General features: G+C 35.7%; 3 protein-coding genes across 20 annotated transcripts; 2 read left to right on the top strand and 1 right to left on the bottom strand.

The window, feature by feature from the left end:
* The first annotated feature begins 58,312 nt into the window (after nt 1-58,312).
* LOC123566323 (protein unc-13 homolog A-like) lies at nt 58,313-249,198 on the top strand. 18 transcript variants are annotated; one of them, XM_053549992.1, is made up of 43 exons: nt 58,313-58,464; nt 65,743-65,772; nt 73,523-73,591; nt 107,073-107,172; nt 113,179-113,296; nt 116,722-116,845; nt 117,794-117,873; nt 122,594-122,639; nt 126,903-127,698; nt 130,845-130,919; nt 137,002-137,164; nt 149,010-149,030; nt 152,290-152,375; nt 160,076-160,169; nt 175,248-175,274; nt 178,771-178,848; nt 179,255-179,474; nt 186,280-186,306; nt 190,618-190,738; nt 191,387-191,493; nt 192,174-192,315; nt 194,565-194,606; nt 204,368-204,495; nt 206,985-207,100; nt 207,839-207,901; nt 211,765-211,862; nt 213,737-213,890; nt 215,228-215,296; nt 216,347-216,436; nt 217,155-217,506; nt 217,959-218,085; nt 218,718-218,814; nt 220,210-220,353; nt 221,102-221,179; nt 221,853-221,930; nt 222,494-222,744; nt 223,835-223,889; nt 226,538-226,609; nt 228,191-228,205; nt 231,278-231,379; nt 234,833-235,154; nt 237,868-238,027; nt 238,399-249,198. In XM_053549992.1, exons 1-43 carry the CDS (start codon nt 58,443-58,445, stop codon nt 238,694-238,696), a joined length of 5,457 nt encoding a protein of 1,818 aa, XP_053405967.1. In that variant the 5' UTR covers nt 58,313-58,442; the 3' UTR covers nt 238,697-249,198. The 18 variants fall into 18 exon arrangements, 15 of the variants coding, with proteins under 15 accessions (XP_053405967.1, XP_053405964.1, XP_053405966.1 ...); XM_053549989.1 differs by having other exon boundaries at nt 207,839-207,916; XM_053549991.1 differs by lacking the exon at nt 204,368-204,495 and adding an exon at nt 201,582-201,709.
* Nucleotides 249,199-251,868: 2,670 nt separating this feature from the next.
* LOC123566324 (uncharacterized) lies at nt 251,869-271,555 on the bottom strand. The gene is made up of 9 exons (XM_045360299.2): nt 270,997-271,555; nt 265,029-265,147; nt 262,750-262,934; nt 259,442-259,495; nt 258,889-259,039; nt 258,408-258,587; nt 254,330-254,815; nt 253,450-253,538; nt 251,869-253,208 (listed from the first exon to the last, which is right to left on the bottom strand). Exons 1-9 carry the CDS (start codon nt 271,011-271,013, stop codon nt 253,182-253,184), a joined length of 1,308 nt encoding a protein of 435 aa, XP_045216234.2. The 5' UTR covers nt 271,014-271,555; the 3' UTR covers nt 251,869-253,181.
* A 2,303-nt stretch (nt 271,556-273,858) lies between these two features.
* On the top strand, nt 273,859-279,882 carry LOC123565733 (uncharacterized). The gene is made up of 3 exons (XM_045359529.2): nt 273,859-274,004; nt 277,545-277,722; nt 279,697-279,882. The coding sequence occupies exons 1-3, from the start codon at nt 273,951-273,953 to the stop codon at nt 279,822-279,824; spliced, it is 360 nt and encodes a 119-aa protein (XP_045215464.2). The 5' UTR covers nt 273,859-273,950; the 3' UTR covers nt 279,825-279,882.
* The last annotated feature ends 8,476 nt before the right edge of the window (nt 279,883-288,358 follow it).

Here is a 288,358-nt window from a genome sequence, read left to right as displayed (position 1 = left end):
ATGTGATAGAAATAACTCTTTAATATCTACAAACTTATCTCATTGGAATAAATTTATTAATGCTAGCGTTAGAGTTAATCCTTGGATTAATTAGACATTATTTTGAAGTATTTGCCCGATATACATTTAGAATTGGAACGTTTACAAATATTTGTCAAATGGATAACATATTTGCCGTGCTTTCACGATGCTTATGGTAGTACTGTCTGTAAAAATTGAACCCCAGTAGAAACTTCTGTTGTTCAGGAAAGGTAATAGCGCTTCAGACGAATTGTGACAAGTCAGGGTTATATTCAGCTGTAATTCGGTGCTGGGGGACGTTACATATCTTAAGCGCTTCATTACATCTTATGAACAGACGATTTTGATATTGTTTAGCTCTGTTACGTTCTATCGCTCCAAGGGTTCCTCGTGTACATTATATAGACCATCACAACAACAATGTTTCAGTGCAATATCCGTACTTACACTCAGTGATGTTTTATTTTTCAGTCCTATCGGATTAAGAATATGTTCAGTGAATTACTATAAAAGAGTTACTCTGTAACACGTGTCTATTGGCTTAGCTAAATAGTAAAAGGGCATATCTAGTTCACAAACAGGCGTATGTTTCCCGAATACATTATGTCTTAAATCTTTCGTCCTCCATCTCCGATTCATGTGGGGAAGTTGGCTGCAATTACTTGCGGAAAACATATTTTTACTTTCTTTACCCGAGTTCATGATTATGCCTTGCAATACCATACTTTATCCAGATTGGCTGTCCTGGCAATCGTTCTTAGAATCAAATCCCTTCCTCCCGTAAAACTATTATGGTTCTCAGCAGTATGGTCATTTCAATGAAAGGATATTGCTAGAAATAAAACTACATAAAGACAATGGCATTAAGATTTAAAGCGACTAACCCACACATTGTGATTTGTAATTTTTAAAATAATTTATCACCGAAAGGCAAAATGCCGCCACTGTTTCATATGTTGACATCAAACATAATGATTGACCAGTTTATAGTTTCCAGAATTACTGGAACATTTGATTTTTTTGCAGTTTTTCTCATAAACTTTTATAAACCGTTACACCGCTTTATTTTGTAAACATTGATAAATATAGAACGAGACGCGACAGTATTTTAGACGCTATCATCACGTGGGCAGCAAACCAAAAGCTCGCATGTAGTTTGATGGTTCAATTTATATACTCGTCTACTGATTAGGGAAGTCAGCAAAATTTACTTTGCCTTATTTAGGTAAGACCCACTATCGTACTGAATAACACTACCTAAATAACGGACCGTTCCATTATTAAAAGTACACAAACATCGCTCACCTCAAAACCGAACTATATAGGTAGCGCACAGTATTAGGGCGTTTTTAAGTTTACGATTTAGTCAGTGATTCTTCGTTGGCCGAGCTGTTACGGTATTCGTATTATACCTTTTCGTCGGGAGTTCGATCCACAATATTTCTGTTTGCATTACATACTTTGTGTAAGTTTGTTTTTCTTTGGTTTCTAATTTATTGTTTTGTTTCTTATTTTCGTATAAACTTGGTAGTATCTATAAATCAATCAATCCTAAAATTATGGCCGTGAAATGCTTTTATTAATTTTAAGTGTAAGATTGTTATAAAAGATAATAGTTTAGGGTAGATTTCTTGGAAGCACAGAGCACCACAAGCAGCCCCAGAGCCACGAATTTGCAAAGTAGGTCCACAAGAAAAAGAAGCTGTAACGGAAAAAAATTATAGACGGGTTGCTTCAAACATCCAACAAGTATATTTTGATTTTATGCAAAATACAGAAAAAGAGGGGCTAGGGGTAGGGGTAGAAAGCGAGGGGGGCTTTGAATGGGAAATTGGAACAAGGATGAATATTCAAAAAGAATGCTACGTTTCTTAAAACTTATAAAACTAACTCATACAGGTTTAAAAATATCACAGGAAAGCTTAAAAAACATTAGATCATATTAAAGGTGTAGTGTATTTAGAAATAATTACCTGTCAATCGTGACAAATAATTTTAGTGAACATGTTAGAACTAGATTTACATATAACTCGTTTTGTCTTCATTGAATTGTACTGAAGAAAAAAATCAAAAACAAACTTTAACGGGTCTGGGAATCGAACTCACGACGAAAAAAGTATAATACGAATACCGTAACCGCTCTAACGAGAAATCACTGACTGCATCGTAAACGTACTAAGTGTTCTGACTTCATTTTATGTTATTGTTTTGTTTGTTTTTATTTCAAAACGTCACAATATTGTGCGGTACCTTTACCTATGCGCTCTGTTGATAATCACGTGATGTTTGCTGACGGGAATTCCGTTTTTTAAACCTGGAAACCCTTATCAGGCATTGTAGACGATTGTTTTTATTTTAAATGTATTAGGAAAACAAAGATTTTCAACAGAATTTGATGAAAAATACATTGTTAGAACATCAATTATGCAGCATAAAAGTGAATATAGCAAAAGTTGATTTTTAAAAATCTGACACCACGATGTGTGGGTTAGTCGCTTTGAAGCAGATTTATACGGAGTGTTGGTTTCTAAAAGAAAACAACACAAACTACCATATAAAGCATAAATACTTGATTTCTGAAAGCAAGGGAATGAACTCGCATCTGTTAGCGGTTAAATCATGAAATGTCACTTACTATTCAGACAATTAGCTCTCTTAATTGTTCTGTGTGTTCGTTACACAAATGCATGTATTATAATAAAGTGAACTACACGATTACCCACAGCAGGAAAGTGTGCACTGAGCTGATTATATTCGTCAACAAAGACTTTTTGTGAGTCTCAGTATAGTTCAAGGGTTCAAGGATTACAATAAAAACAGTTTACATATAAGCAGAATAGAAGAGATATTTGCTCGATTTGGTATACCAGAATTAGTAGTTTCTGACAATATGCTATGATTTTGAACAATTTACCCAATTTCCAAATGAATGGGATTTGATTTCGCAAAACCTTAAAGGTCCATTACTAAGGGAAAGTGAGTTGGCAATTTTTTTCATAGCCAGTGCATAGACTTCTGCAAGACACTAAATAATGATGATTGGCAGGTCAAAATTTACAGAAGGTCTTTGGAACTCAAAGAAATGTATGTGTATTATGTTGAAATTTCAATGAATCGACAGATTGACCCCCCAGATCTTTTTAACTTTCTTCATACTTCATAGAAAAATAATTGTACATATACTGCGATTTATTTCGAATTTCTACATACCAACTTTCATTTTCCAATAAAATGAAATAGTTTCTGTGCTTTTTAAAAGAAATTAAAATGTTCACTTTCCTTAGTATTGGACCTTTAAGCCATTCATAGTTCATATTGAGTTTTCAGATTCTGAAGTTAAATCACGCACATTTGTTTTAAAAAGTACCTGAGTACCGGATAATTCCTCTGAACATTGGTTTCTTCCCTTCAGAACTCTTGATTTGCTGTCAACACAAATTTAAAACCTTGCAATATTGCCCATAATATTTCTCAAAATGTTCACTCATTCAGAAATTTACATTAAAGAAACTGGCAGTTAAATTCTATCACGACAAAAATGTCACATTAAGAGGAGAGAGACACAGCAGAAGTTCAACAAACTAATAAAAACACCGCTGTTTTCATTAGAAAAAAGATCATGATACGTCTTTTACTATTACAACAAAAGATGGGGTTTATTAACAAATGCAAAGGGAGTCTTGTTCAAAACGTCTCACTGTATATAAAGCTATTAGTGAATCTTGAAAGTAGTAATATACTCTATATGAAATAGTAAGCATCATCTTACACGAAACACAGCGTCATATTTCGCCTTGTGTTCACACAGTTTCATTGGCCGCTGACGTAATGGGTACACATATACGGAAAACAATCACCTATACAAGGACATTGTGTTCTTCGCCTAGACTTTCCAAAACTGAACTTTACGACGGATGGAGCTACATGAATTGTCTAAATTTAACTTTCAGATATAGCGTCTTGTAAATACTAAGTATTAGAAAGGATCAAGAGAATCTAATCACTTTAAATGACCGAGCGACTCGCTGTCATAATTGCTGATCAAAAGTTGAGATACAAAAGAAGTCTACATCTCTATTTATCAAGGTATATTATAAAGGTTCTTTCAGAATGGACGAGCAAGACCTTTCAGTATAGAAGGAAACCAAGAATGGTATACACTTCATTGGAAGAATACACACTGCATTTTATATAGCACTTTATATCTATTGATGTAATTTACACTCATTACATATTTATAGATGTAGGAGAAATCTCTTTGAAAATAAGTCTAAAACAATTAGATAATGAGCTATACATTAGGTGGATTAAATCAAAGATGGCTTTCAGCACAATGACATGTCAATATATTTATTTTTGAACCATAACGCTTCCTCAATAATCATGATAATGCACAAGGTTTATACACATGAAGAAACATTTGTAATGACATGTAAGTCCTATTGTTCATTTACGTTTTGTGTGAACTATTACTTTAAACATGTCTTGTTGTCCACTGTTTAATCACTACAGTTTGCATCCTTAGCGGCGATGAAAGTAGAATTAAAGAATAAAGAAATACTTTTCTTAAATATCCCCCACCCTTACAACAGAATGAGAGAAAATCCATTGCAAGAGAGATACGTAATTTATTCATCAACGACCTTCTTTATTCAGATTGGATAAATAACCAAACACAGACCGACAAAGAATGTTTGTAATAATGTTTCCTATAATTATTCTCAGGTTTATATGAAAATTGTAACTAAACTTAAACAAATATATATTAAAAAGACATGTAGAAATTGTACGTGTTAAAATACATTCTACAAAAAATAAACTGATTTTTTGAAAATCACACAAAGGCAAACATATTCAGATTTTCCCATCATCTGAATTTCTTTAACAATTGCAAGAAAACGTTTTCAATCTAAAGTATTTATCATTTTCGGGTATTTCTTACTTTCCATACACAAACATTGGTCCGAACTATTCATATAGACCAGAGGAAAATAGACGTAGTATAGTATATCGAAGTTATTCTCCTGTTGGATTAATTAAAAGTGACAGTTTATGCTAAAATCATGCTGAAATGATTGGTACATAAATCTAATAACTGGCGACAATGTTTTTTTATCAGAGTATTTTTATTGATGCTGCAGTGACTTTCGTTGGCAGTAACAGTAAATAAAGCACAAAGCTAAGTTATTCTGAGCGTACTTGGCAGTATTTATCTATAAAATGATCCTGCAGTTTGCACTTCAGACTTCGTTTGAAAAACAGATCACCCCCTTAAAGCATAAAGGTACCATGTGCTGATAAATAAAGAAGGCTATGGTACCTTTTTCCATTAAGGGGGCGAAATATACATTGATAATTACAGTTCTATGCTTAAGGTTTTTAATAAAATCTAACTTTTGAGAGTGTGTTTGTTGGACCTGGTTATAACAGCCTTGCCAAAAATGGCCTTTTTAAGTTGGTGAAAGACTTGAAAAGGTTACTTAGTAACATTTACATCCGTGACATAAGGGGATTTAAATACAATATGACACTACTGTTGTAAAAGATGGATCAGTAAGCCAGTAAGTAAGGTTAAAAATGTAAATGCTTGCAAATGCTATTATTTTATGTATTCATGCATCGGGCAGTAAGTATATTTTCCCCTGTATGATGTAAAGTCATGCTGACATTTTTGTTTCTATTTTATCTGTATGACAGTGTTGTCCAGGACTATTGTTATTATTATATTTATTGTTGTTGTTGTTGTTGTTGTTGCTGTTGTTGTTGTTGTTCTTATTATTATTATTCTTGCAGTTCGATGAAAATACGTAGGAAGCTTAGCACCAATCCAAAAGTCCAACAAGTGACAGATTTTATCTTAATATGTTGTAAAGATAAGTAAAAAGGTTTTGCAGGTTTAACATTTCTTCACAGTTTGGAAGTCAGCGGTTGTTAGTATGCTTTGGTATGAATGAAAGTAATCCCTGAAATTAAGTTAATCTGTTACATTAATTTTGTATCTGTAGAGACTGTCAAATCCGTGTCATAGAAAGCAAATAAGCATACTAAATTCTATATGTTGCATAGCACTTTATTTATCAGTGCAACTCACACATAAGAGATGGAAAATTTCTTTTACTGTTAAACAAAAAGCTATGCAAAATGTATGCATATTTGATTGAGTTGATGCATCACACGACTTGTATTCAAGCTGACTCCCATCAAAGTGACAAGGCATGCATGTGAAGCTTGTTCAAATAATGTAGCTACCCTGTTTGAACAACAAATATACATTAATGATTTGCTGGCAATATCCGCTGTGAATTGTGCTTAAATGCTTAATTAAGCTTTACTGGAAACTGCGCATTTGTCTGTTGGTTATCTGTAATATGAAAAACAGCAGTCCTGTCTGTTGCGTTTTAACACTGTCAGTCATCATCAATATAAAAGAATTGAAAACTGATAAAATCTTAAAGACTGATTAATGCAGCTATTTATGCTCTCCTTTATGTTGCACACAATATATCACCAAACTGAGAAAAAAACACTGTTTGTTGCATTGGCACTTTTCCGATTTCTACAGCACAAATACACCAACAGTTTACACTTTGTAATAAATACTCAAATTAAGTTGAACTGACAGTCTGTCACTACTCAAAGTCACAAATAAATAGTAATAATGTTGTTTGCCATATACAATGTATTATAAACTTTGAAGATGTATTTTCAAACAGATTTAAATGAATTTTAATTGAAGGTATGTTATAACATAATCCGCACACGTTAGATTTTCTGATTACCTTTAGTGAAGTAAGGAAAAGCCCACAGATTTTTCTTACTGTTGAAAATAAATTATTATTTGTAATACAAATACAGGAGATATTTCTTAATTCTACGAGAGGAGAATATCAAATTTTAAAACTTTCGAATCCTATGGAGCCTTTTTTCCCTTGCTATCACCGAAATATTCAGCTTTATTTTTTAAAATAACGAAAGAAATCTAAAACGCTGGAACGCTGAACAAGAAGGTGGCAGGATGCGTCAATAATTTTGGCGCTGTTTGTCTTCTTCGGGAATCATATTTGTTTTATCCAACAAAATTCCTTTCTCCATTTACAATTTAAAAATTGTACTGTCATTCTGATACCATGTTTTGAATTTCCAACAAATGACAAAAACTATTCACTTGTTTCGAAATATATATTTAACATGACTAAGTTATTATTTAAGCTTATGTTATTCTCTACCTCTGCCCATCAGAATGAAACCATTCTTATACCTTTAGATCGAATTTTGGTACCCTCATTACCAACAATAAAAACATAGATATTTTGAGTTCACAAAATAATTTCAGTAAAACTATTGATATGGAATTTATCGTTTCGTTATACACTGCAAAATTACTTAGATACTTAAAACAATGCATATGTGGAAAGGAGAGATCAACATCAGTTTGACGGATCGTGAAAATTAATGTCAAATTTGACTTTGAATTTGCCTTTGACCTGGTTAAAAGTGTGCTGTTAATTTTACATTCCAGATCGATTGCCTTATATTGTAGCTTACAATTTACAAATCAAAACCAGAAGAGAACTAACTGTTAACGTCCTTTCGTTTATTTCTATCTAAGTCACGTTAGAATTCTTATTGTTTTAACAATCTGACACACAAGTTAGGGCCTTTCACAACATTACAGTAAGACTTGATATATCCATTATTTTCACATACATAGGATTTTTTCAAATATATTAACAACAGAATTTCAGTATTTATCGTATATTGCAGAAATGCTAACAATCTCAGCCGTCAGGTGACCTTAAATCACTTATAGCTTTTTTATATTTTGCACAGAACAAATGGAGTTAATTAGTACTTCACAAATTTACTGCCTACCAGAAAATGTCGGAATATCTCATCAGCGTAATATAACTTTAATTCAACTGAAAAGCGTCTGTCTGTAATGTTTAGACAATTAGTAGGCACCTTTGACTGATGTTAATGTTCGTGCCTTAAAACAAATGTCATCTTACTGTTTGTATTAGACGTTATCATTACGTCCTTCCCTTTATTATGTTTTAACAACCCCTGCTGTGTTTGTATTAAGACAAATGAGCTGTTTAACTGTTTGTTTCTGCAGAATGGACAAGTGGAAACTAGTTATTGTCCTCACATAAGAGTATATTCAAATTTTAGTATTGTGTGAAGTGGACATGTTTACATTCTAATGTTGCGTGTACGGGAACAGACAGGCTTTCGAGCACGTTTACATTTTGTAGTCTCTGTAAAAGCATATAAAGATGAATAATATTAAACTTGATATTGATATCAATGTATTTCTCAAAATTCATGTCATGGTGACATCGGCATTATTGAAAATGTCACTTAAAAGGCAATCCTTTTTCATTAACTCCAGTTTAGCTGACAAATGGCTTTATCCCATTAAATTAATCTAAAAGAAGTTATGGTAGTTAAAACATTTGCTTTGAGTCTCTGATTTTGCTTCACGAACCTCTGTGAATCAAAATATCAATACAATATAGCTTTCTGGCATGTATTCACCTGCTAGTTTTTCAAACGGTTGGTTTTATCTTTTAATGCAATGATAGAATTGATATAACAGAGGACTCTTCAAACAAAGTCAGAAATCAAAATCGATAGTTTTAAAAACATCCCGTATAGTGTTAATATCTCTGAAATGTTTGAAATTGAATTAAGTAATGGATATGCTTTATTCTTGTTGAATTTGAGTCTCTAACAAATATTACCTAGGTAATTCGGGAAGTAGAACAAGTCATCTTTGAACTAAACCAGCCATATAAACATATAGCAGAGTTCAGATGGATTAAAAATTTACAAACACCTTATCTGTTTTGATAAAATAGCAATATTTACCAGGAAGATAAAATCTCTAAAACCCTGATATTGATATGTTTCTACTTAATTTAGTAGACACGAATCCATGTCTCATGGAATTAGATGCATTGGTAATATTATATTTAATTCAAAAGTTAATATCTCTGTTGCAGACTTCATTATCATTCTTTTTAATTACAGATAATATCTTCTGGTCACACCAGATTGTTAAAGAATGATAACGAATTGGCTACGTGTCTGATACCCAGCATTTAAAGGAAATGGCTGGCTACTTAAAAGGGAATAACACTATAATAAACGCACTCTTTACTTCACCTTATTTTCATATGTGTGAAAGAAAAATCTTTTCTAAATGGAAGATTACATATCATTAAACAAAGTTAGATTATTAAAGATACGCGTACTGAAACTGATTATAATATTTATTATATTAATACAACCATATGAAGTTTGTTCAAATATTTTTTTACGTGTTGGAACAGAATTTGATATATGATTTGAAGACAGTAATGTAACTATTCTTGAATATGTTAATCAAGCGTTGCATAAGATATAATTTTAGAATAATGTCCTGTTGTGTGTACATAATATCAATCTTGGCCTTGCCGAATGTTGCCATATAGTCACAATTACGTCCAGCCCTTGAGGGAATTTGATACAATATGATGCTAATTGTAAAGCAACAAATAGTCAATAGGTAAGGACAGTACTGTAGAGATTTTATGTCTTGTTGTACGAGACGGTGAACTGGATCTTACCCGGTTTTTATTTTTTTTTATTATTTTTTTTATTATTATTATTTTGTTAATATTTTATCAGTTTAAATACAATTCGATGCAGTGTTTCTAAACTAACTAGAAGAATCAATGCAAGGCAAACATGTTTTGTTCTCACTTCTGTCATTCAATTTATCAAAATAAGATAATTAAAAATATGGAATAAACTGAACACTATCTAGAAGTAGCCGCTTGTCGGATATTTCCCTTGTGTTAAGTGTTAAGTACTCAGTCCTTTTGTATTTTCTTAAGATTAATTTTGATAGGTTTTGATAATAAAATAATTCAAAATAACATGAAATGAATTAAGAAGCAATGTAAAGACTCCAACTGATATTCGGAGAATTGTGCAAAATTAAGCACACGAATTTATACAATTATCCTATGATCGAAAACAGGTAAATTTATGACTATCAAAAGTTGCAGAAAAATGTGAATTTTAGAAACTTTTGCTCTGTATGAAAATGTCATTAATAGTGCGATTTTCCCATAGAAGCCTATGGCTAAAGTCGAACAAAAAGTATTCGGTCTTTTTTTCTATTGCCTGAATTTCCTTCAAATACATCGATGCTTTAAAAAAGAAAATAAATATTTGAAACATGAAAAACTGGCTTAATAAAGGATAGACACTTGTGTTCAATAGTTTCAGATTCGAAACACAAGCAGTTAAGCTGTAATCAGTATAGGCATTCGAATGCGTGACATTGAAAGTAAACAAGCGTGCTAGTAAATACATGTTATTAGTGCAATTCGCACAAATTAAATATTCATAGAAAAGGTTATGTTAACTATAAACAATAAACCGTGCACATTTAGATTGTCAGTGATGCGTAAAACGAATAATATTGGAAACACATTTCTATAAATTATTTGCAGGCAGGTTCAGCTATATGATAATGAATCTATTCTGAAATGTTGAAATAAGCTTTGGTTGAAACTGTGTTGTTTTCTGTGTTTTGTTTGCGATATGAATAAATGCCTGCCGTCTATTGTGTCTTAACCCTTAGCCTGCTGGCGGCAGATGATTTTGCCTTTGCGACCAGAGCAGACCAAGATCAGCCTGCACATCCGTGCAGTCTGATCATGGTCTGCACTGTTCGCTATTCAGTCAGTACATTTTCAGTGAAAACCCCTTTGAATAATAAGTAGTACTGTCCAAATTGAAAGATGGACCAGTCCATTATAGAAATATAGCAGGGTAAGGGCTAAGAGATCCAGTAAGAAAAGACACCTTCCAAGAAAAGGGAACTAAATCACTTTGCAACGAATCTCTTATAAAAATACACCAGCTAACGTTGATCTTGCACAACTTTTCAAACAGAATCATTAATAATCCTACTCAGAGCTACATAAAAGGTTTGACATGATGTTTGCATTTGTATTTAAACACTCCTTCATAGTTTCACAGAAATAAAACATTTTACATGATACGTTATTCTATTTAAAATCACGCAAGAAGTTAGAACAATTTATTTGATTTGGTACTTTTCCTTTCCTTGAACCATCGGAAGGAAACGTTTTTATGCCCCCGGCATTTTCTGATGCGGGAGGCATATAGCGATTGTCCTGTCCGTTCGTCCGTCCGTACGAAGTTAACCAAATGGGACCGTTTCGTCTAGCATCAATACCCCTTACTAGAATGACTTGATACTAATGCAGATGTAACATGTGACCATTCCTCATCTTCAGACATCACGTGACCTCAGTTTAATCTTGACCTTGACCTCGTTTTGGACTTAGGTTGCTTTGTATGAGCCATCTCTTGGTTAACCAAATGGGACCGTTTCCTCTAGCATCAATACCCCTTACAAGAATAACTTGATACTAATGCAGATGTAACCTGTGACCATTCTTCATCTTCAAACATCACCTGACCTCAGTTTGACCTTGACCTTGACCTCGTTTTGGACTTAGGTTGCTTTGTAAGGGCCATCTCTTGGTTAACCAAATGGGACAGTTTCGTCTAGCATCAATACCCCTTATTAGAATGACTTGATACTAATGCAGATGTAACCTGTGACCATTCCTCATCTTCAAACATCACCTGACCTCAGTTTGACCTTGACCTTGACCTCGTTTTGGACTTAGGTTGCCTTATATCAACAAGGATGCCACTAGGGGCATCAAGCGTTTATTGAACACAGCTTCTTGTTTTGCTTTTTTTTTTTTTGGTATAATGATAAATAGATATAAATACAATGTATGTTTCATAGAGCAAATCTTTCACCGAGTTAGTTTCAGATGAAATGTTTTCAGGATTTGCCAGCCATGAATGACATGTTCGATCGGATGTTCACACTCGAAATATATTTTGATCTTACATTTGAAAGAGAATATTTTCTTTTCATGTCGTTTTGTGATTTTAACCGAATTGTACCTATTGCACACGCGAAACGTCACACGAAATGTACGATACCGCGCACAACAACTTGGCGTTAAAATGTTTTAGTTGGAAAATACAAACTGTTTTGCTGCAAAAAGTGTCAGTTCATTCTTGGGAAACATTCAATATTCAATAAAGTCAACAGTGGATAATTCAAATGTACATTTCTGTTTCTGCCTGCGGAAATACAAATCAGTGAATTCTAACCTTCCTTGCAATCATAACTAGAGAACCAGTGGAATAGTTCAGAACTGACTATACTGTACTATGAAATATACCTGTTATAGATGTCCAACCCTTACATACCGCTCCCGTCCCAACAGACAAACAATAATGTGAGAGATGAGGCTAAATTAAAGCTTGCTCGTCAGTCCGGATGTCCGTCCGCCCAAATATTGCAAGAAGTATTTGACCATCATATGACTGATTTTCAGCATGTCAAGTTGTTGTTGTGCAACTGAGGTTTTATTTAGGATTTTACTCTGTAAGATAAGAACTATGGTTCTTGTTTACTTTAACTGTTGCATTTATAACGACTGAAAGGTTTCTGTCGCAAGTACCTCAAAATGTGGTTGACCTATAGTCATGTAAGATATTAGGAATAGGAATGCATTAAGCATTGGAAGATGTGCATCTTGAGTTTTATTTTTGAACTTACAAAAAGCTTTAATACCTAAATATTTGTGTGGAGAACTTTATCTATTGTCATGTAAATACAAGTATAGTGTCCAATGGACACACATCTAGTATTGTTTATTTATTATTTCAATGAATAACATTATTTTCAATGTTCAAGCTATTATGATATATTTATCATTTCTGACGTAATTAGTCTTAAAATAAATTCGCCCAACCTTTTAACATTGTTTTTATAGTTCAGAATTTATATATTTGTGTTGAATTTACTGAACTAGCTTAATACAACATAATTATGCACACCTGAAACTCTCATAACAACCTCGCCTGATATTGCTTCAACAAATTCAGCAAATTTGATATCTTCTTTAACAGTTATGAAAGAAAAAGTTTCTCCCATATGGATATTATACATGGACAAACATATTCCTTCTCACATAGTCTCAAATGGTAAGCTAGTGAATTACATATTTCGCAGATATCAGTCTTTCGCATTTAAACGGCTTATACCATCTTCAACTGGCATGCGAAGGTTAAAATATATCATTAAACAGTCGACTTTATCCACAGATAATGTCCCCGAGTCGAATCTAAAAGAGATCTACTGTTAATAAATTCTGTTGTTGTTGTTGTTGTTGTTTTTGCTCGAGTGTTTATAATCAATAAGCTTTTAGTAGTCTTAGTTTGATATATGAAACTGTTTACAGCTGATCTAAAGAATGTTGTTTTAAATATACTACTATTCCAAAATCTAAACGGTATAATGTAAGATATATTACACTATTAGTTCAATTCACACGCACTGAATTAAAGACGTAACAGAAATCTATTTATAATGGAATGTTTCATTAACTCAAAAACAATTACCCGTGCAGATTTAGATTATCAGCTATACATCAAAATGGTGGTATCCGAGTTCTCAAGGTCTCGGATCATAGACATTTTGCTATATTTATAAAAGGAGGTGTTTACGTTACCTTTCGTTGCGGAATATTGCACTGGCACGGAGTTACTTTGATGCTCGACATCTGGCCCTCACTGGTGCTTCTCTTGAAGCCTTGTCATCTACAAACGCTTTGAATACATAGAGGATTCACCTGGTACAGATATTCTTTTCTCTCCAGAAACTTTGGAATGTGACGGGGATAGTGAATGAAGTATAGGGCATCATTAAACGGTTTAAACTCTCAAATGGTGTTTTTCCATTGACCTTCCCAAGACAGTGACCAAATGTTTCGTTATTTGTTTTCTTTTTCCTATGTTTTACTTTGATATTTGGTTTGCCCAGGTATCTGTGCGTATATTTTCCTGAAATACACATCCACGTATCATCCGCTATATGTTTTGGGGGCTGCGTTGTTTGAACCTGGCGCTACGATCTTCTTTGTTTGTTTCTTCAGCAAAATATATTTGCTACCATGTTTTAAACCAAACATATAGTGATAAAGAACGTTTAGTAAATAAGGGCTCAATCTTTATATTTAGTGTTGCAATTGAAATCTTGCTATTATCATGCTGTCTATGCCATTTAAATTTATAATGGAAAAGCATGGAAATAGAATAAAAGAATAAGAAAGTTTATTTATATTGTCCTTTATTTGTAAAATATATCATATTCAAACCAGAAAATAACAAACCTTTGTGCAGCATTGATACATTGTATTACATAAAACTGTCAACAGGATTCTTGACATTATTTATTCGATTGCACATAAATAATCACCAAAATAAAATAATGCTCCCATAAGATATCCTTGACACAGGAAGTGCAACAGCATTTGACTATATGATATGAAAGGACAAAACTGTTAATCCATTTTAAAAAGATTACGTTTAATAAAATTCTATCGTTATAAAAAAATGCAAAATTAAGTGTAGAAAGGTGAAATAAGTCAATAGTTATGACCAGACAGAACTGAGATATGCATTTTGCAAACAGAGACCGACTACAATAAGATAGCGTTAGTAAATAGAGCTACAAACTAAATTGTATTTTTTTATGTTAATTATATTTTTCACATTTTTGTTGATATAGCAAAATACAGCACTTTTCATAGAACCATAACTCCTAAATCAGGTATGTAATATGTCCATTCTGGCAATATGCACAAGTTTATCTTATAATGATAGTTATAAACTTGGACCAGAGCCATTTAAAACTGTAAAAGGAGTTTTCCAGGTAAGTCTTATGACATTACTGGGCATCAAACAGTGTCCTGTAAAATTTCATAGAGCCATAACTCCTACACCAAGCTTGATATACCCCCTTCCTCCACAGATCCCTTGACAACTGCTGGAGTAGATATCCGGACAAAACGTATATCACTATTGATACTACTGCTTCGTTTTTACATTTACATCTCTATCTTTATGAAAATATTATTCATACCAACATTTATGACAAGATTGGTGGCTGTTAATTTCCCCCATTTGGATAGGGATGCACACCAGGCAACATCTTATGAGTTATATATTTCTCAATTAATTAATTTGGTTTGCCAGAGTATAAGCCATGTTGAGGATTTAATAGAACGTAATCTATATTTTACAAGTCAACGTCTACAACAAGGCTACCATTACTATAAGTACGTATTACTAAATATTTTGCTATTTACTATCGTAATTAAGATTTGGTTAAACATTCAATAGTAATTTAAAGACACTTCTACGAGAAAGTATATCAAAACCCGATTTTATGGGGATATAAGGTTTACAACTTTCGTGAGATTCTGAGTCATGGCAATTAATCTAGTTGTATTTGTTGCAATTGTTAAACTACTAAAAGAGGTTATGACCCAACTGTTTTGAGATACACTGCGTATTTGATGTCCAACCGTTTTACAGTTGGACGCTGTGCTTCCCTTGTTGACTGTGTCTGACGGAACAGGCGGAGTACTCTATGAATCCCAACGGGACCCATGAGCTGTTTTGATAAAATCTGTCAGAAGATTCCTTGAAATGGATAGAATGCAACGAGGAAAAATAATAGCAGACTTAGTTTATGAGAGATAATGGAAAGTGCAACATCTTTCACGGCTTAAGCGGAATTCTATTACATGGATAATGAATGTGTTTCATGATCCAAAAGGACACCAGAAATATAAGAACACTCAATCAAAGTCCTGTTTAAGCTCCCCAGTGGTGGTATCGTTACTGAGCGTTCCAAGGTGGTGTCCGACTGTGTTCCTTTATTCAGTCATTTTGTTCTCATGTGTTTGTTTTGTCTTTGTATGTGCGTGTGTGTTTCTATGTGTGCTAGTGTTGTGCACGTCCGCATACTGTAGGTTACACTGTGTGTTGCGCTTTGAGGAGGTTGTGTTTTTGAGCATGGCTTTACCTGTTGAATATGCATCATTGTTTCTTTTTCACAACATAAACCTGTAAACGGCATTAACTCTTAAACTGGTCATGGAACACCCATGTCCTGCTGGTAAGCGCAAGTTCACTTCATAGTATGCAAGTCTGGGCAAAATCAATTGAAACCTTTGGGAGGCGTTATCGGGGAAAAATAGATATCCCAACAAATTGTTTCGAGGTGTATTAAATCAGTCCTCTAAAATTACGTCATCGGTATTGTGTCCTGTGATTTAACTCTAATGTACGCAAGTAATACAAGAAACATAATTAAAACGATCTGATAAAACTTTACGGACTGAAAATACATTTTTCACATTACGTTCATTTATATATCAATCCAGTAAGGACCAAAACTCTTCAAACATCTTGCAAGATTATCCAAAATATTTTATATTTTCCATATTCAAGAAATTTGACATTTGAATTGAAAACCAGTAGTAACTTCTGTTATTCAGGAAAACTATGATCGCTTCAGACGGATAATAGTAGGTGAGGCTTATAGTCAGCTGTAGGTGCTGAGGGACTTTACACTACCTCATCATGAACTGATGACTCTGATATTATTTAGCTCTGTTATGTTCTATAGCTCCAAGGGATCTTCTTGCATATCATATTGACCATCACAGCAACAATTTATAAGTGCTATATTCATACTTAGACTCCGTGGTGTTTTATTTTTAGTCTAATGGGACCATGAAGTCTGTTCAATGCATTACTATACTAGTGTTCCACTTTAACTCATGTCCGCCTGCTAAGCTAAATAGGAAGAGCGCAGATCTAGTTCACAACGAGGCGTATATTCTCCATGACGATTGATAAACGATATTATGTTTTAAATCATTCTTCTTCCACCTTTCATGTGGGAAAGTTGGCTGTTTTTGTGTGGAAAACTTCTTTTTACTTTCTTTTTGAGTTCACGATTATGTCTTGCAATGCCATACTTGTTCCAGGTTAGCTGTCTAGGCAGTCGTTCTGAGATTTAGATCCCTTCCTCCCGTAAAACTAACATGGTTCACGGCAATAAGGTCATTCCAATGAATGGAAATTGTTAGACATAAAATCTACATACTGACAGCGATGTCAAATGCAAGGAACTTCATGATTTGGAGTATCAATAGTCTCTTGAAACAAAACAACAAAAACTACAATGCGAAGCCGAAATACTTGATTTCTAAACTCACATTTGTAAGCGGTTAAATCATGCAATATCCCTTCTCAGACAATTTATTTTAGCGTGTATTCGTAACACAAATATTATAATGAATTGAAATATCTGAATACCCCTAGTAAGTAGTGACTGATTTGTCTATATTCATATACAAAGACTTTTTGAGAGTCGCAGAATATTTTCCCCGCAGTATAAGTAGGTTCAGTGATTGCCATAAAAGCAGTTTACATATAAGCAGAATGGAAGAGGTACTTGCTTGATTTGGTATACCAGAATTCGTAGTTTGTGACAATATGATATGATTTTGCACAACTTACCCATTTCCAAATAAAAGGGATTTGTTTTCACAAAACCATGAGCAACTCCTAGCTCAAGTAATAGGTTTTTAGATTCTGAAATTAAGATACGAAAATTTATTATAAAAAGTACACGAGTACCCAACACCCCCCTTTCCACCCCCACTCCCCCCCCCACACACATCCCACAAACCCTGAGAATTCTTGATTTGCTGTCAACATAAATTTTAAACTTTGCAATATTTCTCATAATGTTCAATCATTGGAAAATTTACATTGAACAAACTGACAATTTAATTCTGTCACGACAAAAATGTTACATTTAGAGGAGAGAGACACACTAAGAGTTCAACAAACCAATAAGGACACGCTGTTGTCATTAGAAACAAAATCATGACATCATTTTACTGTTCAAACAAAGGATGGAGTTAATTAGTAACGACGCAAGATGAGCCTTGATAAAGAATATCTCACTGTTAACATCTAACTAAACGTATATAGTAAGAAGAATACGCGGTTAGTCATTCCACACAAAAAAACATCTTGGACATTGAATCATCTACTTACATGTAACAGAACACTCAATCGATTCTGACCATTTACATTTCTACATTACCTCCTGCAGATTATTAGTGGTATTTTGCAGTAAATTGTTGCAAAAATATTTTAACAGATTCTTCTTGTAGGAATTTTGTATAAGGAGTTTGAGTTATAAGAAAAGAATTAAGAGATGTCTATGTTATTTTAATTACTATGTTTATTCAATACCCAGATTCTCCACCATGTATTGTGTATTGGACTTCCGGCAAAATTTTAATTAGATTTTGGATCTCCAACTATAATATAATGGTTTTCCAATAGGAGTTACGTATTTTAAAATCGTTCGAATTTACCAAAGGAGAATTTATATTGGTTTTTTTATAATTAGTTGTCATGTATGTGAACTATGAGATGTCTCATACTGGAAACTTAATAGAACATAAGAAAAAACTATGTTGTTTTCAATACATAAACACTAACATAAAAGCTAATTAAAGTTGTGTTGGCAGTCCAGAGCACAATAGTATGTCAATTTGTTCGACATTATAAGATTAAAAACGAAAGCGATTGTCTGTTCTGCAGATTGATTTTTCTCTTATTTTTTTCTGATAAGAAAATATATATATATAAAGGACATTTTGCTGCGTACCATGTTAAAATATATTAACTTAAATGAGATCGAGTAGGATTTTGGATATTTTACAGACGTTAATAGTTTTCATATTGTGATATACATCAGGAGGCATCTATCCCTCTAAGACTTGCTTATAATGACCAGACGTTATTCTTTGATTTATATTTATTTTATTTATTTTGTTGGGTTTCACGTCGCACCGACACAATTATAGGTCATATGGTTTGATGGTGGAGGAAGACCACAGATGCCCCTCCGTGCATTATTTCATTATGAGCGGGCACCTGGGTAGAACTACCGACCTTCCGTAAGTCATTTTTTTTGTTGGATTTATCGTCGCACCGACACATGATAGGTCATATGGCGACTTTCCAGCTTTAATGGTGGAGGAAGACCCCAAGTGCCGCTCCGTGCATTATTTCATCACGAGCGTGTACCTGGGTAGAACCACCGACCTTCCGTAAGCCAGCTGGATGGCTTCCTCACATGGAGAATTCAACGCCCCGAGTGAGGCTCGAACCCACATCGATGAGGGGTAAGTGATTTGAAGTCAGCGACCTTAACCACTCGGCCACGGAGGTCCCTTTTCTGTAAGTCAGTTGGATGGCTTTCTCAGATGAAGAATTCAACGCCTCGAGTGAGGCTCGAACCTACATCGATGAGGGGCAAGTGATTTGAAGTCGGCGACCTTAACCACCCCTAAATCTAATGTTGAATACTTTGAGGATTATAAACACGCCAACTAACAGCGGTTTTAGAAATAGCAAACGTCGCCTCTAAACAAACATGTTCCATAGGAATTTCCTTCCAGTAAAATGTAAGTTGTTTCTGTTCGTATCTTGTTCTTGTATGTAAAAGGATGATTTATTGAAATGTATCTCATTTTATGTTGTCTCATGACAAGGACATATTCCAACAAAGACGGAAACAGGATAGTATTTCGTACCGTGCAGATTTAATTAAGGAACAGTTTTGATTTCCTGGTAATGTTTCATACAGACATTGTTTGTCTAACAATTCTTGCAGTATTATATAATTTGTTTTATTTTTTGTTATGGGAGACATTGAAATTCTGAATTCCTCCACTTTGGCGGCGATGCCCCTCGAACTACATCATACATAGTCTATATATCACATGAGCCGTGCCATGAGAAAACCAACATGGTGGGTTTGCGACCAGCATGGATCCAGACCAGCCTGCGCATCCGCGCAGTCTGGTCAGGATACATGCTGTTTGCTAACAGTTTCTCCAATTCCAATAGGCTTTAAAAGCGAACAGCATGGATCCTGACCAGACTGCGCGGATGCGCAGGCTGGTCTGGATCCATGCTGGTCGCAAACCCACTATGTTGGTTTTCTCATGGCACGGCTCACATATATTACTTATTCGTTTTGCAAGTACCTTACCACACTTCTTAAACTTGGTCTTACACACGACGTATATTATGGGGATGTAGTTTATGTAAAATGGTAAATTAAACATAACGCTAATGTTAAACATAAATTCTAAGATCTTTTTTTTTAAAATACCAAACGAGTAAACAATATTTAAATGAAAAAGCACAATGTATATTAGGTGACTGACTCCTCTATAAGTAATCGCTACCTTTTTTCTATTTGATGGCGCGATTACTAATAAAATGTAAGACTGCGTGATGTTTTTGTCCTAACTCATACGAATACGGACGAAAGGTATAGATTTTTGTCTTACAACTAAAATTAGGCCTTTGATGCTCTGACTTCAGACAAGTTAATGAGTACATTTGTGTAATGATATGTCGCAGTGACGTACTTCATACAATCTGGTATTTTGTCACAAACGTTAGATTTTATCTCAAAGAGAAATTATTTTATTTAAACTGTCTTGTCTTATAAGTTTTAAATAGGACAAGTGTGAGGTTAACATGCCCAAAATGCATTCAAACTCCCCAAAGTTCATTATTTGACGTAATCAAGGCGTTGTCCTTATTTTCAAATTGCTTTTTATCTCTTTGGTTTAATATGTTATGTATATTGTTTTGCATATTCGTGGCGTTTCTTCCCTTCACCACAATCCCGTTTTATGCCTGTCCACCCACACCCACATTTTATGACTGTCTCCTTTTAACTTCTTACCTTTGCCCCTCCTCTTCCTCTTTGTACCCCATCACCATTTTTAATCTATTTTATATAACTGAAATATATTGTTGATAGGTATTTGAAGCAACCAGCCTACTATATTTTTTCACTACAGTTTGTATTTGGTCTTGGCTCATTGCATTGTGAGGCTCTGGCTCTGACTCAGTGCTTCCAAGCAGTATGCTATTACTTTTTTATTCTAACTGTTTGTATGCAAGGCTATATATTAACCTATGTTTTTAAACGGTCAGACAAGGTTTTCATATCAGAAGTAAGATCATGGAAAATACTAATTCGCAGCACACTCTAACAAAAATGCACATATGAGCATGTTCAAGATAACAGTTATACATATATGAATAATCTGTTCCACCTATTGCGTTTACTTCGTTTCTGAATTATCAGTATCGGTAAAATCGTCCAAAAAAACCATATTTATATACCATACATCAATATCTCTAGACCGTTTTTCATTTTTTCAATAAAGTGTATTTTAAAGATATAATCTTGGATTTTTCTTTTTTCTCCATAGACCGTAATGCTATATGACGTTACGCCGACTTTCCAATATGGCGGCGCCCGTAGCGCAATAAACTAGGGGTCAATCCAAAATTTAAACGCCCGAGTTAATATTTGAAAAAACTGTTTTTGTTATCATAATATGTTAATTCTTGGGGAAATTCAGGTCAGGCCACCTCAACATGAAAATAAATAAATAAATAAGAAAATAGAAAGAAACAAATACAAAAGAACAAGGACATTCTAAAAAGAAAAACAAATGTGCGTGCGAACGTCTCGATATTTTAGTAACACATGGACATTTTCCTTATATCATGTTTTCTGTCGTTGAAAGAAAATTATATATAACTTGACTTCAGTGGATGTGACCTAAATAGATATTACCTCTCGGAAGTATCTTTATGGATTTAATTAATAAAAGTGAAAACTAAACTTCGGAGTCCGTCAGGATATTCCCTTTCAACACGTAGCATTACTGAATTTGAACGGACAGGGCAAGGAAAAAAAACTATTTTAAACATAAAAGGGTTAGATGTCTACAACTCGAAATATTTGTGTTAAAATAAATTCATACATACAAAAACCATCGTGACCGTTTAGAATTACAAATATTGGGTTTTCCTAAATAATCTTGTTAATATTTCTGTATTTTTAAGTTATATTTAGGACCCAGATCTAACAAAGAAATATCAGTTTATGTAAATGTTCCACTGAAACACCAAATTTTAAACTCTGACCAGTGAGTATTCGGAAAACATACAGAAAAATAATAACTTAAAAAGAATTTTTCTTTAAGACTCCATAATTATGTTGCATGTAAAATCCTTTAGTCACCACTGTGGATAAAAAAAATGTAGAACGGACCATAGCCTCTTTTTCAAAGGTAACAATTTAACGTTTTGTATTGTTATTATTACAATAACATTAAATAGCAACATTGGTTAATCATATCCATTTCGATCCGTATCTTGCACATGTTTGTCCTCAAAAACGGAGAGTATATGAGCTTGTAAGACTACGAGATGTACAGGGATATATTAAACATTGTTCAGCTGGCAATTAATTTTTTTTTGATTCAACTTGACGTCCTTTTTGAAGTTTAACGTATAATCAAAATATTAATATTTCCAAAAGAAAATTTTCATAAACATATAGTCACCGTCGTACAGAAACGAAATTCATTCACGCTAAGAATCGCACATATTCATTTGGTAAACTTACAGAATAATTCAAGATTACGTTCTATAATAAAATCAGAATCGTTTCTGTTGATAAAAAACCATGACGGCAACATGAAACTTTATGCTAATGAACCGGTGGAGCGCAATAAAAACACGTGCAGTTTTCCCGCCAAAATTAGGAACGGATAACATAAAACACATAACAAGTACATATACATAGAGATATTAATTCCCGCGGAACTGCACGGCAAAAAGCCTGTATGATTCTTTGACATACATTTTGCATGAGCAAAACTGTCCTTTTTAATCATCTTCAGCCCGATTTAGGCCCCCGACGTGCATGCTTTTATTTCGGTTTAGGTTTCGGCGTATATATGAAAACCTTCGTCAGCTATAAAGCATTCTATTTTTTTCAAATTCAGGTTTGGTATGCATAGTTATGTTAAATCTCTCTCTCTCTCAAAGTTCATTACATTAGATCAGTATGTTTCTATAATCGTTGGACTATTTGCGTTGCATCAACCTCTTGTTTTAATTAAAAGTGCGGGGAACGACGGGAAGTGGTGGAGGGGAGGGGACAAACAAAATACATGCTGTACACCATATTTGTGGGTGTCCTTCAGGTCCCGCTGCTGCTACGCCTATGTTACACTTTCTGCTTATCATTTTGAACATTCTATTATATTTTCTTCGATCGCGCGCCTCGTCACATGCCAATTATGATACACGTGTGAGCACAGGCCGAAAAAAAAGGATTATTAATCGGTCTCCGTGGACTTTATCAACAAGACTTTGTGCCAGAGACAATAATTAATGCTGTGCTCATTTAATCCAGCAGAAAACTGAAGTGACGTAACACTTGCGACGACAGAAATGTACGATATATAAAAATAATGAACAGGAACAAAAAGAAAATATCAAACCTTTGTTAAAAACCCTGACTGGCAGTTTCAAGAATAATGTAAGACTAAAGTAAAACTTTAACGGAAAAAAGTTTCAGCTCACATTACCGTTAATTATTCATGAATGATCTGAAAATAGTATTTGAATGTTTAGATCTGTTTCTGGACATGGTAGCTCTGGTGGACAATAAAAGTTGATAAAATGATAGTTCGGGGATATATTTCATAATTGAAATCGGCGGTTATAAATAACAATATTCTACTTCTATATTTAATTGTGTATTGTGTATTGTTTGTAAGTAGAGCTAATTCAACCATGGAATCTTAAAAGGTTAGATTCTATTGAGATGTTATTTTTGTCACAGATGATAGTTCGAAATGTCTACCAGACGATCGGATATAAAATGGTAGGGTGGTTATATATAGTCAGGTGAAAATGTTCTCAGGTGGTCTGTAGCAAAACTCATGCTTAGGAATGCCAAAATGTGCTTTATGTGTAGGTGGTATCTATTCGCAGGGAATAATAAGTCGGAAACATAAACTTGAACATGAACATGAACTTGATTTCTTTGGTCTGAACACCTGTGTCCTGTTTTCACTGTAGCTGTCGATCAAATCATCTTGGCAATTTCTACATTTACAGAGTATGAGGTCTGACTCAAGTGGTGAATAAATCTTAAAGAAATTAAGAAAATAATTTATAATTTCAATTCTTTTGTTTAAAACATTGCATGCAATAACACAGTTAAATAATAAAAGCCCATATATCGAAGTCGAGATATCATTTGAGGGGTTTGACTGAGACTTATATCTGCTGTTAAAACCCAGAGATTTTTACCACGACCATGATGTATATAATATGTATGATATTTTACTCTTTTTCTACCCTGTAACTATTACAAGTACTGCTGGAAGCTGTGGCCAATACGTATATTCTAACATAATAATGTATACAGATATTAAAGTCGCAAATGTCATTTAATCACAATCATGTGGTCCTAATTCTTAAGGTTTGTCAGTTATTTGAGTTCACAGTTGTTACATAAGAAATAATCTCGTGTCCTTTCAGCACAAGCTGGTAATTCCCCGTAAGACGAGGACTGACTTGAGTCTGTCTCTTTCATAATGCCCGCCTTTCAAAGTTATTCCGTGATGCATTTCTTAAACAAACAGCTCATTACGATTTGACAAGAATAATACCAATCAATATATCATATTTTATCACAGCATCATAACATATGCAATTGCAATACAGATATATATATACTACCTTTGATAGCAGCATGAACCAAAGAAGAGGAATTGGGTTGAGCATGCCTTAACTAAATTTCTAACACGATAGAAATGACCCATTCCTTTGTTCTAGCATATAAAGTCAATACAGTAAAAATGTAAACATAAAACTAACACAACGATAATAACATTGGTTTCCTGTATATCCAGGTGTACATGTATTTGCATAAGTATACCTTAACAATGGAAACGAAAATGTAGTTTGTAACTTATAAATTTTGAGAGGTTGACACTAAGGAAGCGGGAAACAATCGCATCCAATCTTTCAGTAGACAGCAACAGAAAAGTCTTTTGTTGGAGAAAACATTTCTATACTTGACTCCTCAATTTGAAGTAAATATGTTTAAATTTATAAGTAAACCTTGAACCTTGAATTATTCTTTAGCCCGCCTGCTTAGTTCAATAGGGAGAGCGCAGATCTACGGATCTCGGGATCGTGAGTTCGATCCTTAGGCGAGGCGTATGTACTTTATGACGATGTTATGTGTTTGAAATCATTTGTCCTTTACTCCTGATTCATGTAGAGAAGTTAGCAGCTACTGACAGAGAAAGGTTTACTGATGCAGAATCCAGGAACACTGGTTAGGTTAACTGTCTTCTGTAACATAACTGAAATACTGTTGAAAAACAGCGTTAAACCCAAAACGAACAAACAAATGAATTATACATCAACACTTGTAGAATTCCATATAAGATATGAATTTCAGACTTTTTTCCGTTTTTTCCACACTTCGTTAGTATATTGAGTAAACTTCACAATATTGTCGACCTTTATCAAGTGATTGGGCCTGGATGGTTGATAGCAAAACGAAGCAAAATGCATAAATTTATTACAAAAATGACATCACCGATTTGCAAATATGATTCTGGCCGAGGCAAATATAATATGATTTGAACATGTGTTTTTCATGAACTGCCTCTTCTGCTGTTGTTTGGAATAAAGACTTTAAATTATATTTACATAGCACTGTTATCAAATATATGATAGTTGTAAAATTGTAATTTTGCGGTTTATTATTTACACAGTGTTGACGCGCAATACCCTAGCAGTTCATTCGCCAGTGAATCGCCGATGCACGTAAATTTGTAGCAGTGTACTCTATATGAAATATTATACACATTCATTAATCAAGATAATTTACACGAAATACAACATCATAAAAATAAGTCTTGTTTGGCTTCCCAGTGATAAAATTGAATACACACACATGTCATTGGCCGCTGATGTAATTGGCACTTACATGCGGAGAGCAATCTCCTTTTCAAGGACAATTTTTCGGCGACGCCGTCTAAATTCGTTTTCGTTACCTATGCCACGTGACTTCAGTTTGCAAATCAAACTACTTGATAACGCATTATAGATAATTTATCGAAATGGAAGATTTATGCAACACTCTTCCTGATTGGACGAGAGTGTCAATTTCTTTCACTCTGTTGATTGTGCTACGCTGAGTGAAATGTAGACAAAGCGTTTATCCTAAACGACGCTGTTCACAGTTTTAAAGCTAACTTTGGTTCAGTATATTTAGCAAGAATATTGATATATCTTAAAATGATAAGTAAGTTTAATAAATATGATAAAAACCTGTTCAAATACCAACATATATCAAATTAAAGAAAGAGCTGAATACGGTCTGCGTATCACATGAATAAGGGTGTGATAAGAGTCTTTTATGTAGAGAAGTGCTTTTTAAAAGGTTTTCCTTGTTACAATTGTCGCCTGTATATGAAAAGGTTTCTTGCTTTTGTGACTTATTCAGATTGCATATTAAAATGAGTACTTGTTTGCTTTGATATATTTGTTACAAATTATTTAACTGATTTATTATATATGAATATTTTTCTTTAGTATGGTATGCAAATATTGAACTCAGTTGAAATCTGTTTCATTATATATATGCTATATAATGACTGAATCTCATTACACTGAAATGAAGGTACATTTATGTGATATGACTACGGTCAAACTTTGTTTATGAAACAGAAATATTGAAATAATTACAATTGTATGTTTTGCTTGACCTTCATTTTTTTATAGGTGTGACGTCATTGTCCAAAGATTCATGAATAGCGAATATGCATTTGTTAAAGCGGGATCAGTTGGCCTATTTTAATAAATAAAAATAATAAATAAAAAAATCCTTTAATTGTTTTTTTTTCTCATGTATTCTAATCAAACTTGATTTGTAGCATCTTTATTAGGCCCGCAACCAACTTTGTTCAGCTGGGACATTTGACCCCTTTTAGGGGCTGCTAGAGCTAAAACTAGAAATGCCTTTATACAGCGTCTCATGAACAGCTTGGTGGATCTTTGTCATACTTGGTCTGGAGCATCATTATAAGGGCCTCTTCTATATTTTATATAGGAACTTGGGCCCTATTAGGGACCACTATAGCTAAAAGTAGATATGCCTTTCTTCGCACTAACCACTAAAATGTAATGGATTTTTATCAAACTCGATGTGTAAAAAAAACGTAAGGTCTCCTGCTATTTTGTTACAAATGGGGATAGGGACCAATTTAGCTAAAAATATAAACACGTTTAATGACCTCTTCTCATGAACCGCTTCATGAATCTTCATCAAACTACTGCTGTAATTATTTGTCTAAGGATAAACGAAACAAAATTGCAACCCTACGAAACCTTTGCGAAACATTAAAAGAGAACCATTTAAATTGTTAAAGTGTGGTGTTTAGTTTTGCAATTTGAAAAATGTTAAATGAAAGATGAATGTTAGATGAAAAATTCATAAACTTCTTTCCTTATTACAATTCGCCGACCATCATTTTTAAAGATATTTCTTGTTTTGTGTGTTCTTCGCCTAGACTTCTCAAAGCAGAATCTGAAGGCGGCTGGGGCTGTATGAGTTGTCTTGGTTAAATTAAAAAATATAGAAGGAAAACAAGCATGGTATGCACTGTAATGGAAGAATACACACTGCATGTTATATAGCATTTTATATCTAATGATGCAATTTACACGCATAACATATTTATATATGCAGGAGATATCGCTTCGAAAATGTAAAGTTTCAATTAAGTCTAAAACAATTAGATAATGAGCTATACAAAAGATGGCTTTCAGCAAAATGACATGTCAATATATTTATTTATTAACATAACGCTTCCTCAAAAATCATGATAATATACTAGGGTAATGTACATCAATAAACGTTTGTAATTATATGTAAGCCAGTTTGTTCAACAAAGTTTTGCGCAAAATATCACTTTGAAAAATGTCTTATTGCCCATGGGTTAATCACTAAAGGAGTTACACAGTTTTTACCCTAAGAGGAAATGAAAGTAGAATTAAAGAATAAATGTTTCCCCCCTATACAACAGAATGAGAGAAAATCCATTGCAAGAGAGATATGTCCTAAATCTTACAAAATCTATTCATCAACGACCTTCATGAGATTGAATAACTAAGCAGATCAAAACATGAAACAATATATAAAAGCGTAAGAAATTAAAAAATTAAAAACCTTTAGAAATATAACGTGTTGAAAATGCATTCTTCAAATCATAATCGAAAAAAGCGTAAGAAATTAAAGAATTAATTGACCTGTCAAAGACACAGGTTAGAGCAGAATAGAAAAGAAGATATCTTACATTTTTGAACAGACAGAATTAAACAGTTAAAAACCTTTAGAAATATTACGCGTTGAAAATGCATTCTTCAAATCATAACATTTTCAGACTTTCCCATCGCCTGAATTTCTTTAACAATTACAAGGAAACGCTTCTTATCTGAAATATTTTATGATTGCTGAGTATTTCTTACTTTTTATACTACAAACATTGGTCCAAACTGTTCAAACAGACCAGAGGAAAATAAACGCAGTACATTGTATCGGAGTTAATCTCCTGCTTGATTAATTGAAAGTGATAGTTTATGCTAAATTCATGTGGAAATGATCGGTAATAATAACTGGTGTTAATATTTGAATTCTTTACTAGTATTATAGGAGCACTCTTACTGACGCAAGAGTTCTTGTTATTGGCAGTAACAGTAAACTAAAATGAAAGTCAAATTGATTCAAAGAGTTCTAGGCAGTATTTATCTATAAAACGCTCGTGCAGTCTGCAGTTGTGTTATAATATATTGTACAAATGTATATATAGTACAATATTGTTTATAATACATCATTGACAGATATCAGATTATTATATTGTACTGCGGTAGAGAAAAGTAGTTGCATTTCTGTAGGGGACTTGGCATGGCAATATTTCATTCAGTTCCAAAAATTACTTGTTCATTTGCAAGACATTCGTGAAAACATTTCATGTTTATTTATAAAATGCTCGTGCAGTCTGCACTTTATGACGTTTTGCTGCTTTAATCCATATTAAAGTTTCAGTTTAAATAACAAATATACATTAATAATTACAAGTTGTTATACGCTGAAAGGTTTTCATAAAGGTTTTCAAGAAATCTAGCTTTGGAGATTGTGGTTGTTGGACCTGGTTATTACAGCCTTGCCGAAAATGGCATAACAAATATATATTAATAATTACAAGCTGTTATATGCTTAATGGTTTTCATAAAATCCATTTGGAGAATGTAGTTGTAAGTCTTCATTATTACAGCCTTGTCGAAAGTGGCATCTTAAAGTTAGTGAAAGACTTGAAAAGGGTTACTAAGTACCATTTACATCCGTATCATTAGGAGATTTAAATACAATATATGCACTACTGATTGTAATAGATAGACCAGTCAGCAGACAGTAAGTAAGGCGAAATTGTAACATTGCATGATTGCAAATGCTATTACTGTCTTATTGCATCATGCAGTGAGCATATTTTTCCTTATATGATGATAAATCATGTTGTCTTTCTTGTCTTTATTTTTTCTGTCTGACAGTGCTATCCAGGACAATTATTATTATTATTATTATCATTATTATAATTATTAGGATATTTGTTTATTTCAGGGTAAGATTGAAATATCTTTCAGGAGGGAATACCAGATGCAATATTTTCTCGAGTGGCAATGTAAGATATGGCGTTCATGAGTGAAAGATATTTTGATTTAAAAAAAAATCTTTTTATTTCATGATTTGACTAAACATTTACCCATAAAATAGTATTTTATGCCTCCCTTCGAAGAAGTGTGTGTGTGGGGGGGGGGGGGGGGGGGGGGGGTATTGTTTTGTAGATGACGGTCGGTCGGTCTGTATATAGACTAATCCGTTTCCGGATGATAACTCAAGAACACTTGGGCCTAGGATCATGAAAGTTGAAAGAGTGGTCGGTCATAATCAGCAGATGACCCCTGTTGATTTTTAGATTAGTAGGTCAAAGGCCAATGACACAGTGAAACGGTTTCCGGATGAAAACTCAAGAACGAGTGGGCCTAGGATCATGAAAATTGATAGGGAGATTGGAAACGGCTAGCAAATGATCTCTATTAATTTTGAAATCATTGGGTCAAAGGTCAAGGTCACAGTGACCAGAAACTGTTAAATGGTTTCCGGATGATAACTAAAGAACATTTTGGCCTAGGATCATGAAAGTTGATAGGGAAGTTGGACATGACCAGCAGAGGACCCCTATTGATTCTGAGGTCCTTAAGTCAAAGGCCAAGGTCACAGTGATCAGGAACAGTTAAACGGTTTCCGGATGATAACTCAAGAATGCCTGTGCCTAAGATCATGAAACTTGATAGGGAGGTTGATCAGCAAATGATCCCTATTGATTTTGATGTCAATAAGTTAAAGGTCAATGTCACATTGACCCGAAACAGTTAAACGGTTTCCGGATGATAACTCTAGAACGCTTGGGCCTTGGATCATGAAAGTTGATAGGAAGTTTGGTCATGACCAGCAGATAACCTCAATTGATTTTAAGGTTAATAAGTCAAAGGTCAAGGTCACGTTGACCTGGAAAAGTTAACCCGTTTCAGGATGATAACTCAAGAACGCTTGGGCCTAGGATCACGAAACTTAATAGGGAGGCTGATCATAACCAGAAGGTCACCCCTATTGATTTTGAGGTCAATGGGGCAAAGGTCAATGTCACATTGATCTAGAACAGTAGAACTTTTGTGTACAGTGACCAAATAATTTCTGTTCCTTGTGCAATTACTGAATGCATCAAGTGGGGGGGGGGGCAATTTGTGTTCTACGAGCTCTTGTTTACCAGTAAAAAATGTATTTGATATTTTTAACTGTGAAAATACCAGAAATAGATCACTCAAATATTTCGATAATTCACTGAAAAACATGTAATGATATCATTTATGTTGTTCTTTGCAGTTTTGTAATCTGGTGAAAATAAGTAAGAGGCTTAGCGCCTGTCCAAGTGTCGGATTTTATCTTAATATCGACGCGCCAGAAATGGTCGTAAGTGAATAACAGTACTTTTGAGAACACAGATAAAAGCTATATATTCTGTTTTGCAGATTTCACATGAAATGTGCAATCTTAAAAGGTCGTATGTGACAGATACATGTACATAATTTGGAAGTCAGCTGTTGTTAGTATGCTTCAGTATGAAAAAAAATCCATGAAATTAAGTTATCCTGTTGCCTGTATAGACCATAGAAGGCAAATAAGCATTTTAAATTCTATATGTTACATAGCACTTGGTTCATCAGTGGAACTCGCACATAACAGGTGGAAGATTTCTTTTACTGTTAACAAAAGGCTATGCATATTTTGATCGAGTTGATGCATCACACGACCTGTATCCAAGCTGACTCCCATCAAAGTGACAAGCCATGCATGTGAAGCTTGTTCAAATAATGTAGCTACCCTGTTTGAACAACAAATATACATTAATGATTTTCATGCAATGTTCAAATATGTAACTCCGCTTAAATGTTTAATTAAGCTTTACTGGAAACTGTCCTATTGTTTGCTGGTTATCTGTTATATGAATGACAGCATGGCCGACTGTGGCGTTTTAACACTTGTCAATCAACATCAATATAAAATACTTCAAACCTGATAAAATCTTAAACACTGATTAATGCTCCTTTATGTTGCACACAATATACCATCAGACTGGGGAAAAAACTTGTTTGAGGCGTGTGCACTTTTCAGAATTGAATTCTGCAAAACAAATGCACCAACATATCTCATGTTACAGTTTACACTGTGAAAGATGCTCAAATTAAGTTGACAAGACACAGTCTTTCACTACTCTACTCAAAGTCACAAAAACAATAATAATGTTATTAGCATTATACAATGTATTATAAAACTTACTCAAATGTATTTTCTAACAGATTTAAATTACACTATGTGGTTTATTTAAATTGAAGGTATGTTAGAATTACCCGTTAGGTTTTCTAATTACCGTGAGGTGAGTAAGTAAGGAAACGCCCACAGATTTTTCACTACTGTTGGAAACAATTATTATCTGTAATCAAAATACATCAGACATTTCCAAACTTTCATTTGTTTCTTATTTCTACGAAAGGAGAATATCAAATTTTAAAACTCATGCTACCACCAAAGTACTCGCATTTATTTTTTTAAATAATCAAATGAAAATGATTTTGAAAAAAGTTGGAACGCCGTACGAGGCTATGACAGGATACGTCAATATTTCTGGCGCTATCTGCGTTCTTCGGGAATCATACTTGTTTTATTCAACAAAAATCCTTTCTCTATTTACAGTTTAACAATGGTACTGTCATTGTGATACCACGTTTTGAACACTTGCTTCCAAAAATAGAAAGTTATGACTCAACTTAAGTTTTTCTCTACCAATCAACAAGGACATTAGGTCGAATTTTTGTACCTTTATTACCAACAATAGAATACAACAAAAGATATTTTAAGCTCAAAGAACAATTTCAGCAAAACGATAGAATTTTAGGAATGTAGTTTTTTGACATGACATTATATTCACCTGCTTTTTTTTTCCAAACAATTAGTTCGATCTGTTAATGCAATGACAGAATTGATATGGCAAGGACCTCTTGGAACAAAGTCAGAAATCAAAATCGATAGTTTTTTAAAAAAACAAAACAACATTTCGTATAGTGTAAATATATCTAAAATGTTTGAAATTGAATTAAGTAACGGATATGGTTCATTCTTATTGACATTGAGCGAGTTACAAATGTTGCAATATTACCTAATTGGCTTTACGTTTTGTCATAGGATAATACAGGGCAATGTAGTTACTTAGTAGAAATTATAAATTGTCAGATCATGAATAATGTAAAGAATACAATATAACATGATACTGAAAATGAACAAAGAAGTATCTGACATCAGCGCTATCTAAAGTATTTGCTGTGTTACGGATTTATATTAATAAGAATCATTGAATCAGAACAGTTTTAATTTGTTTCTGCTCATGACAATGATTCAGCCTTGGTAATACATATCAATATAATTGCACCTTTACTAATCCTACCCATTTTGACACAAGCAAAGCTGTACTGTAGTATCTACACTATAAGATACGAAACTGATATGAGCAGCACCATGAGAAAACCAACATTGTGCGTTTGCCGTTCGCTTTCAAAGCCTATTGCAATTAGAGAAACTGTTAGCGAACAGCATGGATCCTGACCAGACTGTGCGGATGCGCAGGCTGGTCTGGATCCATGCTGGTCGCAAATGCACTATGTTGGTTTTCTCATGGCACGGCTCAATTATTTGGTTTCATTTTCGGCTTCTTAAAAGTTAACATTTTACCATATATATATGCAGACAAAAACATCTGAAGCAGTTTTCCAATAGTAAATCAAACACATATGAATACATCCTAACTGCCGTTGTTGTGAAAAAAATATAGTATTGTGTCTAAACCCGTTTACATTGCAATTGCAAGGGAAGTAAAAAAATACATATATCTGCTTGTTAGTACTTGCCTATGGCAAGAGTTGTTATTCTTTTCGAACACAGCTATAGAATAAATAACTGATTAAAACAAAAATTTCAAAAATTTCACACTGTAAAATTAGTTTTAGCTATTTGAAGGGCTTAGAAATTGATTTCTATACTTTATTTAGTATTTTATATCACCGCGCAGTCTGGTCAGAATCCATGCTGTTCACTTCCAAAGATTATTGCAATTAGAAAAACCGTTAACGAATAGCATGGATCCAGACCAGACTGCGCGGATGCGTAGGCTGGTCTGGATCCATGCTGGTCGCAAACGCACTATGTTGGTTTTCTCATGGCGCGGCTCATATATCATGGTTAGTAAACATATTACATGGCCCGTATTCATCAAAGTTTAATAATCTAAAATTTAATTTAGTCAAGTGGGTTGGCAATTTCTGATATTTGCTTTTTGATCAAACCCTGCGACCATTAAATCGTTTAGTATTCAAAACCTTCTTACAAAATTGAATTCGGGCCTAGTGTCTAGCCTTCTATACTTGTAATTCAGCACGCCGACCATGAATTTAATTCCACTTTCAGTTTTGAAATAAAAGCCAGACATATTGCAGGGTTCAGATGGATTAAAAATTTACAAAAACCTTATCCGCTGTCTTGAAATGGCAATATATATCAAGAAGATAACATCTCTAAGACCCTGATATTGATATCTTATCTGTTTTAGTTATAAGAAAACGCCAATGTATGTCTTGGAATTAGACGCAATGGTAATATTACGTTCAAAACTAAAGTTAATATGTTCTTGCAGACTGCAGACTGCAGTTCCATTTTTTTTCTATTCTAGTAGACTACATATGATGCTTTCTTGTCTCACCTCTATCTGCTCAGTCCTTCAAGAGATAAACTAATCGAGGAGGCGAATACATGTGTTATTAGAACAGATAATTTCATTCCGTAGCATTATCTCATTTCAAATTCCAAACAGCACATTCTCCCTCCACATACTGACACAGCATCTGACCATAACAGGTATTTTTTATAGTTTCGTGTTGATTTTTTTTTCTACATAACCAAATATATATAGTGATAGGCTATTCCTAAATATTGTTTGAAAACACTCTGAAGTTCCAGTTATTATCTATAAACATAAAGCCTATTAGAAATGTCATATTCAGTTACAATTAAATCTTTAAAATCTTTCAGATCCGAATGTACAGCCAAATAACCCTAATAACTGTGAATGCAAAACCTGAAAATCTAGTTTGCTGTTCATATGAGACTCATGCTATCGTTGGCAGTTTTAACATAAAGACAAAAGAATTCGTAATGTATTTTTAAAGAATACAAAATACAGAAATTCCTCGTGCTTGTTATGGTCACAAATACAGAAATTCCTCGTGCTTGTTATGGTCACAAATACAGAAATTCCTCGTGCTTGTTATGGTCACAAATACAGAAATTCCTCGTGCTTGTTGTGGTCACAAATACGGAAATCCTCGTGTTGACTGCGGAATCTGTCGAGTGTGCTGTCGCGAGAATGCTGGTTCTAATGCATTAACATTAACCTTTACCCTGCTAAATTCCTAAAATGGACTGGTCCATCTTCCAATTTTGATAGTACCATTTATTATTTGAAGGGGTGTTCACTGAAAATTTACAGACTGAATAGCGAACAGTGCAAACCATGATCAGCCTGAACGGATGTGCAGGCTGATCTTGGTCTGCACTGGTCGCAAAGGCAGAATTACTTGCCGCCAACAGGCTAAAGGTTAACCCAAGTTTTATAACGTGAACACAACATGCCACGGCTTGAGGAAAGTGTCCTTGAACGCACCATTGGCAATGTGCAGACGGGTATGGGACAATAGTAACTGTTACTCTTTTTTACTTTTGACTATTTAATGAATTGAATGACAACTTATCCGTATCCGTATTTTGTTAAATTTTCGACGTTCAAAAATACATATTGAACTAATTTTATGCTTTCGCTGCTTTTCGGTGATATAAAACTACCGACAAGTTCTATTACTCTATTAATGAACAAAAAAATAGCTAGATGGTACACTCTGACCTTCCTTTTGCATGCAATAGTGTATGAAAATTAGCATAATCACACAAGGATTTTCAGACTTTCTCAGACTTTCTTCAACACTGGAAAGAAACTATTTCCAATCTAATTTTTTCAATGTTCGGGTAATTTGATCTTTCATACTTCGAAAGAAACTTGGAGAGTTGATTTATGATGATAAAGATCAATATGTATTCATTTGAAGAAGTTTCCAAAAAATTTATATGTCTTATAACACGTCAGATTTATCAGTCTTATATTGATTAAAATGACAATTTATGTCCATGCCATTAAATTAATCGGCGTCCGCATAAGCATTGGTGCCAATAAAGATGCCTCTTAAATATTTTATAGGAAAGATTTTATTAATGCTAGTGCTAATGTCCTTGGATTAGCTGTGTGGTTGGTGAGTTGTTTTGTTTGTATGTAAGCGTATTTATAGTCGCCATTGGTAACTCTTATGGGCGATGTTAATTAAGTAATGTTATTAGGAGGATAGTGCAAGATACAGACGCTCTATTTCCAGAAGCTTTCCTGGTTCTTTAGCGTACCAGGTGTACAGCACCCATACACGGGACTCTTATCACAATGTCAGTAATTTTTAGTTTGAGGAACAGGGACTCGAACTCATGACCCCTGGTTTCGTAGTCAGACAGTGTTACCACTGGACCACTGAGTCCACTCTTTGGTGAGTTGCAATTATTCATACCTTGTTTTATTATGTCAATTTTTGTAATTGCGCATGCGTATCATATTATCGTGCTTTGGTATTGTACCGGAGTCTTTCCTTGCATTTCGACGTTATCTTGCAAGAACAAAAATAAAATTTATAAATCATTTCTAATGCCTCCACATTTGGGAAGTAGGATATTTCTGACTTTTTTAAGATACCTTTCATAATAATGACGATTCTATGGCAAAAATAATAGATGCCGCCACTGTGTTTATGATAGAATGGCAAAGATAAAACTGAACATTTGTCACTTATCCCGATATCTAACAAATCAAGGCATTCGCTTGTTATGGAAAAATCTAAATCAAACAGTAGATGCAAAGCGCTTCCGTGAAGGTACACCTACAATTAATGGGCAATGTCATCCTTAAGTGCTTAAGCATTGCTTTTGGATTTAAGAGATGCCGACAATATATTGACATCAGAATGGCCAAGGTAAATTTTGACTATTTGCCATTTTTAACAAACAACTCTCTGCAGAGAATTCTATAAGTACAGTGTTACTATATCGAGGTTATAGTAATTCCTAGCAATGTCATCCGTCAACCTTTTGCATCGTTGAGAGAAATGGTCTGTGACTCAAGCCACTCTCTGTGTCTGTACTTGGTAACACGGAAGATTACTGGATTCCGAGTAAAGGTGCCATAGTGGCTGTACTTGGTAACACGAGGGGTGACTCGATTCCGAGCAAAGTACTTGTTTGATGTCGTTAAATGTCTCGGCCTCCGTACTGTTTGTAAGGGTTGAAGTGAAGGTTCTGCGGTGAGGCTTTCCTGGGCACCGAAAATGATTTATTTTATTTCATTATGGTTGATTTAATTTTTTCCACATATCCAGGGCTCAGAGCGAAACTAGTCTATCTGCTTCTATTTCTATATACACTTAGACTAGTTTCGCTCTGAGCGTTCGAATTATTTTCTTTTTATCATGTTAAAGTTTGCAAACTTCAATATTATTTGTGCAGAAGATATTGAACTGGAATTAAAGTCCAATATATCATATAAAATTCATCAAACTGAAGTTGTTAACAGCTGTCTTAACAGCGGGTGGGTTTTCCTACACGTATGACAAGAAAAGAAAACTGTACCATGTTTTCTAAAGCTTCTGACTTATTGTACAAAAATAAAAGTTCCAGGTAGATTTTCTATAAAACATTCCGTAATCAAGAAATATCAATTGTAGCGAGATTGTTCTTGATATAATGAGATCTTTTCACCAACCCAAGTTTCTATGGCACAAATAACACTGTCTTGTAAGCTGTACGGCCGTAAATGTTTAGACACTTCCAAGATGGCGGACGCTGAAAGTCAACACAGGTAGGTGTTCCAGTTTTTCATTGATAACATGTTTTCTTCAACACTTTTAACGGCCACATTTATAGCAAATGATATCGAAATAACATGTTCCTCCTCGGCATTATCTAAAAGTTTGTTGATTTCATTGTTTCTCGAATTATATTGATGCAAAATGTGCCAATTTGATGAAATTAAAATCGAATCGAGGAACGCACATTATTTTCGGTCGTATCTTATTCAATAATCATATCTGTTTGAATATTTCTGTGGTATTTTGAAGCTTTTTACCGGTTCTTTACGATGGTAATGCTTGATTTTACGAAACATACCTGGAAATATCAAAATTTTTACGATTTTTAAATTGTCAATACAGCGGCGTAGACTATACCAAAGAGCTATAAAAATAAATAGATTGGCAACTTGACAGGCATATAGAGCAAATCTCGCCAACCTCCCGTGACAAAAAAACGAGATCTCGTTTACCGAAAGTGGTGCTTTCTCCACGCGCCATTTTGTATGCGAAAGCAATTATTCATCGGTAAAATAATTATCACCGTATGACCACGCTTCTTTCGATGGCAAAAAAACGTGTACTTCGTGTCTTAAGACCATTTCACATTAAACTAATTTTGTTTTAGAAGCTAACATGTATTTTAAATGTAGTTTTAAAGGTACAAATTGTAACTCCATGCTCGCCGATGTTTGTTTTTAGTAAGATAACGCCGAATCACGCTCTGACACGAGCTCACGCGAGATTACAGCCAGTTGCCATTCTGTGTATTTTATACTTCTTTGACTATACCAACATATTCACGCTGAGCGGTGTAGACACGGTTTTTTGTGAACGGTTTATACATAGAATTAAGCGAAAAAACTGAACGGTGTAGATACAAGTTTTGAATGGTGTACATACTGATATCAATACATTGTTTTCTATTCAGGCTTATGCCATTCACGTGTAATTACTGTTGCTTCGAGGGCAAATTTGATATGGTTGTTGAACACTGCACAGAACTCCACTCCAATCAAATTCGTCTAAAGAAAACATGCCTGCCTGCACAACACAGCAGATTATAGATGACTGGGATGAGCCTTTAAGAGACGTATCAACCATTCGTTTAAGGTATATTTATTGATTTTGAATGCGTCTGTTCCTCTTTTTTTCACCTATTAGGAAATTTCAAGTTATTGACTGTGTAATTTAATTTGTAAGTATGTACACCATAGCAATAATCATTAATATTTTCTTCATAACTAAAAGTGTTACCATTATATCAGTAGGTATTGCTACTTCGTTTGTTTACAATCATCTTGAACCATACACCGCTCTGGATACGGTAACGATTACTCCATGTAAAAATCATTGAAAAATATAGGTTCTGTTTTTGTTTTGTGTATCTTATAAACAAATGCAATCCTTTCATTACTAAAAATTTCATTTATTAGGGACCATTCGTTTGATCTAGAGGAGAGAAGGCGAGGAAAAAGAACCAGAAAATCTGGAAAAGTGTCTAAGCCAAATCAGCCAGCACGAAATCCGTTCCCATTTCGGGAGTACCACAAGGCGTCAGAGGCAAAGATACTTCCCCATGTGCGTCGTGGGTTAAACCTGGAATCTTTTAACGACTCATAGAAACTAGACTCTTTGAAGGACTCATAGAAACACTACTCTTTTAATACCTCGTAGAAACTGGACTCTTTTTAACAACTCATAATATCAAAATGGTTACACAGTGGTATATGAACTTGATAAGTTTATGTGCTACCATTTTCAACAGTTGCTTAAATACTTCATATTAACACTGTTGGCTTAGAACTGATTATTAATAATTGGAAAGTAAAAATGATATAACGTATAATTATGTAGTTTATCTTTTTATTAAATGTCTTATTGAGACTTCAATATTGCAAATCATAAATATTATAAAACAACAAAACAAGTATATAATCAAATAACATAAAAACATAGAACATGTATAATGATTAATCTAATAAAGGTAAATCTCTAAAGTTAAAAAATAACTTCTTTATTTTGGAATATTTCCAAATGATTTACATATGATTGTAATGCATATCACAATAAGCTTTGAATCACAATTATGTTTATCACGTTTGAAAGAAGAGTGACCACCACTGTTATCCTCTTTTATGGAGCATGTCTTCATATGCCTCTTCACGGACTGTAAATGTGTAAAGCTTTTATGGCATTTGTCACATGTTAACATATCTGATCCGTGTTTTCTCATGTGACCTTCATACTGGTGTTTTTCTACAAATTTCTGATGACATTCTGCACATTCGTATTTGTGCGAACGTTCATGCCGGATAATGTGCTTTCTAAGCCAACTCCTGGTCTTGAACTCTCTCCTACAATCAGCATATAGCTTTGTCTGTGTTTCCTCATGAAATGATTCTTCAAGTGCATTGATTGTTAACCTAAAACAGGAAATCAAATAAAATTTAATGATAGGCCAAAGAAAAGGAACAAGGTGCAATGCCGTTTGCAAAATCTACCTAATTCGTTTCGGGGAAATTTTAAAAATATCTCGGACATTTAAAAAAACCCAACTTTCATTGAAATGACAGCTCTAAATAGTTGAGGAACACCACCTGTTCCCCTCTGTGCATTATTTCAGAATTTCAGAAACGAATGGGCACCTAGGTAAAAGTACCGATCTTCCATAACCCATCTTAGCTTCCATACATGAAAGAATGGTACCATCTTTGGATTCGAACAACAACGGCGAGTGGCAAAAGGTGGTAATCTGTTTTGATCTTCCGTGGAATTCTCTTAAACTTTGACAACTGATCTTATGCATTCATTGATAACCGTTTTGCACCTTATATGTGAATGTTTCGACTTTAATTATTTCTAAAATCAGGTATTTCCTAGCCTAGTTGTACAACCAAGATAAGAAGTTGTTAACAAAAGTATTTTTATTACAAAATCGTTATCTGAAATAAATGTAAAAACAACCGTATCATATTTGTTAAAAAAATGAAGTTGCAATTTTTAAACTGAAAATTAATAGGAATCCACATCTGTTTAATATTTATTATCTCCCCTTTTCTACCTCAAGACGCAAACAGGATAATAAAAATAAAATTTATGTATTATCAAAGTTCGAGCATATTTTAGACTCGCCTTTTGAATCATTTTATTACCTATTCAAATATAACTAAAATATCAAATATTTATTTTTCTTGTCAGGGTATTAAATTACGGTAACATCGCAAGTGAGGGTTAATATCCGTAGCGCGTCTTTTATTAGCGCCAAATAATGATCTCCCTTTCAAATACTGCGTCTGAAGACGGCCAGAACGGCAAAAATACCTAACCTACGTATAACGTGTGTCCCCGACAACACTTTAAACTAAGGTGAAACTGTTAACAATATAAACATTATATCTACGAATAATAATAAAAAAACTGAATTTAAAATTTGATGGTAAAAAACAAATTGCTAAACAATTCACAAAAAAGTGAAAAACTAATGGCAGTGGCTAGGATTACGGATCCGAACAAATATAATGTATGATGTCCCTCAAATGCTGCCGTAATCCTATCCTTTTCTGATAGAGTTGTCTAAGTATACCGTCGGAACTTCCTTTATCCTATACTCGGAGGCTACGATTACAGAACCGTAGTTAATTTACATATATTTTAAGTGGCATTTTTAGCATAGACGAAATTAAATTGTTTCTACACCGTTCAGTTTTTTCGCTTAATTCTATGTATAAACCGTTCACAAAAAACCGTGTCTACACCGCTCAGCGTGAATATGTTGGTATAGTCTACGCCGCTGTATTGACAATTAAAAAATCGTAAAAATTTTGATATTTCCAGGTATGTTTCGTAAAATCAAGCATTACCATCGTAAAGAACCGGTAAAAAGCTTCAAAATACCACAGAAATATTCAAACAGATATGATTATTGAATAAGATACGACCGAAAATAATGTGCGTTCCTCGATTCGATTTTAATTTCATCAAATTGGCACATTTTGCGTCAGTATAATTCGAGAAACAATGAAATCAACAAATTTTTAGATAAATCCGAGGAGGAACATATTATTCCGCTATCATTTGCTTTAAGTGTGGCCGTTAAAAGTGTTGAAGAAAACATGTTATCAATGAAAAACTGGAACACCTACCTGTGTTGACTTTCAGCGTCCGCCATCTTGGAAGTGTCTAAACATTTACGGCCGTACAGCTTACAAGACAGTGAATAAAGTAGCGAAGCTATTTAAAAATGATTACATACATGTACAAGTATTTTGCATATTAGTCTACGACTCGACAGACAAAAAGGTTAGTCAGCTATTTGGGGCTGAAACTGGTGGTCTTGCTGGAGAAAAGCGGGGTGATTTGTAAAGGAGATCGCTAGATATACTGGAAATGATTCTGTTCTGGAAATAGTTGTCGTAAAGATGAGGTGGTCTTAATTAAGAGGTGTTTTTAATTTGGGGTTGTCTTAATGCGGAATCATGCTGTACTTTAAAGCATTACTTTAAGATAATTTGACTTAAATCGGTGTATTGAAATATTTTGGTGTCACGGTTGTATCATGAGTGTGTAACAGTTTTGATGTAGGTATCAGTTTTTGTGTTACGGTTAGAATACGAGCTTTTGCTTTCAATATGTCTCGGTTCTAGATCACCTTGTAGAAAATAGTTGAAAAGGGGAAGCTCGTATTCTCAATATTCAAATGCCATTTCATCACATGAATATCTGGTGAGCAACTGTTGAACATGTAAATAACCCATTTGTTTCAAAAATAATATCACAGAAGTAGCGGCACGAATAATGTAACGGCGACACGAATAACGTAATGGTCCTCATAAAACTCTACAAAATGTAATCCCACATTCTCCGTTTTTACTCGAAACTGCCTGCAAAATACAATTTCACGCGATTTCTTCATCATTTTAACAAATTTTTAGAACGATAGCTGCAAGCCAACTTAAAAAAAACGACATCGTGGGAGTGTGTATGGTACATGTAACCTTACAATGTACGATTTCGTTTTGATTCGAGACTTTTGACCAAGACTTAAGACAGATTCGCATAGTTTGTATGTAAAAAAAATAAATGAGCCGCGCCATGAGAAAACCAACATAGTGGCTTTGCGACCAGCATGGATCCAGACCAGCCTGCGCATCCGCGCAGTCTGGTCAGGATCCATGCTGTTCGCTTACAGTTTCTCTAATTGCAATAGACTTTGAAAGCGAACAGCATGGATCCTGACCAGCCTGCGCGGATGCCACTTTGTTGGTTTCCCCATGGCACGGCTCAAAATAAAATAACTTTCTGTGCTAAACGTGGATATTTTTACAAACTAAACAACAACAAAATTATTGAGAAAACAAACATTTGATATGTAGATGTAAAGTTTGTGGGCTGTTGAATCAAATCAAACCATTATTGAGTATGTATTTATTGGTTCTTTGGTTTAATCAAGCACTTTATTTTTGTTGTGTTGTAAACAAATAAAGAAGCTACTTATTCATTAGCAAGACATTTGAGCTGCGCCATGGGAAAACCAACATAGTGCGTTTGCGACCAGCATAGATCCAGACCAGCCTGCGCATCCGCGCAGCCTGGCCAGGATCCATGCTGTTCGCTTTCAAAGCCTATTGCAATTAGAGAAACCGTTAGCGAACAGCATGGATCCTGACCAGACTGCGCGGATGCGCAGGCTGGACTGGATCCATGCTGGTCGCAAAGCCACTATGTTGGTTTTCTCATTAGCAAGACATTTATGAATAGTGTTCATACACGTTGCGCCCAGGCAGACAATAAGGTAGAACCACCGACCTTCCACAAGCCAGGTGGATGGCTTCCTGAGCATGACGAAAGTAAAAGTGATATTATTCAGAAAAGACATGGTAAACGAACAGTTCGAATTAAAAGTTTTGGCATTACTTAATCTTCAAGCTACATTTTATAGTTAACATTTCAAGTATTAAACCATGTAAAAGAACAAATTTAAGCATGTAAAAGAACAAATGAGAAACAAAACATCGAATAAGATTTACCTTATATGCGTATGAAATCCATGAATTTTATGAATTCGTATGAAATCCATGAATTTTATGAATGCATATGAAACCCATGAATTTTATTAATGCATATGAAACCCATGAATTTTATGAAAGCATATTAAAGTCATAAATTTTATAAATGCATTTGAAATCCATGAAATTTATGAATGTTTATGAAATGCATAGAGAAAAATTGTTTATTGTATGCCTGAATAGTCTTAATCTTTTTTCATCAGAACTTTGATTGTGGCTTTTCTTGTTCAATATATATCGACCAAAACAGATAAACTTTTGTCAGTAATGAAAAAAATACTGCAAATACAATTTTGAAATTTAGTCTACGCTTAGAACAATATGCTGTTGATAACTGCTAACAATTTCAACAAAATCAACTTATGTTGTCATATACCGGTAAAGTCGCTCAATTTACGACTTCAACCCATTTTTGAAAAGTCACAAAAATACACTAAAATAGCTAGATTTTACAAACTAGCGAAAAACAGACTAATGGCGTTGTCATGCCATATCGTAAAAGAGCATTTAGGATGTGTGTGAAATTCAAAACATCAAATTCTACACTTCCTTATTTCTATAAATTATTGTAAATATTCATTTTCTAAAAACGCATTTTTCATGTGTATTTTTGTGACTTTATAAAAGCGGGCTTTGTTAGCAAAACGAATAAGATTATATTTTTGTGTAATTTAATAATATTAAAATGTTGATAACATGAAATAGATCGGTCGTTTAAGAAATGTACTTTCAGATATTGTATTTGCAAAATAGCAAATGGCTTTTTTTTTGTTGGATTTAACGTCGCACCGACACAATTATAGGTCATATGGCGACTTTCCAGCTTTTGATGGTGGAGGAAGACCCCAGGCGCCCCTCCGTGCACTATTTCATCTAGAGCGGGCACCTGGGCAGAACCACCGACCTTCCGCAAACCAGCTGGACGGCTTCCTCACATGAAGAATTCAAAGCCCCGAGTGAGGCTCGGACCCACATCGATGAGGGGCAAGTGATTTGAAGTCAGCGACCTTAACCACTCGGCCACGGAGCAAATGGCAGCTTAGCTCTTTGGTTTTATATATGAGTCGGCCATGAGAAAACCAACATAATGTGTTTGCTACCTGCATGGATCCAGACCAGCCTGCGCATCCGCGCAGTCTGGTCAGGATCCATGCTGTTCGCTAACAGTTTCTCTATTTCCAAAGGCTTTGAAAGCGAACGGCACGGATCCTGACCAGACTGCGAAGTTGCGCAGGCTGGTCTGGATCCATGCTGGTCGCAAACGCACTGTGTTGGTTTTCTCATGGCGCGGCTCATATTATTATTACTGTATGGGTCATTGTCGTTGTCTACAGAATCGTCCGTAAATGCGGCATCTAAAACTTCTCGTTCAAAACCTGGTACGCGGTCGACCTTCAGCAAAGACACGGAAAACAGAATCGTTTTCTCAACTGAGGCAATAATACAAAATTCATTTCAAGACAGAAATGTATTTTTTAAAGAAAACGACTTTTTGTGTGTGTGTTATACGCCGATATAACGCCTGATGTGTCTAATTAGGGTCATTTATCCTTCAAAAATGTCTTTGAAAAAAATGTATAAAAAATGTTATTTTGAATTATTTATGAATTTGCATATCTTTGTATATAAACACGTTGTAGTTAAATAATATCAGAATTTTGTCTTAAAAGAACGCTGTACCACAAATGTTTGTAAGGTTTAGATCAAGTTGGTGACCATCTATTTATTCCTTATAAACAATATAATACAAGAACTGTCACTAATGGTGACAAATGCCCCCGCAGCACCTTGACCTTTGACCTGGTGACCCCAAAGTCAGTAGGGGTGGTGTACTCAATAAGTACTATCAGCATGTGAAGTTTGAAGGTCCTGGGTGCAGTGGTTCGCACGTAAAATGCCCTCATGCTAAAAGTTAACGTTGGCCCCTGTGACCTTGACTTTTGATCTGATGATCCCAAAGTCAGTAAGGTTGGTGTACTCATAAAATACTATCAGCATGTAAAGTTTGAAGGTCCTGGGTGAAGTGGTTCGCGAGTAAAGTGCCTTCATGCAAAAAGTTAACGTTGGCCCCTGTGACCTTGACCTTTGACCTGGTGACCCCAAAATCAGTACGGGTGGTGTACTCAATAAGTACTATCAGTATATGAAGTTTGAAGGTCCTGGGTGCAGTGGTTCGCAAGTAAAGTGCCTTCATGAAAAAAAGTTAACGTTGGCCCCTGTGACCTTGATCTTTGATCTGGTGACCCCCAAAGTCAGTAGGGTAGTGTACTTAATAAGTACTATCAGCATGTGAAGTTTGAAGGTCCTGGGTGAAGTGGTTCGCGTGTAAAGTGCCTTCATGCAAAAAGTTAACGTTGGCCCCTGACATTGACCTTTGACCTGGTGACCCCAAAGTCAGTAGGGATGGTATACTCAATAAGTACTATCAGCATGTGAAGTTTGAAGGTCCTGGGTGCAGTGGTTCGCGAGTAAAGTGCCTTCATGCAAAAAGTTAACGTTGGCCCCTGTGACCTTGACCTTTGACCTGGTGACCCCAAAGTCAGTACGGGTGGTGTACTCAATAAGTACTATCAGCTTGTGAAGTTTGAAGGTCCTGGGTGCAGTGGTTCGCGAGTAAAGTGCCTTCATGCAAAAAGTTAACGTTGTGACGAACTAACTAACGAACGGACGGACAGTTGAAAACTAATATGCCTTCCTTCGGGGGCATAATAAACTGCCAAACTGACAGACCAATCTTCAGCAGTCCCAACTGTTACAAAATCAAACTGGTACTTCACATGGAACTCAGCCATTTCTCGTGTAAAACAGCGCAGCCCCCGTTTACGCGTGCAGTCCCCGTGTGTGTGAAGCAGTCAAGGGGCTATTATAGATTTAAGGAAATTACAAGAAATAAAACTGGATACTAACCCGCTATGAACACTTCAGATTTGAATCCAAAACAAATACTCGATTTCTGGAATTAAGGTAAGAGCTCGCAATTGTAAACAGTTTGGATGTGAAAGGTCAAAACTATTTATATCAGGGCAAGGGATGTATTACTTTGCCTGGCAATTCACGGGAAGTCCGGCTATTGGTTCCTAATTGCTCCACGAGAGAAAACGGTCTGACAGATTTTTGTATTTAAAAATAAGCACAGCGCAATGATTCATAAACTGGGTAGGTTTTTTTATTCTAAAAACTATCTCTACTCAATATTTACTTTTCTACCTTAGACAAGCGTTCCTCCTTATTACTCATATTTATTTTTTTTAATGGCGTTCATTTGTTAGTAAATGTAAATAGTGTAAATATAATTATCAGCATATAGGCTATCTTCCAATACTGTCGGGACGTAGACACTTGACTGTGTTCATATATATAGTAGAAGTGTACCTTTGACTAAGTGGCAAATCTAGTTTGAATTGCCACATGTCGTTTAATGCTTAAAATACAAACGTCAAGTACCGGGTATTGATTTATTCATATTTTCCAACAAAGTTGTTTATGGTTTTGATAACTGCAAAAGTTTGAAAAATAAATACCTAGAGTCAAACGCAAATGGACCTTGCTGCGCGTCTGAACTTAGAGAATTTCCATGAGATTTTTCTTACAAAACCACGAGGTGAAAATATAAAAGCATGTTTTGAAAAACATGGTTAGAGTTCCGGGTAATCATTTTGAACTCTTGATGCGAAGGCAATCGAGAACTATATTACAAGCCTGTCAAAGTCAATTTAAAACCTCGCAGTATTTTCCAAAAAGTCAATCAACGAGAAATTTACGCCAAACCAACTGACAGCTAAATTCCATCATAACAAAAATGCCAATTATTTGAAACATTTAGAGGAGATGAACTCAATTACGCTTTAATAAACAAAAATCCGTTGTTAGCAAAAGTCACGATGGTTTTTACGTGAGAGAGACGCAATAGACGATTTCTAATTTAGATAAATGGGTGCATTCCAGAAACACCAAAATGTCGAATTTTGAATTTTTAAGGATTTTAGCACAGAAAGCTGCTAAAACAGTTCCTGACCAGAGCCCCATTGATATACAGAAGCAAAACCAACAATCCCTGAAAATACTAACAGTGATCGGCTAGATACGTGCAAACTTTTCAGTGTAAAAATTAGTCTATTATAGTACTAAGCGCATAAAGATACAGCGATGACATGCTTTCTAAATTAAAATATTGCCGTATTATCTGGTTCTTTTGGGGTTATCGGTCTATTTATTGTATATATAACAGTAATCCCCGCCAAGTGAATTCTTTAAACACGCTGCACAGCTCAGTCCCAGCGGACTTTATAAATTGCTTATCATGGCATCTTCGGCCTTAGACAAGCTTACTGTCGATGAGTGGCTGCTTTTTAATTTTCTGACATTTGCAGCCACCGCAGTTACAGTTTGATCGTCATAATTTAAAATTAAATCGAACTAATTCGACGCATACAGTTTGTTGTTTTACAAACTGTATGCGTCGAATTAGTTCGACTACTTCGGTCTGTTTCGTCAAACACAAGCAATGTTCAGCTGTAAACGGACTAAACACCTTGAACATGACGTAAACTTAAAAAATTGCCATGACCTTATAAAATTTGTAAATAACATCCCGTTAAAGTTAGATTTTCATATACTTTATCACAGAATTGTCTTATTTATGTTATACCTTATTTACGATAGTAAAAGTCAAAAAGTCGTTAAAATATATGTTTACAATTTATGAAGATTATAACATTCTGAATGAATTTATTTGGTAATACTGATTACATTCGTTGAAGCTTTCGCAGGATTTATGCTCTTGCAATTGTAATCAACTGAGAAATGTATATCCAATGTTGCATCATCTAAATGGAGGAAAATTTACAATATTAGAATTAAAATAAGTCTTAATTTCATTAATACGTATGATATAATCGGACTGTATCCATTTAAAATTGTCAGTGTACTTAACTGGAGCTCCCTGATATTCGATACTGGAGCAAATTAAAATGATAATGCCTGACTGCATGTCTTGAGATAGGTTCAGTATTCCATTAAAAACAATACAAAGCGCATTTGCTGACAGACTAAGTAAGCTCCCGTGGGAATATAAATTACCGGTCGAAAAAAAAAAAAACAAACGCATTTCCAAGCTGGACATACCTACTGTATAATAAAAAGAAAAAAAAATACAAACTCCGTAACAAAAAAATGTCCACTTGGTAATATGTTTAACAATACTGTTATATATAAAAGTCAAAAAAGCTTTTCGGAAATGTGATGAACGAGTGGCATTTCTCTATCTGGCGAATGCTTTAATTTAAACAGTCGGTTTGTTATTCATACGATTATGTGGTAAAGTGGAATATAGTGAAGACCTTGTAATTGTTACAATTTAAAATTGTTTTAAATTTATCTGCGTTCGGCTGTCGTAAAACAAACACTTCTAATTTTGTTTTTTATTTGTTTAACTGGCGACAACGAGCAAACACATCAATAAATTTTGTGGGATTTCAAATATTTCCGACAAGGAGTGTGCACGGTTATATGAGCCACACCGTGAGAAAACCAGCATAGTGCATTTGCGACCATCATAGATCCAGACTAGCCTGCGCATCCGCGCAATTAGAGAAACCGTTAGTGAAAGCATGGATCCTGCGTGGATGCGCAGGCTTGTCTGGATCTATGCTGGTCGCAAATGCACTATGTTGGTTTTCTCATGGTGTGGCTCATATATAATATCTAAAGTAATCCGTTTATCCTTTTCATATTGACTGTTTTCCATTCATTTTCCAATAATTATATATTTTGTTTTTCAATATTTATTTCTATAACCGAAAATGAGGTTGTTTCGAATCATTTTGTAATATGCAAGAGAATATCATCACATAGGAATATATCATTGTTATGTCTAATGAACATATTGCAGGTTCCACCTCTAGAAGTGTATAACAATGAATAGTAATTATATATTTGGTTTCTTAGAGAGAAAACTCGTTAGATTTGGCCTCGATGAAAATAGCTTTCTCACTGAAATCAAAATTGAGCCGCGCCATGAGAAAACCAACATAGTGGGTTTGCGACCAGCATGGATCCAGACCAGCCTGCGCATCCGCGCAGTCTGGTCAGGATCCATGCTGTTCGCTAACGGCTTCTCTAATTACAATAGGCTTTGAAAGCGAACAGCATGCTGCGCTGGTCTGGATCCATGCTGGTCGCAAACCAGCTATGTTGGATTTCCCATGGCACGGCTCATTAATATTTGCCATATGTAATTATACCGCCTTACCAGTTCTGCTGTACGATAAATCCATCGTTGCAACACCCCCGCTTTTTTGTAGGAGAAATCAATTTTTCAATTATTTCCCGAAATTTATTGTCTGATCTTAAGATGCCATCTTGTCGTGCTGTGCAGGGAGGAACACCAACTCAATATTATGGAAGCTAAGTCATAAATACTACTGAAACGCAATAAAACGCCTATAAAAGGAATATATCTGGTCAACATATCACGAACAGCTAATGCTGTAACAAGAAACTTTTATTTATTTGGCAAGGGCATTATATCAACGTGGTCACAATTTAAGACTACCAAGTTTCTAAACATGGTATTTCATTTACGAAGGCAAATTATCTACTATATAACAGTGCTATTAAAATATATTAAATATTGATGCCTGGTGAGCTCATATTATAACTTTGGTATCATTTGAATGAGAAGGGAAATATAAATCACATAATAAAAATATGTTATAGATTTTTTTTACTTACAGTCTTCAATGATGCTTCGACAGAAATTCAGTTATTACAGTGTAACATTTATCATTTCGCAGTCAAAAAAACATGACTGTAGTGACTCTTGCTTATTATTTATGGTCATCTTATTTAGTCCCCTACTGGTTGAAAACCAGTTTCGGGGACTACAGAAATGCGCTTTTCCGTCATTCCGTCTGTCCGTCTGTCCGTCCGTGCCACTAAACTGAGATAACGGGCCATTTTAGTAGTCCAGAGGTGACTAGGGGGCCGTTTATAAGCAAGGGGCCCTTTGTTTTTTGCTGTAAATGAGTCACAGGGCCTCAGGGGAGGTAAAAATTGTGTTTTCAAGAAATGGCCCATTACACAATGTGTCCGAAACTGGGGGGGGGGGGGGGGGGGGGAAGGACCCTTAAGGGGCCATTTTGGTTGATCAGCAGATTATTGGGGGCCATTGGTGACCCTTGTTGGCCCCTTAAAAATGGCTCTTTGGCTGTTGGCCCACTAACGGAAAAGTAGTGGACCGTCCGTCCGTCCGCAATTTCGTGTCCGGTCCATAACTCTGCCATCCATGAAGAGATTTTAATATTACTTGGCATAAATGTTCCCCATGATGAGATGACGTGTCAGGCGCAAATTCCGGACCCCTAGCTCAAAGGTCAAGGCCACAATTTGAGGTCAAAAGTCAACAGGGCTTTTTCCTGTCCGGTCCATAACTCTGCCATCCATAAAGAGATTTTAATATTACTTGGCACAAATATTTCCCATGATGAGACGACGTGTCATGTGCAAAACCCGGACCCCTAGATTGAAGGTCAAGGTCACAATTGGAGGTCAAAGGTCAACAAGACTTTTTTCCTGTCCGGTCCATAATTCTCCCATCCATGAAGGGATTTTAATATTACTTGGCACAAATGTACCGCATAATAAGACGATATGTCATGCACAACTTTCAGACCCCTAGCTCAAAGGTCAAGGTCAGACTTAGTAGTCAAATGTTAACTTAGCATGAACAGGGTCTGTTTCGTGTCCGGTCCATAACTCTGACATTCATTAAGGGATTTTAATATCACTTGGCACAAGTGTTCCCCATGATAAGATGATATGTCACGCGCAAATCCCGGACTCCTAAATTAAAGGTCAAGGTCACAATTTGGGGTCAAAGGCCAACAATTTTTTTCCCTGTCCCGTCCATAACTCTGCCATCCATGAAGGGATTTTAATATTACTTGGCACAAATGCTCCCCATGATGAGACAACATGTCATGCGCAAAGCCCAGACCCTTACCTCAAAGGTCAAGGTCACAATTGGAGGTCAAAGGTCAATAAGGTTTTTTTCCTGTCCGATCCAGAACTTTGTCATCCATCAAGGGATTACAATATTACTTGGCATAAATGTTCCCCATGATGAGACGACCTGTCATGCGCAAAACCCAGTACCCTAACTTAAAGGTCAAGGTCACACTTTGAGATCAAAGGTCAAGAGGATTTTTTCCTGTCCGGTCTATAACTTTGTCATGCAAAACAGGATTTAGATATCAGTTGGCACAAATATTCCCCTGGATGAGACAACATGTCTTGCGCAAAACCCAGGCCCAAGGTTTAATGTCAAGGTCACACTTAGAGACCAAAGGTCAGACACAAGAATGACTTTGTCTGGAGCATTTCTTCTTCATGCATGGATGGACTGTGATGTAACTTGGCACAAATGTTCACCAACATAAGACGGATTGTCATGCGCAAGAACGAGGTCCCTATGTCTAAGGTCAAGGTCATATTTAGAGGTCAAAGGTCAGATTCAAGAATGACTTTGTACGGAGCATTTCTTCTTCATGCATGGAGGGATTTTGAAGTAACTTGGATCAAATGTTCACCACCATGAGGCACTCTTGTTTTTAGAATTACGTCCCTTTGTTTTACTATAAGTAGATTTTATTGTAACTTTTTTATAACTGGCGGTAGGGAAAAATCGAGACCACTTTTCTGTGGTACAACATGCATGTCACATCCAATTTTTACGTGTATTTTGACCTATCTCTACCTGGTAAAGAGTTTCTTGTGGACTTATATTGTATAGATTTTTTTAGGATTAATTTCCCTTTGTTGTTACTATAAATAACTTATATGATAACTTTTTTATAATCGGCCAAAACAATTCAATATGAAAACTACTGTGGGTTTTTATATATGCACATTTTAATCCAAGTTTGTTGTTATAACATATTGTATATATAGAACAATATTGTTTATACATCATTGACATTATATCAGTTCATTATGTTATACTGCAGTAGAGAAAATTAGGTGCCTTACAGTAGCGGATTTTGTATTGCATGGCAATACTTCATTCACTTGTTTACTATACTAATTCTTATTCAGCAAATCTTTCAAATGATACCCCCACCCCTCAAAAAAAAACGAAAAAAACAAAAAAAAAAAAAGAAAGACAAAACACATGGGGTCACCAGGCATAGAAATTCTACCTATTTGTGGATCGGATACCTTAACAGTAAGGCCTTCTATAAAGGAATCAGGTTATTCTTTTAGTTTTTTTAGTTTCCTATTAAATCAGATCATTCTGTTTCATTCTTTTTACTTTTGTCCTTCTCTATCTTTGTCCGTATACCATGCTACCCCGGTCACAGAAAACGCTACGAGCTCCGTACGAGTAGGTATTCAGTCGAATTTTGGCAAACTCGTACGGCGTCCGTACGGACATCGTTGACTCGTACGAGCGTCGAAAGGATTTTTTGAATTCGTATCTAGGATCTAGGATTCGGGAACTCGGTGAAAATGTTTCTCCGAGCTCCCGAGTTCTCTACGAGCGCCTAGAGATTTTCGAAGTTGGGAGTAGTTTGCAAGAGCCGCGTACGGGAACCACATAGGCCCCGGAAGAGCTCGTACGGACATCGCACGATGTCCGTGCGAATTTGGAAAACTGCGAGCATTGCCGATGCTCGCACGACCTTCGCAGGGGACTCGCATGGTCAAGGTACGATGTCCGTACGATATTAAGGACAATGTACGGACACCGTACAGGCATCGTACGAAGTACGGCCGGGCTCTTTGCGATGTCCGCACGGATATCCTACAATTGAAAACGGAACTTTTTCAGACGTCGCCGAAATGATTTATTCTTGTCGCAAAACACCGTGCGGACACAGTACGAGTGTCGTGCGCGCGCCGTACGAACCCACGGTGCTAACGGGCTCCATGCGAGCCCCGCACGACTTGTCTGCGATGACCGTACGGATATCCTACGATTGCATCTTCTGTAGATCGTTACGGGGTCCGTAGGTACTGTGACCAGACGCTACGACTGTACAGAGACCGTAAGGATTCTACAGTTGGTGGACTCGTACGATTTTTTAAAATCGTACGGACATCGTATGGTTTTGCGACCGAGGCATTAGGTGTGCATTAATTACCCTGCATTGAGTGTACGCACACATTGAATGTACACTACTAAACCTACCTTTGATGAGTATATTGTACACTCAATACGTGCGTACATCCAATAGGGGCGATTTAATGTACCGCCTGCTCCTATTATATTGCCTTTTCGTGTTATATACACACAATGTACTATTTTAACACCAGTCAAATTAAATAAAATATATTTCTGATAACAGAAAAATACTGTCCAGAACACAGTTTAGTACATCAGTTAGACTAGATACTAGACTGATAAAGACTTTGTTACAACGTTTCAATTTTTCATTATTTTTTTTCTTTTATTTTATGTACATAAGGCTGATTGATAAGTCATCATGTTAATTATAATAAACACTTTTGTTACTTAGATTCACTGTGGACGAAAAATAGCTCAGAAACAACAATTTTGTTTAAGATAAGTTACATCACGAATATTAAATCTGGGTCATACCAAAACGTCAAATTTGAAACACGTATCAACAATAATTGTTCCTTTGACACTAATACAATTATATCCCCCTACTGACTGATGATACTGCATGCTTTAAAAATCAAATGTACAAGTTAAAAAATAGTGCATTTGGAGAACTTGATAAAAATCGGAAACAGATGTTACAAAATGTTTCATGGAAATTGGTGGCATTTTTCACAACACAATGAATAAAGATCTAATTATGTGGGCTAGTTTGAACTATGTATTTTCGGAAATTTATAATATAGCGAAAACCTAATATAGACGTTTCATCGTTTTCTACGATGCAACATCACATATTACAGAAAAGTAAGAGTCATATACGTATGAGTGGAATGTACAATCAATTAAAAACATATTAAGCATTATGAATAAATGAGCCGTGCCATGGGAAAACCAACATAGTGGGTATGCGACCAGCATGGATCCAGACCAGCCTGCGCATCTGCGCAGTCTGGTCAGGATCCATGCTGTTCGCTTTTAAAGCCTACTGCAATTAGAGAAACCATTAGCGAACAGCATGGATCCTGACCAGACTGCGCGGATGCGCAGGCTGGTCTGGATCCATGCTGGTCGCAAACCCACTATGTTGATTTTCTCATGGCACGGCTCAAATATACACACAAGCAAGAACATTTCATTCATTACAATACTATTAGCATAAAAGTAGCTACCCAACTGCTTCATTTCTTTTAAGTGTTGCGAAGTAAATGTATTTTCCTAAATTTAGAAGCTTACTTCTTTGAGTTAAGCTCATAATAGATTTGAATTTATGAGTAATATTTTGACAAATACTGTTTCCTTAAATCATAATAAAAAGGACAAACCAATAAGAAATGATATTCATTTTCAATTTGTTGCATATTACATTTTGTATATAATCGCTGACTCCTCTCAATATTTCTGAATCTTCCTTCTTCAATTGCCAACTTATGCGCAGAGCATCTGAATCTAGATAAAGCTGTTCTATATTTTATGTTATCAATACAAATGTATATGATAAGTATTTTTCTTGACAAAAATCATTTTTAAAGACATTATAACTTTCTAATTTTGAAAATGTACTAAGTTTTGAATGCCACTGTTGCAAATAATGATCAAATATTCTTTGTATTACTGCATTTATTTGAACAATACTAATATTATTATGATTCCATAAGTAGGAAAATCCTAGATCAGACAGCAAACGTTTCACTTTTTTTGACCAACTATTCACTAATATTCCATTAGCATCGGTTAAAAACATCAATTTATGTAATAAAGAGTTTGGAGATTTCGTAATCCTGTACCAATTCTTAATAATTCTAACTTTACGCAGGACTGTGATAACTTGATTCTTTTCTCTCTTTTTCAGAAACTTTTGGCGACATTAAATGTGCCCATTTATTGAGAATGTGGGTGCCCAGTTGAACTATTTTCAAGCTTTTTGTTGTTTTATATAGAGCTAGTTCGAAATCTTTTCTGTTTGCAGAATGTTGTGTTGTTGATCTGAGTCATCTCTTTATTATATCTGTCTAATACGGCGGACCTGCTTGTTGTCCGAGTTCCTTGTATATTTTAATATCCAAATAATAATTATCTTCTAATTTTTCACTCTGCAATTGCCCTTTAATAATCAAATTTACAAAATCCCTCGGAGGCATTGAATGCAATCAAACAGAATAATAGCGGACTTTGTTTGACCGAGTCTGCTGAAATGTGCAAAGCCCCTCCCCCACCCCTACCTAACTCCAAGCACCGTCTTAGGCAGGGTAATACTTTGTACATGAAATCAATGGACGAAATCACTCGGATAAGGGTTACAGTAACTAGCCGCAAAGCAAAATTTGAAATAGATAGTGTGGGGCTGGACTCTACATGTATTGCTTTGGAGGCTACGTATTCTGTGGACGAACTGTACTTGGAAAGAAAGACTCGAGTAATATTGTGTACGTAAGTGTGGAATTAGGCAGTTTTTAGATTCCTGATAGGTATAGGAGGAGGGACTATTAACATACTTTACTTTTGTAAAATACAAACAGGCAAGATTTAGGGTGACCAACCATGCATGCACGTGACTTTTTTTTGGTATTTTTCATTGTTACTTGAGGATTTTTAATAACATAAAAAGCGCCGAAGACACAAAAAGAGTGTTTTCCTCGGCACATAACTGCTAGATTGTATTAATATTTGCCCAAGTTACATTGTGTACGTTTGCTCCGTGAAAAAAAGAACAACACCTGAGCAAGAATCAAAAATGTCTGGCAGACGCTTTGGGTAGAGGAAAGTATCCATATTTTTTGTCTTCGGCGCTTATTATTTTATTAAAATCTGTCATGTAGAACTAGACAAAAATGTTACTCGATTCGCGTGCGTGATATTCCCCCGTGTGTACGATACCGAAAAGTCACGTGGGTTAGTCACCCCGAGTTATGTGTGACGGCGTTGTTCTAGGAAGGGTCTATTTATCATGTGTTGTTACATGTTGCCGACTTGTTAATTAAGACTTTTGCCATGGGTTACCTAACAATTGAATAACATTCCAATTGTGGGTGGACATTTGTCTTTTTAATTTCCTCAGTAGGCCTAGGCCTATTAACAAACGGAGTTGTTTTTTCTTTGGTAGGGCCTGGCCCGGATTTCATCACCCAAATGCATTTACAGCAGTATATGTCTGCTTTTAATTATGTGCTGTCTTTTTTTAATGGTTTTCGTGATTCTAAATGATCATGCTTTTTCTTCTTTTAATAAATCCAAAGATCTAAATTAGTTCGTTCTTTAGAAATGCAATATATTGCCTATAGCCGCTGTTGTTCCTGCTATTTATCAATGACCTACCCAAGTACATATCCTCTGAATCTACTGCCAGAATGTTTGCAGATGACTGTGCGCTCTATCGACACATCAGATCAGAAGAAGATGCCATAGCATTACAGAAAGACCTGGAGGGACTTCAGCGATGGGAAAAAGACTGGGTAATGGAATTCCACCCCCAGAAATATCACGTTCTACATATAACCAAGAAACGTAAACCCATCAAGCTCCCCTACAACATTCATGGACATAGAAGAAGTAAACACAGCAAAGTATTTAGGCCTGAACTTCGAAAAATCACTCAACTGGAACCACCACATCAACACCATCACTAAGAAAGCAAACAACGCTAGATCATTTTTACAACGTAACATCCATCAATGCCCCAGGAAGACCAAGGAGCTGTGTTATCTTACCCTGGTGAGGCCACTACTGGAATATTCGGCAATTATATGGGATCCTTTTACTGACATCAACATCCGGAAGCTGGAGATGGTGCAGCGTAGATCAGCCAGGATGATCTTCTCAGACTACAGAAGAACAAGTAGTGTATCATCTAGGCTGCAACAGCTCCAGTGGCCCACTTTACAGGAACGCAGAGCACAGGCAAAAGTCACCATGATGTACCGGATTGTGTACCAACTAGTTGAAGTCTCTACAACACACCTCATCCCGATCAGTTCAGTGAGAGGCCATGGACTCAACTACCCTGTACCTTTTGCCAGAACCCTGACTTATCAGAGATCCTTCTTCCCAGACACCATCCGCCTATGGAACAGCCTCCCACAGACTGCCGTCAACAGCCCCACCATTGACAGCTTCAAGGGAGAAGTCCAGAAGGTGACACTTAGATAGACTCATACTGGCCGTTGTTAACTGCACTGTACATAGATATTTTTACCAACCACCTCACCTGATTTTAGATTTTCTTACACCGCGCTGCGCCAGTACGAGTATACGCTTTAAGGTGTCTGTACTGAGTACTAGAAAGGAAGAAGAAGAAGCCCATATTGAGTAGGTTTGATTTAAAGCACTCCATATTAATGTTTAGCATAATGTCTACTGTCAGATAAAAATAGCAACTGTCGAGAAATAACATACTTTTTAAAAAATGTTGGCTGATAGATTTCTACACCAGCTTGATCAAGGCAATATTATGATTTATCGAACTTCTATTCACCCGCCGACCATACTACTACATAGCTAATGAATATTCAATTAACCGTTATGATGTCACGATTCAAGATGGCGGCCTTCTGTGTCAACAATCACGGTTTTACAAATTAAATCTTGAAATATTTCCAAAATGATGGATTATGGATGAATTCTTTCCTCTGGAATTAAGAACAACTTTGTAGAGCTGGATAATCATGTCTCTTTTATGTATTTGCGGTAAGTATGCGTACAATGATGGGATTGACCGGAATAATCTAGGTCAAAATAATCAATTTTCCCACCAACTGTCAAAATTACAGACAAGCAGAGTTTCTCTTAATTTTGTATTAAGATTCTCTATTATTTATTCATAAAAAATGTAAACGGATTAACAACTCTGACTGCTGAATGTGACATAAATTGGTTTTCAGTGACATTTGAACTCCGTTTAGTACAGTTTCTGAGATTCTCTTTTCAACATAATTTGTTAGTTTTGTTGTTTTAGACTATAAGGGTCAGTTCGTTTCACTTTTGCGGCGTACGCCGTTTCGCCGCGTACAACCGGCTAGGCATTCGTTTGGCTTGCCGGCACTGCCCGGGTCTACCCGGCGTACGCCGATGTGCGCCGGTCTTGCGAGATAGGCTAATCCGGCAAATCATATATTTTCGCGATACAAAATCGAGTAAACATTTGAAAATACCAGTAAATGTAGAAACATGCTGCAAGAACTATTTGCTAACTTATTTGGAAAGGGCCGCAAGAGAAAATCATAATATATTGGAAACTTATTTTTTTGTTTCTGCAGCTCTCGTGGCTGGCGTACGCCGAAGCGTTCGTTTTATTGATAAACAGGCGAGATTTTTTTCTTGCCGCCCACGTGACCGACGTGCCCCGGGTTGAGTGAAACGAATTGGCCCTTAGATCACAACCAGGCTATGTCGTGTATATGTATGACCATGTGTTAAATAAGATACGTCAGTAGGGTCGTCGGGTGTTTCCTGGGTTCATAATTCACAGCAAATTTCTGTCCTGGAAATACGTAGGCCTACTCCAAAAAAATTGACAAAAGTGTTAGGCAGTGGCTAGAGAACCTGCATGAATCGGTTCCCTAGACAGTGAACATATTCGTCCAGAACTGGTTCTCTGGCCAATTAAGTACCGTGCATAGGCTAGGGAACCGGAGTTCTATTTCTTTGCATAAAGCTGCCGAAATTCACTGTATCTTTTGGTTAAGTATCATGCATATTATTATCTTAATCAATTTTACCATGCCCTTGCATTAATCTGCATTGACTGTGTCCCCAAAAGTGTACCTGCCATATTGGAATGATATAAACTTATGGATGAATGTGTGAAAACTTAAATGTTATTTGCTTTAAACATGTACTGGGTTTAGATTATTTAAATGAAAAATTTTATTGTTTTGTACATGCGTCATTAGATGTTTACGGATGTACAAAATAATTAAATTGCCAGTGGATTCTTTGATCACTTAAACATGTTAAATACTGGTTTGTTACACCTCAGCATTTCACGTGCATCAGTTTTTCTTATTGGATTAATGTTTGCATGTGATTGGCAAATTGAAAAAAAAACCCTGTGATCAATACTAATTAACAGACATTACTTAATTTGTTATAATTGTTTATTTTAAATTGTAATTTTATTTCGGCTTGCTCCGATGCTAACAACGATTTCCGCATTCATTCGTACTAGATATGGTGAACAGTTTGCGGCAAGTCTATTTGGAGACACAGGAAACGCAGATAAATGCAAGGGCATGGCTTGCTGAAATGGTAAAATTTATTAAGATAATAACAAATGCATGATACTTGCCAAAAGAAACAAAGTGAATTTTGGCGGCTTTATGCCGGTTCCCTAGGCTATGCACGGTACGTACTTTAGCTAGAGAACAGGTTCTGGACGAATAAGTTCGCTGTCTAGGGAACCGATTCAGTTTCTCTAGCCACTCCCAAAGTGTTAATACTGGGAAATACTCCAAAAATTTTGTATTGAAATTATTCCTTTGCCCAGTATCAGGAAGATTTTAATTAAACAGCAAAGTTAAAAAACCACTAGCTGCAAGCATTAAGGAAGTGTCTATAGATGGATATGGATACACATACAGAGTCTGATCAATCAGAGGTAGAGGACGAATGATATCAGACACAATTATCTTTTATAAAATTGTCACGGAGAACATATGCCCCTCACGGGGATCTAACTCACGACCACTCGATCCATTGACCTTACCTTATCGACATTATAGGATGAATCCTGTCCTCAGGTATTTCTGTTAAAAGGTTGGGGGTACTGGCCAAATAACTGATGTATCATGTAGCAACAGTGTACAATATAAGCGTTAAGCGTTTTGTATAATTCTTACTTTCTCACAATGAAAATTCTATTTTACAGCCTCGACAACCAAATGTTTGTACAAATAATTTGTTTACCTTGAAAAATGTGAATAATTTCATACCACAGCTATCCAGCTTCGGAAGCGGCAGTGTAGAATAAAAGATAAGATTTCAAAATTGAATTTAACTTTGGTGATATTTTGCTGCAATTTTCTTAATTACAAGAATGTTTTACGATAATATGCCATATTTTTAAATACATTTTCTTTGTTTAAACCTCGAAAAAGGAATAATACTAAACATAACCGCTGTAAAGCGTAATGGTCGATATCCCCCTCACCAGAACCAGAAACTGGTATTTATTGGCGGCTAAGACCGGAAAACAAGATTTATCCTATATTGTAGCTTTTGAAAATAGACATACCCTCGACCTATTGAGATAAGAGGGCGGGTTGTGAGTAGTTGAATGAAAGTATGCGTTTCTCCTAAAGGTGAATATTTTGAGGGCAGGTAGAAGCTTAAGTACAGGTTTTTTCTATATTTTATATGGACAGTTTTTAAAATTTTTTGAAGTCCTCGTATATTTGGACTTGTTTGAGGGATAAAACATATCATCGCTGTTTTGTTGGTTTTCATTTTTCCATAGCACATGTAATATGCTGTAATAGATGTTTTAGTTCTACATTTATTTAATTTGATTAAATATTATCTTCGCTACAGTCATGTGATCAAATCTGTTATTGTACCCCCACCCCCTCCTGTCTGTCTGTCCGTAGACACAATCATGTGCGCGCCAACTCTCCTCATCCCCTTGACACAATTTAATGAAACTTTGCACAAGTGATCAATAACAACAGTAGTTGTGCATGGTCATGTTAGCTTCTTTCAGAAAAAAATATTGCAGTGTTATGGGACTTTGTTTTTTAGCTCGACTATTCGAAGAATAGTCTAGCTATTCTACTCACCCTGGCGTCGGCGTCGGCGTCGGCGTCGGCGTCACACCTTGGTTAAGTTTTTGCATGCAAGTACATACAGCCATCAATTAAAGGCATATAGCTTTGAAACTTATTTTATCTTTTTCTAGGTCAATTACCAACCTCTCTGGGTCAAGTCCCATAACTCTGACATGTATTTTGAGCAAATTATGCCCCCTTTTGGACTTAGAAAATTTTGGTTAAAGTTTTACATGCAAGTTACTATCTCCAAAACTAATGCAGATATTGATTTGAAACTTCACATGTGTCTTCGGGGTTATAAAACTAGTTGATAGCAGCAAGTCCCATAACTCTGACCTTCATTTTGGCCAAATTATGCCCCCTTTTGGACTTAGAAAATTCTGGTTAAAGTTTTGCGTGCAAGTACATACAGCTCTTTCTAAAAGGCATATAGATTTTAAACTTATTTTTTCTTTTTCTAGATCAATTACCAACCCCACTGGGTCAAGTCCCATAACTCTTACATGTATTTTGGGAAAATTATGCCCCCTTTTAGACTTAGAAAATTTTGGTTAAAGTTTTACATGCAAGTTACTATCTCCAAAACTAATGCAGATATTGATTTGAAACTTCACATGTGTCTTTGTGGTTATAAAACTAGTTGATAGCAGCAAGTCCCATAACTCTGACCTTCATTTTGGCCAAATTATGCCCCCTTTTGGACTTAGCAAATTCTGGTTAAAGTTTTGCGTGCAAGTACATACAGCTATTACTAAAAGGCATATAGATTTGAAACTTATTTTTTTCTTTTTCTAGATCAATTACTAACCTCACTGGATCAAGTCCCATAACTCTTACATGTATTTTGAGCAAATTATTCCCCTTTTTGGACTTAGAAAATCCTGGTTAAAGTTTTGCATGCAAGTACATACAGCAATTACTAAAAGGCATATAGATTTGAAACTTTTTTTTTCTTTTTCTAGGTCAATTACCAACCTCACTGGGTCAAGTCCCATAACTCTGGCATGTATTTTGGGCAAATTATGCCCCCTTTTGGACTTTGAAAATTCTGGTTAAAGTTTTACATGCGAGTTTCTATCTCCAAAACTAATGCAGATATTGAATTAAAACTTCACATGTGCCTTAGGGGTTATAAAACTAGTTGATAGCACCAAGTCCCATAACTGATATGCATTTTGGCCAAATTATGCCCCCTTTTGAACTTAAAACTCTTTTAATATTTTCCTGCTTCTGGGACAATATTTCGAATAGTCGAGCTTGGCTGTCTTACGGACAGCTCTTGTTGTTACTGTATTATATACATAGAGTCTGCATATCTTGTGCACGCCTAATCTCCTGAACCCACGCACACAATGTAATGAAACTTCACACAAGTGATCAGTAGTCAACCTAGTTGTGCATGGTGCATGTTAGGTTCTTTCAGTCTACAGAAAAAAATTCTGCACATTTATGGGACTTTGCTTTTTGTTAACATAGTTACAGTTTGCATATGCTATCTCCCGAACCCTTGCACACAATTTAATGAAACTTGACACAAGTGATCAGTACCAACCCCAGGTGTGCATGGTGCATGTTACATTCTTTTAGATAAATATTCTGCTGAGTTATGGGACATTGTTTTTTCTTACTATGCTATATACATAGAGTCTGCATATGCAGTGTTGTGCGCGCCTAATCTCCCAAATCATTGCACACAATATAATGAAACTTCACACAAGTGATCAGTACCAACCCTTAGTTGTGCATGGTGCATGTTTGGTTCGTACGGAAAAAAATTCTGCAGAGTTGTGGGACTTCATTTTTAGCTCACCTGTCACAAAGTGACAAGGTGAGCTTTTGTGATCGCGTGGTGTCCGTCGTCCGTCCGTCCGTGCGTCCGTAAACTTTTGCTTGTGACCACTCTAGAGGTCACATTTTTTGTGGGATCTTTATGAAAATTGGTCAGAATGTTCATCTTGATGATATCTAGGTCAAGTTTGAAACTGGGTCACGTGCGGTCAAAAACTAGGTCAGTAGGTTTAAAAATAGAAAAACCTTGTGACCTCTCCAGAGGCCATATATTTCACAAGATCTTCATGAAAATTGGTCAGAATGTTCATCTTGATGATATCTAGGTCAAGTACGAAACTTGGTCACGTGCGGTCAAAAACTAGGTCAGTAGGTCAAATAATAGAAAAACCTTGTGACCTCTCTAGAGGCCATATTTTTCATGGGATCTGTATGAAAGTTGGTCTGAATGTTCATCTCGATGATATCTAGGTCAAGTTCAAAAGTGGGTCACGTGCCATCAAAAACTAGGTCAGTAGATCAAATAATAGAAAAACCTTATGACCTCTCTAAAGGCCATATTTTTCATGGGATCTGTATGAAAGTTGGTTTGAATGTTCATCTTGATGATATCTAGGTCAAGTACGAAACTTGGTCACGTGCGGTCAAAAACTAGGTCAGTAGGTCAAATAGTAGAAAAACCTTATGACCTCTCTAGAGGCCATATTTTTCATGGGATCTGTATGAAAGTTGGTCTGAATGTTCATCTTGATGATATCTAGGTCAAGTTCGAAAGTGGGTCACGTGCCATCAAAAACTAGGTCAGTAGATCAAATAATAGAAAAACCTTATGACCTCTCTAAAGGCCATATTTTTCATGGGATCTGTATGAAAGTTGGTTTGAATGTTCATCTTGATGATATCTAGGTCAAGTTTGAAACAGGGTCATGTGCGGTCAAAAACTAGGTCAGTAGGTCTAAAAATAGATAAACCTTGTGACCTCTCTAGAGGCCATACTTGTGAATGGATCTCCATAAAAATTGGTCAGAATGTTCATCTTGATGATATCTAGGTCAAGTTTGAAAGTGGGTCACGTGCCTTCAAAAAGTAGGTCAGTAGGTCAAATAATGAAAAAACGTTGTGACCTCTCTAGAGGCCATATTTTTCATGGGATCTGTATGAAAGTCAGTCTGAATGTTGATCTTGGTGATATATAGGTCAAGTTTGAAACTGGGTCAACTGCGATCAAAAACTAGGTCAGTAGGTCTTGAAATAGAAAAACCTTTTGACCTCTCTAGAGGCCGTACCCTTGAATGGATCTTCATGAAAATTGGTCAGAATGTTCACCTTGGTGATATCTAGGTCAAGTTTGAAATGGGTCACCTGCCTTGAAAACTAGGTCAGTAGGTCAAATAATAAAAAAACCTTGTGACCTCTCTAGAGGCCATACTTTTCAGGGGATCTGTATGAAAGTTGGTCTGAATATTCATCTTGATGATATCTAGGTCAAGTTTGAAATTGGGTCAACTGCGGTCAAAAACTAGGTCAGTAGGTCTAAAATTAGAAAAATCTTTTGACCTCTCTGGAGGCCATATTTTTCAATGGATCTTCATAAAAATTGATCTGAATGTTCAACTTGATGATATCTAGGTCAGTTTAGAAACTGGGTCACGTGCAGTCCAAAACTAGGCCAGTAGGTATAAAAATAGAAAAACCTTGTGACCTCTCTAGAGGCCATATTTTTCATGAGATCTTCATGAAAATTAGTGAGAATTTTCACCTTGATGATATCTAGGTAAAGTTCAAAACAGGGTCACGTACCTTCGAAAACTACGTCAATAGGTCAAATAATAGAAAAACCTTGTGACCTCTCTAGAGACCATATTTTTCAATGGATCTTCATGAAAATTGGTCAGCATTTTTATCTTGATAATATCTAGGTCAAGTTCAGAACTGGGTCACATGAGCTCAAAAACTGGGTCATGTGGGAGGAGGTGAGCGATTCAGGACCATCATGGTCCTCTTGTATTATTGGCCGTAGGGAAAAGCCGAGACCACTTTTCTGTGGTACAACATGGATGGTACCTCCAATTTTTAGGTGTATTTTGACATTCCTGTACCTTGTAAGAATATTTTTTCTTTTTGGTTAAATTTCTTCTCTTTGTTGTTCCTGTCCTTTGTGGACTTAGATATTTTTTCTGAGGACCTTCTTGTCCTCAAGTTCAATGATAACAGGTGAGCGATATAGGGCCATCATGGCCCTCTTGTTTATTACTTATATAGTACAGTTATAAAAAACGAAGTCCCACAGCTCTGCTATATACATACAGTCCACATAATTATGCAATCTTGTGTGCGTCAAATTGCAATGTACTGTGTCAGTGTATTTTGAAATTTTGAAAATCTTAAAAAAAAATTTCCCTTTCTTTTTCAGTGAAAAAAGCAAAACTTGTCGGAAACACAGGTAAGCTGTTTAACTTACTTGCAAAAATAATACATACTTATACAGTGAAGCACTGCTGGTTAGAGCTTTGTTGGCTTGAGCACCATGGCCGACACGAACAATTTACAAATATATGTGGAGTTCACTGTTTTCCTTATATTTTCTATGTTTGATTAGTTTGGAAAGATAGAGAATGTAAGCAGTTTGCTTATCACCATGCGACAACGAGTAATCTGTGTTTTATTGTATAAGTGACTGTGTACATGTACCATCGTAGCTCGTACATCTGCTGTTTGACAAATCTCGAGGGGGGCTTAGTCGTATCATTTGCATTTTATGAACAATAAAAGCCTGATATATTAAGGTGTCTAGAATGGAAAATCAATAATAATTGGCAGCTAGAGAAATTTGCATCAAAAATAAACCCACTTGAGAAAGCAAGATAAATTTTTTTGAGACATAAAAACTTAATTTATAAGACAAAATTTGTAGAATTTGCAAAAGCAAAGTAGAGAAAGAAAAGAAATTAGGAAAATATTAGTCACGATGGCATTGGTTATGATTTGTATACACGTTTTGATACGCACATGAAGTAATAAATTTTTAATTCCTAATTTTGGTAATCGTTACCTGATTATGTTTGTTGTAGATTTGAGTATTTGGTAAACGTAATCTCTTTAATCTGTTTCAGTTATCTGCAACATTGAATTTAGTGTTTTTCAAACCATGTAATTAGGCATATTTTCTGTTCAGTGTACAGCTGCTTTGTTTGTTTTTAGCTCGACTTTTCGAAGAAAATGTAGAGCTATTGCACTCGCCCCAGCGTCAGCGTTGGCGTCGCCGTTGGTTAAAGTTTTTGATAAAGTCAAATATCTCTGTTACTTTCATAGCTATTGACTTGAAACTTAAAATATTTATTTACTATCAAAGTCTACACCAGGAGAAACAATCCCCATAACTCTGATTTGAATTTTAACAGAATTATGCCCCTTTTTAACTTAGAATTTTTTTTTAAAAAATTGATAAAGTATCTGTTACTATTTAAGCTTTTTACTTGAAACTCAAAATAGTTGTTAACAATCAAAGTCTACACCAGGAGACACAATTCCCATAACTCTGATTTGAATTTTGACAGAATTATACCCCTTTTTAACTTAGTATTTTTGGTTAGAGTTTTCGATAAAGTCAAATATCTCTTGTAACTATCAAAGCTTTTGACTTGAAACTTAAAATACTTATTTACCATCACAGTCTGCACCAGGAGAAACAGTCCCCATAACTCTGATTTGAATTTTGACAGAATTATGCCACTTTTTATGCCCCCGAAGGGAGGCATATAGTTTTTGAACTGTCTGTCGGTCTGTCAGTCTGTTGGTCTGTCGGTCTGTCCGCAATTTTCGTGTCCGATCCATATCTTTGTCATCGATGGATGGATTTTCAAATAACTTGGCATGAATGTGTACCACAGTAAGACGACGTGCAGTGCGCAAGACCCAGGTCCGTAAATCAAAGGTCAAGGTCACACTTAGACGTTAAAGGATAGTGCATTGATGGGCGTGTCCGGTCCATATCTTTGTCATCGATGGATGGATTTTCAAATAACTTGGCATGAATGTGTACCACAGTAAGAGACCTGCAGTGCGCAAGACCCAGGTCCGTAGCTCAAAGGTCAAGGTCACACTTAGACGTTAAAGGACAGTGCATTGATGGGCGTGTCCGGTCCATATCTTTGTCATCGATGGATGGATTTTCAAATAACTTGGCATGAATGTGTACCACAGTAAGACGAAGTGCAGTGCGCAAGACCCAGGTCCGTAGCTCAAAGGTCAAGGTCACACTTAGAAGTTAAAGGACAGTGCATTGATGGGCGTGTCCGGTCCATATCTTTGTCATCGATGGATGGATTTTCAAATAACTTGGCATGAATGTGTACCACAGTAAGACGACGTGTCATGCGCAAGACCCAGGTTTGTAGCTCAAAGGTCAAGGTCACACTTAGATGTTAAAGGATAGTGCATTGATGGGCGTGTCCGGTCCATATCTTTGTCATCGATGGATGGATTTTCAAATAACTTGGCATGAATGTGTACCACAGTAAGACGATGTGTCGCGCCGTAGGTCAAAGGTCCTAAACTCTAACATCGGCCATAACTATTCATTCAAAGTGCCATCGGGGGCATGTGTCATCCTACGGAGACAGCTCTTGTTAACTTAGAATTTTTTGTTAAAAGTCAAATATTTCTGTTACTATTAAAGTTTTTGACTTGAAACTCTAAATAGTTACTTACTATTAAAGTCTACACCAGGAGACACAATTCCCATAACTCTGATTATAATTTTGACAGAGTTATGTCCCTTTTTAACCTGGAATTTTTTTACTGGCGAAGCTCTAATTCATAGTCAAGCACTGAGAAAAGTCGAGCGCGCTGTCTTACGGACAGCTCTTGTTACTAAAGAAGTTTAAGGATAAAAAGAAAAAAAAGAAAGAAAAAAGAAAAAGAAAAAAAAAGTTTAAGGACAGTTTTTGCTGACTGCAAGTCTACCTAATATGTAACTTAGGCACTTGATTGTTTATGTTTAGCATTTTGTCATTTTTTAGAATCTGCCTTAAAAATCATAATCAGTTGCCAGACAAAATTTTCTTACATTTATAGCAGGTTTTTTTCCTCTGATTTGCAAAATTTAATGGGGCCAGAGCCATTGTATGGAAAAATGTGTCATAAAACATTCAGATTGGGTATTGCTGTAAAGTGTTATCTTTCAGTATGAATTTAAAATACCACTACAAGAAGCTGAACTTCCTGAATGTTGTCTGTATATGTGAGCTCATTGCTCAAAGACATTTTATTATGGCATAACTTTTTGTGACATTTCCTGGACATGTGTAGTTATTTATTCTGTTTTTATAGGCCTGTTTGGAAAAATAAATGATGATATGTGCGTCTGTCTGTCCATCTGTCATACTTCATGTACGGAACATTACTTAAAACCATTTTAGGTATTGAATCCATACTTGGCATATAGGTAGTTGACAATGAGAGGATATGCAGTGTGCATGAACAGGGTTTGTAGATCAAAGTCACAAAATTAGTTCAGAGGTCAAATCTGTGCCCCATGTGGTTCTGGGACGATCTATATATGAAAAGAATTGGAACCACTGCCTTACCCTTGCATGATCATAAGAGGTGACTAACAGGGTCTTAACACTTGGTTTTGCTGTATAGTGTAACTCTGTGATTCCAGCAGGTATGCAGATTTTGATTCCATACCTCATGTTTTTATTTCGATGTAAATGAGATGTGGAACCAAAATTTGTAGTCCTGTTTGGCGCCATATAACCTATACTGTGTTGGTGCGCCGTAAAACCCAAATAGATAAATAAATAAATAAATCTGTTCATCATAATCCGTGACTGCATTACAACTTAATATAATAAATTGTTGGTTGAGACAATGTGTAGGGCTTAAGACAGTCTTTCGTGCAAATGTCGCGGAATTGTTGTGTGTCTACTGGTGTGTTTTTCTGAACAGATAATATTTCTTATATGTAACATAACCTGTCAATATTTTTCTATTTTTGATAAGAAGACATGTCATACTAAATGACCATATAATAATTATGGTTTTCATATTATTGAAATGCTCTAAAGTGCTGAAAATGAGGTTTAAAAATTTCATTGTTTATATGAAATAAAGAAGGAACTAAATTGGTAAGAGTGTAACCTGTCGGCCAGTGGCAATTGAGTTAGTTCCCATTGACCACATGTGATAATTCTGTGACATTTGCATGATATAATGTTGAGTGTCATAATACATTGTTGTGTGTCGCATTGAATGTCGTGTGTCGCATTCTTATGGCGGCACATGACAATTCAACACAACAATGTACAATGACACTTGACATTATATCGCGTAGATGTCATGGCATTGTTGACTGTCTACTTACATTTTGTAAATTGCTTAACCACGACTTAACACATTCAACAAGACAACAAGCAACAACAGTCTATCGTGCAAATGTCACTGAATTGTCGTGGGTCTACCAGTGTGTTTTTCAGAACAGATTATTTTTCTTATATGTAACATAACCTGTCAATATTTTTCTATCTTTGATAAAAAGACGTGTCATACTAAAAGACCATTGTATTGTTTTCATATTATTGAAGTGCTCTGAAGTACTGACAATGAGGTCTAAAGATTTTATTGTTTATATGACATGAAGAAGGAACTGAATTGGTAGAGTGTATTTTTTCCTTTGGGCTCGTTGTTGTGTTTCACGTTGAATGTTGTGTGTCGTGGTTAAGCAATTTAAGTTGGAAATCCACAACATTTGCACGATATAATGTTGAATGTCCTTGTACGTTGTTGTGTGTCACGTTGAATGTTGTGTGTCGCGTTCTTATGGCAACACATGATAATTAACTCAACACGACACACAACATTCAACACAACACTAAACTATGAACAATGACACTAAATTTTTATTGCAATATTTTTTGCCAAAACCAGTAGCATGACAAGGAGATATTCAAATGTTAAAATGTCATGTGTCGTTGTATATTGTTGATTTTCGCGTTGCAATATTGTGTGTCGTGTTGATTGTCTTGTGTCACCCGCAAAGGGTGACACTGGACATTCAATGTGGCACTAATCTGATTCCGTAGTAATCGGTGTTGTTTTTTTTAAATTCTTTGAAACAACTTGTAGCTTTCTGTAAGGGGAAATTAAATACCATGCCGAATCTTCTCCTTAAATTCCTCGATTTCGCCCTAAATTCTGTGGAGGGAGAAGTCATTTCTCTCAAAAATTTTGACCTAGGATGATCCCTGAAATACAGCGTGTTAATTCCCCAAAAGGGGAAACATAGACATTCATGAATAACAGACACAATGCTAATTTGAAAGAACTGGCATCTTATTGGACTCACAACTGTATAGATTATTTGGTCTGTTTAGATCTATGTTACAAGATAGAACTACCATACCAGACAAATTTAGATTTTTTGTGTTCTATAAATGGTTCTGGAATCAATGAACAGAGATTCTAAACTAAATTGGTGCATTTTTTGCACAGTATGTCCTTTTTTATAAACGAAAAAAATAATTATCAAACTAAAGTACATCAAAACCCTTGAAATTTAATAGGGTCATAAAAGTATGTGACTACAGAAAAAAAGCAACTATTCTCATTTTCTCAACATTAGTATCTTGTTAAAATCTTTTCCTTCTCTATGATAATTTGATGATTCTGTTTTATACATAATAATTATTTGCATTCTCTTACTTTTTCTTGCTGATTTGAAACTAGATCTCTAGCAAAGGAAATTGCATCTTACTAGCCAGAAATTTGGATCACTTCGACTAATGATACTGTAAAATGTTTGAAGTTCAGTAAATTAAGTTGAAAAAAAAAACAACTAAACTGACAACATTAATTTTTGCATCATTTAATTATTGAATAATAAACAACAGGGAGGGAAACCAGTATGTCTTCCCAATATTAATAATATTTTGTGTTTTTGACCAAAGTGTCATATTTTGTTGACATGTGTAAGATTGTGTGACATAAAGATATTTTAGTTAGTGTTAGAATCCATATACCTTGCAAAAAATTAGCTTGTATAAAGAAATGTGCATTTCAGCCAATAGTCTGTGCTTATCACTCACTGTCTCCAAGGAATCATGAATCATAAACCTCAATCAGCTGTTTATTTCACACCTTAAATTCCAAAGCAGCATCACATGATTGTCAGTGATGTGATCAATCAATAATAGCTACATCAATCATATTTTGAAACACCATGGTGGTTTATTTGGATGGAACATTTTTGTCGAGCGCTTGCGGAAGTGAAGACATAGTTGTCCAAATGGTTGTTTGGTGTATGTGCAAGTGTGTGTGTCAGTGCGTGCATGTGTCTGTTCGTCTGGATTTGTTTGTCCGTACCATAACTTTGACATGCATTGAGGAATCTTGTTTATTGGCATGAATGTCAACCTCAATGAGACGGAGTGCCATGCACAAACCCCAGGTTCCTATCTCAAAGGTCAAGGTAACAGTTGGAGGTCAAACGTTATGTCAAATCTTGTCCGGCCAAAACTTTGACATTGTTTATATTCGGCATGAATGTTAAAGTGTCATGCACAAACCTCAGATTCCTATCTCAAAGGTCAAGGTCACAGTTGGAGGTCAAAGGTCATGTCAGATCTTGTCCGGCCCATTACTTTGACATGCATTGAGGAATCTTGTTTATATTTGGTATGAATGTTTAGGTCAGTGAGACAGACTCTATCTCAAAGGGCAAGGTAACAGTTAGGGGTCAAAGGGCAGGCTCGACATGTTGCCCGTGGGCATCTAGTTTTAATTAAGTATCGAAATGCCAGTTTTGGTAAATGTATTTGCTGTATATTAGAAAAACTTACCACCTAAACCAGACCACCATTACATTGAAGAAAACAATGTTACCAATATCAAATAAAATAAATTTGATCATTTCAAATGTTATATTTTATTACCCTATAAAGATACATGTATATAACTGTTTTATGTCTGTTGATATAAAGAGAGACCTGCTGAAGTTTTTCACTGTTCTCAAGTCTCCAGCTAGACTGCTGCAATTCGGGTGAATATAATTATGGAAATAGTTGTATTATCTTTCTGCATCTTTATCATATGACAGTAGGGTTTAAGAAGCACACGTTCAGTCTCTCTTCTTCGTTTATTGTCAGTAAGACTTAGTAATGGCCTGGTACTCATGATTATAAAGTACGTGTGCATGTAAACGGTTCTACAAAATTTCGACTAAAGTTTCAGGACTGGACAGTCAACGGGTAATTCAAGGAAATGGCACCAATACATAAGAAAAATTATATTTTTCATGAAATAATGTAAGAATAAAAATAATATTGATACAGTAACATTACATTGAATTTTAAAAAAGAATGGTCTGAACTGAATTCGAACCCATGGTAACAAGAGAAGAAATCAGAGAACATACCATATGCCACCGTGCCATTGGTTAAATACATGTATATTGGTTATTTTAATTAATGCAGTCTACGATATTTTCAGGATACAGAATATCGCGTTTTATAACAAAAATGTCTGAAAATATTGGCGCCAGGTCAGTAACTTTCGGTCAGTATCTCCGTTATTATTTACCTAAATTTGCTGAAATGTCTTTCATTATTTCAGTTCAGTTCAGGTTGATGTCAAATTAGTGGAACATTGAAAAGTGATTCCTAACTGTATATGTGTACATTAAACACTTTATTGAGGAGCTCAGCAACTGAGGCTAGTACGGGTGTTGCTAACGTTGAATTACTTGCTCCTCAACGCTGTGGGTTTTAGGCATTGATTTGCGTTTAAGATTCTTTCCATTTAGAAGCCACCAGTTGACCTAAAATTGTGTCTGTGTGGCTTTAAGCCCAACAAAAACTAGAATCAGACCAGTAGGACTCAAATTGTAAAATCGCCTGAATTTAAATTGGTAAAAAAGCATTTGTATCACAGTATACTTTTGAATCACAGGTACTTTTGAAGTGGCATGCAAATATACCCTGAGAACAATCTTAAAACAGGCATGGTACAATAGAAAATTTTGGAAAATGTTGGGATAGAGAAGCTGGGTCTATGTAAACATTATGTAAACATTGAATATTGAATGAATATGAGCAGAATATTTGTATATTTCATAGACATAAATCATATCTATTTATGTCCAGGTTTATCAAACTCTGTGTTAAATTTACATGTATATATCTTTTTGCGTCCAGGTTTTGGCGGAGAACCTGGTTCCATGCATACATCGAACTCTGTTGGAAATTCCCTCTCTTCAATCACAGGTAACGTTTGCACACTGCACTCATTGTTGTACAGCCATTGTTTTTATTTTCTCTTTTGTGTTTTCAGTTGAAGTTAATTGAGTGAAAATGAAATTTCTGGTTAGCAGGTGAATTGGTATTTTTGTCTGTGTTATGTTTTGGGGATTTTGCTTGTCTGTTTCAGTTATTCTGCTCTTACATATAAATTTTACTGATTTGTAGAATATCTTGAACACGTGCAGTTATAGATCTTTTTAAGCTTGGCCTTGTGGCATAGTTACGCTGTGCTTGGAAAACGATGGAGTCTGTTGATTGGTTGTTTGGTAGCTCCATAAGACCATTGCCTGTGATGTTTGGATGATATCTTAAGTTGTTGATGTCAGTAGTTCAAAGATCAGGGTTAGTAACATGAAAATACCGAGAAAAAAAACAAGGGTAAATATCAAACAGGGAATGCCACATTCCAAAAACGCAGCCTTCCCAAAACGAATCTCTCAGCACGTAGATGTGCACACTGCCAACACATACACTCGCATACAAAGCAAACACACGAGGACAGAATGAGCAAATAAAGGAATACAGTGGGGCACCGCCTTAGAACGGTAAATGGCACAAACACCACTGGGGAGTTTAAACCGGTGGTGAACACCAAACCTCACGAAGTCTGATTTAAGTGTCATATGATTTTGCCTGTTGTCCGTGGGTGAACTTTGATGATTTAGGCGATTTGTTTTGATTGTAGATCTTTTCTGATTGGTTTCAAAATAACAATTTGTTTTATCTACTGTACTAGTTTTTGATCAGAAATGCATATGGAAATTGAAAATCAAGAACCAGTAGTTTTGATCATTTATTGAAGAACACTTACTTTAACACATCCATCAGACTTATAGGCTGTATAATTGGGTAGATGACATCAGTTGCCTTTTTAGCTCACCTGTCACATAGTGACAGGATGAGCTTTTGTGATCGCCCTTCGTCCGTTGTCCGTCAGTTGTCCGTCTGTCCACAATTTCTTTTGAAAATGATAGAGATCACATTTTGCAACCAAATTTAATTAAACTTGCACACAACTTGTACTGGCATAAAACTGACCAGATCCCTTACTGGGTTATAGAGTTATGGTCCCTTAAAGGGCCAAAATTTGCTATTTTTGGCTTGTGAACACGATATAGACCACATTTTGCAATAAAATTTTATTAAACTTGCACACAACTTGTATAATATCTCGGTTACTTTCAAAAACTGGCCAGATCCCTTCATGGGTTCTAGAGTAATGTTCCCTTAAAGGGCCAAAATTTGCTAGTTTTGGCTTGTGAACACGATATAGACCACATTTTGCAATAAAATTTTATTAAACTTGCACACAACTTGTATAATATCTCGGTTACTTTCAAAAACTGGCCAGATCCCTTCATGGGTTCTAGAGTAATGTTCCCTTAAAGGGCCAAAATTTGCTAGTTTTGGCATGTGAACACGATAGAGACCACATTTTGCAATCAACTTTAATCAAACTTGCACACAACTTGTATTGGCATAATATCTCATTTCCTTTCAAAAACTGGCCAGATCCCATCATGGGTTCCAGAGTTATGGTCCCTTAAAGGGCCAAAATTTGCTATTTTTAGCTTGTGAACACGATAGAGACCACATTTTGCAATCAACTTAAATCAAACTTGCACACAACTTGTATTGCATAATATCCCAGTTCCTTTCAAAAACTGGCCAGATCCCATCATGGGTTCCAGAGTTATGGCCCATTAAAGGGCCAAAATTTGCTCTTTTTGGCTTTTGAACTCGATAGAGACCACATTTTGCGATCAACTTTAATCAAGTTTGCACACAACTTGTATTGGCATAATATCTCAGTTCTTCTCGAAAACTAGTCAGATGCCATCATGGGTTACAGAGTTATGGCCCCTTAGAAGGCCAAAATTTGCTATTTTGGCTTTTGCAGCCATATAGAGACTTCATTTTTGGTTTGATTTGATACAAACTTACAAAATATCTTTTACAACAATAAATCATGGATTCCAAGATGAATCTGTCAGATCCAATCATAGGTTCCGGAATTACGGCCCCCAATTGACCCCTGAAAGAGCCAAAATTTGTTAATTTTTACCTTGTGAACATGATAGAAGTGACATTTTATATTTGATTTTAGCCACACTTACACACAACTTAAGTCACAATAAGATCTTGGTTCTTTTCAAAAAATCGGCTAGACTCCATCAAGGGTTCTAGAGTTACTGCCCTTGAAAGGCGCAGAATTTTCTACTTTTGCTCTTTCAGCCATATAGAGGTTTCATTTATGCTTTGATTTGATACAAAATTGTACAGAATGAGGCCTGGATCGAAACTGGGTAATGTTGGGTCAAAAACTAGGTCATCAGGTTAAATCAAAGGAGAAGCTTGTTAACAACCTAGAGGCCACATTAATGAACTTACCTTCATGAAACTTAGTCAGAATGTTTATCTTGATGATTTCTAGGCCAAGTTCAAAACTGCATCATATTGGGTCAAAAACTAGGTCACCGGTCAAATCAAAGGAAAAGCTTGTTAACTCTCTTGTTCATTTTATGTGCATGAAACTTGGTCAGAATGTTTGTCTGCATGAAATGTCGGATGAATTTTTATCTGGGTCATGTGGGTTCAGAAAACTAGGTCACCAGGTCAAATCAAAGAATTAGCTTGTTTACACTCTAGGGGGCACATTTTTTATTCTATCTTCATTAAACATGGTCAGAATGTTTGTTATCACGAAGTCTTGGATGATTTAAAATCTGGGTCAGGTTGGGTTAAAAATTATGTCACTAGGTCAAATCAAAGGAAAAGCTTGTATACACTCTATAGGCCACTTTTTTGCTCCAGTCTTCCCGAAATTTTGTCAGAATGTTTGTTTTCATGAAATTTTGGACATGTTTGAATCTGGGTCATGTGGGTAAAAAACTAGGTCACTAGGTCAGATCAAATAAAATGCTTGTCTACACTCAAGAGGCCACATTTTTTTATCCAGTCTTAGTGAAAATTGGTCAGGATATTTGTGTTTACATTGTTATGGTGTATTACACAGGTGAGCGACCTAGGGCCATCTTGGCCCTCTTGTTGGATTGTTGATCAGGGATGAAGGTCTGCCAAATACTTTGAATGGATTGCACTCAAAACTGCAGAATGTGCAAAGTGGTCAGTGATTATACAAATTCATGCAAATTCACGCAAATCTATGGTTTTGAGGGGTTGTGAGTTCGATGCCCGGGTGGGGTATATTTTCTCAGTGAGGACTTGATAAAAGACTTTGTGTCTGAAATCATTCGTCCTCCACCTCTGAATCATTGTGTGGAAGTTGGCAGTAACTTGCAGAGAACAGGTTCATTGGTATAAAATCTAGGAAGTTACACTGGTTAGATTAACTGTCCTATGTTATATAACTGAAATACTGTTGAAAACGGCATTAACCCAAAACAAACAAACAAAACAGTATAAGATATTTATCATAAGTAACAACAAAGGGAAGTAATTCTAAAAGTGTGCCACATGGTGGTGAACATGCTCTGGACAAACTCATTCTTGAATGACATAATGATCTAGAGACAGGAAGTTGCTTGACTTTACACACATCACATATAACTTTATTTCTATCACTGACGCTGTAAAATTCTTTAAGAACTCATTGAAGGTGGTTGCAGCAGAGTTTATGTCAAGGAAGCAGTCTTTAGGCCATGTGCATGATGCAGGTTAATTTTATATGGAGGATAAATTTTCCAGTACATACCCATAAAACTTATCACGCACATGTTTTTCTATCAATTTAAAAAAAATGGTTTCCAGGCGCATCAGCTAATGCTTGACTGAGGCACTTTTGGCTGCTTTGGCTTGCTTGACTTACACCTAAAAATTATTTATCCACATGTTAACGTTTAGCTTGTTTGGAGATAATATAGTGAATAGTGCAGATGTACATACGGTCAAAGTTTCCTGTTTTACTTAGTGTTTCTTTGCAGAAAGATTCTTTTCTTTGCATTGTGACTGTAGAACTTATTTTGGATTTATTTTTATAGAAGCTTTGGGAAATGTGTCACTTTCAGTATTTTGTGTTGTGTAACTCACCACTTCTTAGTATGTTTTAATTCACAAATGGTACTTCTTATCTGCACAAAAGGCCTATTGTACTATAAATAGAATAATTGAAACCAACCTGCCCACTTAGCTCAATAGGGAAAGCGCAGATCTACGAATTGTGGGACCCTGAGTTCGATCCTCGGGCTGGCCGTATGTTCTCCATGACGATTTGATAAGAGACATTGTGTCTGAAATAATTCATCCTCCACCTCTGGTTCATGTGGGAAAGGTGTCAGTTACTTCCGGAGAACAGGTTTGTACTGGTACAGAATCCAGGAACACTGGTTAGGTTAACTGACCACCTTTACATAATTAAAATACTGCTGAAAAATGGCGTTAAACCCAAAACAAACAAAAGTTACGAAATATAGTATTAAGCAACAGTATTTACAGAGCGGTGTATGAAGCCCTAGACAGGTAAGTGATATCTTTGCATCAGTCTTTAGACTTTAGATTCACATTTTACTTATTCAGCTCAAAAATTTAAAATAAAGGGTGAAAAGCACTAGAAAGATGATATTTATGTATGTTAAATCAAGGTTTTAACATAGAATGCAAAATAAAAAAAAAAATCGCAAGATTTTGCTATATTTGTCTTGTTTGATAAATTTTGTTTTCAGCTGGTTGCACACAAAATAGGAAAGAAATCTGACTGTTAGAATTTTTTTTCAAATCTGTTTCAAATCAATTTTTGCAGAAAGAATGGAGTATTTATCTTGTGTTATCTGATGTTTAAACATGATTCCTTTACTTTATGAACTACTTCTGTGTTTGAATTTGATAAAATAAATTGTTGCGACTCAGCACAACAAAAAAAAACACATCCTTTTACTGTATTTACTGTATTTCTCTTGCCGCGAAGGAAAAAATATTTTCTGTTTTAAAGTGGGTCGTCTCCCTTGAGTGTTGGTATCTGCCAATGGATGATTTTTGTTGATATATAGTCTTTTAGATCTTGGCTAATATAACTAGTAATTATTTTCTACCAAGTGATTTATGCAATGCTTAAGCAGCATTATTTGTTATTTAATTGCTGATTAATATAAAGTTTTCTGTCATATTTTGAGGAAATAACATGAGAATTTATTACTCAGATAAAATGCTTGGCACGCAAACATTATTATTAACATATTCAGCAGGAGAGCATATTGCATGCAGTAAGCTAATAGAAATAATGTTAGCTACACAACGTTTACTACTGAATCTGTCTTCTTCAGCACTAAAGTTTACATGAATCAAGCATTCAGGATCAGTTGTTAGTAAAGGTGGCTGGTCCGGCAGCCATCATCCATTGTCAACAGTTTTTACTTAGCCAGAGTTGAAAATAGAAAGAATCTTTGAACAACTTGTGGCAAACTGCTTCATGGATCTAGTCACCTAACTTTCTTTTTTCCAGCATCAAAATAGCTGAACATGCTGTTTCTTTGACAGTGCATGTTATCTCTCCTGAGTACTACATGCTCAAAAGTGAACTATTGTGATTACTCATTATCTGTCATCTGCCCTATCACCATCAACATTTTCTTTCATCTACAATGCCTATAAAACCATTGTATGGTCCTTTTTTAATGTTGTTGAAGCACCAAACTTGGTCTGTAGCACCCTGGCATGAACAGAATCTAAAGTTTGTTCCGATGATTGCCTGTGCCCACTTAAGTAGGACACCTTTGCTGAAAGTAGAAACAAATCTTTAACCACCACGTTGTAATGAACTGTGTATACTCTAGTGCAGACATTGGAAATTTCTGAGATGCACTCGAGGGTCACCAACCAATTATTAGGCTTATACTGGCTCTTCCCAGGAAAGTGGATCTATACACTAGGCATGTTATAGAATCAGACTGTCTGTTCACAAAGAACTAGACTGTGTTGGCCAGATATGCCTGTATCTAAAAGATTTCTTTCTCAGTTCTAGGGGCTTTCCCTTGCTGTGTCTTTCTGGTCATATTGCTTTGTCCTTGTAGAGGGTGGACAGATCAGTTTGTGTTTGTACATGTAGAGTGTGGCTAGAGAAACTTGAATCACTTACATACCATGATTGTCTAGATTAATGTTCATCAAATCAGATATATACCAATTCTTCATTTTGTACTCATCATTCACTAGGAGCAGCACATAGGGTTTGCCAGTGCTAATAATTTATAAAATAACTTTACATGAACTGCTTTATAGATGTGCACCAAACTTTCTACCTGTTAAGTTTTAAAATAGGAAAACATTTAAAAAAAGAAGCCTTATTAAGTTTGTTGTGATAGGTCTGCTTGACAACCTCTTTCTTGTTTTTGTCTAAGTAGTTAAATTTCAGTATTTTTATGTCCCCCTTCGAAGAAGGAGGGGTATATTGTTTTGCAGATGTAAGTCGGTCGGTATGTTGGTCGGTCCGTTGACCATTCTGTTTCCGGATGATAACTTAAGAATGCTTAGGCCTAGGATCATGAAAGTTGATAGGGAGGTTGGTCATGACCAGCAGATGACCCCTATTGATTTTGAGGTCAGTAGGTCAAAAGTCAAGGTCTCATTGACCCGGAACAGTTAAACAGTTTCCGGATGATAACTCAAGAACACTTTGGTCTAGGATCATGAAAGTTGATAGGGAGGTTGGTGATGACCAGCAGATGACTACTGATTTTGAGGTCAGTAGATTCAAGGTCAAGGTCACAGTTATCTGTAACAGTTGAACGGTTTCCGGATGATAACTCAAGAACGCTTGGGCCTTAGGATCATGAAATTTGATAGGGAGTTGTTCATGACCAGCAGAGGACCCCTATTGATTTTGAGGCCAGAAGGTCAAAGGTCAAGGTCACAGTGACTTGGAACAGTTGAACAGTTTCCGGATGATAACTCAAGAAGGCTTGGGTCAAGGATCATGAAATTTGATAGGGAGTTTGGTCATGACTAGCAGATGATCTCTATTGATTTTGAGGTCAGTACGTTCAAAGTCAAGGTCACAGTGACCAGGAACAGTTAACAGTTTCCAGATGATAACTCAAGAAGCATTGGGCCTAGGATCATGAAAGTTGATTGGGAGGTTGGTCATGACCAGCAGATGACCCCTTTTGATTTTGAGGTCAGTAGGTCAGATGTCAAGGTCACGGTGACTTGGAACAGTTAAACAGTTCCTGTACAATAACTTGAGATCATTTGTACCTAGGACCTTGAAACTTAATAATGAGGTTGGTCATGACATGCAGATGACCCCTTTTGATTTTGAGGTCAGTAGCTCAAAGGTCAAGGTCACATTGACCAGGAACAATTAGACCATTTCTGGATGAGAACTCCATGGGCCTAGGATCATGAAAGTTGATTTGGAGGTTGGTCATAACAAGCAGATGACCCTTATTGATTTTGTAGTCAGTAGGTCAAAGGTCAAGGGCACAGTGACCATGAACAGTTAAACCATTTTACGGGCAATAACTTGAGAACGCTTGGGCATAGGATCTTGAAACTTAATAGGAAGGTTAATCATGACCAGCAGATGACCCCTATTGATTTTGAGGTCAATAGGTCAAATGTCAAGGCCACACTGATCTAGAAAAGTAGAATTTTCTTGTACAGTGACCAAATAATTTCTGATCTTAATGCATCAAGGTGGGCATTTCGTGTTCTACGAGCACTTGTTTTGTATTAAGTGAGTTTTTCTTCTTGGTAAGTTTATCCCGACATATTCTATGCTGTAAGGTCAAATCAGGTGAATGACTGAAGGTACAGTCTTCATGGCCCTCTTGAAAAAAAAGCTGCTTGTAGGATGGCCTAGTTTTCATGTGTTTTTGTGCCCCCTTAATATTTTTTTGAGGGAGGCTCTTAGATTTGCCCTTGTCCATGCATCCTGTCCATCCAAAGTTGTGTTGTGCATATCTCAAAAAGTATTTGACCTAGCATCATGATCAATCCTCACAGGATTGTTATTCAGCATGTGAAGTTGTGCACCTGGTGTTTTAATTTGGATTTCACACAGTCTGGGCGCCTTTGTGGTTGATTGGTTATGGTTGCTGACTCAGATCACTTGCCCCTCATCGATGTGGTTTGAGCCTCACTCGGGGGCATTGAATTCTTCATGTGAGGAAGCCATCAAGCTGGCTTACGGAAGGTCGGTTCTACCCAGGTGCCCGCTTATGACGAAATAATGCACGGAGGGGCACCTGGGGTCTTCCTCCACCATTAAAGCTGGAAAGTCGCCATATGACCTATAATTGTGTCGATGTGACGTTAAACCCATAAATAAATAAATTCACACAGTCAGACTAGAGTTATGGCCCTTGACTTAGTCAAAAATATACATACAGGGATAGGAATGGAGGCAACAGTGGGCACACATCTAGTTATACGTCCTGTTTTGAGGTGTGAAACTAATCATGGCTCTTTACCTTGTTTTTTTTATTTCTTCACAAGCCTTTATTGTCGAGCCTGATTGTGGTGAGCTCGACTTAGTCGTCACTTTTGGCGGGTCGGTGCACGTGCATGGGTCTGTCCGATTTTGTCCAGACCATAACTTTGATATGCATGGACCAATCTTGTTCATATTTAGCATGAATGTTAACCTCAATGAGGAGTGTCATGTGCGAACCCCATGTTCCTACCTCAAAGATCAAGGTCACAGTTGGAGATCAAAGGTCAAATTTAAGTTTGTCTGGAGCATTTCTTCTTCATGCATGGTGGGATTTTGATGTAACTTGACATGAATGTTCACCATTATGAGACGGAGTGTCATGCACAAGAACCAGGTCCCTAGGTCTAAGGTCAAGGTCACACTTAGAGGCCAAAGGTCAGATACAAGAATGACATTGTCTGGAGTATTTCTTCTTCATGCATAAGAGGATTTTGATGTAACTTGGCACATATGTTCAACACCATGAGGCAACCTTGTTTTTAGAATTACTAATTTGTTATTACTATAAATAACTTATATTGTAACTTTTTTAGTACTGTGTATAGTATATAAATAGTATAGTGGGGAAAAATGAGACCACTTTTCTGTGGTACAACATGCATGTTACATCCAATTTTTAGGTGTATTTTGACTTATCTCTACCGAGGTAAGGAGTTTTGTGTGGACTTATATTAGAACGGTTTTTTTAGCACACCTGTCACAAAGTGACAAGGTGAGCTTTTGTGATCGCGCAGCGTCCGTCGTCTGTCCGTCAGTCCGTTCGTGCGTGCGTAAACTTTTGCTTGTGACCACTCTAGACGTCACATTTTTTCATGGGATCTTTATGAAAATTGGTCAGAATGTTTCCCTTGATGATATCTAGGTCAAGTTCGAAACTGGGTCACGTGCGTTCAAAAACTAGGTCAGTAGGTCTAAAAATAGAAAAACCTTGTGACCTCTCTAGAGGCCATATATTTCATAAGATCTTCATGAAAATTGGTCAGGATGTTAACCTTGATGATATCTAGGTCAAGTTCGAAAGTGGGTCACGTGGCCTCAAAAACTAGGTCAGTAGGTCAAATAATAGGAAAACCTTGTGATCTCTCTGGAGGCCATATTTTTCATGGGATCTGTATGAAAGTTGGTCTGAATGTTCATCTTGATGATATCTAGGTCAAGTTTGAAAGTGGGTCACGTGCCTTCAAAAACTAGGTCAGTAGGTCAAATAATAGAAAAATCTTGTGACCTCTCTAGAGGCCATACTTGTGAATGGATCTTCATAAAAATTGGTCAGAATGTTCATCTTGATGATATCTAGGTCAAGTTCGAAACTGGGTCACGTGCGGTCAAAAACTAGGTCAGTAGGTCTAAAAATAGAAAAACCTTATGACCTCTCTAGAGGCCATATATTTCATGAGATCTTCATGAAAATTGGTCAAAATGTTCATCTTGATGATATCTAGGTCAAGTTCGAAAGTGGGTCTCATGCCATCAAAAGCTAGGTCAGTAGGTCAAATAATAGAAAAACCTTGTGACCTCTTTAGAGGCCATATTTTTCATGGGATCTGTATGAAAGTTGGTCTGAATGTTCATATTGATGATATCTAGGCCAAGTACGAAAGTGGGTCACGTGCCTTTAAAAACTAGGTCAGTAGGTCAAATAATAGAAAAACCTTGTGACCTCTCTAGAGGCCATATTTTTCGTGGGATCTGTATGGAAGTTGGTCTGAATGTTCATCTTGATGATATCTAGGTCAAGTTCGAAACAGGGTCATGTGCGATCAAAAACTAGGTCAGTAGGTCTAAAAATAGAAAAACCTTGTGACTCTCTAGAGGCCATACTTGTGAATGGATCTCAATAAAAATTGGTCAGAATGTTCATCTTGATGATATCTAGGTCAAGTTCAAAAGTGGGTCACATGCCCTCAAAAAGTAGGTCAGTAGGTCAAATAATGAAAAAACGTTGTGACCTCTCTAGAGGCCATATTTTTCATGGGATCTATATGAAAGTCAGTCTGAATGTTTATCTTGATGATATATAGGTCAAGTTTGAAACTGGGTCAGCTGTGATCAAAAACTAGGTCAGTAGGTCTTAAAATAGAAAAACCTTGTGACCTCTCTAGAGGCCATACCCTTGAATGGATCTTCATGAAAATTGGTCAGAATGTTCACCTTGATGATATCTAGGTCAAGTTTGAAACTGGGTCACGTGCCATCAAAAACTAGGTCAGCAGGTCAAATAATAAAAAAACGTTGTGACCTCTCTAGAGGCCATATTTTTCATGGGATCTGTATGAAAGTTTGTCTGAATGTTCATCTTGATGATATCTAGGTCGGGTATGAAACTGGGTCAACTGTGGTCAAAAACTAGGCCAGTAGGTCTAAAATTAGAAAAATGTTTTGACCTCTCTAGAGGCCATATTTTTCAATGGATCTTCATGAAAATTGATCTGAATGTTCACCTTGATGATATCTAGGTCAGGTTTCGAAACTGGGTCACATGCGGTCAAAAACTAGGCCAGTAGGTATAAAAATAGAAAAACCTTGTGACCTCTCTAGAGGCCATATATTTCATGAGATCTTCATGAAAATTAGTGAGAATGTTCACCTTGATGATATCTAGATAAAGTTCAAAACAGGGTCACGTACCTTCGAAAACTAGGTCAATAGGTCAAGTAATAGAAAAACCTTGTGACCTCTCTAGAGACCACATTTTTCAATGGATCTTCATGAAAATTGGTCAGAATTTTTATCTTGATAATATCTAGGTCAAGTTCAAAACTGGGTCACATGAGCTCAAAAACTATGTCAAATATTAGAAAAAACGATGTCATACTCAAAACTGGGTCATGTGGGAAGAGGTGAGCGATTCAGGACCATCATGGTCCTCTTGTTTTTAGCTCACCTGAGCACAAAATGCTCAAGGTGAGCTTTTGTGATCGCCCTGTGTCCGTCGTCCGTCCGTCTATCCGTCATCAACAATTTGACTGTTAACACTCCAGAGGTCACAATTTTGACCTAATCTTAATGAAACTTGGTCAGAATGTTACCCTCAATAAAATCTTGGACGAGTTTGATATTGGGTCATCTGGGGTCAAAAACTAGGTCACCAGGTCAGATCAAAGGAAAAGCTTGTTAACACTCTAGAGGTCACAATTTTGGCCAAATCTTAATGAAACTTGGTCAGAATGTTACCCTCAATAAAATCTTGGAAGATTTTGATATTGGGTCATCTGGGGTCAAAAACTAGGTCACCAAGTCAAATCAAAGGAAAGCTTGTTAACACTGTAGTGGCCACATTTATGACGTATTTTAATGAAACTTGGTCAAAATGTTAATCTTGATGATCTATAGGTCAAGTTTAAATCTGGGTCAGGTGGGATCAAAAACTAGGTTACTAGGTCAAATCAAAGGAAAAGCTTGTTAACACTCTAGAGGCCACATTTATGACTGTATCTTCCTGAAACTTAATTAGAATGTTAATCTTGATGATCTTTAGGTCAATTTTGAATCTGGGTCATGTGGGGTCAAAAACTAGGTCACCGGGTCAAATCAAAGGAAAAGCTAATTAACACTTTAGAGGCTACATTTATGACCATATCTTAATGAAACTTGGTCAGAATGTTGATCTTGATGATTTTTAGGTCAATAGGTCAGGTGAGCGATACAGGACCTTCATGGCCCTCTTGTTTTATAATTGGTCAAAAAAAATTCCATATGAAAATACAGGTGCTATATAGTGTAAATCAGTTCTGACACCGCCAAATAGTATAATAAATGTTACTTTTTTAAACAGCTGGCGGGCTCGACATTCTGCCCGTGGGCATATGCAGATTGTATTTCTAGTACTTGAATTAACCTTCACCTCAAGTTTTTTGCCATACTTGAATTTTATTTTACAGTATATTACATATATTAAAGATGATAGTTACTTTATAATCATATATTTCTTAGAAACTCCCAGTGTATTACTGTTTAGCATTAACTTGGATAAAATGTAAACTCTATATATTGTTCATTTTGCAACTGGCTATATTTGCAATTTTGGCAGAACTCATGCATATGTTAACGCCAATCAGAGAATTTGCTTGTTATGCACAACATGTTCAATATGTATCCAAATTATGGTGTTTAGGATAAGTTTCTCCACAATGTTTCATATTTTTCATTTACAGTAGCAGTATTATGTTTTCTCCACTGCCTCCACCTGAAAAAGTACCTGTTGCCATTCATAGCATTATTATAAGCATTGTACAGATTTGGAACAACTAACATAGTTTTTCTGCAATCTCAATAGAATAATGTAGGTGGATTCTCAAATTGTACAAAAGTTAACAAAATTAAACTGACAAGCACTGCAATCATTTGTTAAGGAGGTAGGTTACCTTGATATTTGTAAGTGCGCATGTCCAACCGGAAGTTAATGTGACGATTTACGACGACGTTTACGACAAACTAAATGTGTTTGTATATCCATTCTTCTGGAAATAAATCTTGAACCTGCCTCCGATCTTATGTTTAATGGTTTAATAATGCAGAAATAATGAAAGAATTGCCGCAGAAACACTTCAAAACATTAATTTAACTTTATTTTAGAAAAAGTTCGATCTTTCATTATAATATTTTGCCAGCGGATGCTTACAAATTTTAAGTGAAACAGCTTTCTTGTCCAAGAGAGGTGTGTAAAGCGAAAAACTATCATTACACATTGCGTTTATTCTTTAAATGTGAAGGATCGGTAACAGATTAAGGAGATCAGACAGTGAAAAACTATACTAAATGGATATCTCTAACCATGAATAAGGAGACATACATATTTCAGAAAGGAAATATGAGGTAAAAGAACAATCATATATATTTTATTCCTTGAAATAAACATGGCGGCAAAATATTTTAGAAAAACTGTGCACGTGTTCTGCGCATTATAATGTTTGACGACATTTTCTTGAAAAAGTAACGCTTGTGTGCACTATTTTGGCATTTCTTTGATTTGAAAATAAATATTTTATAGCAATTTAGGTTGCATACGATACCAAAATTTTGCACCAAAAATGTTCACTCATTTTCTTCCAAAGCACTGTGGAGATAGGGTTCAGTGTAGCTTTCATGCTCGCAAGTTTACTTACAGATATATCTTTTCAACTTTTATCATATATATTTTATGTCCTTGCATTTCGAAAGCTGTTTCGAGGATTCTGATTTTTCACGTAAAGTTCTAATTTCAATTTGCGGAAGTATCTTTAACACTGTCATTTTTATGCTCCCCTTTGAAGAAGGAGGGGTATATTGTTTTGCAGATGTCGGTCGGTCAGTCGGTCTGTATGTAGACCAATCCATTTCCGGATGATAACTCAAGAATGCTTTGGCCTAGGATCATGAAAGTTGATAGGGAGGTTGGTCATGACCAGCAGATGACCCCTATTGATTTTGAGATAAGTAGGTCAAAGGTCAAGGTCACAGTGACCCTGAACAGTAAAAGGTTTCCAGATGATACCTCAAGAACACTTGGGCCTAGGATCATGAAAATTGATAGGGAGGTTGGTCATTTTCAGCAGATGATCCCTATTGATTTTGAGATCAGTAGGTCAAAGGTCAAGGACACAGTGACCCTGAACAGTTAAACGGTTTCTGGTTGATAACTGAAGAACGCTTGGGCCTAGGATCATGAAAATTGATAGGGAGGTTGGTCATGACCAGCAGGTGACCGTTAAAGATTTTGAGATCAGTAGGTCAAGGATCAAGGTCACAATGACCCTGAACAGTTAAATGGTTTCCGGATGATAACTCAAGAATGCTTGGGCCTAGGAGCATGAAAGTTGATAGGGAGGTTGGTCATGACCAGCAGATGACCCCTATTGATTTGAGGCCATTAGGTCAAATGTCAAGGTCACAGTGACCAGGAACAGTTATAACAGTTTCCGGATGATAACTCAGGAACGCTTGGGCCTAGGATCATGAAAATCGATAGGAGGTTAATCATGACCAGCAGATGACCCTATCAGATTTGAGGTCAGTAGGTCATAAAGTCAAAGGTTTTGGTGACTAGTTGAACCTTGTAGTGTTAAACGGTTTACGAGCGAGGAAGGTCACTTGAACCGAAAAGACTTTGGTACCTAGTTCCTGAAACTGCATCAAGGGGGTTGTTTCACTTGATCAGCATGCATAACTCCCCTACAGGATTCTGAGTGTAGTAGGTCAGAGGTACAATCAAGACTCGAAAGGATAAACGTTTTAGGAAATGACTGAATCTATCGAAGAAACGCTTTGGGTTATGGATCACGAAAACTTATAGGGTGGTTTGATAAATGTCAGCAGTGAAACCCTTATTGCATTTCGAGGTCAATAGATCAAAGGTAAGGCACATGATTTTACCACGAAAAAGATAGAACTTGTTGTGGTACAGTGATCAAATTTAAGTATTTCTCTTATCACTTGCTTGCAATTAACTGAATGTCCATCAAGTGCGGGACCATTTGTTTTGCTTAGGCTTGCTTGTTTATTCATGGGCACTTTCTGAGCATTGTTTAATTGAATACTGCTCACCTATTAGCACCACCATGCAAGAATTCCATTTCTTTTTGTAAATATCCACGAAATAGTTGGTAATTATTATTTTCAGACATCGTATTTATCAACATGACCTTAGTGACTGTACATGGAAATAACTATGGTTTTGAGTAGGGTTAAAAATTCAAACTGATTTGTTTCATCTGAAGGAATCAAAGCATGCGAAACTGTCAATTGTCACAATAAGACGATGCGAAGATAAAGAAAATCACTTACTATTCAGGTTGGATTGTGTAGCCATGAGCAATTTCATTTAAACGTTAAACTATCTTATTCAAGTTTCAATCATGTGACCTGCTCAAAAAAATTATCTCAAGGATGATAGCCAGCAAAAATCATGGTGCTTTCCTTTATTAGTACTCATAGAGGCGGCTCTGCTATAAATTGTTGAACTTTGCTGTCAAAGTATGCGTGATGTTGTATACACACAATAAAATACGCAGTTACTGTCACAGGATTACTGGCTCTTTCTATTTTGATATCAACATTTTGTTAAAAGTGGAGATGCCAAAAGAACACACTTAATAATATATAAGTGCTATATAAATATTATTCCTTGTATCGTATTGTGCAAGTTCATTGTGTTCTTGCATCCAACCTTTCGTAATCTTATCCTTATAAATTTATCTGCTTATTGACCTAACAATTCAGTGGTGGCCCTATTACAAATAGTAGTTATTATATATTATATAGTGTAATCCCGATGGTAGGAATTTTCATTACACTTATAACTGTAATAATGGACATGTAACTTATTGTGTTACAAAACAGACTTACATAATGCATGTACTAAGACCTTGTATATTACGGGCCTCCGTGGCTGAGTGGCTGACTTAGAATCACTTGCCCCTTACTGATGTGGGTTGGAACCTCACTCGGGGCGTTGAATTCTTCATGTGAGGAACCCATCCAGCTGACTTACAGAAGGTTGGTGGTTCTACCCAGGTGCCCGCTCGAGATGAAATAATGCACAGAGGGGCACCCCAGGGGTCTTCCTGCACCATCAGAATTGCAAAGTCACCATATGACCTATAATAGTGTTTGTGCGACTTTAAACCCAACAAAAACAAAGACCTGGTTTATCAGTTCATTCAGTGCAGTGGTAAATCAGGCGAGGGTCATTTTTTCCATGTAATTACCAGAACTCAACTGTGATGAACCAGTTACTAATTAAAACAATTAGAATGTTCCAAAATCAGATGGAGACTGTTCCAAACCATTGCAGATTCAGTTTAACATATTTTATGATACGTTTGCTTTGATAACTGTTTAAGTATTTCACAATATTTCTTTGTAATGGAGGATTGTATTTTCAGGATGAAATGTTTCCTGCAAAGTTGTTGTTATTGATTGATTTTGCCACAATTGGTATGACAGTGGTGTTTATGAGTCGGTTTTATAGATATTAAACAATTCCCTAGACAACTTTGATAGCTTGTTTCATTGATTAGCACTTTTTGACCATTGCCTGTTTTAATATAAAGCTAAGATGTTACTGCTGCATAGTATACTTGTTTAGCTTTTTGTATGTACCAATTCCATACCAAATTGAAATATTTGCCCTCAATTTCTGAAATGAAAATATATACTTTGCATGTTTACTTTTTTGCATCAGAGGAAGGTTATTGTTGTAAATGATTATTCATAAGAAAAGATTTTGAATGGAAGTTGCATTATGTATTCATTGGTAAAAATATTCTTTTTGTCTGAAAGAACATGAAATTCCCCCGTTAATTTGTACTAATTTATTTTAGGCCGATTGTGAAGCAAGTTCTTTATCCTGTATTACTCATTCTTGACACTTCATTCCTGATAGTATCCAGTGCAGCCAGTTTCCCTTTTAATGCTGAGCACCAGCCTAGGGAGCTAATGGTACCCTTTTTCACGTCTTTAGTGTTACACAGCTAGGGATCAACCTGTGGTCTCCCGCACTTGGAGCAGACAGTTCTAACACTAGGCTATCAAGGCAGTACAGTTCCGCTCTCGGGGGTACAGGCACATGTCCCTGAAAACAATGCACTTAATTTTGGCATGTTTGTGAGATATAATGTAGGGTAGGACCGAAATGGCTTGTTTAACATGTTCATGATTGTCAGTATGTATAATGTCTCTTGGCAAGAATCAATCGTCTGTCCCTCTTTAAAATTGTCCGTGTGTCTGTCCATAGCAAAATTATTTTCTGCTCGGTATCTTTTTTATGGCTCCTTCATTGGAGGCATAAAGTAGTTTGACTGTCCGTCCGTCTGTCTGTTTCCAATTGATAACAGAAGAATGCTTTGGCCTACAGGCATCAAATTTCATAGGATGATTGCCTATGGTTATTAAAGGACTCCTTTTGTTTTGGGGGTCAGTAAGTCAAAGGTCAAGGTCACAGTGACCTTGAAACTGAAATTTTTTTCCAGTAGATAACAGAAGAACGCTTTGTTCTACAGGCATCAAACTTCATAGGATGATTGCCTGTGGTCAGTAGATGGACCCTATTGTGTTTGGGCTGAGTAGGTCAAAGGTCAAGGTCACAGTGACCTTGAGACTGAAAACATTTCCTGTTGATAACTGAAGAACGCTTTGACCTACAGTGGTCAAACTTCATAGGATGATTGCATGTGGTCAGTTGAAGATTTCCATTGTTTTGGGAGTCAAGGTCATAGGTCAAGGTTCCAGTGACCTTGAGACTGAAAATGAAAATACAGAAAAACTGAAGAACACTTTGGGCTACAGTTGTATTTCACTGGTACAGCCAGCTGCTAAGTTCATACTCTAGAATCAGGTAACAGTAATTTGAGCAGTTCTGACCATTTAACAATGTTAGAAGAACTATATTATTTTTATCGAGCCCGTTTGCGAAACCATAACTTTGACATGCATGGAGCAATCTTGTTTATATTTGGCATGAATGTTAAACTCAGTGAGACGGAGTGTCATGTGCATACCCCAGGTTCCTATCTCAAAGGTCAAAGTCACAGTTGGAGGTCAAAGGTCATGTCAGATCTTGTCTGGCCCATAACTTTGACATGCATTGAGAAATCTTGTTTATATTTGGTATAAATGTTTAACTCAATGAGACTGAGTGTCATGTGCAAATCCCAGGTTCCTATCTCAAAGGTCAAGGTCACAGTTAGGGTCAAAGTTCATTTTAGAGCTTTTCCAGGCCATAACTTTGATAAGTATGGAGCAATCTTTTTTTTTTCTTTTGCATAAATGTTCACTTCTATGAGACGGAGTGTTGTGCGCAAACTTCGGGTTCCTATCTCAAAGTTCAAAAGTCATACTTTGGGGTCAAAGGTTATTTTAGAGCTTGTCAGGGCTATAACTTTTTTTACTTCGCATAAATGTTTGCCTTAATGAGACGGAGTGTCACGTGCATCTCCCAGACCCCTACCTCAAAGGTCAAGGTCATACTTAGAGCTCAAAGGTTAAAACTTGGTGCTGTTAGTCCTTTTGACAACTGGCAGGCTCATGTTGCCCATGGGCATCTAGTTCTTGTTTACACGAAAATTGCTGTTAGCTAAACAAAGTCAATATGCCAGTGGTCCGGAGAACTCTGAAGGGTTATTGTGACAAAATTATTCAAGTTTACTTTTAAAATGTAGTCAGGTGATACTGTTTTCAAGGGAAAAACTAGGTAAAACCATCGGATTTGAAAAATATCTTCCGTAGTTGTTGTTAATTTTATATTGGGACTCTTTTTTCCCTCATGTTGTTTACTATTTTTCAGAAAGAAATTAGCAAATTCTATATATAACAATTATTTAATGTGTAAATAAGGTGAGTAAATAATGCAAGGGAGTGCCAATTTGTTATGAAAACTTAAAACAAATACAAACTTTGAGTTAGGAAAATTTGCCTGAAATATATGAAATAGACATTTAGACAGGTGATATAGAATTGTTTGATGCGTCTAATTTGTCTCTTTTGGCTGCGATTTAACTGATTGCTATTGAGAAACTTTTTCAAATGCGACATGTAGTTTTATCATAGTTCAGTCAGGTGATAACTTCTGCGTAATTACATAAAACAGATTCATTTTTGAAATATACAAGATATATACCAGTAATCATACACTTTTTAACCTCATTCCATGGTGACTGTTTTTTTTTTTCAAACTCAACTTTACCTGCTTCGGGCAATAGGGCAATGGCTAATATGGAATTGTCTGGTGTTGATGTTTCATGAATGTCTAATAATTCATAATAATTCAGGTCAAGTACATACGATCATCCTCGTTACTCATTCTTGTTAACTGTTTAGTGATTCATGACATCTACAGCCAGACATCTATAAAGCATTAGTGAGGCACCAGTGCCATATATAGTGTATTGATTGCTGCCAGAACAAATCTACATAGCTGATTGATACTGCTTCACATCACTGAAACACTTTTACACAATAATGTTGCCACAATCACTATATAAACAGATGAAAGGCAGAATCAGTGGTGTCCAGCATGATAAGGGTTAACATTATCTTTTTCATTTTGGGTTAAGCACGGTTTTTCAGCAGTATTTCAGTTACATAATGGAAGGCAGTTAAGGTAACCAGGGTTTCTGGATTCTGTACCAGTTCTCAAGTGTGTTCTCTGCAAGTAACTGCCAACTTTCCCACATGAATCAGAGGTGGAGGATGAATGATTTCAGACCGAAAATTGTCTTTTTAAATATCAAATTGCCACGTAGAACCAACGTCTTGCCGGAGGATCGAACTCACTACTCCGCATCCCATAGATGTGCGCTTTCCCTACTGAGCTAAGGGGGCAGGCTTTAACATTATCTAATGTGAGATTCTCTACATTTAAGAACATATTTTTGAAAAATGAAGAAAAAAAGATCAATTTTCATCTCTTCTGCAGGTTCATTTTTAGAAACATGAAAAGTATTCTGAATTTGACATTATAGGAATATTGTTGGATTCAGAGTGAACTTTCCTTGGTGTCCTTGAAGTAAAGGTACTCACCTGAAACCTTCACATTACAGAGATCGTTTAAACAATAGCAAGTAATCCTTCAGTGAAATGCAGATGGCAGGCATGCTAAATATGAATATAACCTTTATTGGTATTGCCATGTAAATGAATCCTAAGAGCTTTGTAAAAAAGATAGGTAATGGAGAAATGACATTTGCTGATACTTAATTTAATACTACATTCTGCTAACAAAGATGTCTTAAAAGTAAGGCTTGTGATTCAAAAAGCTTTTAGCTCACATATTCATTAAACAAGAAATATCTTTAAAAATGATGGTCGGCGAATTGTAATAAGGAAAGAAGTTTATGAATTTTTCATCTAACATTCATCTTTCATCTAATATTTTTCAAATTGCAAAACTAAACACCGCACTTTAACAATTTAAATGGTTCTCTTTTAATTTTTCGCCAAGGTTTCGTAGGGTTGCAATTTTGTTTCGTTTATCCTTAGATGAATAATTACAGCAGTAGTTTGATGAAGATTCATGAAGCGGTTCATGAGAAGAGGTCATTAAACGTGTTTATATTTTTAGCTAAATTGGTCCCTATCCCCATTTGTAACAAAATAGCAGGAGACCTTACGATATTGTTACACATCGAGTTTGATAAAAAATTCATTACATTTTAGTGGTTAATGCGAAGAAAGGCATATCTACTTTTAGCTATAGTGGTCCCTAATAGGGCCCAAGTTCCTATATAAATAAATTTGGAAGAGGACCTTATAATGATGCTCCAGACCAAGTATGACAAAGATCCATCAAGCTGTTCATGAGACGCTGTATAAAGGCATTTCTAGTTTTAGCTCTAGCAGCCCCAAAAAGGGGTTAAATGTCCCAGCTGAACAAAGTTGGCTGCGGGCCTAATAAAGATGCTACAAATCAAGTTTGATTAGAATACATGAGAAAAAATCAATTAAAGGATTTTTTTTATTTATTATTTTTATTTATTTCTAAAATAGGCCAACTGATCCCGCTTTAACAAATGCATATTCGCTATTCATGAATCTTTGGACAATGACGTCACACCTATAAAAAGTGAAGGTCAAGCAAAACATACAGTTGTAATTATTTCAATATTTCTGTTTCATAAGCAAAGTTTGACCACAGTCATATCACATAGATAAACTGTATGCAGCGTACCTTCTTTTCAGTGTAATGAGATTCAGTCATTATATAGCATATATATAATAAAACAGATTTCAACTGAGTTCAATATTTGCATACCAAACTAAAGAAAAATATTCATATATAATAAATCAGTTAAATAATTTTTAACAAATATATCAAAGCAAACATGTACTCATTTTAATATGCAATCTGAATATGTCACAAAAGCAAGAAACCTTTTCATATACAGACGACAATTGTAACAAAGAAAATCTTTTAAAAAGCACTTCTCTACATAAAAGACTCTTATCACACCCTTATTCATGTGATACGCAGACCGTATTCAGCTCTTTCTTTAATTTGATATATGTTGGTATTTGAACAGGTTTTTATCATATTTATTAAACTTACTTATCATTTTGAGATATATCAATATTCTTGCTAAATATACTGAGCCAAAGTTAGCTTTAAAACTGTGAACAGCGTCGTTTAGGATAAACGCTTTGTCTACATTTCACTCAGCATAGCACAATCAACAGAGTGAAAGAAATTGACACTCTCATCCAATCAGACAGAGTGTTGCATAAATCTTCCATTTTGATAAATTATCTATAATGCGTTATCAAGAAGTTTGATTTGCAAACTGAAGTCATGTGGCATATAGGTAACGGAAACAAATTTAGATGGCTTCGCCGAAAAAGTATTAATTTGTGCATTCTGGGGTAAAAACAAATAAGAAAAATCAACAACAACACGTGTAGCGTTTGTTCATAGATAATTATTAACTTCCAACGTTTCGGCGTTAAGCCTTCCTCAGGGAAGAATAACAATAAAAACAACGGACGTGACGTCGTTAAACAACGTCGCGTAAAAAGGCGGTAAAATGTATACAAAGTTTAGATCTACATTATTTACAATGTAAAAATAACGTTCCTTTAAACGGATTTAACAAACATACCGAGTAAATTGTCGGATAGTGTTTATACAAAATTTCCTATACTTATGTATATAAAAAACAGAAATAGGAAAAAACAACGATATACTCGGCATTACATATCTATATATGTAGATCAATACAATTAGTTAATCGGTCAATTAATATCAAATAAAACTTTAGAATTTAAACCATCTGGATAGAGCGTTTTCAGTTTATGTATCCACACTGTTTCTTTGCAGAGACGATCAATGTCATTTCTTACAACATCAATAGGCAATTTTGATATGATCTTTAGTAATTCAAGAACTGTAATATGATTTTTTTTTTTTTTTTTTTTTTTTTTTGCATTCTGGGGTGAAATATTAGATACATGGGCTGTGCTGACCTTGCATGACTTCCATTTCCTGTCTTTTTGCACTTTAGTGGAGATAACTCCAGCACATACTTTTATATAGCCTATTATTTATGTCCCGTTGTCTCCAGATAAGAACAAAGTCTTAGCCAAAATGCTCATAATATTAGCACAGACACTTAAAGTAAGTTTCAGTCTCCAGGGTAACAGCAATAATTTCCCACTAAATTAATACTTGGTCTATTTCATGTTGAATCTTTACTAAGCTGTCACCCAACAAGGGATTTTGATCTAAATTAACATAATTTACCATGATACCACCAAATGTGGTGTTTATGATCTTGGTCCTCAACTTCAAGGTGAAGGCCAACCTTCATTTAGCTTTTATAGTATTATTTTAGTTTCTGTTTTTCTTATAATTGTATACATTATCATCACAACATGTACCTCATTAGAAGAAGAAATCATATTGTATTGACAGCACATCTAATTAAATAAAACCTTTTAATTCTGGTGTAAGTTTTCATTAATTTGGTCTGTAGAGGAATACCCCCAGTGCATTGTTTCAGGAGTGTGCGGGTACCATGGCAGTACCATCAACCTTCCTGAGCCAGCAGGATTTGCTTCCTTACATGAACGAATTTTACATCCCAAGTGAGGTTTCACACCCACACAGCTGAGTGGGGGGCAGGAGGTTCAAATTCTCTTTTGATTGATAAAAAGTAGGGATGGCAAAAATATTTGTTCATCACACGAATATTCGAATACTGTTCCACTATTTGAATATTCGTAAAAAATTTAAGATCATGAGAAATAAATAAAAGCCTAATGAAAGAACCAAAATTGTTCGTTTATCTAATTTGCTCAAACCCGCTTTCATTATAAATTCGCGCGAAAATGGCTTCTGTCTTTGTCAGACGTGTCATTTTGTATATTAGCGTGCCGAGATTGTACATCGCTATGGTGATGACAGTGTACCCTGTAGTTACTACTGCTAATTGCTTACTTTTAGAAAATTTTAAAGGTCATAAATTGATGTAAATCCATAACAACTTTCCTTGTTTTCGGTACGTGCAAACCGCGAGTAATTAAAAATCATCAGACAGCACTAACTGTCTTGAACTGACTCGGATTTCAATCAAAGTCGATAAAAGATGTATTTGAGAAAAGAAAAATGCCAGAAAGTGTAGAAAACAAGTAAAATGGGTTGCATATTATTTTTTTTTACGTAAATCGGATTATCTAATTGATATGACAAATAAATGTATTTCGTACAGTAAACATTTTTTTTTTAAAATTAGTACTCAATATTTAAACAAAGAGCAAAGTTAAGCCAACTATTTGTTTTTCTTTATATTATCCTTTATTAGACTCCCTCCACCCGCAGTCTAAAACATCTCATTTGAAAATATTGTTGATGCTATTACGTGAATCTACTGTCAAAATGCAAGCAATGCCTCCTCTCATTTTGAAATATTTCACGCGATCATCCAATAAGAAATCGACTACGTGTAATATGTGAGGAGAGAACCTAATCCTATATAAACTATATGTATATGAAGGCAAATAACGAATATTTTATATTTCAAAAGATGTGAAAGCGATGAGAACGATTTGTCAGTCTTAATTCGTCAATGTCTGAATTACTTCCTGTGTAAACGAAAGTAGAATTAATGCATGTCGCTGATTAGGGTATGATAAACACGTAGGATTTTAAGTTGATTTGTTGATCAGTTGATGACCAAATATTCGAATATTCGTTCGAAAAGTTGACCGAATATTCGAATACCAAAAATGCTATTCGTTGCCATCCCTAATAAAAAGCTTTTAACTTGCTTAAGATTTGAAAATAAACTTAAAATGAATCTGAATCCTGATGCCCTTTATATTACCATTCTTAGAAAGTTAAGACAATCCTCAGTTGTAGACAAAGCAATTAGCACTTCAGGATTGTGAGTAGGTTACCAGAAAAAAAAAGTCATTTTGTGAAATCATTTCATACAATAGTGCTTCATCAACTCGGGTTGAAAGAACTGCTTGATTTTCATTGGCATTGATGAATTATAAAATCAATTTCAGTCCTATTATGTAATACAGTATATATTGAGTGGTATATTGCTATGGACTTTTTTTGCAGACATGATAGCTGCTGGTTAAGTGTTTCAGTTTATACGTTTTAGAATGCCCGTCAGTTTGAGCATATTTGCATAGAAATGATGAGGTTTTGCGAATTATCCTTGCAAAAAAATAAACCAGTGATTTTCAAGGAGTCTGAGAGGCTGTTAAGATACCGCTAATAAGGAATATAAAACGTACATTCTCATGATTCTGCAGTATTACTTTACAATTATTTTTATATGAATTTTCACTTCTTTATTTATCTTTGACACACACTTGATGCCTTAACCCATATCATGCTGGACACGATTGATTCTGCCTTTGCTCCAGTGTAGATCATGATCAGCCTGCACATCCATGCAGTCTGATCATGATCTGCACTGTTTGCCATTCAGTCAGTATCTTTTTGGTGAGCACCCCTTTTAACAGTTAATGGTACTGTCCAAATTGAAAGATGGACAAGTTCATTATAGAAATTCAGCAGGGTAAGTGCTAATGGGTAGATGATGGCATTTTCTCCTTGTGAATGGGTAGTTTTAATGCAGGCTCTGACAATTTGAATGTTAGAATGTTAGAAATTGATCTGTATGCCAGTTATGTGATCAGATGTGGTAGGCATTTCTAACTTTATCAGTTCTTATCCAGTGTTCACAGAACTTGGTCACAATATTTATTTGCATAGTATCATGGCCAAGCTTGATTAAAAACCCAGCTTGTTTGCCCCAGAAGCTCTGGAGTTACAGTTCTTGAATTACTAAAGATCATGAAAATTGACAGTACCTGCACTCTAGCTTGAGTAGTTATATATTATACATTGTTCACCAAACTCGGTCAAACCATTAACGGGTGTAATATCTCAATCAGATTCAATTACTGGTCAAATTGTCTTAGAGCCTCTAGAGTTACGGGTCTTGAATTACTAAAAATTGCAAAAATTGACAGTGTCCTTTCTATTAACTTGAGTAGTTCTTATCTGATGTTCACAATTCTTGGCCACAATGGTTATGGACATAATATCAACAAGCTGGATACTCCCAGTCACTTGAGTTATGGTCCTTGAATGTTTAAAATTGTGAAAATTGACAATGTCCACATAATAACTTCAGCAGTTTATATCCATTGTTAACCAAACTTAGAATGTTTATGGGCATATTATCTTGGCCAAGTTCTTAATATAACCAGGTGGACTGTTTTTGACAGGATGAGCTTTTGTGATCGCATTTTGTCCGTTTGTCGTCCGTCGTCCATCTGTCTGTTCACGATTTCTTGCGAACACGATAGAGACCACATTTTCCAATCTATTTTAATCAAACTTGCACACAACTTGTATTGGCATAATATCTCAGTTCCTTTTGAAAACTGGCCAGATCCCATCATGGGTTCCAGAGTTATGGGCCCTTAGAGGGCCGAAATTTGCTATTTTTGGCTGGTGAACATGATAGAGACCACATTTTGCAATCAACTTTAATCAAACTTGCACACAACTTGTATTAGCATAATATCTCGATTCCTTTCGAAAACTGGCCAGATCCCTCATGGGTTCCAGAGTTAAGGCCCCTTAAAGGGCCAAAATTTGCTATTTTGGCGTTTGCAGCCATATAGAGACTTCATTTATGGTTTGATTTGATACAAACTTGCAAAATATCTTCAATAACAATAAATCTTGGATTCCATGATGAATCTGTCAGATCCAATCATAGGTTCCGGAATTACGGCCCCCAATTGACCCTGCAAGAACCAAAATTTGTTAATTTTTACCTTGTGAACACAATAGAAGTGACATTTTATATTTGATTTTAACCACACTTACACACAACTTAAGTAACAATAAGATCTCAGTTCCTTTCGAAAACCGGCCAGATTCCATCATGGGCTCTGGAGTTACTGCCCTGATAGTTCCAAAATTTTCTAGTTTGGCCCTTTCAGCCATATAGAGGTTTCATTTATGCTTTGATTTGATACAAACTTGTACAGAATGATTATCTTGATGATTTCTAGGCCTGTACCGAAACTGGGTCATGTCGGGTCAAAAACTAGGTCATCAGATCAAATCAAAGGAAAAGCTTGTTAACAACCTAGAGGCCACATTTATGACCCTATCTTCCTGAAACTTTGTCAGAATGTTTATGTTGATGATATCTAGGCCAAAATTGAAACTGGTTCATATGGGGTCAAAAACTAGGTCTCTCGGTCAAAGGAAAAGCTTGTTAACACTCTTGAGGCCCTAACTTCATGAAACTTGGTCAGAATGTTTATCTTGATGATTCCAAGGCTAATTTCGAAATTGGGTCATATGGGGTCAAAAACTAGGTCACCTGGTCAAATCAAAGGAAAAGCTTGTTAACACACTTGTTCTTTTGATGTGCATGAAACTTGGTCAGAATGTTTGTGTGCATGAAATATCAGATGAATTTTTATCTGGGTCATGTAGGGTCAAAAAGTAGGTCACCAGGTCAAATCAAAGAATAAGCTTGTTTACACTCAAGAGGCCACATTTTTGGTCCAATCTTAATGAAAATTGGTCAGAATATTTGTCTCCATGAAATCACTAGGTAAAACATGTTTACACTGTTATTGTATGTTACTCAGGTGAGCGACTTAGGGCCATCTTGGCCCTCTTGTTGCTCTTGGCCCAGGAATTGGTCAAAATTGACAAAATTGACAACTAGTCTGCTCAATAAGTATAGAAATTTTAAATATCAAAAGTGATTTGCTGTGATAGACACATATTATGATATTTTGCCACTTTTTATTATGCCCCCCTTCAAAGAAGATGGGGTATATTGTTTTGCAATATCGGTCGGCCCGTCGATCCGTCGACTAATCCGTTTCTGGATGATAACTCAAGACTGCTAAGGCCTAGGATCATGAAAGTTGACAGAGAGGTTGGTCATGACCAGCAGATGACCCCTATTGATTTTAAGGTCAGTAGGTCAAAGGTCAAGGTCACAGTGACCCTGAACAGTTAAACAGTCTCCGAGTGATAACTCAAAAACGCGTGGGCCTAGGATCATGAAAGTTGATAAGGAGTTTGTTCATGACCGATAGATGACCCTTATTGATTTTGAGGTCAGTAGGTCAAAGTTCAAGGTCATAGTGACCCGGAACAGTCAAACGATTTCCGGATGATAACTCAAGAATGCTTGGACCTAGGATCATGAAATTTGACAGAGAGGTTGGACATGACTAGCAGATGACCCCTATTGATTTTGAGGTCATAGGTCAAGGTCATAGTGACCAGAACAGTTAAATGATTTCCGGAGGATACCTCAAGAAGGCTTGGGCCTAGGATCATGAAAGTTGACAGAGAGGTTGGACATGACTAGCAGATGACCCCTATTGATTTTGAGGTCAGTAGGTCATAGGTCAAGGTCACAGTGACCAGAACAGTTAAATGGTTTCCGAAGGATACCTCAAGAAGGCTTGGGCCTAGGATCATGAAAGTTGATAGGAAAGTTGGTCATGACTGGTAGATGACCCATATTGATTTTGAGGTTAGTAGGTCAAAGGTCACGGTCACAGTGACCCTGAACAGTTAAACGGTTTTCCGGATGATAACTCTAGAATGCTTGGGCCTAGGATCATGTAAGTTGATAGGGAGGATGGTCATGACTAGCAGATGACCACTATTGATTTTGAGGTCAGTAGGCCCAAGGTCAAGGACACAGTGACCTGGAACAATTAAACATTTTCCAGACTACTGCTTGAGAATGCTTGGACCTAGGATCACGAAACTTAATAGGGATGTTGAACATGTTCAGCAGAAGACCCCTATTGATATTGAGGTCAGTAGGTCATAGGTCCTGGAACAGTTAAACAGTTTCTGCACGATAACTCAAGAACGCTTGGGCGTTAGGATCATGAAAGTTGATAGGGAGGTTGGACATGACCAGCAAATGATTTCTATTTATCTTAGGGTCAGTAGGTCAAAGGTGAAGGTCACATTGACTTAGAACAGTAGAACTTTTTTTCGCCAGATAACTAGAGAATGCTTTGGTCTAAGATCACATTTGATACAGAGTTTACTTATGATTGATTATTGATTTGAAGTCAAACATACAGTGCACAGTGACCAAATAATTTCTGTTCCTTGCACAGTTACTGAATGCATCAAGGGGGGCATTTCGTGTTCTACGAGCTCTTGTTTATGATTGTTTTTCATGTTCATATAAATACAAGTTTAATTAGTATGAATTCTGTTGGAGTTTTAAAATATCCTTTGCTGCTAATTTTATTACCAGTCTAGGAATTTAATACAAAATGACATTTATATTTCTTACAGACTGTCTGTTTCAACAGAAAAAAAGGCTTTTCATTATGTTTTTCAAATTTCAATACATCATAGATTTTCTGTTAAAATTTTAGCTAAATCTGTTAGAATTGCATGAGCCAGGGGAGTTTGCAAGTTTGATGTGTTCAAGCAGAAGGCCAAAAATATTATTATTAGTTCTCTAATATTTTTGAATATTCTCACTTTCTGAAAATGCTTTTGTTCTCTCAGTACTGCCTAATTTCATTTCCAACCTGCAGATCAGGGGAGATAATCAAGAATTTAAAATGCCAGTGAAATGCAAGACTTAAGGTTTGGTTCTGCTTACGCTCCAATAGTTTTGCTTAATTCCAGTGAAGATTTTTCTGAAAAAAAACAACAAAAAAAACAAAAAAACAAAAACTTTGAAGGAATATATAACATTAAAAGCTGATGACATTATGCACAATTTGATACTGGTCCATTCTAAGCCAATTATTGAATCTGCATTTTTGTGCAGAATTGGATTCTTGACTGATTGTATGTTGCACAGACAGACAGAAATGACAAAATCAATATGTCTCCCCAATTATGGGGGAAACATGATAGTCCAGTAAAAAAAAACCCCACATAATAATATAGTATTACAGCCTTTTTATTTGTTAAAAAATTTACAGTCAATATTTGCACTGCTGGTGTCTGTATGATTTTCAACGAAATTACTTTAAAAAGCTGATAGATCAATTCTATGAGATTGGTCTGTATTTCATCTAATTGATGCTGTAGGATACATGTAGCTTTTCATTCCTATTTGTTCAGATGTTTGCTTTATTGACCAAATTAGGCTTGATGTTCTTTAATCTTCTTAGGTTCAGTTTCAGCATTTGCAACACCAATAACTGTTGTTAATAGGCCTTTTGTTCGATAGTTTAAACACTATTTGTATAGTTTCCTATTTACATATACATACATTTGAAACTCAAGATTCCAAGGGATTGAGCATTTTACTTACAGAATGATGACTGAAATTCAGCTATAAATGATAATTTTATGCACGTGTTTTCCAGAAGAGACTTGAAAATGTCTTCGAAATAGCCGGAATTTTGAGATAAACAAGTTTGAGATATTGAGTTTCTGAGCTCTATTTTGAAACATATGAGCCGTGCCATGAGAAAACCAACATAGTGGCTTTGCGACCAGCATGGATCCAGACCAGCCTGCACATCTGTGCAGTCTGGTCAGGATCCATGCTGTTAGCTTTCAAAGCCTATTGGAGTTAGAGAAACTGTTAGCGAACAGCATGGATCCTGACCAGACTGCGCGGATGCACAGGCTGGTCTGGATCCATGCTGGTCGCAAAGCCACTATGTTGGTTTTCACATGGCACGGCTCATTATATTATATAGGTTTAAGAAGAGTCACAGTTTTAAGCTATTAAAATTTCCCTGCAGACCGTACAGATTTTTTGGAGACAAGGTCAAGGTTCAAGTTCACCATTACTTAGCTTGATTTGGAAGACAATATTAAGGAAAAGTTCTCAGAAAAACTTGAAAGGAAAAAATTTGTTGCTAAGTAAAAGAAATAAAAAGAAACATTTAGTTTTGTAATATGTGCTCTTTGTTAACAATAAAGAAAAAGATATGATAGAATTGCACTTACATTAATCTGCTTTGTCCTGCGGTCATGATATATAATACCTTTGAAATGCTCATCAAAGGAATTCTCATCAATAGCAGTATTGCCTATACTACTTCATCATGCCACCTAATGTGGCCTGATTGTAAAAAAATCAGTACTTTTTAGGAGATAAACTTCTTGCAGAAAAATAGAATAGGTAAGGTATCATTGATCGTTAAAGCCAATACTTGCATGTTGAGTTATTAGCTCACCTGTCACAAAGTGACAAGGTGAGCTTTTGTGATCGCGCGGTGTCCGTCGTCCGTCGTCCGTCCGTGCGTCAGTGCGTCCGTGCGTCCGTGCGTCCGTAAACTTTTGCTTGTGACCACTCTAGAGGTCACATTTTTCATGGGATCTTTATGAAAGTTGGTCAGAATGTTCATCTTGATGATATCTAGGTCAAGTTCGAAACTGGGTCACGTGCCATCAAAAACTAGGTCAGTAGGTCTAAAAATAGAAAAACCTTGTGACCTCTCTAGAGGCCATATATTTCACAAGATCTTCATGAAAATTGGTCAGAATGTTCACCTTGATGATATCTAGGTCAAGTTCAAAAACTGGGTCATGTGGGGTCAAAAACTAGGTCAGTAGGTCTAAAAATAGAAAAACCTTGTGACCTCTCTAGAGGCCATATTTTTCATGAGATCTTCATGAATATTGGTCAGAATGTTTATCTTGATGATATCTAGGTCAAGTTCGAAACTGGGTCACGTAGGGTCAAAAACTAGGTCATTAGGTCTAAAAATAGAAAAACCTTGTGACCTCTCTAGAGGCCATATTTCTCAATGCATCTTCATGAAAATTGGTCAGAATGTTCATCTTGATGTTATCTAGGTCAAGTTCGAAACTGGGTCACGTGGGGTTAAAAACTAGGTCAGTAGATCTAAAAATAGAAAAACCTTGTGACCTCTCTAGAGGCCATATTTTTCATGAGATCTTCATGAATATTGGTCAGAATGTTCACCTTGATGATATCTAGGTCGAGTTCGAAACTGGTTCATGTGGGGTCAAAAACTAGGTCAGTAGATCTAAAAATAGAAAAACCTTGTGACCTCTCTATTGGCCATATTTCTCAATGGATCTTCATGAAAATTGGTCAGAATGTTCACCTTGATGATATCTAGGTCGAGTTCGAATCTGGGTCATGTGCGGTCAAAAACTAGGTCAGTAGGTCTAAAATTAGAAAAACCTTGTGACCTCTCTAGAGGCGATATTTTTCAATGGATCTTCATGAAAATTGGTCAGAATGTTTACCTTGATGATATCTAGGTCAAGTTCGAAACTGGGTCACGTGGGGTTAAAAACTAGGTCAGTAGATCTAAAAATAGAAAAACCTTGTGACCTCTCTAGAGGCCATATTTTTCATGAGATCTTCATGAATATTGGTCAGAATGTTCATCTTGATGATATCTAAGTCAGATCCAAAACTGGGTCACGTTGGGTCAAAAACTAGGTCAGTAGGTCTAAAAATAGAAAAAACCTTGTGACCTCTCTAGAGGCCATATTTCTCCATGGATCTTCATGAAAATTGGTGAGAATGTTCAGCTTGATGATATCTAGGTCAGGTTCGTAACTGGGTCATGTGCGGTCAAAAACTAGGTCAGTAGGTCGAAAAATAGAAAAACCTTGTGACCTCTCTAGCGGCCATATTTTTCACGAGATCTTCATGAAAATTGGTGAGAATGTTCACCTTGATGATATCTAGGTCAAGTTTAAAAGTGGGTCACGTGCCTTCAAAAACTAGGTCATTAGGTCAAATAATAGAAAAACCTTGTGACCTCTCTAGAGGCCATGTTTTTCAATGGATCTTCATGATAATTGGTCAGAATTTTTTATCTTGATGATATCTAGGTCACATGTGCTCAAAAACTAGGTCACTGTGTCAAATAATAGAAATAACGATGTCATACTCAGTTGAACACTGGGTCATGTGGAGATAGGTGAGCGATTCAGGACCATCATGGTCCTCTTGTTTCTAGATAAATTAGTGAAAGCACTCAATAAGGATAATTATAGGTTATTAGCTTTGTACCGGGAAATATGCACAAGTTCTACAGCGGAAATATTGCGCAACTTCAGGAGCGCAATATTCTTCCGCTAAAGAACGAGTGCATATTTCCTGATGCAAAGATAATAATCTTTTTAATACATACATAATCTACATGTATAAATATAACGTAAATATTATAAATTTGTTCAATAGCTTGAATCAGATTGACAATACTGAACTAAATAAAAGAATTTAATGCCTTAAATTACATCAGGCACCTAATATGAAACTTAAGCATCAGTCAGTATGGAAAAATATTGACGTTTCCAGTACCATTGTAATTATAACATATATGAAATAGAAACAATTAAGTATGTAAAAACATCTATTACTTTAATCATTTATAGGCATATATATTTCTTACCCAAGTACTACCCAACCTCAGATATAGCTGTTTCTCAGGAACATGAATTCTTGAATGATAAATTTGATTGGCCGTAAAATCTAATTTTGTTGACAGAAGCAATCATGAATTGTAAGGAATTATGTCTCTACAAATTCTTATGATTTCATCCGAAAAAAAGCAGTCCTGTCCTCAGTAAAGCAGCAACAAAAAACCTTGTTCTTAGTACAATAAACATTTTTCAGTCTTACAGACTATGTTGCTTTGTACGAGGTGCACTGTATTGTATTGCTAGGGAACAAAAGAAATCAAATCAGTTAAAATACTGGAAGTGTGGACTTATCCACAGACACTTGGGCTTCTGATAGCTGAGTTATTTCCCTTTGTATCTGATATGCAATTTGTATGTCATTGTAAACATAAAATATGTTTACTGCTAACCGTCACATATTTTGTTAGTTGTTAGATTTTGTAAGCCATGCTCATGGTAAGATTGTAAAGAAAAACTAAAATAGTAGCAGGATGTTTCATGGGGTCCAGTGTTGTTCACCTGACCTGTCTAAAGCCCAAATGGCTGACAAGAAATATATATTAATTCTTGGTAGCGTCCTGGTCACAGTGACTTTACAATTGTTAATGTTTTGCATTTTATACTTTCAGAACGATTTAACACCTATGTGGTCTTAAAGCTACAAAATGTCAAATCTACAACGATATTGGTCAAGGGAAACCACCCTTGTTGGGAACAGGATTTTATGTTGTGAGTATATATTACCATAATGCTGTATTTTATTGTGAACCATTGTTTATTGTTCATTTGTGTATATTGATCAGCTTTCTCTGCTTACATGGTAGATTAACCGTGTCATTTCTAATCATAACAGTACAAAAATTCTAATGGCTTAAAATTCCCCATGATGCCGAGAGAATGACCAAGGCTCCATTACTTGTTTTGTCTCCCACCACACACTTGTGTGGGAGACATATTGATTTACTCCAGTATGTGTGTATGTGTGTCTGTCTGTCCATCACAAGTCTTTTCTGCACTCTTAAGTCGAACATTTCTGATCAGATCTTCACCATTTTAACCTGAACAAAATGTGTTAATCATTAGACCTTGGCCAAGTTTGATAACTAGCCAAATCGGTTCAGGCACTTGGGAGTTTAAAGACCCTTGAATTACTGAAAATCAGCCTTTTTACTCTTGTTCGCACTTTAAGTGGAATATTTCTCATTCCATCATCACCAAACTGGAACAAAATGTGTTTGATCAAATTGGCTCTTTACTTTTGTCCGCGCTCTAAGTTGAACATTTCTCATTGGATCTTCACCAAACTTGACCATAACTCATTGGCCAAGTTCATTAACTAGCCAAATCACCCGAGACACTTAAAAATTTTGGCCATTGAATTACCCAAAATCAGCCTTTTTACTTTTTAAAGGTATATTTGTAGTGAGTAAACAGTATATAAAGACTGACTTGCTATTTAGATGATTAGGCAGTTGTGGGAGACATACGCTTTTCTCAAAAGCATCTCTAGTTGTTATCATTTTTAGCTCATCTGATTTTTTGAAAAAAAATGATGAGTTATTGTCATCACTTGAGCGGTTGTCGGCGTCGGCGTCGGCGTCGGCGTCGCCTGGTTAAGTTTTATGTTTAGGTCAGCTTTTCTCCTAAACTATCAAAGCTATTGCTTTGAAACTTGGAATACTTGTTCACCATCATAAGCTGACCCTGTATAGCAAGAAACATAACTCCATCTTGCTTTTTGCAAGATTTATGGCCCCTTTTGTACTTAGAAAATATCAGATTTCTTGGTTAAGTTTTATGTTTAGGTCAACTTTTCTCCTAAACTATCAAAGCTATTGCTTTGAAACTTGGAATACTTGTTCACCATCATAAGCAGACCCTGTACATCAAGAAACATAACTCCATCTTGCTTTTTGCAAGATTTATTGCCCCTTTTGGACTTAGAAAATCAGTTTTCTTGGTTAAGTTTTATGTTTAGGTCAGCTTTTATCCTATACTATCAAAGCTATTGCTTTAAAACTTGCAACACTTGTTCACCATCATAAGTTGACCCTGTATAGCAAGAAACATAACTCCGTCCTGCTTTTTGCAAGATTTATGGCCCCTTTTGGACTTAGAAAATCATTTTCTTGGTTGAGTATTATGTTTAAGTCAACTTTTCTCATAAACTATCAAAGCTATTGCTTTAAAACTTGCAACAGTTTTTCACCATCATAAGTGGACACTGTACATCAAGAAACATAACTCTATCCTGCTTTTTGCAAGAATGATGGCCCTTTTTAGACTTAGAAAATCATGGGTAGGACAATATTTCTATTACACAAAAAAAATCAGATGAGCGTCAGCACCCGCAAGGCGGTGCTCTTGTTTTTTAATATTTTGGAATAAAATTTCATGAAGCACTATTATGTCACCTTCAACTCTGGGTTACTAGTGTTTACCCTTACCATGCTAAACACGACTGATTCTGCCTTTGCGACCAGTGTAGATCATGATCAGCCTGCACATCTGTGCAGTCTGATCATGATCTGCTCTGTTCAATATTTTTTGGTAAGCACCCCTTTTAAACAGTTAATGGTACTGTCCAAATTTAAAGATTGACAAGTTGATTATAGAAATTTAGCAAGGTAAGGGTTAAGTTCTGTCATGGCGTTACCTGTCATAAAAAAGTTGATCTCTGCCAGATATTATGCAGCCTGAAAAGTTGAACTTGATGCAGTTTACAAGTAAAATACTCTAATTGTATCCACCACCAAATTTTTTACCAAAACATCAACATCTGCAGCATCCTGAGGGATTGATAGGTCTCTAAATCTGTTAGGACCATCCTACGTACCTTCTTATGATCAAAGGTGCTATAACGTTAACAGGGTGTGATTGCCTTGTTAACACACTCAATCCCTTGGAAGAGACAAAAATTAACAGCAGTTCTAGGTTACTAAGAATAATGGTTGATATCTTCAAGGTGCAGGCTTGATTCAAATTTATTTTATGCTCTTCAGTGAAATACTGAAATTTATCAGTGAAATAAAATTGATATTTTCACTGTTTCAAACAGTGAAAATATCATTTTTATTTTTCACTGGTACGGAACTACACTTGAATGCGAAATGATATGAATTATAAATGATAGAAATTTCTTGCAAAGTATTCTTTAGTAAAGGTATGAATGTATATAAATAATAACAGGATCATAAATATTTACATTCTATTATAAATAAATGTAAAAGAAATCGGGAAACATAATAGAACTATTTACATTTTTTCTACAAAAATATTCTGACGTCACGATATTTTGACGTCATGATGCCATGCACGTGACGTTGCGCGGACAAACTGGATATAATTTGGTTAAAACCGTTAAAATGCATTTAAAATAAATAGAAAATTTGTTTGTTTCAGTGCGAAATATATTTCACTCGTGAACACCATAATTTACATTTTCACTCGTGGCTGCGCCACTCGTGAAAATATTGCATATGGTGTTCACTCGGTGAAATATATTTCGATCTTACACTGAAACAAACAAATATCCTCTATTTAGGTCATGTGTACTGTTTTGTGGTCATAATGTTTGTAAAAGTTGATAATTATGATGCGACCTTTCTTTGACTTTTACCTATCAAAGACAAATTCTGAAAAACTGCAAGAACTGGCACAAACAGAAAATATGGAAAAAAAATAGAGAAATCTCAGAAATATTGTAAAATGTCTTTAGCATTCACTGATAATTGAACAAAAAGGTTTAAATAAAGCTTGTTGTTGTGGTATTGACAGTTGTCTGTATGCAAATTTAATTATAGATGGAAGTTTTTCGCTTTCCTTTCATTGTGTATAAAACATTCCTCGGGTAATCAATAATGCTTATATATAACCAAGACTTAGCATTGTTTTTTATTTCCTTTAGGGAATTCCTCGCTATAAAACAGCAATTAAGAGTATCTGGCAGAAATTTAAAATATTGTAAATACGTCCCAGACTGCCAGTATGTTGTAGGACTAGTCAGATTTCATGAATATCGGAACAACTTAATTGTGAAGTATAAAAAACAAAGTGTTTACGATATTGATAGGTGTTCCAAAATTCATTCTTTTAGGAACATCTTCAAAACTTACGATAATTTAGCACATAGTAGTATCTTCACATATAACGTTCTTTTATTTTTATATTTTCTCCAGCGGCAGTGCAAATTTAGCCTTGTAGGCAAGAAAATAAAATTGCCATCCAATTCTTGATCACCAGGTGTCAATAGTCCATCATTTTTAGGCCTATCAAATCTCATGGCACATTTGGTCCTACCCAGTCAGAATTGAAGGTTTATTACCATTGTAGTTCATGGTCATGGGACAATGGTTTACCATGTTTGACCATGACTGTATCAGACCATGATCTAAAACCGTGGTCAACCATGTGGTAGTCAACCATGGTCTACCAAGGTCCACGACCATGGTCGACCGTGGTGATTATTGAGTATTGAGAAAAACTAAAAATACATGACAATTGCAGTCTATATCTATTTTTGCAAGTCAGTCATTAATTTGTCATAAAATTGCCAAGATGACAACAAATTATAGTCAGACTACGAAAGTTTACCTTTGAATCTGTCTATAAATGCAGGAAAACTATTCTATAACAAGGAAAACATTTGGAGCCAAAATGCAGTCAGGTGTCTTTGGTGAATTGTAAAACTTGATCAGTGTGAAAATTACTAACATGACCATGGTAGACCATGGTCAAACTGTAGATGATCTTTTCTGACCATGGTTGACCATGGCCAGTCTTATCTCACCATGGTAGACCATGGTCAAACTGTAGATATCTTTTCTGACCGTGATTGACCATGGCCAGTCTTATCTCACCATGGTCTACCATGGCCGACCATGCTCCTGACCATGACATTGTGTTCAGCATGGTATTTGATAAAAAAAAACGTGGTGACTATGGTCAACTATGGTCATCATTTCATCTGAGTATGAAGGTATTTTGGCATGTTAAAATGATGATGTTTAACATCATTTATCTAGATTACCTTAAAATAATACTTGGTAGCCTTTACATATAGGTAACATGAATGTTGCTGGGGGTATCTTAGGTAAAAACTAGGTCAGGTGAGTGATACATGGCCTTCCAGGGTCCTTATAATTAAGTTATGCCCCTTTTTCAATGTAGCAAGTTTTACACACGTTTTTGAATGTAAAGTAGGATCTGAGTTACCACTAGGGAAAATGGATTGAATCTTCACACACCTGTTTACTGTGATGATCTGCATGAAATGCATTGCACAGGTTTCCTATCTCTTTTTTTTCACAAAGTTAGGCCCCCCTTTTCACTTGCAGCAATTTAGTCATTTAACTTTTTTAGTGGCCAGGCTTTTGAATAGTCAAACATTCCTGTCCTCCAAGAGCTCTTGTTTGACTTAGCAATTTTGGATGATATTGTGACAAGAGTTTTGAATATTTGAGCATTGCATCATCTAACAAGTCTTGTTTTTCCGCATCATGCAGTTTCTTTATACATATTTCAAGCATTGAGACAGATTTTGATTTAGATAAATTCAGAGATTTTAAAGTGTTATCAGAAGACAAAATCATACATAGAATTGTAGAAGGGAGATTTGTCTGAATAAAGAAGAGATTAAATGAGTGGGTTTTGGTCTATTTGTCTGTGAGCAGATGTAATTTTATGATTACTTTTAGATTGGAAGAAGTAGATTCCTGGCATTGTCTGTATGACATACATATTGCTTTAGTCAAACATAATGATAGAAATGATCCAACATATTTCTTGATAGATTGCACTTAGTATTGAATTTTATGACTAGACATAAAATTATGGAAAAAAATCAACAACATGCAATCAAACTCCCTTGTCTTTAAATGCTTTATTAAATTTTTTATTTTATTGTTTTGTTTTTGTTGGGTTTTATGTCACACTGACACGGTGTACTAGGTCATATGGTGATTTTCATTGTGAAAGAACCCAGGACTGCCCCTTCAGGCATTATTGTGGGTATGGGCAGGCACATGGATAGAAGCAACGACCTCCTGTAAGCTAGCTAGATGACTTCCTCACATGAAAGAATTCTACATCCCAAGCTAAGTTTCCAACCCACTTTGGTGAAAGGCGAGTGATTCAAAGTCCGTAACCATAACAACTAAGCCAAAGACGCCTGGGTTAGTGTTGTCATAAATCATGGACAAATTTATGTTTCATTGAGACAGACTGATAACATGCCGGTTTATGTATATTTTCCGTGAGAAGTTAATGTATATTTTCATTGAGACAGACAGATTAGATACTGGCTTATGTCCATTTTCAGTGAGACAGACAGATAAGGTACTGGTTTATGTATATTTTCAGTGAGACAGACAGATTAGATACTGGTTTGTGTTTATTTTCAGTGAGACAGACAGATTAGCTACTGGTTTATGCTTACTTTCAGTGAGACAGACAGATTAGATACTGGTTTATGTTTATTTCCAGTGAGTCAGACAGATTAGATACTGGTTTATGTTTATTTTCAGTGAAACAGACAGATTAGATGCTGGTTTATGTTTATTTTTAGTGAGACAGGATGTTTAGATACTAAGTCTTGTTAATGTTTATTTCCAGTGAGACTAACAGATTAGATGCTGGTTTATGTTTATTTTCAGTTAGACAGACAGATTAGATACAGGTTTATGTTTATTTTCAGTGAGACAGACAGGTTAGATGCTGGTTTATGTTTATTTTCAGTGAGACAGACAGATTAGATGCTGGTTTGATCATTGAGGTATGGAACAAAGGAATGCTGTGGGACAAGTTAATAGGTCTACACTGGCTGCCTCTTCGTAGTGTGCATTTCTCTAACCAGGTGGGTAGCCAGCTTCATGTAGTTGCCTCTGGCCTGCATTCTTTCAGGATTGGTCCTTAATTCAAACTTTTGTTTCCAAAAACTGTACTAATTTAAGAAATGTTTCAGTGCTGTTACATGTCTGTATCATAATCAATTTTCCCTTGTCTGCCTACCCTGCGGGAAGTGAGACTCATTAGATGTATCTACCATTGTACTTTATTGTCATATCATGGTCAAGTTCTAACTGTTTAAAAAAACATGAGAAGAATTTGCAGATATATATACTAATTTTTTTGTAACAAAAAAATTGTAAATATATTTATTTGAACTGTAAAAAAGGTAGTAATGTCTTTTACCATACCTTGTAATGTAAATGTGCTTTTTAAAAAAACATTAAAGATGCATCTTGCTGTATTTAGATAGCATTTTAAGACTCTTTTAAAGGGAATTCCTATAGTTTTTAATGCGCATCTTTCTGGGCAGCCGACACTTTCTATGGAAAACTGAACTGAAGTCAACATTTGTTGAAACATGTTACAGACAATCTTAAATATGAGGAATTTTGAATGAAATAACATTTTTGATAAGTTATATCAGTAATCAAATGTTGATACTGGTTTATGTTGTATTGACAAGTATCATGCCCGACAGGTATCTTGCTATTTTTGTGGTTGTGTTTTCACATCGCATTTTAGCACAAAGACAGTGTTGTTCATATAATGTAAGATAATTGACTTAGTACTGATAAGACAATATCACCTTTCAGATTATTTAGTATTCAATTATAGAAAGAATTAAGAATTTTTAAAACTTCTTTTTAACTTTTAGCAGACATACATGTAATCAATTTGGCCAGGTTTGCGCCATTTCTGTCCAAACAGGTGTTGTATTCTAGCGGTCTTAACATAAAATTTAGCCTGGTGACCCATACATTTTTAGCCACTTTTATGCTCACAATACAATTATCTATACACAAGAAGAAAAAGAAAAAATTCTATGAAAGAGTTTTTTCAAAATTTAAAAAAAATATTCTTCACTATGGGTATTTTTCATTGAAAAAAGTTCACAAAAGTAAATATGAAACAATATTTTTTTTCATTTGTACCCATTATTGTAAGGATAGAGTATTACAAATATGACTATGATATCAAATAAGTATATAATAAAATCTGTAAAAAGAAAAAGCCGTATTGTGCTGCCTGGATGTATATTTTGGTTGGTATTTATAAAAAAGCAGAAAATTATGAAAATGTTGAAAAATCGCTGGCAGTTTCAGCAACAGCGGTTCAAAACATTTTTTCACAAAAACAAGCCTGGTGACCTATTGTTTTTATTTGTTCATTGTATTCAGCACAAATTTTCCTATCATATATGTGAATTAAAAAAAATTCTATGAAAGGAAAAAAACTATAGGAATTCTCTTTTATACCTAGGTTTAATGTCTGTCTGTTTTCTTAACTGCCCCTACAAGTTATTGTTCAGGGTGGTGGATCTTCTGGTCGGACGTCAGTTGTCCATCATCCTAGTGCGTTAATGTTATAATTTACTTAAACTACAATTTGTTTGAATTATACTGAATTTAGACTGTAACATTTGTCAAGTTTGTTCAAATGCTTTGATTTGACTGATTTTCAAGCATTCCTTCATTGATCTTGACTGTCATTATACATTAGGCAAATCTTGAATTTGAAGTCAAATTATAAATCATATTGTTTTTTTAAACAGCAGACAGAAATAAATCAGAAGCCATGTAAAGCATTATTACAATGATTTGTTAGTCCACTGATATTTAGAATAATACATGGAAATATATTGCTTTGTATGTTTGTATCTTGAGTATTGAAATTACACATAAATATACCTGAGTACTTGTTAACCTCATTTGGAAACTATGTTGTTAATTGAGAATTCTCAGGCTGTGTGAATGTTCTCTGTTCCTCTGCGAAAATTGGTTCTTAAGGCTTTGAACTATTCATGAACTGTTATAGAACAACAAGAACAGTTCTTGATCCATTCATAATGCCTGTTCAAGAACATGTGTACTTGAACTGTGCAAGAACACTGTTTAAGAGGAGTTCAAGAAACTTTTAAGAATTAATCCAATTCATAAATTGTTCTTAAAACTGTTCTTGAATGTTTTAACACTTAACATGCTGGACACTATTGATTCTGTCTTTGCGACCGGTGTAGATCATGATCAGCTTGCACATCCGTGCAGTCTGATCATGATCTGCACTGTTCGCCATTCAGTCAGTACCTTTTGGTAAGCACCCCTAAAGTTATTATTATTATTAAAGTTAATGGTACTGTCTAAATCGAAAGACAGACAAGTTCATTATAGAAATTTAGGAGGATAAGGGTTAAGGACTATAAATTAAGTGACTAACAGAGATCAAGTAAATATCAGGCAGTCAGTACCATATAGTTGCTACCTGGGAGTAATTATCCAATAGTCTGTACTGGTTGTCAGTGCGTAGTAGCCAGTACCCTTTAATTGGTACCAAGTAGTCAGTACAAGGTAGTCATTACACAGTAGTCAGTACTTAGTAGTCAATACTGGTAGTTCAAGAAACCTAGTAATCAGTACCCTTTAGTTGGTACCCACTAGTTAGTACAAGGTAGTCACTACACAGTAACCTGAGTTTTGAGTAGTCAGTGCTTGTAGTTCAAGAAACCTAGTAACCAGTACCCTTTAGTTGGTACCCAGTAGTCAGTACTTATAGTAGTCAATACTGGTAGTTCAAGAAACCTAGTAACCAGTACCCTTTAGTTGGTACCCACTAGTCAGTACCAGGTAGTCACTACACAGTAGTCAGTATTGAGTAGTCTGTACTGGTAGTTCAAGAAACCTAGAAAGCAGTACCCTTTAGTTGGTACCCAGTAGTCAGTACCAAGTAGTCAGTACCTAGTTCTGTGAATAGTCAAGCTAAATATGTGTCATAAAGGGTCAAAATGTTGAACATTAAATCAACTGTTATTGCTAGATTTGACAAAACAGTCATGCTGGAGAAAATTAGAGTCCGTCTGAAAAGGAAAACCATTTTATTAGATGAAGTTAATCACATCACTTTATTTATAAGCTTCTCTGAAATCAAACTGCTGTTCCATTGTTTTCATTTATTAATTTTAACAATGATTTAATAAGATTATTAAACATTTTTGAGTTATTTCAGTGTAATAATTTGGGTAGTTTGAAAGGTATGTTGCCTGAAGTGGACATGCACGTACTGTTTGGATTTTTGTGCTATGGGAGAGTGTTATTATAGAACTGTCACCATAGTTTTGTGGAGATGTCTGTGTTAGCACATGTGGAAAATTTGAAGGAAACTATCGGTGATTGTTATTGGATTGTAGCGTCTGCAAGCGATCTGTAGTACTGATAGATATATTGTTACACCCCAGTAATAATTACATAGCGGATAAGGAGTGTAACTGTATTGCAGGAGGGTGATGGGAAGTGGATGTCACTGGACAGTGAGTTGATCATGCAGAATGGTGAGATAAAAGGCACACGCTACCCTACTGGTCACAGTGTCCTTATAGAAGCAAGATTTGAAATACCTTATGGTAGGTACTGCCATGCACTAGAGGGTGTATATGTTTACACAATGTTGGGTAAGTCAGTCCACTTTGGACCTCAACTGACACCAAATTTTGTAATCCCGTTAAAATTCCTTTTAAATGTATGCCGAATAAACGGAAATCCAGGGAATGTTGGGGTTGGGAATATAGTTGTTACCTTATTACTTTGTAAGAGATATATCAATTCATCAGGCAAATTATTTTTTGCTCTAAATCAATTTTTTTTATATGCAAATGTAGTATTCAACTTAGATCTGAGGTTATAAAACTAAGATTGGGGACCAGTCTCAGAATGCAGCCTTGTCATTGGTCAGTTTCAAATTTCAGCTCAGAATAGCCAATCAGATGCTGGAATTTTTTTAGACTGATATTTTGAAAATGAAAAATAAAAAAAAAAATCTCTAGAATAATACATTTTGAGTTCAACTTTTTATTTTATATTTACTTATATTATTACTATAATCTCCTTGTAAATTTTGGAAGATCTTAATCTGGACCTAGTGCAGTTCAAAAATGCAGAAATAAAACAAAAGAATGATGTTGATTAAGGTTAAATGTCACATTGTATTTCAGACATTGGATTGGTTTGCCATGGTAATGTAGTCAAACCTTATTGTCATTATCAAGTGGTCAAGCTGTGAATTTCAGTTGTTTTGGCAACGCTCAATTCATTTGTCTCTAGATTTCTGCGAATGAATGACAGTTTGTAAAGAAAATAGATTGTTTTTTATGCTTGAATTCCTGTTTTTCATACTCTTGACAAGGCAGGAGTAAGAAACAGTCCATGGGGAATATTGCAGTTCAGGATTTTTTGACTAGGGAGACACAGAATTGGATATATTCCACGTTTTATTAATATAGATTACATAACGTTTATTTCCCTTTGATTATAGACAGGAAGATTGTTAAGTATGATAACATTTTGCATTACAGAAGCAGTGGCTGAGCTCCCAGAACATGAGGCAATAAAACTGAAAGAGAAGCTTGAAGTTCTCAATAACATGGATGCTGAGGTAAGGAGGATTTTGTTTGTTGCATATTTTCACTTTTTGTCGAATATATATAATTGTGAAATCGTCAAAATTTTGATGGCATGTAATTTTGTGGCTGCTGTGCCAAAGGAGCTATTGGTCAGGGACATGAACTCAAAGGTTTCATATGTTAAAGATAACGTAAATGAGCACTGTATATTGCTAACTTAGGAATCATGCAACCTGGAAATTCATGAAAAATTTTCATGATTCCAAAGTATGTTTTTGAAATTATATACAGGATTACTTTGTTATTTTTAAGCTGTATAGTCGGAATTATACCAAATTTTGCCTGAAGTATCCAAGCTTCGACCTCTTGCAAGCTTGTTCAGATAGTTTCCCTTGACTTCTTTTAGGGGCTGTCAGAGCTAAATATATATATACAGTCGAAACTCGGTATCTCGAATTTCAAGGGACCGTGCTTTTTATTTCGAGATAACCGAAATTCGAGTTATGAGGAGGGACTATATGGACGAAATAAGTACACATTACTGCAAGATTTGATAAATAATAAAAAAAAAAAAACTGTTTCCTTGGTGCCTTGTATACGCTGTCGGCGCTTACGCGTACTCGATACAGTACAGTTTGTGTTTATCAAAGGTTTTCGACAAATAAAAATGATACAATTTTTGAGTCAACCTTCCTTTTTGTACCACATTTCCCACCCGGAGGATTGACAGCATTTCGATCTGACATTTTGAATGAATGATGCTTTCCCCCAAGAAGTTAACTTTTATACAGTCTCATCGCGATTATCTCTAATTTATCCTTATTAAAGATCCCAACTGTTCAAACTAATTAAGTCATTAGTTTAAATTAAAAGCAATTTTCATAAGGTCTCAAAAACAAATGACTGCTGATTAAAGAAATCTAATGTTTACATCAAAAAATTACCATTATGGCACGTGCAAACTAGTATGACATCTCACTTTGATAATCGCCGCAGCTTTGATATGTCGGCATCACGGCTTTCTGGTTGGACAATTAACATGGATATGTGTTGAAAACCAACCACATTCACAATGACATGTGTGATATTGTATTGCATATTTTTCTCACTTCGACTTACCGAGTTCACAATGCACTTGAATTTTATTGGTGGGACTGAAAATCCCTTTCGACACATCCGGAGTCTCGGTAAGTCAAATTTTGACGTAACCGAAGTTGAATTACATATATAAAGAAGGAAATTTGACGGGACTTGAAAACTTCTTCGACTTAAGCGGAATTTCGAGATAAGCGAGTTTGAGATACCGAGTTTCGACTGTATATACATATGTATATAAAACAACAAAAACTGTTAAACAAATTTTTCTCATGAACCACCTGATGGATCTTTGTCAAGCTTGGTCTCTTGCAGCTGTGTATAGACCTTTCTTAGATTTGTTCAAAAGTGTCAGCTTAACCCCATTTAGGGGTCACTAGAGTAGAAAATAGAAGAAAACTTTAAACAACTTTTTCGCATGGACCAGATGATGGACAGCCACCAAACTTTTGTTGCATCCTTGTTTGGACATCCCTCTGAGTTTGTTATCCTTTGCTGAAGGGATATTGTTTTGGCAGTCCGAATGTGTATCTGTCCATCAGTCTGTGCGTTCGTGCATCCGTCTGAAATTGAAAATGCTTATAAATTTAAAAAGTATTTCAGCTAGAATCACCAAACCTCACATAATTATTAATTAACACATGACTTTTACTCACACTGAGTATTATACCCCTTGACCGATGTAAAATCAGTTTTTCTCTTGATTTGTTTGAAAAAAAAAAAAAAAAAAATGAAAATGCTTATAATTCAAAAAGAATTTCAGCTAGAATGGCAATCAGAATGTGTATCTGTCCATTTGTCTGTGCGTTTGTGCATCTGTCTGAAATTGCAAATGCTTATAATTAAAAAAGTATTTAAGCTAGAATCACAAAACCTCACATATTCATTAATTGATACATGACCTTTGCTCACACATAGTATTATCCCCCTTGACATAGTAAAAGCAGAGTATTTCCCCTCGATTTTGGTCAAAAAAAAAAATGGAAATGCTTATAATTCAAATATGTTTTAATTAGCATCTTCAGACCTCACAGAATGATTAATTAGCACATGAACTTTGCTCACATGCAGTATCATTCCCCTTTACTAATTTAAAGCAGAGGTTTGCTTTTTGATTTGGTAAAAGATAAGGATTTTTGACTGTATTTAAGTAACCTATTGATGGATCTTCATAAAACTTTTGTCAGGATCTCTTCATTAACCAGAGTTACTGCCCTTTAATTATTTTACAATGCATAAAATCCCACATAAAGTTATTCATTTGTGGATCTTCAAATATACAAACATAGATCACTATAGGGTGGTGATGCAGGTATATCTTTCATCAGGATCTCTTGAGTAAGTGCAGAGTTATTATCATTCAGTCATTTTAAAATTCATAATTCCTGGAAAACAAAGTAATCTAATGTAACTTTTAGGTCACTATAGAGTAGAGCTTTTCTTCATGATTTTGTAACAAATGGGAACCAACAAACAGTTGCATGGTCCTTATGTACATAACTTGTGTATATCTGGAAATAAAATATCTTTTAAAATATACTCCCCTCATTTTTCACAGGGATAAAAATTCACTGAATATGCTTGTTCAGAAGGTTATGCTTGACCCCTTTTAGGGGCAGTGAACAGAGTGCATGAAACAGGTCGATAGGTTAAAGGTCTAGGTCACAAATGGAGCTCAAATATCAAATTTATTCTTCATATTTCATTTCGGGAGCATTACTTAATAACCATTTAAGGTGTTGACTTCAGTTTTGGCATATATGTAGGTGGCATTCAGATAGCATAAAATTGGTCGATATGTCAAAGGTCAAGGATGCAAACTCTCAAATCTGTCCTTTGTATTTTTAGCGCACCAGAGCACAAAGTGCTCAAGGTGAGCTATTGTGACTGGTCACTGTCCGGCGTCCGGCAGCGTCCATCGTGCGTCATGGGTCAACATTTGCCTTGTATACACTCTAGAAGCCACATTTGTGGCCCAATCTTTATGAAACTTGGTCAGAATGTTAGTCTTGATGATCTCTAGGTCAAGTTTGAAACTGGGTCATGTTGGGTCAAAAACTAGGTCAGTAGGTCAGATCAAAGGAAAAGCTTGTGAACACTTTAGAGACCACATTTTTGACCCAATCTTTTTGTAACTTGGTCAGAATGTTAGTCTTGGTTATCTCTTGATCAGTTTCGAAACTGGGTCATGTGGGATCAAAAACTAGGCCAGTAGGTCATATGAAAGAAAAGCTTGTAAACACTCTAGAGACCACATTTGTGACACAGTCTTTATGAAACTGGGTCAGAATGTTTGTCTTAATCATTTCTAGGTCAAGTTTGAATCTGGGTCATGTGGTGTCAAAAACTAGTCACTAGGCCAGATGAAAGGAAAATCTTTTCAACTCTCTAGAGACCACAATTCAAGTTTGAAACTCATGAGAATTAGTCAGAATGTTTTTTTTTTGATAATCTATAGGTCAAGTTCGAATCTTGGTCATGTGGGGTCAAAAACTAGGTCACCGGTCAAATCAAAGAAAAAGCTTATGAACACTCTAGAGGCTACAGTTGTAACCAAATCTTTATGAAATTTAATCAGAATGTTTTTCTTGATGATCTTTAGGTCAAGTTCAACTCTTGGTCATGTGGGGTCAAAAACTAGGTCAGTAGGCCAGATCAACTCTGGTGAGCGATATATAGGGCCATCATGGCCCTCTTGTTATGTCCAGAGTACAACTTCAAAACTATGCAAGTTATTGACTTTAAAAGTTGGAATATAGTTGAGTGGTGATTTGGTGATGATTTGCGGAGTGCAACAACCCACAATATCGCCCCCCATCTCCCTGCCAAAATAAGTCACTTTTAGTTTCTTGTGCCTTAGTATTCCAGTATTCCATCACTAAATCCCACAACTCCCATACACCACCACATTTCATTACCCTGTCAACACACACACCAAAATATATTTTCTTTCAGTTTTATCTCCTCCTCTGATCTAGATCTTCAGGTGTATTTTGCCCTGCCTTATGGAGATCTTCTTCACTTAAACATTGTGAAATGTCTGATGTGATTGTATTTTCTGGTCTTTTGGGATAAGGAAATCAATTCAATATTTCTGAATAATAGAGTTCCACTTAAGCATTACCTCTTATGAACTGACTCAGTTAGCCTTTAGCCTGCTGGCGGCAAGTGATTTTGCTTTGCGACCAGTGCAAACCAAGCCTGCATGTCCAATGGACCAATCCATTTTAGAGATTTAGCAGGGTAAAGATTAAAATTAATGTAGTCTGCCTTTAATTTGATTGGTTATATTAAATCTTCTCGCAGATTTTATTTCCGAAGAATCTGCGTACAGATTTTATTAGACCCTTGGTGAAAGGTTTAATATCCTACTAATGGTTCAGTGTGAATGTCCTGTAGTCTTATAGCCATTACTCCAAGGGAGAAAACTGACCTTAAAATCACATTTCTAGTTTTAATTCAAAGTAAAGATTTATACTCATTTTGTCATCCGTCTTGAACTTTAAAACTTGAGCAATTACTGCATTGACCTTTACCAAGTTGCTGAGATGCATTCCTGTATGAAGCTCCCACAGATTTGTCAAGTAGATTCTTCATCTGTTAGACCTTTATCAAAGGTGTATACACAGTAGTTTTATATTATTTCTTTATTTTCAGATAATGCACAGTAAAGAACTTTCAAAGAGGCAAACATACTCACAGTGTAAGTTTCAGTATATATCTCTCAGGATAAAAGGGGTACTGTAAAAGCACACAATATTTGCTGGGTCAAAATTTCACGAAATTCAAAATTTTGAGTATGTTCACGAGGTTTAATATTCGCGAAATTGTAAAAATGGTATCCTACTTGAATTTGAATTAAACTAATGGTGAATATTTGTGTGAGGATTAATTTTAGCGAGATGTAGCTAGGGCCCCGCGAATATAGCGAATATTAAACCCTCGCGAAAATTTCTGCTTTTACAGTATATTGTCCTGCTTTTGTTGGTCAGTCTGTCGTTTAGTGAACACCCAAACCTACATTGATCCAGTTTTATAGGATGGTTCATAGTGGTCTGTAGTTGACCCATATTGATTTGATGGTCAGTTTGTCGGGGTCACTGTGGTTGTTTGATTAAAAATGAGCGACCAGCTACCTCTTACAGGTCATCATAGAAGCATATTATGTTTTACAAACAGTTCATGTTATCATCAGAGAGGTTCAGTGAGATTCTGTTGCTAATGTGAGTGTAGGTAAAGTAATGTAACAAAGATGAATTTAATTGAGGTGTTGTTACTAAGGGTAGGACAAAATTTTAAATTAGTTTGACAAAGTCCACTGCTTTTTATACCCCCACCAAACATGTTTGAGTGGGGTATATAGGAGTCAGTTTTGTCGCATCGCGTCCCGTCCCGTCCTGTCCCGTCCCGAAATCTATTATCTCAGTTATTACCAAATGGATTTGATTCAAACTTAAAATACATATTCCACCTTATCACCCACATCATGTGACACAAGGTGCATAACTCCAAGTTTTCATGAATTTTGTCCCCTTTTACTTAGAATTTAAGGTTAATTTTGTTGTATTTTCACTATATCTCATTTAATACTAAATGGATTTGATTCAGACTTAAAATAGATGTTCCACCTCATCACTCACATCATGTGACACAAGGTGCATAACTCTGACACCAATTTTTTATGATTTATGCCCCTTTTTACTTAGAATTTAAGGTTGATTTTGATGTATTTTCACTATATCTCAGTTACTACTGAATGGATTTGATTCAAACTTAAAATAGATGTTCCACCTCATCACCCACATCATGTGCCCACATCATGTGACACAAGGTGCATAACTCTGACACCAAGTTTTCATGAATTATGTCCCCTTTCACTTAGAATTTAAGGTTAATTTTGTTGTATTTTCACTATATCTCAGTTATTACTAAATGGATTTGATTCAAACTTAAAATAGTTGTTCCACTTCATGACCCAGATCATGTGACATAAGGTGCTTAACTCTGACATAAATTTTTTATGAATTATGTTCCCTTTTACTTTAGATTTAAGGTTGATTTTGATGTATTTTCACTATATCTCAGTTATTACAAAATGGATTTGATTCAAACGTTCCACCTCATCACCAAAATCATGTGACGCAAGGTGCATAACTCTGACATCAATTTTTCATGAATTATGCCCCATTTTACTTAGAATTTAAGGTTAACTTTGATGTATTTTCACTATATCTCAGTTACTACTGAATGGCTTTGATTCAGACTTAAAATAGATGTTCCACCTCATCACCCACATCATGTGACACAAGGTGCATAACTCTGACACCAATTTTTCTTGAATTGTGTCCCCTTTTACCTAGAATTTAGGTTAATTTTGATGTATTTTCACTATATCTCATTCTGATTGGCTTAGAGCCAAAGGGAATTAACCTTTTTTAACTTTTGTACTGAGCTTCTTCCCCTTAAATTCAAGGAATTAGTCTATTTTTAGAAGTCCTATTTTTAGATTTTCAATATTTTAGGTATTTTTCTAACTATTTAGCTCACCTGTCACAAAGTGACAAGGTGAGCTTTTGTGATCGTGCGGTGTCCGTCGTCCGTGTGTGCGTGTGTGCGTGGGTCCGTAAACTTTTGCTTGTGACCACTCTAGAGGTCACATTTTTCATGGGATCATTATGAAAGTTGGTCAGAATGTTCATCTTGATGATATCTAGGTCAAGTTCGAAACTGGGTCATGTGCCGTCAAAAACTAGGTCATTCGGTCTAAAAATAGAAAAACCTTGTGACCTCTCTAGAGGCCATATATTTCACAAGATCTTCATGAAAATTGGTCAGAATGTTCACCTTGATGATATCTAGGTCAAGTTCGAAACTGGGTCACATGCCGTCAAAAACTAGGTCAGTAGATCTAAAAATAGAAAAACCTTGTGACCTCTCTAAAGGCCATATATTTCACAAGATCTACATGAAAATTGGTCAGAACGTTCACCTTGATGATATCTAGGTCAGGTTTGATACTGGGTCACGTGCCATCAAAAACTAGGTCAGTAGTTCAAATAATAGAAAAACCTTGTGACCTCTCTAAAGGCCATATTTTTCATGGGATCTGTATGAAAGTTGGTCTGAGTGTTCATCTTGATGATATCTAGGTCAAGTTCGAAACTGGGTCACGTGCGGTCAAAAACTAGGTCCGTAGGTCTAAAAATAGAAAAACCTTGTGACCTCTCTAGAGGCAAAATATTTCATGAGATCTTCATGAAAATTGGTCAGAATGTTCATTTTGATGATATCTAGGTCAAATGTGAAAGTGGGTCACGTGCCATCAAAAACTAGGTCAGTAGGTCAAATAATAGAAAAACCTTGTGACCTCTCTAGAGGCCATATTTTTCATGGGATCTGTATGAAAGTCAGTCTGAATGTTCATCTTGATGATATGTAGGTCAAGTTCGAAAGTGGGTCACGTGCCCTCAAAAACTAGGTCAGTAGGTCAAATAATAGAAAAACCTTGTGACCTCTCTAAAGGCCATATTTTTCATGGGATCTGTATGAAAAATGGTCTGAATATTGATGATATCTAGGTCAAGTTTGAAACAGGGTCATGTGCGGTCAAAAACTAGGTCAGTAGGTCTAAAAATAGAAAAACCTTGTGACCTATCTAGAGGCCATACTTGTGAATGGATCTCCATAAAAATTGGCCAGAATGTTCACCTTGATGATATCTAGGTCAAGTTTGAAACTGGGTCACGTACCTTAAAAAACTAGGTCAGTAGGTCAAATAATAAAAAAACATAGTGACCTCTCTAGAGGCCATACTTTTCATGGGATCTGTATGAAAGTTTGTCTGATAGTTCATCTTGATGATATCTAGGTCAAGTTTGAAACTGGGTCAACTGCAGTCAAAAACTAGGTCAGTAGGTCTAAAATTTTTAAAATCTTTTGACCTCTCTAGAGGCCATATTTTTCAATGGATCTTCATGAAAATTGATCTGAGTGTTCACCTTGATGATATCTAGGTCAGTTTCGAAACTGGGTCACGTGCGGTCAAAAACTAGGCCAGTAGGTATAAAAATAGAAAAACCTTGTGACCTCTCTAGAGGTTATATTTTTCATGAGATCTTCATGAGAATTAGTGAGAATGTTCACCTTGATGATATCTAGGAAAAGTTTAAAACAGGGTCACGTACCTTCGAAAACTAGGTCAATAGGTCAATAATAGAAAAACCTTGTGACCTCTCTAGAGACCATATTTTTCAATGGATCTTCATGAAAATTGGTCAGAATTTTTATCTTGATAATACCTAGGTCAAGTTCAAAACTAGGTCACTATGTCAAATAATAGAAAAAATGACGTCATACTCAAAACTGGGTCATGTGGGAAGAGGTGAGCGATTCAGGACCATCATGGTCCTCTTGTTTATTATAAGTCCTATGTAAAAAGTAAATACATTTTTCTGTGGTAACATGGGTCGGTAAGACACTTTTTTGTATTCACTTTTAGTGTATCTCTAATACTAGAGATTTTTTGTATTTACTAGTATTACTATACTAGTATTATACTAGTATTATTATGTGGAAGCCCAGGATGAAGTACTCCAAAGACTAAGTATTTTTAAGATTTCTTATGGTTGCCATTCTTCTATGACAAGACCGTATGGTGGGGGTATGAGTCACTCCTGTGACAGTTCTAGTTTCAGTTAAAATACAAATATGAATTATTAAGCCACTTAAGCAAAAAATAAATTATTAAGCCACTTCTCAAGTAATTCAGAAACAATGTACATCAACAAAATATAAAATGGGTATGAAACTTGATAGGTACTTTTAACAAATATCCAGGGTTTCCTTTTTTTTCCAGAGTTTTAGAGATTTTGCTCTGTCTGCTGCAAATATTTCTATGTGTTAAAATAAGATTTATCCAGAATCCTCTTAATCATAACTTACTGAAAAATGTTGTTTTGTATTACAGCTGGTATGTCTGAAGACAGCGATTACACTAGTGATATAAATTATCCATTACCCCACCAACACAACAGTTCTGCCCACCAGTTCCGCGGGGAACCTAATTATCCTTTAAATCATGAAAATAGTCGGGAATATAGTCAGGATTATGGTCCATATGATTCATTTGATAGGGACGAGTATGGACGGCGACGTTCATTCGATGATCGTATTGACATGGAACGGAGAGGTTCTTATGAAAGAGGAGGTTCATTTGATCAGGATGTCTCCTTTGATGGGGACGAAATGGGATACGAACGTGGTGATTCTTTTGAACGGACAGAATCATTTGAGCAAGAATCGGATCACTACGGTTACGAAAGGTCAGATACGGAATATGAAAGGTCAATACAGGATGATAGATATGATGAGGACGGTTATGATCGTCCAATCAGAGACTACGAAAGACTGGAACTTGGTTCCCATCATAGCTCAAATAGGGATTACGATTCTGACCAGGAATATGCATATTCACATCATGATTACGAGAGAACTGTGACTAATGAGGAAGGTGTTAAGTACGATAGGAGACATTATGACCCTCGGTATGACCGAGATTATTATTATGATTCTCAAGAACAGCTCAATAAAAATAGGAGTTATTCAAGGGAATCTCAAAATTATTCACGCGAGTCAGACTTTTATCCAGTGGGAAGTGGATCCCATGTTGGTAGAAGTGACACTGACTCAGAACCTCTCTCTTATAATAGTCGTCCAAATCAACGTCAACCATTGTCCAATGCCTCCACAACACTTAGACACGGGTAAGTCAGTGTGTTTATCTTGTACATTCAGACAATAGGGTTTTATTCTTAAACATTCTCAATTTTTGTACAAGTTAAATATACACATATACACATTTTCCAATTATGGAAGTTACAGTTTTAAGTATGTCAATATATTGTTATGAAAGATCCATAACCAGCAATAATGAAACCCATTTTTGACCAGAATTATGGCATTACATAAAGGTTACATACATGTATTTAGTGCATAGTAATTTACAGCTGGAATCTTGAGAAGACAGATCTATCTGATTCTATAAGTGTTTATGCTCTTTAGTTATAAAACCTTATAGGACTGTTATTCATCATATTCAAGTGGGCATCTGGGGTTTTGTTTGGCATTTCAGTCAGCAAGACTAGAGTTAAGGCACTTGAAAGTTTGTTTGGCAAGTTTCTTGAAGAAGTCATGAAACTACAAAAATGTTGTCCAGGATTTGTAATTGTGCACCAGGGGTTTTATTTTTGCTTGGACATTGAACATAACTTCCGATCAGTAACTTGAGAACCATTTGACATAGGACCTTTATACTTCATTGGTACATTGATTTTGTCAGTAGATAATCCCTATTGATTTTGGGGCCAGTGTCAGAGGTCAAGGTCAAAAGGGCCTGAACATAGAAAATGATATCCCAACAGTAACTTGAGAACCGTTTGACCTGTTGCCATTATATTTCATCAAAAAAATTATCTTGGTCAGTAGGTTACACTTAAGGATTTGGAATTTAATTGGTCAAAGGTCAAGGATAAAGGGGCCTGTCAGATAAAAAAATTCCAACTTTAAAACCATTTGATCTAGAACCTTTAAATTTAATAGTTGCATTGATCTTGGTCAGAAATGACCACATATGATTTTGGGGTCAGTAAGTCAAAGGTCATTGTCATGGGCTTAATCTTAGAAAACAAATTCCAGTCAAAAACATGAGAACCACTTGAGCTACAACTTTCGAACTTCAAAGGGTAAATTGGTAGATAGTAGATGAACCCTTTAATTTTGGGGCCAACACCTGGTCAAAGTTCCAGGACACAGGCCTGATCTTTGAAAACAGTTTCAGCTTAATAACTCCAGAATGATTTGAGCTAGACCTTTCAGACTTTATAGGTCTATTGGCCTTGGTCAGGAGATGATGGAAGGTCATAGGGACTGGACTTTTTTTGTAATAAATGGAATATTTTCTCATATTTAGCAGAAGACTTTCTCATAATTATGAGAAGTTTTCTTGTATAACATCTTTGCTACTATTCTCATAGTTTTGAAATATTTCTGGTAAATGTAAAAAGGTAAATGTCTCTTTAAAGGTGAAATATTTAGGGCAATTTTTGTTGCCGAACCTTATTCACTAAATCAGCTGCCTGTCTTGAAGTCCTAACTGCTTTAATAGTAAACAGATTAAAACAATTGTGAATAGATGATGTCTCTACATGGTGCATTTCCTCCAAAGTAATTGGATCTTTTTTCAGACACCCATTTGATACAGGTATCCATTTATCAAAAGCTGGACATAATCAATGACATTGAAAATTACTTTATTAAGTCAGTTTGGTCAACATATGTTATATGTCGAATCACAATCATATTTCCTGGTTATATTTCTGTCACTGATGATTAATTGCTTGCCTGATACACCATATGTTCATCAGTGTAGTCTACACATCATGAGAATTGGAATACTCCAGACTCCCACGCATGAATAGATTTTGTAGGACAAGTGTTTGAAGTTTAATCAAAGCATGGATTAGATCAACTTGAGATTTTTGATGATCTGACATGCATTGTGCAGGTTCCATAATTCTGTTTTGCATTTTTACGTAGTTATGCCCCTTTTTAGCTCATCTGATTTTTTGAAGAAAAAAAATGATGAGTTATTGTCATCACTTGATCGGTGTCGGCGTCGGCCTTGCCTGGTTAAGTTTTATGTTTAGGTCAGCTTTTCTCCTAAACTATCAAAGGTATTGCTTTGAAACTTGCAACACTTGTTCACCATCAATAGCTGACCCTGTACAACAAGAAACAAAACTCCATCCTGCTTTTTGCAAGAATTATGGCCCCTTTTGGACTTAGAAAATATCAGATTTCTTGGTTAAGTTTTATGTTTAGGTCAACTTTTTCTCTTAAATTATCAAAGCTATTGCTTTAAAACTTGCAACTCTTGTTCACCATCATAAGCTGACCCCTGTACAGCAAGCAACATAACTCCATCCTTGCAAGATTTATGTCCCCTTTTGTACTTAGAAAATATCAGATTTCTTGGTTAAGTTTTATGTTAAGGTCAACTTTTCTCCTAAACTATCAAAGCTATTGCTTTGAAACTTGCAACACTTTTTCATCATCATAAGCTGACCCTGTACATCAAGAAACATAACTCCATCCTGCTTTTTTGAAGAATTATTGCCCCTTTTGGACTTAAAAAATCAGACTTCTTGGTTAAGTTTTATGTTTAGGTAAACTTTTCTCGTAAACTATCAAAGCTATTGCTTTGAAACTTGCAGCACTTGTTCACCATCATAAGCTGACTACATCAAGAAACATAACTCCATCCTGCTTTTTGCAAGAATTATGTCCCTTTTTGGACTTAGAAAATCATGGGTAGGACAGTTTTTCTATTATACAAAAAAATCAGATGAGCATCAGCACCCGCAAGGCTGTGCTCTTGTTTGACTAAACAATTTTGGTTTTGTATTTAAGTTGGTATATCAGCTGGTATATCAGTAAACACGTGTAAGAGTGGATTGAAACTTCGCCTCTTTATTCACTGTAATGATCTGACATGCCGTTGGCAGATTCCGTAACTCTATTTTGCATTTTACAAAGTGATGATCCTTTTCAGACTTTAAAATTTTAAAGTGTTGTATGTAAACTTGTATCTCAGAGACCCCCTCGTACAACAGGGCGTGGTCATATATCAGATAGCATACAGTCAAACTTTGTTGGTTGAACTCAATGGGACCAGCAGAATTTGTTCATGTTATTCGTAATTCAAGCCATCAGATAAAATAAATTATATAGAGATTTTGCTTGTACCTGACAGTGAGTTTTAGTGATGATCTTTGAATTATCCAAGTTTGAGCAAGCAAAGTTTGACTGTATGGGAAGTACATGTAAATTATGTAGGTAGTGTTTGTTTCAGGAGTCCCCATGGTAGTGCAGTGAGCCCTAGCAGTAGAATCTCATCATTCACACAACAGAGCACTCAAGATTTCAGGTAGGTGAACAACCTTCACTTTGATCTTCAAGTGAAAAATATCTGGTAACTTTTGATAGAACTACTAGGAGGAAATTTACAGTATGTGTGCTAGAGTAACCACTACTTTCTCTTGCTTATTTGGCTCCCTTGGCTCTGTCTGTTCGTATATTTGTATGGGTACACAAGTTGTACTAAAGGCACAGTATGGCAGATTGAGGTAGGCCAGCCAGTTTGGACCAGTAGGCACTTCACTTTGTAAGAATTTCGGGGAAAAATGACACCAAATAACTTCAGTGATTTTTAAAAAAAGGTGAAATTCACATCTTGAAAATGCTCCTCACAAGCAGTTTTTAAAAATTACTAACTGCCAATAACATGATGTATGATGTTTAAAGAAAAGGAGATACCACCTGAACTGGCCATTTTTATCTTGAATATGAAAGTTTATTTCGATTTTCCATCTAAAAAGGACAGTATAACAACAATTTGAATTCATAGCTCCACATAGCCTAGATCTACCATTTGCTGGAAAGTTGCAGTCTGAACTAAATTGTTTTGTTCAGACTTAAAACCAAATGGCAAAACAAACAAGAAATTTTGCCTTTCAGTTTTTCTATATTTGGTACATATAACAAGAAACTTTTCCTTATGCTTATACTACAAAATGCGCTTTTAAAATTCAGTCTGCTTGGCATATAGTCCATACTTCCTGTTGTTTGAATACAAATTGTAGATATTTGTGCTCGTAGAAGTCATTAGAAATGGAAATTAACATATCAAGATACTGAATTTCTGTGTGACTCAAGTTGATAAAAATGAATGAATTTGCAGGCTTCTATAGTTCTGTTTTCGTTTTTATCTTGACTATACTAAGTATATGGACAGCTATTATACTCCACCCAGCATTGGCATCTGCTCCACATCCACACCTTGGTTAAATAAAGTTTGATAAACTTTCTCTTTATCTGTGTAATTACATTATGGATTTGCTTCAAACTTCTGTTTACGTATGAGTTTTGCATTCGGAATAACTCCAGTTTCAGTCTGGTTTTTGCATTCCGAATAACTCCAGTTTTAATCTGGTTTTTGCATTCCGAATAACTCCAGTTTCAGTCTGGGTTTTGCATTCTGAATAAATCCAGTTTTAATCTGGGTTTTGCATTCCGAATAACTCTAGTTTTAGTCTGGGTTTTGCATTCGAAATAACTTCAGTTTCAGTCTGGGTTTTGCATTCGGAATAACGCCATTTTCAGTCTGGGTTTTGCATTCCAAATAACTACAGTTACAGTCTGGGTTTTGAACTCCAAATAACTCCAGTTTCAGTTTGGTTTTTGCATTCTAAATGACTCCACTTTCAGTCTGGGTTTGCACCCCGAATAACTCCAGTTTCAGTCTGGGTTTTGCATTCCAAATAACTCCAGTTTCAGTCTGGGTTTTGCACTCCGAATAACTCCAGTTTCAGTCTGGGTTTTGCATTCCAAATAACTCCAGTTTCAGTCTGGGTTTTGCATCCCAAATAACTCCAGTTTCAGTCTGGGTTTTGCATCCCAAATAACTCCAGTTTCAGTCTGAGTTTTGCACCCTGAATAACTAGCTTCAGTCTGGGTTTTGCACTCCGAATAACTCCAGTTTCAGTCTGAGTTTTGCATCCCAGTTAACTCCAGTTTCAGTCTTAGTTTTGCATTCAGAACAACCCCAGAGTCCATTTTGGTCTGGCACTCTAAATAACTTTTCTCATGAGTTTTGTGGTCTGAATAACTCCAGTTTCTGTCTTGATTTTGCACTCTGAATAACTCAATTTTCTGGCTGAGTTTTGAACTACGAATAACTGGACCTTTTTGTTTCTTTTGATCAAGTAAACCTTAAAACATTATTTCCGGCTTTTTAGCTCACCTGTCACAAAGTGACAAGGTGAGCTTTTGTGATCGCGCGGTGTCCGTCGTCCGTCCGTCCGTGCTTCCGTGCGTGCGTCCGTCCGTAAACTTTTGCTTGTGACCACTCTAGAGGTCACATTTTTCATGGGATCTTTATGAAAATTGGTCAGAATGTTTATCTTGATGATATCTAGGTCAAGTTCGAAACTGGGTCACGTGCCATCAAAAACTAGGTCAGTAGGTCAAATAATAGAAAAACCTTGTGACCTCTCTTAAGGCCATATTTTTCATGGGATCTGTATGAAAGTTGGTCGGAATGTTCATCTTGATGATATCTAGGTCAAGTTTGAAACTGGGTCACGTCTGGTCAAAAACTAGGTCAGTAGGTCTAAAAATAGAAAAAGTTTGTGACCTCTCTAGAGGCCATATATTTCATGAGATCTTCATGAAAATTGGTCAGAATGTTCACCTTGATGATATCTAGGTCAAGTTCGAAAGTAGGTCACATGCCTTCAAAAACTAGGTCAGTAGGTCAAATAATAGAAAAACCTTGTGACCTCTCTAGAAGCCATATTTTTCATGGGATCTGTATGAAAGTTGGTCTGAATGTTCGTCTTGATGATATCTAGGTCAGGTTCGAAAGTGGGTCACGTGCCATAAAAAACTAGGTCAGTAGGTCAGATAATGGAAAAACTTTGTGACCTCTCTAAAGGCCATATTTTTCATGGGATCTGTATGAAAATTGGTCTGAATGTTCATCTTGATGATATCTAGGTCAAGTTCGAAACAGGGTCATGTGCGGTCAAAAACTAGGTCAGTAGGTCTAAAAATAGAAAAACCTTGTGACCCCTCTAGAGGCCATACTTGTGAATGGATCTCCATAAAAATTAGTCAGAATGTTCACCTTGATGATATCTAGATCAAGTTTGAAACTGTGTCACGTGCCTTAAAAAACTAGGTCAGTAGGTCAATAATAAAAAAACCTTGTGACCTCTCTAGAGGCCATACTTTTCATGGGATCTGTATGAAAGTTGGTCTGAATGTTCATCTTGATGATATCTAGGTCAAGTTTGAAACTGGGTCAACTGCGGTCAAAAACTAGGTCAGTAGGTCTAAAATTATTAAAATCTTTTGACCTCTCTAGAGGCCATATTTTTCAATGGATCTTCATGAAAATTGATCTGAATGTTCACCTTGATGATATCTAGGTCAGTTTCGAAACTGGGTCATGTGCGGTCAAAAACTAGGCCAGTAGGTATAAAGATAGAAAAACATTGTGACCTCTCTAGAGGCCATGTTTTTCATGAGATCTTCATGAAAATAGTGAGAATGTTCATCTTGATGATATCTAGATAAAGGTCAAAACAGGGTCACGTACCTTCGAAAACTAGGTCAATAGGTCAAATAAGAGAAAAACCTTGTGAACTCTCTAGAGACCATATTTTTCAATGGATCTTCATGAAAATTGGTCAGAATTTTTATCTTGATAATATCTAGGTCAAGTTCAAAACTGGGTCACATGAGCTGAAAAACTAGGTCACTATGTCAAATAATAGAAAAAACGACGTCATACTTAAAACTGGGTCATGTGGGAAGAGGTGAGCGATTCAGGACCATCATGGTCCTCTTGTTGTTTAAAGGCTCATACTTGACCGTTCTAAAATATCTTTTTCATTTCTAAAGGGATACTTAATTTACATTTTGAATGCTTTTATAACTTTAATTGTAAACCTTACAAATTGTGTAATTAAAAAAATATATACTCTATCATTTTCCTCCAACATGATAATTATATTTATAAACATTTATCATCCAATTTTCAAAAGTTTTTGTTCTACATATTATGGATGTGTCAGATTGGAACGACAGTGTTACAACAGCTGTTAAAAGATACATCTCAGTGTATAGTCATTAACTAGTATATGCTATAGATAATTATAGTTATAACATTTTAATTAAACAATATACAAGCTATTTAACATTTATTTGTGATTCCCTGTTGGATAGATAAGTGCACTTTTGAAAGCTGCACTTTTGGATTTTTTTAAAGGATTAGACTCAGCAGTTGTTTCAAAAGATTAGATTTTAGTACAACTGTTTGTTTAAATAATACTTTAAAAGGCATAATTATGTTTAAGCCATACTGAAAATGATTTAAAAGTTGACACTTCTTATTTTGGAGTAGAAAAAGTTTGTAAACTTTATTGTATTGAGGCAATTTAAAAGTATACTTTAGAAAGTAATTAGATCCTTCGGTCATTCTATAAATAGCATTTATTGTAAAATCTTTAAAGATAGTTAAAAAAAAATAACAGGAGAACGGTTATTTGTAAACGTGTGTGTATTTATTGACAAATTAATTCCAAAAAAAAATTATATCCGCTTTTGATGATATGATAAAAGATAGAAAAGGAGTATATACAGAATGCATATTTAATGTGGTTAGATGTGTGTAAGATATGGGGTTGTGCCTCGCTTTGTTCAAGTGTTTAACATGGCACTCAGCAAAGGTGAAGAAAAAAAACTATTCTGATGATCAGTCAAGTAATGTGGAATATGAACAGATAGATGGTTGTTCAGAGGAACTTGATAGGTCTGTGGACACAAAATGGAGTGATTTTTCTGATAAGAGAAATTTGGTAGAATATGCGAGGATTTTACCCTCAGAAACTCACTATCAGTCCATACAACATGAACCGTCCGAGGCCACTGTCGACAGGTAAAATGTAACTTCTGTAACTATCAGCGACATCACATTATTCAAATGATATCATGACTATTTGTTTTTACTTTTTCTCTACAGAGTGCTTCAAGCCAGAATATCTTAGAAAAGAAATAATTAAACAGTGTTTAAATGTTGGAGTTATTCTCTCTTGTATGTTTAAATAACCATCGGCATAGTTTGTCCAGAAGATAATTTATAAGGCTGACAATATCCGGGTTTTAAATTGAAATTTCTTAAGTTGTTTATTTCAGGTACCACTGAATGCGGATACTTAAATATTTAGAAATGATCTTATCATGTTAATTTACAGTTTACCTGTCTACTTTGTACCCTAATTTAAAAACTGAGCTATGAAAGAAAACTCAGAGTCAGTTTACAAACTTTATAAGGGTTATTGTTGTAAATTTTATATTAATTAGTTATGGCAGAGTTTTGTAAATATATAAAGTTAAATGGTCCTTTTCTGTTAAACTTGGTTGAATTTCCAAACCAAAATTTTGGATATATGTTAATTTTTGTTATCTTATAAAAAGACAGGGTCTTGTTATTAGTCCTATGCAAAATGCTTTATAAGATTTCTGTGAATTAAAAACAAAATTGATAAAAGGGTCATTATAACAGTAGCTAGATCTAGGATTATGTATTCAGCTCTCTGGTTTTTTTTTGCGAGGCCAGATCACACTCTGCACTTGCACACCTCATAGATCTGATCTGACAAGATCCATTCAATAAAATCTGTAAAAAGATCCTTTGGAAGCATAGAATGTAACTAAGCAAAATAAAAGCAGACACAGTTTGATTGAGTCTGTTCATGAGAGGTAATGGAAAATGCAACACCTCTCACGCACCCCCCAACCGGCTTGCCAAATACAGCATCCCAGATTGAGCTATTATGATAATAACCCTAATATATACGGTATGATATACATTGTTATTGCTAGAGAAAATATATGAGCCACACCATGAGAAAACCAGCACAGTGCATTTGTGACTAGCATGGATCCAGACCAGCCTGTGAATCTGTGCAGTCTGGTCAGGATCCATGCTGTTCACTAAAGGTTTCTCTAATTGCAATAGGCTTTGAATGCAAACAGCATGGATCCTGACCAGACTGCGCGGATGCACTGGCTGGTCTGGATCCATGCTGGTCAAATGCACTATGTAGGTTTTCTCATGGTGCGGCTCAATTATATAGAATGATTCTTTCCTTTTACTGCTGCTGGGAATGCTTCTTTCAAGCTTTCCTGCATGGAAGTAAAACGATCAGTCTTGGTGAATTCCATAATTTGATGATATTATTATTCAATAAAAGGTACAAAAACTTGCATACAAAAAAACACACTTTCTTGTGTGAGATCTTAGTTTGTAAGCCAGTAATGTGATTTATTGTATTATTTTTTCTACTGTAAAATCATTTCGTGGATTGACTTAACCACGAAATCCACGAAAATTAATCCCCCACGAATATTAATGATTTCACAGTATTTTGTATTCCTTTCAGTCCATTAAATAGCCGGTCTTCCACAAACGTGAGTCGCCAGAGTACACAAGACTACAGCGATGCCGATCTACTCTATGATACTAGAAGTAATAACATAATGCCGTCACCGGCACGAGCTCGTTGGATAGATGCCTTTAACAAAGTCTGTGCTCAATTCAATGCAGTAAGTACAATTTCACAATATAACTAACCCTTACCTTGCTAAATTTCTATTATGAACTTGTCCATCTTTCAATTTAGACAGTACCATTAACTGTTAAAACGGTTGCCTACCAAAAGGATACTGACTGAATGGCTAACAGTGCAGATCTGACCAGTTGAATTTGAACTCAATTTTAAAATCATCAAATTATGAAGCTATTTCCTGACTCTTGTTTAGAACTATTATGATCTTGGATTCTGTTACATATTTTGGTGCTTCAACATACCAGCATGATGAAAACATTTTATACGGAATTTTTCTTTTAAAGTGTAGATGCAAGAATCCTTTGTTAAATTTACTCAGCAAGAGATGGCCAAGAGATTAGTTTGATTATTGCTGACAGTCTACTAACTGATACTGTATCCATAAATTTAGACAGAACAAAAACAAAATGGTAGCTCTAATGAGAACAATTATTCCTAGATTTCAGTAAAAGTGCTTGCTGAAATTTTAGCTAGGCAGTAAATTTAAACTTCAGTGGCACACAAGCTGTTCAATACATAAATGTACTGAATGTATTTCAAGTAAGCAAACATATTGCAGAATTACATAACTTAAAATACAGAACTTCTACAAAAGTATATTTTAGATGGCACTATATTTCAAACCAGGAAACAAAACAAGGCAATGAGGTAACAAGTCACAAAATTTTGTTAACATTCAAAATGTATGGAAATGTAGAGAGTCCAAAAACAATTCTATAACATGACTAGCAAAAGAACAATTCCGGTGGTACAGATACGGTATGGTATATAGTGCAGTGAAGGTTAAATTTTGGATGCTACTACGCTTCTATACTGTTCAATTTTACGTTAAAGTAATATTTGAATGGGAGAGTACCCTTTACAAAAAGTGGAAAGACTGAATAATAAATTGATATGACATTGTGCTGTTGCAAAATAGTGTAAAAATGTGGTTAGATGTTGATGTGAGACGACTAAATGTGAAGAATCCAACACTGGAACAGACGTCAAGAAATATCTTATACCCAGCAGTTCAGACACAAACATGTAAACATATGAGGGTACAGAAAATTATCTACAGAGGCTTTGTTTTATAGTCGTGTATCACAAAAGCATGGAAAAAATGGAGAATGGCACTGTTTATTCCTGGAGATTTCATTTGATCCTGGAGCAACATCCAGCAAAGTGCCACCTGTGTCCTTTACCGGAGAATGTCTCCCTTACAGGACAATAGATACATTATGTTGAGAAAAGCTGTATTTGGTCATTTGTATACCTCAATTTCTTTTCAATGAATGACAGTTAAGTTAGTTTGCTGCAAACATTTTTCTGCTATATCGGACTGTGTATGTATTGGTCCTGAGACTGGCCTGTCAGTTGTTTAGCTATAAAATCAAATAATAAATTATGCAATTGTGACAGCTTGGAGTTATGATGATATGAGTACAATTCTTAACCAAGATGTTGCCATCTTGTCAATACTGGATTTGTATTTTGTATTTGTATACCTAGATTCCTCACAATGGAAAATTTGATTAAATTGTGGCAATCTGGACAGTTAGCTCAAGTTATGCAGTGATTTTCATTCTTACCTGCTGTGTGTGTTAGTTGTTATCCAGCCCAGGACTAGTTTTGCTGAGGATTCTTAAATATAAGAACCAAGGAAAAAAATGACATCTTATGTTAATAAGTGTGTTTATAGTTCATAGTTGCAGAATGTGATAGTTTAAATTCTTAGCAACTGGAAATCATGAGCGGAGAAGACCCTGTGCACAGCTTGCTTGAATTCTGTGTTAATAGCATAGATTTGATGAGAAAGTGATATATCCTAGTGATATTATGTCTGGTGATGAAAGAAACTTTGTAGATAAAGAAAAAGAAGCTGAAAATAAGATGTTTGTATAAAAAGAATGATGTAGGATAACTATTTTTTATGTCCCTGGTGTTGAAGACCAGGTAGACATTATAGTGTTTGAACTGTCTGTCATCCTATTCATCTGTCACACTTCCTTGTGTACTCAATTAAAGCTACCGTTTCCATCCAGTTTAAATGAAATTTGGTGTACAATATGGACAGAAGAACAGGTAGACTAGCTCTCATACCTGGGTTTGTTTTGACATTTTTCTCATCAATAATAGTTGAAGTAACACCAGCAGGATGTTTCTGTATGGACATATTCATTTCCCTTGTCTGCAAACATAGGTATAATTTAGTCATCAGATAAAATAACCATGCAGCCAGGAAGCCAGGCTACAGCAACAGGAAGTGGACACTTGAATATAGTCTGGATTTGCATGTTTACTCTCTTGCATTATGCCTCCTGTTTTTGGATTTGAGAAAATTACAACCACATCTGTATATCTGTACATAAGGTACGCATTCCTAAAGTTCCAAACTTGGTATACATCATTAATATAAAGTGGACATGCAAGTATTTTTGGGCTTTCAGTCATGACTTATGTAGCTTCCAGGAAGTGAGTAACAAATATCTGACAGAGATTTCAGAGTTAATGTGACAGAATTTTCAGATAGTGTGTACTGTAGCCTCCAGAATGTGTGACATGACTTTTCTTTATGTGTGCTATAGCTTTCAGAACAGTTCTAGATAATTGAGTTTGTGACATAATTCCCAGAGATCATGTAAAATAGCTTCCAGAGAGTATAATATGTTGTAGCTTTCAAAGAGTATGTGACATAGCTTTCAGAACTTGTATGTCATATACCTGCCAGAAGGATCTTTAAAAAGCTTTTTTTGGATGATCCAGAGACCGTGTGATGTAGTAGTCATGTATCTGTCATAGAGCTTTCACAGTTTGTACTCAAGCTTTAAGAGAGTGAATGACTTAGTTTCCTGTAATTTTGTGACAAAATAAAGTTATATCTGTCAGGGAAGTCTTATATAGCTTTTAGAGTGTGTGTAACATAGCAACCAGAGAATGCATGACATAGCTTTCAGAGTGTTAGAGATTGTTTGCTGTAACTTCCTTAAAGTGTGTGACATACATCTGCCAGAGTGTGTGATAGAGCTTCCATAAAGCATGTACTGTAGCTTCCAGACAGTTTGTGACAATTTGCTGTGACTTAGCTGGCACAGTTTTTGACAAGTTTTCAGAGTGTGTGACATAAATTCTAGAGAGTGTGTGCTGTAGCTTCCTTAAAGTGTGTGACATGTATCTGCCAGAGTGTGTGTTACTTTCCAAAGAATGTATACTGGTTGGGAACCAGTTTCCAGACAGGATCAGTTTCCGGACACATGTAATAACCGCTTTATTTCGGCATTATTCACGTAATTGCTTCATCTAGATCATTTGGATTTGTGTTCTTCATGTCTACAACAAACTACTATATAACAAGGCTGTATAATATTAGGTTTTATGATGACCTCACCTTGGTTTACAAAACAACTTACTGTCTTAAAGGGGCATGAAGATAGCATTGCGCCTGCGCAGTAGTTTACACTTGTCAAGGTATCAAGTGGGGAAGAAATAATTGAAGTACATATTTGCTACTTTTAATTTTACGGTAACAGTTAGATAACATGCAGGGCTGTCGAATTTTGCACTAATTTTATTCTATATCCATTGGAATTATCAAGAATTTGTGTTAGACTAAATTCGAGATCTTTATAGATAGCCTCTATTTGCTTTCATAGCTGCTGTTGAACGTCGGGTTATCTTTCATGCACATTTTTGGAGAGATTAACGATAAAGAAGTGCGTAAGAAGAGTTTAATTACTTATTTCAATATCAAAATAACAGCAAAACATCATCAAAATATTTGTCCGGCTACTGGTTTACCTCACGGGGAAAACAACTTCTTTTTGTGACCCCATAGAACCCATATTTTACGCCACAACACGATGCTGATTACAACATCAGATGCGGAAGGAGCTGAAGTTTGTGCAGTGTGGGCTTCATTTATTTCAAATATTTTTTTTAGGAAATAATGAAGCCGAAATATGAAAATGTGTCCGGCTACTGGTTCCTAACCAGTGCTGTAGCTTTCAAACAGGTTGTGACATAGCTGCCAGAGCTTTTGAGTTTTCAGAGTGTGTGATATAGTTTCCAAAGAATGTATAATGTATCTTCCAGACAGTTTGTGACATACCTGTCAGAGTTTTCAGAGTGTGTGACATAGATTCAAGAGAGTGTGTACTGTAGCTTCCAGTCAGTTTGTGATGTAGCTGTGACATACCTGCCAGAGGTGAGTTTTCAGAGTGTGTGACATAGATTCCAGAGAGTGTGTACTGTAGCTTCCAGTCAGTTTGTGATGTAGCTGTGACATACCTGCCAGAGGTGAGTTTTCAGAGTGTGTGACATAGATTCCAGAGAGTGTGTACTGTAGCTTCCAGTCAGTTTGTGATGTAGCTGTGACATACCTGCCAGAGGTTTTGAGTTTTCAGAGTGTGTGACATAGATTCCAGAGAGTCTAAGCTGTAGCTTCCAGAAAGCATATGAAATATCTGCTCTTGTGTGTAACATAGCTTCCAGATAGTGGGTAATATATATTTGTCAGAGTGTAGAGTATATGACATAGCTTCGTGAGTGTGTTGGTGTGACATATAGCTATCGGAAAGTGTGTGACAGCCTTCTAGCATGTATGTACAATAGCTTGCAGAAATGTCTTTCATGAATGTTTCAGCATTGGTAGATCAAAGCAAAGCAGGAACATAATAATATACATGTTTAAACCATCTGTCACATTGCTTGCTATTCAAATGATAATAGATGCTGACTCACTCTTAATAGACCTTATCTCCTAGATTTGTTAATTACGGTATCAGATTCGAAAAAATTGATTAAACAAGTAGTTTAACTTAGTCCATTAGAAATAAAAATAGTATGTTCAACTGAAAAATGTTTTTGTACATCAGTTTTCACTTGTAAATTCAAGAAACTTAGAAATATCAAGTAACCGGGGTCTGTTTATAATAATTAAGCTTCTGTTGATGTAGAAAAACTCTCTAAGAAAAAAAAACAAAGTAAACTATGATTGAAGCTGAAAAAAAAGAGCTTAAATTCAGCAAACTTTTCATGTCTCACTGCTTCAGATATTCTGATATTGTTCATTTAGACAATTAACTACAATAGCAGAAAAAAAGGGAAAGTTCAGTATTTCCATATATGAGATATTACCATATATTTGCAGCTTTAATGTACTTTCTGTGAGGCTATGAAATGTGAGATAGAGTTTTAGTTAAATGCCAGTAATTGCATAATGAATATAAAATAATATAAAATAATTGATACATTCGGAATAAATGTCCATATTATACCACCCATTTCTATAGTTCCAGTAAACCACGTGAAAATTGGCTTTATATGTAAAGGGATTTACATTATCCCAGTCATTAATAGTGTTATCAGAAATTTGTATGATTAATTAAAACATGGCTGCATGCTGTGTTTTAATGTCACAAATGAATAAACTATAAAGAAAGTAGCTCTGCAGTGCGGTATATAAATTGAGACGGTGAACTAGTTTCTGTTTTTCCATTCAGATTTGCATTAGACTAGGAGTTACGTTTCAATGTGTTGAATTAGGAATAATTTAAGTGGAGGAAAAGGATTTTGTTAGATTAATTAAGTTTCCTAATTAAAACGTTGTTTACCGTGGACACAGTTAAGTGTGATTGCTGGTGTAATTGGCACCATGTTATACCATGAAGATTTATAGTGTGTTTGTGTTCATCAGCATAGATTGTTCATCAGTCAAGTGATATTTTGCTTCCTTTCTTTCCTGTTGTTGGAATACTTTCCAGTTATTGGAATATAATGTACATAATAAGTTAAAGGAAGTCAAACAATCCAGGTTGCAATTCTCTCAAAGTTTAATTGCTTATTAAGTTGTCTTTGTGAAGAAATAACTTCTACTATAGGGCCTACCCATTTAGCTTTATTGTCAGTATGTTAGTAAGTCCACCTCCAACTTTGATTCAGGGAGGTTCTCAGTATCGGAAAACATGTTAGTTCTGGTACAGAGTTGTGGGGAAGTTGTAAATCACTGAAAACATGTTAGTTCTGGTACATAATTTTGGGGAAATTGTCAGTCGTTAATTATTTGAATTTTTTCAGCGTTTATTTTGTTAAAGTTATGCCCCTCTTTAATCTAGAAATAAAGTTTAACATGTAAGCATTTTTCTCAGGTACTACTTGTCAAAATGTTTTCAGATTCTCCGCATTTCTATGGCAATTTATGAAATTTATGAAATCACCTCTCATGACAAGTCTCATAACTCTGGCTTATTTTTTACAAAATTATGACCCTCTGTATAGCTTCAGAACTTTTGCCAAAGCTTTTGTATGTGCAGAAGGACTTTAACAGTCAAACGTGCTGGCAGCAGAAGTTTGAATGTATTGTTTATTAAGAGATTTTGAAAATATTTGGCAGACAGGTTTACCATAACATAACAATTTCATTGCCATTCGTTAAAGAATGTTTGATACTTCGGGGAATTCGACACTTAATAGTGATATTCTTGTTGAAATTTCACTGTGAAACTGAAATGTCTAGTGCAGCAAAGACAGTTTCTATTCCATTAGAGACTGGTTGTATGCTGAGATTATCAATTCTTAAAGCTGTCAAGATTAATGGTAACTTAAATTCTGTGACATTCGCAATTTTAAAGGTCATCTGATTAAAGGGATACGCAGTTCTGTGATTTCTAAAATCTTATTTCCTAATTCAAAATTTAAAAAAAATAACAGAAGGAAGCTGTTGTTTTTTTATGCCCCCGAAGGGAGGCATATAGTTTTTGAACCGTCGGTCTGTCCGCATTTTTTGTGTCCGGTCCATATCTTTGTCATTGATGGATGGATTTTCAAATAACTTGGCATGAATGTGTACCACAGTAAGACGACATGTCGCGCGCAAGACCCAGGTCCGTAGCTCAAAGGTCAAGGTCACACTTAGACATTAAAGGTTATTGCATTGATGGGCGTGTCCGGTCCATATCTTTGTCATCGACGGATGGATTTTCAAATAACTTGGCATGAATGTGTACCACAGTAAGACGACGTGTCGCGCGCAAGACCCAGGTCTGTATATCAAAGGTCAAGGTCACATTTAGACATTAAGGGATAGTGCATTGATGGGCGTGTCCGGTCCATATCTTTGTCATCGATGGATGGATTTTCAAATAACTTGGCATGAATGTGTACCACAGTAAGACGATGTGTCATGCGCAAGACCCATGTCCATAGCTCAAAGGTCAAGGTCACACTTAGATGTTAAAGGTTTTTTTTCATGATAGTGCATTGATGGGCGTGTCCGGTCCATATCTTTGTCATTCATGCATGGATTTTAAAATAACTACGCATAAATGTGTGACACAGTAAGACGACGTGTCGCGCGCAATACCCAGCTTCGTAGGTCAAAGGTCCTAAACTCGAACATCGGCCATAACTATTCATTTAAAGTGCCATCGGGGGCATTTGTCATCCTATGGAGACAGCTCTTGTTTTTTTTTCAAATAAAATCATGCTGTAAAACTTACTATATGACTATTATTTATGTAACATAATTATGACATATGGGCCTGTCATGAGTGTGACCATCAAACTCCCAATTATCTTACCTTGTCCATGGTGAGAATGAGTAATTTCATTCATTAAGGAAAAGTAAAAGGGAAGAAATCAATATAACAATCGTAGAAATATCTTTCCTACAATGATTAAAAGGATTTTCAATTTTCGTCCACCATTTTAAATTACCTTTGTATCCCTTTAATTACAGGACTCCAATATCAGTTGCATATCACTTTTACCTTGAGACAGAAACATTTCCTGATACAAAAACAATCTGTATAGATTTTGTTACCCTGGATACAGACACAGGTTTATTATGTGGAATGGTGCAACATTATTTAGCTTGTCTTAATGTAGAATACAGGGTTGTAACAAATGTGTCTGTTAACATCCTTTCACACTCCATATAAAATAACTGAAATAAAATTTTCATTGGTATCAGTGCACCAGTCTCTGATTGATTTAAGTTGCTGTAACCATAGGAATAAGAATTTTACATATGCTGCTAGTCTTAACAGGGCTTTCAGCATCTGACTGTATGTTTTGTTCCAAAATTACATTGCTGTAAATACAGGAATAAGAATTTTTACATATGCTGTTCATCTTAACAGGGCTTTCAAAATCTGATTGAGTATATTTCTTTAAAATTACATTGCTGTAAATACAGGAATGGGAATTTTACATAATTATGCTCTTTACAGGGCTTCCAGCATCAGTTTAAAAAAGTTACAATGCTGTAAACTTGTATTGGAATAAGATTTTTACCTATGCTTACTGTGTTACCAAGGCTTTCAACTTATTGAATGGTTATTTTTAAAATGTAGGAGTAAGAATGTTGCATTCTGTTGTGTTTCTGCTTGGGGCCATGTATGTTTTTTGGAGAAAGGAAGGACAGTCATCTTGAATAGAATTTTCCATCATTAATTTATACAATAGCAAATTACAGTTTTGAGTATATTGAAGTTTTATGAATTTCTTGAAGACAGATAAGATTTTACAACCAGACTCAGTCTAAATGGGAAAAACACGAGGAAAACAGGAAGAAGAAATCATTGTAACAGTATGTGGAACCTAATGGGGTAACAATGGGAGGTTTATTGAGTGTGTTTTGGGAGGAAGGACAAGATAACTTCCTTGGGCTTACAGAGGAAGAGGCCAAAGAGTTACATGATGAAATAAAGAAAGAATACGGCCATCCAAAATGGGGAAGTGTTATGAGACGTAGACATGGTGGAAAGAAAAAGGAAAAAGTCATTGAAACTGAAGTTAAAGAGAATGAGGAAGAAAGGGAGACTGTTGTTGTTGGAGTGGATGGGGAAGAGATTGATAAAGATCTATTGAAAAAGGTTATCCAGGATTGGGAATCCTTGGAAAGTGAGCATGGAGCAACAACAGAAGAAGAAGATAATGTAAAGAATATTCTGGATGATCTAGGAGAAGAACCTGTGGCCACAGAACTTGAAACTAAGGTTGGAGAAGGTGAAGAAATAGTTGTTAAAGGAGAAGATGAGAATTTGGAAATAGATAATGAATATGGAAACAGAGTAGAGATATCAGGAGAGGTGAGAAAAGATATACTTAATAGTAAGATGCAGTTAAGAGTTATTCTAGTCAGAATTTTCAACCAGTCTCAATAGAACAGATTTATGAATTTGCATGTTCAGGTTTAGCTAGCAATTAAGTCGATTTTTCAGTTCAAATGATTTTAAACATTTTATTGCAGTGTTGAACAGCTTGCCTGCCTTTGTCAGCCAAATATACTGATTTAGTTATTGGCTGTATTCTAAAACAACATTACTTTTATGCCATTTTTTGTGCACTTTTTGTAACCTAACTGGTTAAATACAGTCCAATTATTTTAAGCAGCCAGTTGAGGGAAATCACAAAACCGGCTTCTTAAGGATTTTTGCATTTACTACAGTATTTTAAGATGCCAATTCCTTTTTCCAGCACTAACAGCAGAGCTTCATTCCAAGCACAATCAGAGTATCTATCAACATGGTTATTTCTAGACAAAATCCAATATTAAATTGCCATTTTTTGTAAATGTGTCTGTTTTACAAAAAGGAAGGCAAACAATATCTAAATGATACATTGGTATTGTCTAGATTAGAAAATTTATCCTAATTATTAGTGCTGACTACATCTGTGCTAAGATTATTATAAGAATTGTCATGGAGAAAGCCTTTGTGCACTTATATGTATAAAACAGCTCTGAAGCTGACCACCCTTTGCGGGTTACAATCCAGTAAGTTAGACTGTGTATAGACTTTATAGTTTGCTGGCACCTCATTTCGAGCTCATGGTAGCCAGCGGCTCTGGGTGAGCTGTTAGTATAGGTGGCAGCTCCCGCATGTTTTCTCTTATCCAGAGAACATTATTTGGCCATAGAAGTTTTCTAAAAACAACTGTTTTTCATGAACTGCTTGATGAATCTTCCGGACCTTTAATGATTTAATTAAACATTCTAAATGATTCTCAACAGCAATTGTTTTACTGTTTGGCATCACAAACTATTAGTTTAAAATAGTTTTGTTTCAGTCAGCAGTAGGTTCAGGATGAACTGTTTGTCATCATCAAAACCACTGTTTGGTGTATGTGTGTGCATTCATTATCTTGACTGTAACCATGACATGCATTCATGTTTTGCTCAGTTAGATGGTTTGTTGCACACAACACTCAGTCTGGTTGGGCAAAGGTCAATTGTTACACTTTAATAAGATTTTTAACCAGGTTTTCAACGAAAACCTGAGTTATAAGATTGGGGTAGATGTCGGTCGGGCGGGCGGGCAGCAGCGGCGGTGTCAAACTGGTGTTTCCGGTCAATAACTTTTGTTTCGGTAAAGATATTTGAATAAAACTTGGTATGTATGTAGCTTATATCAAGACAAAGGCAGGGATTGATTTTTGGGTTTCTGGGGTCAAGGTCAAGGTCACTGTTACTTAAAATAGCAAAAGGGTTTCTGGTCAATAACTTTTGTTTCGGTAAAGATATTTGAATAAAACTTGGTATGTATGTAGCTTATATCAAGACAAAGGCTGGGATTGATTTTGGGGTTTCTGGGGTCAAGGTCAAGGTCACTGTTACTTAAAATAGAAAAAGGGTTTCCGGTCAATAACTTTATTTAGGAATGAGCTATCATGATGAAACTTGGTGTATAGAAAACTTATATAAAGTTGTAGCTTGGGATTGATTTTGGGGTTTCTGGGATCAAGGTCAAGGTCATTGTTACTAAAAATAGGGTTAGGTAAGGGTTAGGGTTAGCATATCTTCTACATGCATGGAGGGATTTTGATGAAAGTTGGCACAATTGTTCACCATCATGAGACGGAGTGTCATGCGCAAGAACCAGGTCCCTAGGTCTAAGGTCAAGGTCACACTTAGAGGTCAAAGGATACAAGAATGAAAACTTTGTCCGGAGCATATCTTCTTCATGCATAGAGGGATTTTGATGTAACTTGGCACAATTATACACCATCATGAGACGAAGTGTCTTGCGCAGTTTCCCTTCTTTAGAATTACTTCCCTTTGTTGTTACTATAAATAGCTTATATTGTAACTTTTCATTACTAGACGTAGGGAAAAATCGAGACCACTTTTCTGTAGTACAACATGCATGTTACATCCAATTTTGAGGTGTATTTTGACCATCTCTACTGATAAGGATTTCTGTGTGGACTTACAATTTTTTTTTTTTTTTTTTTTAAGATTAACTTCCCTTAGTTGTTACTATAAATAACTTATATTGTAACTTTTTTATGATTGACCGTAGGGAAAAACCAAGACCACTTTTCTGTGGTACAACATAGTTGTTACTTTCTTATTTTAGGTGTATTTTAAGGTATCTCTACCTGGTAAGGAGTTTTTTTGTGGACTTAGAAAAACAAAAGAATTACAATGATTACTAAACAACCACAAAATTAAAATTACATCTGCAAATACAGGTGCTAGAGTAAAGAAATTTGCTGTGACGGGCGTATATTGTGACATTCTGGCACTCTTGTTTATTCTTATGAAAAGTGTTGAAAACCTGGTTTTATGGCATTGCCGCGTTTCTTGTTTATGATACAAATTAAGCAGTTCTGTAATTATTGTGGCAACTATTTGCAAGAAATTTGACTATGTGTCATATGCAAGCCCCAGACATGTAGTCCCAAGGTCAAGGTCATGCATGAAAGTCAAATTCTTGCAATTAACTTAAAATACTGGTCAAAATGATTTGTGTTTTATTGTACAGTAGATCAAGGCTGGTGTTTTTAATTTTGTTTAAATAAATAGATTGTTAATTAGTCATTGCTTGTCTTTGGGTTGCTAGGACTTAGACTTGTGGAATATGGTAAGCATACTTGGACACCAAATACCACAGAGTTATTTTATAATTTGCAAGTCAGGTGTGAACTGATGAAAAACTAAGACTTTACTTGTATAATATTTAAATAATTATAGCTCAGCAATGTTAATCATATTTGAGCCTTCTTTTGGAATTTATATGAGCCGTGCCATGGGAAAACCAACATAGTGGCTTTGCGACCAGCATGGATCCAGACCAGCCTGCGCATCTGCGCAGTCTGGTCAGGATCCATGCTGTTCGCTAACAGTTTCTTTAATAGCAATAGGCTTTGATAGTGAACAGCATGGATCCTGACCAGACTGCACGGATGCGCAGGCTGGTCTGGATCCATGCTGGTCGCAAAGCCACTATGTTGGTTTTCCCATGGCACGTCTCATATTAGATTTCAGATGCTTTTGACTGTGATAGTTTGCTTAAATTATAGAAAGTGCCAAGACAGTATTCTTTTTAAAATTGAGTTTTACCATATACAATTAAGAAATTTTAAAGGACTTTATTTAAGGACAAAGAGCTTGTCTGTTTCTAGTGCATGTTACAAGCTATCAGTGCTTGAAAGTATGGTTTTTGCAAATTTAAAAATAAATCATTCAAACTCCTAGGTTTTGTCAGTTCACAGTTGTCTTGTATTAATTAGAACTGGTTATGGGAAATGTATATAATGAATCATTTAACAGCATTACTAATGAACAAGCTTAATTAAACTGTTGTCTGCTTTAAATAAAACTTAAGAAATCTGCTGAGATAATAGAATTCTTCTCCCAGTTATCTTTAGCTTGACTGTAAAAATTATGTGGAGAGCTATCCTACTCGTCCCAGCATCTGTGTCCACAGTTTGATGAATATTTTTATACACTTCCTCTTTATCACAATATTTGGCCTTGAGAGCCTTTCAAAAATAAAAATCATATATTAACAGCATGTGAAGTGCCTTGTTTATACATGATTTTTCTCCCATTAAGTCATGGGCAGATCCAGTGAAAAAAATAGTTTGTATGCAAGAAAATGCTAAAAAAAAGTCAAGGAGGTCTGAAAGAGGGATTTTTAGCTTGACTGTTAGAAGATTGCAACCTCCCAATTTGGTTAAGTTTTTGCAGGTAAGCTCATATCTCAGTGCCCACTAATGGGAATGGAATTGAAACTTCACACACTTGTTCACTGTCATGATCTGACATGCAGTGCACAGGTTCCATAACTCTGCTTTGCATTTTTTACTGTAAGCTGATATCTCAGTACCCATAAATGGGAATGGATTGAAACTTCACACACTTGTCAACTGTGATGATCTGATATGCAGTGCACAGGTTCCATAACTCTGTTTTGCATTAAATAAATTATGCCCTTTTTCGAATTTTGTATTCATTCGACTAACTACCATCTGTGACAAGACTGTTGAATTGCTGTTCTCTGACAGCTCTTGTTTTTACTGGTATAAAGAATGTTAATGACTGATGCTTGAGTCATGCTTTGTTGAATGTGCACTGTGCCTAAAAATATGTTCTTTATAAACAGAAATAGAAATCTGTTAATATTATTTTCATTTGATTTAGAAATTGACTGAATGAAGTAAAAAGAAAAAGTTTCATTGACATATGCCTTAAATTTAATGCTTATTAATTGCGTATTTTGTCTGTATTAATATGCTCAGCAATTACTTTATGGTCTTTTACATCTTTGAAAAGTCCGGCATGCTTGCTACTTATGGTTGAATTAATAATTGAATTATTTTTTTTTTAATGAAAATTTGGTTAGATATTTATGCCAAATAAAAGGGACATACTATGTTATGACGCCGGTGTCCATCCGTAAGCAAATTTGTGTCCACACTGTAACTCTTGAATCCCTCAAAGGATTTCAAAGAAACTTGACACAAATGTTCAGCACATCTAGATGACGTGCACAGCGCATGTTTTGGATGGCTCGCTTCAAGGTCAAGGTCACACTTAGGGGTCAAAGGTCATATGACTTTGTTTCGTGTCCACTCAGGAACTCTTGAACTCCTGGAAGGATTTTAAAGAAACTTGGCACAAATGTTAACCACATCCAGACAACATGCAGAGCGCATGTTTCGGATAGCTTGCTTCAATGTCAAGGTCACACTTAGGGGTCAAAGGTCATACCTTTGGGCGTATATTGCTCCGCATTGTGGTGCTCTTGTTTCAGGAGTTATGGTCCTTTTTGACTTCGAAGTATTGCAGCTAAATCATAACATTATGTACTCCACTCCTCCAACAGTTCCCATCTTTTGAAAAAGCAAATTAGTATAAATTACCGACATGAAGTGGACATGGCATATTACTGGGACTTACTTGTCCGATTATATTTTCTGAAGTTATACGACCCGATTGTTGAATTTATAATTATTCTGTCAGGCATATTCAGGGGGGCATGTGTCATGTACTATTGATATCATTTTATTTTGGAAGAGCTTTGTGGAAGGAATATAAGAAATTGAATTTTTATTAACACCTTGTGGAATGGGTTTGTATTGCATTTAAATATTTCTATATTTGATCTGGTGGCTCTGTGTATATGAAATAACAACCATTCCTTTGAATTAGCACCTGAATGTTTGAGACCATAGTATTAAAAATATTTTCTGTTTGTTGGTTTCAGTAAGCACCATTTTTGGACAAATGTATTATTTACTCAAGATAAGAGTGAGGTCTTTATCAGTCCCTGTTAGTTTTTTTTCCCTCTCTGTTAGTCCATCATGCACAAGATCTTTCAGCGGTGCAATAATTTATTGCTTTATAAGTTTTAGCTATTTTTTTCATATGAGCCGCGCCATGAGAAAACCAACATAGTGGCATTTGCGCAGTCTGGTCAGGATCCATGCTGTTGGCTAATGGTTTCTCTCATTGCAATAGGCTTTGAAAGTGAACAGCATGGATCCTGACCAGACTGAGCGGATGCGCAGGCTGATCTGGATCCATGCTGGCCGCAAATGCACTATGTTGGTTTTCTCATGGCGTGGCTCTTATTATGATTTGGTTTGTGGATAGAGGGCAATAGGAGACTTCTTTTAGTAATGTTTTGTCAAAAAACATGATTGCTGTGGAAGCAACTAGTTTAAAAAGTACATATAAAAGTGGATCTGTGTTAACTAAAAAGGACAAGAGATTTGTTAGTATATGTATTGTCCTAATTAGCAAGTATTGTGATATGAACTTCTGATCTTCCGTCATATTTTTTTTCAGATTTATTGCAAGGAAAATACTTCTTTATTTTGACTTTTTTTCTGCAGACTGGTACACTGGTAGATGGTAGAAATGGTGACTTGATGCGTGCACATCCAGAAGATACAAGGTCATGGACACATCACAACGGAATGTAAGTATTGAAATCAGAGCCTGCGTGAGCTAACCCAGGTCATGGACAAGGCATTTACAATAAAAATCAGAGCTTGCATGATTAAACCAAAGTCATGGACAAAGCATAATAGAAAGTAAGTATTGAAAGCAGTGCTTGCATGATAATACCAAAGTCATGGACAAAGCATAATACATGTAGAAAGTAAGTATTGGAAGCAGTGCTTGCATGATTAAACCAAATTCATGGACAAAGCATAATAGAAAGTAAGTATTGACAGCAGAGCTTGCATGATCTAACCAAAGTCATGGACAAAGCATAATAGAAAGTAAGTATTGACAGCAGAGCTTGTATGATCTAACCAAAGTCATGGACAAAGCATAATAGAAAGTAAGTACTGAAAGCAAAGCCTGCGTAATATATCAAGGTGGTATACATATTATTATACTCACATAAATGAAGTTTAGGGAGTGGGTATACCATAATGACTAGGTGGTGTATGCATGCATGCTTCTGTCTGTGCACCTGTGATGATCATTGAAAGAGTAGTTGGACTAAGCTCATTTTGGTAACACAGGTGTATAGTCAAATAGTACAAGTCCAGATCAGATGTACTTAAAATTTGATTGTCCATTCAGTAACTCTTGAATAGATGATTGGAGTGAATTTATTTTAAGTACACTGGTACTTGATAACTTAAGTACCATTTTAGTTATAACCCTTCAACACTTTATAGAATGAATGAATGACCCCTTTTTGACTGAATATTTATCTATATATTGATGTCCATTTCTGTAACTTATGGTACTTGGGTGTATGATAATAGAATTCAGTTCAAGTTTGACTTCTTGATTGCCTCATTTTTACTAAAAATTTGGTTGTGCAATCAAAAACTCATGAGCAGATTTGGGATTGAATACATTATACCCCCATATAACCTAGAAGAGTCTGAATGATCTAACCAAGGTCATGAATAAAGGTTAAAGAAGATGAAAAGGAGAGTCTGAATTATCTAACTAAGGTCAGGAATAAAGGATAAAAGAAAATGAAAGTAGAGTCTGAATGATTTAACCAAGGTCATGAATAAAGGATAAAAGAAATTGAAAAGAAAAGAGAGATTGAATGATTTAACCGAGGTCAGAAATAAAGGATAAAAGAAAATGAAAAGGGATGTAGAGTCTGAATGATTTAACCAAGGTCATGAATAAGGGATAAAAGAAACTGAGAAGAAAGAAGAGACTGAATGATTTAACCAAGGGCAGAAATAAAGGATAAATGAAAATGAAAGTAGAGTCTGAAAGATCAAAACAAGGTCATGAATAACGGATAAAAGAACTTGAGAAGGAAAGTAGAGTCTGAATGATTTAACCAAGGTTATGAATAAAGGATAAAAGAAAAAAAGGAAAGTAGAGTCTGAAAGATCTAACCAAGGTCATGAATAAAGGATAAAAGAAATTGAGAAGGAATGTAGAGTCTGAATTGTTTAACCAAGGTCATGGACAAAGAATATAAGAAAGTGAGAAAGAAAGTAGAAACTGAATGATCTAACCAAGGTCATAGGTAAGTATTGAAAGTAGAACTGAGGTCATGAATAATGCGTAATATAAAATGAGAAAGAAAGCAGAACCTGCCTGACCTGACCTTCTTCGTGTGCAACTACACTGACAGATCAATGCCTGTATACAGTTTCTGGTGGATTGAGTTATCTATCAGCCAAGTCTCAGCTCGCTCCTGTTCATGCCTTTTACATTTCTGGAGTATATGCTCCGTAGTCTGATCTTCCTCACCCCATGGACAGGTTGGTAATGGTGCCAGTCTGTATTTCTTGTACATGAGAGCATTAAGCTTGTTGTGCCCTGAGCGAAGCCTGACCATCATCACTTGTTCAGACTGATCAAGGAGATGAAAAGCATCTTCCTCTATCCTTGGTCTCATTAGTGCCTTGATGATGGTGACTTTCTCTTTGTAGCTCACAGGTGTTGTTGGTTGTTCTGACTGAGCTTCTAGCTTAGCCAGTTGGTCTGCCTCTTCATTGCCTGCAAGTCCACAGTGGGATGGAATCCACTGAAGTGCTACTTTGCAGGTTATACTCAGGCTCTGCATTCTCCTGGGTAGCTATGGAGTTTTATTGTTGATCAGAGCTTCCATGACAGACAGTGCATCTGTGAGAAAGACAACTGAGGAGCTTTCTTCTGCCGAGTCTTCAGTCATTCAGACAGCCTCCATGAGTGCTTCATTCACCGCCTTGTAATTGCTGCAGTGTTTTCCTGTGGCTGCATGTAGTGTTTCTCTCTTGCCAGCTGGGTATAGAATGAAAACTCCTGCTCCTCCATCTTTGGTGGCGCATGTGGCTGATCCATCTGTATAGACATGAGTCCATGTTTCCGGAGGATAGTCTTCATTGATCATAGCCGGAGTGAGGCTCTTCTGAATACCTTCATCCTCTTGTTTCCCTTGGTCAGTATGAGGAACAGCAAGTCTCACAGTCTCTGAAGACAGATCATTCGCTAGAGGGTTTATAATGTCTTCTCTACCTAAGGGAGTTGTTGGTATGTTCAGCTGAGTTTTGAACTCTCGATCAAGTTTCTTTGCCTCGTGAATGAAGCTGCTACGTTTGAGCCGATTTTTGTGTAGCCATCCAACTTGGCTTTCATGGGATGGTCTTGAAAAGACCTGAACTTCTCTGCTTGAAGCAGGACCTTTGCATGTCTCCTGTCTAGTAACGGCTGTGTAGCTGTTAGCTTCTCCATGAAGGAGATTGGTGTAGACTTTGTTGCACCTGTCTTGATCCGCAATGCTTGGTTTTGAACCTTGTCTAGAGCCTGTTGGTTAGTTTTGGCAGGTAGTGGACCAGGCAGTTGAGCTATACTCTAAATGGGGTCTCACTGTTCCCTGATATACTGTCTTGAGTATGTGCTCATTTGCTCCCCACGTTGTTCCAGCAAGTTAACGTATCATGGCAAGCTTCCTACGGGCCTTCCCTTCTGCTTGACTAATGTGGGGTCTCCAGGTTAGCCATTTGTCAAAGGTCACTCCAAGGTATGTTGCCTCGTCTGCTTCAGTCAGTGAAGTATTCCCATCTTGATTTTACCTGCCCTCTGCTTTGACGACAGGGAGAATAGTGTGGTGGACGATTTCTCTGTATTAATCACAACACACCAATCCTCAGCCCAAGCTGAAAGCTTGTTGATGGCTTCTTGCATCCTGTGTGTGGCAGTTTCGGCGTGTTCTTCTTTGCACCATAACACCAGGTCGTCAGCGTAGAGTGCAGCTTTAACTCCTTTAGGTAGTTCAGACACCAGGTCATTGATGAAAAGCAGGACGAGTGTAGGAGATAAGGCTCTGCCTTGTGGGACACCATGATGCAACAGGAACTTCCTACTGCTTGCATGTTCTAAGCTGACTCTTGCTCTCCTGTTAGTTTATACAGAATTTATTTTAGGTCGATTGTGAAGGAAGTTCTTCAACTTATATTAATCACTCTCGACACCTCATTCCTGATGGAATCCATCGCCACGAGGGTATGAGAGAAGAGGCCAGTTTCCCTTTTTAATGCTGAGCGCCAAGCAAGGGAGGTACTGGTACCATTGTTCACGTCTTTGGTATGACGCGGCCGGGAATCGAACCAACGACCTCCCGCACTCGAAGCGGACGCTCTACCACTAGGCTATCGAGGCTCTCCTGTTATAGAGGTATGACTTAATCCACCTCAGCATATGACCTCCTACTCCACTCCTCATCAGTTTGACGAGGAGTCCATCAGCGCAGACTTTGTCGAATGCTCGCTGCAGATCAATCCATGCTGTAAGCATGACTTTCTGCTCTTGGAAGGCATCCTCTATCTCTTGCGATATGTAAGTGGTCTGGTCCTCAGTGGAGCGGAATTGTCTGAAGCCAGCTTGTTACGTTGCAAGTAGGTTGTTATCCCCCGCCGATGAAATCGGGAGTGGGGTATTGAAATAGCGTTGTCCATCCGTGCGTGCGTGCAGCCATTTCTCAGTAACTAGCAGGTAGAATTTCATGAAACTTTAAATAAACATGAACCAACATACTGCGATGATGCACATCAAGTTTTTTTTTTTGATTGGTCAATTTTCCTTAGAGTTATTGCCCTTGATTTAATGAAAAATGCCCAAAAATGTCCGTCCGCAGCCATTTCTCAGTAACTATATTGTAGAATATAATAAAACTTGAAATAAACATGCACCAACATACTGCGATGATGCCCGTCAAGTTTTTTTTTTGATTGGTCAATTTCCCTTAGAGTTATTGCCCTTGATTTAATGAAAAATCCACGTCTGCAGCAGTTTCTCAGTAATAAGCTGGTAGAATTTCATGAAACTTGAAATAAATATGAACTAACATACTTCGATAATGCCTGTCATTTTTTTTTAATTGGTCAATTTTCCTTAGAGTTATTGCCCTTTAATTGTTTAAAAATCTACAGGTTTGTACATAACAAACTAACCAATTGGTAGAATTTCATTAAACTTCTTTCATTCTTTTCCATGAACATTTATTATAAATGTGTGAAGTTGTGTACCCACACCTGGTCACCACCTTGCCTTGGTCAACCCTCCCACCCCCAAAAAAATTTTTTTTCATTCCTTTTTATTTATTTTTTTCAAACCTTCCATGAATATTTATCAACATGCAAAGTTGTACCATTCCCCCACCTCAATTCCCCCACCTCACTCCTCCACCCAGTCATGCCCACCACCCCAAGCATGCATCACCCCGCCCCCTTCCCACCCCCATTTTTTTTTTTTTTTCATTTTTAATTTTCCATCAATATTTATAATCAACATATGATATGGTTTGTACAGTCACCCATGCTGTCCCCCCCCCACCCCCCCCAACCAAAAGATAGCATTCATTTTCCGTTAAATTGATTTTATGACTTATGAAATTATTTGCCTCTTAGTAACATCCTTAACTTTTTGCCAGGTATACTGTTTTACCGTTCCTCACCACAAACCCTTTCGGCGGGGGATACCAATTCATCGAATTTGCTTGGTAGTCTCCATATACCACTTCAGGTGTACATTCACAATCCTCTCCATGGTCTTTCCAACACAACTGGTTAGACTGATTGGACGATAGCTTGCAGCCTTCTTTGGATCCTTCCCTTCTTATGAATGGGGATCATGACTGCCTCTTTCCATATCTGTGGAAGTAGTCCTTGTGTCCAGCTGTAGTTGTAAATTTCCAGGAGTTTGCAAATTGCTGCAGTGTCTAAGTGGGTCAGCATTTCATTTGGTCCAGGAGACTTCTTTGTCTGTAGCTCATGTAGTTTAAGACCCTGTGTCATGCATTCTGATGTCACTTGACTTGTCTGCCTTTCCCTTTTTAGCTCACCTGTCACGAAGTGACAAGGTGAGCTTTTGTGATCGCGCGGCGTCCGTCCGTCCGTCCGTAAACTTTTGCTTGTGACCACTCTAGAGGTCACATTTTTCATGGGATCTTTATGAAAGTTGGTCAGAATGTTCATCTTGATGATATCTAGGTCAAGTTTGAAACTGGGTCATGTGCGGTCAAAAACTAGGTCAGTAGATCTAAAAGTAGAAAAAATTTGTGACCTCTCCAGAGGCCATATTTTTCATGAGATCTTCATGAAAATTGGTCAGAATGTTCACCTTGATGATATCTAGGTCAAGTTCGAAACTGGGTCACGTGGGGTCAAAAACTAGGTCAGTAGGTCTAAAAATAGAAAAACCTTGTGACCTCTCTAGAGGCCATATTTTTCATGAGATCTTCATGAATGTTGGTCAGAATGTTCACCTTGATGATATCTAGGTCAAGTTCGAAAATGGGTCACTTGGGGTCAAAAACTAGGTCAGTAGATCTAAAAATAGAAAAACTTTGTGACCGCTCTTGAGGCCATATTTCTCAATGAATCTTCATGAAAATTGGTCAGAATGTTCACCTTGATGATATCTAAGTCAGGTTTGAAACTGGGTCACATGGGGTCAAAAACTAGGTCAGTAGATCTAAAAATAGAAAAACCTTGTGACCTCTCTAGAGGCCATATTTTTCATGAGATCTTCATAAATATTGGTCAGAATGTTCACCTTGATGATACCTAGGTCAAGTTCGAAACTGGGTTACGTGCGGTCAAAAACTAGGTCAGTAGGTCTAAAAATAGAAAAACCTTGTGATGTCTCTAGAGGCCATATTTCTCAATGGATCTTCATGAAAATTGGTGAGAATGTTCAGCTTGATGATATCTAGGTCAAGTTCGTAACTGGGTCGTGCGGTCAAAACTAGGTCAGTAGGTCGAAAAATAGAAAAACCTTGTGACCTCTCTAGAGGCCATATTTTTCACGAGATCTTCATGAAAATTGATGAGAATGTTCACCTTGATGATATCTAGGTCAAGTTTAAAGATGGGTCACGTGCCTTCAAAAACTAGGTCATTAGGTCAAATAATAGAAAAACCTTGTGACCTCTCTAGAGGTCATATTTTTCAATGGATCTTCATGAAAATTGGTCAGAATTTTTTATCTTGATGATATCTAGGTCACATGTGCTCAAAAACTAGGTCACTATGTCAAGTAATAGAAATAACTACGTCATACTCTGTTCAACACTGGGCCATGTGCGGATAGGTGAGCGATTCAGGACCATCATGGTCCTCTTGTTTTCTCTTCGGGCTTCCTTTTGCTATTCCTGTTGATGGGGATGTTGGAAACATCTTTGTAGTCAAGTTCGAAACTGGGTCACGTGCCGTCAAAAACTAGGTCAATAGGTCAAATAATAAAGAAAACCTTGTGACCTCTCTAGAGGCCATATTTTTCATGGGATCTGTATGAAAATTGGTCTGAATGTTCATCTTGATGATATCTAGGTGAAATTTGAAACTGGGTCAACTGCGTTCAGAAACTAGGTCAGTATTTCTAAAAATAGAAAAACCTTGTGACCTTACCTAGATATCATCAAGGTGAACATTCTCACTAATTTTCATGAAGATCTCATGAAAAATATGGCCTCTAGAGAGGCACAAGGTTTTTGTATTTTTAGAAATACTGACCTAGTTTTTGAACCCAGTTGACCCATTTTCAAACCTGACCTATCTTCAAGAAAATTGGTCTGAATGTTCACCTTGATGATATCTAGGTAAAGTTCGAAACTGGGTCATATGCGGTCAAAAGCTAAGTCAGTAGGTATAAAAAAAGAAAAACCTTGTGACCTCTAGAGGCCATATTTTTCATGAGATCTTCATGAAAATTGGTGAGAATGTTTACCTTGATGATATCTAGGTCAAGTTCAAAACTGGGTCACATGCCTTCAGAAACTAGGTCATGAGGTGAAATAATAGAAAAACCTTGTGACCTCTCCAGAGGCCATATTTTTCAATGGATCTTCATGAAAATTGGTCAGAATTTTTATCTTGATGATATCTAGGTCAAGTTCAAAACTGGGTCACATGAGCTCAAAAACTAGGTCACTATGTCAAATGATAGAAAAAACGACGTCATACTCAGTTCAAAACTGGGTCATGTGGGGACAGGTGAGCGATTCAGGACCATCATGGTCCTCTTGTTTGCTTTATAATACAAGTCATCGCTAGACTTAATAATGTGTCATATATGTTTTGTGATAAATAAAAACAGGTTACTAAGGAAACTGTGAAGGTCAAAATAAATGAGACTTGAAAGGATTTTCATAAATTCTTAAATTGCTTTCACATGAACTGTATTATTTGTGTATTTTATTTCTAGATTTCCCGAGCGTAATGAGTTCTACACTTCCATAGACAGCATGCCTGAAATAAAACCACCATCCCGTAAATCAGTGATACTTGTCAGTGACCTGGTAAGTCGTTTATGTCTTAACACTCTACCTTCACATATAAACTATGTCTATGGTTCTTACCTAATCTTTACCCTGCTAAATTTCTATAATGAACTTGTCCATCTTTCAATTTGGACAGGACCATTGACTGTTAAAAGGGGTGCTTACCACCTTTTGGCTGATCAAGATCTACACTGGTCACAAAGGCAGAATCATTCGTGTCCAGCAGGATAAGGGCTAAGAATCAAAGATTTCCTACTTTATGAGAACGAATATTTCATGGGGACGTGTGATTTTATTGATTTCAAGCTTTCAGACAAGAAGGCTATATCTTGTTGACATAAAATCAAGGATTTAATGCTTTAGACCAAAGGTTGTTGGAAGTATATCTGTCATTATTGAGACGACATTCAGTTTGATGATGTTTAAAATAAGAATGTTAAAAGTGGTGTTAAAAGGTAGATCTATCTTGTCCATTGAGTTTTGGATATGAGGGAGTCCAAGTCTCTTTAGGGGAGATTCAAGGATATCTTAAATAGCTTTTTGCTGTTTTTTGTACCATTTTAAAACTGTTAAATAAAAAACCCACAGGAATTGTTAGTTAGTGAACAAAACCTGCTGTTACAGCTACAATCAGACATTGTAATTAGATTGCTAAAGATATGTGACACATAGTCCAACACTGACAATATAAATGTAACTATCTTCCTTGATTGATCTGGTTATAAATGTGGGAAAACAAAAAAGAAAATGGGTTACAGTCGACATCGTACTTGCGACCACCTCTATTAAGTGATTTTCCTATTTAACGACCAGATAAAATCCCTCCCGAACGTTTTCAGTACATAAATTCATTCCATTAAACAACTTTTTTATTAAACGACTAGCGACCACATTAATGTAGTCCCAACAGGTAAAATATTCGACAAAAGTATCTATTAAGCGACTGGGTACCAGAATTCTACCGGGCATTTCTTCATCTGCATAATCAGCAAGTACGTTTTGCACGTGACTGAATGAAATTAACCTTTGTATGAGTCAAACTGACAAAACACAGTTTGTGGACTTGGAAAAGTGTTCATGATGTTAAAACAGATTTTGAAACCATACATGTATGTTCATAATTATAAAATACAGTTACATTAACAGTTTAATAAAAATAACTTTTCTTTTCATCTGACTGAAATTCATTAAAAGACCATTCCATTAAGAGACCACTTCTTAGCAGTCCCTTGGGTGGTCTCTTAATACAATGTCTACTGTATTCTATTCTTTTGAAAACAGTCTGACAAATGATCCATGTTTGATAAATCTCCTTGTGCCAAACCTTAAGGCATAGATCTTAGACATTGTATAATGGTTCTCTACAAAGAAATCATGTACACATTTTAGTCAGATGAGCGATATAGGGCCTTGATGGCTCTCTTGTTTGTCTGATATTTTATGTCTATATTACTTTAATAAGATAAGTCTAAAGACATTACAGAATCTTGCTGGACTCTTGGTTTTGGATATATAATCAACTTTGGATTGGGTGTATCCTTATCCACATCCTCTGGGCAGTTTCATGAAATTTATTCATTCAATATCAGATATATATCTTATATTAGACCCTGGGATCTGCTTGGCTCGCTTTCAAATGTATCACTAAGATTCTTAAACTGTCCAGTGTTTACTGTCAGTATTACACTCAAATCAGCTCTACAGTTCTGTAAGAACGGTACCAATAACTGTTGAGCTGTTTTATTAACAGATATAAGAAAGTAACTGAAAGTAATGCAAAGCAATTTTGCCTTGATGAATGTATTGTGCGTTTTATTCCACCTGGCGGGTCGGAGTTAATCTCTAATTTATGCAAATAATGGTAATCTAAAAAAACCAAGCAAAATAGGTAGAGCAGTGTAATTGTTTAATTCCGTAATCTTTCGGTAACCAATGACTAAAATTCAGTGCTACATTCGTTACAATGTAAGGTAGATGGCCACTGAATAAGAAATCAGGTTGCTGAATATACTACATATCCTGCACAATAATGCAGAGGACCATTGGGAATCCCGCTCCGCCAGGTCGATTAAAATGCACAATAATAAAAAAAAATTGGAAAAAAAACTTTATTAGTTACTTTCAGTAATGAAAACTGGTTTGAAACAGTTTTGAAGCTTATTCTGAATATGACTTTATCTGTGGTTTTTAACTTATAATGAAATACTGATGGATCTGGGTGATTTAAGCTGTTGCATAGACAAAAACAGTTTCTCTTTGAATTAATGATTTTTAGCTCATCTGATTTTTTGAAAAAAAATGATGAGTTATTGTCATCACTTGAGCGGTTGTGGGCGTTGGCATCGGCGTCTGTGTCGCCGTTGCCTGGTTAAGTTTTATGTTTAGGTCAGCTTTTCTCCTAAACTATCAAAGCTATTGCTTTGAAACTTGGAATACTTGTTCACCATCATAAGCTGACCCTGTATAGCAAGAAACATAACTCCATCTTGCTTTTTGCAAGATTTATGGCCCCTTTTGTACTTAGAAAATATCAGATTTCTTGGTTAAGTTTTATGTTTAGGTCAACTTTTCTCCTAAACTATCAAAGCTATTGCTTTGAAACTTGGAATACTTGTTCACCATCATAAGCAGACCCTGTACATCAAGAAACATAACTCCATCTTGCTTTTTGCAAGAATTATTGCCCCTTTTGGACTTAGAAAATCAGTTTTCTTGGTTAAGTTTTATGTTTAGGTCAGCTTTTATCCTAAACTATCAAAGCTATTCCTTTAAAACTTGCAACACTGTGTTCACCATCATAAGCTGACCCTGTACAGCAAGAAACATAACTCCATCCTGCTTTTTGCAAGATTTATGGCCCCTTTGGACTTAGAAAATATCAGATTTCTTGGTTAAGTTTTATGTTTAGGTCAACTTTTTCTCTTAAACTATCAAAGCTATTGCTTTAAAACTTGCAACTCTTGTTCACCATCATAAGCTGACCCTGTACAGCAAGCAACATAACTCCATCCTGCTTTTTGCAATAATTATTGCCCTTTTTGGACTTAGAAAAATCATTTTCTTGGTTGAATATTATGTTTAAGTCAACTTTTCTCATAAACTATCAAAGCTATTGCTTTAAAACTTGCAACAGTTTTTCACCATCATAAGTGGACACTGTACATCAAGAAATATAACTCTATCCTGCTTTTTGAAAGAGTGATGGCCCTTTTTAGACTTAGAAAATCATGGGTAGGACAATATTTCTATTATACAAAAAAAATCAGATGAGCGTCAGCACCCGCAAGGCGGTGCTCTTGTTTTCTTTTTCATGCAACATTTTAAATCACTCATACATGTCAACATTATGTTACAGTACCATGCAACCAGCAGTATCATTTTTTTTATTACTGTATATTTCCTTATTACAGCCCTCTGGTTTTTGTAAAAGAGTGCAGGGGGTGGGGCGGTTATTATGGAGAGGGTGTTAATTAGGGAATATACGGTACATATATTAATTGGATTAGTGTAAGTTCCTATATATTACAGACATCACTAGTGTGATGTTAAGGGTGTATTTTCTCTCTTATTTCTCTTGTAGCATATAATAAATATATATTAAGATGTTGCAAATTCAGTAATGATAAGTTATGTTTTTCTTCTTTGTTCTCTTCCGCAGGTGATGAAGGTATACCATCTTTAATAGTTACTGTTACTCTGTTGTTTTAAAACCTCCACAAACCTCCAGTATGAGATTTGTGGTGGCTATATAAGAGTCACCTTGTCTTTATCAGACCGTACAGTGGGTATATTCATCTGTACTGTTTACAGCTTATCTTAAAAATTTCATCTCTGACTTATTTAATTTCTATATGCTTGCTTTGAACTGCTTTGAACTGCACATGTGAAAATAAGTTGTCGTGTTGAGATGAATGAAAAACAGAACGAAAAACAGCACACACATTATGAAACAGTCTGTATATACTTGCTTGCTATGAAGAAGACAGCAGAACTTTTTGTAACCAGATTGAACTATCTGTACTTAATGTTGATAATGCCTTATTTGAGAAATCGATAATCTTGTAGCTTTGATCATTATCTTCCATAAATTTCGTCCATTTCCGAAATGTAGTAATGAAGGTGGGGGTAGGGTTTATATTTAAATTGCCTTAAGCTATATCAAATAAATGACTCAAAGGACAATCCTTTTTTTACTATGAAATGCTAGTGGTGGTTGGAAAAAGTCAGTGAATATCTAGGCAAAAAGAATGTAACATTTGTTCAATATTAATTTGCGATGAGCATTTTTGTGTTTAACTAATTCAATGCCAAAGCATATTGATTCATTGTTTTTATATGTTTACTTTAGAAAAAGTTAATTATTGGGTTGACTTACCAAAGCCATGTTAATTTTTCGATTAATATGTATTCTTCTTAATGCTTGTTTAAAATGCATTATCTGCCATAACCTCTTTTTTCTTATTTGTAAAGCTTTCTGCAATCAAAGACAAACATTTGACCAATCATCAAACCAATTTACTTAATACTGAACTATGATATAAGGTTACATTTAAGAAATTTCTTAAATCTTTTGATGTTCTTTTGTACAGAAACATTTGTACAATTATCTCAACTTTGTGAAAGGTTCAGAAGGGGATACTTTTCTAGAAACATGTGACTTTGAAGCAGTTTCAAAGTTGTTAAAAGCATATAGAAAATATAGTAAGAAAATTTTTGTGGTTTTTGGTCAGTGGGGATATGACCTACCCTTAGTGATAGCTCTAGTTTATGTTGTACTAACTTCAAACATTGGTTTTGTATTTTTTATTTACGTACATGTTGAGTAGTAATGAAAAAGAAGTTCAGTTTTTGCCGGCAATTTTTATACTCTTGGAAGTTTCATGTGGATTATTCCCATCTCTTAACTTAAGAAGTGCTTGTCAATCAGCAGTTTTCCCTTTTTGTCAATTGCTACTGTTTGCAATCAATTATCCATTTTCATCTATGACTAATGTATACATTCATTTTTCCCTTTTTCGACTGTATGCTGTCAAGCTAAGTGACTTGATCTCATCAGCTTTCACATTTAACCCTTACCTCGCTAAATTTCTAAAATGGACTGGTCCATCATTCAATTTGGGCAGTACCATTTGTTATTCAAAGACTGCACGAATGTGCAGACTGATATTGGTTTGCAGCAGGCTATAAGGTTATAAGTTAAAAGTGGACTCATCATGTCAATGACCTCAAATAAACCAGTGAGTTAATTCAGCAGTTTCACTATACAGTACAACTAAAATGATTCATGCACTTGTGTAAATCAGAGGATTTTTACTCTTTGTCCTCTTTCCCTTTTGTTTAATGCTGAAATGTGTTTGTTGTCATGATATTATTGTTTTTGTTGAGTTTGCTTACAGTGAGCTTGACATGGCAGGCACAATGAATGCTTGGTGTCTGTGTTGTCAGGTAGATGGGTGAGGTGGAGATGGAACTTTTACATTAATTTAGCAAAGTTTTGAAGATAGTAGTCATGTAATCCTTAAAAGATGATGTCTAGATCCATATCAGAGTTCAAGGTCACTCTTTCAGGGTCAATTTATTTGAGATTCTAAATCTTTATATATATATATTAGAGAATTTTTGCCATCCATCAAGGGACCTATCAGATAAAAAAGGATAACTATTTCACCTGAAGGAGTCCATTTATCAGCCCCAAGAACCAGGCCAATACTCAAAGGTCAAGGTAACTCATAAAGGTCAATGTTTTTAGACTGTCCTTTCTTCAGGGTCATATCACTAGCTAGCTGTCATTTATTAAGGAGCACAACATAATTAACCACAAAAGATGATAAATGAGTCATTTATGTGATGCATGCTCTCACCTCACTGATACAGTATTGAAGCTTACAGTGTTTATGGTCTTTAACAAATTACAATACTCATCCATGATGAGAAGCATAAATATTTTGCCTGTTGCTCAAAGATCAAGGTTACAACTTTGGGTCAGAGTTTAATGTGTTTCTTATCTTACCTGGAATGAATGTTGGACATACACTGAGCTGTTTTTAGCTCACCTGTCACATAGTGACAAGGTGAGCTTTTGTGATCATGCAGCGTCCGTCGTCCGTCCGTAAACTTTTGCTTGTGATGACTCTAGAGGTCACGTTTTTTGTGGGATCTGTATGAAAGTTGGTCAGAATGTTTGTCTTAATGATATCTAGGTCAAGTTTGAAACTGGGTCACGTGCCTTCAAAAACTAGGTCAGTAGGTCTAAAAATAGAAAAACCTTGTGACCTCTCTAGAGGCCATATATTTCACAAGATCTTCATGAAAATTGGTCAGAATGTTCACCTTGACAATATCTAGGTCCAGTTCGAAACTGGGTCAAGTGCCTTCAAAAACTAGGTCAGCAGGTCTAAAAATAGAAAAACCTTGTGACCTCTCTAGAGGCCATATATTTCACAAGATCTTCATGAAAATTGGTCAGAATGTTCACCTTGATGATATCTAGGTCAAGTTAGAAAGTGGGTCACGTGCCATCAAAAACTAGGTCAGTAGGTCAAATAATAGAAAAACCTTGTGACCTCTCTAGAGGCCATATTTTTCATGGGATCTGTATGAAAGTTGGTCTGAATATTCATCTTGATGATATCTAGGTCAAGTTCGAAACTGGGTCACGTGCGGTCAAAAACTAGGTCAGTAGGTATAAAAGTAGAAAAACGTTGTGACCTCTCTAGAGGCCATATATTTCATGAGATCTTCATGAAAATTGGTCAGAATGTTCACCTTGATGATATCTAGGTCAAGTTCGAAAGTGGGTCACTTGCCGTCAAAAACTAGGTCAGTAGGTCAAATAATAGAAAAACCTTGTGACCTCTCTAGAGGCCATATTTTTCATGGGATCTGTATGAAAGTTGGTCTGAATGTTCATCTTGATAATATCAAGGTCAAGATCGAAACTGGGTCACGTACCTTCAAAAACTAGGTCAGTAGGTCAAATAATAGAAAAACCTTGTGACCTCTGTAAAGGCCAAATTTTTCATGGGATCTGTGTGAAAGTTGGTCTGAATGTTCATCTTGATGATATCTAGGTCAGGTATAAAACAGGGTCATGTGTGGTCAAAAACTAGGTCAGAAGGTCTAAAAATAGAAAAACTTTGTTACCTCTCTAGAGGCCATATATTTCATGAGATCTTCATGAAAATTGGTCAGAATGTTCACCTTGATGATATCTAGGTCAAGTTCGAAAGTGGTTCACGTGTCACCAAAAACTAGGTCAGTAGGTCAAATAATAGAAAAACCTTGTGACCTCTCTAGAGGCCATATTTTTCATGGGATCTGTATGAAAATTGGTCCGATTGTTCATCTTGATGATATCTAGGTCAAGTTCGAAAGTGGGTCATGTGCCTTCAAAAACTAGGTCAGTAGGTCAAATAATAGAAAAACCTTGTGACCTCTCTAAAGGCCATATTTTTCATGGGATCTGTATGAAATTTGGTCTGAATGTTCATATTGATGATATCTAGGTCAAGTTCGAAACAGGGTCATGTGTGGTCAAGAACTAGGTCAGTAGGTCTAAAAATAGAAAAACCTTGTGACCTCTCTAGAGGGCATACTTATGAATTGAACTCCATAAAAATTGGTCAGAATGTTCGTCTTGATGATATCTAGGTCAAGTGCGAAAGTGGGTCACGTGCCTTCAAAAAGTAGGTCAGTAGGTCAAATAATGAAAAAACATTGTGACCTCTTTAGAGGCCATATTTTTCATGGGATCTGTATGAAAGTTGGTCTGAATGTTTATCTTGATGATATATAGGTCAAGTTTGAAACTGGGTCAACTGCGATCAAAAACTATGTCAGTAGGTCTTGAAATAGAAAAACCTTGTGACCTCTCTAGAGGCCATATTTTTCATTGGATCTGTCTGAAAGTTGGTCTGATTGTTCAACTTGATGATATTCAGGTCAAGTTCGAAAGTGGGTCATGTGCCTTCAAAAACTAGGTCAGTAGGTCAAATAATAGAAAAACCTTGTGACCTCTCTAAAGGCCATATTTTTCGTGGGATCTGTATGAAAGTTGGTCTGAATGTTCATCTTGATGATATCTAGGTCAAGTTCGAAACAGGGTCATGTGCGGTGAAAAACTAGGTCAGTAGGTCTAAAAATAGAAAAACCTTGTGACCTCTCTAGAGGCCATACTTATTATGGATCTCCATAAAAATTGGTCAGAATGTTCATCTTGATGATATCTAGGTCAAGTGCGAAAGTGGGTCACGTGCCTTAAAAAAGTAGGTCAGTAGGTCAAATAATGAAAAAACGTTGTGACCTCTCTAGAGGCCATATTTTTCATGGGATCTGTATGAAAGTTGGTCTGAATGTTTATCTTGATGATATATAGGTCAAGTTTGAAACTGGGTCAACTGCGATCAAAAACTAGGTCAGTAGGTCTTGAAATAGAAAAACCTTGTGACCTCTCTAGAGGCCAATACCCTTGAACGGATCTTCATGAAAATTGGTCAGAATGTTCACTTTGATGATATCTAGGTCAAGTTTGAAACTGGGTCACATGCCATAAAAAACTAGGTCAGTAGGTCAAATAATAAAAAAAACCTTGTGACCTCTCTAGAGGCCATACTTTTCATGGGATCTGTATGAAAGTTGGTCTGAATGTTCATCTTGATGATATCTAGGTCAAGTTTGAAACTGGGTCAACTGCGGTCAAAAACTAGGTCAGTAGGTCTAAAGTTATTAAAATCTTTTGACCTCTCTAGAGGCCATATTTTTCAATGGATCTTCATGAAAATTGATCTGAATATTCACCTTGATGATATCTAGGTCAGATTCGAAACTGGGTCACGTGCGGCAAAAAATAGGCCAGTAGGTATAAAAATAGAAAAAGCTTGTGACCTCTCTAGAGGCCATATTTTTCATGAGATCTTCATGAAAATTAATGAGAATGTTCACCTTGATGATATCTAGGTAAAGTTCAAAACAGGGTCATGTACCTTCGAAAACTAGGTCAATAGGTCAAATAATAGAAAAACCTTGTGATCTCTCTAGAGACCATATTTTTCAATGGATCTTCATGAAAATTGGTCAGAATTTTTATCTTGATAATATCTAGGTCAAGTATAAAACTGGGTCACATGAGCTCAAAAACTAGGTCACTATGTCAAATAGTAGAAAAAACGACGTCATACTCAAAACTGGGTCATGTGGGAAGAGGTGAGCGATTCAGGACCATCATGGTCCTCTTGTTAAATTTTCTTGCACAGATGATTGCCTTGATGAAATAGTATGTCGCATGCAAGGCGTATGATAACTTTTTACCTTTCATTCATTTGCTTACACTTAAACTTTAGTGAATAGTAAGCTTACCCTTTTCAGGGATTTAGTATTGTAGCTGTACTGTCCCTCATTTTGTTTAGATGTCTGTCTGCTTTTTGTCTTCTTGATCATTATTCTGTCATCTATCAAGGGGATTTTGAAATTATATAGACCAAGGTCTTAACCTTCAAGGTCATTGTCACATTTAAAGGTAATAGTTTCCATTGGTAGTATTTTGTGTACAGGTCATAACTTTTATTTATCACTACAGATTAAGTGGTTTTGAAAAAAACAACAAAAAAACATAAAATATTTCCCATAAAAGGACAACAAGTCCTTAGCTCTTAAGGTCAAGGTCACACTGTATGTGTAATAGTAAGAGCATATTTTCAGAAGCACATTATATAGATACAACATACTTGGTACCAGTTAGCATTGCTGTCCCTTCATCTTGCTATATGTTTCAATAAATCGCCTGTGTTATGTAGCCAAGCTGTAAGTGTTCCTAAAGGCGGATAAGTCTTAATTAGCATCAGTGGGAGTATTTAAGCATTATTATTCCAAGTTTCTCTTTATTTGTTCCAATGCATCTTTTCTTCCAAGTATCTGTTTTCCAAGAACCTTTTCAGGCCAAATATCATTTCTTTTCTAGTATTTCCATTCTCTTTTCCTTGTATCTAGTGCCTCTTCTGTTTTCCAGTGCTTCTGTTATATCCAATATTTTTTATATTTTTTTCCATGGTGTCGTTTTCCTTCCAGTGTCTCTATTTCTGACCCAGTGTCTTATTTTTTGCTTGTGCCTCTTTTCTGGTCAATGATTTTAGCTGTCTTGGTGCCATCTCTCTTTTCTAAAGTCTCTCTCCTGTCCCAATGTCTGTCTTTTTCAGTGACTTCATTTTTCCAGTATCTATATTCTGTCCCATTGTCTTTCGTTTTTGACAGTTTTCTGATTCTGTCAGACTTCATCTTTTATTTTTCAGTATCTCTTTTCTGTTCAGTATCTTCCAGCTGCCAGAGTGTTTCCTTTCCTTTGTCTGCATGTATTTTTTTCTGTCCCCATTCCTTGACTCTTATCCAGAAACTCATTTTTTGGTCATTTCTGTTCCACAGTCTCTTCTGTTAATGTGTCCTTTTTACTCCAGTGTCTACTTTCAGTTTCATTGTTTCTTTTTCAGAGTTTCTGTTCTTTTCCCAATAGTCCTTTTGTGTTTTCTGATGTCTCTTTTCTGTCTCAGTGCCTGTGCTCATGTTCAGTATTGCCTTCCTCGTCTAGTTTTTCTTTATAACCCTGCCAAAAGACTTAGGGTTTAATGTAATGGTCTACGTCTATCTGTAACATATGTGGTCCAGAACATATTTCCAAAATTTCACACAATGACAGGGGTAAATGAGAGGGAGTGCAGTGAACAAAACCTGTAACTCTATCTTGCATAGGGTTTTTAATTATCTCTCTTATGATTTATGACAACACTTTTATATATAGCTCAGTAACACTCTTTTTGTCTCTTGATAATTTGAAAAAAAATGTATTTCAGAATATTTTCTCTTCTTTGCCACCTTTTAATTGAAAAATTTGCTTTGGCAGAAGGTTGGTCATGCCCAGTATGGATCTTGATTTTTTTTCAAGAGTCTTGGTTTCTGGTCAGTGTCTCTTTTTTGTCCAATTGTCTTGTATTTTTTCTGTCCTGATTTCTCTTCTCTTGCCATTTCTCAATTCAGATTCAGTGTCTTTTTTCTTATACAGTTTTTTTCTGTCCAAGTTTCTCCTTTCTGTCAAGGAGCATCAGATTCTTCTCTTCTTAAGTGTATCTTTTATGTTCAGTATCTCTTTTCTGTCCCTTTTTCTCTTTTATCCCCAATGCTTCTTCATTGTTGTATTGCCTCTCTTTTCCAGTGTCTCTTTATGGTTCCAGGCTCCCTTCTGTTTTCATTTCCTGTGGCTTTTTTTCTGGTGTTTCATTTCCAGTGCCTTGTTTTGTCCAATAGCCTCATAGGAAAAGCTTTAGAAAACTTGTTGAACACACTTCCAGCCTTCCAGTTGGAAAGTCATACATTGAGATCAGACTGAGGTTAAAGAGACACTTTTTCAAGTTTGTTTAACTACTTTAACAAGTTTTGAATTACTTTGCACTAAAGTTTCAAGATTAGTGTGTACCATGACTTCCACCTGTGTTGATTTTAAGTCGAGCTTCATGTAGGTACACAGAATCAGTATGTTTTTAACCAGTTGAAGGATTTATGCATTATATTGCTCAAATATTCACACAATGACATATTATGCTGAGTGTAATCAGTACACACATACTACATAAGCAAAAGATAAAACTGTACAGATATGTCATGCCCATTATTCCTTGTGTCATATGTTGGGGCCATCAAGTAAAAACTGTTGAAAAAGAAAAAGAATTTTCAATAAAAGCTTCCCTGCTGATTGACAAAAGCTAGAGTTCAGAAGCTTTCTGTTTTTGTTTAGTTGCCTTTTGTTTTTATTTGTTACTCTGTAATGTGTTGTCAACAAAAGACTTAATAATGTGTTGTTAATTATCAAAAGACTTTAATCTTGGATCACTTTTGTTAATGAATTTCATAATTATTGAGAAATTGTTTTTTTTGTAAGTTTAATTGCTGTGATTGGGAGAGGTGGATTTAGAAATCTGTAATAAATAAACCCTATGTTTAATGATCTGAATCGCCATTATTTTATGCAAATGTTTCCTTAATGTCAGCTACAGTAATTACTGATTAGTCTCCCCTGCCACCATTAAACATGGTGGTGGGGGTATTGTTGTTCTTTTGTTCTTGTTAATGTTTCGTTTGAAACTGGGGATCCTGTTCAAAGAATACATGATGTCATTTGGTATTGTAAAACTGCATGATTATATTTTTTATGAAACGTGCCTGCGTTTGTGTTGAACATGTGTTATTGTTTTACCCCCTCCATGCAGCTACAGAAGGTATCATTTTTTTCTTTCTGTTTTAGACACATACAGTATCTTTCTACTGAAAAAAAAATATTTGTATTTGCACTCTAGTTCATCTGTGCTTTACACACAAGTAGTGTCTGCCACTGAGTAATAGTGAAAGTGCACAACAGACTTAGTTTTGATTGGAGTTCCCTGTGATCAAAGTGAAGGTCACAAAATTCTAATTTTAGTTACTCTGTGCAGATATTTTTCAGTAATGCTAGTGATGTAATTGCACAGTGTGAAAAGAAATTTAAAGGTTGTTTTAAAGCTTTCTTTCATCAAGGTTACAGTCAGTCAGAGTTTTTTTTATGAAACTTTGCATGTTGTTTTTAATGCTTTCATCTGCTGACATTGCTTTTACATCATAAAACCCATTTCCTTTTTGAAATTTCTTAAATCTTTATTTGCCCTTTCCCTCTCCCTCACTCTCTTTATAATCTCTCTGAAAAATTGGAGTTATATTGTTTTTCTCACTGTTTGTTGCTCTTGTCTGTTGGTCAGTAGAACATTTGGTTTCTGAGCAATAAATGGAGAATGTCATGGTCAGCATTGGTCAAACTTAATAAGAAGATTACTTGTGATCAGTAGATGGCCACTTTCATTTTGTGTATTAGTAGGTCAAGTCTCAAGGTCTCTCTGACCTTGAGACTGAAAATGGTTTCTGTATAATGAAGAACCATTTGGCCTGCTGGCTTCAAACTACATGGGAGATTGCCAGGGGTCAGAAGATGACCCCTATCATTTTAAATATTAGTATTTCAAATGTCTGTAGTTGTGACAGTGAAACTGAAAACATTTTCTACTTAATAAATAAAGAAGCTTTTGTCAAATGTGTTCTAACTAGACAGGGTAATACCTGTATTCAATAGATGACCCATGGTTTTGGGTAAATAGGCCAAAGGTCAAAGCTACATTGACACTGAAACTGAAAATGGTCTCTATCAATACCTGGAGCTGGTTTTGGCTTACAGATATAAAATTTTATATGTTGATTTCCTGTGGTCAGCAAATGATCTGTCTTTGTTTTTTGGTTAAGTCCTTTTAGGGTCAAGGTCAAAATAACGTTGACACTGAACTCAGTTTCTGATCAGTTACTGGAGAAGACTTTGGATGATAGTCTTCAGACTTCAAAGGATGATTGCCTGTATTGAGTAGATGACCCCTGTTGTTTTGAGTTCATTAGGTCAAAGGTTATTGTATTTCGAATTACTTGTCCAGTGGACTCTGACAGGCCACCACAGGCATTGGGCATACATGTTTTTTTTATCTTTATGTCCTTTATTACTTTCATTGTAAGTAGGCAAAAGGTTGTCAACATGATGACCTGTATACTTTTTATTATTATTATATAATAACGCCTGCAAAAGTGAAATTCTTGAAATTGAAGGATCAGGTTAAGTTCATATTTTTAAATGCTCATATTTTTCAAGTAATAAGGTTTATATTTATTGCTGTATCATTAATAAGCATTAATTTGCTGGTTGTGTTAACTAAATCTATTTATGTATTTATGTTTGTATATGACCATACACTTGTGCACATTTGTTGTCTTTTGGTGACTTACATGTTTATATTACTGACTTATACATATTAATTGTTGATATTTTATCAGATATATCTGGTTATCTGTATATCACTGTATGAATGTTCGTTTAATCAAAGTAGTCGTATAACATTCTGTAGACATAACAATAGAAGTTAAAGTAGTGCAGACACTCCAAGTGTTCCATTACAGTGTATAGACATTCTGCATAATCCATTCAGATTAAGACATTTTCTGCATGCATTGTTCAGAATTCCAAATGTTGACATACTGGATGCATTGTTCAGAATTCGAAATGTTGATATTCTGTGTATATTGTTCAGAATTCCAGATGTTGACAATCTGCATAATTAGTTAAGAATTCCAAGTGTAGACATTCTGGGTGCATAATGTTCAGAATTCCAAGTGTAGACATTCTGGGTAATCCGTTCAGAATTTCCAAGTGTAGACATTCTGCATAATCCATTCAGAATTCCAAGTATAGACATTCCGGGTAATCCGTTCAGAATACCAAGTGTAGACATTCTGGGTAATCTGTTCAGAATTCCAAGTGTAGACATTCTTGGTTATCTGTTCAGAATTCCAGGTGTATACATTCTGCATAAGAACTTCTGTAAGTAGGAAGGTACTTTTGATAAAAGTATGTAAGCTGTTTCAGTAACTTGAATAAGGAATAACAATGACACTGACATCTCCATGTTGAAAATGTAAGTACTTTTTGTTGGCAGAGAATGAATATTTTAAGGGTGAAACCATTATCCTGTGTGGTTAAGGGGATACCAATTTATTGAGTTTGCTTGTTGACTTTAGATGTTGGAGTCAGTATAAGAACTGTATGTTTTACTCCAGTTATCTTTTCTGCATACAGTATTTGATGTATTTATTTGATGCAAACAACTACTGTTGTTTCAGGGTCAAAAGGTTACAATGTAAAGGTCATCTGGCCATGTGCCTAAAATCAGTTTCAAATCAATAATATTGTCAGTTGAGGACCTTTGTCTTTTCTAGATGGGGTGTGCTAAAGGTCAAATCCACCGTGACACATGTATATAACATCATTTTGCTTAAAAAGCTCCCCACTCTCCCCCTCCCTCCCTTTCTTTAGTTAAGAGAGAACAATCTTGGCTATGGACCTCAATGGATAGATATCATATTTATTTAATATACGCCTAAGTACATTGTAGTAAACAGCCTTTTACAGAGCTGTTGTTGGCCAATACGTATGTTTAACAAACCAACCTTGTTTAACTAATACTTTTTATAGTGTTGATATATTCATTTCAGAACAGTAGAATAGAGACTGGAACCTTAGTGAGAAACCCTGTGTGGATTGAAATTTAGTCCTCGAACTAATTCTCAGATATATAACAGTTTACTTGTGACACAGTAGCAAAGTTCATAGCACCTAACTAACTACCTCCTTCTGATAAACTGAATGGCTTTAGTTACCTGCAGTCAGTTAAATAGTTGAAATATTTTATTGAATCTTAACAAAAATCTCCCAGGTTAGAGATGTGCTAATCAAACTCCTTGACAAATAATGAAAAAAGAAAATACTGGTTTTATGCCTCAGTATAAATATTGATAGTTCTTTCCAGCACCTTTGTTTTTTTTCTTTGTGCACACAATTATTATATCTCTTTCTTAATTATATAACATTGATTAGTTGGTTTAGTTGTGCAGATTTGGTTGAGCGATTTGAGAGTTATGAATGATTTATAAGCTATGTCTGGTCAGGTTTTTTACATTTTGCTAATAAACTTTTAAGCTTTCTATGGACTAATCTTTTTTAGCTTGACAGTACAAAGTAAAAATATTACATTTGTATGTAATTTTGGTCTTTTATGGTAAAAGTTTTTATCTTGAATACATTAACTTTTGCACCTTAAAGGTTAAGGTTTTATCTTGAATAGGGTCATTAACTTTTGTCCACTAAAAGGTAAAGGTTTTATCTTGAATACAGTAACTTTTTGTCCCTTAATGGTTAAGGTTTTATCTTGAATGCAATATCTTTTGGCCTGTTAAAGGTTTAGGTTTTATCTTAAATACATAAACCTTTTGCCCCTTAAAGGTGGTCAATCACATTTAAACAACATTTAATGACATTTTTTACTTTTTGTATATTCTGGCAGAGAATTATTTAAGGAACAAAAAGACCGATTACATAGAGTTAGATTCCTATTTGAAATGTATATTTTATTATTTTTATAAAAATTTGTAATTACTCCCCTTTAATATGAAAGTATATAAAAAGCTGGGTATTTCTTTTTATTCGATACTATGTCTAGTTTTACATTTGCATTTGATAGACATATCAACTATGGAACAATCTGAACCAAAATGCAAGTTTTAAAGCTGTTTGTAGCTTCTGAATTCATTTATTTCCAATCTATCTTGGTTGCGCAACCAAGATAGGCAAAGGGAGGTAATAATAATTTTTCAAACTTGCGTTTCTAATGAATTCCATCTAAATACATAATTTTTAATGCAAATATTTTACAAATATATTACAATATGTCTAATATTTATACATTTTCTTAGGCAAAGTATGTTTATCAAATTTATACTTATGATGAAATAACTCTATCTTGGTTGGGCAACCAGGATAGGAAAATGAAATTTTAAAAATACCTCCAGTGAAAATCTAATTTGTATTAAGTGTTAAGTGAACATAAATGAGTGTAAATGATCAGATGCTAAAGTTTCGAACAAATCCGTTACATGGCCAAAATCTGATTATCCACCTTTAAAGGTTAAGGTTTTGTCTTGAATACATTAACTTTTGGCCTCTTAATGGTAATGCTTTATAATGTTGAATATGTCAAGTGAATGGAGAGTTTACATACTCATGCCACTGTTGGTATCTGAGTTGGAATCTGAGTTTAAATTTAATGTATTTCACATTGTTACTGTCTATTTTCAAAGTTTTGTAATTGATAATATATCAGGTTTTTTTTTTTTTACTTCAAAAACTTAAAATAGAATATTTTAATCACTTCAGACATCATATTAATTATGTAACAAGGTTTTGACACAAAAAATTGTTCATGAATTATGATTTTACTTTTAATTTGCCATCCTTAAAATGCTCTTTTTTGTTGTAATGTTACTCTTTATAAAAACGCTATAATTTCTCGCACACTTCATGGCTTGAGCCTTACATAATATAGATACAAAATTGTATATATTCTTAAAATGCTTCAAGTAATAAATTTCCTTCATTTTCTGCTTGTTTGCAGTATACCCATTATTGCAATTCAGAATCTAAAATGGTCTAACATGGCAGTTCATTTAACAATAAAAGTTACCTCCCCTGGATAATTGCAGTGTCCTCTTTCTGAGTAATGTGTTTATTCCTATAGTCACAATATTATATGACTGGGTCATTTCATATTTTTTGCAAATATATGTGTACGGTATTTATTGTTTTATATTTTGTTTTTTTTATACTTTATTCTAAGTGCGCTACCAAACCTGTTTTCTGTGAACATAAAAATAGGTTGTAGAAATAGTATAACTTTGTAAGTTTACATAATTATAATAATTATGTATTATTGTCTGTACTTAACTACATACTTCATTTAGGGTAAAAATCTTGTTTATTGTTGTCATGAAAAGTATCCTTTAATTAATTTTGATGTGTTATATGTTATGTGTCTATTTTAGAACAGTTTTTATGTGAAAAAAATAAGCAGTAATGATAATATTTTCATAGATCATTCTAAGGAACTAAGGGTGACAGGAGACAGTCATTGTATAGTTGAAATATTTCAACTACGTTTCAGTTTATTGTCAAAGAAAGTTCATGATGAGATATTTTCAATAGATTTCAGGCGTGTTAGAAGCCGTTTTAGCTTGGCTGATTTTTGAAAAAATCTACGAGGTTACTATAATTGTCCTCACTTGATTGTCGGCGTCGGTTAAAATTTTTTAGGTCAGCCTTTTCTCAAAAAACACAAGAACTACAGGTATAAAACTTTGCATACTTGTTTGTCATCATTAGTTGACTTAGTAGGCCAAGAGCCATAAATCTGATTTGCATTTTGACAAAATTACGGCCCTTTTTGTACTTAGAAAATTTAAGTTTCTTGGTTAAAATTTTTGTTTAGGTCCACCTTATCTCAAGTACTATAAGGGTTACAGGTTTGAAACTTTGCACACTTGTTTATCATCATTAGGTGACTGTGTATGTTAAGAACCATAACTCTGATTTTCATTCTGTCAGAATTATGGCCCCTTGTACTTAGAAATTCTGAACTATAACCCTTTTCATACATACTGACCAGCACTTGCAGAGGAGCGCTGGCACCCGTAGGTGGTGCTCTTGTTTAATATTGCAGTTATTACTCAGTTTGTTGGCTTTTTCTTTCAGATAACATTCAGCATACTTTATGTAACATAGATAAACTTTTGAATCTAAAATTTTTATAAAACACAGAATGACAGTTGTTCTGAATTTTCATGATCCAAATATTTCAACCCTGCAAATTTCCTATGAATAATGCATTTCTCACCATAAAATTAAAACAATTAAAGTTATCTTTAAAATTTAGAAGTTTCTAATACCACCCTCGGGAGACCTGCAGATTGATGTATAACTTGTTTTCGCTTTAGCGCAATTTGGAATAATTTCTCGAAAAACCCAATTCTGGAATTGCTGAATTAAACAATAGCTCTATCGTTTTGAATACATGAAGATGTATTAAAATAGACTTGTTTTCATAATCATGTGGTTAGAAGGGGAAAAAATGGAATTGTTCTGAAAAATGAATATAAAATTAATTTATGTTTCGTTGTTTAATTTCAGACAATGCAAGCTAGTAAAAGAAATGCCGGAGTGCCGTCTGCTATGGTTGCTAGGCAATCACTGAATGACGAGGAATTGGTATGAGGACATTTTATATTCATATCATATTATATCGGTAATCCATCATGTAAAACAAACAAGAGACCTGCAGAAATACTGCTTTCCCTCTGTGTCTCATAACCATGAAATTATTACTTACTCAGTGATAAAACTTTATCATGTTTGTTTATGTTCACTTTAGAAACCCAGCTTCTATATGAATAAAAGGCGATATATTTGTGTTTGCGGCCAGTATATTTTAGATGCTTTTAACATATTCCTTGAGAGCTTTTAGTCCTAATTACAAGACCCTCCACTACACCCCACTCACACACTTCTGAAAAGAAGAAAAGGTCACGTTATTAATATCTTCACACTAGGTGTTTGTAATAGTCATGTATAGTGTTCATTTTAGTGTTTCAAACTGTATTTTATCTCTGTTTAGAAAATGCATGTATACAAGAAAACGTTACAAGCATTGATATATCCAATATCGAGCACAACGCCTCACAACTTCTATGTATGGACAGCAACGTCACCGACCTACTGTTTTGAGTGTGAAGGATTGCTGTGGGGCCTTGCTAGACAAGGGGTCCGCTGTACAGAATGTGGAGTCAAATGCCATGAAAAATGCAAGGACCTGCTCAATGCTGACTGTTTACAAAGTAAGTACGAAACTACGAAACAGTGGAAATTGTGAGAAATGTCTGATGCAGGTGTACAGATATAACCTGATAGCTTTTACTGTCACCTCTGGCAAGAGTACAGGAGTTTTGAGGAACCTGTGATGCTGCTTTATGTTTGTAAAAGACAAAGATAAGCTTTAAGGTGCTGTATTAGGATCTATTGTAAGGCATACGTCAGAACCCATTTAGTATTTTCAGATAGCTACACTGAAATGTTAATCATCATAATACAATAAGAAACATGCATAAATTAAGTCACTAGGTCGAAGGTTGAGGTCACACTTGTAGGTCAAAGGTCAAATAACTATGCTCTACATCTAAAACTAATATCAATTGTTAAACTCAACAACAATATGTGAGGAGCACACAACCCCTGTAAGTAGATCCAAGGTCAAGGTCATACAAGGTCAAAGGTCAAATAACTTTGTTTCATTTCCACTGAGAAAACTGGCATCAGTGGTTTACCTTATGAAGTTGAAGTGCATACCTTCCCTTGATAACTAATTTTCATCATTTAGTTTTTATCATTTCTCTGATATATTCCTACTTGTTACATGAGATACATTTACTTATGAAACAAGTGGCTTTTGGTTGTTATTTTACCATTAAAGTCTGAGCCAGCTAACGATCTACATAAAATCTTTTATTTTGCTACTGTCAGACTTAAGATATACTGGAAAAGCCTTTATTTTGTTTTACACTCAACATCTACGTCACATCTACTTCAAAAGCCTATCTTTTGCTTTTGTTACACTCAAGATCAACCCAAAAAGCTTGTGTTTTGATTTCATTAAAATTGACATCTGTGTCAAAACCAACCTTGAATTTTGTTTTAGTTACACTTCAGATGTACCTCAGACGCCTCTATTTTCTTCTGTTACACACAAGATCTACATCTAAGGACTGTATTTGCTTTAGATGCACATTAGTTCTGCCTCAAAATCTTGTATTATGCATTAGATGCTTTTAAGGTATTCTGCTGAAGAATCATTATGGGGGAAACATATTGTTTTTGCCTTCGCAATCTGTCTGTCCGTCCCTGCCTGCATCCTTTCATATTAATCTTGTCCGGCTTTCACTGGTCAAACTGCTGGCTGGATTTCAACAAAACTTCACAGGAGTGATCAGTACCAAGCCTAGTTGTGCATATCGCCGACTCATTCCGCTTCGCTGCACAAAATGGCTGCCAGAGCTAAAGATAGAAAAATCTTGTCTGGCTTTCACAGGTCAAACTGCTGGCTGGATTTCAACAAAACTTCACAGGAGTGATCAGTACCAAGCCTAGTTGTGCATATTGCCAACACGTTCCGCTTTGCAGCACAAAATGGCCGCCAGAGCTAAAGATAAAAAAATCTTGTCCTGCTTTCACAGGTCAAACTGCTGGCTGGATTTTGACAAAACTTCACAGGAGTGATCAGTACCAACCCTAGTTTTAAATATCGCTGGCATGTTTTGCTACGCTGCACATAATGGCCACCAGTCTGAGAGCTAAAAATAGAAAATCTTGTCCGGCTTTCACAGGTCTAACTGCTAGACAAATTTCGACGAAACTTCACAGAAGTGATCAGTACCAAGCCTAGTTGTGCATATCGCTAAATGTTCCGCTTCAATGCACAAAATGGCCACCCAAGCTTAAAATAGAAAAATCTTGTACGGCTTTCACAGGTCAAACTACTGGCTGGATTTCGACGAAACTTTCAAGAAGTGATCAGTACTAAGCCTTGTTGTGCATATCGCCAACACATTCCGCTTCGCTGCACAAAATGGCCGCCAGAGCTAAAGAGAGAAAAATCTTGTACGGCTTTCACAGGTCAAACTACTGGCTAGATTTCGACGAAACTTCACAGGAGTGATCAGTACCAAGCCTTGTTAGGCATATCGCCAACACATTTTGCATCGCTGCACAAAATAGCCGCCAGAGCTAAAGAGAGAAAAATCTTGTCCTGCTTTAATAGGTCAAACTGATGGCTGGATTTCGACAAAACTTCACAGGAGTAATCATAACCAACCCTAGTTGTAAATATCGCTGGCATGTTTCGCTTCACTGCACAAAATGGCCACCAGAGCTGAAAATAGGAAAATCTTTTCCAGCTTTCACAGGTCAAACTGCTGGCTGGATTTCGACAAAACTTCACAGGAGTGATCAGTACCAACCCTAGTTGTAAATATCGCTGGCATGTTTCGCTTCGCTGCACAAAATGGCTACCAGAGCTAAAAATAGAAAAATCTTGTCCAGCTTTCACAGGTCAAACTGCAGGACAGATTTCGATGAAACTTTCCAGGAGTGATCGGTACCAAGCCTAGTTGTGCACGTTGCTGACATGTTCTGCTTCGATGCACAAAATGGCCACCAGAGCTAAAGGTATACATAGGGTGGAGACATATGTTTTTGTTACAAAAACACCTGCTAGTTTTATTTCATGGGCATGAAAGATTCATGGGTTCTTATCAAAACAGCAGTTTGTTTAGAATATGAATTTGTGAGTTTCAAATTTGGAATGTAGAATTAAGGGAAATTTTACGTTTTTTTTTTTTTTTAATTTTAATTTTATTATTTTATTGAGTAATAATGTTTATAAGGTATCTCAAAAGCCTATATTTTGCTTAAGTTACATTGCTTATCAACCTTATAACATTGCATTTTGCTTTAGTTGCACACCATGGCTACTCTAAAAGTATTTTGCCTTGGTTACACTAAAGGTTTACCTCAAAATCTTACACTTTGCTTTAGCTACATGTGAGGTCTTTATTTTAAACTCTGTATTTTGCTTAGCTAGCACCGCAGATGTACCTCAAAAGATTTCATTTTGCTTTAGTTGCACACCATACCTACTCTAGAAGTATTTTGCCTTGGTTACACTAAAGGTTTACCTCAAAATCTTACACTTTGCTTTAGCTACATGTGAGGTCTTTATTTTAAACTCTGTATTTTGCTTAGCTAGCACCGCAGATGTACCTCAAAAGATTTCATTTTGCTTTAGTTGCACACCATAGCTACTCTAAAAGTATTTTGCCTTGGTTACACTAAAGGTTTACCTCAAAATCTTACACTTTGCTTTAGCTACATGTGAGGTCTTTATTTTAAACTCTGTATTTTGCTTAGCTAGCACCGCAGATGTAACCCAAAAGATTTCATTTTGCTTTAGTTACACTTAAGATGATTTCAAAAGCTTCCCTCCTTCCTTCTTTATCATTTTCTTTTTTTATAGTAGGCATGCTATACTGGTGGAAATAGAATTAGAATTGTGTTTTGTTACACTTCCATATACACTTTAATTTATCCTTGCATGAAGGGATTTAAACTTTTATACCCACTCCACCATAAAAAAATGTTGGGGTACATTGTCTTCATCATGTTAGTTGGTTTGAGGGTTAGTAAATATAAACACTTTGTTTTCCACTCAACAAATAAAAAACTCTTTGACCTGGAGTGGTCAGGCCCCGTGTTCACAAAACATTTTCAGTCTTAGCTGAGTTTGATAATGAAACTTAAATATGTCATTTCTATCTAAATAGCATGTTTAAAACTGAATTTCATCAAAATTTCAAACTCAAACTCAGCTGAGATCGAAAAATGTTTTGTGAACACGGGGGCCAGACGTCATAGGATAATTGCTTTCAGTCAGCAGATTACTCCTATGGTTTTTGGAGTCAGTAGATCAATATCACAGTGACATTGAAACTGAACATGGTTTCCTTTGCAATAACTGGAGAATGCAAGGAGCCACGTTTGTCAAACTTGAAGGGATGATTGCATTTGCCACTACATGACTTGTGTTGCTGTAGGGGTCCAAGGTAACAATGGCCTTGAGACTAAACAGTTCCTGGTCAATTACTGGAGAATGCATTTGCCTAGGACTGTCAAATTTCATAGGACAATTGCCTGTGCTATGTTGGTGTAGGGGTCATTAAGTCATGGGTCAAGGTAACAATGGCCTTGAGACTAAACAGTTCCTGGTCAATTACTGGAGAATGCTTTTGCCCAGGACTGTCAAATCTCATAGGACAATGACAATAGGACAGCCTGTGCTAACTAGATGACAGTTATTGTTAAGGGGCAGTATGCCAAAGGACAAGGTCCCTGTGACCTTGAGACTAAAAGAGGTTTTTGACATACAGCTTGAGAAAACTTGGGCCTGTGGATAGCAACACTTCAAAATGATATTGTCAATGGTCATTAGTTGACCCCAGTTTTATTTTGGGGGTGAATGTCACAGTGCCAGTGCCCTAGAGACAAAAATGAGGTTTAGATGAAGAATTCATAAATTTCTGTCCATCAAACTTTATGGTATGAATGTCTATAGTCAGTAGATGGCACCTATTATTTTTCGGACAATAAAGCCGAAGTCCAAGGTGACAAAGCTACTCAAATCAACTACATCCAACAGGCCATCATAGGGGTATATTTGTTTCCCAAACTGACCTCATTATGCTTCATACCATATGCCAGTGAGACCCAAGTAGTGAGTCATACTATTGCATAAATTTTGTTTCCTGTCTTTTTGAGCTATTAGGTAAGGCGTGTAATCTAGCATCTGACATCCAGTGTCAGCGATTTTCTGTAGACTATTTCCTATTACAAATGGCTTATCGGATCGTCACCAAACTGAATCCTAGCAAAGAGCTTTATAAAGTTCTTCCCCACAGTAGAGACAGCATAGTAGAGAAAGACTTTTAACTTGTTGTTGTGAACCAGTTGACAGACCTTCACCAAACTTGGTGTGTAGTATCATTGCATGAGCTTCTCTCAGTTTTGTTTAATTAATGCCTCTGTATTGCACACAAGTTATCATTGCTAAATATATAAAAATAAAAAAATAAACTCTTGAAGGACATATGCTCTCTAAAATTGCTTGTTGACTGTTAACCAGTATTGTTCAGTAGCAGTAAGTGTCCTACTAGAGATAAAATGTCCAAAAATAACCACATTTGATTGATTTCTTGTTAGGAATTGCTTAATGGATCTTCACAGTGCTTAGTTTTTATATTTTATCATTCTTGCTAGTTTCTTCTAATTGTTCTGCACAGTGGGACAGGAAAAGCCAGTCGACTTCAAATATAAAACAAGTTGAAATGTCTCCTTAGTTGCTCAAAGTATTTTCATCAAACTTGGTCTGAAGCTTGCAGTCTTAGGCCTGTCAACAGCTTTCAGATGGTTTTGCTTCACTGCACACATTGGCATACTGAGCCTAAAATAGAAGGAAAAATACCTAGATTATGACATGTTCTCTAGAAGAACTTTATAGATTTTTTCCAAACTTCAAGGGCAATTTGAAATAGAACTCTCATGTTTATTTCAAACATTTTGTTCCACTGTAATTCAATCATGCAAACAAGCTAAGGTCAGTTTGACCCTCTTGTTTATTACATCTGAAAATTTTGCACACTTGTTTTATTTTCTTTTTATGCCCCTGGTGTGAAAGACTCTGGAGGCATATAGTATTTGAACTGTCCATCCATCATGATGGTTTATCTAACAGTCCATCTGTCACAGTTTCTTGTATATACTTCACTTCTTGTACAGTCTGAATTTTAAATGAAATTATGTATAATGTATCTTTATCTTGAAGTTGACACATTAAGACACATACAGATTTTTGAGGGTTTCATGTTCGAGTTCTTTTCTGAAGTTATTGTCTTTTTTAGCGCATCTGATTTTTTGAAAAAAAAGAAAAATGATGAGATATTGTCATTGCTTGATCGGTGTCGGCGTTGCCTGATTAAGTTTTATGTTTAGGTCAGTTTTTCTCCTAAACTATCATACTATTGCTTTAAAACTTGCAACACTTGTTCACCATCAAAAGCTGACTCTGTACAGCAAGAAACTTAACTCAATCCTGCTTTTTGCAAGAATTATGGCCCCTTTTGGACTTAGAAAATCAAAATTCTTGGTTTAGTTTTATGTTTAGGTCAACTTTTCTCTCAAACTATTAAAGCTATTGCTTTGAAACTTGCAACACTTGTTAACCATCAAAAGCTGACTCTGTACAGCAAAAAAAACATAACTCCTTCCTGCTTTTTGCAAGAATTATGGCCCATTTTGGACTTAGAAAATCAGATTTCTTGGTTAAGTTTTGTGTTTAGGTCAACTTTTTCTCTTAAACTATCAAAGCTATTGCTTTAAAACTTGCAACACTTGTTCACCATCAAAAGCTATCTCTGCACAGCAAGGAACATAACTCCATTCTGCTTTTTGCAAGAATTATGGCCACTTTTGGACTTAAAAAATTCAGATTCTTTGTTAAGTTTTGCGTTTAGGTCAACTTTTCTCCTTTATGGTCAAAGCTATTGCTTTAAAACTTGCAATACTTATTCACCATCAAAAGCTGACACTGCACAGCAAGTACCGTAACTCTGCATTGCTTTTTGCAAGAATTATGACCCCTTTTGGAAAATCATGGGTAGGTCAATATTTCTATTATACAGAGACAAAAAAATCAGATGAGCGTCTGCACCAGCAAGGCGGTGCTGTTGTTTGACTTTGCAATATAACAACTACTGTAGTTTATGTACTCAGCTCCTACTGTTTCAGTCCAATTTTAATGATTCTTAGAAAGCATCACCAAGTTAAGCTAAACACGTCGTGTATTTTGTTTGGAGTTCTGTGTCTGACATTTTTTTTTAGTTAAATCGCATTTTCGGACTTTATGGTATTATTCTATTGAGCATTTTCAGACAGCATGTATAATCATTCTTGCTTATGTTTATTTTTTTTCTGAGCATATAGCTTCCTTAAAATGCATGTATTGTTATTCTAAGTTTTGTTTATTTTATTTCTGTGAAGTTCTTGGCAGAAAAAAGTATAGAGATAGTGAGTATTTCTTATCACCAGAATGTCACTCTGTATTTGCTTCTGCTTGTTAGGTATTGTTTAGCTGTTTTCTGTAAGCCTTGTTGTGCTGAAGTACTTAGTGTTTGTTACTTTTGTATAAATAAGGCATCTTTGAAAAAGTATGAACAGAGTAATGTCCCTTAGAAATTGATAATTTACTTTTGAATATGATTTTGATTTAAGTTTGAAAAAAAAAAAATGAAATTTTGAACTATTTTACAAAGTGGACTTAACAATTGCTAAATATTAGGGCCTTTTGTCCTGTTTAATTTTGTGTTTCTGTGTTGAGCACTGCTGAAGAGCACGGGACGATCAGGTGAGAACTGCAGGGTCAGTTGCTTCACCAGGGAAATGCTTTCTCTAATATGATTGTGGGGCCTCTATAGTTTAGTGCTTAAGGTGACTGCTTTGGGTTGAACATCTTGCTTGGGGAGTGGATTTTTTTCTAAAGAGGAAGCCATGACTTGAGGAAGGTTGATGCTCGTCTGTGCCTAAGATGGCCAGAGGGGCACTAACAGTCTTTCTTCAAAAGCTGGAAAGTCAACCTATAGCAAAAAATTGCATTAGTTTGACTTATCACCTAAGCAAACAAACTGATTGGTTGTTAGTTATTTATGGATGGTATCAAAGTACTGGTCCAGAAGTTAAATAACTGATTGCCATTTTTAAAGTGAAAATGTAATAGTTAAAAAAATCAGTTTAAACTAACAAATAATTTTGTTATGGATAAAATAGGATAGTGAACCCAACAATCAACACAGAATAAAATTAACCGTTTTATTGTAATTGATGGACATTTCGTTTCTGATGAGTCTTCTTTAAAATAAAATTAATGTTGTCTTGTGTTTGTATTTGTAGTTTGACTGTACACAGTTTCATACCTTGAAATGATTTGTTGCATACATTCTCTGTTGACCTTTGATGTCATTACTTTTAATACTTTTTCTTAAGAATATCTTCCAAAGATTTTACTAGGTACTATTTTTATGAATTGTCTAAAATGTTCTGACATTGTATTTATGAAAATCAGTTTGGAACCAGTTGCTGTACAAGAAAAGTTTCCAGACATATGTAATATTATAAATTAAAGCTTTATTTAGCATTATTCATGCAGTGTTTTCATCTTGGAGCCATTTGTGTCTTTGAAAAAAAACAAAAACACCCTCATATCCGTAGGAGGGCCGGCACAATTTTATACAATCCCACCAGGCATACATATGTATGTTTTTGACAACACCAAAAATGATGTCAGACCCAGAAGTATAGAAAATGAAAATATCACAAGTTAAACTTGAAAACGAAAGTCGCATTTGCATTGCTGTATAGTCAGGGTTCAGGCGCCGGGGTCACCCTGTCTAAATGTATGCACTAGACTTTTTTTGTTTGCTAATGGGGTGTGTATTTGCAGCACTTTCTAATGATTTGTAAATACCTGGGCTTTAGCACAACATGTCAGCTTTTCACCTACGAAAATTATTTGCGCTCGGAAAAAAAACAAATCCCACAGGGGTCTGTAAGGGAGTAAGGGTATTTGGAGATATTTGGAACTTCGTCAAATCATTCAAGAGGTCCTTTTTTGTCCGTATTTGAGAGCTGCAGACCTAGACATTTCAGAAATATTTTGAAAATGAATTTCATTTAATAAATGTTGATTCTATGCATAAAAGGGCCATCTGACGCTTATACGTTTTATTACCCTACGGCTGCGGAAAGGATATACAGATTTCCTATAATGCATTTTTATGGGAGGCATATAGTTCTTGAACCGTCTGTCGGTCTGTCCGCAATTTTCTTGTCCAGTCTATATCTTTGTCATCCGTGGATGGATTTTCAAATAACTTGGCATGAATATGTACCACAGTAAGACGACGTGTCGCGCGCAAGACCCAGGTCCATAGCTCAAAGGTCAAGGTCACACTTAGACATTAAAGGTCATTTTTCATGATAGTGCATTGATGGGCGTGTCTGGTCCTTATCTTTGTCATCCATGGATGGATTTTCAAGTAACTACGCATAAATGTGTGGCACAGTAAGATGATGTGTCGCGCGCAAGACCCAGGTCTGTAGCTCATAGGTCAAGGTCACACTTAGAGGCTAAAGGTCATATTTCATGATAGTGCATTGATGGGCGTGTCCGGTCCATATCTTTGTCATTCATGCATGGATTTTAAAATTATTGGGCATGAATGTTTACCACAGTAAGACAACTTGTTGCGCGCAAGACCCAGGTCCGTAGCTCAAAAGTCAAGGTCACACTTAGACGTTAAAGGTCATATTTCATGATAGTGCAATGATGGGGGTGTCCGGTCCATATCTTTGTCATTCATGCGTGGATTTTAAAATAACTACGCATCAATGTGTGGCACAGTAAGATGACTTGTCGCGCGCAAGACCCAGGTCTGTAGGTCAAAGGTCCTAAACTCTAACATCGGCCATAACTATTCATTCAAAGTGCCATCGGGGGCATGTGTCATCCAATGGAGACAGCTCTTGTTTATAGCTATTTTTGTCAGAAACGTCTGTTTTCATACAAACGTGTTAAAAAATCTTAAAAAAAAACAATTATTTTTAGAAATAAAATGATTTCCCTAATATCCTTAGGCATACATATGTCATGTTTTTGACAACACAAAAAAATGACTTCAGACAACCTTCAGCTTTTCCTGGAGTGTAGAAAATGAAAGTTCACAGGTTAAACTTGAAAACGAAAGTCACATTTGCATTGGTCTATAGTTGGGGTTCACGCGCAGGGGTCACCCCATCTAAATGTATACGCGAAGGGAGGCAAATAGTTTTTGAACCGTCTGTCCATCTGTTGGTCTGTCGGTCTGTCCACAATTTTCGTGTCCGGTCCATATCTTTGTCATCCATGGATGGATTTTCAAATAACTTGGCATGAATGTGTACCACAGTAAGACGACGTGTCGCACGCAAGACCGAGGTCCGTAGCTCAAAGGTCAAGGTCACACTTAGACGTTAAAGGTCATTTTTCATGATAGTGCATTGATGGGCGTGTCTGGTCCATATCTTTGTCATCCATGGATGGATTTTCAAGTAACTACGCATAAATATGTGGCACAGTAAGACAACGTGTCGCGCGCAAGACCCAGGTCTGTAGCTCAAAGGTCAAGGTCACACTTAGACGTTAAAAGTCATATTTCATGATAGTGCATTGATGGGCGTGTCCGGTCCATATCTTTGTCATTCATGCATGGATTTTAAAATTATTGGGCATGAATGTGTACCACAGTAAGACGACATGTCCCGCGCAAGACCCAGGTCCGTAGCTCAAAAGTCAAGGTCACACTTGGACGTTAAAGGTCATATTTCATGATAGTGCAATGATGGGCATGTCCGGTCCATATCTTTGTCATTCATGCATGGATTTTAAAATAACTACCCATGAATGTGTGGCACAGTAAGACGACGTGTCGCGCGCAAGACTTAGGTCTGTAGGTCAAAAGTCCTAAACTCTAACATCGGCCATAACTATTCATTCAAAGTGTCATCGGGGGCATGTGTCATCCTATGGAGACAGCTCTTGTTTCTGCTAATGGGGAGTCAATTTTCAGCACTTTCTTATGATTTGAAAACACCTGGGCTTTAGCACTACATGTCAGCTTTTCACCTACATAAAAGTATTTGCACTCGGAAAAAACACAAATCCCACAGGGGTCTGATTGTAACAGCTGTATAACATCAATACTTGATATACTTCAAAAATTAGTTTTGCTTAAGTCCTTCCTTGAATACTATAATTTAAAGCTATGTCATAATTGTTTCTCATGACTAGGTTAGAATGTAGACCAGGCAACATAACTCTTGTTGTTTTATAGCCAAGAGTTATGGCCTTTTTTATACTTGGATTTCTTGTGTTATATTTGGTTTGAATTTTTAGTTTTCATCTTCGTTTTCTGACTTCAGTGTCAAGTTTGGCTTTGAAATTTAAACATTTCTTTTATCATCTGTAGATAAGGAAGTAAGGTAGGAACCATAACTTGGTCTTGCATATTGTCTAATGTCTTGTCCTATCAGTGTCTGGTCCTATCGGAAGTGTTGGCAACTGCAGGTGGTGTTGAGTGAGTTATATTAATAAGGTGTTTAAGAAGTCACCATGGGTATTTAAAAAAAGAATGGCTGATGTTGTAAACAGTATTTTATATATTACTTTTGATAATTATATGTTTTAATCTTTTAAATGTTGCTTTAAGATTTTCAAGAGATAGGATGTTGCTAAAAGTCTTCTTGCCCACAGAATCTGTTACTACATAACTGTATTATTTTTAACAGGAGCTGCAGAGAAGAGTTCAAAGCATGGTGCTGAGGATAAAACTCATAACATTATAAAGGCAATGAGAGACCGTATGAAACTGAGGGAACGAAACAAGCCAGACATATTTGAGTTGATTAGGTAAGCTATCATGTAATGGCTCATGTTGAATAAAACTTACATATTTTGTAATGGCAAAAGTGTTAAATAAAACTTAAGTAATATTTTTTGTTGGATAAAACTTGAATATTTTGTAATGGCCTGTGTTGAATGAAACTTTCATATTTTGTAATGGCTTAAGTAATGTCTTTAGCTGAACGGAGCACAGAGTGCTCAAAGTTAGCTATAATTGTGATCTCGCCATTTTTTGATGAATCAGAATAATTTGAAGAGTCTTTGTAGAAGCTCACCCAAGGAACATTTGTTTGAAATATTTAAAGATCAGACCAGCAGTTTTTGAGATGTCACTTTAATTAATTTTTTTTTTTAGCTCTGAAGGCCTATATGTGCATTTGTTGGTACTAAGATTGTTCAGGTTATTCTGATTTGTCAAAAAACATGGTCTTTTTTTCCCATAATGTATTTAGTAGAAACTTGTCAGAAACTTCTGACCTTATTTTTAGCTCATCTGAACTTGGTTCAGGGTGGGCTATTAGTTTACATGGCTCATCCATAGTTTGTCATCTTTAATGGTGAGTTGCAGTTGGCTTTGCTGTAGTATGGTAAGATTATGGCTATTATAAAATGTTTCTGCTTCAGTGCATTAATTTCTTGATATTTTTTTGACAGCCAAGTGTTTAGTGTTGACAAGAAGTCCCATTCAGGTCATATGAAGGCTGTAAAACAGAGTGTATTAGATGGAACTTCCAAGTGGTCAGCAAAAATAGCAATAACAGGTTAGTTCTGTTATAATTTACAGATGACTTTACAGGTGTGATGATTTTCAACTTGACTGATATTTTTTTCAAATAGTACAGCATTAGTTGTCTCCCTTTTGTTAGGGTCAGCATCCAGGTCTTGAAGGTTTTGCATGTATGCAGGTTTCTCAAAACCTACAGGATCGAATGGTATCAAACTTCACTTATGTTTTTGACATAATGAGGTAATCTCACTGGACAAGAGACATAACACAAGCTTAAATTTTGTCAAAATTATAAATCTTTTAATGAGGAAAATAGTGATTGTTTTATGTAAGTAGTTTTGGCTTAACTTCTTGACTGGACGCTTTCAAACTTGTCACAAGTCTTTGTCATGATGAGATGACCTCATAAAACAAGTTTCATGACTGGCTTACATTTTTATCCCCCACTACTAAAGCAAGAGCCAGATACAGTTATGTAGTAAGGGAACAGATTAATACTGGTACAGAATCCAGGAACACTGGTTGAGGTACACTGGTATACGGTGTGTATTACATCTCAGTTACTTATCTGAGGATGCCAATTAAACTGGAAGGAATGTTCAGCATTGATGCAGAAATGTGAACACTTAGTTTTAATAATTATAGTAATGGCAGTGTTAATAGTTGAGTATAAATTTATATATATATTTTTATATTATATATTTTATATTTCAGTTATTTGTGCCCAAGGCTTAATAGGGAAGGATAAGACGGGAACCAGTGATCCCTATGTTACTGTACAAGTAGGCAAAGTAAAGAAAAGAACGAAAACAGTACCACAAGATCTCAATCCAGAATGGCATGAAAAATTCTACTTGTAAGTTGTTCGTTTGGGACTTTTATGTATTATTAGCTCAACTATTCATAGAATAGTAGAGCTATTGGACTCGCCCATGCGTCGGCGTCCGCGTCCCGATTTGGTTAAGTTTTTGTATGTAAGCTGGTATCTCAGCAACCACTTGCGGGAATGGATTGAAACTTCACACACTTATTCATTGTGATAAACTGACTTACATTGCACAGGTTCCATAACTCTGTTTTGCTTTTTTACAAAATTATGCCCCTTTTTTGACTTAAAAATTTTTGGTTAAGGTTTTGTATGTAAGCTGGTATCTCAGTAACCAATTGTGGGAATGGATTGAAACTTCACACACTTATTTACTGTGATAAACTGACTTACATTGCACAGGTTCCATAACTCTATTTTGCTTTTTTACAAAATTATGCCCCTTTTTCAACTTAGAATATTTTGGTTAAGGTTTTGTATGTAAGCTGGTATCTCAGTACTCACTAATGGGAATGGATTGAAACTTCACACACTTGTTCACTGTCATGATCTGACATGCACAAAGCAGGTCCCATAACTTTATTTTGCTTTTTTACAAAATTATGCCCTTTTTTCAGCATAGAAATTTTTGGTAAAGTTTTTGTATGTAAGCTGGTATCTCAGTATCCACTAATGGGAAAGGATTGAAACTTCACACACTAGTTCACTGTCATGATATGACATGCAGTGCAAAGGGTCAATAACTCAACTTTTCATTTTACAAAATTATGCCCCTTTTTGAACTTAGGAGTTTTTGGGTTAAATTCTTATATGTAAGCTGGTATCTCAGTACCCACTAATGGGAATGGATTGAAACTTCATACACTTGTCCACTGTCATGAGCTGATAAGCACTATGCAGGTTCCATAACCCTATTTTACTTTTTTACTAAATTATGCCCCTTTTTCGACTTCCTTATTCATTCAAGCGACAAGGCTGTTAAATAGTCGAGCGTTGCTGTCCTCCGACAGCTCTTGTTTTTAAAAGTCATTGCCTAACTTTGTGTACAATATTTTAGATCTGTACTATTTTTAAGGTCATTTCATGGATGTGCCATCGAATATTTTTGTCTTGTCAAGGTATTATCTTGCATTGATAAAGTCAGTGAGTTTTACAAGACATTTCAGATTTTCTTGTTTTGTTAAAATCTGTCTTTGTAATGACTTGTGTATGACCTGCATTGGTGAAATGCAGGCATGTGTTTTTTCCCATGTATGTCTGTCTTCCTGTCTGTCCATCTGTCCAATTTTTTGTGCATATCTGAAAAAGAGTTTGACCTAATCATCAAACCTCACAGGATTGTTGTTCAACACATGGTGTTTTAATTGGGATTTCACACAGCAAGACCAGAGTTATGGCCCATCACTAAGTCAACAATATACATACAGTGAAAGGAATTGGGGAACCAGGGTCCCATGGATCACATCTAGTTTAGTCTGATATTCATGAAAACTTATTTTAGTGACCTCTGTATACTGCAAAACCTTTTTTAGCAATGATCAAAATTGAAAAAAATAATAGAAAAAAAATCATCAGTGTTTTCTCATAGTCAGCTATCAGTTTCCTTTAACTGCAGAAATGTCAATTATTGCTGTAATCCTAGCCACAAGTAATGGGTCATAATGAATTTTTCACATCAGCTGTTGAAGCTAAATACCAATTAAAAGACAAAATGATATTCCCATACTTTAATGCTGACTGTAATAATCCTAGAAAATGTGAAAAAAAATAGGCCAGGGTTTTTTTTTTGTGTTGCCAAATGTGACAGGGAAACAACAAAGTCTGCTCTTTGCTTGCTGAAATAAGATTTGTTTGTTTGTTTTGAGTTTTATGCCGTTTTTCAACAGTATTTCAGTCATGTAACGGCAGGCAGTTAACCTAACCAGTGTTCCTGGATTCTGTACCAGTACAAACCTGTTCTCAGCAAGTAACTGCCAACTTTCCAACGTGAAACAGAGGTGGAGGACTAATAATTTCAGACACAGTGTCGTTTATCAAATAGTCACGGAGAACATACACCCTGCCCGAGGATCGAACTCGTGACCCGGCGATCTGTAGACAAATGCTCTACCTACTAAGCTAAGCGGGCGGGCTGCTGAAATAAGAAATTATCAGTAGAACTATTTTTTAAAATCAACCAAAATTATAAACCAGCTGGTTTGAAATGTTCAAATATTTTTGTGATGCAAATTAATCATGCAATATAGTTACTTTAACACCATATTCTTTTATTGTTTCAGTGAATGTCACAATTCCTCAGACAGAATCAAAGTCAGAGTCTGGTAAGAATTTTTATGTCTAATATAACAATTTTCTAATGTCCCCCATCACAGTATTTGATTGAACTGTGTTCATCTGTCTAAGAACAACATTAAAGTAGGTCTAATTTCATCACATCTGTCTGCTGAAGTGCCAGTTTCACGAGAAGTGTCAATTTTTGCGAATGATCTCGATAACTTTGCTGAGAAATTCTCACGGCTCCCGGCTGCTGAATTAAATTTATGAGCAGAAGTTCTTGCTAAAAAAATAAGTACGAAATGTGATAAAATACAAATGAACAACAGGTTTTCAAAATTTTCTGAAGTTTATAGTGTGAGAGTATTTGTGAAAATGGAACAAGAAATTTAAAGTTCCAGTTAATATTAGATGGAGGTTTTAGGTCACGTGAGCACTTTGTGTCTTCATTAAGGAATTGCCCCTTAAAGTAAAACAGGCTGGGTAGAAGGAACACGAACAAAAAATATCAGTCTGAGTTTAAAAGCAACATCTGATTGATTTTTTTAAGCGCAGTTTTCAAATTGAGCAATCACAAGTTTGCATTCTCAGATAAACTTTACACTGTCTTTGATCCAGTTTCATATTGTTTAGGTGGTAGTGAGTTAGATATTTAAAAGCACTGACCTCCAGATTTTAGCTAAAAAATGATCTTTCTTTCAAATTGAAGTTTGGTCATATTATGAACATTAGAATATGTGTTTTTGTTTCTAAACTATTTTAAAAATGCCAAATCAAGAAAAAAAGATGATCGCATTGGGAATCGAACCCGGTGTAACAGCCCAGTTTTTCCCCCAGTCAGTTCTTTCCCCGGGGAAAAAACTGACTAGTCAATCAGTTTTTTCCCCCCTTGGAATAAGTTTTCTGATAGGGAAAGAAACTGACTAGTTAGTCAGATTTTTCCATTTAAATTTCAGATGAAGCAGGTATTGTTTTTCATTTGAATAAACCTGTATGTTTCTCTATTGTAACTTTAATCAATGTTTTTTTTGTCAAATCAGATTTTTTAACTTCTGTTTGATTGCCATTACTATTTGATATCTGTCAGGTGCGGGGAAGAAATTGACCGGTCAGTTCTTTGCCCCCAACATATACTTGACCTGTCAGGTGGGGGAAGAAATTGACTAGTCAGTTCTTTCCCCCCTAGCCAGTACTTGACCTGTCAGGTGGGGGAAGAAATTGACTAGTCAGTTCTTTCCTCCCTATATATAGTAAGTACTTGACCTGTGGTGTGGGGAGAAGAAATTGACCGGTCAGTTCTTTCCCCCCTAGCCAGTACTTGACCTGTCGGGTGGGGAGAAGAAATTGACCGGTCAGTTCTTTCCCCCCTTGCATATACTTGACCTGTCGGGTTGGGAGAAGAAATTGACCGGTCAGTTCTTTCACACCTTGCATATACTTGACCTATCAGGTGGGGGAAGAAATTGACCGGTCAGTTCTTTCCCTCCTAGCATATACTTGACCTATCAGGTGGGGGAAGAAATTGACTAGTCAGTTCTTTCCCCCCTTGCATATATTTCACCTATCAGGTGGGGGAAGAAATTGACTAGTCAGTTCTTTCCCCCCTTGCATATCTTTGACCTATCAGGTGGGGAGAAGAAATTGACTAGTCAGTTCTTTCCCCCCTTGCATATACTTGACCTATCAGGTGGGGGAAGAAATTGACTAGTCAGTTCTTTCCCCCCCCCCCCCCCCCTTGCATATATTTCTCCTATCAGGTGGTGAGAAGAAATTGACCGGTCAGTTCTTTCCCTCCTAGCATATACTTGACCTATCAGGTGGGGGAAGAAATTCACCAGTCAGTTCTTTCCCCCCAACATATATTTCATCTATCAGGTGGGGGAAGAAATTGACTAGTCAGTTCTTTCCCCCCTTGCATATATTTCACCTATCAGGTGGGGGAAGAAATTGACTAGTCAGTTCTTTCCCCCCTTGCATATACTTGACCTATCAGGTGGGGAGAAGAAATTGACTAGTCAGTTCTTTCCCCCCTTGCATATACTTGACCTATCAGGTGGGGGAAGAAATTGACTAGTCAGTTCTTTCCCCCCTTGCATATATTTCACCTATCAGGTGGGGGAAGAAATTGACTAGTCAGTTATTTCCCCCCTTGCATATACTTGACCTATCAGGTGGGGGAAGAAACTGACTAGTCAGTTCTTTCCCCCCTTGCATATACTTGACCTATCAGGTGGGGGAAGAAATTGACTAGTCAGTTCTTTCCCCCCTTGCATATATTTCACCTATCAGGTGGGGAGAAGAAATTCACTAGTCAGTTCTTTTCCCCCTTGCATATACTTGACCTATCAGGTGGGGGAAGAAATTGACCAGTCAGTTCTTTCCCCACTAGCATATATTTCACCTATCAGGTGGGGGGAAGAAATTGACCAGTCAGTTCTTTCCCCCCTTGCATATATTTCACCTATCAGGTTGGGGAAGAAATTGACTAGTCAGTTCTTTCCCCCCTTGCATATACTTGACCTATCAGGTGGGGAGAAGAATTTGACTAGTCAGTTCTTCCCCCCCCCCCCCTGCATATACTTGACCTGTCAGGTGGGGGAAGAAATTGACTAGTCAGTTCTTTCCCCCCTTGCATATATTTCACCTATCAGGTGGGGGAAGAAACTGACTAGTCAGTTCTTTCCCCCCCTTGCATATACTTGACCTATCAGGTGGGGAGAAGAAATTGACTAGTCAGTTCTTTCCCCCCTTGCATATACTTGACCTATCAGGTGGGGGGGGGGAGAAGAAATTGACTAGTCAGTTCTTTCCCCCCTAGCATATATTTCACCTATCAGGTGGGGGAAGAAATTGACCAGTCAGTTCTTTCCCCCCCTAGCATATATTTCACCTATCAGGTGGGGGAAGAAATTGACCAGTCAGTTCTTTCCCCCCTTGCATATATTTCACCTATCAGGTGGGGGAAGAAATTGACTAGTCAGTTCTTTCCCCCCTTGCATATACTTGACCTATAAGGTGGAGAGAAGAAATTGACTAGTCAGTTCTTTCCCCCCTTGCATATATTTCACCTATCAGGTGGTGAGAAGAAATTGACCGGTCAGTTCTTTCCCTCCTAGCATATACTTGACCTATCAGGTGGGGGAAGAAATTCACCAGTCAGTTCTTTCCCCCCTTGCATATACCTGACCTATCAGGTGGGGAGAAGAAATTGACTAGTCAGTTCTTTCCCCCCTTGCATATACTTGACCTATCAGGTGGGGGAAGAAACTGACTAGTCAGTTCTTTCCCCCCTTGCATATATTTCACCTATCAGGTGGGGGAAGAAACTGACTAGTCAGTTCTTTCCCCCCTTGCATATACTTGACCTATCAGGTGGGGGAAGAAATTGACCAGTCAGTTTTTCCCCCCCTAGCATATATTTCACCTATCAGGTGGGGGCAAGAAATTGACCAGTCAGTTCTTTCCCCCCTTGCATATATTTCACCTATCAGGTGGGGGAAGAAATTGACTAGTCAGTTCTTTCCCCCCTTGCATATACTTGACCTATCAGGTGGGGAGATTAAATTGACTAGTCAGTTCTTTCCCCCCTTGCATATACTTGATCTATCAGGTGGGGGAAGAAATTGACTAGTCAGTTCTTTCGCCCCTTGCATATATTTCACCTATCAGGTGGGGGAAGAAATTGACCGGTCAGTTCTTTCCCCCCTAGCATATACTTGACCTGTTAGGTGGGGGAAGAAATTGACTAGTCAGTTCTTTCCCCCCTATATATAGTAAGTACTTGAACTGTGGTGTGGGGAGAAGAAATTGACCGGTCAGTTCTTTCCCCCGTAGCCAGTACTTGACCTGTCACGTGGGGAGAAGAAATTGACTGGTCAGTTCTTTCCCCCCTTGCAAGTACTTGACCTATCAGGTGGGGGAAGAAATTGACCAGTCAGTTCTTTCCCCCTAGCATATACTTGACCTGTCAGGTGAGGGAAGAAATTGACTAGTCAGTTCTTTCCCGTCTAGCCAGTACTTGACCTGTCAGGTCAGGAAATGAAATTGACCAGTCAGTTCTTTCCCCCCTAGCCAGTACTTGCTCTGTTAAGTGGGGAAGAAATTGACCAGTCAGTTCTTTCCCCCCTAGCCATTACTTGCTCTATTAGGTCGGGGAAGAAATTGACCGGTCAGTTCTTTCCCCCACCTAACAGAGCAAGTACTGGATTTAGAGGGGAAAGAACTGACCAGTCAATTTCTTCCCCCACCTGACAGGTCAAGCACTGGCTAGGGGGGAAAGAACTGACCAGACATTTTCTCCGCCCACCTAATAGAGCAAGTACTGGCTAGAGGGGGAAGAAATTGACCGGTCAGTTCTTTCTAGCAATTACTGCCTAGAGGGGAAAGAACTGACCAGTAAATTTCTTCCCCCACCTGACATGTCAAGCATATGATAGGGGGGAAAGAACTGAGTGGTCAATTTCTTCTTCCCACCTGAAAGGTCAAGTTCTGGCTAGGGGGGAAAGAACTGACTGATCAATTTCTTCCCCTACCTGACAGGTCAAGTACTGGCTAGGGGGGAAAGAACTGACTTGTCAATTTCTTCTCCTACCTGACAGGTCAAGCACTGGCTAGGGGGGAAAGAACTGTCTGGTCAATTTCTTCTCCCTGGCTAGGGGGGAAAGAACTGACTGGTCGAATTCATTTCCCCACCCGACAGGTCAAGTACTGGCTAGGGGGAAAAGAACTGACTGGTTAATTTCTTCCCCCCCTGACAGGTCAAGTACTTGCTGGGGGGGAAAGAACTGACCAGTCAATTTCTTCCCTCTCTAGCCAGTACTTGCTCTGTTAGGTGGGCGAAGAAAATGTCTGGTCAGTTCTTTCCCCCCTAGCCAGTACTTGACCTGTCGGGTGGGTAGAAGAAATTGACCGGTCAGTTCTTTCCCCGCTAGCCCGTACTTGCTTTGTCAGGTGGGGAAGAAATTGACCAGTCAGTTCTTTCCCCCCTAGCAAGTACTGCCTAGAGGGGAAAGAACTGACAGGTAAATTTCTTCGCCCACCTGACAGGTCAAGTATATGATAGGGGGAAATGACTGACTGGTCAATTTTTTCTTCCCACCTGAAAGGTCAAGTTCTGGCTAGGGGGAAAGAACTGACCGGTCAATTTCTTCCCCCACCTGACAGGTCAAGTACTGGCTAGGGTGGAAAGAACTGACTAGTCAATTTCTTCCCCTTACCTGACAGGTCAAGTACTGGCTAGGGGGGAAAGAACTGACTAGTCAATTTCTTCACCCACCTGACAGGTCAAGCACTGGCTAGGGGGGAAAGAACTGACTGGTCAATTTCTTCTCCCCAACCAACAGGTCAAGAACTGGCTAGGGGGGAAAGAACTGACTGGTTAATTTCTCCCCCCCCCACCCCCTGACAGGTCAAGTACTTGCTGGGGGGAAAGAACTGACCAGTCAGTTTCTTCTCCCACCAAACAGAGCAAGTACTGGCTAGCGGGGAAAGAACTGACCGGTCAATTTCTTCTCCCCACCTGACAAGTCAAGTACTGGCTAGGGGGGAAAGAACTGACCAGATATTTTCTTGGCCCACCTAACAGAGCAAGTACTGGCTAGAGGGGGAAGAAACGGTCAGCTCTTTCTAGCAAGTACTGACTAGAGGGAAAAGAACTGACCAGTAAATTTCTTCCCCCACCTGAGAAAGCAAGTACTGGCTAGTGGGGGAAGAACTGACTGGTCAATTTCATTTCCCCACCTGACAGGTCAAGTACTGGCTAGGGAGGAGAGAACTGACTGGTCAATTTCTTCCCCCACCTAACAGAGCAAGTACAGGTTAGGGGGAAAAGAACTGACTGGTCAATTTACTTCCCCCACCTTACTGGTCAAGTACTGGCTACGTGGGAAAAGAACTGACCAGCAGTAATTTCCTTACCTTAGAAGAAATTGAAACAGGAAAAAGGCAAATAAAAAAAAATACAACAGAAATTAAAATAAGTTCATTTAAAAACATTTCTTTAATTTACACAAAATATGAAACATATTTCTTATTTTATATGAAATTAAATGAAAACCGACTATCGGAAATGAAAAACAGGCTAGTTAAGAATAACCAAGAATAACCAGTTCCAATTCACTAACAGGGGAAATAATTGACTAGCCAGGAAAATTGATGAGGGAGGAAAGAATTGACTAGTTAGTTTTTTTCCCCCCATAAGAATGATCAAGAGTAACCAGTTGCGATTGGGGGGAAAAAATTGACTAGGGGGGGAAAGAACTGACCAGTCAGTTTCTTCCCCGGGGAAAAAACTGACTAGTCAATTCTTTCCCCCGGGGAAGAAACTAACTAGTCAGTTTTTTCCCCGGGGAAAGAACTGACTGGGGAAAAAACTGACCGTTACACCGGATCACCGCAGCAATAAAGAAGTTTTCCGCTGTCGTTACCAATAACGCTGTAGAGGATGTAGTGTTCAATGCGTGTTAAATATAGATATTTACAATCAAGGTTATTTACCTCGCATAAAGCGTTACAAACACTTTTCGATTTTCATTGTAAAAAGTATTAAAAACACCTAATGCTCGTGTTTCCTTAACATATAGTCGGTCAGTAAAGTTTCAAGCATTTTTCAGAAATACGGCATGAATTTCCAGATATCTAAAAATAATCTTTCTTTTTTTGTTTTCTAACGATCAGGATGCTAGTGCCTTTAAATGTTTATTTCAAGGCAGTAATAAGTCTCTGCAAATATATTATGAAATCCTGTGTGTTATCAGCTGCAATATGTTTTGAGTAGATATTTTTACTGACCACTGTAATGGACAATAACTGGAGTGACCAAAGGTCTTCGATTGTTATCTACGTGTAACATAATTAAAAATTTTGAACATATTGTGTGTTTTTAATTCCTGATGATTTCTAGTTATTTGTGCCTTGAAGACCATCATGCAAATTTTTCAGGTCCTAAGTAACTCAATATTATTCTCGTGTTCACTTAAAAAAAGGTTGTTTTTTTCTCTCATTAACTTTGCTGCAATTATCAGGGATGAGGATAATGATCTAAAATCAAAGTTACGACAAAAATTGACGCGAGAATCTGACGACTTCCTTGGTCAGACTATCATCGAGGTGCGCACGTTAAGTGGTGAAATGGACGTGTGGTACAACCTTGGTAAGGACGCTGGGCAGAAATGCATGTGCTTTATTGAATGTTATCACATGGTGTTGTATATTGTGAGGTGGAGATACCTGTGCATTTATTATTAATTTTTGTGTCTCTTTTACAACATATATCTTTATTTCATATTTCTACACTTCAGTTTATTCTTTAGGTTTTAGATAGAATACAGGATTGTGTTTTTAAACAGATATTTTGTTTCTTGCATTTCTCTCTTCAAGTATGTTTTAGTTCTTCAAATACATAATGAAAATAAACAAAACAAAAAAAGAAACTTTGGAAAATCTTCTTGGTCGTACGTATTTTGGATTGGATTTATGTTTCATGAATTTTGCCGTACATTAATTTTTCAAAGGGACTTTACACAAAGTAACTTGTATAAACACATATAAGACTAGCAAAACACCTATAGCAGCTGAGTAATACATAACTAGCAGAACATAGCAACTGCAGAAAACACAACATCATAATAGCACCTCGTAATAAAGTACACGACCTAACAAGCAGTGTACATAGCAACAGGTAATTAACAATTTACAGTAAAGTACATGACACAGCAAGTGACATTTACATAGCAGCTCATAATAATGTACATAGCAACTTGTAATTATGTACATAGCAACTCATAATAATGTACATAGCAACTCGTAATAATGTACATAGCAACACGTAATTATGTACATAGCAACTCATAATAATGTACATAGCAACTCATAATAATGTACATTGCAACTCGTAATAAGTACATAGCAACTCGTAATAATGTACATAGCAACTCATAATAATGTACATAGCAACTCGTAATTATGTACATAGCAATACGTAATAATGTACATAGCAACTCATAATAATGTACATAGCAACTCATAATAATGTACATAGCAACTCGTAATAATGTACATAGCACAACAAGCAGTATGCATCAGAGCAACTCACAAAATACTCAGAATGGCTAATAGAATGCAGAATGAAGGAGTAACACATGTGTTTTTGTGTGATAACTTTTAATGATTTATGTATATAAAGGTGTTTTAACAACACATAGTCTCCTTGTTAACAAAATTTTACCAGTAAAACACTCTTTGAAAATTTCAATAACAGCAGTTTTATGCTGGAATAGCTAGTAACATGGAGATAGCGATTCACATAAGAATAAATATCATAAAATATGTAGTAAATTGAGCATAGCAACCCATTAGGTATACATCATAAACTACAAAGTAAAATGTGACAGAATGTACAGGCACAGTTATTGCATGCTCAAGAAGTGGACATCATTCTCCCTGTTTTGAAATGTTATCCTAAAGCTTTGAAAATGAAACCAGTGGTGTATGGCTGTAACCTCTCTTGTATGTGTTTCAGAAAGATTTGCTGAACTTAAAACTGTTAGAAATGATCTCAGCAGCAAAAGGAAATATCTGAGACATGTGAACATTTATGTTTTGAAACTTACATATTACTCTATGCAATAAAACAATGGGATATGCAAAATAAAAGTAAAAATCTTGAAAGTTTAATGCCACCTGGTGTTCTGTTTGTCAGATATGCGTATAATCTGATCTGATGAAAAAAAGTTGTAAAAAGTATTTGTAGGTTTATTTACCATTTTCAGAGTAACAGTTTTAAATTGTAGCGAATCCAGGGTCTATTTTGTATGTGTTTCCCTTTTATTTTTTTTCTTTCAGCTTGTATACCTTTTCCAGCATTATTTATCATTTGTTTGTTCCCCAGTTCCTTTTTGGTTAAAATATTTTCTTTTTATTTGTTTCAGGTTGTTGATCACAGTAAATACTCAGCCATTGCATGATTAGGAGTTCAGTGGTTATCTCCCTTGAAGTGAATTTCTTTTGGAATTTATTACTTCTTAATTGATATACCAAATTGTTAAGTTATTCTTAATTTATACACCAAATTTTTCAGCACAAGTAGGAGAGGTTTTCTAGATGAAGTTGCTGTGTATAGATATTTATTTATTTGGGTTTTACGGCGCACCAACACAGTATAGGTTATATTGCGCCAAACGGGACTACAAATTTTGGTTCCACATCTCATGTCATCGAAATAAAAACATGAGGTATGGAATCAAAATTTGCATACCTGCTGGAATCACAGAGTTACTGCAAAACCAAGTGTTAAGACCCTATTAGTCGCCTCTTACGATCATGCAAGGGTAAGTCAGTGGATCCAATTCTTTTCATATACAGATCGTCCCAGAACCACATGGGGCTGCTGTGTATAGAGAATCTGTAACAGAAACGTCATTGGTTTTGTTTTAACATGTTATAACACTGCATGTATTAGGTCATAGGGTAAGTGGATGTTGGATATAACACTTCTGTTCATGCCTAAAACTCTTGTAGGAACATGCCTAATGCTCGTGTAGGAACATGCCTAAAATCATTGTGGGAACATGCCTAATACTCTTGTAGGAACATGCCTAATACTCTTGTAGGAACATGCCTAAAATCAGTGTGGGAAGTGTACAAGATACACATTCACAAAACTAATATGCCTCATATATGCATAATATGGCTGAGTATTTACTGTGAATTTCTGTTGCAGAGAGATAGAGAGGGATTTCATCAGATATATCTGTAAAGCATGAAGGAAGACCTGACATCTTGAATGTTATAATTTGTTTATCTTTTTAAGGGATGAGGATAATGATTTAAAGTCAAGAATTCGAAAAGCATTCACACCTGAGCCAGATGATTTTCTCGGTCAAACAATAATTGAGATCGCTCAGCTTTGCGGTGAAATGACAATATGGTATAATTTAGGTGGGAATTACATTACTGTACATACTTACTAATTGATTAATTTACATACTAATAAACTAACTTAAAGATTATAATTCAGTCTTAAGTGTTGAAAATATAAGACCTAACACTGGATTAACCTTTTATAACCAAAGCATACACGGAGATAAGTTCAGTTGAGATGGGAAATTGCATTAAATTATGTATAGGAAATTATATAGAAGTACAATACTCTGGAGAAAGTCAGTCTTCCATAATTAGCAGAGCATTTAAGTGTTTTCCTGCTGGAACGTCTGTCCATCACAAATCATTTCCATTCTCATAACATCAAAATTTGTCATAGGATTTTGAATGAATTCAAGTCATATTAAGGTTATTATATAATTATAGGTTATTAGATTTGTCTCGAGAAATATGCACGAGTTCTGCGGTGGAAATATTGCGCGACTTCAGGAGCGCAATATTATTCTGCGAAAGAACGAGTGCATATTTCTTGATGCAAATCTTATAATCTATTTATTACATACGCATCTACACTTAAAATTATTGTATAAATGATAGAAATACGTGATTACGCCTGAGCGAAATTGGAAATGACGTTGAAGAAATTTTAAACGTGACGACATACATGAAATTGACGTCACGAATGACGTCACACACCTGATATGAAATTTGAACGTCGGTATGGAAAAATATTGACGTTTCAGGTTCCATTGAAACTTAAAGGAGTTATTAAATGAGTATGTAATAAAGTGCAATATTTGACAAGTTCAAGGTCAAGTTTGTAGTAAAAGAGGTAAAATGTTCACTCTGTCTTGAGTGATGATAAGATTCTATTAGCTTTCTTTGTACAAATATGGAACACAATATACAGACTGTGACTTTCAGCTGTGATGTCTAATTAATTTTCTTTCAGATTTTATCAACTGTTACAGTTTTATGACATAGCATTAATCCTTTAAGAATTTTTTTTTCAATTTATTTGCACATGGTCATTATGTTTTCTTGTTGGAACTTAGTCAGTTGATAATTAATAAAACAACAACAAAAAACCCGATTCATTTAATGACAGAGGATCATTAATAGAGTTGAACAGACCAAAAAGTTTAAAACAACACATATACAGTTTTTTATGACATCATTTTCTACATGTAAATATATATTTTAAAATGTCATATAGATAATCAGGATGTTGTAACTGTGTTGTGTTGTTGTTGTTTTGTTTAATTTGTAACCTTTGCCACTTCTGGAAAAAAATTTTGGTTGAGATTTCTCTATGCTACACGTAAATCTGTACGGATTTGAACAGAGAAATAAGGTTTAACAAGATTAGTGTTCTTTGAATGGATACACATGAATCCAGCTAAAGTTGTAATGCTCAGAATTTTGGCATTTCATGGACTTACAGAAATAGATCACAAAAGTCCTTCATATAAGTGCACTTACACAAGTATACCTCAACTTTTCTTTAAGAGTGAAAGTGCATAGTTTGTCATTAACATTTTATATTATTTATCATTGCAACAACAACTTGGTTTGCAACATCCTTGCAATTGACTCTCAGAATTGTTCATTATGTTTCTGCTTCATTGTACAAAAGAGCACCTAGAGCAAAGAAAAAAAAAGAAGAATTTTTTAAAGTTCGCTTTATTGGACTGCATGAAGAATCTTTATTTCAGTGTAGTTGGATGTCAAAAAGTAGGAACGCATAAAGATTTTTTATGGAAATCTGTGTTAATAGAGTGATTATTAAAAAGTTTTCACTTAAAATCATTTTCATGAAACTTTTACACCACAGCAGCATTATTTTAAGGCAAGTCAGAAATGTTATGACCTTTTTTATGCTGCATGCTTTCCAGCTTCTTTTTTGTTTCGAAGTGGTAGAATTTTGTTTTATTTCTTAAAGTTATTATTTATAATAAGAGTTTTCAGGCATGCCTTGAACTTGCTTTTATAGATCATTTCTATTTGTTTTACTGCCAGTTAACTTTATCACAAATTGAATTATGTAAGACCTGAATAATTCTAAGGCTTGTTCACATTTAGTAGATGACTATACTGATTTAGTTAAAAGTAAGGTCTTTGAAGTGAAAACAGATTTGATCAGTATACCTATTATACAGCATTAATCTTTACATTCATTAAATAATCCCAACTGTTTTGTGGACCAGTAAGGTAATGGTTAGTCACATTGACCTGCAGGAACTTGTTTTAGATTTAGGCAAATTTACACCAAACCTCTAAGATCTGTTGCTTGAAACTGTACAAACGAGCATATAAGTTCTTTCACAGTTTGATTGTTTTGAGCTAAATGATTTTGGAATGAGTTAAAAGTCGAGTACAATTTGACCAAGTGAAACAGTTTCAGTGCTGATGGATGATGAGGCATTCAAACTTTTTAAATAAAAGTTACATGGTTGAAGATCAGAATTTTACAATTAAGTTATCTTTTATGAATAAAAATGCTGCATTTATCTATGTTTAGATTGTTAACCTTCTTGTGTTTTTAGAAAAGAGAACAGACAAGTCAGCTGTATCTGGTGCTATACGTTTACACATTAGTGTTGAAATAAAGGGAGAAGAAAAAGTTGCTCCATACCATGTGCAATATACCTGTCTTCATGAGGTGAGTATACTACATAATGCAGAAAGTGAGTGTTATATATAATGCAGAATTTTTTAGTTGCCTATTACCATGTCTTCATGCATAATGCAGAAAGTTGTGCAATATACCTGTCTTCATGAGGTGAGTATCCTATATATTGCAGAATGTTGCCCCATACCATGTGCAATATACCTAGTCTCAACCTTTAATAAGGAGAAAAAATGTTAATACTGTTGTTTTCATCTACAAGGTCAATATCATAATATGTTAACTTTGAAGTTAGACCCTTTTGTCTTAAAATAATTATATGCTTTTCTTTGTTTAGTCTGTATGAATGTTAGGCATATTAAGTTACTGATGCATTCCCTCCATGTGTGGTGCAGATTGTTAATTTATATGAGCCGTGCCATGGGAAAACCAACATAGTGGGTGTGCGACCAGCATGGATCCAGACCAGCCTGCGCATCCGCGCAGTCTGGTCAGGATCCATGCTGTTCGCTAACAGTTTCTCCAATTCCAATAGGCTTTAAAAGCGAACAGCATGGAGCCTGACCAGACTGCGCGGATGCGCAGGCTGGTCTGGATCCATGCTGGTCGCACACCCACTATGTTGGTTTTCCCATGGCACGGCTCATATATCAATGAGGGAAGAGAGACTGATAGAGAACTTATTTTGCTCAGCAGCACACACTTCATTTGTTTAATTTTGTAAAAATTGATGCTTGTTTTATTGATATGTATTTCATATTTATATTTCAGAACTTATTTCACTTCCTGTGTGAGCAGTCGGGTGGTACAGTGAAGTTGCCAGAAACGTCAGGGGTAAAGCCAAAATTAGTATGTATGCATGGTTCCTTTGCTTCATATGCTTTATATATGCCAGAGACAACATGTGCTTTAATAACTGAGCCACGCCACGAGAAAACCAACATAGTGCATTTGCGACCACCATGGATCCAGGCCAGCTTGCGCATCTGCGTAATCTGTTCAGGATCCATGCTGTTCACTTACAGTTTCTCTAATTTGCATTAGGCTTTGAAAGTGAACAGCATGGACAGGCTGGACTGGATCCATACTAGTCTCAAATGCACTATATTGGTTTTCTCATGGTGCGGCTCAGTAACTGTATTCTATGTAATGTTGAATTGGGCAGTTGGGTTAAAAGGGTCATGTTTATCTGTCACCCATATTCTTCAAATGAAAATAAGTAAGTTGAGATTTTAATATGCGAATGTGTTCATAAATATTTGAAATATTGTTACAAAGTTGAAAGAATGAAATTTAAAGCATCTGCTACGTAAAAAATGTTGATAATTAGTTAAATAAGCTGCTTAACACATCCAGTGGAAAGTCTTTTAACAGAAAAGATTTATGACCAGAGGAAAAGGCCAGTTTAGAGAGGTTTTCTTTTCTGAAGTTTGTTTTTTGTTTAAATTAATGAAAAAACTTATTCAAGATGAGTAATATTGTTTATTGTTAATGGGTTTTGCTGTTGAGGGGTCTCCATTTTAGAAAGGTTAACTTCAGAATTGGGTTTTACCAGTGTTTTGCAGTGTGTACATCTCTGTTTTGTGTGAATTTCATTACTGAATTTCTGAGTTTTGACAACACAGAACTTATTGAAATATGAAATATAAATTCTTTGTATACTGATACATGTACATGTACAAAATCTCAACCATTCTACAGTGTTTGTTTTTTCATCAAGTCTTAATCCAGGTGATATGGCAGGTAGCTTTTGATCTCCTCTTAATTTAGTTTTCCTTTGTTTTGTTGATAATGGTCTTTTTACTTTAGAAATTTATCAGCCAATATGCTTCATTTTAGGGAAGTGAAAGTGAAACGGTAATTTTCATTAATTTCAGTGTTTTGATATTTTTAATGTTTGCATATTTGAATATTAAACCCATCCCATTTCTAAACCGTATGTTTTTTATCTGCCAGAAACCACACTGTAGAGGCCATACTTATTATGCTGTTTGTTAGAAATTTAGTATGAAGGCTGAAAATAAAAAAATGGCATGATTTCTATCCCTCCAGCTCAAGCATGGCTAGTAATGTTAAGAATGAGACAAAGTGTACAAAGAAAGTGACATAGATAATAAGTTAATGTCACTTGTGATCTCTGAATATGGATATAGCCAAACATTGAGCAAAGATATTGCCAAAATTGAGCAAAGATATGACCAAAAATTGAGAAGATATAACCAAAAATTGAGAAGAGATATAGCCAAAAATTGAGTATTGAAAAAGACGACAGTTAAATTGGAAACAGATGAAGCCTTAAATCAAGCATTGATATTGACAATTTTTTTTAACTTAGAACATTAATGAATGAGGATCATAAAAACCATATTTAGTAAGCTGTGATTTGATACCATATTCTACTGAGTGACTTTGTTAATCATGGCTGCATTTTTGTTTGCACAAAGTAATTCATCTACAAGATATAGACACCTGTGATTTCCAAGTATCAGTTTAAAATTTTGATATTCTTGTTTTTGATAGTGAACAGAATCTCTTTTTTTTTTTCAAACTGTATTGTTCTGTGCTGGTTGTTCTAGCTACCACTACTTAGCTGATGCTATTTTTGCGATGGTTGCGAGCATTAAGTTATGGCTTATCCCCATTTGTTTACCTAACAAGGATCAAAATGCAACATTCGCCCTTGACTGGTATAAGAAACTGATGGCATAATGAGATGACATGGTTTATTTTCAACATTGCCAGTATCAAAATTTTAAAAAAATTTAACAGCTGAAACTCGGTATCTCGAATTCCAAGGGATTAAGTTACTTCCCTGTAAACAAAATTCGACAAATTGCACGCATTTCGTTTTCCAAATTAAGTGTTCATTAATCCTGCAACAACAGTTATGATCACAAGTTACTGCAGACAGTGGTACTCATTTGAAATTACTAACTTGTCTTTAAAATTAGTTTACAGGTTTATTTTAGGGTAGATCAAAAGAAGAATGGATAAAAAAACATAGTGAATTAAAAGTTGAGGTCCTAGCATTTGAATGATAAAGTTATAGCGTGACAGATTTTTGGCATGATTTTTGGTTAGGTTGCAATACGGCGTTTGTGTCAGCTCAGTGTTTGGAAATAGTATATAAACATCCCTGAAGTTGAATTTTCTAGCTACTGTGCTGGCTCTCCTCTGTAATGTATGTTCATGTGTGTTCAATACCCAGTTCATGTATGTCCTCAAAAACCGTAATTGGAGTATTTTGTAATGGTGCGTTGTTTGTTTCCTTGTCTTGTGGCTTAATTATCCATTATGTAGACAGAGCACAGGGTGTTTAATAACCTTTACCCTGCTAAATTTCTAAAATGGAATGGTCCATCATTCAATTTGGGCAGTACCACTTATTATTCAAAGGGGTGTTCATTGAAAATTTACTGACTGAATAGTGAACAGTGCAAACCATGATCAGCCTGCATGTCTGTGCCGGTTGATCTTTATCTGCACTGATCACAAAGGTGAAACCACTTGCTGCCAACAGACATAAGGTTAAAAAACACTGGTCTTTTGGTGTGTGAATACATTGAAACAATTTCCAACTATAAGACCAAGTTTAGACCACTAGTCTCTAAAGTCAGTTCGTTTTATGACACCTTGAATTACCTGTTACGTGTTTTGTATGAAAATGTGTTCCCATTTTACAGACATAGTATTTTAAATGTATTGACATACCTCACCCAAAGTGTCCTGTATATTGTTTATCCCTATAACTTTTCACAACAATATTAGAACTCATTGTTTTAGTGCAGAATATTAGCATTGCAATATTTTGCCTTTACCATATATTTCCCAATTAATGTCCTCCCTACAAATTTCTAAAAAAAAAAAAATAATAATAATAATAATAAGTTAATACGTTAGTAAATACCAGCACTATGGTAATGGCTGTAGTTGTTACAATTCATTCATTAAAAGTGGAATTTATAGTTTATATTTACTTAAAAAAGTAAAAAAAAACAACAACAAAAACCCAAAAGAACAGCCATTTTATTTTGTTTTTGAGTCCCCTGCAAAATGTAACCCTCCTATAATAATAAGAGGCATTAATAAGGGAATATACAGTTCAGTATCTCAAATTCCACGGGATAGGGCATTTTATTTCAAGGTAACCAATATTTGACTTAGAATGATATTTTGTGCCTGTATTTTTGGGACAGGACTTGAAATTGTCTTTAAGGTAGCCAAAATTTTGAGATAAGTTAGTTCAAGATATCAGGTTTTAACTGTACGATATATGAGGAAAAGTAGAAAGTTGAGCTGTATATAAGATATCCATGTCTCTTAGCCAGTTCATGACATTTGTTTTTGCTTAGATATATACTTGGGGTTTTATTGTTTAGATCACAGGCTAAAGTTGTAATACTGAGTTTAAAAACTAGTCTCAAAAGTCTGGCATCCAATTGGTTGTTTCTGAGCACCAGTTTGAAACTGACCAATGGTAAGGTGGAATCTCCAAATTAGGTTTGGGCCAAATGCAATTAGATTTAAATAATACATACATGTATAAAATGGTTGCTTTGTATACTGTTGGTGTATTGCTTTCGTGCATGAGTCAATTTGAATTTGGTTTTCCAAAAGTGGAGCAGACTTTCCTACAGTTAAATGTTACAGTGTATGCGTAGATAAATATTTCAAGTAATGTTTATAAAATTTTGTAGGATGAAGCATGGAAGACTTATTTCGATGAGCCTGCCCAGGAAATAGTAGATGAGTTTGCAATGCGGTATGGGATAGAATCTATATACCAAGCAATGACGTAAGTTGATACTCAGATTCTTTTAGTTACAGTTCATACCTGCTTGCTGTTAGTTAACAACATAGATAAAAGGACAAAACCTTGTAAATGATACTGGATTTTTGGCCTGGATTACTTACCATTTCATCACTGAAATTTTAGATAAAAATGGCAAAACTATCTACCTCTAAGACTTAGTGGTCACTGGTTAAAATTACGAGGCCAAGAATAACTAATGTTGGACCTGATCAGGAAACTATTGACTGAGATGAAGTTGAGGTTAACGGGTTACTGATGAGGGTCAATAGTTATTTTTTGAGGTCTGTGAATAATTTATCAGCTTTTAAACCCTAAATGCCCATCCTTGAGTGACCAATGCGCTTGTATGTCTCATCTGTGTGTGACAGTTCATTAGCTACATTCCTTTTACAAGTGTCTGTTCAGCTTATAAGTCTCCTATGAGTGGCTTTTTAGCCTCTACATACTCCTTGTGAGTGACCTAGCAGTCTCTGTATTTGAGTGGTCACAATCTGCCATGTAAGAGTAGCCATGTTATGTGAGTTGCCTCTGTCAGCCATAAATGAGGAGTCTCTATCAGCTATGCTATGTTATAGTCCCCTTTTAGCCATATATGAATAGCCTGTATCAGCTATGTTATGTTATAGACCTCTGTCAGCCATTATGAGTACGGTAGCCTCAGTCAGCTATGTTACGTTATAGGCCTCTGTCAGCCATTATGAGTAGCCTCTATCAGCTATGTTACGTAATAGACCTCTGTCAGCCATTATGAGTAGCCTCAATCAGCTATGTTACGTTATAGACCTCTGTCAGCCAGTATGAGTAGCCTCAATCAGCTATGTTACGTTATAGGTCTCTGTCAACCATTATGAGTAGCCTCAATCAGCTATGTTACGTTATAGACCTCTGTCAGCCATTATGAGTAGCCTCTATCAGCTGTGTTACGTTATAGGCCTCTGTCAGCCATTATGTGTAGCCTCTATCAGCTGTGTTACGTAATAGGCCTCTGTCAGCCATTATGAGTATCCTCAATCAGCTGTGTTACGTTATAGGCCTCTGTCAGCCATTATAAGTAGCCTCTATCAGCTGTGTTACGTTATAGGCCTCTGTCAGCAATTATGAGTAGCCTCAATCAGCTGTGTTACGTTATAGGCCTCTGTCAGCCATTATGAGTAGCCTCAATCAGCTGTGTTACGTTATAGGCCTCTGTCAGCCATTATGAGTAGCCTCAATCAGCTATGTTACGTTATAGGCCTCTGTCAGCCATTATGAGTAGCCTCTATCAGCTATGTTACGTTATAGGCCTCTGTCAGCCATTATGAGTAGCCTCTATCAGCTTTGTTACGTTATAGGCCTCTGTCAGCCATTATGAGTAGCCTCAATCAGCTTTGTTACGTTATAGGCCTCTGTCAGCCATTATGAGTAGCCTCAATCAGCTGTGTTACGTTATAGGCCTCTGTCAGCCATTATGAGTAGCCTCAATCAGCTGTGTTACGTTATAGGCCTATGTTAGCCATATATGAATAGCCTCTGTCAGCCATATTTTGTGAATGACCTGTGTTGGTTAAATATGAGTGGCCTCTATCAGCTGTATAAGTAGCCTCTATCAGCAGTATATGAGTTGTCTGTTAGACTGTACATTGCGAGTGACCTGTCAGCCTATATATCGTCCTGTTGGTTCCGAACCCTTAAGCGACCTAACAGACCATGTACTCCATTCAGTGAGTGACATATTAGCTTGTGCTTTTCCTTCTGGTGACTGACCCATCAGCCTGTGCACTCCACTTCATTATGTGAAAGACCTATCTGTGCATGTGCAAAAAAATATCATGTTAGTCAATAATCAGGATTCAATGTATTTTGTGTTTTTGTTTCAGGCATTTTTCCTGTTTGTCCACTAAGTACATGTGTCCTGGAGTACCGGCTGTGATGAGTACGTTACTTGCAAACATAAATGCCTTCTATGCTCATACAACAGCTACAACAGCAGCCGTGTCAGCCAGTGATAGATTTGCAGCTTCTAACTTTGGGGTATGTTTACTGTCAAATCCAGGTTCGAGGGTTTGAGCCCCACTGGGGTCACAACCATGACTAATCATATGACACCCGTGCTGGTTTTTTCCAGGAGCAGACTCGAGAGTGGTTCCAATAAGCTTGAAACTTTCATCACAATCAGGCTAAAACAGATTAGTATTTTGGTGACCTAGAGGTTACTTTCAGAATCATTATTTGGTGATTTCATAATTGTCAAAGTTCTTATTTGGTGTTGGAAAAATAATGATTTCACAATATTTAAGTGTTACTTTATAAGTTGACTGCATTTAACACTTGATTGTGATGCCATTTTTGCATTGTACTTTCTGCTGTTCGCTGGATTACTTCTGATTAGCATTTGAAAGACTTTTTCGAGTATTTAGTCATAGATTGATAGTGTTTCTAACAGCTGTATACTGTGTAAAATATATAGATGATATTACATGAGTGTCTTTTCATATTGGATTTATTAAAACAGGTTGATTTAGATAATTAAATGCGAGGCTCTGCCGAGCATTTTATCAGTTTTATTCAATGAGTTTAATAAATTGAATGTGGAAAGACACAAATACAGTATTCTTTTTATCAAATGTAAGCTTTTCCTACTGAAACATCTAAATTTCTTCTTTCTTTACCTATTGTAGACCAAATAAATTTGACCAATGTCTCGTATACTTAAAACGACGTTAACATCAAAGCTTTATTACACTAGAGTATTATTAAATTTATGTAATTGCTTTATTCCACTCTCACGACGTCAAACTTGTGATAAAAAGACTCAGATGCATTATGGTTAGAACTGTGATTATTAAAAGATAATACACCAATGTCATATGGACTTACACCTAGTTTGAACTTCATAATGAGCCGCACCATGAGAAAACCAACATAGTGCATTTGGGACCAGCATGATCCAGACCAGCCTGCACATCTGCGCAGTCTGGTCAGGATCCATGCTGTTCGCTAATGGTTTCTTTATTGCAATAGGCTTTGAAAGCGAACGGCATGGATACTGACCAGATTGCACGGATGCGCAGGCTAGTCTGGATTCATGCTGGTCGCAAATGCACTATGTTGGTTTTCTCATGGTGAGGCTCAATATTATATTCTATCAAGCATTTTCTGGGGGCAGGTGTCATACAATGTTGACATCATCACTGAATTTCTTGTTTTGTCTTACAAGAAGATGCAAGTACACCAGAGACATACGGAAAACAACATTTTAATAATGTATCAAATTGCTGGAGTGGGTATAGCATTAATGAATATGTACATCCTCAAAATGGTAGTGAGATACATTATGAAATTTTAACTTCCCATCATTGTTATTTCAGAAAGAGAAATTTGTCAAGCTGTTGGATCAGTTGCACAACTCGTTGAGGATTGATCTGTCGATGTACAGGGTAGGTATATCTTCCTTTGTTGTTTTTTCGTCCTAGTAAAAAGTGGCCTGCCAGGTTAAATAGTTGAATGATCATGAGAGGTTAATAACCCTAACCCTTAATGAGATGATTGTCGTGTGTGATGAGTAAATAGAAGACAATATATTCTGTCTGAAAGCCTACATTTTCCTTCTCTGAATTGTATTGGAACATTTGTCTGGAGCAAATTGACAGTTATTAAACAGAGCCAACTTAAAGGTTAAAGGGAGCTTACCCTTGAATCACTAACTTTTGTCTTGAGTACCAGTTCACTTGCAAAGATTAACTAGTTTTCTTTTTACAAATATCACAGGTATGTTTAAAGGTCCAATACTAAGGAAAGTGAACATTTTAATTTCTTTTAAAAAGCACAGAAACTATTTCATTTTATTGGAAAATGAAAGTTGGTATGTAGAAATTCGAAATAAATCGCAGTATATGTACAATTATTTTTCTATGAAGTATGAAGAAAGTTAAAAAGACCTGGGGGGTCATTCTGTCGATTCATTGAAATTTCAACATAATACACATACATTTCTTTGAGTTCCAAATACCTTCTGTAAATTTTGACCTGCCAATCTTCATTATTTAGTGTTTTGCAGAAGTCTATGCACTGGCTATGAAAAAAATTGCCAACTCACTTTCCCTTAGTAATGGACCTTTAAATACTTTTTCACTGTACATGTTTCTTGCTATTATGGGGACATTGTGACCATTTCAGATTTTTGTAATTGCCACTTTGAAATATTAAAAAATTTTAAACAAGATTTTTTTAAAAAGATTCATTAATTATACTAGTACTGTACAGACTTTACCACAAAAAAAAAGAAAGCTAAATAGTTTGTCTGTTCTTAAATCTTTTACTATCTTTTAATATTAGGATTTTAGTGACATTTTCTGATGCTGATTATAGCAGTTGAATGCATAAAATCTTATCATATTCAAATATTTCTACATGTACATGCCAGCCTGTGGTACAGAATCAAGGTTTTAATGAGATATATGTACTTCCATGTTATAATTCTGTTACAGAACAATTTCCCTGCCTCGGATCCAACCCGGCTACAAGATTTAAAATCCACAGTAGATCTGCTTACTAGTATAACATTCTTTAGAATGAAGGTAAGTATTGTTGAAAATTTCTCTGCCCTTATTTGTCTTAATAGTGTATGATAAAGCAGAATTAGAGATGAAAGGAAGGTGCTGTTTTGGTTAGTTACCAATGTCCATGAGGCAGGGTACTAAGCTGACTTTAAATCACCTGCCTGTAGAGCAATTTGGGTTCAGAAAATCACTTGGAGTTTAGAATTTCTCATATGAGGAAGCCATCCAGCTGGCTTACGGAGGGTTGGTTGTTCTATCCAGGTACCTTCCCATGCTTGAAACAATGCAAGAAGGGGCAGCTTTGGTTTTCCTGCACCCTCAAAAGCTTTAAAAGGCGCCATATGACCTGAAATTGTGTGAGCATGTGACTCAACAAATAGTAGAAGTTTTGAAGCTCCAGCGCAGATCCGTGTGTCGGCCATTGAAGAATTTCAAAATATATTTTGATACTAGTAACAGAATTGTTATTGACAGATTTTGAAATTAGTAAGTGTATGTTAAGTAAATTAGGTAAGAGTTATAAACAGTACTCAGTACCAACACAGTATTTTCAAAACCTGTCAGAGGACTAGTGGTGGTGAGTGATCAGAAAAATGAGTCTTATGTAGGGAAATCAAAAAAGGCTGATTTGCACAGGTGGTATGACATTGCATGGACATACGTTTAATACTCATTTTTAGGTCTTGTAGATTTTGTATAGGTATGATAATACAGTTTTATTTCTGCAACATTTAAGGTTCAAGAGCTGACAAGTCCGCCGAGGGCAAGTGCTGTTGTGAAGGACTGTGTTATTGCTTGTATGAAATCCACATACCAGTTTCTTTTTGACAACTGCTGTGACCTGTATCGACGGGAGTTTCAAGTGGAGACAAAAGACGACCAGGAAAATATAGAACAGGAGGGTCCGAGCACGAAGAACTTGGATTTCTGGCACAAATTGATAGCTTTGATAGTATCTGTGATTGAAGAGGATAGAAATAGTTACACCCCAGTGCTCAATCAGTTCCCACAAGACTTGAATGTAGGTCAGGTCAGTGCTGGCATGATGTGGGACCTGTTTGCCCAGGATCTAAACTATGCTTTACAAGGTTTGACCTAATTTTGGTTTCTTTATCTAGCTTTTTGCCTCAGAAAGTTCTTTAAATATTTTTAGTTTTTAATCAACTCGAGCAATGTCATTAGAATAATTATTTAAGGCCTCCATGGTTAGTGGTGAAATCCACTGACTCAGAATCACTTGTCCCTCACAGCTCCGGATTTGAAACCTCACTTTGAAGTTGAATTCTTTCATGTAAGGAAGCCATCCAACTAGCATGGGAAAGGTCTGGTTCAACCCAGGTGCCAGCCTGTGCCTGAAGTAATGCTTGGCAGTGCACTTGGGATCTTCCTCCATCGTCAAAGGCTGGAAAGTTGCAGTATGACCTTTATTTGTGACAGTAAACCCACTGAAATAAAAAAAAGAGACAAATTTGAACTTTTTTTATGTTTATAAGCTATAAGAAATGTTAAATGTGATAATACCACGGGTATAATTTTTCAGAACATGAGAAAACAAAGACGTGTAAAAGTACAGATTACATGAACCTACACTTTAAAGTGAAGTGGTTATACAGTAAATATATAGCAGAAATACCACAATTCAAGAATACAGTGCCAGAATACCCTGCGTAATTATCACTTACTTTACATTTTGCTTAACAAATAATCATGGCCTTCGAGTGGTTTGTCATCTAATTTATCATAGAAATAGTTTGATAGAAGTTATGCTGTGTTTCTTTTATTCATGTAGTAATGAACTGAATGTCTTGCATCAATATGACGTCATAATTGATGCCATAATGTTCTCTTACCGGTCCTTGCGTCAACCATTGTTTTTCGCAGAATATACAGAGCTTGAACTTCTTCTTTGTTTAACTGGCAGACATATCGAGCTATGTTAAAATGCAGTTTAGATTAGTTGTTGATGAAAATACTTTGTTTGGTATTACAGATTGTCCAGTTGCCTTTCAGTTCAGAATATATAGTAATAGTAGTACCTCTGAAAATATGCAACCACAGTGATTTGCCATAAATTGAGCCAGCTACTCTCAGCTACAGAAAGATATAATGGCTGGTGTGCTTGATATTTGAATTACAAAGATACATAAAACAAAATCTCATGATAAATAATAAAGACAATAAAAATTTAGGAATATCGTGTGAATACTTACGTCCCTTTCTATTATTCTCTGTATAGAGACTGTTTGAGCCTTAATATGTAATACATACAGGTTATTTAAGGCTTTTGTTCTATATATAGATTGTTTGAGCCTTTTGTGATGCAGTGGTTGAACGAGAATGATGATGTATCCATGGATTATCTTCATGGGGCATACGAACGTGATAAACGAGATGGGGTAAGTTTCATCTCCTGGAAATTATCTTTATTTAGCCTATGATAAGGTATATACCTTTATAAAAAGTTTATGGGGCTGTTTTGGAGTCATTCAAGTCTACCTGTTGTATGATCATCCTTCCATTGCTCCATATCTTCTGTACCACTGGAAAGATTTTCATGAAATTTGCATGTATAACTATCTTTATCAAGGTGCTGAGCACAGCACATAGCCCAGGTCTTTAGGTCCAAGGTCAAGGTCACACTTGTAGATCAAAGATTCATTGGCTTAACCGTGTGTGCTCTATTTTGTCTAAAAAGCTTGAAAGATTTTCATAAAACTAGCATTAGTTGTTAGCCTTACCAAGACAACATGCAGAGCACACGACCTCGTTTACTAGGTCATAGGTCAAGGTCACACTCAAGGTCAAAGATCATATAGATTACCTTTGTGTCAACTGCATCTTCTAAACTGCTGGGAAAATATGTGTAAAACTAGCAGTAGTCATTGAACTCGCCCGGAGGATTTGCAGAGCATACATTCTGAGTCACTAGTTTCAAGGTCAAGGTCACAATTAGAGGTCAAAATCAAGTATTTTGTATTCGGAAAGTTTTGGGGGTCACTTAGATTTGCTTTGTCTACATGTCTTCTCTGTACATCCTTCTATCCACCCAAATTTGTGTTGTGCATATCTCAAAAAGTATTTTACCAAGAATTATCAAACCTGATAGGATTGTTTTTCACCATGTGAAGTTGTGCACCACATGTTTTAACTGGAATTTTACACAGACTGTCAGAAATATGCATAAAGTGACAAGAAGTTGGGACAATCAGTTTAACTTTGTGTCTACTCCTTATTTTCTAAACTGCTGGGAAAATTTTCATCAAATTAGCATCGATAATTTTGTCTCATTGAGACAACATGTGGATGCAAAATTCAGGTCATTATGTCAAAGTTCAGGGAGCAACAGGAAAACTATGTACTATCGTCAAATAGAGAGTTGGGTTTGTACAGATGACTAGCGTGTTTAACAACCGCTTTAATAGGACTTTTATTAAGTTATTGCTGTAGGCTGCTGTAAAGGCATTCCTGTGTGCTTCCTGTGTCTTAGCATATTCTATGCTGTGCTTACTCCATATTTGCTTTGTTTAGCATCTAATGATTAAAGTTAGTCCGAACTTTCTTATACAGCTTGTCAGAAATAAGAATGAGGCAGTGTGGAGAGCCATGCGCCATAACTTAATGCCATTGATGCCAATATTAACTTCAGTTTTTTAAAAAAAAAATCATAGGAACATTTAGGAAGAGAAGAAAGTATATACTTATATTAGTTTTACTTTAATAGATTTATGGATATAAAAAGATGAAGTTATGAAATACAAATGATATTATTCTTTATTGATATGTTTCAACAGTTCCAAAAGAGTTCTGAGCATGCACTGTTTTCAACGAGTGTTGTGGATGTGTTTACTCAGTTGAACCAGTGTTTTGATGTGATAAGGAAACTGGAATGTCCAGATCCTCAGATGCTCAAACGATGTATGGAAAGATTTGCTAATGTGAGTATTTTTATAAACCGTTAGCCAGCTAAATTTCTAAAATGGACTGGTCCATCATTCAGTTTGGGCAGTACCATTTATTACTTTGATGGGGTGTTCAATGAAAAATTTACTGACTGAATAGGACGTGCAGGCTGATCTTGCTCTGCACTGGTCACAAAGGCAGAATCACTTGCCACCAGCAGGCTAAAGGTTAATTCATTAATTCTGATTAAATAAAAGTAGATTTGAAAAAAGATTTTTTTTACACAGAGTTTGAAATATAATGTAAAATTGTTTTGAAAAACCCATGTAACATTTGGATTTTGTATATCATTTGAAAAGTGACTCAGAGAAGCTTCTCATCAACACTTCGCAGAAAATTCATTAACTTACAAATCAATTTTCTGCAAAGTGTTCGTGCGAAGCTTCTCTGAGTCAAGTGATACACAAAATCCAAATGTTGCATGAGTTTTTCAAAACAATTTTAAAGATCGCTTTTCAAAAATATAGTTTAAAAATACTGAGAGGACTTCACCTCCACCAAAAAGACATATTGCTTTTGATATACTTTTATGAAGATTTTCAAATTAGCTGATCTGTCATGCCATATTTGTGTACATTCGTATACATGTAAGTATTATATACGAAAGTTCTTAAATCTCAACCAAATAATAACTTTGACTTTTCTTCATTAGAATTTAAAGAAGGAACTTTCTTGTTGACTTTCTTTATTTGTTCTGATAAATGCCTGTACTTTACATTGTAGACTGTAAACAAGGTGCTTGTAGCTTATGCTGACATTGTCAGGAAAGATTTCAAGGAGTATACAGGACATCAGAAAGTGGTATGTCGGCAAAATTTCATTGTTAGATGATTTAGAAATACATATTCTTGTATGTATTGCAGCTTTACTTTTTAGCTGCGTTAAAGTCTTTTCCTTCATCTAAATGAAGTGGAGATATTATTATTGTTCAAAATGTTGTTCAAAATGTAAAGATCATTTTTCTTTTACATTCATAAATTTACATTTAAGAGAAACTGAATTAATCTATATCATTATGGGCTTCTATGGGCCATTTCTTAAGGAAGTTGACTCACATTACTGGCATACAGAACATTGGTGGTTCTACCAAGAAGGCATTCTGTACTTGAAATAATTTTAGGAGAGGCGCTAGGGGCTTTCCTCTTTTCATTAAAACTAGAAGTTCAGTGAAATCATTAACATGTTGGGAACTAATATTTGTGGATATACAGTCAGACTTTGCTTGAAGTAGATGGGACTGGCAAACTTGATTGAAGTTAACTGTAGTTCGAATCATCAGGGATTTGGCCAGGACCAGACGAGAAGTTCGAGCAAAAGGCCATGTTCAAATTATCGGAGTTCGAATGAATGAAGTTTTACTGTATTGTAGCTTCAGCGTTCCTCTTCTTACTGTTTAAAAAATGTCTTTACTTGATAAATAAAGGGCACTTTGACCTCATTAATTTTATCTTTAAGTAAATGTTTCTATTTTTAGGCTTGTATATTAATGAACAACATCCAACAGTTGAGGGTTCAGTTAGAAAAGGTGTTTGAATCAATGGGAGGAGAAAAGGTAGGTTTCTAGTTCATCCAGCTTTACAAATAAGGATACTCAATGGACTGACATTAGCATAACACCCAGCCACGTCATACTGGTAACATTAGAATTTTTGCTTCTATAAAACTATTAGATGGAACTTCAGCAAACTTTACAGCAGTGCTTTTAAAATTTGTTCAGGTGACTGTAGATTTCTCAAAGGCTTCTTGAGGGAAGACTAGAAAAAAAATCATTGCGAAATGTTTGTCAAATGTTAAGCAGCATTGTTGTGTAGCATCCTGCAGCAATAGCAGTAATGTTGTTTCCTCCATCCATTATCTATCTGTTTATGACAGATGCAGTATCTACTAAGAAATTGTCATGGAGAACATTGCCTTGCGCAGATACCATACTCAGAACCACTTTATTGATAGTCTGGTGCTATTGCTAGTGAGCAAGCTGGACAGGTTCTACAGTTTTAATTTAAGGAGACTGACTATAAATTTGTACTAAAAATTTGTAGCTGCAAGTTTTCTAGAATAGATTATTTTTGACTTTATACCTGCAATGTCATTATCTTGTTTCCTGTATTTGATCAGCTGGATGTGGAAGCTGCAAATATACTGAAAGAACTTCAACAGAAATTGAACAGTGTCCTTGATGAGCTCAGTAACATTTTTGCCAAATCCCTTGAGCCCCAGATCCAGCAGAGTATGCAGGAGTTAGGGGCCCTTCTATCGAAGGTAAAGGGAGCTGGACAGGTTTCACTGTCACAGCCAAGTCAGAGGACCAATATACAACAGGAGAGTGATATGGTTCTACGTCCCCTCATGGATCTACTGGATGGCAGGTGATTACGTAACACTGAAAAATGGCACCATTTGCAGTGCTCTAAAATTTTGTTGTCTGACTTTAGTAACTTTATATTATATATAAGTTTAATTCTTGTTTATGTCAGATATATTTGTGACACAATTTTCAGTTCATTGCTGAGCATTAGTAAAAAGCTAATTGAAATGCGTTAAAGCAATGAATATGAAAATCTGAAGATAGCAGGAGTTTTTAATCAAGCACAATTTTCAAGCTATGACAAAATTTTCAGATGTTGATTTTTTTCTGATTCTGTATTGTGTATATGTTTGATGCTTATATAGTTAAATATAAAGACCAGTCTCAAAAACTTGCAACAGACTGGTTAATTTTGAGCTCTATTTTGACATTAACCATTCACAATATTGTTTTTAGACTGGTTTTCAGTGTCAGTTTTCTAATCATAGAGCCGTGTTTATTGTAATCAGTCTCCCAGTCATTTTATAATGAACATTGGATAAATTAGGATTTGTGAGACGCTTGCTTTACTAACACTGAATGTAATAGTCCTTAAGCATGTTGAGATGTTTAAGTTTGGATTGAAATTTTAGAGATTAACAATTAATGCTTGATTTGATTTTTTCTTATGCCACCATAAGATGTGTTGTTCATTGTAGATTTATGTTGGAGAGAAAGCATGTATATTTTGAATCTGAAAGTTTCATTGAACCATCTTTCGGCGTAGCAAAACAATTCATTGCAGTTGTAATTTTTCAAAATTTTGGACATTTATGTCTATTTTCAAAGATCTATAAAATGATATGTATTTTTAAACAGAAAATATACTGTGATCGTTGAAACTCCTCTTGCATAGAGTCAAAATGGTAATTACTTAAGGGCATACATTTGAGGGTTAAAATGTTTAAAAATGAAATAATTAAAAAAAAATTTGTTTGTTTGGGATTTTTATTTTCCTTAATTGATACACTCATAAAGTCCATGAAAACTAGCCCTCGTAAATGATTTCATATTATGTAACAAAAACATTCTATATATAGAACAGGATGGTGCTTTTTAACTTGGTGATACATATATAATTAACTAACACATTGGTATGTGATACTTTACAGCCTGTCAATGTTTGCTCAAGTCTGTGAGAAGACAGTACTAAAACGCTTGCTCAAGGTATAGTTTTCCTAATAATATATCTTGGTTATTGTCATGTCAGAACCATCACTCAAGGTATAGTTATTTTAATAATAGATCTAGCTTTTTGTCAGCTGAGAACCATTGCTCAAGGTGTAGTTTTTCTAATAATATATCTAGGTTATTGTCATCTCAGAACCAGGAAGGAGTATACACTTATTGTCCAAAAAGTCATTGAATAAGTGCTTTATTACATGAAAGGAACTTTCACAGATTTTTTTTAAAGTTTTGACATTAGCCAAGCAAATATGTGTTGAATATAGACAGGTCATATATCACAAACTGGACCATCTAACCAAATAAGATGGAAAAGCATTTTTTCAAGGATTGTGGGCACTAACATAATTCCAGTAATTTTGAATAGAAACTGTCAATTGTCACACTCCTGTCTACATGGAAGTCATTTTTATATGCACATTGATAGTCATGAATGGCAATTTTTACCAGATTTAGCTTGTAAGGACCTCAAAATCGGTCAAAGATAAAAAAAAAATTAAAATAGATATCAGCCATCACATGTTTGACTTTTTATCCATGATTCATCAAAGCTGTGGTTAATCAGCGCCTGACTAGTCTAAGTGTCCTGCTGTTTACTTATGAACTTGGCAGGTACAGGAGAATGAACTTCTGAAGGTTAAGGATGAGATTGTTATTCAGTGACTGTGCATCTAGCGTTAATAAATGCCCATAAATTTAAATATGATAATTTAGGTTCTCACATGTTTATCTAGCACGTGCATTCTAAATATAGCTTTGATATCCTTGTATAATGACTAGGGATGGGAACGAATACTGAAATCAATATTCGAATATTCGGTTTGCCATATTCGAATATATTCGAATATTCGGTTTGTTTTAATGGAAGCTTTAAATTCTTATTAAGTGATTGGCATATACACAACGTATTCATTTGTTTAAAGCGTGGATCATCGTACGTAATAAGGCCAAAAAATGTTTGTTTCGGGTAACCCGTTCCTACCTAGCAAAACCTGCCGATCCTAGCGTTTTATTTCACGATTATGTCAGAATAATCATGAACAGATTTAACTAATTCAGTGTTTTAGCTTCAAAATGATACAAAAAATCAAAACGATTATAATTTAGACCGTCGCAATTTTATCTAAAAATAGCAGGTCGTCCCATTTAAACACGTGACGCGCTGTTGTATTACCGCCGCCATTTTGAAAATTTTCAATCGGCGTGTAAAAATCGTCGTGTTAAAAGCAAGTAAGGCAGACTTAAACCTCCTTCAACATGAACTTATGCATCAATCATATGTTATTTCTTGATTTTATTATAAAGTACTTCAAAATTTAATTCGAATACGGCCGATGGCGGATGAAAACCGATCCTGCGGATGGTCTGAAACGTCATACAAAATATTGTGAAAAGATCGACAATATCTACAAGTTTGGTGTTGTTTTCGAAAAAAAATAATTCTACAACTTGTTACATAAAACAGGTGCCAATAAAAATGAACAAAAGATAAAAAGATATCACATTTACGCCTAATACAAACTGTTAATCCGTAGCGATGACCCCAGGTAATTATGCATTGCAAGTTTCTTGTTAATTGGACATCTTTTGACATGCATCTGACACATTGACGCCTGGGGTCTGTTGCAAACTGTTAATCCGTAACGATGGCCCCTGCCAATTATGCATTGCTATTTTCTTGTTAATTGGACATCTTTTGATACGCGATAAACAAACATGACATGGTTTTATTCTGTAGAATTAGCATGCTCATGTTGCCCAAAATCAATGATACTTATTTTGAAAAAAAAATATACAATAATTTACGAATATTCGAATTTGATTTTCATATTCGAATATTCGACCGATTTTCGAATATTCGAATATTCGGATATTCGTTCCCATCCCTAATAATGACACTAGACAGTTTCAGTGTTTGCCAAAGTTGTGACTATAGATATAATATTTTTCTTTTAACTTTAACTCTTTTTTTTGTGGCATTCTTACTCAAATCATTTTCCCCTCACAGCTGTGATTTAAACTTAGGGGTGTAGAATTCTTCTTTGTTCAGAAGCTATCCAGCTGACCTGTTGAAGATAAGATCAGTGGTTCTACCCAGCTGTGTCGGACGTAACGGATGTATGTGCATCTAGGGTCCTCCGCCATGGGTAACGTTTGAAAGTATCATGATTCTAATATGCTTGTTTCTGTTAAAACACACTTACGCTAAAATGATAAATATCACAAACTATTGACCATCTGGCCAAAACAAGATGGAAAAAGCATTTTGTTTATTTTGCTTAGCCGCCATGTTAGCGTGCGATGACGTCAATATTTTAGTTGTGATCAAGAAAGAACGCTACTATATTTTATCTACTGTTATATATTAAGAGCATATTACAATCGAAATAATATATAGCAAAATCGTGTTTTACTGAAATAAATACACCTAAATCAGTTATACGTCCCCAGAATAATTCACTCGTACTACGCCCTCGTGAAATTATTTCGCGGACGTATATTAACCTGTTTTGGTGCATTGATAATGTTAATAAGGTTTTCTATACATTGTTTTCTAAATATGACATGACATACCAGCATGGCTTGAATGTGCAAAATAAGTGTCAAGTAAATGTATTTTGTTACTGCAGGAACTCTGGAGGATAGTGATGTATACAATGGAGAAGACAGTGGTTCTGCCCCCACTCTCTGATCCCAGACAGGTAACTTGTTGTTATACTTGTTGAACATATTGGCCATAAAAATAATTTGTTTCACCTGGAGCTTCTGATAAATTCTATAAGAAATTACTTAGATTTTGTTTATCATGTTTGTTAGTGTTTTATTGAAATGTTTTAACATTTACTGTTTCAAAACAGTTGGTTTCATTTTATAATTTTCATTGTTATGGAACTATACTTGAATGTGCAAGAAAATAAATTATAATAAGATGTCAGAAATTCTTTCAGAATGCATCCTCAAAAGATACAGAATTTTCTAGATATATACAAAAATATAAAGATATGCTCTCCACCATATCAAAATGTGAAAGAAATTTAAAAATCTCGAGGAATCATTCAACTGTCTTCCAATATTAACCTTTACCCTGCTATATTTCTAAAATGGACTGGCCCATCATTCAAGTTGGACAGTACCGCTATTATTCAAACGGGTGTTCACTGAAATTTACTGACTGAAGAGCAGACAGTGCAGGCCATGATCAGCCTGCATGGACGTGCAGGCTGACCTTAGTCTGCACTGTAATCACTTGCAAGAACACCACTTGCAGCCAGGAGGCTAAAGGTTAACATGGTGGCATAGAGATTTTGCTTGTGATGTTGCCCAATGGAAGTGAAGTTGCATTGGTTAAAGTGGTATAATTTTGTAAAAACACATTAAAAAGGTCTGAAATAAAAAGAAAATTTGTTTGATATATTAGTTTGTTTGATATATTATATCTTACACTGAAACAGACAGGCATCCTCTGTATGGCTACCGGTTTTGATACTTCTGCTTTACTTACTTTTGAAAAGAATAAGCATTTAGATGCACTTCGAGCTTTGTTATGCCAGGAATGGGTAACTGTCAAAATATTTTTATGGCCAAGTATTTGAAAGGATTTGTATAAATCCTCGTGGGGACATTTGCATATTATCTGGTCAATATATTAATGCATAAACACACTGTAAAAACATTCTCATATGTGCCAGTAGTTCTTATATTTATTTTTACCCATGCAGAGATCAGAACAGAATAACTGGTGTCAAGAAAGAAATATGAAAAAAAAATAAAACAAATAACATCCTGCTGTCATCATGAGAAAATGTTAATAGCTGTTTTTCATGTCATTTCCTTGTGAACCTGTAGGTTTTATATAGTAGCTATGATCTCGTACCAGATAATATTAAACATATGTCTGACACATAGGATTTTATATGCATCCTGCATTTTGCATAAATTTATACAGTCAAACTTCATTCACATGAATTTGAATAATTTGTATAACACCCTTTCCTTGAGCTTGTCGCAGGTCCTGATAAAACCCACGAATAATGTATTTTGTTTGATGGCTCCAACTACTGCTTACTCAAAAAAATTTGCTGGTCCCGTCAGGTTGGTGTGAGCCAAGTTTGACTAGTCAGTACATTGGAAAAGAAATTTGAAAAAGGTGTTAATAGCAACACATGAAGGAATATACAACCAATATGTCTGTTGAATTATTGAACACAAATTGGTAAGGTAAAATTCGACTTTATTGCAAGACCTGTTATAATATGTAAAACTTGAATTGTTCTTCTTTTCAGCAAAGTAGTGACAAGGTATTTGTAAAAATTTGGCATGGAGAGAATTGAATTGATACCTATATAGCTGACATCATCTGGTTATGGTTTCTATAACAGAATTATTGATACAGTGCAATTATTGTAAAGGCAGTCCAATAAACAAGTTCTTGCTTAATTTATGAGAAAATGTGACTAAACATGGCAGAGCAAATATTGCATTGCAATAGGGCTGTCATACATGTGAACCTACATGATTGAATCATGAGTTTATGATTTAGACATTGTTTAACAGTAACAGAGAAAGCCTAATAGATGATTTTGCAACTTTATGGTCAAACTGTAATTTTCAGCAAGGCCATAAATGCACTACACAATAACATGCAGATAATATGTTGAAATATTAATTTAATGGCTGAAGAGTGCTGTATTCAGAAGTTACTAAATGGCACTGTTCATTAACCTTTACCCTGATAAATTTCTATAATGGACAGGTCTTTCATTGTACCCCCCAACAACAAAGTTGTAAGGGCGGGTATACTGGTTTCAGGTTGTCTGTCCGTCCGTCCGTTCGTCTGTCTGTCTGTCCGTAGACACAATCTTGTGCGCACCATCTCTCCTCATCCCCTTGACACAATTTAATGAAACTTCACACAAGTGATCAGTAACAACAGTAGTTGTGCATGGGGCATGTTAGGTTCTTTCAGGAAAAAAACTTGCAGAGTTATGGGACTTTGTTTTTTGTTACTATACTATATACATAGACACAATCTTGTGCGCACCATCTCTCCTCATCCACTTGACACAATTTAATGAAACTTCACACAAGTGATCAGTAACAACAGTAGTTGTGGATGGGGCATGTGAGGTTCTTTCAGAAAGAGTGTTAGCAGAGTTACGGGACTTCGTTTTTTTGTCACTAAACTATATACATAGACACAATCTTGTGGGCACCATCTCTCCTTATCCCCTTGACACAATTTAATGAAACTTCACACAAGTGATCAGTAACAACAGTAGTTGTGCATGGGGCATGTTAGGTTCTTTCAACGACAAAAATTGCAGAGTTATGGGACTTTGTTTCTTGTTAACATACTATGTTCATACAGTCTGCATATGCAGTCTTGTGCGCGCCTAATCTTCCGAACCCTTGCACACAATTTAATGAAACTTCACTCAAGTGATCAGTACCAACCCTAGTTGTGCATGGTGCATGTTACGTTCTTTTAGATAAATATTCTGCATAGTTATGGGACTTTGTTTTTTATTACTAAACTGTATACATACAGTCTATATACATACAGTCCACATAATTATGCAATCTTGTGTGCGTCAAATTGCAATGTACTATGTCAGTGCATGCGGGGGGTACATTCATCACCTTTAGTGATAGCTCTAGTTCAATCTGGACAGCACCATTTATTATTTGAAGGGGCGTTCACTAAAAATTTACTGACTGAATAGTGAACAGTGCAGAACATGATCAACCTGCACAGATTTGCTGGCAGATCTTGGTCTGCACAAGGTGCAAAGGCAAAATCACTTGCTAGCAGCAGGCTAAAGGTTAAATGGGAATACAGATGCAAAAAATGGTATGTGTCATGTTAAAATGTCAAGCAGCAGTCTCACATTTGAAAACCTGAAATATTCCATTAGCAGTCCTGTAGGTTCACATGTAAGTTAATAAAATGGCACAAATGTAATAATATATATTAGTAAAGTGGCCTTCTGTAGGCGGTCTGTCAAATTCTCTTTGGATGGTCTTTACAATAAGATTGCACTGTATTTTCTAGCCTAGCTTACTAATTACTCAGGGATGGGTTGCTAATTTGTGGAGGTCTTTTGTTCTTTTTGCAGCATTAATATTCTTTACATTCTCATTATACTGAAACAAATGAAAAATCTTGAGACTTGATACCATATCAGAAAAAAGTTTTAGGAAAAACAAGACATTTCTGAAAATAACTGGCAATTTCCTGGAATTCAGATGTGATATTACTAACGCATAGTTATTAGCAACAGCCATTAAATCCTGCAAATTTTGTATTTTCTTCTATATATGATTAGCGGATACATAGCCTTCTAACTAAAAGATACACTTCTGACTCAATGCTTCCAATTTGTGGGCCTAGTGAATGAAACGTAGAAATATATTGTAGTTGATTTTGCTGAAAGTCTTACAGTTGATGATGGTTACCATTTTTCTTGCAGTTTTTAGCTCTTGCAGCTAAGAGAGTCCATGATGAAATGTATTTACCCAAGATCCTCTTGTTTGCAGCTGTAAGTCACATGACTAAGTCAAATGACTGTTGTCATGGTAACCCAGCTTCCAGTATTTGTGATCCAGCAGATAATGGCTTTTATTTTTACTTTTTTAATCATAATTATATACATTTTTGCATATACATGTATATACCCAAGAAAACTGACATAACATTTTTGAAACAAACCATAAAACTGAAAGGAAAAGAAGAGTAAACAATGATTGCTTACATATTGAATTATAAGGCATATTAGTGTTGAAAAAATATATATGAATGTACTGTCAGTTTTCTCCTTTCCTTTGTGAATATTTCCCTGGTGCAAGAGTGTTGCAGATGTTACCAAATGTTGGCCACAAGTTCTGTTTTAAATGCTCATCTCATAATATTTTGAACACAACATTTCTTCGTTTTTTGTTTTTTTTAGGGGGGCGGGGACAGAGGGCCCATAGCTTGACATGCTTTTATTTGAGGCAGTTTGAAATAAAGAAGTTGTAGTGATCCTAAGATTAGAATTCACTGCTAAATGTTGATGTTTATGGACATCAAACTTAAAAGTAATAGGTGAAAAACTCATTTCATTTGCTATCAATGATTAGCACATTTTAGCCCCACAAAGTAAGACTTAAAAGGGGTTCCCAGTCATTAATTTGAGACAGCTTGGGCTTAATATAAGATAAAACTTAATGGTCTGTCAAAGTTTAAGTCAATGACCCAGTGTCTTTGAACTGTTCCTGTATTTCAGTTTATGTTCGGAAATTTGAGCATTTAACCACACTTGTGGACCAGCCCGTTGTATGAAGCCTGTGTAGATAGTTGTACTTATATGATTGGCGGTAAATTTTTGCAGCTCCTTCCATTGCCGGGCAGTGCTCAGGCCAAGATTGAAGATGTCTCTAGATTGTTTCTCAACCATGTTAGCCAAATGCCCATGAATGTGCCCATGATTCAGGTTGTAAACCACATTCTGTCTGTCTCTTTCTGTTGTGTAGATAAGTGTTGTATGCCTCCATTATTTGAACTGGATGTAAACTGTTCATACTGTGTTTTATACCTCCGTTATTCGAATTCTTACTGTGTTGTGTTAATATGCTGTTTGCCACCTCCATTATTTAAACTGGACATAAACTTGTCTTACTGAGTTGTGTTTATATATTGTATGCCTCCACTATTTGAACTGAATGTAAACTGTTCTTATTGTTGTGTTAATATGTTGTATGCCTCCATTACTTGAACTGGATATAAACTTACCAGTACTGTATTGTGATAATATAGTGTATGCCTCCATTATTTGAATATGTAAAATGTTCTTACTGTGTTGTGTTAAAATGTTGTATGCTTCCATTATTTAAACTTGATGTAAACTGTTCTTACTGTGTTGTGGTCATATGTGGTATGCCTCTGCTAAGTGAACTGGATGGACATAAACCACACACCCTTATGTTATTTAGATATGTTTTGTTTGCCTACAGAATTCGATACTGGTTGTAAACTACAATCATACACTCAATAATGACCATTAAGTAGACATTGATGTGCCTATGTTTGTCAAATTAAATAGGGTAGAAGATGACCCCTATTACTTTGGGAGTCAGTGAGACAAAGGTCAAGGTCACTGAAAAATTCTTCAGATCATTATCAGAAGGTCAAGGTCAAAGTGAACTTGATACTTAAAATTGTTACTTGAATCAGAAGGTTCAAGGTCAAGGATATAGTGACTGCGAAAATGAAAATTGTTGACAGTCTTTTACTCTTGTTGCCAGCAAAGTTCATAGTATGTGATTTTATGGTCAATAAATGCTGTCAAGGTTACAGCATATTTGACTTAAAATTACACACCTACAGACCATCATTTGGGCGGGAGTGGGGTGTAGGGTTGCATATGCCTCCTAAAAGCAGCTCTTTAATAGCTGGATGTAAACTATTCTAACCGTATGTTGTAGATATGTTATATGTCAAAACTGTACTCACTTACTTATTATGTTGTGTAGATAAGTGTTGTGTGCCTACATCATTTATTACAAATCATTTTCTGTGTTGTTTAGATATAATTATGTTATCTGCACACAGATTGAAAAAGATCACTCACCTGAACTCAGTACAGATAAGTGAAGTATGCCAATGCACTTTGTACAGTATAAAACAGTTGACTTGTCACAGATTGAAAAAGATCACTCACCTGAACTCAGTACAGATAAATGAAGTATGTCAATGCACTTTGTACAGTATAAAACAGTTGACTTGTCACATATTGAAACTTATCACATTACATATACTGTGAAATCATTTATTTTCATGGTTTTGTCCAAAACAGCAATTTCATGGGGATATAGATTGTGCATATGAAGATAAAATGAGTCGTGCCATGAGAACACCAACATAGTGTTTTTGCGACCAGCATGGATCCAGACCAGCCTGCGCAGTCTGGTCAGGATCCATGCTGTTCGCTAACAGTTTCTCTAATTACAATAGGCTTTGAAAGCGAACAGCATGGATCCTGACCAGATTGCGCGGATGTGCAGGCTGGTCTGGATCTATGCTGGTCGCAAAGCCACTGTGTTGGTTTTCTCATGGCGTGGCTCAAACCAATGGGAACTCAATTTGTCCATTGGGATTTAATTGTGTTGATTGTTGCTTCCATTGAATACACGAAAGTTAGTCCTGCAAGAGTAATCATGATTTCACAGTACAGTGGAACCTCTCTAATCCAAACCCCTCTGATCCAAAAAAACTCTCTAAACCAAACAAATTGTTTGCATCTGATATTCCAATTCATTCTCTCGGACTAAAATAGAAACCTTCCTAATCCGAAAACCCTTCTAATCCGAACGTTTTTCTGGTCCAAGCAAGTGTAGATTATAGAGGTTCCACTGTATTTGAAGTATATTTTACACTTTTTTTTTTTTCATTTTAGTGTTGTAATTTAAAATTTTGCCGTACTCTGCCCCTTATAGCCTGTGGATAGCCTAATTCCCATGGATCTTATATAAATATGCTTGTTAATTGTTGATGTTGATTTCTGTGGAAGCTTCTTGCTATTTTATTTAGTTACTTATCAATGCATATCTAGGAGGCATATACTTTGCTTTAATATACAGTTTGTCTTTAATTTTTATTTACTAAAAGTGTCCATTTCAAATGGCGTTATATTTGAAATTCCCCTTGTTTTGAGAGTAACTTTGTCTAGTATAGATAGGTACTGCGCTTTTCTGCTGAACAACAAAATGGTGCATCATGCATTTTTATGTTTGTTTAAACACCTCAAAAGAGTTTTGTCATTTAGCACACTTGAAGGCACACTTGCTTTGACATTTTGTTTATCCAGGGCAATTCTGTCACTGCTCTTTATTAAGCTTAATATTTTGAATCCTACCTATATCCCACTATAATACAATATTTATTGAAAATTTGTATGATAACGAACTTTCTGTAAATATAAATTAATTGCTCTGTATGTAAGTTTTGTACCTTTACAGCATGTATATTGATTCTATCCTGCTAGCATTTTGGATGCTGTTCTCTTTGTGTTAGTAGTTTGTCAGCTTTAGTTTATAAAATAACAAGCATGCAGTGTCCAGAACAGTAAAAAGATATATTTAGCTCAAATCCTGTCATCCAATGAAAACCCTGAAGTAATCACTGTGTTTGTCTATCTTTCTGTCTTTTCTAGTCTCCAATTTGTTAGGAAGGTATATAAAAGTATAATAGAAAGACGCTTCATTTCAGTTTTCAAGCTACACTGACATTAATAATTAGCATACATTATAGTTTTTATTAAGCTTATAAAAATACTTCCTTTTAGTTAAAAGTTATCATACCAAAAGTTGTCTTTTGTAAGTATGTAGATATATTTCTCTACTATTTTTGTTAATTTGTCTTGCCAAGACTCTTGATATGCTTAAGCATAAAAAATATATATTTGCAATGCTTTGTAACTATTCTTTCACAATTTGTTTCTATAAAAGGGGCTCAGAGCTAGATTTATGTCAATTTTTTAAAGGTTGGGTACTATTTGTTTGCACTCTGAAATATAATAAAAAGTAAATAGTGAGGCCTGAACAGTATTTATTCATTTGTAATTTGTAAAATATGTAGCCAAGCAGTCTGATGCATAAATCAAAGAAGTTATATTCATATTAAAGGAATAAGTTTTATTGTATATTTTGCAAAACTTGTCAACTTAAAAAAAAGGAATTACTGTTTTTGATATCATACATATGTTAACTTTTTGTTTAAAGAATTTTGATATTTTGGTATTCTTTTAAAGGCAAGTCTTTTTAAAAAGACAAAATGAAAAATATCTCATCTGAAAGTCTGAACTACTATTTTTTGACTTTGTTGCATGTGATCAGATCTGTCAAAAAAATGAAGAAACTCAAAATATTGTTTTCTGTCTGTGTTGTAGGATATGTCAAAGGAAGCAGAGAAGAATTTGACACCAAAACAGTGTGCTGTACTAGACATGGCATTGGAGGCAATTAAACTGTACTTCCATGCCGGTGGTCAGGGTCTAAAGAAAAATTTCCTGGAGAAAAGCTCGGAGCTGCAGTCATTACGTTATGCTCTGTCACTGTACACACAGACCACAGACACTTTGATCAAAACATTTGTGAATTCACAAACGTCTCAGGACCAGCCCAGCCAGACAGAGACTGTTGGTGAGGTCTCTATACAGGTGGACCTGTTTACACATCCAGGAACTGGGGAGCATAAGGTCACTGTCAAAGGTATGTACTGACATAATGAAGGACTTTCGAATATTAGGTTAGTGTCAGAGGTTTGTCCTGACTAATTTACACATACAGGAAGAAGGACACACAAATATAAGTACCAACCTGTTCACATAAATTGAGGATCATAAAGTCACTGTCAAACATTTGAATAATAACAGCAAAAGCAATATAAAATATTTTCAAGTACTAATAAACTTTGATAATGTGGCAGTTGAGTCCAATAAGTCCAGGGGTGTTCAAAGATAATTGGCCATAGATCTATTGCAAAGCAATTATTGGATTTACCTGTATTGGACAATAAACAGTGTCGATTGTATTCAGGTCAACTGCCACATTATCAAAGTTTATTAGTAGTATCCAGGTAACTACTTAATATAAAAATCATTTGAACATTCCAAAACTGTTAAACAGCTGAGTGCACTGACATCAGCACGGTTCTGTTTTTTAGCTCACCTGTCACATAGTGACAAGGTGAGCTTTTGTGATCTCGCAGCGTCCGTCAGTCCGTCCGTAAACTTTTGCTTGTGACAACTCTAGAGGTCACATTTTTTGTGGGATCTTTATGAAAGTTGGTCAGAATGTTCATCTTGATGATATCTAGGTCAAGTTCGAAACTGGGTTACGTGCAATCAAAAACTAGGTCAGTAGGTCTAAAAATAGAAAAACCTTGTGACCTCTCTAGAGGCCATATATTTCACAAGATCTTCATGAAAATTGGTCAGAATGTTCACCTTGATGATATCTAGGTCAGTTTCGAAACTGGGTCACGTGCCATCAAAAACTAGGTCAGTAGGTCTAAAAATAGAAAAACCTTGTGACCTCTCTAGAGGCCATATATTTCACAAGATCTTCATGAAAATTGGTCAGAACGTTCACCTTGATGATATCTAGGTCAGATTTGAAACTGGGTCTCGTGCCATCAAAAACTAGGTCAGTAGGTCAAATAATAGAAAAACCTTGTGACCTCTCTAAAGGCCATATTTTTCATGGGATCTGTATGAAAGTTGGTCAGAATGTTCATCTTGATGATATCTAAGTCAGGTTCGAAACTGGGTCACATGCAGTCAAAAACTAGGTCAGTAGGTCTTAAAATAGAAAAACCTTGTGACCTCTCTAGAGGCCATATATTTCATGAGATCTTCATGAAAATTGGTCAGAATGTTCACCTTGATGATATCTAGGTCAAGTTCGAAAGTGGGTCATATGCCTTCAAAAACTAGGTCAGTAGGTCAAATAATTGAAAAACCTTGTGACCTCTCTAGAGGCCATATTTTTCATGGGATCTGTATGAAAGTTGGTCTGAATGTTCATCTTGATGATATCTAGCTCAAGTTCGAAAGTGGGTCACGTGCCATCAAAAACTAGGTCAGTAGGTCAAATAATAGAAAAACCTTGTGACCTCTCTAAAGGCCATATTTTTCATGATATCTGTATGAAAGTTGGTCTGAATGTTCATCTTGATGATATCTAGGTCAAGTTCGAAACAAGGTCATGTGCGTTCAAAAACTCGGTCAGTAGGTCTAAAAATAGAAAAACCTTGTGACCTCTCTAGAGGCCATACTTGTGAATGGATCTCCATAAAAATTGGTCAGAATGTTCATCTTGATGATATCTAGGTCAAGTTCGAAAGTGGGTCACGTGCCATCAAAAAGTAGGTCAGTAGGTCAAATAATGAAAAAACGTTGTGACCTCTCTAGAGGCCATATTTTTCATGGGATCTATATGAAAGTTGGTCTGAATGTTTATCTTGATGATATATAGGTCAAGTTTGAAACTGGGTCAACTGCGATCAAAAACTAGGTCAGTAGGTCTTGAAATAGAAAAACCTTGTGACCTCTCTAGAGGCCATACCCTTGAATGGATCTTGGTGAAAATTGGTCAGAATATTCACCTTGATGATATATAGGTCAGTTTTGAAACTGGGTCACGTGCCTTAAAAAACTAGGTCAGTAGGTCAAATAATATAAAAACCTTGTGACCTCTCTAGAGGCCATATTTTTCATGGGATCTGTATGAAAGTTTGTTTGAATGTTCATCTTGATGATATCTAGGTCGAGTTTGAAACTGGGTCAGCTGTGGTCAAAAACTAGGTCAGTAGGTCTAAAATTAGAAAAATCTTTTGACCTCTCTAGAGGCCATATTTTTCAATGGATCTTCATGAAAATTGATCTGAATGTTCACCTTGATGATATCTAGGTCAGGTTTCGAAACTGGGTCACGTGCAGTCAAAAACTAGGCCAGTACGTATAAAAATAGAAAAACCTTGTGACCTCTCTAGAGGTGACCCACCTTGATGATATCTAGGTAAAGTTTAAAACAGGGTCACGTACCTTCAAAAACTAGGTCAATAGGTCAAATAATAGAAAAACCTTGTGACCCCTCTAGAGACCATATTTTTCAATGGATCTTCATGAAAATTGCTCAGAACTTTTATCTTGATAATATCTAGGTCAAGTTCAAAACTGGGTCACATGAGCTCAAAAACTAGGTCACTATGTCAAATAATAGAAAAAACGACATACTCACAACTGGGTCATGTGGGGAGAGGTGAGCGATTCAGGACCATCATGGTCCTCTTGTTCTTATTTATAGTTTACAACAAAGGTCAGCATGAGTTATTTCAGAAATGAAGTGACTTTGGACTATGACTGATGTTAGTAAAACAACTGTAAAACAACATGCAGTATTTTGTTGTTGTTTTTTTCAGTTGTTGCTGCAAATGATTTGAAGTGGCAGACGACGGGTATGTTCCGACCCTTTGTTGAGGTGAACATGATAGGTCCACATCTTAGTGATAAGAAGAGAAAGCATTCTACTAAGTCAAAAAGCAACAATTGGTCTCCAAAATTCAATGAAACATTCCAGTTGTAAGTATATCCCCTTACACCATTCTATATTTCATGTTTATATCAGACAGTTAAAATTTAGAACAAATGTTGGAAAATTGCAGAATGCATTTTTAAGCTAACACTGTCTTGCACTTTGTGACATAAATAACAGTTTTACAATATCACTGATTTTTGATAATTAATGGAAAGATGATGGATGACGATTTTTAGAGCTACACTTTAAAGTTTAATGATTGAGATTTGTTTGCTGGAATCAAAGTTAGTTTGTAGCTAAGATGTAAAACAGGAGTTGACATTGACCTGTAATGAAGCTCAGATTTTTGCAGCCTAGATTTAGGACAAAGAATAGAAGCTCTTGTTAGAATTGCATGTTGTTTTTTTTTTCTCAGTATATTGGGTAACGAGGATGAGCCTAGTTCATATGAACTACACATCTGTGTGAAGGACTACTGTTTTGCACGTGAAGACCGCCTCATCGGAATGGCGGTGATGCAGTTACGCGATATAGCCGAACAAGGAAGCTGTGCGTGTTGGTGCTCTTTAGGCAAACGACTTCAACTTGACGAGACTGGATGGACAATTTTACGTATCTTGTCGCAGAGAACGAACGATGAAGTTGCAAAAGAATTTGTGAAGTTGAAGTCAGAAGTTCGACACCTTGAGGAACACATGATGCAGAAGAAATAGGCTCTTTTAATATGCATTCTCATCTATTTTGATGCATTTTGTAATATACATGTTTTTATCCAGTTCTTATTTCATATATATATATATACAATCACATATACATTGAGGTATACATGTACAATGTTTATAGTCCTCTTTGTAAAGCTGTCCTATTGTGCATTATGTAAATTAATAGCTGGGCCAAAACATATATAATGTTAATATTTTAATTTTGAATAAATCTTAAACTAAGCTGCATTTTGTATCCAGCATTGCTGTGTTCACTGAAACATTTAAAGAACTGAATCAAATGTAATATTTATAAACTGATATAAACAGCTGTTTATTTGTAAGTGATAGAATACATAGTGTCATTCATTCAACATCTGTGTGGAAACAAAATCATTGAATACATTTAAAAGTGGGATTTATAAGTTTTCATCAGTTGAGCAGTTTGTGATATTGAATATGAAGGGGTTTTTTGTAACTACAAAGCAAAATGAGCCGCGCCATGAGAAAACCAACATAGTGCGTTTGTGACCAGCATGGATCCAGACCAGCCTGCGCATCCGTGCAGTCTGGTCTGGATCCATGCTGTTCGCTTTCAAAGCCTATTGCAGTTAGAGAAACTGTTAACGAACAGCATGGATCTTGACCAGACTTCGCAGATGCGCAGGCTGGTCTGAATCCATGCTGGTCGCAAACGCACTAGTTGGTTTTCTCATGGTGCGGCTCAAATGAATTTTGGATATATAATAGTGAAATCTTAGGATAAATTACTGAAAATCATGACTTTAAGCTACTTATTACATATTTTTCAATAAATCATTGAACTATCACAGAGAAATATATCTGGTCACTTCACATAGAAACCAAAAATTTTGACTAAGTGGAAAAAATATAAAATGATATATATTTTTCCGTTGTACAAAGCTAGCAGACAAGTAGAAAACTTGATTGTTAACATGTAAGATGAAAATGATTTTCACTCCTGAATGCAAGTGAAAATATTGCCTCTTCTGTTGATGCTGTGAAAATCATTTTGACCTGACAGTCCTCTATATTTTACAGGTAGCATTTATTTTATCTTTGTCGAAGTTTTACTATAGTGTGTACATCCTTTTTCCATTTGAGCTGCGCCATGAGAAAACCAACATCTGTTCGCTTTCAAAGCCTATTGCAATTAGAGAAACCGTTAGCGAACAGCATGGATCCTGACCAGACTGTGTGGATGCACAGGCTGGTCTGGATCCATGCTGGTTGCAAAGCCATTATGTTGGTTTTCTTATGGCGCGGTGCATTTCAGTTCTTTAGACGGAGCTTACAAGGATCTGTGTATAGAATTTTTTTGTTTTTGATTTACATAGTTGTTTTTTATAGATCTGATCTATGGGGACAAGTGTTGTGAAACAGTCAAACTATATAAAGACTGTTACCTGTGTTATTTTGTTATAGAAAAATAAGTCCAAGTAGTAATATATATTTGTTTTTAAGAAGTTTCACATTTTTTGTAGTATTTATATAACTATTTATCTATCTTGATTTACATACATACATACTTACCTACATTATTTATAGAATCAAGCTTAATGGCATTTATTTAAGAAGTTTCTTTTTTGCAATACATAACTGCATTTACGATTTTTGAATAGAAATTCGAATTTACTTTGTTGCAATATTGTACGAGTTATTTTCTTTAATCTTAATTCTGTTGATGCAATAGGTGTGTCAGTGTCACATAGACTTACACACATTCACATTTATAATTCAGCTTGAAACTCAGTTTTGTATATGTTCCATGACTTGGCTTACATGTCTGACTAGGAGTTTTTTTAAAGCAGAAATTTGTGTCTGGCCATTTTCTGGTGGAATCACGAATGGTGATCAATTTATCAAACACCTAGAAGCTGACTTAGTTAAGTTGAGAAGATTTAACAAGATTTTATGAGTTTCCAATAAGATCCTGACTAGTCTTAACTTTTGGAAAATCTTTCTTAAGATCCTGACCCTGCTAACTTGTAGAAAATCTCTTATAAGATCCACACTAGGCTTACCATTAAAAAATCTCTACTACTTATATGTAGAAGATCTCTTATAAGATCCACACTAGGCTTACCATTAAAAAATCTCTACTACTTATATGTAGAAGATCTCTTATAAGATCAACACTAGGCTTACCATTAAAAAATCTCTACTAATATGTAGAAGATCTCTTATAAGATCCACACTAGGCTTACCATTAAAAAATCTCTACTACTTATATGTAGAAGATCTCTTATAAGATCCACACTAGGCTTACCATTAAAAAATCTCTACTACTTATATGTAGAAGATCTCTTATAAGATCCACACCAGGCTTACCATTAAAAAATCTCTACTACTTATATGTAGAAGATCTCTTATAAGATCCACACCAGGCTTACCATTAAAAAATCTCTTCTACTTATATGTAGAAAATCTCTTATAAGATCCACACCAGGCTTACCATTAAAAAATCTCTTCTACCTATATGTAGAAAATCTCTTATAAGATCCACACTAGGCTTACCATTAAAAAATCTCTTCTACTTATATGTAGAAAATCTCTTATAAGACACTATCTAGGCTCACTTTTAGAAAATCACATATTGCTTTGAAAGTATTAAGTCTATACTTAGCAGGTTGTACCTAAGGGTAAGTAAAAATGAAGAGCCAAGCTAAATAGGCGATTTTGAGTCAAAATACCCTTACATCAACCAGAAAGTATTGTTCCATATTGTTTATATAAACATGGTTCTTGTGGTGAGAAAATGAAATCGCATAATAACAAAATTTGCCAAAAGGTAGAATCTTTTAAAAAGAGTCATTGTCTATAGATACCACATTCATAGTTTAAAGTGTTGTTCTGTTTTCAAATATAATTTATCTTTTATGCATCAGGTTGAATGCCTACAAACTTTCTGTATTTGTAGGTTAATGCAAACTTATTGCAAATGAATGTTTGTAATGTTTTGTTTGGCTAGATTTGATTTCTGATATAACTTTGGAAAGTTAATATATAGAATCTTTTGTAGACTGGCTCCTGTCCCTGTTCTATCAGTTTTCTGATATATAAGTTTTCTGCATTAACAGGGAAGTAACTGCAGCAGGTTGTTTCTATACTGACATTAGTTATTGCCCCTGGCTCCAAACAGGTTTATCCATCCATCAGATAAAATGTGCTATTTTAGAGGCTTAAAGTTTTCATTTGCAGTATTTATGTAAAAAATAACCATGCAGCCAGGGAGCCAGGCTAAATATTTTGTTACATTTTGTTTACTTCTGTGAAAACTTTTTACATCTGATCTCTCTAGTCTCACAGTTTTTGAATCTTTGGACTTGTAAGCAAGTTTACGCATACTTGCAGGCAAGTTTATGCGGCCTGCAAGCAAGTTAACATGGACTTGTAAGCAAATTTACACGGACTTGTAAGCAAGTTTACACAGACTTGCATGCAAGTTTACATGGACTTGTAAGCAAGTTTATGCAAACTTGCAGGCAAGTTTACATGGACTTGTAAGCAAGTTTACGTGGACTTGCAGGCAAATTTATGCAGATTTGCATGCAAGTTTACATGGACTTCTAAGCAAGTTTATAGTTTTACACTGATCTCTGTTTTATGCAGTGTTTCTTACTTTTTTCTGATTTCTGTTTCTTACTCAGGTTTCTGTGTTCATTGCCTTATAATTTTTATTAGTTATTTCAACCATGAACAAGTGATTTACATTCTTTATGTGAAGTTTCACTGCAAGATCTGATCAATTTGGTTCAGTTTGTGTGAAAAACTCTTGTTTTTTCCCCATAGAAAAAAAACGTCAAAATACATAACTTACGAAGCACATGTTTTGGACTACCACTGAAAGTTTTGTTGTTTTTTTTTTTCAAAATAGTTGTTTTTCAAATATGTGACTGAGCAGTTTATATGATGCTGTAATTGAAAAGTCGAATAAAAAATATCTGTACTTTCCTGTATTTAGGTTTTAGAGGTAGGGTGGGGTTGGGATGAGCAGGCAAGCTGTCTATGTTTAAGATAGAAATGGACAAATTGGCATTGGCAGTTACTTGTTTAAAATACTAAGTAGTGGAAATTTTAAATTGACAGCTGACTGTTTAAAGTAAATAGTAATGGGAACTCCACATTGGCATCTGCCTGTTTTAAATTATTACTAATGGAAGCCAAGCCCTACAAAGGGCTTTGATGAAATTGTTGACTGTTGCCTGCTTATCAGGCCCCCCTCCCCTCAATCTCTCTCCCTTAAGCCAAACCACGTAGTCTGTTTTGTTACAAGATTATTGAATCAAAGTTAAATGTTTTCTCCTGTTTTGTTATATAAAGTTGATAGTTTATATTGGTTGTGAAATCCACCCTGTTATTGTTAATTGCAATATTACAATGAAGTTTTGATCTAGTTTAGGCAGATATTGTTACTAGGCTGTCTGTAAGTTTAGCAGTATCTGACCTAGTTTGGTTTGTATTCTTGCAACCTTTTTTGCAATATACATTTTTAGCTCGACTATTCAAAGAATAGTCTAGCTATTCTACTCACCCTGGCGTCGGCGTCAGCGTCACACCATGGTTAAGTTTTTGCATGCAAGTACATACAGCTATCATTTAAAGGCATATAGCTTTGAAACTTATTTATTCTTTTTCTAGGTCAATTACCAACCTCACTGGGTCAAGTTCCATAACTCTAACATGTATTTTGAGCAAATTATGCCCCCTTTTGGACTTAGAAAATTCTGGTTAAAGTTTTACATGCAAGTTACTATCTCCAAAACTAATGCAGATATTGAATTGAAACTTCACGTGTGTCTTCGGGGTTATAAAACTAGTTGATAGCACCAAGTCCCATAACTCTGACCTTCATTTTGGCCAAATTATGCCCCCTTTTGGACTTAGAAAATTCTGGTTAAAGTTTTGCGTGCAAGTACATACAGCTACATTGTATTACTAAAAGGCATATAGATTTGAAACTTATTTTTTCTTTTTCTAGATCAATTACCTACCTCACTGGGTCAAGTCCCATAACTCTGACATGTATTTTGGGCAAATTATGCCCCCTTTTGGACTTAGAAAATTCTGGTTAAAGTTTTACATGCAAGTAACTATCTCCAAAACTACTACAGATATTAAATTGAAACTTCACATGTGTCTTCGGGGTTATAAATCTAGTTGATAGCACCAAGTTCCATAACTCTGACATGTATTTTGGGCAAATTATGCCCCCTTTTGGACTTAGAAAATCCTGGTTAAAGTTTTGTGTGCAAGTACATACAGCTATTACCAAAAGGCATATAGCTTTGAAACTTATTTATTCTTTTTCTAGGTCAATTACCAACCTCACTGGGTCAAGTTCCATAACTCTTAACATGTATTTTGAGCAAATTATGCCCCCTTTTGGACTTAGAAAATTCTGGTTAAAGTTTTACATGCAAGTTACTATCCCCAAAACTAATGCAGATATTGAATTGAAACTTAACATGTTTCTTTGGGGTTGATAACTTCAAGTCCCATAACTCTGATATGTATTTTGGTCAAATTATGTCCCCTTTCGAACTTAAAGCTCTTTTGATATTTAACATTTTGGGTAATAATTTCCTGCTTCTGTGACAATATTTCGAATAGTCGAGCTTGGCTGTCTTACGGACAGCTCTTGTAATTTAACAAAGAATCGTTAGTACATTTTGGTGACTAGACAGAGCATAACAAGTAGGTAGTTCTTGTTTAGACATAGGGGGCCTCCATAGCAGAGTGGTTAAAATCACTTACTTTAAATTACTTGCCCCTCACAGACGTTGGTTTCAAGCCTCACTAGTAACGTAGAATTCTTCATGTGAGGAAGCCATCCAGCTGGCTTGTAGAAGGTTGGTGTTTTACCCAAGTGTCAACCCGTCAGAAAATAATACCAGGAGGGGCAACTGGGGTCTTCTTCTACCATGAAAGTCGCCATATAACGTAACAAACTCAAAGAACAAACTCTTTAGAGACACGTATCTTTTTTTTTGCAGTAATTGTTTGTATCACATTTGATCAAAGTTGTGTTTTCTGGGTCAAATTCCTGCTTGATATATTTTGGTTTTGACATACACTTACGATATTTAGCGTTTACTGAATGAAGAAAAGTCAGCGTGTTAATGGCTCTATACTTCAGGTGAAAACTTAATCGTTTCATATCTCAGTATCAGCAGGTCAGATCAAATATAGCTAATACCGTGCCATGTCTGTTTCTAACACAGGTTATATTGATAACTAATGTAAGTCTAAATCTGTAGCTAACATTGCACAAGATATGTCGCTGTCATTTTGTCTAGCTTATGACTGAAACTAGGTCATTTTATAGCCAAAGCTAAGCCATGTATTTTCTGTTCACATTAGGCCAAACTTGCAGCTAATTTTAAGCAAGAAATATGGTAACCACTTTACCAAGATTGTATGTAAGCTAAAACAGTTATTCAAAGCAGACACTGTGACAGATTTAAAGTTATCACTGAACCATGTGTAAGACAAGGTCAAGATTGTTGTAAATTAATTCTAGGTCTAAGAAGTTATAAACCCTAAGTCAAAATTTTGTACCAGAATAGCCATGAGTCTGGTTTTTAATTAAAACTAGACCTAAATTGTGAACTGCCTAGAGCCTAGTCTGAATGTAATACATTGTGAGTTTGCAGCTAATACTAGGTCTAATAAAAGAAACCAAGTATTTGGCAAAACTTATAGCGACTACATGGCATGATATGTGACTAAGTTTAGGTCGTGCCTGTAGTTTACGCTAAATTGCTGTTGTTGCTAACTCTAAGGTTTGTTCTGCAGCAAAATTTGGATTAAGAATCAGGCTAACTCTAGGTCAGATATGTAGCTAACAATTTCAGGGCAGCCTAACAATTTATGGTATTTGTATTAAGTTTATGTTTGCTTTGCATAATGAATTGTTTATAACATTGTCTTTCTATATGGTATGATATATTGTGCACAATCAGTTACCAGAAATCCAGTCTTAAAGTTCTTAGCTACATGCAAATAACAATCCAAATATTTATGAACATTATTTATGAATTTACAAATCTTCATATAGGCAAGTATGTCCAGATTTTGAGGATTCTTTTGCATGACATTAGGTTTTTTTTCACGAAATATGTTTATTAAAATAATGATATGTTTATTACAAAAAATTAGCAATATAATTCTGATAATCGCCAACATATGATACATAATTATATGTATGACATATAATATATATGTGTGCTAAATTTATATTTGAGTTTAATGTTAATTTTTTCATGCTCTATATACAGGTGTTGGTTGCTATCCCAAGAGCTTTATGTTTTTTATTGTTTTATTTTTTATTTGCAGTTTTATAGTTACTGGTTACGGAGTTTATTTGAATGACATTTTTTAGTTGTATTCTATTGGAAATCCATTTATTTCTTTATTTCTTTTTTTTACATATTTAAAAGCAAGAATATTTGTCAGGTTTTTTTTATCATGGTACTGATGTTGTACATCATTCGGAAAAACTCTCAAAGGCAGTAACTCTGTTGTAGGAACCTTTTCTTTATTTTTCAAAATACAAGGGTCATTCAATATATAAGGTAGCTATTATTGTGTATTCTGTACTGTCTTAGATAACAGTCAGTTTATATGTATATTAATTAATTGCCCTTTGATTTTTCTGGTTGCATAAGTATACTTTTTCAGTGATTTTCTGTCGCCTTGCAGCAGATTTTTTTCAAGAATGTCTAAATCCTGTTAAGCCACGTGTCATTCAAAGGCTGCCATGGGAGCACTATGAATTTTTAATGAAAAAAATTGTACAACTTGCTTTGATAGGTCTTTTAATAAGATGACAGTAAGATTTGTAACAAAAAAAGAATAACATTTTAGAGTTGCTTTGAATATTATATTTGTATGTTACTAACTGTGAACGTTTACGAATTATCTAAATTAAGGTGCTTAGGAAAAAATTTTCAGCTGTAACTAAATTGATTTTATATTAAATTAAGCTATATTTCTGGTGTAAATTATTTCTGTGTAAGTCTATCTTGATTGTCTCCATGTGACAGAAGAATTTTGAATAAGATGAAGTTTGATATTTTTGAAAATGGCTGTGTTGCTAAGCAATGAAAATAAAAATACACACAGCTTTGAATGATACAATGCCTCTTTTTCTTTTTAAGGTTATAAAAAAATTTCAGGTCAACATGAAAATAAAAAATTTATTGGGACTGTTGTTGTCAAAAATTAAGGATGATATGGTGTAATAGGCCTCAATTTCACCAAAAGCATACATACAACTTGATAATGTAGGCTTTAAAAATGTCAAACGATAGAAATAAGGTGCATATTGACAAGTTATATAGTGACACAAGTTCTCAAAAATTTCCTTTTAAATTAGATTACCTCCCCTTATAATTTTGGTTTTTCATTAGTTATCTCCCCTGAAAACTAGAAAAAATGGTTTTCTCCTTTTTCCTATGGGGAATTTTAGATTTCTTTTTGATATTTTGTATCAGAATTGTATAATGCAGCTTTCTACTGCAAAATTTTCTCGAAACTCGAGTTCAGATTCTCATAATCAAGGAAATTATATATTTCCCATAGGCATCAATGTTAACTTCAATACCGATTATCTCCCCAAAAAATGATAAAATTTGAAAACTCTCGGTGAAAAGTTTTTGATTTTGAATGCCTTTAAAGTGACCAAACATTTAAATATTACCATCCAGCTATTACACCATGTTATCCTTAATAATTCAGTTACCGTCACTGCTGGTTACTCTCTTAATATGAGAATAATCCTGGTGAATGTGTTAAAGCCAAATGTTCTTGTTAAATGCTTATCAGTGAAATTGTGTCTTACTTGCTCCATTTTTTGATATGAAACATCCTGTGTCATGATGAAATACATTTAAATTCAATTAATACATTTCAAATTCAACACTTCAATTAATATACTTTAAAACGATATTTAGGCAGTTACATTTATTTATTGAATGATCCTTATATCATAATTTTGAATTCATCCTGATTTTGATGGGGAGATTTCCCATTTCAACCATCTGAGACTGCAATTTTTTCATGCCATTTATTGTCAGATTAAAACATTTAAGTTTGGTTGATTTAAAATTTCGAAACAAAATGATGTCGTTTTTAGACATGATAAAAGGCAAAAAAAAAAATTAGATTTCACAACAGAAAATTAAATTTTGTCCATAATGTAGTAATACCGGTACATGGTAATTTCTCAAATATCTTTCAAAATTAAAAATAAATGCCTACACTGGTTCTGTCTCCTGTAACTTTTAGCCTGCTTAATTTCTAAAATTAATTTAGGCAGTACTATTTATTATTTGAAGGGGTGTTCACTGGAAATTTACTAACTGAATAGCAAACAGTGCAGACCATGATCAGACTGCACGGAGGTCTTGGTCTGCACAGGTCGCAAAAGGCAGAATCACCTGCTGCCAGCAGTCTCCTTTAGAATGCTATCAGTTTTTTTTCCAAGCAGAAAGTAGGATGAAATTTGTGAGTTAAACCCTAACATCTTTCTGTTAAATTCTGTTGTTGTTTATGAAGCTCATGGATCAAAGACAACTCTGTTTTTAAACTTCTTTTGTTGTTTTAAAAGAGCCAAATAAAAGTCATAGTTCATTTTAAAGAATTTGTTCATTTTTTGTTTAATGATATCCCCACAATGAGTTGATTTCTGGCAACAGGGTAATCTTTTAAAAACTCATTTACTTTTTTGAAGGGCCTGCTAATACCATAATCTCTTGTAACCTGCCCGCTTAGCTGAGTAGAGCACACATCTATGGATCGTGGGGGGTTGCGAGTTCAATCCTTGTATGATGGATATGTTCTCTGTTGCAATTTGATAAAAGACACTGTTTCTGATATCATTTATCCTTTACATCCTGATTCATGTAGGAAAGTTGGCAGTTACTTGTGGGAACAGGTTTTTATTGGTACAGAATCCAAGAACACTGGTTAGGTTAATTGCTGGCGATTAGGTAACTGAAATACTGTTGAAAAACGGCGTTAAACCCAAAACTAATAAAATAATCTCTTGTAGATATTTGAATGTATTGTCTTCCAGAGGCTTTGGTTTGACATTTATAAATATGGTTACTCACTGAAAGTTTAATATACACATTGTGATTTTTTGACATTTATATAGATCTGTGTATGGTTACATGCTGACAGTTCTTACAGATACGTGATTCTGAGGGTGAACTACATGTACAAGCTGCAGACTATCAACATTTACCTTTCAACAACAATTTGAAAGTGAAACTTTAATTGAAATCTGAGACAGCCTTATGTCATGTCTGTTAGATTTCGTCTTCACTCAAAAATGGTCACAGTAGACCATCACTCGAGTGATATATGATTTTCCCTAAACTAGTCTCTAGCAATTTAGCATTTTATTTAAGTTGTATATCTATATACAAAGTACTCTGGATGTGAACTTGATAGAATGAGTTAAATAATAAACAACCTTCAATCAATACTGGCTTCATTCTCTTCTTTCCTCTGCAACAGCCTGTGAGTTACTGATGTTGGGTCTAATAAATTATATTTTTCTTAACACAGTATGCTTCATCAGTGACTGAACCAGATAATTTGAGCCGCACCATGAGAAAATCAACATAGTGCATTTGTGACCAGCATGGATCCAGACCAGCCTGCGCATCCGCAGTGTTTTGAGTCATCAGTAAAGATGTACATAATTATATCAGAAGTTTAATACCAATTTTTAATCTGTAGCTAACCTTCAATAGATCAAAAAAGAGAAAAGAAATGAACATACGATCTCTTCCACAACTCTGGGTTTTATCTGCTTTAAAAGTGAATTGTTTATTATACCCCCACAAAACGAAGTTTGGGGGGTATATAGGAGTGAGCTTGTCTGTCTGTCTGTCTGTTGGTTTTTCATGGTTTCCGGATGATAATTCATGAAAGGCTTGACCGATTTGAATAATTTTTTGTGTAAAGGTGTAACATCAGAAAATAGAGGTAAAGTTTGACTTTGGGGTCAGTAGGTCAAAGGTCAAGGTCACAGTGACTTTGAACAGTTATTCGTTTTCCGGATGATAACTTGAGAATGCTTAGGTGTAGGATCAAAATTTTTTGTACACAGGCGTAACATGATAAAATACATGTCAAGTTCGACTTTGGGGTCAGATCAAAGGTCAAGGTCACAGTGACCATGAAAAGTAATACGGTTTCCAGATGATAACATGAGAACACTTGGGCCTAGGATCATAATTTTTTGTACACAGGTGTAATAGCATGAAAGACAGGTCAAGGTTGACTTTGAGGTCAGTAGGTCTAAGGTCAAGGTCACAGTGACTTGGAACAGTTAAACGGTTGCCTGATGATAACTTGAGAAGGCTTGGGTCTAGGATCATATTTTTTTGTACACAGGTGTAACATGATAAAATACAGGTTAAGTTCAACTTTGAAGTTAGTAGGTCAAAGGTCAAGGTCACAGTGACATGAAACAGTTAAACGGTTTCCGGATGATAACTTGAGAACGCTTGGGCCTAGGATCATGAAAATTGATAGAGAGGTTGGATATGACCAGCACATAGCCCCTTATGATTTTGAGGTCATAGGTCAAGGTCACAGTGACTTGGAATATTTAAAACTGTTTTCGGACAATAACTTCAGAACACTTTGGACTAGGATCACGAAACTTAATAGGGAGGTTCGTCATGACCAGCAGATGACCCCTAATGATTTTCAATTCCAAAGCTCAGAGTGACCCGGAACATTTAAACCTTTTCTGGACAATAACTTGAGAATGCTTGGGCCGAGGATCATGAAACTTCATAGGGAGCTTGATCATGACCAGCAGATGACCTGTATTGATTTTAAGGTCAGTACCTCATGTTTTTATTTCGATGTAAATGAGATGTGGAACCAAAATTTGTAGTCCTGTTTGGCGCAATATAACCTATACTGTGTTGGTGCGCCGTAAAACCCAAATAAATAAATAAATTTGAGGTCAAAGGTCAAGCAAGTTCAGCTTTGACATTGGCTTAGTTCTGTGACAAGGCCATATTATGGGGGTATAATTCGTCACTCCTGTGACAACTCTAGTTTAATACGTTTTAGGAATACATAGTCGCGCCAAGGCGTGCTTTGTTATCATATGTCATTATATTCGTTTTCATAATGACTATGTATAGGTTCAAGTTCTCTCATGCTGGTCAGACAATCATTGAGCCGCGCCAGAGGAAAACTAACGTAGTGTGTTTGTGACCAGCATGGATCCAGACCAGCCGGCGGATCCCCGCAGTCTTGTTAGGATCGATGCTGTTCGCTTTCAAAGCCTATTGTAATAAAAGAAACCGTTAGCAAACAGCATGGAGCCTGACCAGACTGCGCGGACACACAGGCTGGTCGAAAACGCACTATGTTGGTTTTCTCATGGCGCAGCTTAATTATTTTTTTTCTACACCAGCTGGTGACAAAGCAGACCAAGAGTCAACTATTGTCACCAGCGAATGACAAAACAGACAGTCAGTGGAATAGATTGAGGATCACCGCAGATACATGTGTTTATTGACAGTTTAAATATTTCTTCTATTATGTATCGATTTAGTTTGTCTGTATACAGTTTTGTCTGTAGACAGTTTGTCCAGACCACTTCAATATTGGTAGCATTTTCTAGTTTAATGATTTTATTCAAGTTATGGCCCTTTACAGATAATTTCTGCACCAAACGTATTACAAAGTATACTTTCTTGCATGTTCAAAAAATCAATACATTAACATACAGTAGGTATTTTAATACTTTATACTTCTCAAATCATCCAGTTTCGTGTTTTGCTGATCAGTATCAAATGTAGTGGCATATATTTTCTAAATTTCTAAGTTTTTTGTTGGGGAGTTAAGGGCCCTTCGACTTACCAAAAAAATTTAGGCCATGTATTGACCATATGTAATCAACATAAGATTGATGGCCATAGGCACACATGTTCTCAAGTTACTAATCCTGCGGCTTAACTGTGACCTTGACCTTTGACCTAATTACTGTCAAAACAACAGGAGCAAAATCATCATGTGTAGTTTGACCATTGTATGCCTTCCAGTAATTGATAAAAATTCAAACCTACAGTCTAGCCAACATGGGCAAACATGCCTTCTTTGAATAAAGACAGAAGACTGAATAAAATTCATTCTTATGTTTATAATTTATTGCTTTATATACAATGAAAAATAAATACATATATTCACAATGAATTAAAAGCATTGGGTAGGGCAACATGTTCATATATTGGAGCAAATGAATGAAAATTTGTAAAAAAAAAAATCCTATATTTAACAGACAAAAAAAACAACAACATGCAGACATGTATAAAGTCTGTATACAGAATTACATATTAGATCAGTATTTAAATTTTGTCCGCAAAATATTTCAGATTTGCCCTGCTATGATCAGTAAATCTGAATCTTTATGTCCAAAAAAAGTAACAAGAAAATATACATCTTTTATAGAAAATATGTTTCATCTTTAATGAATCTTGTAATAAAAACGCATATATATGGCGACGTATTGAACTACATTGCAGTATGTTATCATATGTATTTTCTGACCTGCAGAAAAGGGGTTTACAAGGTAACAAATTAACAGTACAATCAGGTAGAATTCCTTTAAAGTGACCATGACATCTTTGGAACCGATTTTTACATAGTCTGCTTATAAATAATAACAATGAAAAAAAATCAATAGACCGACTACAGCACAGTTTAAACAGAGAATGCTTTCAAAATGCTGCTGTCTTTTGTCAATGCATGTTATGACAAGGTGACTAGTATTTTATTGCACTCAGAAACAAGAACTGTCACTATAAGTGACAAATGCCCCCAAAGCGTGCCTAAGAATGCTACAGTTTTCGGGGCAAAATATGCCACAATAGTAAAAGTATGAATCATAAAAAACGTTCTCCAAAGGTTACCTTGACCTTTGAGCTAGGGGTCTGGGTCTTGTATATGACACATCAAGTCATTATAGGGAACATTTGTGCCAAATATATTTGAAATCCCGATGACAGAGTTATGGATCGGACAAGATACAGACCATGTAAACCTTTAAATGTGACCTTGACCTTAGAGCTAGGGGTCTGGATCTTGCGCATGACACGTCGTCTCGTTATGTGGGACATTTATGCCAAGTTATTTCAAATTCCCTTTATGAGTGGCAGACTTACAGCCCGGACAAGAATTTACTCGGACGTACGTCACGCACGGACGGACAATGCAATTTTAATATGCCAACATTCGAGAGCATAAAATGTCGGATATTCAATTTCAACCCATCTATACTATGATGTAGTTACTCCATGTCCACAAGAACTGTAATCCGGATAATCCTATTTTGGCCATTTACTTTTCATTTTATTTCACAACACTCTTCTTTATCCGATTTAATGGTAGAAAAAAAAAAGTTCAGTCATAGACCATCCTAGTCTGGCATGTGTGTTCATAGCTCAGTCATTGGTATACCGTCCTGAAAGACAAAATAAGGTATGACGTCTGTAGAATTAACTTTAGCTAAAATAACAGTTCTAGTGGGCCTGTAATATGGTGTAACATTACGGCATAGAATATTTCCACAGAAAAAAAAGATTACAAGAAGGAGGTGAACATAAACCTTATCTTAGTATTTGATAAAGATCTGACAAAAGTTAATCTGTAACGATCTGCTATTAAAAACAATGTATTTAAAAAAAAGTTTCAAAATGGCATACCGCGCTTCTGTACGTGCCGCGTGCATCCGGTTCGTCGTTGTCAAAGCTGGGATTGATGAACGCTGCCGCCATTGTCTTGCTGGACTTTCCTGTATGAGAAAGAAACTAATATTTTATAGACTTGGAGTTTGTTTATCGCTGAATGCAGACCAGAGTCGTCTCAGTATAAAAACATTTATCTTAGTAACTGAGTCATAAAGAAAACGTTATTGCCGTCTGTATGAAATAGGTCTAAATACATTTTAGGTAGGACATAGCATCAGTACCACTTGTAAACGATCAATAGCTTATCCGTCCGTGCAAACATTAATTCAACATTGCCATTGTATATTTAATTCAGTTAGCTTGGTTAGCATCAAGTGCAGTATCCCCACACCCCCACCCCCCCTCGGATGGGGACACGGCTATGAATCATTATTATCCGAATAAAGTAATCTGCTGTTTCCGAGACAACTTCAGTTTTAAATCACATATTTAAACATATGTATTCGATCTCCAGACTGAATTATATAAGTTTATCCTATGCTCAAACCACACTTCTTTGTCATAAATCAGTAGACTTGCTTCAAGTTTCCGTTATCAATACCATATGCTTTATAATACCTATATTGAAGACGAAAGTGTGTAAAGAATTATAATAAAGAAACATAACACAATTTTGTACTCGGAGAGCAAGGCATGGAATGAATTGAACCTATCGTTGGTTCAGTTGGCGTATATGTGTTTAAGACCCATGAGTGTGGTTTAACACAGATGTGCAAACGAGCATGTTGGAAAGGTCTAAATGGTTCACAAAAATTGCTCTTTCGTTTTGTATAAGAAGTTCTGTGTTTTCTTGTATGCAATTCGTGTGGTCTGTGAAACAAACGGACGAACTTACGTCTTAACAGAACGGCTTCATGATCTTCATCGCCAGGACTTCTAGGAATTGACGTCACTGATGGTAACTGTTTCTGTCTGGAGATTTCTTCTATCTGAACCTCTACTTCCTGTACTTGAACAGCAACCGGAAACTCCGAACCATCACTATCAAAAACTTCGTCATCACTATTCTGTACCTTATCATAAACCCTTGTCACTTCTTTCTCACTTCGAAAAGAGTCCTTTACCTCGATACCAGAGTCATTGGCTCTGCTATTTTTATCTGAATCATTTCTTTCCAAATCAGATTCAGTCTTATTGCTCGCATTGTTTTCACTACACTTAGCATTGTCACGTATTTCATCATTATTTACTTCACTGCGTAATCTTTCAGTTTGGACAGAATTGACTCTATCACTGTTTTCTCGTGCATCTGGATGCAGAATTCCTATCGCAGCAGCACTGATGCCTTTATTAAATGGCCCGTTTCCATTAGCAACTCTTTCTGTAAAGAGAAAATACAGTGTATGATAGCATATTCATTTCAAATGATCTGCCTAATAAATGCTATATCTTTTTTGCAACTCTGTAAACATACCGAAGAATATTCCTCCGGCCACAAATCGATAGCGGTCAGATTTTCTATATAGAAATAAGAAGGGCATGTACACATTTTACTTAATAACAAAATTACTAAAAATAAGAAACCTTAGGTGCAAAAATATTACCAAAGTTCAACATTTGATTCATCACAAGGTTTTTTTAAATTAAATTTTAATTTAATTTTTGATTCGTTCTTCGGATGAAGTTTAATGCCATCATTTCGTCATTTTTTCCCTTCTTTTTTCCATATAAAATGTGCAAAAATCTCATACATGCGTTTCTTCAAAGCATGTTTTTGTATAAAACCATTGATATGAAAGCTTAGGTGCAAAAACTTTCCTACTCTCATTGAATTTATCTTTTAAATGATATTTATTTCATTTTTGTGAAATAAAAATTTGATTCGTTCTCAGACAGTTTATTTCCACTAATTTGGAAGAAAATTAACTTCAGCGCGAAGTTGTTGTTGTAGCGTCATAAGCAGACGATATTATTATGCCGCGTGAACATGCGGTATTGTGATCAAAAGGTTTAAGTAATGATTTAATCATTTAATGTAATTTACTTCGCGAGTAATTCATTTTGTGCTAATATCACAAATTAACAATATAAAGAAATGCAATTAAATATTGCAATTAATATTTCGGTTCTAAAAAGAAAGAGATGTGCGTTTCTTCTTACGTTGTTGTTCTCACCTTATTTCATATACATTTACAGATCAAGTGTCAGTTATGCCAATTATGTCAATTAAACATTAAAAAAGATAGTATTTCTACCGGCCATTTGGATCACAAATGCAAACTGTTGCTATTTTTCTACTCAGTTACAGTACAAAAAGGTAAATTATAGAATTTTTGTATACATTTTACTTAATAAATTTTAGTAAATAAATTCAAGGTTCGTCTTGATCAAATTAAAAGTGGAAAATATGTATTTTTGTGTACAAGAATGTTTAAGCAAAGTAAATAATATCTGCATTTGAAACAGAATTGAATTTTACTTCATAAACTTAATGATATATTTTGTTTTTGTGAAAATTTTACCTTGTTTCATGATCTTTTCAGTTATCATAAATGTCTTCGTGATTAACTTTCATTATTTATTGTACATATTCAATTCAAGATAATTTTACATGAAGCCAATTTCTATAATGTAATCCTATTGAATGATAGTTTATAGAAGTGATAAAATGTTGTATGCATCACGCATAAATCCTTTTTATTGGACCTGTAATAAAACTTGGCGATTACCTCTAAATAAGGAACGTTAAAACAACACAGACGTTTATAACCCTGATAAGGCTATAGTTGCGTTTTGAATTACGGGTATTTTCTTTTTGTAATTACAAGGTATAATTATCATGTGACTTTAAACTTTCGCATATTTTTTATTTTGCAAACAGTTTTCATAATTATATTGGCGGAATATGTGTAGCTACATTAAAATGAGTAATATCTGCTTGAATACGGCAAAATACCTGTACAACCCTAATTGCCATTATCTTTTTTTTTTTTTTTTTTAAATATTACAAACATACCATAATTTTCGATTCATTTAACTTCCTATTTTCCAATATGTTAAGAATTACTGAATTGATATACGTATGATGTTCAACCAATTCAGAATAAAAAAGTTCAAAACCTACACATGTGTAATTATTAACAGCTGTTTAAAAAAAATCTTACATATATATTTTTGTGACATAAGAATGGATGTGGTAGTGGCAGCAGGCATAATACATATCAAACAGACAATTTTAAAATGTCAATTCTAAAATAATGTGTTATGACCTTAAAAATTATAAAATCGTAAAAAAACATAGTTCGATTTTGTGTGTGTGTGTGTGGGGGGGGGGGGGGGGGTACTTAGGTCTTATACACATATTATACTTAAAGACAACGTTATTTAAAACACAACTGTAAAATCAGATCATATTTCTTAAATATATATGTCAGATTTTATTTTTCAACGACAGCGTATTTTATAGATGGGAGACGCCGTAAAAATATCAAAGCTAGTGCTATATAAATATAAAAGGAAGTGTCTAGGGGTACGAACCTCCTTTTTCCTAGAGATTAAGGGTCATTTACATTTCAGATTTGGTTGGAAATGAAAAAAAAAAGTAAGACTTCATCGATATTTGCCTTTAACTTGAATCTTAATGGTTTACAGATAGCAATGTTCACCCGATTTGTTACATTGTTTTTCTAAATCATGTTAAAATATACATTCTTCTTATATAAGAATATGTATGAAAATATGGTTTTTATTGCTGATAGATATGTTATATTAATATGAAAATTAATTTAATTATTATAAAATAACATGTTAAAAATGCTACGGTTCAGAAAATTACATATTAAACATTCTTTTATTTCGAATGAAAAATCCCTTTTTCATAGGTTGTAACTCCAGTGACGTTTCAATTAAGCTTGTTTAATTATCTTATATATTTATTTACGTCTCATCTATATACATCAAATACATAGAACAAAGTCAATTATTTAACAAATAAAAAGTACACAGCCGCTCTATACAGAGCTACAAGAGACAATGCATACTTCAAACCTATCAGTCTTATGAAAAACCTTCATGATATTGAAATAAACATCCAGGTGACAATACCCGGAGGCAATAGATATCGACATCGCAATACCGGTCACCTGTTACCAATACCATAATAGCTGTTGTCTCCCCTGATATCGATTTTCTGCAATATCGGTCATGAGGTCAATTCTTCCTCATGTTTAGCATATTGTCGGCTCAGAGCAAAAATTGGATAACTTCTCCTTAATCTCAATGCAGTTCTTTGCATTTTGTATTTAGTAACGATATGCTCTTCGTGTTTAAGATATAACAAAGTTCAAAAATATATAAATTGCAAGTTTTAGGCGGCGAATGATCATATGTTTTAAAGCGGCATGCCTCCAGATGGTTCGACAACAAAAAAATATTTTTTTTAGATATCTTGAAATAAATGCTGTATTAAGGAAGCTTTAAAACTTAATTACTGACAAACTTCATGTTACGGAAACACGTGAGAATTTGCTTTTTTTACTACTTTTTACGATGAAAATCGAAAAGCGTTTGTCACGCTTTTACTCCAGGTAAACTGTCTCGATTATTAATATCTATATCTTGAAGTCATTATTCACTAATTCAGCTATAGCACTATTGGTTACGACGACGGGAAAATGTCTTTATTGCCGCGGCGGTCCGGGGTTCGATTCCCGACGCAGTCATCTTTTTTTCTTGGTTTGAAATTTTAAAAATATCTTAGAAACAAAAATTCATATTCAAATGTTCATAATATGACCAAAACTTCAATTTGAAAGAAAGATTATTTTTTCGCCAAATCTGAAGGCATGCTGCTTTTAGGTTAAAATACTGTATTTATTTTATCTTTTATTTTGCACCAAATGAGAAACTGAATATGAAACTTTACACAGGGTTTTACACTGAAATGGATGAAATAGATACTCATCATCTCTCACCATTTTCGTCTTTAACTACTGAATTATTTTTCCTGATGACTGCTTTATACTTTTCTATTTCTTCTGACTGACTTTGCACGATTTTCTCGAGCTCCTTGCACCTTTTTTCAGTCTCCGTCTTTGTCAGTCTCAGAAAGTGGTGCTGGTCCTCAAGTTTTTTCTTATATTCTGCTTTACGAACTGAAAGAAAAGTAGGTTTATCGTATCAAAATATTGTAATTTTTGACTAAATGCAAACAGGACAAAGTTTACCGACTCTCATTTAGCGTTGTAAATATATGATATCCCCGTATATGTGCACAATCACCGTTGTGAGACGGATATATCCCCAATAAGCGAGCCCATTGGCGTTTTATCCTCAGTTTTAACAATTTTAATAATTCTCTATATAAATGATACTTATTATGCACATGTAAGAAACAATAAAAACTTAGAAATTCTCGCTTCGGCTGTATCTTTAAAGGCATGTTTTATGTCTTACTATTACACGCTCGGGGTATTCTCCACAGTCGAAGCACGATGACAAATGTAGCTGCTTCAGTTGCACTGCTGTAACACACGAGTTTCTCGTGCACAAGAAAGAAACCAATCTCCACACCTAAACTGAGCAATACTATGAGCATATCGAACATCTGAAAAAATATCAAAATATAGGTAATGCATCTGTATATTTTACATATGGAGAAGTTAACAGAAAGAACTTCATTTCAGTTGGATGGACATGGTAGGAGGAGTTGAGTACACAAGAAAAGTGTGACGGGCCGGTGGATGGACGTACAGACGGACATTTTGATTACTATGTGCCTTATGGGTCTTCTACTCTGGGACATAGCATGAATGTTTACATCAAGATGATAATATGTACGAAGTTTCATTTTAACTTGATGGATGATTGTAGAAAGAATCGATACACAAGCAACTTTAACAGATTTCGGACAGTTCAAACACCATATGCCTTACGAAAGCGTTAACATGCCACTATGAAATTCCTGAAAAATTAGCATTAGCTTTCAGAACAGTTAACAGTTCTTTACCTGCCAGATATCCTTGAGAAATTTCACTTTCAGATACAACACTTTACATACAATCTGCAATATAAAGCAATGATATTGTTAGTATTTCAGTGAACATGGCTATTTACTATTGTACAAAATAAGAATATCAAATCTTAATACAGTGTTGCTGAAAAAGAAACGAAGAAAAACATCCAGCTCTATTAACCTTTAGGCCAAAACTGGTGTACCGAAACTGGATACTGTGGTTTCATAGTTTAAGGTTATGAATATAACAAATTTAAGCCTTACAAAAGTTAGATTTTTATCATTTTTCTTTTTTTTTCATTTTCAAAACTTTTTTGAAACTTGTTTATTTCAAATACGAAATTAGTCAAACTCATATTAAACGTGTTGATAAAGATTTTAAAAAGCTCGACAAATACAAGGGAACAAAAACGATAACAAGTGTGCTTGAAAAAAAATATTGGAGGTTCAGAGTCCAGGTCTTGATACGCTGTCACTTCAAATGGTACCGCAACACATACGTTGACGTAACAATAACGGAATTCCGTCGCACTGGGGCGTCAGATTGTAAGAATCTGTCACTGGTTGAAGGTGCTGGTGGAATTATTTGGCTTGAGAGTAGCTGTAACTGTAACGAGGTTATATTTCAGATATTTCCATCCGCACCTTCAACTAGTGACAAATTCTTTTTCTTGCATGCCTTATTCTTCAGTCAACAGAAGAAATTTAATAAAACAAATGTTGTTTTTTTATTATTACAGTAGCGTATGAATTTACGCATTCATTCATAATTTTTAGCACATGGAGTGTAAGACGCCATTTTCTAGCACCGACAAAAACACGGGAAAAACCTGGCCTGCATGTAAGAACTTCTCTAGTCATTTACAGTATATTAAGCACATAGACCAAAAAGATCGGCTGCTATTCACGGAGGTCGTCATTTCAAATGTGCATTATACCCCGGAAGTCATGACATGGAGCGTGCTCACCGCAGAGAGGGCTAACCCCGGAGGTCGTGTTTTCGTGCCTACTCACTCCAGAGACCGCGATTTGAGTGTGTTCATCCGAGAGACCCTCACTTTGAGCCTGCGTGTCTCGCAAGCCATTGTCATTACGATGTACCTCCTGATAATTAGTGCTTATTTATCAAACTAAAGATTTTGCCTAACGCTCAAGTTCGAATTGATTTAATATTAAGATTTAGGCGTATTTGTACAGTTTTTATTAGATTGTTTAGCTACGTGGTCGTAAATCGATATTCAGCTTTTGTACTATCACTTCCGACATTTGCGAATTCCATTTGTCGCGAATACATAACATATTTCATAACAGCTCTGAGCTGCAACCATTCAAATATTGTAGCGTTATTAATTTCTCATTAATTCATATTCAGAGTTCGGTCAGAGGCCGTTATTCAGCCATCTATTCAAATTCACATAAAAAAGCCTTTTAAGGAATCCATAATTGACAATACTTAGAATATTACAATACTATACATGTATGGAAAGTTTAAGTGAAGGCAGCTGGGTCTGAGGTCCCGACATCAGACCCAAATCTACCTTTATTACCTTGTTTGTGAAAACTGAATACTGAAATTTACAATTACCGACTCAAATCTGTGTTGGTTACCTTATGACATTAGTGAATAATGATATCCGGTTCAAATCTGCTTTGATTACCTTCTGACAACTGAATGCGAACGATCGAGGGCTTTAATTTGCTTTGATTAACATGTGACATTATAATACAGACCAAATAAGGATATCAGTCTCATACCGGATTTTATTATTACCTTGTGGAAACAGAATACATTAGTGAATAACGAACTCCGGTTCAAATATGTTTTGATTACCTTAAGAACCAAAATATAGCGCTCGAGTACGCTCTAAGACAGAGTATGTTTTTTGTTGTTTATTTGTATTCAAATAAAAACTGAATAAATATCACAGACCCAGCTCTGCTCCAGATTTTATGCGAATTTGAATACAGGGTTGTATAATGAACTATTTAGACCAAAGTCTGCATTAGGTTACACTGTGGTTTTGAGTAGAGAGTTTCTGCGGTATTGGCGGGGACTCTGCATTGGAATCCCTAAAATTTTGAATATCATCAGTGGACCCGTAACGACACTCGACAATTTCCGTGTGATTACGTGTTCGAGTTCGGCAATCCGGCATTCTGTGGACTTTAAGCAGATCTAAGCGCAAATAACTTTCTGTAAAACCGGGGAATGCCGAAATCACACACGGAAATTCCTGTCGTCATAAGGCCGGGTCCACTACATTAAATCTATTATTGTATTTTTTACATTCGCAGATATCTGATATCTATTTACATAAAAGATAGTTAAAAGATAGACTAAGTGTTGTTTTTATAATAGATTAGCATGTTTTTGTTGTTTTTTTTTTTTTTCATTTTAATAAGATATTCTTAAGAATTTGATACTTTGGCTCATGTTTTCACAGCCAATAATCAGATTAGCAATTACTTCACACCCGGGTCGGACCTGGTGATGTATGCATTTAGCGACCTTAGACCTTACTCTAGTGACCATCGTGACCAAGATATAATAGTCGCCGACTTCAAATCACGTGTGCCTCATCGATGTAATTTCAAAACGTTATTTAGGGTGTAGAATTGTTTTTGTAAGGATGCCATCGATACAGGTCGAAGGTTCTACTAAGGTTCCCGCCCATGCCTAAAAATGCCGTTATGGGCACCTGGGGTCTTCTTCCACCAACAACAGCTGGACAAGTCGCAATATGACCCAAGTTGTGTTCGTATGACTTTTAAAATGACAAAAATAATAACTGAAATAGACATAGCTTTGCATTGGAATCCTTCTTAAAATTAAAATTTAAAATCTTATTAAAATGTCAGGGAAATAGAATTTAATGTCCTATCGGAATTGCCAGTAGAGAACTGAATGCCGATATCCCAATGTAAGACAACTTGGACTGTTTAATTACTGGAGAGTCCGATGGGGTAACGAAATCTCATATTCATTTAACATCGGCATTGGGTTTATCAGCCCTCCTGAACGATCCGATATCCAAAATCCAGTTCACATTATACACTTACTGACAGTAATAAAAATATTGCCCGAGGTGTGAAGGATCGAGGGTCAATAGTTTTTACGACTTGCCAACAAGCCATTCAGTAAGTTATTATTATATAGCGTCGGATAGTGTTTCTTCATTCAAATTTTAACTTTAGCCCGGCAGAATGTTGTGTAGAACTATACACCGGTCAATAGCACAACCTATGGACCGGCAATTTATATAACGAAGCATGTAATAAAAGTAAATATAAAATCGTATAACCTCTATAAAGAAGACAGCTGATATAACTAGAGTTGCGTATCTGACAATAGCCACAGTATCGCTGAGATGAGGGTGTAAGCTATTGTCGCAGCCCCCGGGATCGTACGACTGTGATGGCGTGGCTGGTGGTAAAGTCGTTTCATTTATTTCGATACCTGTGTTGTCTTCTGACCCTGATGCCGGTACTGAAAATAGGTATTATTCTTAATATAATAGTACATGTATTTCAATCAGCGTAAAGCGTCAAACTTCAGAATATTGAAATAGGAAAACACGATTTTATAACAGTAATTATAAATAATACTGTACAACCTTTAATATATTAACGAATAGTAGGCCACTCTATCGGACTATAATAATTATGTATAAAGTGTTCCTATATAATATACCTATGCATGTACTATTGGTGTTAACATTTGCTCAGATCTTGAAAGAACGGCAAATCCGAATTTCAAGTTCAACTATGACATTCCCCTTTGTAACATAAAAGAATTTCTCTCTTACAATGGTATATATGTTTTTCTCTTAAAGTGAAATGTATGTTACTCTCTTACAATGATATGTATGTTTCTGACCTACAGGGGCATGTATCTTTCTCTCTTACGGTGTATGTTTCTGACCTACAGGGGCATGTATCTTTCTCTCTTACGGTGTATGTTTCTAACCTACAGGGGCATGTATCTTTCTCTCTTACGGTGTATGTTTCTGACCTACAGGGGCATGTATCTTTCTCTCTTACGGTGTATGTTTCTGACCTACAGGGGCATGTATCTTTCTCACTTACAATGATATGTATATTTCTGACCTACAGGGGCATGTATCTTTCTATCTTACGGTGTATGTTTCTGACCTACAGGGGCATGTATCTTTCTCTACAGGGGTATGTATCTTTCTCTCTTACGGTGTATGTTTCTGACCTACAGGGGCATGTATCTTTCTCTCTTACGGTATATGTTTCTGACCTACAGGGGCATGTATCTTTCTCACTTACAATGATATGTATATTTCTGACCTACAGGGGCATGTATCTTTCTCACTTACAATGATATGTATATTTCTGACCTACAGGGGCATGTATCTTTCTCACTTACAATGATATGTATTTTTCTGACCTACAGGGACATGTATCTTTCTCACTTACAATGATATGTATCTTTCTGACCTACAGGGGCATGTATCTTTCTCACTTACAATGATATGTATGTTTCTGACCTACAGGGGCATGTATCTTTCTCACTTACAATGATAAGTATGTTTCTGACCTACAGGGGCATGTATCTTTCTCACTTACAATGATATGTATATTTCTGACCCACAGGGGCATGTGTCTTTCTCGCTTACGGTGTATGTTTGCCACTTACAATAGTACGAATGTTTCTTTCAATGATATGTATATTTCTCACTTACAATGAATTGTATGTTTCTCTCTTACAATGGTATGCATATTTACTATTTACAAAGGTATGCATTTTTCTCACTTACAAAGGTATGCATATTTCTCACTTGCAAATGTACGCATGTTTCTCACTTACAAAGGTATGCATGTTTCACACTTACAAAGGTATGCATGTTTCTCACTTACAAAGGTATGCATGTTTCTCAGTTACAAAGGTATGCATGTTTTTCACTCACAAATGTATGCATGTTTCTCACTTACAAAGGTATGCATGTTTCACACTTACAGAGGTATGCATGTTTCTCACTTACAAAGGTATGCATGTTTCACACTTACAAAGTTATGCATCTTTCACACTTACAAAGGTATGCATATTTACTATTTACAAAGGTATGCATGTTTCTCATTTACAGAGGTATACATGTTTTTCTCTTATAAAGGTATGCATGTTTCTCACTTACAAAGGTATCCATGTTTCACACTTACAGAGGTATGCATGTTTCACACTTACAAAGGTATGCATCTTTCACACTTACAAAGGTATGCATCTTTCACACTTACAAAGGTATGCATATTTACTATTTACAAAGGTATGCATGTTTCTCATTTACAGAGGTATACATGTTTTTCTCTTATAAAGGTATGCATGTTTCTCACTTACAAAGGTATCCATGTTTCTCACTTACAGAGGTATACATGTTTTTTCTCTTATACAGGAATGCATGTTTCTCACTTACAAAGTATGCATGTTTTTCTCTTACACTGATATGTATGTTTCTATCTTATGTATGTTTCTCAACTACAGAGGCATATTTTTCAATTTCAATGTTTTATATGTTTTTCTCTTACATTGTCTTAAATGTATGTTTACTGAACTAATTACCTTGTATAACTTGTAAATGTATCATTAACTCTGCTGCTGAAAGAAGCACGTGCACCAAGGTCAATGTCACCACGAGACATTCTGCAGCAAGACTGTACAGGCTACTACAACATTTACAACTGAAAAGAAAAAAGTTCGACTGAATAATTTGTGTCGACCCTTTAACCTAGCCAGTGCTTCACAAAGATATGATCTCTGCTCGAGGACGAATTAAGTTAGATGTATTGTCGTCTGCTAAATCATTACAAGGGACATTACTTAACCCGAGGGTAAATGTCGCGACATCTTAATTGATAATCTTATGTTAAACCATGAACGGGCGCTTTCTTCTCTGCAGTGGATAGGTAACTACGGGATTGAACACGGCACTGTACGAGTATCTAACAAACTAAGGGATGTCCAAACTATCTACACAGGAAGAATTAGAAGATAATTGTTTTATTATTGAACTGCACTAACTCATTCAGTGAGGGTTCGGAAAGGTGAATCTGAATCCGACTATACTCATGCATCAACCTTAATGAGCGATAATGTGCCCCCAAGCTACTGTTGTACCTCGCTGATTATCCAGAAAGTATTGACCTTTTGATGAAAGCATTCCATCCATCATTCATGTAATATCTTAATCATGAAATGCATTCGATACAAATTTTGTGCACTACCAATGAATAATGAATTGATAATATTGTTGAAACTACCTTGAAAATCAGAAATCAATTGCAATAACATACTGAACCTTAAATGTAACGCTATGTATACATGTCGAGGGATTAAGGGGAAAACCAACATAGTGGCTTTGCATCCGCGCAGTCTGGTCAAGATCCGTGCTGTTCACTTTCAAAGCCTACTGCAATTAAAGAAACTGTTAGCAAACAGCATGGATCCTGACCAGACTGCGCGGATGCACAGGCTGGTCTGGACTCATGCTGGTCGCAAAGCCACATTGTTGGTTTTCTCATGGCGCGGCTCATATATATTTATAAATATACGTACATGCGGTGATTTGTCATGTTTTCTCGTAAAAGCTACATGACCTAGATCCGTGGTATGTTGTAGTAGCACCAGAACATCATGTTTTTTTTTTCGACAAATCGTTTTGACTTTTTCTCCTGTCATCGAATGATTTCACTAATCCAAAAATATTAAACCTTCAGCTGGAACTATTGCAATTTCTATTGATTTATATTTGTATTTGTTGATAATTGAGTGATTTTCAGTTCTTTTTCTATCGTCTATAAACAATGACTGCCGATTTTAACAATCCTTCCAACAAATTTAATGGTTTTTAGTTTTCTGATAACTTTTATCTCACTGAAATTGTAAATTGCTTATACAGTCAATAAAGCGTAGTTATTTGCTAATATATTGTCATGCTTTGGAAAAATGATTTATTTCAGAAATTGTGGAATATACTGCTATAAGTTCTAAGATAGTCACAGATTAAAAGAAATATCTCAAATCGTCGATCAAAAAACTGGTTTGCTTATCACATTAAGGGGGCAATTTACTACGATATTCTCTGTTAGATTTATACGATTTTGGTACTTTCGCGCTTTCGTAGAAACAATACATTGCCGTGACTACAAACCATAAAATGAAAATGGCTTTGTGCACTTGTAAAGTTTCCCAATTTCGCTTTTCCAGGAATAGTGTTTTGAAAATTATGACTAAGTCTTGTTGTTGGCTAACAAACATATAGACATATTTCATATGCCGGCGCACATACTGCTTTTGTGTGTGTACAGATCAGTTTGGGTACGCAAGGACAGACATAGCTTCCGCAAGGACCGATATTGTTTACCTACGGACCGACATCACGTACGCACGGACCGAAATGGTGAACTCACGGACCGACATGGTGAACGCACGGACCGACTAGGTGAAGTCACGGACCAAAATGGTGAACGCTCGAACCAACATGGTGAACGCAAGGGCAGAAATGGTGAATACAAGGACCGACATGGCGAACAAACGGACCGACATAAGATCGACATGGTCGAACGCACAGACCGACTAGGTGAAGTCACTGACCGAAATTGTGAAAGCTCGAATCAACATGGACAGGAATGGTGAACAAACGGACCGACATAAGACTGACATGGTGAACGCACGGACCGACATAGGAAGAGAACGCACGGGCAGATATGGCGTAAGCACAGACCTACATGGCGTAAGCACAGTCCGATATGGGGTACACATAGACCGATTTGGGGTACGCACTGACCTATATGGCGTACGCATAGACCGGCATAGTAATGACATGGTGAACGCACAGACCGACATTGGACCGTCATGGTGAACGCGAGGACCGAAATAGTGAATGCGTGGACCGGCATAGGTCTGACATTGTGAACGCACAGACTGACATAGGACTGTCATGGTGACCGCGAGGACCGAAATGCTGAATGCGTGGACCGACATAGGACTGACATGGTGAATGCACAGACCGATATAGCGTTGGCACAGACTGGCATAGTGTTCGCTAAGACCGACATGGCGTACGTACATACCAATATTGCGTACGCACCGACTAATATGGTGTAGGCATAGACCGATATGGTGTTCGCACAGACCGACATGGTGTATAATATTTATGCGTGTACTTATATATTTGCGCATGCACGTATAAAATGTTCCTCGTATGTCATTAAAGTGGAATTATGTGCATTTTTCAAGTAAAAATCCAGCTGAAATAGATGTGTGTGTATAAAGTGTGGAGGAAATTATAGTTTTTAACCCAATATACTAAACTCTTCCTGTAACCAGTACGAAATAATAAGTTTCCAAATATGGCTTTTATTATTTTGACTGGGGCAGTCTTTTTAAGAAAAGTCGAACTGCACGCAGGAGTTGCTTCCCTTCAACTTCAGAAATCTCTATCTATAGGTAAGGGAGATCACTGTGTAAGAGATTGAAGAAAAGAACTGTTATTTTATAGTCCAGTTTCTTTATTTCTACAGCATCAACTTCAAATACTTGCACGGCATTATCGTTAATTTAACACATTTAAATGCACAGCAACCGAAAATTGCTTTTATAAAACATTCACCAAAAACACACTATGTGCAGTAAGATGCGCATAAGGCCACTTTAAAGTGTTTGAAATGCAAGCGGTAAGTGACTGTTAAGTACAATTTGATTTACGATGATTATTATGCGGAGTACACAAACTTATCTACCCATTATCTAGGCTAGATAAAAAATATAACTTAGTTTAGGATTCTTAGTAAAATTACATTTCATAGCACGTTATCGAACATTTTTAGGACACTTTTGAATGTGTTTTATCATTAATTCAGGTATGTTGGTTGTATTCGGCATGACTGAACTTGTTTCAAGGCTGGGAGTTCTAGGTCATGTTTTCCTTGAAAATAAGATAAGTTACTTCCTGTACATTTACCGTAAAAAGAAGATTATTTTGAACGACGTTACGCCCTGTCAGATGATGAGTCAATGATAACAGATAACTGAAAAATTTGTAATATCCTGGATGAGATGATAATAAACACGTATCGAGTGTGTAGTTTACTTCAATACGTGCCAAAACTCTTTTGAGCACAAACATAAAGTTGACCAGTGAGACAGTTGCTAGTGATCTCAAATCTCAATTTCATAACGCCTGAGCAAGGTTGCTCTCCAGTATCGTCTGGTTCTCGCAAACAACATAAGCTTCTGCGCATGAATGTTGTGATCCATTGTCCACTACTTTACCTACTGGGTCAACCTTTGCGCAGGAATATTACCACTGTACCGATAACCGGAAGTAACGCGGTGTTGGAGATTGCTACTGGGCTAAAGACGGGCAATTTTGACACTGACAGTAAAATCAGGTTCGATTCTATAGCTCGTCACTGACCTCTGACTTTTAAACGAGTTTTATTATCAATGAGTAGTCAACTATTCGGACAGACTATGTAATACAACTGTACACAAACTACCATATTTGTTAAACTAGCAGATAGTATTAGTAAAATAACAGTTAGAGAGGTCCAGTTTAATTATACGCTCAGTTTAAACAGTCTTCATCCTGCTTTTCTGCGCAAATTTAAGTTCATTGACTGAGTACAAGTATCTTCTAATTTTCCTTGTATGCCACAAACTAGGGCCTATACTTCTCACCAAAGACACTCTTTAGATACGAGATAATTTGAGATAACAGTAGGATTTTTTTGTTATTTTCCGTAAAAGATGTACTTTGCACGTGGATGATGTGCACAGAAAAATAAAAATACATAACTCATAGCTAATTTGTTGAAAAATACAAACGGGAGGGATTCAAACCACGGACTGGTATAGCTAGAGTATGTATTGTCACGTTTACACCTATGCGTACCGTCTTAGCTATCAGACGACGCAGTTTTAACGATTACATTTTTATTATACATGTGTACTGCACATCTATCACAGTGAAAACTGATAATGTTTTCGGCAAATTGTTATCATTCATATATACACCTGACTAAAAACCAAATAATGACCTTATACATGTTATAGTGATGAATGAAATTTTGCAATTTCAAATTAAAATTTTACAAGATATCCTAAATACTGGCTGAAACCTGTTGAACATGGTTCTCTGCCTCATATGAAATTACCACGATTGAAAGATATTCTCAACAGGTTCCCAGAATTTTTGAAACAAAAGGAATAATTAAGATAAAATTAACCAATTACAAGTAAAGACAGACACCCTGGCAGAATATGAGCGATACTTTGATTGACTGCAAATGCACATCCTGTCCATATTTTAAGATGTTGGTTTTGGGAACAGTCATAGATAGTACTTTGTGTACTTTTTCAAAAATTTGACATCATGAAATAGAAAAAAAAACTGTAATAAATATTTGTAAACTTATGAACGAGTCATATAATTTAAGGACAGAAACAGTATAGTTGTTATGAATATGTTTTATTATACATATAAATAGAAGTATAATATTCACTCTTGTGCATATACCTGATAATCATTACATATATATGTTCAAACGCCACAGACATGTCATGTCGATTCTGCTTATAAAGTTTCCTGTTGTTGCTGCTGTCTAAAAATTTAACTGATTGCCCGCAGGGGTTTCGTCTGCAAATTATCAAGGCTTTACCAAATCTAATGATTTAAACTGAACCAAACACATACAAAAAAAAACAAAAAAACAAAAACAAACATTACAGCTAATGTTTAAGAATACACTTAGATTTAGCAAAAGCAACATCAAACAAAAGGCTCAAAGAAGCTGCTTAAACTACATAAGACCCCAAACTTGACTTCTGCTCAGTTGTTTGGCACCCTTTCCAGAAACATCTTGCAAAAGGATAAAACAACATCAAATTGAAAACTTTGGAACATCGAATGGTCAATAACTATGATATTCCTGTATCAATGTCAACAACAGCTTGTTTTTTTGTTGATCATGATCATCCACTAGAAATTGAAAATTCCTCATAATAATCCCAGTCTCGAACTTGGTAACGCGTTGATTCTTTCTTTCCAAAATCATTTTGTCCACGCCTCAGTATCTTAACCGGGGGGGCTGACGACTGTCGTCCCCTTGCTTATATCTTGGTTTTTTTTTCATTTCCAACTTTTATCTTTGAATTACTGCGCCTAACACTGTTTCCTCGAGAGGCGCCTCTCAGCCGTAGGTCTAACTGATTGCTATGCTAACACAATTTTACTACATACATTTCTTAACACTTTGTGTGGGTATTTTTGTTCCTTAGGTAAATCAATAACAGAATAGTTTACGAAAAGTATTAAAACTGTCATAAAATATAGCTTAGATATGATTGACCCCCCATCGTTTCCAGACTACATTTTGTAAGACTATTAGCAAAATGCTCGCTTAGCCACTGACAGCTCCTAATAGGTAAATAGGAATTTAGGGGAAACACCTTATGTCTATGTAATATCGCCAGATGTTACATCTATGATAATATCAGTCAAGAATCATTGAATTAATTAAATACTGACCTATTTTCTGCAGTCATTTTTCTGTATTAATCCGTTTGTGGTGTCATTTTTTCACAATTTATTTGAATCACCGTCACATGTTTTCACCATATTGTAAATTATCTTTGGTACAATGTTTTTACATGTACATATCGCTTTATATTATCACACTGAACCTTTGCCGTCATTTAAGATAACTGTTAATCGTCAATTTTGGGGATACGCCCCCATAGTTAAACTATCAATATACCACGAACAGATAAACAAAACTTTCGAAATCTATTCCAGTTAAATTGTTGTTATTGATTACTTAAAAACAGCCTGCGGATGAAATTATCTAATTATTTATTAACGTTGCGGAACACAGTACGATTCATTTAGTTCCTCTTTTCACAAAGCTTATCCATGTATCTTTTAATTATTATCTTGTTAAACACAGATTTGAATAACGATATCCACCATTAAGCTGGTTATTTAAAGCGAACTGTCAACCAGGACATCGCATTTTTCCCATTACCTGTAGATTGTTACATTGTCATTAAATCCCAATAGAATCTTACACGGTGGGAAATCGATACTTAAGTTGTTGCGGCAGGTATTATTGATAAATCGTAAATTTTGCAGTTACTTCCCTTCAAATTACTTCCCTTTGTTCAGTGTGTCAGATACAGTAGCCCAATGCACCCCAATTGTTAAGACACTGGACTACAGGGCCAGGGGTCGTGAATTCGAAGCTCCAAAGTAGGTCGCAGTATGAATGTCCGTACTTGGTAACATATGCAAGTCAAATTTAGAAAAAGTTTTGTTTTGATAACTAAGTTTATGTGTACATTAACAACCGTGGATTAATGCATTACATGTCGCATACCGGCTCGAGATGCTTATGTTTTTTTTGCCCAGAAAACAAGTCAAACATGGCTTCTGATTGGTCGCAAATGTTTAGGAATTCCAAAGTTATATTTACAATGTAAAGTGGTCTCCCACTGGCTGTTGGATGAAAGTGAGAAATATGCATATTCTTCTAATGAAGCATTTACATTCAAAATAAAAAAAAATCACGGACGGACAGAGTGTTATCGGCTTCCGGGAGAAAAAATGCCCAAATGCGATTGTCAACAGTGTATTTCTTACTGTTTTCTTGTAGGTTTTGTATAGTTCTTTCATTCTGAGTAGGTGGAATCAAAAGTTTTGTAAAATAGAGGGTCATAACCTAAAAATTACAGTGTGGTCCTATGGGAAAAAGAGTTGATTCCCTTTGATATGGAGAGTTGCTGTCTTCAGTACTAAATAAATAGGTAATCAAGCAGCACTTCCGGGCTAGTCGCATTATGGCGGAAAGAAAAAATCCTCATTTTTTTTCTCAGTTAACTTGAGTGGCATTTTCATGTTTTATGTAAGCCAGTTCCTGTTTTTATTTCATTGAAGAACTATAACTTGACATTTTGGTAGTATTTTCAAGTAGATTTAGTAGATTTTTTGCATTTATAGAAACGCAAACAAACCTTGATTGCTCATGTGTTCATACCCAATTTTAGCTGTCAGTTTGGAAGATATTCCATAGTGTTGACCTGTCAGACAAAACATCTCTCTAAGAAGATACATGATCTCTACTTTTTTTAGGTTTTCTTTGTGGTTCATTTAGGTCATTTAAGAACATAAGGCTAGTAATCCATTTTTTTTTAAAAATGGGCCTGGTTATGTGTTACAGCTCTCAGAAGATTGTTAATTTTATATAGAACATATGGCAAATTTATTTACTACTGTAGAGCCAAAGGACGCTTACTTTATTGTTGTCGTGTGCCTCACTTCTCTTTCAACACCCTTAGATATTCACAATATGTCACTCTATTCATGAACCTGGACCATTTTACATAGGGTTCTGGGGGTAGTGACTTCAGTTTGTACTTGTGTTGTATTCTTTGGGTACAGAACATACCACACAATCGAAACTGTTTTCGGAGACGATAAATTGATCACATATGACAGTGGGTGTCTTAAAACAGTTACGGTTTATTGATTACTCAACCAGCTGACATAATCTGGGTTTCGTATGTAGACATCTGCTTGATACAGTAAAACATATGAGCCGCGCCATGAGAAAATCAACATAGTGGCTTTGCGACCAGCATGGATCCAGACCAGCCTGCTCATCCGCGCAGTCTGGTCAGGATCCATACTGTTCGCTAACGGTTTCTCTAATTGCAGTAGGCTTTGAAAGCGAACAGCATGGATTCTGACCAGACTGCGCGGATGCGAGGCTGGTCTGGATCCATGCTGGTCGCAAAGCCACTTTATTGGTTTTCTCATGGCACGGCTCAATTATATTGTTAGTGTCTAAAGAAGTCGAAAGGTTTGACAACCAAGCATCTGACCGATGAACCATGCGAAGGTCTAGTTTTTTCATATGGTGCAGAATTCATGTTATGTACATGGCAGCTTTAATCTTGTTTGTTTGTTTGTTTTGGGTTTAACGCCGTTTTTCAGCAGTATTTCAGTTATGTAACGGCGGGCAGTGTTCCTGGATTCTGTACTAGTACAAACCTGTTCTCCAGAAGTAACTGCCAACTTCCCCACATGAATCAGAGGTGGAGGACGAATGATTTCAGACACACTGTCTTTAATACAAACATCTGCAGTGAGTCTAGACGAAAGTTTAGGTTTTAAAGATGTAAATTATTACATCTGTTCTCTATAATTTGGAAGATTGCGAATGATTTTCATTAAAAGTTTTATGGACCTAAAGGATGAAATCTCTTTTACAAATGTATTTGTAAATAAATGTACAAAATGCGTTCACGTTATAATCAAATGTCACTGCCAATTAACACAAGGGCTAAGACTACGTGTATAGATAATAGCTTTACAAAGGTCAGTAATGGAAAGACCTTATCAAACGCGTTATGAAATATTACGAGATCTAAAGATAAAAAGTTCCATATGCGAAAATTATTTACAGTTTATAACTTTATCTCAGCATGAATAAATTGTTAAGTATCTTAATTGCTGGGATTTTAATTTTCTCGGCAGAGGTAGGTTGTTTTAAATTCCTTTTTTTTTTTTTTGGTCAGTCATATACAATGTATAATTATGAATTATGGCAGCAGGTCAAATGTGTTGTTGTGTCTCCTTCGTGAAGCATGAAGGACGTTTTAAAATCGCGGCCTTCTGCCTCAGTAAGCCGATTGCTCGACTTTATTAAATCATTATTACGCGTTTGAAATGTTCCTTACGGAAGCTTAGAAGGGCCTTCAGTTGTGAGAAAATGTTTTCACAAATGCCGAAAATTAAAGCGAGATCCCTAAAACTTAAAGGTTTTTTCGCGTTGAAATTTCCGCATTGGTTCGAACTTTTCAAACAACTTGATTTGAATCTTCGTACAAAGACAGAAAGATTTTATTTTTCGTATTATTATTGTCGAGAAGTTGTACTAAATTACATCGCGGAAAAATCTTTGCGCGATATTGATAAGATATTTGCCTTTCTCGCCAAAAATACTCGCATTGAAGTAATTTATTTCTAACATCTCGACTTCAGCTTATTGCAATGAAAAATAAGTCACACGTTCCATATTGAGTGTCTCTATACCTTAACATTACATTTGCTTTTTATCCTTCCAACAGGGGTATGATTAAATTGCGTTGTCCGTCCGTCCGTCGTCCGTGTTTCAGTCTGGTTGGAGCCTTATCAGAGACATGTCACCGTTTGGAGTATTTAAAATGAAATATGGTAGAAATGTTAATTGCTAGAAGGAAATGCCACCTTGCAAGTTTCAGTCAGATTGTCTATGAAAGACAATGTTTATCGCCCTTAGTACATCTATATATAGTACAAATTTAGTGTTTTTATTTCCGTCCGTCCAAAGCCATACCTAAAATATGGTTTAAACTATTTTTATGAAACATGGTAGCAATGTAAACTGAGGTAAAGAAATGCGATCATGCAAGTTTCAGTCAGATGAAACGAGTTAATGCCCCTTGTACTTATATACATATATTACTTATGTAGAGTTTTATTGTCTTTCTATCCACCTGGAACCATATCTAAGACATTGTAAGGGGTATTTCAATAAAACGTGGTAATAATTTTGACTGCCATTGGTAAATGCGGCACTGTACCAGAATAGTGCCCTTAGTACTTGTATAATGTTTACTATATATGACATTTCTTTGCAAATGGGATGTTGCAACCAAGTTTTGTACATATCAAACTTTCTTGACTGAGGTACGCGTTCTGATCACTGGGGTCAATGACTATGTCACCGTTACTAAATATAGAAAACTTGTTTTCTCACAAAAAATGAGATAAGCACCCCAAATCTGCTAGCTGTGTAGCCTTAAAAAAGAGCAACGTATATTGGAGTGGAATTTGGTACCTTGGGTCAAGGTCACTGTTACTAAATTATAGGCAAAGGATTCAGTCAAAAATCGGAAGCATGGAAATCTACACTGTAAAGCCCAAATTCTCGATTTTCATTAAACCAATCCTGAAAAATCTTTGACCTGATTATTATAATTAACATATTATAAAACAAAGAGTCGTCACAGGAGATGTCCAGCGCTCTTGCTAATTTCGATGCTGGATAGTGACATTGAGCACATTTGAGGAAGCTGGAGCTGTCACTGGAGTGTTTAATGACTCTAATCCGGATGAAGCTTAAGCTTGTGTCAAATGTATTTAGTAATAATAGATATTGAGATAGTGTATCAAAACATTAGATAAGTATAAAAGGGACATAATTTTTGGAATATTTCTGCAAGAGCAATGCCCCATGTTTCATATCATGTGACTAATAATGTGGAATAACTACTTTAAGTTTGAATCACTGAGATAGAGCAAAAGTGCATCACAACTTTAACCTGAAATTCTAAGTAAAAAGGGGGCATAACTCATAATATACTGGTGTAAATGCTATTGACCTTATGACATATGATGTAGGTGATGACGTGGAACAACCATTTTAAGTTTGAATCAGATCCATTTAGTAACAATATAAGAGACATGATGAAAAAGCTTTAAAATTAAACTAAAGTTCTAAACAAAAAGGGGGCATAATTTATGAAATATTGGTGTAATGGTTATGGCCCTTATGTCATATGATGTTGGTGATGATGTGAATCAACTGTTTTAAGTTTGAATCAAATACGTTTGGTACCAACAGAGATAGAATGACAGTGCATCAAAACTTTAACCTGAAATTTTAAGTATAAAGGTAGATCATTCATAAATCATTAGCGTAAGTGTTATGGCCGTTGTGTTAAATGATGTGGATAATGGTGTGGAACAATTGTTGTTAGTGTTTTTAATCAAACTCTTTCTATAATAACAAAGATACGATGGAAATGCATCAAAATCAACCTAAAATCCTATATAGTAAAAAGCGGGCATGTTTCACGAAAAATTTGTGCCAGAGTTATTGACCTTGTGTCATATGATGTGGGTGAGTATGAAATGGGTGATGATGTGGAACAATTGTTTTAAGTTTGAATCAGATCGTTTTTATTACAATTTAGATAGAAAGTGCACAAAAAACTTTAAACTGAAATTCTGAGTAAAAAGGGGGGTAATTCATGAACTATTGGTGCGAGAGATATGACCTTTGTGCCATATGATGTGGGTGATGATGAGAAATAACTATTTTATGGTTGAAGTATTCCATCAAGTAATTACAGAGATAAAAAAGAAAGTAGATTAAAACTTTAACCAAGGTGTGTTTGCGGAAGGGCCGGATCGAGTAAAAAGATAAAACTTATACAAATAAGGAAGCGGACGTAGATGCAGACAAATGGATAATTGTAAGAACCCTATCTATTCTCTGAAACTAATTGATGTAGTACACTTTGTTCAGAGGCAGCTAAAACATACATTCTGAGAAAACAGTCTTATGCACGTGGTCATGTACCGTATAACGTCTTCACAGTTACTTTCAAAGAAGTATTTGAGATGCCACTTCCAAAAATAATGTCGACAAAAACACGCGAAATGCAAAAAGTTTTTTTTTCGGCATCGTGAAATATTTACGACGTCATCACCAAAAAATATCTAGCCATCTCATGAAAAATATTCCAACATGTTTATTCAGAGCTAATTGTCGATATAACAATATTCGAAATGACAAAAGATTTTTTCTTTGCAACTAAATTTAAATCGTGTTGATGGAAAAATATACTACAGTGCGAGCATTTTAATGCGAGAAAACCATAAAGTTTTAGACATCTCGTCTTAGTTTTCTGTACTTATGTAAACATTTTCTCACAACTGAAGGCCCTTCTAAGCTTCCGTATGTTCCTTTCTTTAAGCGAGTAAGCATTATTTTCCTACCGAAATGTTAGCAAACTGTTGTGATGATATTTCAGCAATTAATAGCCCTACAGTAATTGGAAAGTATTTCCAAGACGCCATCAAGTGACTACAAATTTTAGGTGCTTTTTGCTGAGCGTGTGTAAATCCAAAAGGCACAATAGTTTTGTATAAACTGGATCGAAACCACGTTTTGTGACAGGTGTGATTAAAATGAGAAATATTCTACTTACATTCAAATCATCTTGATCATACCTGTTACTGTCTTTCAGGCTTTCTTCCTTGACAGTTTACTTGGAGGTGGTTGTCATAGCGACGCTGACTGTACAAATGGCTGTTGCTTAGCAAAGAAAAATAGTTTCGGAGGTCTAAGCCACTCATGTCAACCTTATCTACTTCCGGGAGCATCATGCTATGGGAGTGATCCTTACCATTGCGGCTGCTCGACAGGCAAGTTTCTTTAGATTTTTCAATTGTTAAACAGATGTTGCCGTTCTTGTATAAAGAACATACTTCAGAACGTATTATTCTTGAGTGACGTTATGTCATTTAAGAGATTTTGAATGATTTATAATAAAAACTTGACTTCTGGTTTACAGGCATTTTTTTTTCTCAGAAACGAAACGCAGGTAATTCTTTTCTCCAACTAAACAGGTTCGAGCCCCATTGGGGTCATGACCATGAGTTCTCATATGACACCAGTACTGGTTTTTCCAGGAAGCGGACTCGAGGGTGGCTCAAATAAGCTTTAAGCTTTCATCACAATCGAGCTAAAATAAATTGGTATAAAGTAAACAATCTGTACGTCTAGATAATGCGAAAATTATAATGAAACTATTACAGGATAGCCCTTTTTTTGGTCGCGAAGGCCTATAGTTATTCTTATTCCTACGTCGAAAAGTATATGCCCAGTATTTTGTTTTTGATTGCAATGAAAGCCTTATCTTGGTAAGTACTTTAGGAGAATATCTATGTACATTTTGACCTCTTCATCATGTATGCCATTAAAATGGCAGCCTTATCTTCTTTTAGTATCTATACTTGATTCAAGATTTAAAAACAAACGAAGACGCTCGGAGCAAGTTAAAGAATATATGACATCAATATGTGTACGCGTATATTAACGCCCCAGAAATATAAGGTCGAAACTGTTACTTACGACCTTTTGTGATCTACGTTTTTTTTTTCCGGAAACTGCATTGAAACGGCCATAAGTTTAACATGAAATCCTGTGACTGAGCCAAAAATAACATTTTGTTAAATATAAAAGGCTGTAACGGCTTCTTGTGATCCAGTTTTCGGTAAGTTTGAAAAACGGTCAAATTTACCATTTACAACATTGTGTGATTTTTTCGAAAATAGGTCACAAGTTACAGATAAGACCTCTCATTACTGACGATTGTAAATTCTTTGGTATTGATATATGACTATCGGTTCTGTCAGCATTTAAAAACTTTCACTATGAGGTTACAATATGGATACGAGCAGTTTCAGTGAGAAATCTATAAAACAATATACATGTAATTTCAGTTTACTCAAAATAGTGTTTGTCTCTTACGACCAGTTATTTCTGGATTTCGATATAATTTCCTATTTACGCATAAAAACATAAAACAAGGTGTGTGCGTGTGTTGAAAATTGGCTTGTACATAAATAAGGTTCTATTTTACAAGACTTATTGCTAAATATGGTTAAAATATTTTTTTTTTTTAATGTCGATGTAAAAAGTGTTTAGTTTGATGTATGATAGAAGTAAACACGTACACGTATAGCGCTTATGTTTATTCTTTTAACATTTTTTTTCGCATATAGTACATCTATACGATATGATACATTTATACATTCTCAAAACAAACTCAGACAAGATTTCATTCACTATGTATGTTGTATAGAAAGAAAATTATAAACAACATTGGTGCAATAACATCAACGGCTCCTCTTTATGCAAAAATAAACGCGCTATCTGACGACGCTCTTAAAAACATTAACAAATTGGTGTGGTTAAACAATCTGAAATTTAAAAAGGAATGTTCAACAATAGCTAAACCTTTTTATATGACGATAAATGTCAAAACTGAATCAAAACAACTATGCGATTTTCCTTGGATTTAAGGATATTTTACTTAATTAAAATCAGGAACTGTTTTTCTAATCGGAAGGCGAATTACAATTTACAATTTGTGGCCGGGATTTATTTTACTATATTTCATGTAAAGAGAGAAAGTCGAAAATTTATAATAAGTATGACTTTCTTATATTTATGGAAAAAAACCCAGTACTATTGTAGTAAGATACTGTAAACATATAAATATAAAGATTCGTGGATTTTATACCCGTATAAATGCACAAGAAATCAAAGGCAAACAAATAGCCTTAAGACTAATTCAACTATATTAACTAAATGAGATTTCTATTTTCATTCAGGGTATTCGTGCGAGGTTGTCTCCCCTGACGGAATAGCACTGGAAGCAGGGAGCAAAATTGAAGGTTACTGTAAACCATCAAATGGCACTTCAGGAGGTCCTCAAATTGCCGTGGAGGGCGGACGCTGAAGGATTCGCAGTAATGTTTAAATGAAACAGTGATAATAATAAAAGAAAAACAAAAATGGCTTGATTTTCTTATTTAGTTTCAATAATTGTTCTAACATTTCTTCCATTCTTTGTAACTTACTTTTCATTATAAGTTTATCTAGCGATCCTAGTTCAAGTGTTTTGAAACTTAAATTAGCAGCTGCGCAAAAATGAATGGTTTTGTCAACATGAAGGGATCAGTTATAAACAATATCTGTTGGAGAATACTTTCTTGACGCAGGGTAGTGAAATAGGGCATACCTGAGAAAACTAGAGCTAAAAGCACTAAACCACGATCAACAAAATTTGTCAACAATATGGAGTCAATGCGAAAGAGTTCCACAAACTCATTATGACTTTTCTTTTCTTGTACCTGGCAAATTTTGTTCATTTCTTTTAATTACTTTAAGACAAGCATTTAAAGGCTTGAGAAAATTCTCAGGTTACTTTTTTGTTTTGTTTTGACCAGTTCCTCCATGCAAGTACAAGTGTCACATCTTCGCGCCATCCTCGACTAGACCGGCATCCCTGTAAAGAAACAACAGGTGGTGGGCAACAAAAAGGTCCGCCAACTCTGAAAGAGGAAGAAAAAACACTGACACTATATGATTAAAATCCGTGTGTATATGAATTATATTCTACAATTTATTTTTGTTTCTTTCTGGCAAGTGTACATTATATGGTACAATCTGACGTATATTTGCGCATTAATATTTGACACAGTGTCTTTGAAATTGGTAGCTTTTCAACTAAAAGTCCCAGTCCCTCTACTAGAATAACTGAGGTTATAAAATATATATGTTCGATAGATTTAAGGGGTTGTGGCGCCACCTAGTAGGCCCTCTGCTTTTGTAGATTGAAGTATTCGGCTTTTGTTGATTTTACAAGGCCCGCTCAAGGCATAGTTCTTGTGCTCTGTACTTCCTCACATTCGTCGAGTTCTCTTCTGATGTTACAAAGTTAAATAAAGGACAAATATTAGAAACAATATTTACACAAGAGAGCCAAGATGGCCCTAGGTCGCTCACCTGTGAAACACACCATAACAGTTTAAACATGTTTGACCTAGGGATTTCATGGAAACAAATATTCTGGGCAATTTTCATTAGAATTGGACCAAAAATGTGGTCTCTTGAGTTTAAACAAGAATTTTATTTGATATGACCTAGTGACCTAGTTTTTGATCCCAGATAACACATATTCAAAATTGACTTAGATTTCACCAAGGCAATCATTCTGACCAAATTTCATGAAGGTCAACTGAAAAATACAGCTTCTATCGCATACACAAGGTTTTTCCTTGATTTGACCTAGTGACCTAGTTTTTGACCTCAGATGACCCATATCTAAACTTGACCTAGATTTCATCAAGGCAATCATTCTGACCAAATTTCATAAGGATCAATTGAAAAATACAGCCTCTATCGCATACACAAGGTTTTTCTTTGATTTGACCTAGTGACCTACTTCTTGACCCTAGATGACCCATATTTAAATTCGACCTAGATTGCATCAAGGTAATCATTCTGACCATATTTCATGAAAATCAATTGAAATATACAGCCTCTATCGCATACACAAGGCTTTTCTTTGATTTGACCTAGTGACCTAGTTTTTGACCCCAGATAACCCATTTTCAAAATCGGCCTAGATTTCATCAACATAATCATTCTGACTAATATTCATGAAGATCAATTGAAAAGTAAAGCCTCTGTCGCATACACAAGGTTTTTCCTTCATTTGACCTAGTGACCTAGTTTTTGACCCCAGATGACCCATTTTCAAACTCGGCCTAGATTTCATCAAGGCAATTATTCTGACCAATATTCATGAAGATCAATTGAAAAATACAGCCTCTATCGCATACACAAGGTTTTTCCTTGATTTGACCTAGTGGCCTAGTTTTTGATCCCAGATAACCAATTTTCAAATTCGGCCTAAATTTCATCAAGATAATCATTCTGACAAAAATTCATGAAGATCAATTGAAAAGTACAGCCTCTATCGCATACACAAGGTTTTTTTCTTGATTTAACCTAGTGACCTAGTTTTTTACCCCAGATGACCCATTTTCAAACTTGGCCTAGATTTCTTCAAGGTAATCGTTCTGACCAAATTTCATGAAGATCAGTTGAAAAATACAGCCTCTATCGCATACACAAGCTAAATGTTGACGGACGACAGACGACAGACAGACAGACGACGGACGGCGGACATCGAGCGATCAGAAAAAACTCACCTTGATGAGCTAAAAATGGGGGATCATTAAAAATTATTCAATGAAAAGTTATGGTTTTTATGCTCAGAATTTCCATTTTCCTGCAGTTTCGGCAAAATAATCATTCGGGCAAAACATATATAAGGTAGATAATCCAAAATTATTTATGACGGAATTACTGTTCTTGTGTTTAACATTACCTTCGCTTTTCAAGTTTAATTACATTCCCTTTGCTGGACAAACTTATTTCTATAGCTCCATCCTGCTTTTCGTAGGATGTAGTGAAAATTGATATGAGCCGTGCCATGAGAAAACCAACATAGTGGGTTTGCGACCAGCATGGATCCAGACCAGCCTGCGCATCCGCGCAGTCTGGTCTGGCTCCATGCTGTTCGCTTTTAAAGCCTATTGGAATTGGAGAAACTGTTAGCGAACAGCATGGAGCCTGACCAGACTGCGCGGATGTGCAGGCTGGTCTGGATCCATGCTGGTCGCACACCCACTATGTTGGTTTTCTCATGGCACGGCTCATATTATATAATACATGTAATGTCAGTTGGCAACGGCTGAACCGAAGACACAGTTGCAAATCTTTATGCATCACTGAATAGAGAAATGCATGAGCTAGATGTGTTTGATCATAGAACTGTTGAAATCAGTCTCTATGGTAACATTGTAGTTCTTTTAATTTCATTTTCGTCTTAGCTTTCTTCTGATGTTTTTTTGTATTCCACAATATTTCTGCACACAAGAAAACATATTTGGGTTTCCTCTAATTTGATTTTGGGGATTGGGTTTTGCGCTTGCCTCTTCTGCCCTCTACGCGAAAGATTTGCTAGTGTTAATGAAATCCCTTGATGAATGGTAGGGTTATGGAGAAGACTAGTGTCTTGACACATTGACAGGCTGAATAACAGGCCAAAGGACTGACGGATAAGCAAATTCACAAAGTCTCTGAAGCCGGTCTTAGGACCATTAGGGGCTAATTATGACTTTGACTGTTACAAGAAAGGAATGTCATTAAGCTTTTGTGCCATTTTGCTGAAATCCTTTAATTTATAAGCTCTACATGTTTAATTTGTCAATCAAAGGGACAGAACTCTGATAGTATTAAGAAATGTAGCCTGTCCAGTCCTCTTATTATTATCATTGTACACAGTTGAGACGCGCCATGAGAAAACCAACAGTAGTCTGGTCAAGATCCATGCTGTTTGCTTTCAAAGCCTATTGCAATTAGAGAAACCCTAAGCGAACTGCATGGATCCTGACCAGACTGCGCGGATGCGCAAGCTGGTCTGGATCCATACTGGTCGCAAACACACTATGTTGGTTTTCTCATGGCGCGGCTCATTTGGTTAAACAGTGTTGATGATATGGAAAGGATGTAGCAAGCTGGTCTGGATCCATACTGGTCGCAAACACACTATGTTGGTTTTCTCATGGCGCGGCTCATTTGGTTAAACAGTGTTGATGATATGGAAAGGATGTAGAATAGATTTTAATGATGAGAGAGAACAGATGCCAGTCATTATGCATTGATAATAACTCATCTTGAGCTTTTGGAAAGCAACTACTTGAAAAAAAAGGACAGAAGTCTACAAACCGTTACATGCATACGTTATGAACTACGATATAATGGCTACACAATCTTGAGTTTTGGACCAATACTCCGCAAATTGACATGATGATGCCGGACATCAGTAAGAGTCAAATTTATTTAATAATAACAAAGGATGAAAGTGCAAACTAATATAATTTCTATATATAGAAGGGACATAGTTCATTGAATATTTCTGCTAGTATCACTGGATTAACCAAGGTAAGTTGAAAATGCACGCAAAATTTCAATAGAAATTCAAAAAAGGTACATACTTCATAAACTACTTAAGAACTATAAGATGTCGGTGACGATATAATTGAGCCGCGCTATGAGAAAACCAACATAGTGGCTTTGCGACCAGCATGGATTCAGACCAGCCTGCGCATCCGCGCAGTCTGGTCGGGATCCATGCTATTCGCTTTCAAAGCGTATTGCAGTTAGAGAAACCATTAGCGAACAGCATGGATTCTGACTAGACTGCGCAGGCTGGTCTGGATCCATGCTGGTCGCAAAGCCACTATGTTGGTTTTCTCATGACGCGGCTCATATGTAATATATAACAGGCTTATATCAATTAAGGTTTAGATTATTCGGTAATGATAAAGATAATGTGAAAAAAACATAAAACCTTAAGGGAACAGGGGCAAAATCCAGGAAAAAATGGACCAGAGTTATTGCCCTAGTGTCATATGAAGAGGTTGGTGATGTGGGACAACTCGTTTTGGGCTGAATCAAATCAGAGATAGTGTTAAAGTGCATCAAAACTCTAACCTGAGATATAAGTAAAATGGGGATCATAATTCATGAAATATTGGAGCCAGATTTACCGACCTTCTGCAATTGATAATGTGGAAATGAAGTCAAATCCATTTAGTAGCCAAACTGTTCAGTGAAATGTTATCTATTGCCAAACGGGGCAATGGTTTCATCCTTATTTTTTTTTTAGAGTGGCGACAATATCTCATTCATCATTAAAAGGAGTAATGTTAACAATATACGACAGATGCATCTTGAAAAGATACTTGTTAGAAAACAATTTAAATATCAAAAAAAAAAAAAAAAAAAAAAAAACCGGAACATTGGACAGTAAAACTCCAATAAAAATGAGCATGTCTACTTGATGATGTATACCAAGTTTCATTTGAACTGAATGGTAACTGCAGGTGTGTACACAATGTTCTGATGCAGCTGTAATATTCCAAAATCCTGAACAGAACTGTCTCTGAGAAGTTAAAACCCGTAAAATGATAAGGCAACAAGTGCAAACTGACCTGCAAACAAAGTATATGGTGAAACTCACATGTCTTTGCCTCTAATTTATTGCATGACTGCGGCATTTTCCTTTGAAGTTTTGTGTTTTCTAAATTCTGGTATCGCCACGGTTAGCCGTGCTCTAAATTCCGTTGCACACAGGTATCGCTCACAGTTTTCTCTGTCTGGGGCGTAGAACAATACACACAAATTAGCAAGTGTTGCTGTGATAAGGTATTGAAAATGATAAGCTTTTTGAAATAATTTATTACTGTATTTCTGTAGTTTAGTTCTCTACATCTTGATTTAAAACTTGATTTTTTAAATAACATAAAAATATAACTGCAGAAATGACTATGATATTCTATTCAGTTTAAAAATTCAAATTACGTTTCTGGCAAAGCTTTACAATATGCTCTAGGTGTTAATTTCATCGATACATGAAACGTTTGTTGATAAAATTAGCCACGTGGCGTTAGTTTACATTCCCTATTTCTCCAGGGTTCATGAACTCGTTAGCGCCTTCCCCCACTCTCTCTCCCCCCCCCCCCCCCGGCAAATTCAAATTTTTAGCAGTTAGTTTAAATCATTTTTGAAACTCTATTTCACACTTTTTTGTTTTGAAAAACAATTACACCAATTGATAAAGAATTTTTCAATGCGTATTTATGCACTTTTTTATAACTTTTTTTTCAGTAGTTTATTTAAAATTTTGAAAAAGGGATCTCTTATGTGAAGAAGCATGCATAATTTATATAAAAAACCTGCCCAGCGCCTTCTTCTGGCTTTTATATGGTAGTTGGGGGTTTACCATGAAATGTTTCTAAGGGAGGCTCAAGAGGGGAAATATTTTTAAATATTTTAAATTTAAGATATTTAAAAAATGTGTTCAATTTACTGTTTTTAATCATGCAATAAATCAGTTAGACAATACATACGCGTGTGTTACCGGCGAGTATCATCATGCTTGGGAGAATCTCAGGGAACGTAATTTGATAGCAAACTCGCCTCTACGAGGCTCGTTTGCTACCCAAATTACGTTCTCGCCTCTACGAGGCTCGTTTGCTACCCAAATTACGTTCCCTGAGATTCCCCCGCGCATGATGATACCAGCCGGTAACACACTTTTATGTATTATCTAACTTATACGCAATTTTCTGAAACTTTTTCCTGTTAGAAAGATATTTTGACGCAGAAAATGCGACGTCATGCTTTTTGTATTTAATCGGGTACTGCAGCACTATTTTCAGCTCATGTTTGGCACCAGGTATTAGGTCGACATGACGTCAATGTTACCGTACCTTTTTCATGTTATCACATTCTGCAAACGTCCGAGGTATTGTAAATAAAATTTGTGAAATATCTGTGCAAAATTTCTACAGTTTCCATATATTTCATGAAATGTTTATGAAATGCGCGGAAATTTTAGTGATGTTTGATCACGTTGACCTCATGCCATTTTGAATTATACGTTATATGGCCGTCATACGTTTACGCATATGTGAAACGTAATGTTAACAAAACGTGAACGCGGGAGTGTCTCTGTAGCACACGTTTGCTTTCTTGTTAAAATTTTAAGGTTGTTGTTTTTTCCGTTTTCATGGCGTGTCTAATGGGAGAATAAGCGTGTAATGTTTTAGAATGTTTGCCATAAGTTCCTTTTACTGTTATCGTTAAAAGTTAATAAGCAATTTAAGGTTCTTTGGATAACAAATACGATGGTAATTTTGAAGCAAAATGGTTCGATTACGTAAAGCAGGTATGTTTGATCCTCCTGAAGAAAATTGATTTCAGAAGTTGACCTTGTATTCCATTCATTTATCTTATCTAATACTTTGAATGAGTTTATTATGAAAAAGTAATTTGTATTCGTTACAATATAAGTTGATAAAATATGCATTAATTTTCAAGGGTTTTCAAGGACCCCGTACCAAGTAATCCTCTTGAAGAACGTTGTTTGTTTTCCAATTTATTATATGAAATTGATGTAATAAAACTATATTTGATTACACACGTGCCCGAAATATTAGTCAGCAATGATACACGTGCCTCACACTAATGACTATTCTGTAGCCAGATTTGCTAGCATGAGCTTGAATACTTTGTCCCGCTTTGAAAACTAAGACCTCCAACGAACATTCTGGTTTATAAAATGCCTTACGCTTTTTCGTAGATCACTTACGTATCGTTCTAAGCGACAGTTTATGTTTAATTGATTTACAGCAATATTCTATCAGCCTAATACTTACTTCAGTCAAGTCCTATTGCGTTTGGACAGGTAACTATACTTTGAAAATGGGCTCTATCAGAAAATGCGTAGAAAACATTGAACACATCGCACTTAAAAGTTGCATGTATACGTGTTTATATACCGCCGCAATGTTCTGGCGTGTATGTTTCAGTGTCATCATGTAGGTGACGTGCACTATTTTTAGAAACTCCATATATAAACATTGAACGAAGTATTTACTTCTGATTTCTATATCCGACCTTAGATGTTATCGAAAATAACATTTTAACCGAGGTAACTACTTAATACTTTAATTAAAATTTGTTGAATATCGGAAAATTCCGTTTTATGCAACGCTTTCCATTCGTGGGGAGGTTTTTATAATAGCATATGGCCAGCCGAATGACATATCGAGCTAAAATGTAGTGCTGTAAAATGCGAAGAATTTACGTGGTTAGAATCGAAATAATAAATATGTTCCAATAATTTTATCAGTTAATAAAATATGGGCAGTCGTTCGGATGCGAATATTAAATCACTCGTGCTACGCACTCGTTATTTAATTATTACGCATCCGAACTCCTGCCCATATTTTATTAACTGATAAAATATAGGCACATATTTATTATTTCTTAAATATACCCACTGAATGACTCATAACAGATATACACTTCAAACGCGCATGTTGGGATTAATTCTAATGATATTTTCCTCAATTAAAATATGCATCAGACAGATCGGAGGGCGGCTGAATACGTACCTCAAGAAGGTCCTTTTTCGTCCTTCCAATAGTGTTACATAAACACTTTAGTCTGGAAGATTGGAACATGAATTACAATTTATTTACTGTCAAAGTAGAATCTAGTTGACATTTTTGGTGCATACAGCGCAGAAATTGTAAACTACAGACACGACCAGACATAGATGCACTGGTGTTGAAGTTGAAACTTACCGGGCTGAAACATTTACTTACGGTAAAATTAAAAACAAATAAATTCATCAGTTACAAATTGTTTGTTTCAGAAAATTTGATGTACTTTTTATTACTAGTCTATTAGATCTACATATCACTGAAAAAGTCGAGTATTTAGTCGGTATATTAACAGAAGCAGAGTAGAATCTCGCAGTCGTGTGACAATCGTAGGGTGGAATGGAAGAGCTATATTTTATCGTAGATTCATGTATAGGCGATTTCGCTATACTGCTGCGGATCG

This window comes from Mercenaria mercenaria, chromosome 8, assembly GCF_021730395.1.
Source record: "Mercenaria mercenaria strain notata chromosome 8, MADL_Memer_1, whole genome shotgun sequence".
Lineage (NCBI taxonomy): Eukaryota > Metazoa > Mollusca > Bivalvia > Venerida > Veneridae > Mercenaria > Mercenaria mercenaria.
This window is presented reverse-complemented; position numbering and strand designations above follow the sequence as displayed.

Excerpts from the sequence above, each read along its gene's own strand:
- LOC123566324 (XM_045360299.2), bottom strand. Across the intron at positions 262,935-265,028 it reads ACATTTACAAGTTATACAAG|TACCGGCATCAGGGTCAGAA; the intron begins GTAATTAGTTCA and ends ACCTATTTTCAG. Across the intron at positions 259,496-262,749 it reads CAGCTGTCTTCTTTATAGAG|ATTGTATGTAAAGTGTTGTA; the intron begins GTTATACGATTT and ends TTTATATTGCAG.
- LOC123565733 (XM_045359529.2), top strand. The coding sequence starts at position 273,951 with ATGAATAAATTGTTAAGTATCTTAATTGCTGGGATTTTAATTTTCTCG. Across the intron at positions 274,005-277,544 it reads TTTTAATTTTCTCGGCAGAG|GCTTTCTTCCTTGACAGTTT; the intron begins GTAGGTTGTTTT and ends ACTGTCTTTCAG. Across the intron at positions 277,723-279,696 it reads CCATTGCGGCTGCTCGACAG|GGTATTCGTGCGAGGTTGTC; the intron begins GCAAGTTTCTTT and ends ATTTTCATTCAG.
- LOC123566323 (XM_053549989.1), top strand. The coding sequence starts at position 58,443 with ATGTCTCTTTTATGTATTTGCG. Across the intron at positions 207,917-211,764 it reads CAGGGGTAAAGCCAAAATTA|GATGAAGCATGGAAGACTTA; the intron begins GTATGTATGCAT and ends AAAATTTTGTAG. Across the intron at positions 235,155-237,867 it reads GCATAAGGTCACTGTCAAAG|TTGTTGCTGCAAATGATTTG; the intron begins GTATGTACTGAC and ends TGTTTTTTTCAG.